The sequence below is a fragment of the Podarcis vaucheri genome (assembly GCF_965113315.1).
Source record: "Podarcis vaucheri genome assembly, chromosome: 15".
Taxonomy (NCBI): domain Eukaryota; kingdom Metazoa; phylum Chordata; class Lepidosauria; order Squamata; family Lacertidae; genus Podarcis; species Podarcis vaucheri.
In genome coordinates this window covers 10373060-10616852 of record NC_138753.1, presented here as the reverse complement: position 1 = coordinate 10616852, position 243793 = coordinate 10373060, and the positions used below count along the sequence as shown (strand labels likewise).

At 44.0% G+C, this 243793-nt stretch overlaps 1 protein-coding gene across 4 annotated transcripts; it reads right to left on the bottom strand.

The window, feature by feature from the left end:
• Positions 1 to 333: 333 nt before the first annotated feature.
• On the bottom strand, positions 334 to 137384 carry CALN1 (calneuron 1). Of its 4 annotated transcripts, XM_082201309.1 has the most exons (8): positions 137238 to 137384; positions 121881 to 121975; positions 101177 to 101385; positions 70798 to 70922; positions 41372 to 41515; positions 29736 to 29848; positions 3268 to 3421; positions 334 to 1781 (listed from the first exon to the last, which is right to left on the bottom strand). In XM_082201309.1, the coding sequence occupies exons 3-8, from the start codon at positions 101308 to 101310 to the stop codon at positions 1654 to 1656; spliced, it is 798 nt and encodes a 265-aa protein (XP_082057435.1). In that variant the 5' UTR covers positions 101311 to 101385; positions 121881 to 121975; positions 137238 to 137384; the 3' UTR covers positions 334 to 1653. The 4 variants fall into 4 exon arrangements, with proteins under 4 accessions (XP_082057435.1, XP_082057437.1, XP_082057438.1 ...); XM_082201311.1 differs by lacking the exons at positions 101177 to 101385; positions 121881 to 121975; positions 137238 to 137384 and adding an exon at positions 94286 to 94831; XM_082201312.1 differs by lacking the exons at positions 101177 to 101385; positions 121881 to 121975; positions 137238 to 137384 and adding an exon at positions 94141 to 94241.
• Between the last annotated feature and the right edge of the window lie 106409 nt (positions 137385 to 243793).

Below are 243793 nucleotides of genomic sequence, written 5' to 3'. Positions count from 1 at the left end.
CAGCCTGTCATCTTGCTCTCCCGGTGTCCTACCAGGTGCCCGTGGGAATCCCTCAAGCACAAGAGCAAGCTCCCTTCTTGTGGTTTCCAACAACTGATATACAGAGCCATAGTTTCCCTGACGGTGGAGGCAGGGCACAGCCATCATGGCTGGTGGCCATCTCTAGCCCTCTCCCTCCATGGATTTTGGAAACCAGTTAGACTTACTCCCAGGTCAATGGGTTTCAGACTACTGAACTGAACAGCTGGGTACGACTTCTCAAAAGGAAATGTACGTCTACAATGGCCTTCATTTCCCAGATGTACAAAACAGTTTTATCCTATTGAGTGGACATTTCATCTCCTTATAAAGCCTCAACCAGACTTTGGAAGGAACCTTTCGACAGCTATAAAACCAGGCTGTCAATGGCTTCCAGCCATGACGGTTATGCCACTGCCATTGAGCTTGTGCCACTGAATATCAGTTCCTGGAAAACGCAGGTGGACAGAGATGTGTGGCACTCATGTCCTACTTTCAGATTTCTCACAAGCATCTAGCCAGCCCCTGAGAGAACGGGATGCTGGACTGTCACATATCAGACTACCAGGTTCTGATCAATAAACCCCCTGACAAACCATTATGGGGTTTTAGACCCTAAAGAGCCTGCTATTGCGCTCCCCAAATCATTTGTTCTTCTCTCTATATTTTTTAAAATGTGTTTCCTCTAGTTATGGATTGGCATTGTAAAACAGGAGCAAATGGTGACTAGGTTCAGAAACATTTGAATAAGACGGACTAGAGGAAGGTCAACAGACTGACTGTACATTAAATATGAAGCCATTTATGAAGTAGGTGCCTATCACAGCACTGTTTCAAAATGTGGTAGGAAGACTTTGCATTGGCCTTAAATCTCCAGGGTGATGCATCTGATTTTAAAAAACCCCTGATGGAAAAAAAAACGGGCAGTGGACAATAATAATTTTTAAAAGAAGCAAAATGGTGGTGGGCCACGGTCTTATATTTAACAAATGAACAAAATCCTCCGGACTGCATAATTCATTAATTACGCGTTTGATTGTCCCTGTACAATTCCCCGCAATGCCAGTGGGGTTAAACAGAACCATTGAAGTCAGACGAAGAGAAGCAAAAATGGATGGTTTTTAAGCTTACTATGGTGGTATAGATTTCAATTTCCTGGGAAAGCTGAACCATTAGAAATATATAGATATAGATATAGATATGCTTCAGAGTTTCTGTAAGATAGCTAGCGGCAAAACTGTCTCCAGTTGGTGTCGCATTTTCTGGGTGGCCACAAAATACCGCTGGGTGAATGTGAATCCTCATTCCGATCTCCTGCCACCACGCCAAAAAAATCAAAAAAATAATAATTCAGGGCTCTTCTGGGTTGTTTTTTTATTGCGTTAGGAAACAAAAACCATTAAAGCATTAAGACAGCCCTTTTATGTCCCTGCCAAGAGGATATAGTTGATTTACAGATACGCTGCTTGCCTGGGGTTCTCTATCGAACCGTCTGTCCTTATCCATCCGCCATTCCATCACCCATGCGATCTCTCCTCCTTTTTTCCCATTTGTTTTTAAAGTTGATCAGGGAGAAAGTTCACCGGACAGCATGCGCATGCGTGGATCGTTTTTTTGTTTCACAGTGTTATATGGCTACTCCATGCCACTTCGGAGGATCTGGTTGGCTGCAATCAACATGACACTGATAATAAAGGCCATAGCAAAAGCGCATATTAAGCTTTTCCGTACACAAGTCTGTCGGTTTTGTTTTTGAGAATGCACTAGGAGAGAAAGAGAGAGAGAGCATAATGACCTTTTCGTTTTAAAGTTACCGTATTTTTCCGTCTATAAGACGCCCCCATGTATAAGACACCCCCCCCATTTTGGGGGACTCAATATTAAGAAAATGAGGGGAGATGGCCCAAAGTTGTTGAGCCTCTCCACCTACGCAGCTGTGAGCAGGAAACACCCCCTAGATCATTTCCTCTGTGTAGCGGCATCGGCTGGTTGGTTGGAGGGCAACTTCCCCTGATGCCGCAGCGTTCAGGAAACGATCCAGGGACTGCTTCCCATGCACAGCGGGATCGGGGGAAGTTGCCCTCCTGCCAGTCAGTGCCCCATATCACTCCCCGCTTGCTGCGGCATCAGGGGGAGCTGTGTGCTGCCAGCCAGAATTCCCAGATTGTACCCTGTGCGCAGCAGCATCGTGAGAAGCTGTGGGCCCCTAGCCAGTGCCCCCAAATTGCTCCTTGCTTGCTGCAGCATTGGGGGAAGCCATTCACCCGCCAACCAGTCAGTGTGGTGTAGTGGTTAAGAGTGGTAGTCTTGTAATCTGGTGAACCGGGTTCGAGTCTCCGCTCCTCCACATGCAGCTGCTGGGTGACCTTGGGCCAGTCACACTTCTCTGAAGTCTCTCAGCCCCACTCACCTTACAGAGTGTTTGTCATGGGGGAGGAAGGGAAAGGAGAATGTTAGCCGCTTTGAGACTCCTGAAGGGGAGTGAAAGGCGGGATATCAAATCCAAACTCTTCTTCTTCTTCTTCTTCTCCCCCCCCCCCACCCATGCCACTATCCGTGTATTGGATGACCCCAGTTTTTAGACATGAGTTTTGAGTCTAAAAACCTCGTCCAATACACGGAATAGTACGGTACTTATCAATTTGATCATTATTGATACACATTACGCAGCATACAAAATGTAGCCCAGCCGTCCATTTTAATTACTTTGGTTGGAATTGAGTTGGTTACAACCCAGAGTAGGCCCACTGAAATTAATGGGCCTACGGTAGCAGTCATGTCCATTAATTTCAATGGGCCCACTCTGAGTATGTGCAACTAGGGTTGGATGCAACCCATAATTACAAAGCCTTTAACCATGTGAGTCCAGGACCTTCACTTCAGAAACAAATCCTGGAAATTTAGGATCTGAAATCTGGATGCATCTCTACGTACCCTCCAATACAATGTGGCCCAAATCTGGGAAGACGCCTTCTGGGTCGACACTCCAGCACACGACCCATGTGAAATTGTGTACCCAAAATTCAACTCGAGATTGCAGTGAGAGATCTTGGCCCAAAATCATGCAAGAGCAAGCCACCCAAAATGGCTGCCATGTTCTTATGGAGGGAAACAGGACTTCCTGGTTTTTCTGGGGCAGTAGATGGGCATGTCCCTATGCAAGAATAGACTGCCACACAGTTGACTTAAGTTGCCTTGGCGAGTGGTCTGAACAAACTGTTCTGCCTGAGATATGCAAGAGAACCTCACCTTCAAATTCTGTTTGACAGTTGCCAGAGTTCTCATTTAAGCTCTCTTCCTCATTGATGATGATGTTTTCAATATCTTTCATTGTTAAGTGGTCCTGGAACGCATGGTACAGTATATGTTTCAGCTCCTCCAGAGTTATCCGCTGCATGTCAAACTGTGGGAAGTCAATGAGAACTTAGTTTGAATTGTCGTTCACACACTACACATTACCTTTCATATTTGAATCAGAATAACTACTTCCCCCCCAAAAAAAAAAAATCCATGCCAAAGTTTGAGGGCCACGTTATCTTGTGGCCAGGCTTCCTGGAGTTAAGTGCCAATAACAGGCAGGCAACAGGCAAACGGTGGCATAAAGGATGTGACTCTCAACTTTCTGATGACTGTGAGAAATGAGGGTGTTGCTTTTTCACATACAAATGAAACAGTTGGTCAACTGTCAGCAGTCCAAGCAACTAGGGATATTTAGAGCTTGTAGTCAGAATGTGGTTGCAATAAGTAGACAAGTGTCAGCAGTCCAGATTGACTCAGATATTGACTGCTTGTGGTTAGGATGCTCATAAATGGGACAGTTTGTAGCTGAAAGACAGTTTATTGTAAGCTTCAGCAGCTATAGAACTCGCTTACACCTGTTAGTGGTCAGGATGTGGCTCTGTCACTTAAGCCACTATGTAAATGCATAGAAATAAAGAATCAAATAAGGGAAATGTTAATAGGATAATTAGGCAGTTGTGATAGACTGTAAACCTGGCAGTACCCAGCCAATGGGGAGACAAGGGAGGGAACCTGCACTCCAGGTATAGGGAATATAAGCTTAAAAGGTAAAGGTAAAGGACCCCTGACTGTTAAGTCCAGTCGCAGGCGACTCTGGAGTTGCGGCGCTCATCTTGCTTTACAAGCCGAGGGAGCTGATGTTTGTTTGCAGACAGTTTTTCCAGGTCATGTGGCCAGCATGACTAAGTTACTTCTGGTGCAGTGGAACACCGAAATCAGAGCAGTGCACGGAAACACGGTTTACCTTCCTGCCGGAGTGGTACCTATTTATCTACTTGCACTGGCATGCTATTGAACTGCTAGGTTGGCAGGAGCTGGGACCGAGCAACGGGAGCTCACCCCATTGTGGGGATTCGAACCGCCGGCTTTCTGATCAGCAAGCCCAAGAGGCTCAGTGCCTCCTTTGGACACCCGCTTTTGCAAGAATGTTTCGTATTCAATAAATTCCTTGCTGCTTCACCAATTCTGCTAGGATTTTATTTTGAGGGTCTCAAGACCCACTTCTAACGTGACTGGAATGTAGGTTACTGCACAAAAGGAAAAGGTTTATACACGTGCTCCTTTCCATCTCCACCCTCCGTTCAGGCAAGAGAGAGGCATGACAATGGTTCATGGTCTCATAGGGCTGTGCACAGGATTTGGTCAAATCCTGAATTCAATCAGGGCAATTTGGGATGATTCCTGCCCTGTTCAGATCAGGTCAAGCAACTACAAATCACTAAAGAGTGGACCAGGTTATCCTGAATTATTTTGTAGCAATCTACAGCTCAAACCATTGTTTCAGAAGGCCAGAAGGCCAGTCTCAAATATGTTGCAATTATTAATTAAAATAACGCATAGGTAGAACACAGGACAGGTATCAAATCTGATCACAATGCACGGGGCTAGGGTAGAATGTTCTCACCTTAACCAAGAACCCCCTAATCACAGTGCTTGTGGAAGGTGGTGGAATCTTAAAACGAAGAATGTGCTTGGTGGCCCTGGGGTGCTGTCATCTACCCCAACCCCCCCTTGAAGCCTATCTAGTGCAGAAAAGTCCACTTTAACTGGCAAAATCTCTTGCAGATTCTCAAGCATAAATGTTTCCAACTCATCCAACCCAAGCTGGAGATGTCTGGGAGTAGACCTGGAACCTTCTTCCTTTTGTATGCATCATCAAATACATAAAAAAATTGTGAGCAATGTTTTCATTCCTAAGAACCACCTGCAGGATCAGGCCAATGGCCCAACGAGTCCAACATCCTGTTCTTGCAGTGGCCAACCAGATGCACCTATGGGAAGCCTGCAAGCAGGATCTGAGCACAAGAGCTCTTTTGCCTCCTGCTGTTTTCAAGTAATCGGTATAGAGAAGCATTACTGCCTCCAAGCACACGACTAACATCCACAGATAGCCTTTTCAACCATAAATTTGTCTAATCTACTAATGCCATCTAAGTTGGTGATAATACAGCCTGCTATGGGAGGAAGTTCCATAATTTAACTCTGCACACAACTATGAACTACAGTCTGGTAGGGTTATATATATAGTCAAATTTTCTCATCAGAATGGCAGTTTCTAGCTGCTTTGTTCGGGGGGGGGGGCATCATCCTGAGCTGAGCAATTTTTCTTATAAGCACACTATACAAGCATAGAATTGTAGAGTTGGAAAGTAACCTAATGTTCATTTAGTCCAACCCCTTGCAATGGAAGAATCACAGCTAAAGAACTCCTGACAGATGGCCACCCAACCTCTGTTTAAAAGCCTCCAATGAAGGAAAGTCCACCACCTTTCACTGAGAATTTGCAGTGGTTTCCCCAAGAAAACATTTTTCTATGAATTTGCAGTGGCTTCCCAAGAAAACCTTTTTCTAAGAATTCTATTAAGCAAAAGTATTACAGATCCTCAGTCTGGGGAGAGAGAGAAAAACCCCACAATCTTAAGCAATGTAGAGGTCAAATCCTGCAAGTGTGCAGCTGCTTGGTAAAGGCTGCATATTTCAGAGAAAAAAATAAGAATGAGCAAGCTGTTCCCGAAATACCCACAAGAGGTAGCCAAACACAGGATTTTAAAATAACCCACAACTCCGTTTTATGAACGGTGGTTGTCATGAGTAACACTGCTTTTATATTCATTCTAGAAGGAAGTACAATAGAGAAAAATGAAGCTGCGAATTACCTAGCTTACAACTCAACAGGCCAGCCAGGTGAGCATCACGGAAGACATAGGATTAAAGATGGACCGTGCACTGCAACTGTTTGCTGTTATTTTTAGTAGCATCATGTCAGTGAACTGCCTAACAATCAGGGTTGTGCTTGGGGGGGGGCAGCAGTGGGGGGGGGGAATCAAGCCAACTTGCTTGCTTACAGAAAAATGCTTCCCCCCACCTTCCTCAGTTGGTGATTAGTATTCTGTGGTAAAGCAGCTGATGGCATGAAAATTGGCAGGTCATGAGTAAGAAGAGAAAAACAATATTCCGGTTAGAACTGCAAGCAGCAAACAGCCATGGCTGCTTTTAAGGTCATCCTGAGAGGGTCCAGGATCTTTTCAATGATGGTACCTTGACTGTAGACTAAATGAACATCCTGGCATCCACTCTGCAAGCAGCAATCTATACATTACGTTAAGTGTATAGCTTGCCCTTGAAAGTCTGATATTTCTTTTGAAATGGCAATATGACTGTGGGTTCACACACAACAGTAAGCTGTGGTTAACATTACCTGTGGTTTATAAACCAACCACAAACCATGGTTAATGAGCAACCAAGCTTATATACCCCTGGTAAAGGGGTAAAGGGACCCCTGACCATAGGTCCAGTCGTGGCTGACTCTGGGGTTGCGGCGCTCATCTCGCTTTATTGGCCGAGGGAGCCGGCGTACAGCTTCCGGGTCATGTGGCCAGCATGACTAAGCCACTTCTGGCAAACCAGAGCAGCGCACGGAAACACCATTTACCTTCCCACCAGAGTGGTACCTATTTATCTACTTGCACTTTGACGTGCTTTCGAACTGCTAGGTGGGCAGGAGCAGGAACTGAGCAACGGGAGCTCACCCCGTCACGGGTATTCAAACCGTCGACCTTCCGATCGGCAAGCCCTAGGCTCTGTGGTTTAACCCACAGCGCCACCCACGTCCCCCTTACCACAGCTAAAGCTAATAAACCATAGCTATGCTGCTGAGCTGAGTTTATACGTTACACTAATGCTGCAGTCAAAAATGGGAATGGCTGTGTTAGTTTTGCTGGTTGTAATGGCAGCACTTCCCCTCTCATTTAACAATATTCCTTTTACACCTGTTGCATTACAGAACTGTGTTTAGTTTTTTGTTTAAAAAATCAATATACTACCATGCCACACTAAGTTTAATTCCTACCAGTGGGTGTGGCATGCGACACAACAGTGGATGTCACTAGACATGTCACCACCCTGTATACACATGGATGATTGTGTTCCTCCACGATTTACCAGTGAAATTCATGGGAAATACCTGCATGCCAGAATATGGCCCCAAATTTTATCACATGGCATCTCCCATCCCTAATCTTCAGGTAGGATTGGGAAAGTCATAGACGTACAGTGGTGCCTCGCAAGACGAAAAGAATCCGTTCTGTGATTCTCTTCGTCTAGTGGTTTTTTCGTCTTGCGAAGCAAGCCCATTGACGGATTAGCGGATTAGCGCTATTAGCGGCTTTTAGCGGCTTGTCTGCTGATCGGATCAGCTGATAAGCGGCTTAGCACCTTAGAAAAAAGGGGGAACCAGCAGGAACTCGCAAGACATTGTCGTCTTGCGAAGCAAGCCCATAGGAAATTCGTTTTGCGAAGCACCTCCAAAACGGAAAACTCTTTCGTCTAGCGAGTTTTCCGTCTTGTGAGGCATTCGTCTTGCGGGGCACCACTGTATAGAAGCACAGAACTGGAGAGTTGGAAGGGACCCCAAGTGCCATCTATTCCAACCTCCTGCAATGCAGGAATCTCATCTAAAGCACCCGTGACAAATGGCCATAAGCAGAGTTTGCTGCTTAAAAACCCTCAAGGAAGGAGATTCCACAGCCTGCTGAGTGAGTCCATTCTACTGTCCCAGCAGCTCTTCCTGTCAGAAAGTTCTTCCTGATGTTTAGTCCAAATCTCCTTTCTTGTAACTTGAAGTCATTACAGTGGTACCTCAGGTTAAGTACTTAATTCGTCCCGGAGGTCCGTTCGAACAGCCTGACTTAGTATATGGCAGTTTTCTGTGTTTACTGCTATGCTTAAGCTGTGCAAGTTAACCAAGACACAGAAATAATAAATGATTGTTGCAAGACAAGCAATGCATTCCTTGGGGTTGAATACTGATCTCCCTTTACTTTGACCAAGGGGAAAATGGTCTACCCCCTGAACACATAGCAGGACTGCCCCTCCCTAGGAAAACACAAAAGGGATCCCTTCTGCCCTAAAGGGATACCAGAAGGTCCTAGCACCTGCCTATCTGCAAGAGGTGAAGTTCTGTAACGAGAGCAAACTGTTAGCCATGAAATGGAGAGATGGGTCAAGCCCCTGGTGGTTGACTTGCAGAAAGATCTGCTCTCATATGAGCCATCTTCAATGGTGCATAAGACAGGCTCATTTCTCTCTCTCCTGGGAGTGACAGATGACATTAAAAAGAAATAATAACCGTCATCTGCTTCTCACTATGGTGGGAGGACATGTCCATGAATCATACAAATGGCTTCAGTGTGGTTGGACGACCGTTTTCTGCTTTCTAGCACTGATAGCTGAGTTAGACCTTTTCATTTGATAGTGGAAATGGGACCTGGCTCTGGCAGTTTTGCATTTGCTCTGATGTTTTATAACCTCCTTTCCAAGATGGGATGAAGACTGCCCAAACAGTTCAGGGAGCCATGCAGGAGTTTGGAATGCACAAATACAAGGAGCAAAAGTCTGCACTGCACACTTGCACGCGTGCGCGCACACACACACACACACACACACACACACAGTGAAAACTTAGACATCAAAACTTTTACATCAGTATTAGGATTCATGTTTGAGAAACCTAAGTCTTAGGGAGAGGTATTTGCCAGCTCTTGCTACCCAGGATCCTTTTGGTGTGAGATGTCAAGTACAGTGGCACCTCAGGTTACATACGCTTCAGGTTACATACGCTTCAGGTTACAGACTCCGCTAACCCAGAAATATTACCTCGGGTTAAGAACTTTGCTTCATGATGAGAACAGAAACTGTGCTCTGGCGGTGCGGCGGTAGCGGGAGGCCCCATTAGCTAAAGTGGTGCTTCAGGTTAAGAACAGTTTCAGGTTAAGAATGGACCTCCGGAACGAATTAAGTACTTAACCCGAGGTACCATTGTATTGAAACTTGGACCTTCTGCATTCAAGGCACATGTTCTACAGCTGACATAATGTCCCTTTCTTCAATATAGTTTGAAACTCTATTAATATACTATTTTAAAATTAGTGCTTTGTCATTTGGTGCCCAGGTAGAGTTACACTACATCAAGGTGTTAGTATTAGCATACAAACCCCCAAATGGCTTGGAACACAAGGACCTAAATGAGCACCTTCTCCAACATCAACCATCTCATACCCTATGATAGAGAGTTGAGCCCTAGGTGGTGATGCCACCACTAGGGGCTGCCCAGTTGGCATGGACCCATAACGTAGCAGTGCCTTTTCAGTGGCAGTTTCCCATTTGTGGAATGCCCCCCCTCTGCTGGTGAGTTGTGTCTGTCTCTTTCACTGAGTTTCAGGAGGAGCTTTCAAACATTCCTGTTTACCCAGGCATTTGATGAATGGCAGACACTGTTCAGAGAACACCCTGACAAGGTCAGCTTCAAGGTCAGCAGGAATGAACTCTTCACTTATTGGCTGGCAATCCAGCACCCAGCAGGATTAAACCTTGTGCCTGCTTATCAGCTGATAACACCCAGTAATGGCAGCTGACTGACAGGTAGGGTCGGTTTCGGAGAAATGGTCTTGCGGGTTAAATTGGATTCCTTGGCAGACCAAGAGTGGCCTGTGGGCTGAAAGTTCCCCTGCCCTGGAACAAAGTGTGCCACTTCTGTCTTTTTACAGAGCCAAAGTGCAGCTTGTCGTTGTCAGGGGAGTAGGAAGGGGGGTGTTCAGGGGGTGCAGCCCACCCCGGGTGTCATCCCTGAGGGGGTGACATCAGTGGCGTAGCGTGGGGGGTGCAGGGGGGCCGGCCACACCGGGCGCAACATCTGGGGGTTAGGGTTAGGGTGCGCAAATCCATGGGTTAGGGGGCGTAAATCCACGGGTTAGGGGGCGCAAATTACTTGCCTTGCCCCGGGTGCTGACAACCCACTCTACGCCACTGGGTGACATAATGGCACACCGTGGGGGGCAGCACTTATTGTGGGGCCCGGCCTGCAGCGCGCCTGAGCCGCATGTCTCTCCTGGGAGTGATGTGGTGGATTGGGGCCCTGTGCTGCCTGAAATGGCCGCGTGGGGCTTGCGTCCGCCAGGCAGACTCCGTGGGCAGCTCACCGCATCGCCCCCTGGGCGGATCGCTGTGGCGCCCCCATAGGTGGATCGCCCTGCCCCCACAGCTCCAGGTGCCAGAGCAGCTAGCTATGCCCCTGGTCATTGTCACACACATTCGTCTTTAATTGAAAGACAGATATCAACCTTATATCTGTAAGGTTACTTTCTATAAATTAAATACTCCCCTACCCCCAACTGGGACATGGGTGGCGCTGTGGGTTAAACCACAGAGCCTAGGACTTGCCGATCAGAAGGTCGGCGGTTTGAATCCCCATGACGGGGTGAGCTCCCATTGCTCGGTCCCAGCTCCTGACAACCTAGCAGTTCAAAAGCACGTCAAAGTGCAAGTAGATAAATAGGTACCGCTCTGGCGGGAAGGTAAACGGCGTTTCTGTGCACTGCTCTGGTTCGCCAGAAGCGCCTCAGTCATGCTGGCCACATGACCCAGACATTGTACGCCGGTTCCCTCGGCCAATAAAGCAAGATGAGCGCCGCAACCCCAGAGTCAGTCATGACTGGAGCTAATGGTTAGGGGTCCCTTTACCTTTACCCCCAATTCCCTATAGAAACTCTCAATCAAAAAAACAAAACTACCCTCCCAAGCATTTTTCCTGCTCTAATAGAAAGGGGGGGGATGTACATATCAAGGCAGCTTCCCCTCCATCTGCACCCCTAAATTCCATAAGGAGGAAAAGCTATTTCATCTTCTCTGTCCCCCCCCCCATCCTCATCGGAGTACGACTGGAGGACTCTTTCAGACTGCAAAGATTATTCAGCAATCAAAAGCAAAGCAGCCAGGAGACCAAAAATATCATTGTAAATGAACCTTTCCTTCCCAAACATAGGGACCTAGGATGAGATGCTGAGCAATTTGCATTGGCAAGCGAAATCCCCAAAGCCGCAGACCAACAGAACATTTTGTTGCTGGGCTTTGTTCAGGGCCATAGGGAGTCCCAGCCAGCGCATACTCCAATGCTCAGACAGACATTAATTGAAGCGATTTAAGGTCGCAGGCCCAGTAGACTGGAATACTCCCCCCCCATCCTCAGTTGGCCAACTCACTTAGCTTGGAAATCAATATAACAAAAACATAAGCGTTTCAACAACTGAGAGTTCAGTATTGCCCAGGAGAAGCCATTGGCTTTGGGGACATTGCAAATGCACACTATTTATGGTACATGAAACAAAATATGTACAAACACACAATTGCTCCTAGAATGTAGAGGAACAATTGCTATAATTCCTGTGGCCCGGTGATGTCCCATTTTGTTCTCGCTGACCAGGTATTTCGCAGGCAATCCAACATTTCTCTGATGAAAATAGGGCACCCAATTCTACATATAGTGGTACCTCGGGTTAAGTATTAATTTGTTCCGGAGGTCTGTTCTTAACCTGAAACTGTTCTTAACCTGAAGCACCACTTTAGCCAATGGGGCCTCCTGCTGCTGCCGCACTGCTGGCGCACAATTTCTGTTCTCATCCTGATGCAAAGTTCTTAATCTGAGGTACTATTTCTGGGTTAGCGGAGTCTGCAACCTGAAGCGTATGTAACCCGAGGTACCACTGTATTTCATATACAGTCACCTTGAGCCAAGTGTATGTAACCTGAAGCGTATGTAACCCAAGGTACCACAGTATTTCATATACAGTCACCTTGAGCCAAGCGTATGTAACCTGAAGCGTATGTAACCCAAGGTACCACAGTATTTCATATACAGTCACCTTGAGCCAAGCGTATGTAACCTGAAGCGTATGTAACCCAAGGTACCACAGTATTTCATATACAGTCACCTTGAGCCAAGCGTATGTAACCTGAAGCGTATGTAACCTGAGGTACCACTGTATTTCATATACAGTCACCTTGAGCCAACTGCAACCTCTCTGTTGAAGCTACCTCACAGGAGTGTTGTAAAGAAAGATGTGCCCTGTTTTCGAGAGACAGTCCCGAAATTACAGAAGCCATCCTGGTTTCTGATTTGGGCCTGAAATGTCCAGGTTTTCCTTTTTCCTCCCCTCCATGTCTCGGAGAACAATTAAAAGTGTTCTCTCTGTGTGTGAGTGTGTAGGTGCAAAAACAAAGTCCTGTTTCTACTGGAGAAAAAAATACCTGCACTAAATGAAGGAAATAGTGAAGCTGGCATATGAAGCCTTTCTTATAATTTTGGAGGAAGATGTAGCCAATCCTCTTTAAATTCTTTAACTACATGCTTCTACAGCCAGTCATTTATTTGTTTTTAGGAAACACGGGGAGTGTTGAGTCATTTGCTGTAAATGGAGTCTTACCGTGTCTACTCAGAAAGAAGTCCCACTGTATTCAATGGAGCTTACTCCCAGGTAAGTTGGTCAAGACTTACGCTGCAATCCTAAGCATTTTTAAGCATCTGTCAGGGAAGCTGTAATCTACATCCTGCCTTGCAGATCCTTTACTAAGAGGGATTGAACTACATGATCTTTGAGGTCCCTTCCAAATCTAGATTTCTTTTTATGGAAGAAAAGAAAAACTCAGACAAAAGTATTAAGTGCTGGTGGTTCTTGCTCACAGAAGGTCCCAGATTCTCTACTAGGAATGTTTCCTGTCTATCAGCCAGTGTGGACAATACTGAACTAGTTGGACCAATGGACTGACTCAGTATAAGTCAGCTTCCTCATTTACAAGATATGGATGGGGAATAATAATAATAATAATAATAATAATAATAATAATAATAATAATGATTATTATTATTATTATTATTATTATTATTATTATTATTATTATTTTATTTATTTATACCCCCTCCCACCGGGCTGGGGTTCCCCAGCCACTCTGGGAGGCTCCCAACAGAATTAACTTAAAACTTCCCTAAACAGGACTGCCTTCAGATGTCTTTTAAACGTCAGGTAGTTGTTTATTTCCTTGACATCTGATTGGAGGGCGTTCCACAGGGTGGGTGCCACTACCAAGAAGGCCCTCCGCCTGTTCCCTGTAACCTTACTTCTCACAGGGAAGCAACCGCCAGAAGGCCCTTGGAGCTGGTCCTCAGTGTCCGGGCAGAACGATGGGGGTGGAGACGTTCATTCAGGCATACAGTGATAGCTCAGGTTACAGACGCTACAGGTTACAGACGCTTCAGGTTACAGACTCTGCTAACCCAGAAATAGTACCTCGGGTTAAGAACTTTGCTTCAGTTTGAGAACAGAAATCGTGTGGCGGCAGCAGTGGGAGGCCCCATTAGCTAAAGTGGTACCTCAGGTTAAGAACAGTTTCAGGTTAAGAACGGACCTCCAGAACGAATTAAGTTCTTAACCTGAGGTACCACTGTACTGGGGAAGGGAATACATTGGTCTTGGCTGGGGGGTTTTGCGGGGGGTGGGGGAAGAGACTGCAGCTCAATGGTAGAGCTTCTGGCTTGCAAGCAAAAGTCCATCTCCATCTCTCCCCAGCTCCGGTCTATCTCCAGCTCTCCCTTTAAACCCTGGGGAGCCATTGCTAATCAGTAGAGATAATACAGAGCTAGGTGTATTAATGGGTCTGGCGTAAGGCAGGTTCCTATTTTTCCTGTGTTCCTAACTAAAACAATTCCTGTAGTCAATTCATTTCCAACCCCCAACCCCCTTTTGCTGTCCTTAAAATAGCCTCATTGAAATAATAATGGAGTGCATATGTGTGTTTATGTGTGTGCATGTGTGTGTGAGAGAGATTTCACTTTGCATTGCAGTGCTCTCATCTCCGGGGCTATCGCACACATTCCGCGGGAAGCTTTCCAGAAGCTGGAAAGAAGTTCATAAAAATCAGAAGAGCTACACGGCAGAACAAGTCATGCTCATATTTCCATGGTAACCGCCTCATTACTATGCCGGGTGCTGCTGCAGAGAAGGGAGGGCTACCTGAAGCAAGAATGATGCATCCCTAGAAAATTCAAACACCATTTTTTTTTGGGGGGGGGAGGAGTTGACAGCATAGCACACGCAAATGGAGCCCTAATGCAGGTGTGCTTGGCTTCCTTGTTTTCTTTAAAAAAGAATAACCATTGCAAGCGAGAGGAGGATTTAGAGAGGAGACGCCGTGATGGGAAGCAGCGCTATGTATTGCATGCAAACACACTGCTATGAAATCGGGAGAATTTTGATTAATTTTGACATCAGCAACCTGAATCAGCTGAGTGACGTTTCACTCAGGTTATAAAAGGCACGGCAGAGGACCCCAAAGGCAGACAAGACCACGTATCAATGCAGTTAAAGCCCTGGCAGGTGTATTATGCTCCAGAACTTAATCCCTGGTGTCCTGTGACCCTCTGGGAAATCACCTACAAAACCAAGAAACGAGACTTTTAAGGCTCCTGCTCAGAAGTTCCCCAGAAATTTTGCTTCAGTCGAATGCTGATTTTTACTCTTCTGTCCCATGTAAGATCAGCAGAATCAACCCACTGAGGAGGTGAGGTGAAGCGTCTGCCTTGAGCTGCAAGAGCCTTAGGTGTGGAACCTGCCTTTCCTCTTCCGCCGGGGTCCAGTCTGACTCCCCCTCTCTCCTTATAAGAACCTGTACGAATGTGGCCCCCCAACTTTTCTCACAGGCTCATATAAAATCAGTACAAACAGTTAAGCCAGTGAGCATTTAAGGTCCCTAACCCTAATCTGCGGGTTGCCATCTGACTGGATTTCACTTTGATACTGATTTTATTTTAGTATGGATTTTAATTGATTGCCTGATTTTATGTCAATACAGTGGTACCTCTGGTTGCAAACGGGATCCGTTCCGGAGGCCTGTTCGCAACATGAAAAGAATGCAACCCGCAGTGGCGCGTCTGCGCATGCGCGGGTTGCGATTTGTCGCTTCTGCGCATGCGTGTAATGTCATTTTGCACTTCTGCGCATGCGCGAGGGGCGAAACCCGGAAGTAATAATAATAATAATAAGTAACCCTTTCCGGTACTTCCGGGTCACCACGGGATGTATCTTGAAGGAACATAACATGAAGCGGACGTAACATGAGGCATGACTGTATGTTATATATTTGATGTTAGCCGCTCTGAGCCTGGTTTTGGCCAAGAAGGGCGAGGTTTGTTTATTTATTTATTTATTTATTATTTATTATTATTATTATTCCATTGCAGAGGGATGTCGTGAGATCTTGCCAAAACCTCACAAGAGTGCATGAGATCTCTTGAGATCTGGATGGAAGCTGATGCTTTGCTGAAAATGCAGGTAAGAGAGGAATGGCACTGACACTGGGGGTGCGGGGAAACCCATTCCCATTTCTCCTCAAGCAGAAATGCAGCATGCACCACACATGTATATCAGGAAGAGGCTGAGTGACTTCAGAGCAGGCTTCTGAGCTTTGGGAGAATCACAGTGACCAGCTGGGTATTTATATTTTTCTGCATATAAGAGAACATTTTTGATAATTTCTTTAGTCAAAAATTGGGGGGTGTCCTTTACAGAGATGGTGAATACACAGGGGTTCGGGCTTTGGCAACCCTAACTTTGGGGGACCTCTGCAAAAAACTCAACAACTTTAGGCAACCTCCCCCCCCAAAAAAAAGTTCAAAGTTGTTCTGTTTGATATTTAAAATATTGATTTCTTAATTTTGGGTTCAAAAATATTACACACACACACACACACACACACACACACACACACGTATGTATGTATGTATGTATGTATTGAATTTATATACCACCCTAAACCCGGGGGTCTCAGGTCAGTTCACAGAATAAAATCAAAATATAAAACCACAAAATGCATAATAAAAGTAAAAACAACAACACAATCTTCTAGGGCATCTTCTAGTCCAGTCAAAGGCGATTATAGGGTGATATGCTCATCCTCTTTTTCAGGGGTAAAAATTCTTTCCAGGTGGATTTTTCAAATTTGCCTATGTCTGTGCCTATACTTTCTGGATGAGATATTGACATAACTGGTGGATGAAGTCTTGCTTTCCTCTTCTCTTCTCCTGCCCCCTCAGCAATGTATCACAGCGTCTACTGTATAGCCTCCATATAGTAGGAGTATTTAAAATGAGAGTCGTCATAGCGCCCAATTTTTTGCTTTTCAAAACATGGCAGCCCTATCTTATACATGGGGGCGCTTTATACATGGGAAAATACAGTATAAGGAATAGTATAATACAGTATAAGCAGTAGTTCGAGCAATCTGGTCCTGGGCTGTGTATATCCTTATATGTGAGTAGTAACACCTTGAACCTGACTCAGTAGCAAATTGGCAGCCAGTGAGCATCCTCCAAGTAAAGTGCTATATGATGGCAGTAGTAATCACAAGCAAACTAACCACTATGTCCTGTACCAACTAAGCCCATTGCAGTAATCCAGTCTTGAGATTGTCAGTGCATGGACAACTGTAATATTAGCTGCAAACATCTTCCCAAAATAGAATGGGTTAAGGTAAAGGGACCCCTGACCATTAGGTCCAGTCGTAACCGGCTCAGGGGTTGCGGCGCTCATCTCGCTCTATAAGCCGAGGGAGCCGGCATACAGCTTCCGGGTCATGTGGCCAGGATGACGAAGCTGCTTCTGGCGAACCAGAGCAGCACACAGAAACGCTGTTTACCTTCCCGCTGGAGCGGTACCTATTTATCTACTTGCACTTTGACGTGATTTCGAACTGCTAGGTTGGCAGGAGCAGGAAGCGAGCAACAGGAGCTCACTCCGTCGCGGGATTCGAACCACGACCTTCTGATCGGCAAGTCCTAGGCTCTATGGTTTAACCCACAGCGCCGCCCATGTCCCATAGAATGGGTTAAACTTTCTGGATTCTAGCAGGAAGATAAGGTTTAATGGACCAGGTTTATAGAAACCCAAGCCCCTTGATGCATGTTATTAAGCCAATTCTGTAGCATGATAATGCCCCAGTAGAGAATGGGCTGTATGCTAATCTTATGTCAATTCAATTAACCTCATAGAGTCAAACTAAAATAATAAGAAAAAAATAAGATGAAAAGGAGAAAACAGTTGGGATGACTTAGAAGTTACAGGATCTAAGAATCCTGCATGCATGTCCCTCCCCCTGCCTCGAAATTTCAAATCTCAATGGATGCTGAAATTGGATTTCCTCCAAATCAAGGGGAACACATAATCTTGCAAAGTCTTCACTTTCTAGTCCAGACGTGTGAGAAATTCCCAACGGAGAAAACTTGCAAGTTTTAATTGGAAATCAACTAAGAAATTATAAAAGGCACCATTTAGCACTCATGGCTTCTCAAAGAACTGGAAATTTCCATGCAAATGTTATTTCTCAAATATGTTTATAGATCTCAAACAGCAATTACTCTCCTAGCAGTGTCTACTTCATATTAGTAATTCAGCTCTACATTAATCTTTGTTATTCATTTCTCACATTTATATTCCCACTTTCCTCTAAGGAGCTGAAGGCAGCATATATGGTTCTATTCCTCCTATTTTATCCTCAAAACCACCTTGTGAGGTAGATAAGGTTTGGAGACAGGGACTGGCCCAAGGTCACCCATTGAGTTTCATGGCTGAGCAGTGATTTGAACCCTGGTCTCCCAGGTTCTAGTCCAAGCATTCTAACTACAACACTATTCCATAGTGGGAAAACAAGCATATTTACTACAATAGTCTTCATTGCCCCAAGGCTTTTTTCTGCACTGTACTTCATGTGTATGTCACGCAAAAATCCAACATGATACGCTATTGCCTTCTAAATGGTACAGATGGCACAAATAAAATAACACTCACCACCACCACTTCAGATCTAAGGTTTGCTAGTAGAGTAAACTTCCGGCAGAAGCCATTTCTTAACATCTTTTTAAGACGGTGAACAACAGGAAATATCTCACTAAATAGAAGACTGCTTCTGAGCTGAATAAATATGCATGGGGTCATAAGGTGAAAGGTAAAGGAACCCTGGACGATTAAGTCCAGTCAAAGGTGATTATGGTGTGCGGCGCTCATCTCGCTTTCAAGCCGAAGGAGCTGGTGTTTGTCCACAGACAGCTTTCCAGGTCAGGTTGCTAGCATGACTAAACCGCTTCTGGTGCAATGGAACACCGTGATGGAAACCAGAGTGCATGGAAACGCCGTTTACCTTCCTGCCACTGTGGTACCTATTTATCTACTTGCACTGATGTGCTTTTCAATTGCTAGGTTGGCAGAAGCCGGGACAGAGCAATGGGAGCTCACCCCGACGTGGGGATTCAAACTGCCAACCTTCCGATCAGTAAGCTTAAGAGGTTCAGTGGTTTAGGCCACAGAGAAACCCATATACCGCATATTGCAATACCAAATTGAGTTTTACCTAATTTTTAATGTATGACACACACACACACACACAGATAGCATTGTATGGTGTGCAAAAATGCAGGAAATATTTCCTAGTGCTGATAAACCCTTTCGGAGATGAAAGACAAATGCCCTCCAGCTCCAAATATAGAAATATTGTTCTTTTGCTGCAATCCAGTGTATGGTTAGAAAAGGGAATGAGACATTGCATCTACTCCCCTTCCATCTAGAGTGGGGTGCAGTTGGTTTCAATTCTCACAGACTTGCAAAGGATTGTACTGCAGGTGAGTGGAGGAGTCCCCAAAGGAGCACCCTGCTTGCAAAGAAACACACTGCCTCCCCCCTCCCCAATTGAATAATTTGCTCAGTAACCATGGAGCGGAGGATTTGATTGTTGGGGAGGGTGCTGCTTCAGGGCATCAGGAAGGAAAGAGGGACAGTCAATGGATAGGAAAGGTGAGATGGAATATGTTATGTATTCAGTGGTCTGTGTTTGCTTGAGCTTGAGTCTGGACTAAGGATTCTGAGCCCCTGTGTTCTGATTCGATACATGATATCCAATCGCAGAACATTTCAGGAATTGGGCCTCCACCATTGGCCCTTAAACTCTGAGTCATGATTCTCAGCTTGGAAGTTTAGACAGCCAATCATGTTGGGAGTGGGAGCGGCCCCGGCCTTCAGAAATGTATATAAGCAGCTGCTTTGCCCCTGTTGTCCAGTTCTGTTAGTTCAATAAAGGTTCTTGCTGTTATCACTGTGTCTTGCCTCATGGCAACCCACCTACACTTCAGAAAATCCACTTGCAAAGGAATACCCCACATCCAAAGGCATCACCCCCCAAAAAAAAACCCTCCTCCCTGGAAGATGCAATGAGGCAGGCAAGTCATTGGACTCAGATACGTTAGGGGAGTGGGGGAGTGTTATAAATGTGTTATAACAATGTGACACCAGATGGCGCTGTAGAGTTCAGTCTTTCGGAAACACAATTTCCCATTATGGGGTTTCCAACACGTTTTCCTGAATTATTATTATTTTTTAATGTGTCTAGATCCAGTCCTTCTCTTCTCCTTCCTCCTAAGCCTTTTCACAAAGTCTCCTTCTTTCTGCCCACTTGACTTTCTTCTTTCTGCCTACCAGGCTCCCTTCTTCCCACCCAAAGCCTGCCACTCTTTCCTGCCTGTCAGGGACTGGACTGAACAGGAGGAATGGGAAATGAGCCCTCGGTCTGATTGGCTCCTCTCAGAAGAGGAGGAGGAGTGGGGATTTTCACCCTCCCCGTCTCCAGCAGTTTCAGGAGCAGAGGGAGACAGGGATGATGTCCAGATGAATGAGGAAACCCCGAGTTATGAGGTAGCAGAGAATGAGGAGGGGGGAATTAGAGAGCAGGCAGCAGGGACCTCCCTGGAGAGTATGGGAGACCCTTCTAGTCCAAGGGCTAGAAGGTTCCTCTGATTTCAAGAACAGAGAACGCAGAGAGAGTGGAAATGTTTTGATGAATATATGGCAAAATAGTGCTCAAAAAAGATATGCTAATATGCCTAGATTAAAATGTGAAGTACTGGACGGAAGAAAAATTAGTAAGGAAAGATAATGAGAATATATAGATGATTTGAGAAGATTGTAGAATGCAAAGATTATTGTAAATTGTATAATGTGGAGGAAATCGAGTGGGGGCGGAGGGAAGCGGGAGGAAGGAGAAAAGAATAATATGATGGATTGAGGAAATGTAAATGTATGAGGGGATGGGGAAGAAATGGTGTTGGCTTTGGTACATCTGTATTGTAATGTAATATGTGGAAACCAATAAAAAAGAAAAGGGGAAGAAAACCCAGAGAATACAGAGGGATGTGTCAGGGAACTGACATCAGAGGAAAGGGAAGTGGTAGGGCTCCCAGAGACTGGGAGAGAGTCAACAGCCAAGGCAGGGACCAGCAGGGGGAGCGCGGGGTCTCTGGAGGAGGATCTCAGTAATGCTGAGAGAGACGCAGCAGCCCAGGCAGGAAGCAGAAGGGGAGAGAAAGGGGTGAGAGACACTTCGAGCGAAAATAGCGGGGAGGTGTCAGAAGCAACTGCAGGGAGACCTATGCTTCGCCGGAAGCTGTCACGTCGTGAGTCCAGGAGACGCGTTTCCGTTAAGGAACTTCTTTGCTGGAAGCGCTTCCGCAGACAGCCACTGTCGGACTCTACAAGTGACTAGAGCAGACATGTCTGAGGAGCTCTGTCACACACAGAGGTTTGTGGGGTCGCACAAACTCTGAAGGGGCACTATTTTAAGCACAAGCAGCTAATCATCCCCTGACAGCAGTCCGACAGTCTCTGTACGCTGCCTGTGCAGGAGAAGGCATCATGAGCGACCCAGCAGGAGCCGGAGCCGCAGGGGGTGGAGCTGGTCCAAGCTTGGAAGACAGATACCGAGCATTGGAGGTCCAACTTGCGCTGCAGACGGCGAGGCTCGAGGAGAGGAGGGCTCAAGATGCAGACAAGAAGGGGAGAACCACTCAGTTCCCCAGAAAGGTACCAGGATTAGTGCAGAAGTTTGGGGGGGACCCCAAGGATTACCATGCCTTTAGGACTGAAATGCAATATGCCCTGAATGTGCAGTTTGATGAGTTCCCTGATGAGGAATCCCGAGTTGCTTTCGTAATTGGGCATCTTGAGAAGGGAGCGCGAGATTGGGTTCGACCCCTGATGGCAACGCACAACGATATCCTGAAGGACACTATGAAATTCTTTCGTGCAATGGATATCATGTTCTCCAGCGATATTGAGGAGGGGGTAGTGCGCAGACAGCTAATGGCTTGCAAGCAGGGAAGCAGATCTGTCCGTGAGTACTGGACTGAATTTACCATGCTGATTCACAGATTGGGGTGGGATTTATCGGCAGCACCCATTCAGATGCTATTTGAAGAAGGTCTTTCTTCAGCTGTGAAAGACGAGCTGGCCAGGAGCCCCAGGGCGGTGTCTATGGATCAGCTGACCAAATCTGCGCTGACCATTGGAGCGCGCCAGGAGGCAAGAGCCTTGGAGAGGCGGGAAGGGAGAGGGGAACGTTGGAAGGAGTTACGCATTCCAGACATTCCTGAGCCAGCTTTCCCGCCGGCAGAGCCGATGGAAATCGGAACAGCCCGCGCGCGCGCAGTTTCAAAGCCCAGTGAGGGGGCGAAGAAGGAGGGAAAGGGACCCCGGAAATGCTATCTCTGCCAACAGCCAGGCCACTTTGCCAGAGTCTGCCCCCAGAGGAAGGAATGGCAAGGGATGGTGGGAACTGTTGAGGGGGAAGAGCAGGGAGAAACGGAGCAGGTAAAAGCCAACGCCTGGTTGCCAGCAGGGCACTGCAGCCAGGCCAAAGAGCAGTGAAAGTGCCCCTTTCCCAAGTGCCAGTGCCAGAAGCTCCTCGACCTGCTCTAGTGATTGAAGTGTCGCTAGAGTTGCAAAATGGACACCCCCTAAAAATAAAGGCGCTGTTGGACTCAGGCAGCTCCTGCAATTTTATGAGCAAGGAGTTTGCGGCTGAACACCAGATACAGACTATCCCCTTAAGCAACCCCCTGCAGGTGACCACGATCGATGGCAGAGAACTGTTGGGAGGAGGCGTCAGCTTGCAGACCATCCCAATGATAATGAGGGTGGCAAGGCACACAGAACTGATAGCGTTTAATGTGGCCACCTTGGGAGGCGCTCCCATTATTTTGGGAATGAGCTGGCTAGCCCTACATGATCCGCTGGTGGGCTGGCATCAAAGAGTGGTTTCCTTCGGTTCCGCACATTGCTTAGAACACTGCAGGGGGGAAAAGGGGTCAGCAGGGGCCCAAGCCACCCTAGCAGGGACGGAAGTGATGGAGAAGGGGAAGGTGCCATCACAGTATGCTGATCTCAGCGACGTGTTCAGCGAGAAGGAAGCTGACCAACTACCCCCGCATAGGCCCTTTGATTGCCAGATCAATTTACTCCCTGGAGCACAGCTTCCTGTAGGCAGGTTGTATGCCATGTCAGACAGGGAGATGCAGGAGTTGCGAGCGTTCATTGACAAGAACCTGAAGAGAGGCTTCATCAGAGAGTCCAAGGCAGCGGGGGGTAGCCCAGTGTTTTTTGTGGATAAAAAGAACACGGACAAGCCGAGACTGGTATGTGACTTTCGGGCCCTAAATGCAGTGACAGAGCCGGTGGCTTTTCCTATGCCCAGGATTGATGATATTTTGACCAGGGTGCGAAAAGGAAAGATTTTTACAAAGCTGGACCTAAGGGGGGCGTACAACCTGATACGTATAAGGAAAGGGGATGAATGGAAGACCACCATGTTCACCCCTTTGGGGGCATTTGAATATCTCGTTATGCCTTTTGGATTACAAGCAGGCTCCGCGTGTTTTCAAGCCTTTATGAACCATGTACTGGGGCCTTTGCTCTACAAGAATTGCGTGGCCTTCTTAGATGACGTGTTGGTGTATTCGGAGAATGAGGAGCAACATGTGAGAGACGTCAGAGAAGTGTTGAGCAGGCTGCAAGCCAACAGACTGTGGGTGAAACTGGAGAAGTGTCAGTTTCATACCAAGGAGGTGGAATTCCTGGGGTACCGCTTGTCAGACAAGGGGTTGGCCATGGACCCCGGCAAGGTTCAAGCGGTGCTGGAATGGAAAACCCCCAAGACTAAGAAGGATGTGCAGAGGTTCCTAGGGTTTGGAAACTTTTATCGTAAGTTCATCCGAAACTTCGCTCACCTGACGGCGCCCATCACGGACTGTCTCAGCAGCAAAAAGAAGTTTGTTTGGACGGGGGAGGCGGAGCGAGCGTTTGAGGAACTGAAAAAGGCCTTTGCCTCTGACGAACAACTTCTACATGTGGATTTACAAAAAAAGCTGAGGGTCGAAACAGACGCTTCTGACAGAGCCATAGGGGCGGTGCTTCTTCTGCAGCCGGGGAAGGAGGGGTCCGAGTGGCGACCGTGTGCCTTCTTTTCGCGAAAGCTGAACAAATCTGAGAGAAACTACACGGTGTACGACCGGGAACTTCTTGCGATTTATGAGGCCTTCCGGAGATGGAGGCACCTACTAATTGGTGCACAACAGAAGGTGCAAGTACGCACGGACCATAAGAATCTAGAGTATTGGAGAACTGCGCGAGTGCTCAACCAACGGCAGTTGAGATGGGCCCAGGAGTTCTCCAAATTTAACTTTGAGATTTGTTACGTACCAGGCCAGGAGAACGTTAGGGCGGACGCTCTCTCACGCAAACCTGAATATTTGGAGGGAGAGGGTGCACCCGAAGAGACCCATGTCATTCCCGAGGATCGCTGGGTGTGTGGGGCGGCATTGGTGGGGCTAAGGGAACTGATAGAGGGAACGGTGCAGGATGAATATGCCCAGGACAAACTCAGGGGTCTCAGGAGGGAGGGAGACAAACCCGGGGGTTTTGAGGAGAGAAACGGGGCGTTGTACTACAAGGGAGCGTTATACGTACCTGAAGGAGAATTGAGGGAAAAGGTACTCAAGCAACTGCACGATAGCCCCACAGCAGGGCATTTTGGGCAACACAAAACCATGTGGCTGGTTACCAGGGAATTCTGGTGGCCCAAGGTCAGGGAAGATGTGCGGGAGTATGTGAGAGGGTGTGACCGATGTCAACGAGCCAAGGGGGAGAGGCGGGCACCGGCAGGTTTATTAGAACCACTACCCACGCCGGAAAGACCATGGGAGGCAGTGGCAATAGATTTTATGACTGATCTGCCCAGGTCCAAAGGGAAGACAGCCATTATGGTTGTGGTAGACCTGTTAACCAAGATGGCCCACTTTATAGCCTGCTCACATGCGGTCACAGCAGAAGAAACCGCTAAATTGTTTGTGGAAAATGTGTTTAGATTGCATGGTGCCCCCTTGAGGGTGGTTTCGGACCGAGGGAAACAATTTACTTCCAGGTTCTGGAGGAAGCTCATGAGCTTATTGCATGTAGAGGTGAATTTTTCCACTGCCCGCCATCCAGAAACCAACGGGCAGGCGGAAAGAGCTAATGGTGTCCTCCAGCAATATTTGAGGTGTTATGTGAATGACAGAGAGAATGATTGGGTGGAGAAGCTGGCGTTGGCAGAATTTGCCTATAACAATGCGGAGAACGTGTCCACGGGAATGAGCCCTTTTTTGGCCAATCACGGGTGTCATCCCCGAGCCTTCCCAGGGGGGGAGGGGGAGAACTGGAGCGTTCCAGCCGCAGAACAGTTCGTTGAAGAAATGGAAGCGATCCATCGCCAGCTCCAACTTAATTTAAACAGGGCGAAGGAGGAATATAAGAGGCAGGCAGACAAAACCAGAAGGGAAGGAGAAAGCATTAGGGTGGGGGACCAGGTGTGGTTGTCCACCCAAGGGTTACCATTTAAAGGAGGTTGTAAGAAGTTAAGACCCAAAAGGCTGGGCCCATTTGAAGTCACGCAACAGGTCAACCCAGTGGCTTTCAGACTCCGGTTACCTAACCACATGAAGTTGCACCCAGTGTTCCACAGATCATTGCTGTCACCGTATATAGGGGACAGAGAGGGGAGGGTCAATAGGGGACCAGCTATGGAGGAAAAAGAACACAGCTACCATGTAGCGGAGATTCTCGATTCCAGGTGGAGGGGAGAGCAAGTAGAGTATTTGGTAATGTGGGAAGGGGAGCCGGAGTCGGAAAACACCTGGGTCAGGGCAGAGGATGTAGATGACGAGGTTTTGATTGAAACTTTTCATCAGAGATTCCCTCGGAAACCCCAGCCAGTGGCGAGGTTCCGGAGGGAATACTTCGCCACCACCGACGAAGAAGAAGAGTTGGAGGGGTTCGCTGATTCCGAGGTGGAGGAGGATTCAGCGAGTCGGAACGAAGACCGATGGAGGGAAATGTTCGAGACGTCGGAAGATGAAGAGGATTCTTTTAGGGGTTTCAGCTCCTCACCGCCCAGAGGAGAGAGTAGGGGCGGGGGAGAGGGGGGCCCTGGAGGGGAGGTGGATGTCAGGGAACTGACATCAGAGGAAAGGGAAGTGGTAGGGCTCCCAGAGACTGGGAGAGAGTCAACAGCCAAGGCAGGGACCAGCAGGGGGAGCGCGGGGTCTCTGGAGGAGGATCTCAGTAATGCTGAGAGAGACGCAGCAGCCCAGGCAGGAAGCAGAAGGGGAGAGAAAGGGGTGAGAGACACTTCGAGCGAAAATAGCGGGGAGGTGTCAGAAGCAACTGCAGGGAGACCTATGCTTCGCCGGAAGCTGTCACGTCGTGAGTCCAGGAGACGCGTTTCCGTTAAGGAACTTCTTTGCTGGAAGCGCTTCCGCAGACAGCCACTGTCGGACTCTACAAGTGACTAGAGCAGACATGTCTGAGGAGCTCTGTCACACACAGAGGTTTGTGGGGTCGCACAAACTCTGAAGGGGCACTATTTTAAGCACAAGCAGCTAATCATCCCCTGACAGGATGTGACTCCTGTGACTTCCTGTAGGTTTCCAGGATGTTGTGGGAGATGGAAGAGGAGAAACTCAGAGTAGCCAACATCTCCTATGCATGGAGACATGGATCCTTTGTCTTGCAACCAGATGACTGAATAAAAAGCCATACAATACGAATTATTTGTTCTTCTTGCCTCTGAGGCTATTGGGAAAGGAGAGGATGCCTGATTCTGCTTGACCACCACCGCTTGACCGGCTCAGGCCACTCTAGATAGCCCAAGGCAATTTAGGGCTATGTACAGTTGACTCAGGGAAAGCCTGGATTTTCCCAGAATTGGCCCAATTCATTTGGAGATTTGGTCAGATCAGGCGCTCAGCCCTAGTGGAAACAAATGGTCCACTTGCCTGTGTGGTCAGCCATCCTCCCCTCTTTCAAAATGAACTACTCACAGCACATAACAACTCAATCTTTTGCGGGTTTGAATTTGATTTAAAAAAGGCGATGGGCAACTTCTCAGAAATTATAGCAGCAGCAGCAGCAGCAGCAGAAAAATGCCCACCTCGGTTCACTTTCCATTCTGAAGACGGAGATTTACACAGCTTTGAAATAACATTTAAATCAGCTTGAAAATAAAAATAGCTGAGCAAAGATGCTCCTTTTATAGGCCAAATGCAGGGCATATAATTAATGATCTTGCTTCTGCTGACACTTCACATTAGTGCTTCCCATCGTGTGCTATTTATTTTGCCTCTAGAGACAAGATCAATTCATTTTGATTCACAAACATTTCAGACGGAGAAGGTTATTATAGAAGTTGAATATAATGGATAATTTCCTTTTGTATTTTGCCTGGGGAAAGCATGTAGGTGGGTGTGCCAATACACATCAGAAGTGAGGAACTGGATCTGGCCACCTCCAGAGTCCCACCCACTTGTCCATCACCTGCTGCCATGATTCCAGGGGATTGACACTGGGCAACTTGCAAAGGGGGTTGCCGCAACCACCAATCAACTGATTGGTACTGGAAGCATGATTGTCAGTTAGAGGGAGAGCCTTCGAGGTCTCTGCAGAGGAGAAAATGCTTCATTTTTAAAAATTTGATCTTTCAAAGAAAAAAATGTATTTGCTTGTGTGTCTTTGGTTTTAAGTTCTCTTGTAGTATGCATGACAAAGAGTTGCAAATACCGTATTGGCCTGAATATAAGCCGCACCTGCAAATAAGCTGCACCTTTAAAATTGGGGGGGGGGGGAGAGAGAGAGAGAGAGAGAAAAGACAATACCTGGGCTGCTCTTGGGGGGGGGGGAGCCAGTGGCCTTCCTCCCTTCCCCTTCTTTCCGGTGGCTCAGCAGAGACTTGGGAGTTGCGAGCAGGTAGTGTGTCATTGCCCCATGCTCCCGGGCTGCTTATGGGGGGGGCAGGGAGTCGCGCCGCTTTGCCAGCAGCGTAAGGTCATAAATATAAGCCACACTTTAACTTTTCATGGTCGGAATTTGGAGGGGGAAAAAAGTGTGGCTTATATTCGGGCCAATATGGTAAAACATAAAAAAGCCCATCATTCTTTAAATAGAGAACATATAAAGAGCCCTGCTGGATCAGGTGAAAGGCCAATCTAATCCAGCATCCTCAAAGTGGCTATATGTTCTCACACCACCTATATCTGTTTTTATAAATAGTGTGTGGAAGCTCTTATACCATTACATAGTTTAGCTACTGTGTAGCCTTGGGCCTAACGGTATCTGATGGAGCCTCGTGTACCTTCTTGCAAAGAGATAACAGGGTTCCTGTTTAGCATCCTGACCAGTATGCTATAAGAAGATAATAAGAGCCTGCTCGATTAGGCCAATGGCCTGGCCACAGAAGCAATCTCCCCTCCTGCATTTCCCAGAAAGTGGTACCCAGAAACTTTGCTGCCTCTGACTGTGGAGTCACAGCATAGCCATCATGGCTAGAAGCCCACAGGTCCTCAGAACTCTTCTCACTAACAGGATTTTCCTCCCCATGCAATTCTGTCTTGTATAGGAAAGCCTAGCCGCTGGGCTCTTGCAATTACATTTTATTTGGTAAGGTGACAAATCTAATTGTAACAGCTACTCAACTGGGCTTTATCCCAAGGTGACAATTACCATACCAGGGCAGCACTTTATGCGCATTATTTTGCAAATGCAGTCCCCCGCTAATGCACTTGTGCGCACTAACAGGCTTCAATTTTACTAATGAAGAGGAACAAGAGAGAGATGCCTGCCATCCTCACTCTTCTACACGGTGCTGATACAGATCTTGGTAATATTGGTGAGATCTAATCATAGATCAAAGCTGGAAACCAAACCACATAATAAATTATGGAGGGAGCTGGGGATGTTTAGCATGGAGAAGACTGAGGTTTGTGTGTGATTTGATACCCTTCTTCAAATATCTGAAGAGATGTCACATGGAAGATGGAGCAAACCTGTTTTCTGCTGCTCCAGAGGGGAGGACCCAAACCAATGGATTCATAGAATCATAGAAGGTAAAGGTAAAGGACCCCTGGACGGTTAAGTCCAGTCAAAGGCAACCATGGGGTTGTGGCACTCATCTCGCTTTCAGGCCGAGGGAGCCAATGTTTTTCCATAGACAGCTTTCCAGGTCATGTGGCCAGCATGACTGAATCACTTCTGGCACAACGGGGCACTGTGACAGAAACCAGAGCAGCGCATGGAAACACCGTTTACGTTCCTGCCACAGTACCTATTTATCTACTTGCACTGGCTTGCTTTTGAACTGCTAGGTAGGCAGGAGCTGGGACAGAGCAATGGGAGCTCACTCCATTGTGGGGATTCGAAGCGCCAACCTTCCGATCGGCAAGCCCAAGAGGCTCAGTGGTTTAGACCACAGCGCCACCCGTATCCCTTATAATCGTAGAACTGTAGAGTTGGAAGGGACAATGCAGGAATCTCAACACACAGCCCCCCACTGAATTTGAAATCATACCAGATGGGCCCTACTTAGCTTTGCAAATCTGCTAGCAGTTTTATTGCTACAGATAATTAAATGCCAAAGACCTAATGAAAAAAAGACATGTTTTTGCCTGGCATATAGAGAAACAAAATAAACTGTTATGTGAATGCAACCTTAGGGCTATGTAGGATTCCACCCCTATTATATATCACTTGACATCATCTCAGGGGTTTTCCCCTAGACACCTATGAAGACAAACAGCACCACAAGGAAGTTAGCACAGACAAGCCTGAATTTAACTCCACTCAAAATCTTCATTGCCCTTTTCAGAAAATTCCCCAGTATTTGTTTTAGAGTTCCCAGCTGCATTTAGCAGCAGCCTACAGCCCCTCACTGCTGAAAAACAGCTCTCACTTTTAACATCCTTCCACTAAAATGTTCTTCAACATGTAACAAAAACACATCGGAAAATGGGGATCAGGAAAAGAAAGATAACTTCTCAGAAACCCTGTGTATCTGAAGAAGTGTGCATGCACACGAAAGCTCATACCAAGAACTAACTTAGTTGGTCTTTAAGGTGCTACTGGAAGGAATTTTTTTATTTTTTCTCAGAAATGCTCACATCTTCTCATTTTGAGCACAACTTTGCCACCAACCTGCCAGAATATGCTGTCAATTGTATTCCCCAGAAAACCATCCCGTCCTTCTGATGACACCAGTTTTGGTCCAAGGATTGTCATGAATTCATCAAAATCAACTTGACCATCCCCTGGAAAGAAAGGCAGACAACAACAACAAGTTTTTATTAACAATACCACGCTAAGAGATTTTTTTAAAATTAATTTGTGGCACAAATTTATAACACATCTTTCTGCAAATTGCAGCCAGGGGAGCTAAGATCCTACCCACACCATACTTAGAAGCATAGAATTGTAGAGTTGGAAGTGACCACAAAGGTCAACCCCCCAAAAAAAAATGAAGGAATTGTTTGCCCAACATGGGGCTCGAACCCACAACCTTAGGATTAAGAGTTTCATGCTCTACCAACTGAGCTTTCCCAGCTTGTTCTAAAGCAGATAGCTCCCCCACAAAGACTTCTGGGAACTGTACTCGTTTTCAGAGTGTTGGGAATAGTAGCTCTATTGGGACAACCTGCTGTTTCCCAGGATATCTGGGGGAAAGTAATGGTGCAGATATGAACTAAGAACAGGGGGAAAGAATTAGTAAGAAAATGATGGCAGGAGAAACATATGAGGTCTGCTGGTGGTTTGCTTCCCTAGTAGCCTCTTTGCATCTGTCACTAGGAGCCAAGATTGTCACAGATATCAGCTACATGAGAACATCAGTAGAGCCTGCTGGATCAGGCCAATGGCCGGTCTAATCCACCATCCTATTTTCACAGTGGCCAACCACACGTCAGTGGGAAACCAGTAAGTTGGATTCCAACACAAGAAGACTCTCCCCTCCTGTGGCTTCCAGCAACTGGTATTCAGAAGCCCTGCTGCCTCCAACTGTGGTAGTAGAGCATTGATAGTTATCTCATCCATGTATTGGTCTAATCTTCTTTTAAAGCCATCCAGGGTGGTGGCCATCATTGTCACTTGTGGAAGCAAGTTCTCCAGTTCACCTATGGCCACAGCTGAAGACATACCCAGACACTCTGGGCAGCTTCCAGCATATATAAAAGCATTAAATATTTTTTAAAAACTTCCCTATTCAGTTGTACCTTGGGTTAAGAACTTAATTCATTCTGGAGGTCCGTTCATAACCTGAAACTATTCTTAACCTGTTCCTAACCTGAGGTACCACTTTAGCTAATGGGGCCTCCTGCTGCCTCCATGCGATTTCTGTTCTCATCCTGAAGCAAAGTTCTTAACCCGAAGAACTATTTCTGGGTTAGCGGAGTCCGTAACCTGAAGCGTCTGTAACCTGAAGCACCTTACCCCAAGGTACCACTGTGCAGGGCTGTTGTCAGGTGGCTGTAAGCATCTCTCACAGCTGGTTGCCAGGAAAGTACAAAGACAAGGGAAAGTTTCTTACCATATGCTTTTTTTAATTCAATATTTACAGAGGGAGGCTTGGAACCCAGCCTCTTGGATAATGGCTTTGTCCCAAATGACTCTCCACCCCCTCCTTATCCCCACTTCCTCATTTGTCATTGTCATCACCTCCCCTATGGGTGCTGTAGAGTCCATAGTCTCCGAGCCCTTTGCTCTCCTACTTTCAAGGCTCACCAGGTTCTGGAAGGGGGGGTCTGGAATGTTTTCTAAAGACACTGTGTCCTTCAGCTGTCGCCCTCCTGGTGCTTCCTCTACCTCCTCCTCTCCCATTATTTCCCAGCTTTCCCCCTCATCTGCCTCTGAGCTGTGACCTCCCTCAAACCCCTGTTGTAATTCTGAACTGTCTTCCTCTTCTCTGAAAGGGTCAGGTTGGGGAAGCAGTCTCCACCATTCCTCTTCTGCTGACAGCTGCCTTCAAGTTAGCGTATTTTTCAGTGTATAAGATGCCCCCATGTATAAGACGACCCCTATTTTTTTGGACCCAAAATTAAAGAAATCAATATTTATTGAGTTGTTGAGTTTTTTTGGGAAGAGATCACCCTTGAGTTTCTTTGGGGGGGGGAGGTTACCACCGCCAATTGCTCACCTGCCCATCTGCTTGCCACTGCCAATCGCCCAACTGCCTAACTGCCCCCCTCTGCATTCACTGACAATCCCCCAATTTTTGCCTAATTTTTTTAAAGAAAAAACATTATACATGGAATGTCTTATACACGGAAAAATATGGTATTTATCTCCTTGGCTAGGTGGTCGCATACCCTTCAATATTTATCTGATAAAAATAGGAATGTTCTAAGGAAAAGTGGGACATTCTGGGATCAAATCAGAAACCAGGATGGCATCTGTAAATCCAGGACTGTCCCTAGAAAATAGGGACACTTGGAGGGTTTGCTGAAGAAGGCCCACTATGTGAGAGGCCAACATTGGATTTCTACAGCTGCTGTTTCCTTAGTGGCCTGCCTTGGCCCCCAGATTCAGAAGTGGAGTTAGCATATGGAATACCTGGGGGGGGGGACTTGCAGATGCTTTTGCTCCATTCATTACACTCTCATCTATTTTGTTGCATCCGAAATTGAAATATATTGCAAGCTGCTCCAAGAATGTCAGTTCGTAGATACAGTAAATTAATGATAAATCATCATATAAAACCCAAACACAATATATACAAATTAAAAGCAGACAGCAGGTAAAGCTAATCAGGAAAAAAATATCAATAAAGCAATGCAGCAATAAATCAACAGCCAGTTAAAGATGTATTTAAACTAAGAAGTGGTGAAAATTCATCGGACTACAGTGGTACCTCGGGTTACAGACGCTTCGGGCTACAGACTCCGCTAACCCAGAAATAGTACCTCGGGTTAAGAACTTTGCTTCAGGGTGAGAACAGAAATCACACAGTGGCGGCAGCGGGAGGCCCCATTAGCTAAAGTGGTACCTCAGGTTAAGAACAGTTTCAGGTTGAGAACGGACCTACAGAATGAATTAAGTTCTTAACCCAAAGTACCACTGTACTGGGATAGCTCACTTGGTAGAGCATGAGACTCTTGATCTCAGGGTCGCTGGTTTGAGGCCAACATGGGGTGAAAGATTTCTGCATTACAGGGGGTTGGCCTGGATGGCAGTAGTGGTCCCTTCCAACTCTACAATTCCATGATTCTATTATTCTAATCCAGGAAAAGGGCCACATCCACACCATATATTTAAAGCACTCTTGTACCACCACAATGATCATAGCTTCCTCCAAACAATCATGGGAACAGTAGATTCCCGCCCCCCCCCTAGTCCCCTCACAGAGCTACTATTCCCAGAGTGGTTTAAAAATTGTAGCTCTTAACAACCCATGGAAAAACACAGAGATAAAAAAATCATGCTCCAAATAATGGCAGAGGTTTGAGATGGAGGAACACTGAGGGGGGAACCACATAGGGTTGCCATATGCCCACTTTTTCCAGGACACGTCCTCTCTTTTATGGGTAGTCATAGCGATCCATAGTGGAAAGCAGAAGTTTGCAAATGTGTCCTCTATTTGGCTCTTCAAAACATGGCAACCCTACACAGAATCTAATGCCCAAAAGCTGATGTAACAGAACATCTCCCAACTCCCTTATCAGTATACAAAACTGTGTTTTAAACTGTCACCTTCCAGTGTCCCCCACCTCACCTCATCCTTCCACACCTGCTTTATTTAAGCTTGTATCAAACTGCAATGTGTGGGTGCAGGAAAATGCAGGAGGTTATAATGGTTTGTCTGCAGAGGGGTAGTCCAAAAGAAGAAGGGGAAATCATGAGCATGGGAGTGAAGGTGAAAGGGGGTTCAAAGGAAGGTTGCAGAATGGAAGAGCAAAATTAATGGGATTGGGAAATTCAATAGTGAGGTTAGTAGTTGCATGGAGTGGGAACAGGAAGGATCAATGCATTAATCCAAGGGAATTGATGTGGGTGGGTGGGAACAGCAAGGATTTGGCAAACAGAGAGGGGCAGCCCCTGCTCTGATATAGCTGCAAAACTAATATCAGTTGAGATCAACTGTTTAAATAACCATCTCAATATGTTTCCACAGAGAGAGAGAAAATAGCATTATATACAGTGGTACCTCGGGTTAAGTACTTAATTCGTTCCGGAGGTCCGTACTTAACCTGAAATGGTTCTTAACCTGAAGCACCACTTTAGCTAATGGGGCCTCCTGCTGCCACCAGCCGCCGGAGCACGATTTCTGTTATCAACCTGAAGCAAAGTTCTTAACCTGAAGCACTATTTCTGGGTTAGCGGAGTCTGTAACCTGAAGCGTATGTAACCTGAAGCGTATGTAACCCGAGGTACCACTGTACTTGCAAAGGAGTTCATTTTTAATTAATTTTTTGTTTTTCACCCTAATTTTTAGTTTCCATCATACACTTGTGGAAGGTAAATTAATAAAATCAACCAGCAATGCCAACTTTTGCCAGTGCTTTCCCCCTGCTCCCCCCGTGTTGGTTCTGTGTGGTCAGCGACAGATCAAAATGCCACAAGGAGCAGCAGGGCATTAAGGAGTTTGGACCACACACAACCCGTAAACCGTAAGCAATTTAATATTCCACAAAATCGTGTAACAGGCAGCAAAGTTTGCAAATGAGCTCTGCAGTTGTTTTCAGTGTTTCCAGCTATTACATAACACGTCGTTACGGGGGTTATTGTTGCTGAAGGAAAGCAAGATCGCAGTCCTGTCCAAACTAGGTTCCGACAGAAGGATACAATGTGTCACAAAGTGATATGGAGTGGATAATATGTACATAATTGGGATAGTTCTAAAATCCAAAGAGGGCATCAGCTGAGGGTTACAACAACTTGGACCTGTGACTGAGGGCAGTAGTTTATGCAAGGCTATGCAAGTAGTTTATGACTGTTCCGGTGCAAGCCTTATTAGGCCTAGTTCTATCTGTGTTGGTGAATCCTTTTCATTCTACTAGTGGTGAGGGGGAAAGAATTTCAATTTGTTAAAGAGGTCCTCTTTTTCACTTTATTGCATTATTAATATAAGGTAGGGTGACTCACTTTTGAAGACCCAGCAAAAAGAATTTTTTTTAAAAAATGATGAATAGGGCCACACACCTGCCTAGGAAAATGAAAGTAAATGAAGGGTGGAGTTTTGGCTGCATCCCATAATAACTGTATCCCATAATAACCGTTACCCATTACTACATAGTTAGTCACTTTATGTAAGACCAGGGCTGAGGAATTTGTTTGGCTGCAGAAACCAAATCTTTATCAGGCCTCCCCACCGCCCTCCCCCATGGTCCAACTTGGACAGGTGTGTGGAACAAGCCACCTGTCAAGTTGTCACAGAGTTGACAGCTGGAGTGGCACCACCCGTTTCCCTTCACTATTAGATTTTGTCATGCATGACACCAGTTGCGCATCCACCAAGTATCCCAGAAAAGGTGGGACATCCACTTTTTTCCCCACACAAGATGGCAGCAGCCATTTTGGGCACTGTGCTCTCATTTGTGCTTGCGCCATGCTCCCCCACCAAGTGCTCTTTCAGGGTAAGATTGTGGTGCAGGTCATGTGACTTGCCCACTGCCGGATTTACATATAAGCTAAACAAGCTATGGTTTAGGGCCCCACTCTCTTGAGGTCTCCCAAAACATTTAAAGGGAAAAAAAACCTGGATGTACATTCCCAAAATATACGATAAAAAACAAATAAAATAAAACCTACATATAGCAAAAGTGTTTTGTGTTTTGTATGGACCTATTAGGTCCACAAATTACCATATAGCATATATTCAACACAAAAAACAGTGGCAATTTGTTGTTGACAAAGGACAGCTGGACATATAAAGGGCCCCATTATCTTCAGTAGCTTAGGGCCTCATCAAACCTAAATCTGGCCCTGGACTTGCCCAGGACTACACCCCAGTTTTGGAACTGAATAGGTTGGGTGGGCATGGATTCTCCAAATGGCTCTGTAGGCCAGGTTCCTCACCCCTGCTTCAGATTTTAGTGGCAGCTAGACTGGTGATTGGGAGCAGCCGCCGAGACCACATAACACTGGTCTTGAAAGACCTACATTGGCTCCCAGTACGTTTCTGAGCACAATTCAAAATGTTGGTGCTGACCTTTAAAGCTCTAAATGGCCATCATTCTACCCAGACACTGAGGTCCAGCACCGAGGGCCTTCTGGCTGTTCCCTCACTACGAGAAGCCAAGTTACTGGGAACCAGACAGAGGGCCTTCTTGGTAGTGGTGCCCGTCCTGTGGAATGCCCTTCCAACAGATGTCAAGGAAATAAACAACTATCTGGCTTTTAGAAGACATCTAAAGGCAGCCCTGTTTAGGGAAGCTTTTAATGTTTGATGCATTACTGTATTTTAATATTTTGTTGGAAGCCGCCCAGAGTGGCTGGGGAAGCCCAGCCAGATTGGCGGGGTATAAATTATTATTATTATTATTATTATTATTATTATTATTATTATTATTATTTGGGGGGGTTTAACATGACTAAACATTTCTACATGAAAAAACAACAATCACAGACACAGTGGAGGGAGGACACTTCTAGGCACTTCCAGGGGGTGCAGAAATGTTGGCCACCCTCGTTCCAAAAGCTATGCCCTGCCTTTCAAGTATAATGCGCAAAAACTAAGCTCTCAACTCGGTTTTATTTGTGACCTCGTCTGGACAGAGAGGCAGTAGATCTGCAGAAGAGCAGAGCCTCTTATCTTTCAAAGCATCTCTTTCAGAAAGATAGGAAGGGCACCTTCCTCCCTTCTGCGCAGGGACATCAAGTCAGATTCTATCAGTCACACGACACTTTGGATTACCAGCAACTGTGTGTCATGTAAAGCGACAACGCAGTAAAAGACAATTTACACAGCGGCAGATCACTTGAAAATGCAATGATAAAAAGAGAATGTGAGAGATATGCCACAAATAAAGTTAAATGAATTAAGGTGGATGCCGACCCACTCCAAATCAAATTGCAGCCTGAACAATTACTTCCCGGTTCCTTATTTGCACATTTGTTTTGGCTGGGGAGGGTGGGCTTTATTTTTCAAAGGACCCCTTCCCACCCTCCATGCATAGGCTAGGGCATTTTCCCCCCAACTTGAGTCTTCAGCTGCTTTTGGACCACAATTCCCATCATCCCTGACCACTGGTCCTGCTAGCTAGGGATGATAGGAGTTGTAGTCCCAAAACAGCTGGAGACCCAAGTTTGGGAACTTCTGCCCTAGAGCAAGGATTGGCCCAGTTTTTTCTGCATCGTGGGAGATAAGGTAATCAACAGCTACTAGCTATGATAGCTATGTTCTCCCTCCACTCTCAGAGAAGACGTGCTTCTGAATATTAGTTGCTGGAAACTGCAGGAGAGGAACGTGCAGTTGCCTGCTAACACTTCAGAAGTTACATTGATTTTACATTTGTAGAATGTAAACACCCTTCTGAGTAACATCCTTCTTTTTTAGACTATAGAACAGATCCATATGTCTCTGTAATATTATGCAATATTATGCAAACATGAGGCACTATGGATTTTCACTTTAAATTCCTGGCGGACTCAGTGGCCAGCTTTATTCAGCTGCATGTCTGCAACATCTGCTTCCCATAATTAATGATTAATCACATTAGAATACAAAATCAAAGTCATTATAAATTACCAGTACGTTTCATGGAAGTGGTGTTTATTCTGTTTTGCCTTGAGAGGAGTATGAGGATAATATCTCAATGAAATATTCAATAATCCTAGGTAAGCATATAGTATACTGTGTACACATTTTTTGTTTAATGATGTTATATACGTTGAATCTATTTTTTACTTATTTAAGCAAGAACATATACTTATATAACATACAGAAAGAAATGAAGAAAAACAATATAATTGAATTAAAATCTCTCTCTCTCTCTTAATTTGGTTTGTTTCATTCACTATTCCTGGAAAATTATTAGCATTGGCATTGAAGAGTAGTAATATTTCTTTAGAGAATTGTTTTATTTATAAATACCAGGCTATTGTTCTCTGGGTCTTACAATATTCCCACTTAAAGCTGAAATGTTACTAAGAATTCCAAATTTTTCACAGGAAGCATTTGAACAATATGAAACATCAGGAATAGCTTTCTGATGGTGAGAGTTGTTCAACAGTGGAACGGACAACAGTGGTACCTCGGGTTACATACACTTCAGGTTACATACGCTTCAGGTTACAGACTCCGCTAACCCAGAAATAGTACCTCGGGTTAAGAACTTTGCTTCAGGATGAGAACATAAATCGTGCTCCAGCGGTGCGGCGGCAGCAGGAGGCCCCATTAGCTAAAGTGGTGCTTCAGGTTAAGAACAGTTTCAGGTTAAGGACGGACCTCCGGAATGAATTAAGTTCTTAACCTGAGGTACCACTGTATCTTGAAAGGTGGTGGACTCTCAATCACTAATACTGTATTTCCTAAACAGAGGTTGGATGGTGATCTGTCAGGGATTCTTTAGTTGTGATTCTTGCATTGCAGAAGTTTGTTGTTGTTTTCATTCATCTTTATTGGGTAATTTTCTTTTAAATAACAATGGAACCACATGCAATCATAGTGAAAAAACTCTGCTATCTTTTGTTGTACATGTATTATTTTGTATTATTTTATTTTATGTTTGGACAAACATGTACAACAGCATTGCAGAAGTTTGAACTAGATGATCCTTGGACTTCCCAATGCTGCAATTCTATGCTTCTATGAATTAATTTCAGAAAACTTTTTATTTTTACCATCAATGCCTGGTGTTTCTACAGCATAAGGCAGTTAGCAGCAATCAGTTACAGGTAGGTAGCCGTGTTGGTCTGCCGTAGTCGAAACAAAATAAAAACATAAAAAAATTCCTTCCAGTTGCACCTTAGAGACCAACTAAGTTTGTTTTTGGTATGAACTTTCGTGTGCATGCACACGAAAGCTCATACCAATAACTAACTTAGTTGGTCTCTAAGATGCTACTGGAAACAGCAATCAGTTTCTCATGGTGCTCTATTTGGTTTGGTATGGTTTTATATACAGTGGTACCTCGGGTTACATACGCTTCAGGTTACAGACTCCACTAACCAGAAATAGTACCTCGGGTTAAGAACTTTGCTCCAGGATGAGAACAGAAATTGTGCTCTGGCGGCATGGCGGTAGCAGGAGGCCCCATTAGCTAAAGTGGTGCTTCAGGTTAAGAACAGTTTCAGGTTAAGAACGGACCCCCGGGACGAATTAAGTACTTAACCCGAGGTACCACGGTATTTGGAAAATGTTTATTTTTGAATACTGGTCACTGTCCATACCAAAGAGATGGATGGATGCATGGACTGAATGACTTGTGCTCCAGATATCTGAAGGAGCAGCTCCACCCACACAGAGCTGTTCTGCCCTGTGGTGTGCAAGGGGCAATTTTGACTGAGGTGACATTGCCTGTGATGGCTTCCAGTTTGCTGAGTGCTGCCTTCTTCAAGGTTATCCATCTCAAGACATTGCAAGCCTCCAGTTGCTGGGTCGACTACTAGATCTTTTTGCTCAGGCCTTTGATGGTGGAAAATGAAAGGAAGGTTTTAAAAAATGACCCTCCCCTTGGCAGATCTATTATCTCTAATGGCTGTTCATTTTTGAATTTTAATCTGTTATGTTGATTCTGTATGTGCCCCATCCCAGGTCTGCATTGAAAAGGGCAGGTAATAAACATATTAAAGAAAGAAAAGAAAATTATCTCCTTGCAAACCTTCCTGGGAAACAGATGGCTGAAGGATGACATATATCAATGAACAAGTGAAACCAGCGCCTTGATTTGAGCCTGGACATGGTGGAATAGTCAGTACAGTTAATATAAAATTAGTCCCAGTCATCTAACCCAACCTGAAGGAGAGCTCATATATCATACTGCAGAACCAAAGGGAGATGAAAGGCAATTCTGTTATGAAACTTCCAATTCCATTACCAAACCTAAAGCACCATAGCTAAGCAGATGTATGAACCTACCAAGCAACACCTGAGGCCAGTGGAAACTGTTTGTCAAAAACCAATGAGTTGTACTTGGAAATGAGCACAGAGTAATCAGCATGGATTGGTACGTTTGTCACCTACAGCATGCATCGAACCATCTGCACCCCCATTAGCTTTTCCTGTTTGCCGAATAGATGGACGCAAATGTTTTGCAATAGAAAATAGATGCTTTGGTCTGAATTCCTGCTCCTGCCCCCCCCCCATTCAGTGGGAAATAAATGCACCAATATATTGTGGCACTCATAATCAAAAGATCCTATAATTACCACTACAGTGGTACCTTGGGTTAAGTACTTAATTCGTTCTGGAGGTCTGTTCTTAACCTGAAACTGTTCTTAACCTGAAGCACCACTTTAGCTAATGGGGCCTCCTGCTACTGCCATGCCGCCCAGAGCACAATTTCTGTTGTCATCCTGAAGCAAAGTTCTTAACCCGAGGTACTATTTCTGGTTAGTGGAGTCTGTAACCTGAAGCGTACGTAATCCGAGGTACCACTGTATTTAGCAAAATTTAGGTTGAAAAAATGTCTGCAACCCAATGCTCCCCCCCCATCAATGTTATTCCTACTCAAGAGGTGACCTATTGAAATTAATGGACAAGACTAAGGTCCAATTATTCCAATGGATCTCCTCAGAGTGTAATTAATTATTCTAACTCATTCCATTCCTCCTTCACCAGCCTAGCTCCCATGATAGACCGAGACCTCCACAGCTACATAAGCAAGAAAATGAAACAAGTGAAATATCTGGTCAGAGATTTCTCAGCCAGGCTGGTTCATAAAGGCAAATGGGGAGCTCTCCCACCAACGTCAGTCATCTTTCTTCCAAGCCCACCTGCCTGCCGTCTTACTTATAACCCATCTGGGGGTGGTCCTGGCTGTCTATTTCGTCCTCCTTAGTCTCAGCACTGCCCCTGGTAAAACTCAACAGGGAGGAGGATGGGGGGAAAAAACTAGAATGATTTGGCTCTGCCCATCATTGGTTCTTTCCACCTAACACTGACTCTGGTTCCACCTATTGTTGGCCTCTCTGTCTGCAGGGGATGCAAATTAAGGGAATCCCTGCTTCCCGCGAGGCTGGCACCAGCCTCGCGGGAGTGAGTGTGGGCGGGGTCGTGAGTCCGCAACCCCCCCTCCTCCTGAAGTTCGGTAGTGGCATTGTATGCATTGGACTGCTAAATTTTGCGTAGATGGAGGTTATGTCCTCTGTGAACATTTATGCATCTTCATATACTGAACACGGTATATGCAGAGAGAAACTAGAGGACAAACATACTATGTAGAAAGGACACCAGATTAAGTCAACTGGAACCAAGAGTATAATCCTAGATATGAAGAGTTTTATTGTAAGCATGATAAAAGTTTGAGCAGCTTTAGGCATTGCTTCTAGAAGTTTGAACAGACATAGGCATCATGGAGAAAATCATGTTATGCTAATTCTCATCTCACTTCACTCATGGATTTCCTAACCTTGGTTGTTTCCCCAAAGCCAGTTGCTTCCCTTGCTATCCACCCCAAATTCCTTCAAGCAGATAGCCTCTCCACAAATTATGGAGAACCTAGATCAATCCAGACCTTTGATCCATCTAGCTCTCCAGGGTTTCAAACAGTGGTCTTTCTCATCTGCACCCGAAGGTGGTACCTGGGACTTTCTGCATGGCAATGATGTGAAGAATGCAAAGGAACTACAGTCCTCCCCCGTCCCCTTGACATAAAACCATGATGGAAGCAAAGAGGACTCACCATCCATGTCAAGGCGCTGCATGATAATTGCCAGTTCCACCTCGCTAGGCATGTATCCCAAGGAACGCATCGCCATGCCCAGCTCTTGTTTGGAAATGAAGCCATTGCCATCGCGATCCAGTACTCGGAAAGCTTCGCGGATTTCTGCAGTGAAGGGAGAGAAATATTGTGCACTGAATTCCTTTAGAATTACTTTCTGACTCAAAAATAAGGCAAGGGGATTCCCAGGGGTGGAGATTAGAAGAGGGAGTCCTCTTTGTTGGTCCACTTCCCTCAGATGTTCTGGTGGTGTTGGCCAAGAAGACAGCATTTCCTGTGGTAGTCCCTAAGTTCTGAAATAACCTTCCCACAAAGGTGTTTCTGATTTATTTGCTATACAACTTTTGGCAAATGCTCAAGACACACCTGTTTGACACCTGAGATGTGTGGTTTCAGCAACCACCCAATTCCTGTGACTATACTCTATTTTAACAGTTTTTAATTTTGAATTCTCACTGTGGTGAGGGGTGGGTAATAATAATTATAACAATACCTTCAAGCCAGCAGCTGGTTACAAATAGTGAACACCAGCAACCTTCAGGGAGCCAAATGAAGGAAGTTTTTCTAAATGATGAGAGAGTGGGTTGATTGTCCCTGATGACTGGCCATGCTGACTGACAGTGATGGTAGCCCAAAAGCATCCAGAGAGCACCAGATTGGGAAATGCTTAGAAGTTGTTCATAACCACAACAGAAACTCATCTCAAATGCTTGCTACAGATCAGGAAGTCCAAGAGGACGGCAGCATGTTTGGTAAGCACAGTCAATCTGGAAGTTAACCATGTGCTCAAGGCCATAGAAGGAGGAGGTACACTTAACACATAAGTTGTCAAAATAAATCCCCCATCTTTGATATATAAGACTAATAAAACAGATTGCTTCGCAGTCTCTTCTCTCTCTCTCTAGGAAAGGAGATTGGCAACTCTGTGGCAGAACACGCAGATGCAATGGAACAACGAGATGCAATTCAACAGAGCCATATTTCCCGTGGGAGTCAAACCCATACGCTCCCTTGGTTAAGTTCTTAGCTCGGAACAGTGGCACTATTCCATCTCTTGAGCGAGTCCTCAAGATCAAGATGGAAAAGGTTTCACTGGGTGAGAGAGACCAAACACGTTTAAAACAAGCTTTCAGTTCCAAGAACTTGAAGGTGAATTTAGTACAGCAGGTTGGGTTCAAGGCCTGCTCCCCAATTGTCCAAATATTATTGGCTTGAAAACACAGATGTGTTCAATGGCTTAATTGTGTATGAATGAACCAAAACACCCTCCCACGTTTCCCCCCATTTTTTTTATTACTTATATTTGTTCAGTTCCTCACTAAACAAGTTCTGAAGGCATCATACAAAAAGGAAACCTATTGCCATAATGCTCACCCACCCCAGATCCACAAAGAAAGTTAAAAACCCAACCCAGCATAAAACTCAAATACAAAATGACCAACAGAATAAAGCATAATACTGGTCAAAGGCCTTAAATGACAATTTTAGGTTATATTTTAGTGATTAAGATTTAACTTATATATTTTTAACTGCTGCTATATCTGTATTGTCCCTGTTATACCCAACTGCAAATTAAAATGTATCCCTTTCGTGTTTTATGACTTCCCTGATATTGTATGTGAGCTGGAACTGGTCTGTGACTGAAATTAATAAATTCAGTTGTACTAGTCAAAGGAGCAAAAAAACAGCAAGCAAAGACAGGGACTGTGACCACCAAATAAGGGAATTAAAAGCATCATGCTCTTTAAAGGTAGAGACAAACAAGCCCTAGTCAGTTGGTATGAGAGCACCACCAAAAGCTGTCCTAGAAACTCCAGCGGGTACAGAATGCTGCAGTGAGGCTCCTCACGGGGTCTCTGCCATGGGAGCATATTCACCCAGTGCTTTTCAAGCTGCACTGGCTCCCGGTGGAGTACAGGGTCAGATTTAAGGTGCTGCTTTTGACCTTTAAAGCCCTTCACGACCTAGGACCCTCGTACCTACGGGACTGCCTCTCCTGGTATGCCCCACGGAGAGCCTCAAGGTCCATAAATAACAACACCCTAGTGGTCCCAGGCTCTAAGGAAGTTAGATTGGCTTCAACCAGAGCCAGGGCCTTTTCAACTCTGGCTCCGGCCTGGTGGAACGCTCTGCCTCATGAGACCAGGGTCCTGTAGGATCTGATTTCTTTCCCCAGGGCCTGTAAGACAGAGTTGTTCCGCCTGGCCTTTGGCTTGGAGCCAATTTGATTCCCTCCCCTCCCCCCATTTTCTTTTTTCTTTTCCTTCTCCTGCAATGAGGCTACATTTTAATATTTTAATGTTCCATTATTTTAATGTTGTATTTTATTTTTGTTTTTAAGTTGTAATCATTCATCTTGTTTTTATTATTGCTTGTAAGCAACTCTGAGCCCGGCCTTGGCTGGGGAGGGCGGGGTATAAATAAAAAATTATTATTATTATTATTATTATTATTATTATTATTATTATTATTATTAAACCCCCAGTCTTCTTACATCTACCCTCCAAACTGCAAACTGAGAAGGGTTTCCCTTGGTAGTGATAACATAATCTCTTCTGGAATTCTTCTCAATGTGGAATACTCAGGATGAAACGGTGAAATCTGCTATGATTAAATGGGCACAAGATGTTGGACATAACATTATGTTTGCTGACTGGGAATAGTTGTGGACCACAGGTATGAAATTTACGGCATGTAATGCCCTAAGAGAGAATATTATGAAAATGATATACAGGTGGTACATAACCCCAGTCAAGCTTGCAAAAATCTACCATTTGCCCGATAACAAATGTTGGAAATGTAAAGAAACTGAAGGTACATTCTTTCACCTTTGGTGGACGTGCCCAAGGATTAAGGCTTTCTGGGAGATGATATATAATGAATTGAAAAAGGTATTTAAATATACTTTCTTGAAGAAACCAGAGGCCTTTCTCCTGGGCATAGTCGGCCAATCGGTGTTAAAGAAGGACAGAACTTTCTTTATGTATGCTACAACAGCAGCAAGAATACTTATTGCAAAGTATTGGAAGACACAAGATTTACCCACTCTGGAAGAAAGGCAGATGAAAGTGATGGACTACATGGAATTGGCGGAAATGACTGGCAGAATCCGAGACCAGGGAGAAGAGTCGGTGGAAGAAGATTGGAGGAAATTTAAAGACTATTTACAGAAATATTGCAAAATTAAGGAATGTTAGAATGATGTTGGATTGAAGTTAAGTGGTTTCTAGCGGTAATGGTTTAAAAGAATATGGAAAAATTGGATTTTTAATAGGTAAAAATTTAATGTTATAATATATTAAGATTAAACATCAGGATAATAAGGAGGGAAAGGAATTGCTGAACTAATAAATTGAACTGGAATACAAAAAAGGGAGGTATGAGGAGGTCCGGGAAACAAGTAAATGAAAGATAAGTGATGTAAAGATGGAATTATGTTTAACTGTTTTTTATTTCTTATTTTTTCTTTTTCATTATGTAATATTGTGAAAACTTTAATAAATATTTATTTATTTATTTTTTAAAAAGAATTCTTCTCAATGTGAACTTTGGAGACCTTTCCCCAGCCCCCAGCCCACCCACTGAGGGGGGCTTGGAGGCAAGAGAGGGGGTCTTTTCAGTTGCAGCTCCCCCTCTGCGGAATGCTCAACCCAGTGAGGTCCACCTGACACATTCTTTGATATCTATTGGTGCCAAGTAAAGACTTATCTCCCTGCTCCCCAGGTTTTCATAGACTAAGGAGAAGGGTTTAGGAAGGACCCACTTCCTCTGGGCTCTGTTAACTGTTCTCCCCCCATTTCATCCTCCTCTTTCCCCTCCTCATCCATTTCTACCTGGCATTCCATGCCTGCACCAGGTGATGCCTTGAGACTCATGGCACACATTGTAGCCTTGGGCCATTGTCATGTTGCAAGGGAAGCCTGTTCCCTCCTCCATTGCTTCCCCAAGCAATGTCGATCTGAAAGCTACCATGCCTTGAAAAAGCAACTCGAGGTTCCTTGAGCATTTTCAAGGGAAGCCAAACAATAATGGAAAATTCAAATCAGCGGAGTTCTGGAGCTCTGTCTTCACTGCTTATGGGGAACAATTATCTTGCAATCTGGTTGTGATTATTGGCTGTGTGTGTCAATGATTTAGCACTGTTCTGGCTTGTTTGAGAAGGATCTCAGATTTTCAAAATGCCCATAGGGAAGCTCCTGTTTAGCTCCACAGCCTGCGAGGGCTTTGATGATTTCCTACCAGGGCTCAGTATCATGTTTAGAGCAGAGAGTGGGCTTGGGTTGAGTCACGGCTGCAGCTTTTGAAGGAGTCTGGCAGAACATGCTCTTCGTGACGGAGTTTAGGCTTCAAAACAGAACCTAGAGACTCGGTCCAATGTTTCTAGTAAACTAGGGACTCTGCTGGCCCAAACAAAAGCATCTCTTTTTTTCCTGATGTGTTAAGGCTGCCAAGTCTCAGGGTATGACCCAAGAGATTTCGCCTCCTTGTGCCATAGGCAAGGGATTTAACTTGTGGGTGCTCTCTGGGGAAGAATCTGGAGCCTAAAGAATGACAGAGCGAAATCCACACCAACATATAAAAGTGTAATAGAGGTGAAAATAAAATACAGTGGTACCTTGGTTCTCAAACGCCTTGGTACTCGGACAACTTGGAACCCAAACACTGCAAAACTGAAAGTAAGTGTTCTGGTTTGAGAATCTGTTTCAGAAGCCGAATGTGCTCCGTTTTGAGTGTTATGCTGTTTTTGCTATTTATTTTGCGTTTTTGTTTTTGCAGCTCTTTTTGTTTTGTTTTTTTGTGACTGTGTGGCACATGTGTGACTGCAGCACATTGTTTACTGCTTTCATTTTCTGGAACAATGATCTTGTTAGATAGTAAAATTCATGTTAAATTGCTGTTTTAGGGGTCGTTTTTAAAAGTCTGGAACGGAATAATCCATTTTGCATTACCTTCTATGGGAAAGCACACCTTGGTTTTGGAACACTTTGGTTTTGGAACGGACTTCCGGAACGGATTAAATTTGAGAACCAAGGTACCACTGTAAAATAAAATCAGGGCATTCACGAGTGCAATGATTTACCAGGGATAGGGAATTGCTCTTGGCAAGCAGAGACAATTAGGAAGGGAGGTAGCTCAGTGGTTGAACATCTGTTTGCTTGCAGCAGGTCCAAGGTTCAATCCCCAGAATTTTCAGGTAGGGCTGGGAAAGAACCCTATCTCAAATCTTGGAGAGGCACTACCAGTCAGCATAAACAGTTCAGACAGCACAGCAGTCCCCATGAAAGCATTGCACGCTCTCTGTCATTTCCACAGAATGAATTTTGTGAGGAGGCAGTAAAAGTATCACTTCACATGACCAGTTTCTCTCCAGCAGCTATAACTGTAACTATGGCTGGTGGCAAGGGTGGGGAGAGACATAAAACTGGAAGAAAACACTATGTATTATTTACAATGTTTTTCTGGGTTAGGCAGCACTGCCCATCTGTCTAACATCTTTCTTGGACTCCTCTCTCAATGCTGAGAAGCAGCAGCAAAACCAGGCTCTGAAACCTTAAGGTTGGCACTCGCCTGACAGATATTTTCCAAAGAATTTAATGAGTCCCGATTCCAAATGAAATTACTGAGAGAGAATTGCTTTTCTGCCACGCTGCTAGATACAAACTGGCTTAATCCGCACCACTCAAACTTGCGCGCAGATTGATTTTAGTGATCTACTCAGTTTTTGCCTTTCCAAATTGTTCCGGTGCAGTTCTTGGCTCAAACAAAGGAACAGGGAAATCTGTCAATTGCTGTTTCTCTGAGTTTCTCATTTTCCAAATCTTAAATTCAGTTCTCAGCATTCCCACCTGAAAATTCACCAGCATGTGAGTGTGAATTTCTCCTCACATGCTTTTTTTTTTTTAATGCATTTTTTCCTAATATGCAGAAACTGATGTGGAATGTGGAGAACTGAATTTTAGATTGGGGAAAAATGAGAAACTGAGACAAACAAAAAATGACAGGTTTGCTCATGCCTATGCTCATTTTCTGGGTGCTGATCTGTTGTCCTGTGAACACCCAGCTAAGAAGGACAACATACAGGGGTGCCAACTTGAATAAAATATTTGGGGGGGGGTAGGTAAGCCCCAGGCTGCATAATCGATTCTATGATGCAATGCAAGCACACCATTTGAATGGCAGTGCCCAGAAACTTTAGGGCCCCCCAGCTCCCTCAAATACTGTAAGAACACAGGAAGCTGCCTTATCTACACCAGCATGGTGTAGTGGTTAAGAGCGGTGGACTCGTAATCTGGTGAACCGGGTTTGCTTCCCACATGCAGCTGCTGGGTGACCTTGGGCTAGTCACACTTCTCTGAAGTCTCTCAGCCTCACTCACCTCAGAGTGTTTGTTGTGGGGGAGGAAGGGAAAGGAGATCGTTAGCAGCTTTGAGACTCCTTAAGGGAAGTGAAAGGTGGGATATCAAGTCCAAACTCCTCTTCCTCCTCCTCCTTTTCTTCTTCTTCTTCTTCTTCTTCTTCTTCTTCTTCTTCTTCTTCTTCTTTGTCTACCAAATCAGACCATTAAGTCCATCTATCTCAGTATTATGTACACGGACTGGCAGGTTTTCAGGCAGATGTCTCTCTGCCAGCCCTACCTGGAGATGTGACGGATTGGACCCGGGACCTTCTGCTTGAAAAGCAGCTGCTCTGCCACTGAGCTGCAGCCCTTCTGTGATTTCCCCCGCACCCCTGATAAGAGACACTTCCACTGTTGTACAGCAAGGAATGTATAATCGCTTGCCTGCCTTATCCTGTTTTAATTAGGAAAATAGCATGGTTGAGGACTCCAAGCACAGCACAAATTAAACCACCACCTCCACCTCCAATCCACTAAGGAACAGAAACGCTCACACTGAAACAGCAGAGTGCACATATATTTGAAAAAGATTATTCTTCCTCCTTCTAGAAACGGGAGATCAGGTAGCCTGAGTTCCATTATTTCCAATGCTCAGGCCGCTACTTATCATCCCTGAAGACAAGAGGGAGGTATCAGCAGACTTGAGAAATCACAATGGTTTGCAGAAGTATGTTTAAAACAGCCAAGTGAGTCTGAGCATGTTCACTGGTTTTGGAATGCTAGCTGTTTGTTTGGGAATAGAAAACCAGGTGGAAATGGAAGATTGTGCCTGAAATCCTGTACACAGTCACATTTTGTTGCAGCTCCCACTCGTTATCTCTGTCCTGCCCCCAACTATTATTTCTGACGTCGGTCCTGTCAACATCCAATTCACCAAGATAAGCAATCCAGTATGCATGAATATGTCCAAACCTGAAGTACTGGTCTCTTAGCAACCGGAGTACCCTTTGTATTAAAACATAGCTGAAGGGAACCAGCTGCCATTTCCTACAGCCTTACACATACCAAACCAGCAAGTACCTATTAAAAGATTGACAGCCCTGCAAACAATGATTAAACACAATTCCACTATGGACGTCATTTTGTGTTTGACTTACCAGTGCACTGAAACTGGGTACACAAGAACCCTTTACTCTGTAACAGGTGAAGAGGCAAGCATGGCTGAGTGTCAGATGAACGCATACAATCACATCAAGGTTGGGTTTGTGCAGTCTTTAACTGATGCTCACATGCGCTCTCGCAAAATGCTCTCCGGCAAAATGACACCCGGAAGGAATATTGATACAATCACACATACAATCGCGTCCTGATTGCTTTGTTTCCCTGGCAGTGTTTCATAATTAGAACATCAGTAAGAGGGAAATGGTGCAAAAAAGAATAAAAGAATAAAAGGGATTGAAAAGCATAGAAATCTCTACATCAATTTTGGAATTAATTTTGGAAATTCTTCTAGTTAAACTAGCATTCAGATTGGAATTTGAGGCAGAATGAATTCACATGTCACCTGTCTCCTTCCTCAGCTTCCTAGGACCCTCAGAACACCAAGTGACCTCAGAGATTTCTTCGTGGGACCCTTACTGCCACGGCCTGGAAATCCCCTTCTCATCACAGGACCCCATTTCTATTTTAATTTCCAAGGTGTAGGGCTTTCCTACATCCACTTGGTTTTGACCCATAAAGCCTTAAATGGCTCAGGACCATAAAACCTCAAGGACCACCTCTCCCCACATGATCCGACCTGGACCCTGTGATCATCATCTGAGGGTGGCAACAACGAGAGCGAGCCTTTTCTGTGGTGGCTGCCCACTTATGAAATGCTCACCCCAGGGTGGCTCGCTTGGCCCCTTCACTGAATATCTTTAGGCATAAAGTGAAAGCGTTCCTCTTCTCCCTTGGCTAATTAAACAATCTATGGCCTTTGAAACTGGGAGAAGGGTATTGTTTTTGTTTGTTGCTATACTATCTATATGTGTTTTTAAATTGTAAACTGCCCTGTGATCCTCGGATAAAGGGTAGTATAGAATAATAATAATAATAATAATAATAATAATAATAATAATAATAATAATAATAATAACAACAACAACAATAATAATAATGGCCTAGTAGCTCTCTTCACCTGATCATGCAATTCTACAATGTTCCCTTACTTGAGGGTCACCCCAAAGAATCAATTTATTTTAGAGCATGCTGCTGATAATGCCGAGGTTGCAGATTTGATCACCATATGGGTCAGCTGCATATTCCAGCATTGCAAGGGGTTGGATTAGATGATCCTCAGGGTCCCTTCCAAATCTACGGTTCTATGATTCTATTTCCCCTCTGGCTCTAAGTGCAGCCACCACAGTTTTACTCGTGCTGCTCCTAGGCTCTGTTCTCTTCTGCTCATCTGCTTCCTGGGACCTCACCCCCCTCAAACTCCCACATCTTGCTTTTTATGTAGCCGCTCTGGGCATTAAACCTAAACAAAGGCAAAAGCATATCATGCTTTGGCAAAGCAGCACAGAAGTGTGTTAAAGAGCCAGTGTGGTGTAGTGGTTAAGAGCGGTAGTCTCGTAATCTGGGGAACCGGGTTTGAGTCTCCGCTCCTCCACATGCAGCTGCTGGGTGACCTTGGGCCAGTCACACTTCCCTGAAGTCTCTCAGCCCCACTCACCTCACAGAGTGTTTGTTGTGGGGGAGGAAGGGAAAGGAGATTGTTAGCCGCTTTGAGACTCCTTAAAGGGAGTGAAAGGCGGGATATCAAATCCAAACTCTTCTTCTTCTTCTTCTAAAGGGCTCTGCATGGAGAGCCACTGGTACAGCAGGGGTCCCAGTTGCTCACTCCCCCCCCGGTAATTCATAGTCTAAGCATTAGGTAGATCTGCCCACACAGGTGATAAAAGTAATGGTAAAAAAACTTCATGTGCTTTGCTCAAGCAGAAGACTACAAGGCTTCCCCAAACTGGCAATTGTGAATTTTATTGATCTAATATGAAAGGGAACGTAGAACTGTTTTACTACTAGATGGTCTGGAAGTTCTTAGGAGGAGATTATGCCATTTACTCTGATTGATTGCTTTGCCAATGCTATTTATTAGTTCCATTCGCACATTATATCCAATTGCTTTAAGCTGCTTTAAATTTCATAATGTGTAACTTTGTTTCCTTTCCTGTGAATCCTATAACTCTTCGTAATTCCATTTCATACTGTTTAATAATGCCATTAGGCTTTGTTCATTAACAAACTGACTGGTTCAGTTCAGTTACAATGAGCTGTGTGCAGCTTTTGCTGGGTAAGCTTCACTCCTGGTTCTACTGAATTGCTTCTGAGCAAATCTGAACCTCAATTGGAATCCAATGGCTGCATTGGCCAGGATTTGGCATGGCATGGGCTGAAGCTGGTTGGATCTTGAGATCAACAGACATCAGGAGAACACCTGAAGACAATTCCAACACAGATACAGGCTGGGGAAGTTCTCTACTTTAAAAGGCTTGTCGGAAGAGGAAGGTCTTCAGTAGGTGCCAAAAAGACAACAGAGATGGCGCCTGTCTAATATTTAACACAAGGGAATTCCCAAGGGCAGGCGCCATCACACTGCAAGTCCCATGTTCCTCTGTTGTACAGGATGGACCACCAGATCAAGTGGTATCTGCAGTGATCAATTGGGTATGGAAGAGATGAGGTGATTTCAGGGACATGAGGGCAACAGCACTGAGATTCCCAAAAACTGAGGAAGGGCTATCGCTCAGTTGTAGAGCATGTGCTGAGCAATGGGCTCTGTGGGGTGGTGAATGCTTCCCTCTGTGAGGAACGGCTGTCAACCAGCTCCATCTGGTAATCCAGCTAAGGTGTTCTGTGTTCACAGTTTGCCGCAGCTTTCAGCTCGTCTCCCCCCACACAATGCAACAACCTTGACAACACAGTGGGAATGACCTTACTGAGATCTGCTCACATTCAGATGCAACTGCATTGCACTTCAGCAACTGGGTTGAGTTGCTGCCCTACTTCCACGAATCGCAGCCCAAACCCAGCAATTAAGCAGTTAAACAAGCAAAAAAGCAGCAGTACACAAGTCTTGTAAACAGGCTGTTAAGGGAATAATATTTTTGACTGGTGGCATCTAAAAATATCTTCAGAGAATTCAGGAACAGTACAAATGGGTTCTGTTCCAATGAGTGAATCACACCCTCTGCCACACACACAAAAAGTAGGATAGCGCTCTTATCTTCAGCTTAGAGGGGGAAGGATCAACAGTGGACTTAGAAGGCAGCCCCAGTATATGGAGCATGGCTCAAATTAGGGGCAGGGACATTAAGAAAGCCCACAACACACACACACCGCCTTCAGTCAAATAATAGCTTCTAAAACCAGCAGCTACAGGGATCACTAAAGGTACAGGCTCTGTTCAATCTCATCTGTTGGAAGCATTATGCCTCCGAATGCCAGTTCCTGGGGGGGGGGGTGTGTGTGTCAGAACTGTAGAGTTTGAAAAGACCGGAGGATGAACTCTGCTAAAGGCAGGGTGTCACAACAGCATCCTTGAAAGGTGATAGTCCAGCACTGGTTTAAAAAGCTCTGCTGTCAAACTCATGCCAACAGGAACCCTGCTGGAGGCAATATGCATCTGAATACCTGTCACTGGGAATCATGGGGGTGCCAGGAGTATTACTGTGCTCAGGTCCTGTTTGTGGGCTTCTCCTAGACATCAGGTTGGCTACTGTGAGAACAGGATGTTGAGCTAGACAGGGCTCTTTTCATGTTCTTACAGGGACTGCCCTATGTCTCGCCTTAAATCAAATCAAATTTTGTCAGCATGAGGAAACATCCATGTTCTAAGCCTCAACGACATTGGAATACACAGCACTGCTTCTCTTTCTCCGTCACAGTCTTTCAAGCTTATTTTTCCCTGCCTCCCTGAACTGCAGGTGTGCAGAGCGTGGAGTTAACAAACATTAAAATGCAATATTCAAATGAAATGAAATGAATTTGCGCAGATCTGAACAAAAATGAAACCTGAATGAATTAAAGCATATAACAGACTTTAAATTCAGAACGCAACACCCATTTTTCAAGGATTTCCTCCTCCCATCAGTACCTGTAGCCAGTGTGTGTGTTTTTCCTCTGGGGGGACGCAGGGGTACGCATACCCCTAAACATTTTGTGAATCTAAGTTTGGCCTCATTGAGGGCAGTATTTCAATATGAGTAGGAAAATGAGAGTACCCCTAAACATTTTTTTAAAGAAAAAAAGCACTGACTGTAGCTAAAAAATGTGCCTCCTTCAGACTTGTGGTCAGACTTTCCCCCATCTTTCCCCAAAATACATTCCAAGTATTGCTCTCTCAATGCATTTTATAAAGGGTGATATATTGTGATATGAACCTTCAGCATTAGGTCAACACATCAACTTATAATTAAAATTTTAATTTACACCTCAGTCATAAGGGAAGGGGAGTGGTTTCAAACATCTGCTTAAAATTTGGTTGGAGGATTTACAGCTGTTGCACTTGTTCCCATCAGCTCCACCCAACCTGATCCGTGGTGAGATGCAAGATGTAAACCAAGAATATCTGGAGGGCTACAGATCCCCAATTGCTGTCTTAAAAGAAATCCATCTGAACAGGCCACATAATATTCTTCATCACAGTGCTTGTTGTGATGGAGATGTGGAGAACAGGGGGCCAGAGTTCTTGGCCTATTTCTATGGCAGAAGGGTGCTAATGCAGCAGTTCAGTTTTCACACTTCGTTTAGAGGCATTATGAAGTTAATTGGACCACAAAGTTGAGTCTAATTGATATTTGTATTGATTTAGCAATCTCCATGTCTCAATCCTGCTTGCAAGCTACACTTAGAAATAAAAGCCCGTCATAATTAAGACAGGAGAGGTAATTAATTGATGTTTATGGCCATAGCAAAATGCCTTGCTCATTCATCTGAATTAAACCAGTGGCCAGTTCAATGCTGTGTCTGACAAATCTGACAAGGATGAACTTTGGAATGAAATTTATATCTCTATCCATTTATATCTATATGTGTCTTAGTTAAAATGTACTCAGGTATTAAATATAGCAATAAGCAATTTCCTAACATTTCCCCCCCTCTGTAACGATGCAAGATCATTTTACTTTGTGACCCTAAATTTAATCACAGTCCTCCAAACGCAGCCTAACACACACAGTGTGTGTGTTGATCTATTTCTATTAATGATCTATTTCTATTAATGTATTAAATGCCAAAACATACTGCTCAACTTTTGTTCAACTAAGAAACCTAGATGTCTAGCATGCACTGCTGTTCTCAACACTGTTGTTACCTTTCAAGAACACAAGCAAAGCCTTGCTAGCTCAGGCCAAAAACCCCTCAGGTCTAGTATTCTGATCTCATGGTGGCGACCAGATGTTCAAGAAAAACCCACAGACAGGACCAAAAGGGCAATGAATAACCCCAGGAACTGGTAATCAAAGCACATCACCTCTGACAGTGAAGGTAGGGAAAAAATAGCCTCCATCAGATCAAGCAAGGCAGGCATCAATGCTCATAACAGACATAGATTTGGGTTGGCATATTTTGAACAGCAAAAAAGAGGACGCTCTGACAACTCTCATTTTAAACACCTCTACTATATGTAGGCTATAGAAGCTGTGGTATATTGCTGAGCGGGGCAGGAGAAGAGAGGAGGAAAGCAAGTCTTCAGCCACAAGTTGAATACCAAGTAACCCGTTCTATATTGGGAAGATGTTTGCTGTTGATGCTGCAGTTGTCCATCCACGGACAACCTCAAGGCTGGATTACTGTAATGTGCTTAGTTGGTGCAGGACATTAGTTTGCTTGTGACTACTACTGCCAACATATAGGACTTTATTTACAGGATGCTCACTGGCTGCCAATTTGCTACTGAGTCAGGTTCAAGGTGTTGCTACTCACATATAAGGATATACACAGCCCAAGACCAGATTGCTCAAGATACCACTTTATTCCTTATACTGTACTTTTCCATGTATAAGGCGCCCCCATGTATAAGATAGGGATGCCATGTTTTGAAAAGCAAAAAATTGGACACTATGTCAACTCTCATTTTAAATACCCCTACTATAACCACTGAGCCTTGGGCTTGCCAATCTAAAGGTCAGTGGTTTGAACCACCCGCGACGGGGTGAGCTCCCATTACTCAGTCCCAGCTCCTGCCAACCTAGCAGTTCAAAAGCACACCAAAAAGTGCAAGTAGATAAATAGGTACCACTCTGGCAGGAAGGTAAATGGCATTTCCGTCCACTGCTCTGGTGTCAGAGTTCCAGAAGTGGCTTAGTCATGCTGGCCACATGACCCGGAAGCTCCCTTGGCCTGTAAAGCGAGATGAGCGCCACAACCCCAGAGATGTTCGCGACTGGACTTAACTGTCAGGGGTCCCTTTACCTTTACCTTGTAGGCTATAGAAGCTGTGATATATTGCTGAGCGGGGCAGGAGAAGAGAGGAGGAAAGCAAGTCTTCAGCCATGAGTTGAATACCAAGTAACCCGTTCTACATTGGGAAGATGTTTGCTGCTAATGCTGCAGTTGTCCATGCACTGACAACCTCAAGAGAAGAGGAAAGCAAGTCTTCATCCACCAGTTATGTCAATATCTCATCCAGAAAGTATAGTCAGAGACATTTTGGCAAATTTAAAAAATCCACTCAGACAGAAATTTTACCCCTGAAAAAGAGGATGTGTTCTGGAAAAAGAGGACACGTGGCAACCCTAATCGTAAACTGTATCAGCCCGTGAGGAAGGCATACAATCCTGCCCCAAAATTCATTCATACGTTTTATGCCAGAAATAAACTTGGCATGAGCTTAACTGCAGCAACTCTCTAACCCTATTAACACTGACTGAAGACCATGCAAAATTGATTTTTTAAAACGTGTTATTTAAAACGTGTAATTTGTTTAAGTTAATGCTAACTGAATCAGAAAAGGGGGGCGGGATATGAAAGCCAATTAAGGCATTGCAGTAACTTCAAGAATGTCTTGGAAGGACGTGAGGACACTGGACCAGAGGGGCGACCTCTCCCCCCAAAAAAAACCCCCCCATGGAATATGCATTTCAAGCTCTGCTGAGCCACTGGCACCTCCCTTCCCTTCTTTCATGCAGTTTATTCGAGTTCATTCTGCCCCACAGGTCTACAGTTTCATCAGCTTCCCCTCATTGTCACTCTCTTGCACTACCAGATCTAGGCAGTGGTACCTCAGGTTATATACGCTTCAGGTTACAGACTCCGCTAACCCAGAAATAGTACCTCGGGTTAAGAACTTTGCTTCTGGATGAGAACAGAAATTGCACACTGGCAGTGTGGCGGCAGCGGGAGGCCCCATTAGCTAAAGTGGTGTTTCAGGTTAAGAACGACCTCCGGAACGAATTAAGTACTTAACCCGAGGTACCACTGTATTGTCAGATACTTCCCCAATATATCTCTCACCATAGCGAGAAAGACTGTGAGCAGTTGAGCTGTGTGCCTACTCAGTTTACTGTTCTGGTGCCACTGATGGGAATTTCAAGCCCTTCTGAGGGGTCTTTCAGTCATGGTTGGTGCCCAGTGGAACTAGTAAGGTAGAAAGCAGGGAAAACAAGGGAGGTGGAGCCCAGGACAGGCACAGCCAATTAATTCCCCAAGAGCAACACTGAGACTAAGGAGGAGGAAGCTCACAGTCAGTGCCACTTCCTGAATTGGCTGTAAGTAAGAAGGTGGGTAGGGACACGGGTGGCGCTGTGGGTTAAACCACAGAGCCTAGGACTTGCCAATCAGAAGGTCGGTGGTTCGAATCCCCGCGATGGGGTAAGCTCCCATTGCTTGGTCCCTGCTCCTGCCAACCTAGCAGTTCGAAAGCACGAAGTGCAAGTGGATAAATAGGTACCGCTCTGGCAGGAAGGTCAACACGTTTCCGTGCACTGCTCTGGTTTTGCCAGAAGGGGCTCAGTCATGCTGGCCACATGACCCGGAAGCTGTACGCCGGCTCCCTCGGCCAATAAAGCAAGATGAGCGCCACAACCCTAGAGTCTTCCGCGGCTGGACCTAATGGTTAGGGGTCCCTTTACCTTTACCTAAGAAGGTGGGTAGGTTGGGGCAGTGCCCCATTCACCCTAATGAACCAGCCTCCATTGGGTTCTTTGTCTTTAATCCACTCTCTGACCACACAGCTTTTCAAATGGAAGTAAGATACATTGGGTTGCATCCAACTACGTCAGGATTGCCATATTTCAAAAAGCGAAAATCCAGACATGCAAAATCTAAAAATTCAGTTTAATGAAATTCGTCAAGATCTACACTTCCGACATGGGCTGCCATATGTCTGGGTTTTCATAGACATTTCAGTGATTTCCACCCAGATGCTGAGAACAAGGCTTTGTCCAGGAAATTCCAGATGTATGCCAACCCTAAACTAAGTCCTGCTCTGTGTAGACCCGCTGAATTTTCAACATGTCTGCTCTGATTAGGACTAGCTTGGATGCAACCTATATGCACCCTGGGGATATCAGGGGAACAAACCCCCCAGACAGAAAATGTAAACAAGCCAGATCCCCTTCCAGAGCTGCTGCCACAAAGTCAATTTTGAAAGCCTCCACCCAGTGGCGTAGCGTGGGGGGGTGTGCAGGGGGGGCCGACCGCACTGGGCGCAACACCTGGGGGTTAGGGTTAGGGGGCGCAAATCCATGGGTTAGGGGGCGTAAATTACTTGCCTTGCCCCGGGTGCTGACAACTCACGCTACGCCACTGCCTCCACCCCACAGCAGCAGTATTGTGATAAGTGAGATGCAGAAAAATAATAATGAGAGGCCTACATTAAAATTGCATGAACACTAATAAATGACTTGCATTTTTTTTAAAAAAACCAACAACAACAACCCCAAAACCTTCTGGATGACTCAGCATCAAAAACCTACCCTATGGTTCTGTGCACAGAGTCCTTTTTAGCAATACAGAGGAAAGTGTTGTCAAGTCACACTGAGTTTAATAACACAAGACTATAAAAAGAAAAGAGTTTGCTATGAGAGGTCTGCTATTGAGATCACTGTGGGACATAAAAAACACTTCCTCCTAATTATATAGGACCTTAGTCACAGGTACAGATCATAGCTTTCAGATGCATATTCAATGATGTGCTAAAATGAGAATGGGAATGCATGGTTAAGCGCTCAGATGATCCCGGCTGGGGGAGCGGGGGGGGGGGGACACAGCTTGTAAATAAAACATTTAAAAATGGCTGCATTTTGTTCCCCTCGGTGCATTATTCATTTCTGTAATCACCATTTAAGGAAACGGGGGGGGGGGGGGACTCACAAACCTATAAGAACTGCAGAGTTCTTAGACCACATTCAATGACTTGTATCTAATGCTAGTCTTGTGCAGAGTAGACCCATTGAAAATGAAGGACATGACTAGGGCTGGGCAATATCTGTTTTTCAACATCATGATATATCACCAGCTAAACACTGTGATATACCAAAATATCACAACATCTGAAATAAGGATGGAACTATGTACTGTAGAGGTGAACATCAGGGCTAGGTGATATCTGGCTTTCAACATTGCAATATATCACCAGCTAAGCATCACAATATACTGATATATCATGATGTGTGAAATCGGTATATTGTGATATACTGATATATCATGATGTGTGAAATATGTAGAGGTATGGGCTGGTTTCACAGTTTTCCCTGCAGCATGATTTTTGTGTAGCGTGCACACACACACTCACATCATGATTGGTGATATATTGCCAGGTCGAAAATAATGAAACCTATACCACGATATGGACTTCAAACTGGTTTTGGACGATATATCGATATATCACCCAGCTCTAGTGTCTAGCTGTCTACAAATCATGCAGTTTGTGGGGGAAGGGCTGTAGCACCTGTTTTACTTGCAGAAGCTTCCAGGTTCGATCCCCGACATCTCCCATTAGGGCTGAAAGAGAACCTAGACTGACACCCCATAGAGCTGCTGCCAGTCAGTGTGGCCAACATTGTGATGGATGGGCCAAGATTTAAACTCAATATAAGGCACCTTCCTACGTCCCTTATGCAATGTACATAAAACAAAGCAGGTTCACACATATAGATTTATAGTTCAACCCAAGAATCCTTCCCAAAATGATTGGTGAAGTAGAGACAGTTTAGCCTTCCCCTGGGTTGGAATTAATAAATGCAAGAAAGGGTGTTCAGGTTGCTTCAAATGCGTCATGCTCCATGTCTCTCCTAGCCAGTTTGCACTGCTGCGTAACTTGCCAGCTGGCGTCGGCAGCCAGACTCTGTAATACCATTCCTTTAGGGACAAACTTCTCATCGACTTTCCAAAAGGGAAAGCTATGAGCAGCTATGAGAAGATAAGAGATTGAATTCTTACAGATTGAATTCTTAGCTTGATCCTAGAACAAAGCACAAGGAGAGGCCCAAATTCACGTACCTGCCTTACAGTCCCTATAACCATGAAGGTACTTTTGTAAAAAAAAACCCTCACCCTTAAAAACTCTCACAAGAGAAGTAGTGACCGCCCTCATCCCTGACATTTCCTCCCTTCCTGATGTAGAATCATAGAATTGTAGAACTGTAGAGTTGGAAGGGACCTCAAAGGTCATCAAACTCCTGCAATGCAGAAATCACAACTGAAGGATACCTGACAGATGGCCACACAACCTCTCTTTAAAAATCTCCAATGAAAGAGAGTTCACCACCTTCCGAGGTAGTCCATTCCACTGTTGAACAGCTCCCACCACCAGGAAGTTCTTCCAAATGTTTTGTTGAAAAATCCTTTCTTGCCATTTGACTCTACTAGTTCAGGCCCTCCTCTCAGCTTGCTCCATCTTCCATGAAACAGTCCTAGAGATATTTGAAGGCAACTATCATATCACCTCTCAATCTTCTCTTCTCCAGATAAACAACATCCATAAGGGGGGGCTTTGACGAATGGTTGAGGGAGTTGGGTATGTTTAGCCTGGAGAAGAGAAGACTAAGAAGTATCACGATAGCCATCTTCAAATACCTGAAGGGCTTTTGCATGGAAGATGACGCAAGCTTGTTTTCTGCTGTTCCGGAAGGCCCTATACCCAGAGTAAGACAAAACAGAGCACATGTTTTCAGGACACACTGCCAGAGTGAGGAAGATTGTCATCTTGTAACCCCAGTTTGCTGACCACCAATGGTGCCCATTGGGGCTGGTGGGGCAGAAGATAGGCAGACCAACTGTAGGTGGTGGCAGAGCCAATGACAGGCAGAGCCAGCTAATTTTGTCCGATCCTCATTTCTGCTAAGTTCTACAAGGGCTTCAAAGTGTTTGTGCTTGACTGGAACAGGGGTCACAGCCTTTCTTTCATTGCCATGAGTTTAGATGGTTGCAACAGTGATTGATACCGCTGTGCTTGGCAAACTGAAGGAGATCCACAAAGGAGGAGGAAGTGTATAGGCATGACCATGTCTGTACTGGTCAGAAGTAAGAAGACAGGTAAGTGGAGGGCTGGCTGGGGATGGGCTGAAGTTGATAGGGGCAGTGTCCCAGTTGTGCTAATGAATCACCCTCCACTGTATACAATTGCAGCCTGCACTCTTTTCCTGAGCAAGCTATATTTGCCTCTGAGCTTCCACCCTTCCTGAGCAAGCTGTTTGCCTCTGAGCTTCCACACTTCCTGAGCAAGCTATATTTGCCTCTGAGCTTCCACACTTCCTGAGCAAGCTATATTTGCCCCTGAGCTTCCACACTTCCTGAGCAAGCTATTTGCCTCTGAGCTTCCACACTTCCTGAGCAAGCTATTTGCCTCTGAGCTTCCACACTCTGAGCTTCCACACTCCCTGAGTAAGCTATTTGCCTCTGAGATTCCACACTCCCCGAGCAAGCTACTTGCTTCTGAGCTTCCACACTTCCCGAGCAAGCTATATTTGCCTCTGAGCTTCCACACTTCCTGAGCAAGCTATATTTGCCTCTGAGCTTCCACACTTCCTGAGCAAGCTATTTGCCTCTGAGCTTCCATACTTCCTGAGCAAGTTTTTGCCTCTGAGCTTCCACACTCTGAGCTTCCACCTCCCGAGAAACGGCTTTGGGACCTGCTTTGTTGCAATGACAATCCAAATACTCTCACCATTAGCTTGTATAAATACCAATATTGTTAGCCCTGGCTTTGCCTTTCACTGACCCATCCTGGCCCAATGGGCTGCATGCATCATTGCAGTTTCCCAACTCACCCAAAGCCCACCTAGGAATTATGTGATTTCCCTCCCAACATATATTTATTATCCTCTCTCCTCCTTCCTTTATCCTTTCCAACAATAGCCCATTATTATAATGCCTCCTGTAGGGGTGACTCAGCAGTGATGATCCCATTCACCGTTAGATATATTTCCAATCTGTGAACAGCATTTTTAGCCATTTGCAATATTAAAAGGAGCAAAGGGGGGCATCCAAGACAAAGGAGTTAGCATAAACCTGTCTGAGGCAGTGCAAGAATTGCCAGGCGTTTAAGCTGAAGTGGTGTTCCGGCTGCCTGAATTAATTTGCTCTAACGTAGACATCATTACCCATATGGCACAGTTTTAAATAGAAACCCTTAACGCACATCGGAATCCTCCCAAGACACCTGTTATGGATGGCATGTCAGTTTCAACCTGGCAATTTACTCTTGAGTTACACAATTTAATATCAATTAAAAATCACCTTGTTGTGTGTTGATTTTTTAAGAGTTTTCTTTCAAAAGGTATGTGTTTAGGGGAAAGGCAAATCAAAATCCAAATGCTTTCACACTACTACAAATAATAAATGGCACTGCTAGAACTACTAAATTTTTGAGGGTAATTAGCTCTGGAGCTTAGTATTCCAAATGCTATCACACCATAGAGTTGTATAATGGCATTATGATATTGGCAGGGTTCCCCCCCCCTCAGTTTCCTAATGATTCCTGGCATGAAATTTTCCCTTTTCACAGCTGCCACACATTGGATTTAGGAGTCACCTCCAAAATCTAGCAGCCAGGGTAACAAACGGACAATGGGGTGTACCTATGCCAGGAAACAAAACCAATTCACCACTGCGAGCTGGCTCCAGGAGGAGGAGGAGGAGGAGGAGGAGGAAGAAGAAGAAGAAGAAGAAGAAGAAGAAGAAGAAGAAGAAGAAGAAGAAGAAGGGGAGGAGGAGGAGTTTGGACTTGATATCCTGCCTTTCACTCCCCTTAAGGAGTCTCAAAACGGCTAACAATCTCCTTTCCCTTCATTCCCCCAAAACAAACACTCTGTGAGGTGAGTGAGGCTGAGAGACTTCAGAAAAGTGTGACTAGTCCAAGGTCACCCAGCAGCTGCATGTGGAGGAGCGGGGAAGCGAACCCAGTTCACCAGATTACAAGTCCACCACTCTTAACCGCTATACCACGCTGGCTTTGCAGCATGGAGAACTTGCCCAATCTTGCCCAGGAACTTGCCCAGTCTTGTCAAGGCTTATTTTGAGTAACCTTCATAGGATTCAGTGCCGGATTTACGTATAAGCTAAACAAGCTATAGCTTATTGCCCCACTTCCTTGCCCCCCCCCAAATTCACTATTAATATACTTCTTCTTAATTGTATTTCAGTTCAACAATTACTTTGATAAAATACATGTTTTGTAATGTGCAAATGGCTTTAGATACCTATTAGGTCCATATATTACCATATAGCATATATTCAACACAAAAAACAGTGACAATTTGTTGTTGAGAAAGGACAGCTGGACATATGGGGCCCCATTACTTTCAGAAGCTTAGGTAAAGGTAAAGGGACCCCTGACTGTTAGGTCCAGTCGTGGCCGACTCTGGGGTTGCGGCGCTCATCTCGCTTTATTGGCCAAGGGAGCCGGCGTACAGCTTCCGGGTCATGTGGCCAGCATGACTAAGCCGCTTCTGGCAAACCAGAGCGGCGCACAGAAATGCCGTTTACCTTCCTGCCGGAGCGGTACCTATTTATCTACTTGCACTTTGACGTGCTTTCGAACTGCTAGGTTGGCAGATTTGACTTAAACCTCCCCCCCCACACACACACCTTTTTTGGGCCTGTGGACACATTCTGCCATAGGCAATACTAGAAAATACCAGAAAATGTGTTTGGGGGTGGCTAATCACAAAAGGATTCCTGCGGAGGACAACTCCACACACACATAATGCCCCCCAATCAATTCCTGTTGAAGGAACTCTCAATCTCCTCTTCTCTTTTCTACCAGCACAAATCCACTCCACCATTTATCTTCCCCTCTCTCCCACAGGAACATCACCCCAAAATGCACAGAAATAGATCCCGTCTCAGAATTACCTGCACTAAAACTCTCTCTTTGTTTCTCAGAATCTCTGCTGCCTCTTCTCTCTCTATGGGCTGGCTAAGGAATCAAGACACCCCCCCTCTCTGTTTACATAATCTCTCATGCCACCAGTGGGTGTTCAGGGTTCTTTCAATTATTAGCTGTGTGACATTTCCAGTTTATAGAATGATTTTTTTAAAAAAACCATATGAAACAGAACACTATCAAGTCATTAGAAGTGTGGGGCTGTGAGTGGCTGGTGTGGGTGGGTGCCATTGCAGGATTTGCATGCCATGCCCACAGCAGGTTCTGAATTTCCCAGATGCCCTGACTGGCCAAACAAACAAACATTAGCAACTTTTCATCTAACCACTGCACCACACTATTCTATTCCATAAGCCAAGCAATAAGTATTGCACATGTTAACCACTAGGTGGTGCCCTCCGCAAACAATTAAGTCCCCCACCCCCCAAAAAATATGTTTCAAAACACTGGTATCCAGTGTCTCATGTCGCAGGTAGTTGGTGCCACAGGATTTAATGGGCAATAAAAGCTTGAGTAATTTTTAAGCGCTGCTTGGAACTTCACAAAATGAATTAAGGCTTGCCTTCCCTGGCAACAATAAATAATGTACATCAGTAAGCTCTCACCAAAATTGGAGTGAGGTATACAAAATGCCCGTTTAAGAAAACGAGTGAAAATGGTCAGCACGTCCATTTTCAATATTCTTAAACTTCCTATACTTGTGGCAATTTTTATCAGAGGCATCTGAAATTTGGCATATCTGTGGATGCCATCAGTTAGAATGGATCATGCATGGCAAGTTTCAAGTTACTAGCTCAATGGTTGCCAACTTTTCATAAAATGTATATACTGCTTGACTGTAAAAGCGGTTTACAAAAAAGAATAAATCAATAAAATCATAAATAAAACAGATTTAAAACACATGTTCACAGTAGGCTTGTCTAAATGGACATGTTTTGAGTAGGTGCTAAAAACAGTACAGCGAAGAAACCTGCCTGATGTCAAAAAGCAAGGAATTCCAAAATGTGGGTGCTGCCACAGTAAAATATCAGCTTCTTACAAATGCAGAATGAATATTATTTCGTACCTCTAACAGTGTCATTTTTGCAGATCGAAGCAATGGACATATATACAGTAAAACGATCTCACAAGTAGACTGGTCCTAAGTTGTTAAGGGCTTCATATACTAACATTAAAGCGTGTTCTCCTTCATGGAGAGCATGTGTTGCGGTGGGGGCCGCCAGGACACTCCAAAGTTGGGGGCGGGCTAATTGATCGTTGGCCACTGATGCAATTGGGGCTTCCCTTGTTGTTGGGAAGAAGTTAATGTTGCCATTTGTTGATTGACAGCCAGAAACGCTAAAACTCCTTGCACGAGGCTAGGGCTTCCTCTTTTCGCCCGTGCATCGGATTGCCCGTCCCCCCCTCCCTAGAATTAGGGTTGTTCGCTTTGACCTTGCTATGCCTGTCATGGGGTCCTCTGCTCTTGGGGCAGGGGCCTGGTAGGAATTTTGTCCATCTGGCTGATTGGCTGGGGCCATTTGGTTTTTGCCTACTGCGTAGCAAATCGTCACAACTTGTAAGGTTGCGGTTAGGCTTTGGTTTATTGTTTGGTTGGTTGAGGGGCATGGATTGGCTGTGCCTGCCCCTCTAATGCTGCTGCTGCAAGGGATTCCGTTAAAGGAATCAGGGGCTAACTATTGCTTGTCCACTCTGTCAAGGGGGCTCGGGCCATAGCTATGAGCTCCTGGTTGCATTTGGGGAGGGCTGAGGGCAGATTCCCTGCTCCGTCGCTACCCCCAAGTGTATTCCCCCTTTCTAACTTTCGCATTGTGCGGAATGTCAGTCTGTCCCCCATGGTGGGGGCAGATAGTCGCAACCAATGCCTAAGCGACCACTCACATTTTTGTATTTTAATAAAGCTTTGGCCAAAATTATGCCTAAAACCTTAAACAAAAATTCTGTGTTAATGGGTTAATGGGTTAAAGGTTAAAGGTTAATGGGCCACTGTTAAAACAGGATGCTGGACTAGATGGGCATTGACCTGATGCGGCAACCTCTATGGTTGATGGGACTGTGCAGGGGTCAAAAGGGGCCTGGGCTGGTAAAGAAGTTCATGAGGTATAGTGCAAAAAAATTAATAAGGAACTAAGATTCTCATAGATAACTGGCATGGGCATGTGCAGAGTGCACCTATCTTGCCATTAGGGAACTTCTGTATCTAATACGACAATTCCACAATACAATGGTATTCTTAGACTTAAGACACAAACTCACAAACCTCCAGCCCAGTATTCACACACTTGTCAAAGCTCATCAGGTCCATCCATCTCATTAGAGAAGGTAAAAAGTATGGTTTCATTATTTACACTTGCTTTACTTCCTTATTCCCTCCTTCATGGTGCCGTGGCACTTGAGCACTAGGAAATGTTGATGATATATTGATATCCCTTGACTTTATTTTGCTTACATTCGGAAGGATTTGGGTTGAGGCCCATGGAAACTTTCTAGGCTCATCAAGGAGCCAAGGAAAGCCACCGGTTTGGGAAAAATTGACGTCAAACTCTGAGGTTTATAATAGCTGAACCTGTCCTTGGTTTGGGGTGGGTTCCTTTGCACCAGTCACCTTAGCTAAAGGGGTGCTGTTTAAATACACCCAGCTCACCACCGTGGACAATTCAGTGACCTGGTTGCAGTGTGCTGTATCTTTAAGCCAGCTTTAGATCAGACAACTCATCACCTAGATGACTGACCTTTGTCAACTGGATTGCCTGAGCGCCTTGGCTGTGCTGCAATTTGTTCCCAGGCGAGAGCGATCAGTTCTGCCCCAGTTCACTCTCAGCTGGGTCCATTTGTGCCCATGCTATACTTCTTCAGAGTGTAAGGAGGGGATCACACAAGTGAATTATTATCTTTACAAAGCAATATCCATCACGTAGAACATTGGAACGTCAGGGGGAATGGGTCTCTCTTAGGCTTCTTGCAGATGTGGCAGTTTTATAATTTTTATTAATGACATCTTGAAGCAATTTCACAATGAGAGAAAGAGAGAGAGAGCACACTGGCATATGCAAAAATCTTTCAAAACCAAACACAGATACCTACTAAGATGCAAATCTTCACTGAGGAATCTTGTTGAAATAAGAAAGCCTCCCACCAGTGGCACTGTATAGTCTTATACTCCATGAGCTTAAGGGATGTGGCAGGAGGGGGTACTAGGCAGGGGACATAGCGTGGGTTGTGCGAGCCCCGGGCACACAGATTTTGAGAGGGCACAAAGTAGGTGCTCACACGCGTCCCCAGTACAGCTGGTGTTCCTCTCCACCCACCAAGGGCCACACCAACTAGCTGGGCCCCCCCCTGTGTGGGCAGGCAGGCAGGCAGCTCAGTGTGGAACGACATTGCTCTGGTATGGGTGGGGTTGCTCTAGCAGTGGCGGCAAGGGCTAGGATGGCACCCACTTGGGCAGTGCACATGCTTTTGTGCCCACCCTGGGCACCAGTAACTGACACTACACTACTGGTACTAAGGAAGGCTGCTGAGAAAGAGTACACCACCCTTTGAACTGGACCCTAAGCTAAAGTTTCATTCGGTGAAGTTTGGTTTTGAGACTCGGCACCATTTGACATGGGAGAAGGCATTTAGAGCCCCTGCTGAGCCCTTAAGCTTATGGGCTGCTCTGCTAGCAAGAAAGATAACTCAGGTAGTTATAAATAGAACAAAACTACTGCTAAAAAGTTCAAGAGAGAGATCATCCTTCTAGTTTTTGTTTTACTTCAGCCAGTATTAAGGGGAACAAGCATGCATGCTGTTATAGAGATCTCAGAGAATCCAAATCATCTTCAACACAAATGGAACTTTCTGCCTCTCATTTTTAAGCGCCCCTAGGAAGCAAATGTTTTCAGCTTAGCTGAAAGACTGGGACATCACCAGGAAGCTATGATTGCAACAAAAACTGTGCTAGGGAAAAAAAATGTGTTGGGATTTCCCATGAGAAAACTGATTGTCTAACAGGTGAAGAAAAACAGACTATTAGCAAAAAGTTCTAGCGACATTATGCAAAAAACAAAACAAAACCCCACACATACACAGATACTTCATGCAACTCAAGCGGGGTGGGGGGTGGGGACAAGGCAGAAACCAATGTGCTGAATTCACACTCACAGTTTTTATAACACAGCTATCAGAGAGAGCATCCATTATGCCTCTTTCCACTATGGAAACTCATTCAGAAAGACACATTTCTGTTCATAACCAAGTCTACGAGTCGAGTCCATCTACAAACCCTGAACTGGGCATCAGAATGTGTCCGTGTGTGTGTGTGTGTGTGTGTGTGTGTGTGTGTGTAAAACAGGTGTCCCTTAAAGAGAACCCATTCATACCCAAAACTCTCTGTAAGATTAACCAGAATGGAGGAAGTCAGCTCTGAAGCATTGCCTTCACATCTACACACCTGCCCTGTCTGAAAGTAAAAATTAAGAAGGGACTGGTCATGCGCAGCTCTCATGTCCCACCTCACTGGATTGTTGTCTAATACTAATAAACAAATTGTGTAAAACAGGGGTGGGGAAACCTGTGGCTATCCAGATCTTGCAGAACTACAATTCCCAATAGCTACAGCTCACATGGGCAAAGGCTGGGAGGTGATGGGACCTGGAGTTCAGCATTATTTGGACAGCTGTTGTTGTTTAGTCGTTTAGTCATGTCTGACTCTTCGTGACCCCATGGACCAGAGCACGCCAGGCACTCCTGTCTTCCACTGCCTCCTGCAGTTTGGTCAAACTCATGCTGGTAGCTTCGAGAACACTGTCCAACCATCTCGTCCTCTGTCGTCCCCTTCTCCTTGTGCCCTCCATCTTTCCCAACATCAGGGTCTTTTCCAGGGCGTCTTCTCTTCTCATGAGGTGGCCAAAGTATTGGAGCCTCAGCTTCACGATCAGTCCTTCCAGTGAGCACTCAGGGCTGATTTCCTTAAGAATGGAGAGGTTGGATCTTCTTGCAGTCCATGGGACTCTGAAGAGTCTCCTCCAACATTTGGACAGCTACAAGTAAATAATGCATCTCAGGGAGGTCAAGGAGTCCTGGCTGCCTCTACTTGCGAAAATAGCATCAGAAATGTAAGCATCTCCCCCTGAGTCAGGCCAAAGGCCCATCTGCTTCAGCATCTTGTTCTCACTGTGGCTAACCAGATGCCTGTGGGAAATCAGAGAGCAGAACGTGGCGCAACAGCATTTTCCCCTCTTGTGGCTTCCAGCAACTGGTATTCAGAAGCATTGCTGCCTGAAGCTTTGGGGGTAGAGAATAGCCATTATGGCTAGTAGCCATTGAGCACCTTCTCCTCCATGCATCTGTCCAAACCTCTTTTAAAGCCATCCAAGTTGCTGGCCATCACTGCCTCCTGAGGGAACGAGTCCCATAGTTTAAATATGTGCTACTACTACTACTACTACTACTACTAATAATAATCTTTTATTTATACCCCACCCATCTGGCTGGGTTTCCCCAGCCACTCTGGGCGGCTTCCAAAAGAATATTAAAATACAATAACCTATTAAACATTAAAAGCTTCCCTAAACAGAGCTGCCTTCAGATGTCTTCTAAAAGTCTGGTAGTTGTTTTTCTCTTTGACATCTGGTGGGAGGGCATTCCACAGGGCGGGCGCCACTACCAAGAAGGCCCTCTGCCAGGTTCCCTGTAACTTGGCTTCTCGCAGTGAGGGAACCACCAGAAGGCCCTCGGCACTGGACCTCAGTGTCTGGGCAGAATGATGGGGGTGGAGACGCTCCTTCAGATATACCGGACCGACGCCATTTAGGGCTTTAATATTTTTTTTGGTAAAATTTTTTTATTGGTTTACAACACAAATATACAATTTTATCCAATTTTTAACAAACAAATTCTCTCTTTTTGGACTTCCTTCAGCTTCTCTGACAATCATCCATCTTTACCTCTTAATTACACATTCCTTCTGCCATTTAGGGCTTTAAAGGTCAGCACCAACACTTTGAATTGTGCTCGGAAACATACTGGGAGCCAATGTAGGTCTTTCAAGACCGGTGTTATTTGGTCTCGGCGGACGCTCCCAGTCATCAGTCTAGCTGCCGCATTCTGGATTAGTTGTAGTTTCTGGGTCACCTTCAAAGGTAGCCCCACATAGAGCGCATTGCAGTAGTCCAAGCGGGAGATAACTAGAGCATGCACCACTCTGGCAAGGCAGTCCGTGGGCAGGTAGGGTCTCAGCCTGCATACCAGATGTAGCTGAAAACAGCTGCCCTGGACACAGAATTGACCTGCGCCTACATGAAGAAGTCCTTGCTTTTATCTGTCCTAAACCTTCCACCATTCAGCTTCATTGGATGTCCCTGAGTTCTAGTGTTATGAGAGAGGGACAAAAACCTTTCTCTATCCACTTTCTTCATGCCATGCATAATTTCCTAAACTTCTATCATGTTGCCTCTTACTCGCCTTTTCTCAAATTCTGCAGCATTTATCTGTAAGGGAGTTGTTCCATCCCCTTGATAATTTTTTGCAGCCCTTATCTGAACCTTTTCCAACTCTACAAGATCCTTTTTGTGGTGAGGCAACCATAACTGTACACAAGTTCTCCAAATGTGGTCGTATCTGTCAGTTTGCATTTCTTAGTACAGAAAGTATTGATCAGATACGTAGAGATCTTCCCTATTCTAATTAATTCAAGAGGGTTTTGGAAGCTTCTCTGTGTGAAAGAAACAAGCAGAAGGTTTGTGATGTTTGGGTTATTCCTTCAGAGAAGCTCAGTACAACTGGTTTAAACTGGTTCTCTTATCTCTTTCTGTCAAGGTCATGCTGACTACAAAAGTAAGGCCAGAAGGATCCTGGGTTTCACTTTCTCTTTCTGCTGTGGTGTTCTGTACATATTATATACAGTATTAAGGTTTAGACTTATAATAAGTTATTGTAAGTCTAAATTAAGTCTGCTGCAATTGGATTTCTTATGGACAGTGCCAATCCTGAATGTATTGGATTTGTGACCATTATGCTCATTTGCCTTCAGTAGCAGGAAAGCTCTGCTGGATGAAATACAATTGCCTCTGGTCTATTTTTGGGAATCCTGCAATGTGTTTTATTCTGCTAACTTTACAATGGAGTCCGCTCTGAAACAATATTGAGTAGAACTCCATGACAGTACCATACTGTAATGGCATGATGATATTGGCAGCTTTCTTTTCAATTTCTTTCTTAATGATCCCTAGCATGAAATCTGCCTTTTTTTACTGCTATGGCACACTGAATTGACATCTTCTTTGAGATGTCTACTGTGACCCCAAGGATTTGCTTCTGATCTCTCACCTCCAGTTCAGACCCCATGAGTGCATATATGAAATTAAGAGAGTTGGGGTTTTTTGTTCCAACATGCATTCTCTTGCAGCTTCCCAGATTGTTGATCTGACAAAGGCCCGTGGGAGGAGTTACCTTATGCCATCTTCAATTGGACTTCAACAGATGCATGGGAAGATGGAATCAAGTTCCTGTGATCAGCGATCTCACAATTATTATTTTTTTAAAAGTGAATGTTTTAAATTTTCAGACACACTACCAAAGTAACCATTTTCTGGCCCATCCCATGCATATCTTTCAACTCATAACTTGCAAGGTCATAAGAATTTAATTTTTAAAAACGGATCGCCATGATTCACCAACTTGTTGGTGAATCATCCTTACCGTCCAACTCTTCCACTGAGATGTTGGCCAACTGCTCACTGTCACTGCCAGCTGAGAGTGACCGGTTCAGATAGTTCCCCTTGTACAACAGCCCAGCCGTGACATGGTGGAATGGCATCTTCTCCCTAATGGGAGAGAGAAGAAACTATGTGAGATCTCCTTTGATTAGTGATCCAGGCTTCTTCAGGAAACAAAGCAACAAGTAATTCTGGAATGAGTAATAAAACAAAGGGTGAATTAATTTGACTGAATAATAGAGATCTTGAAGAGATAAGGTGGTTGAACACCACTGCAATGCTTTTTATTTATGTTCTGAAATATTGTGTCCTCTCTTTCCCAAGGGGACCTCTAAGACAGCTTACGGAAATGTGAACACCAAATATTAAATATGTAACACACAGCATCAAAGATCTCCACTGCATCCGCATCAGAAATACTGCTTTACATATGGATAACTTCAAGCCATATCCTTCAACATCCCAAACTTAACTTATCCCCCAAATCTTTCCTATTTAACCAAATATGTATTGCTTGTCAAATCGTGAGCAGCATTTGATGGAAGTGGGCTTTTGTAAGGGACTGGGCAGAGGAGGAATGGTGGAGACAGCCTCCCCATCCTGACCCTTCCAGGGGGGAGGAAGAGGAGGAAGACTGTATAGATTTGCAACAGGGGTTTGAGGGAGGTCGCAGCTCAGAGACAGATGAGGGGGAAAGTTGGGAAATCACGGGAGAGCCAGAGCAACACCTTGCTGACACGTTGTCCTTCGAAAGCATTCCAGCCCTCCCTCTCCCAGAACCTGGCGAGCCTTAAAAATAGGAGAGCAAAGAGCTCAAAGACAGAGGGCACGTAGAAGCACCTGTAGAGGAGGTGATGAAAATGATGAATAAGGAAGTGGGAGAGATGGGGGGGGGATACAGATTCACTTGGGGCAACGCCATTATCCAAGAGGCTGGGTCCTATAGCCTCTCTCTGTAAAGATTGAAATAAAAAAGGACTATAAGAAACTTGTCCTTGTCTTTGTACTTTCCTGGGCAACCAGCCGGGAGCCACTGATAGCATCCTGACAGCTTTTATTGGGAGGGTGTTCCATAACTGTTGTGACATAGCCAAAACGGCACTGGCTTTTGTGCCCACCCACCTTATCAGTGACTCACAAAATGCGAGGACATAAGAACAGCCCACTGAATCAGGTCAATGGCCCAACTTGGCCCGCATCCTGTTCTCACAGGAGCCAATGAGATGTCTTTGGGAACCTGAGCAGAAGAGCACTCTGCCTGCCTGTCACTCCCAGCAACTGGTATTCAGAGGCATACAGACCCTAACATTGGAGGTGGAATATAGCCATTGTGGCTAGCAGTCATCCACAGCCTTCTTCTCCGTGATTTTGTCAAACCACTGGAGAATCACAGTACCAGTTGGGGCTGCAGAGACCAGGAACTCCCATGTCATCAGCACCACCAAAGTGACCTCTCTGGGGTGCAAGCCTGGGCAGTTTGTATAGAGGTCTTGGGTTGTCCAGACAACAAGACCCCCTCTCAGTCTCACTGATGTGCTCCAAACAAAAGCATAGCAATACATTTGGCACTAGCTTGGCTGCCACAGTTGCTGGAAAGAGGAATACAAGATGCCATCCAACTGTCTTAGACACTCCACTCTGAATTTGTTCAGGGTTTACTCCTTAGACTTTTCTTCTCTCAAAGATGTCTCACAAGGTATATTACTGCACTTAATATCTATTGCAGATGGGAACCTATTTAAATAAATCTTAAGCTTTAACCTGAAGGCTGGATTACTGCAATGTGCTCTATGAAGGGCTGCCCTTGGGTCTGGTCTGGAAGCTCCATCTGGTGCAGAACGTAGACTGCTGATGAAGGCATCTGGAGAAGTCATAGTGACACCACTCTTAACGCAGCTGCACTGCCTGCCCATCTATTACCAAGCCAGGTTCAAGGTCCTTGCATTACTTTTATAAAGCCCTAAACAAGTGAGGTCCATGGTACCTCAAGGACTACCAGAACCTTTATATTCCAGCTTCATCACTGAGATCATCTGCAGGAGTGCTGTTGGTCATCCCTTGAGCTGGCAAGGCTTTAGCATTATGAGCCCAATATTTTTGGAACACTCTGCTAATAGAGATTCAGTAAGTGCCTTCTGTTTTAACTTTTAAATAACTGCTGAAGACTTTTCTGTTCACAACTATGCAGGCAATTAAGAATACAGTAGTTAGCCAATTTCTGATTTTAACTTTTTAAATATGGTTTTGAATAGATGGTTTTGCGGACAGTTGTTGTGAACCATTCTGATATTTTCTTATTAGTGGTTTGTTTCTTTGTTTCTTTGTTTGTATGTGTGTGTACACACACATAAACTACACACACACACATATATGTATGCATAAAACATTTGATTCGAGTAGAAGTGCCCATTTATTTTCATTTACACATTATGAAAACTGCAGCAGTTTTCTTTGCTATCAGATCCTACTCCCGTTTCCTGCCACAGAGAGTTAAAGGCCACTTTGCATCCTAATCTATCAAAACTGCACTTCCAAAGCACCAACTTACTCATCAAATGTCCTATAGAAAAGAAAAATCGATGCACCTTTTGCCAAGTCTGAAATACTGGATAGCTTTTGGCTTGCTTGTTTCCCTACTGGACAGAGTGTTCCAAAATTGTCCCATCTTATCAGCAATTGTCCCATACCGAGCATGTGGATGTAAATTACATCAGTATCTTTCCCCTCTGAACTTGCTGCAAAAAAACATTACAGTGAAGGGTTTTATTAATGCCAGTTTATTAAGTTAAGATATGGCTTGAAACCAAATGCTTAAAATTCAAGACGCTCACGTATATTGCATTGGAGACCTGATTCAAAGGAACAACTAAAATCAACCTCCCAAAATCCATTGCCTTCCTTCTTAGTATCTAGGACCCCTTGGGTTACTAGCTGTGATTAAGAACCACAACCCAAAGCCTCAAGATCACCAGTATCAAAAGTTTTGGGTCCAGGCTAAAGAGAAATGATATGGTGCATTAGCCTACTCAAGAGTAAGACATCCCCAATAACTCCTGCACTGCCAGTTGTTGTTGTTGCAGACCCATAGTATAAGAGGCCTCCTTCTTAAGCCTTCTAGTTGCTAGAGACAACAAGGGTACCTCTCTCCTCAGTGCTTTGCCTTGCTGTGCTTTGCCTGAACTCCCTATGATATCAACAGCAGAGTGTTGGCCGACTTTGTCTCTGGAACACTTTTGGATCTAGACTGATTCTTCATCCTTGACCTTGGTTTAATTGGACTGTGCTGCATATGCCACCCAGCCTTCAATGCTTGAAGAAAGGCATATATTTTCTGTAACCTGCCCCCACCCACACTTCCCCCACCACTACCACCACATCCTGTTCAGCCCCCATGGAGAGCAACATGGTACTAGACCTCATGGAGGGTACTGAGGGAAGGAGGTCATGGCCCCCACAATGCAGCCTTATAAAGGTGTGGCCTCACCCCACCGTCCTACACCAGGACACAGCATATTTTGAATCCGCATACCCCACTTCATCCCAAAATGGTGGGGGCAACCTTCCTCCATTTGGAGGAGCACCATCCTCATAAGACTAATTCCTTGTTTGAAACACATGCGTGGAAAGTGGTTCTGAATCTTGCAACCTGCCTGGGCTGGTCTTCCCAGATGCCTTTTGAAAGTGACATTTGAAGGCCTTCTAATCGAGTTAATGCACACCTAATCAAGCTTCTATTGCTGTCATGGGAATGTTGGGGGTGACCCTGGTTCGAGCAAGGGCCCGATTTGCACGCAGAGAAGTTCCTTGCTAACCCAAGGTCATCTCTCTCGTCCCCAGAAAACTCCATCAGCAAATGCGGAACCTCAAAGTCACTTCAATGCTCTTGCAAACTAACACTTTGCCAAGCACACACACCACTGCAGCATGATGCCAGCTTCCCAATTTGCTAGCTGCCAGAAGAACGGTGGTTGAACTCCAACGCGATTGGTGACATGCCAGAAGCTGGACCTCAGGGGGCACACAACCCTCCATCAGGGTGTGAGGTGAATGTGACAGCATCAAGAAATAAAGTGAACAGTGATCCTGAATTCACCTTTGGTCTGATTCTATCCAAAGTGGATGAGCAGGTGTTGGAAGCAGGAGACACAAATACAGTGGTACCTCGGGTTACATACGCTTCAGGTTACATACACTTCAGGTTACAGACTCTGCTAACCCAGAAATAGTACCTCAGGTTAAGAACTTTGCTTCAGGATGAGAACAGAAATTGTGCTCTGGCGGTGCGGCAGCAACAGGAGGCCCCATTAGCTAAAATGGTGCTTCAGGTTAAGAACAGTTTCAGGTTAAGTAAGGACCTCTGGAATGAATTAAGTACTTAGCCTGAGGTACCACTGTACTGGTGTAAGGTTGGCAGGAGCATTCAACGAAGGAAATGCCACAAAGCAGAAAAGAACAAAACACTCCTCCAGAAGCATCAGGACCCTGATGAGATTGTCCTCCTAACGCTGTTACTTTCAAGGGCTAAACTAGACCAGAGGACAACTGTGTCCTTGCATCTTAGTGACTGCTGAAGAGTGCATGTTGCCAACCTCAGGTTTTGGAATCCCCATGCGCTTAGGCTCTTGGTGTTCAGGTTACTGGGAGGGAGAGGTGACAAATTGTGGAGAACATTAGGGGGATGATGACACAGGCACAATGGTGTGATGGCGCATGATGTGTGAAGTCAGGACATCAGAAGGAGCCAGAGGGCAGAGCTGAACGCACCAGTAGGCTCCTCCTCTTTCACACCCAGCCTCCTCCTCCTCCTCCTTCTTCTGCCATTGGCTGGGGACTGCTTCCCCTTACATGGCAGGAGGAGAAGGAGAAGCCACTGAACCCATACTGTGCCTCGCTCAACTCCACAATTGGCCTCCTCCCACTGTGACCACTGGCTAGGGGCTGCTTCCACCTCCTTTCCCTCCATGGTAGCAGGAGGAGGAGCCAGCCACTGAAACCATGCTATACTCAGCTTCCTCCACCCTCTGACCATTCTGAACATTGGGGGGTCATATGGGGGGACAAAAAAGTTGGGCCGCTAGGAGCTGGTGCCTATGCTGGGAGTTTAGGATTGGAGTTGTAAGTGACCAGTGCACTCTTCTGAGGTTCTGGGGGAGGCTCAGAGAGAGTGCTGGCTGCTGCTACAAAGGTGAATGGAGGCATTCTGGGGGAATTAAAAGCAATTGTGTGAGTGCATCCCAGGTTCCCTTCTGTCTGGGGACCCGCTCGCAGCATTGCAGGGCTGCTGTGTTGCAGCTGGGCAATGAAGAAGACTTGAGAGGCTCTCTTGGGCTTCACCTCCTCTGAGCCCCATGTGACCTTTTCAAAAGGCTCTGAAGCCAGGGCCTAACACTCTTCAGTTCAACCGACACCTTTCTGGGTTAGCCAGAGTGCAAGTGAAAAGTTTTGCAAATGATATATTTGTCTGCCAGAGAAAGAGAGAGAGAATCAACAGGATTAGAATAGGCATGGAAAGATAGTTTAACACTTTCCTCCCTAGCTAAAATCCTAAGGAAAATCTCCATTGCCATTCATTTCTTCCCAATGCAAATATCAGTTTTAGAGAAGGAATTCTGTCAGGCGGGGCAGCAACACAGGAAGAAATAGTTAAATTCACCTTCTTTGCCTACTTTGTGTCAATTAATTGATTAATTTTATTTATTCCAACCATTTATATTCCCATTATCACCATGGTCTCTAAGCCATGTACAGCAAGGTTATAAGATACAGACAAGATCAATTCTGTGAGAACTAACCATAACATTACAAAACTTGCTTAAAATGCTTGCTGAAATATATCACCTGACACCAGAAGTTTGTCCAAAACTGCTCCCAGGTGTCGGAAGGTTTCTAAAAAAAAAAAAAATCCCCAGTATGTAGCAAATCCAGAACCAGTATGTAGCAAATCCTCTTCTGAGCAGCAATATCTCATCCCCACATTGAGACTCCTCAGCCATCTATCTAGCTGGCCCTGCACATGAAACAGGTAGCATTTCAGAGAAATCCACCTTGAAAGTATTCACATTGAATTTAGGCTTTTGGCACCACACCTCAACATTTTCCCTTGTCATTGGCACCAATATCTACCATGGCCACCAGCTTCTCGCCTTGTCTGACATACAGCCCCCCACACTACAGACTGGCATAATACAATGGTAACTCGGTTTTTGAACAGCTTAGTTCACAAACAACTTGGAACCCGAACACTTGAAACCCGGAAATGAGTGTTCCGGTTTTCAAACTTTGCCTTGGAAGCTGAGCGTGCTCCTAGGCAATACCGCCTGTGTGGCCGCGATTCAGCCTCCACTGCCAGGGGAAGAAGGCACCAGCTGCGGGAGGCCTAGCAGGCCACACCATGGCCCCCATCCCACCCCCCAAAGTTGTGGAAGAGGTGCCAGCTGCAGGAGGCCCAGGAGGCCACACCGTGGCCCCAAACCCTGACGAGGAACACTTACCTAACCAAGAGTCAAGTCCAGCGATGAACCTGCTAGGAAAACAGAGTGAGCCTGGGCTGAAGAGCACCAGCCCTTTACTGGCCCTCGCCCCATCCCCTCTCCCCATTACCTGGCAAGGTAGCCAGGTAAGCCCACCCACCAGCTGGAAGGCAGGTAAGCCCACCCTCTGTAGGTGGCAGTGGTGTAAAGAAAAGCAAGGGAAGGAATGGCAGGAGAGGAGTCACCAATTTTGAAACTGGAAGAGGACCCCGACCCCCCCCCCATCCAAATAATGGCTATCATCAGTGCAGGTAAAGGGGGGGGGGGAATCACATTTTCATTTTTTTAAAAAATCACCAATACTGTTGTATTGATTTTACAGTACAGTACATTGTTTATTGCTTTCCTTTTATGGATCAATGGTCTTGTTAGATAGTAAAATTCATGTTAAATGTCTGTTTTAGGGGTTGTTTTTCATCTTCTGGAACAGAACAAAGCAGAAAAACAGAAAAAGCAAGGGGGCAGAGACTGTTTATAAGATTTGTTACATCTGACATAGTAAAAAGAAAACCTTAAATTTTCTTGTCCCTTATTACAGAAAATTCCATTTTTTTCAGCAAAACATTCATATTTCTGACCCAAATCATATTAGGAAGAACATTTTAAGTATGACAAACATCTTACACACATTCTATGCCCTAGAGAGGAAAAAAGTCTTGTAATGTGCTGAGTTTGTTTAATTATTACACTTATAAAGTTGCTTCTGCGTTCACCCTTACGTGTACTTCTATTGTTTAAACCCAGAATGGAAGTTGGATAGCTTGCTCTGCAAAGCTGATAAAAAGGACAAAGCATGGCTTTTGAGTCACCCCTTTCTGACTGCAGCGCCTTCACTGAAGACAATTAGCTGCTACTCCATTACTCCAAAGTGAAGTGAATTTAGGGTGGCTCTGCTCAAGGGCAGGTACGGGGGAAGAGGCAGGGAGACATAATTTATTTTGCAGCAATCTCTGAAATTCTGAATGGGTGAATTCACCGCAAGCATGTTAGACCTACAGAACAAACAAACTCAGAAAATCAATGTGAGCATTGTTGAAAGTTCCCAAAGGAAGTCAAAGCTTGAGCGACAGGGCCAGGGGGGAGGTGGGAAAGGCCTGGGAGGGAGCAAAATATTTCACAAAACCGCACAGTCTCCATTCAACTCTTTTCCTGCTCCCACTAATAATTTCCCCCTGTTGCTCCTCTCTCTCTCTCTCTCTCTCTCTCTCTCTCATTCTCCCTTCCTTCCTTTCCAAGACCCTTCAATGCCTCTTTTTTTGCTGAGAAGAAACTTTCCTTCCTTCTCCTGCTCACACCCTCACAGTGCCATCTTAAAAGCCAAATCAGAGTGAGTGCAAAAGCGACAACAGAGTGAGGGCAGCAAAATATTTCTCCCTGACAGTCAGAATAGGAATGGAAGGATCCATGGCTGGGAGGGAATCAACAGCATAAAGACTCCTACCAGCCTCAGCAAAAGCACAAAACAAAACCTACACACAGAATACTTGCACACTGGAAAGCAGACTAGACTAAACATTTTCTCCCTACTAGAATGTTCAGCAAGCTTTTTGTGTATGGAGGGGCATCCTGTCATTGGAGCCCTAACGTGCAATTTGTAGTCATTCGGGCACTGGTTGTCCACCTCAATGAGAACTAGGCCTCAGACTTTTATGGGTATAAATAAATTTCATTCAAGGGACTGTCTCCAGCTTTGTGATCAAAGGAACACAAGGATCTATTGCATACTGAGTCGAATCATTAGATCCATCTAGCTCAGGATTGCCGACCCTAACTGACCGTGGCTCTCCAAGATCTTCCCAGCCCCGCCTAGAGAAAGCAGGTGTTGAACCTACAAGGCAGGTGTTCTGTCTCTGAGCTACAATTCTTCCCCATTCAGCTCCCCTGTTGAATGCTGAACCCTTCGACAGCACAAGAATATCCATCCCACCCAAAATGAATCCATTCTGAGCACCAAAAGCACTAATATTCAACTAACATCTTTTCTCCTTTCTTGCAGTAGCATTTCAATCCTTTAATCTCTTTTTTCAAAAGCAGGATGCACTTAATGAAAAGCAATCATGTCAAACGGCGCGTTTTCCAGCATACTTTCTTATATACGCCAATAATCTCATTACGTAAGATTTCTGTGCTTTCTTCGCAAGACGCTAACGAAAGTCAAAAGTTGTGAGCGACACCAATTCTCATCAGAAGTCAGCTGTCAGCAAAATACCCATTTCCCCTGGCAATGGTGCAACTGCCTCTATCCCCTGTCAAAATGCAAGATCATTTATATTGTGACTAATGCACTCGTAAGTTGACTTTCACTGTGATCCAAAACTATTTGGCAAAGGAACGTATGTGAAAGTGGGGAGAAGAGATTATAGAATTGTAGAGTTGGAAGGGACCTGAGGGTCATCTAGTCCAATACCCTGCAATGCAGGAAGATCAAAAGATACATCATATTTCAAACTAAATAGAAAGCAAAACCCATCCATACGTTGTTAGCCTGGTGAACAGATTTTATTTTTCCTCCTTTAAGAATGTAAATCGTTTGCTTGACTTAAAACACTGTTCATGGACCATTCCTATGTATACAAACAAACTGGACACTGGACAGTTGTTGTTTTCTAGGTAAAGGCAAAGGGACCTCTGACCATTAGGTCCAGTCATGACCGACTCTGGGGTTGCGACGCTCATCTCGCTTTATTGGCTGAGGGAGCCGGCGTACAGCTTCCGGGTCATATGGCCAGCATGAGTAAGCCGCTTCTGGCGAACCAGAGCAGTGCACGGAAATGCCATTTACCTTCCCGCCAGAGTGGTACCTATTTATCTACTTACACTGTGATGTGCTTTCGAACTGCTAGGTTGGCAGGAACAGGGACCGAGCAACAGGAGCTCACCCCGTTGCGGGGATTTGAACCGCCGACCTTCTGATCAGCAAGTCCTAGGCTCTGTGGTTTAACCCACAGCGCCACCCGCATCCCAAGTTGTTTTCTGGTTACTTGCAAATGAGAAGAAATACGAATGTTATTAAGGCATTTAATTCCAGGTCGGTGGCTAACCACTGTATTTTCATCAGCCTTTAAAAGAAGGAGGAGGGGAAAGAAGAAAGGGTTTAACCTGGAAAGGCAATGGACGTAAGTCTTCAGCCTGCATGAGAAGCGCTTAAGTTGTCAACTTAAAAAACAAGTTCATTTCCCTTTTTGGTACTAAGAACATGGTGAGATCTTTAAGGACATTGCAAGTACATTTCATTGCCTCTCTTCAGTTAAACCATCTTTTGCCATGGACGGAAAGCATCAGCAGAAATGGAATACTGGACAGAAACATGCTATGCGATGTAATGAAATGACTTGTTTATTTTATGGTATTTATAGCCCAATATATCCTCCAAAAAAGCTCAAGCTGATGTACATGGTCCCTTCCTCCCATCACAGCCCTGTGGCTGAGAGGTAATGGCTGGCCCAGTGTTACTCAGTAAGCTTCATGGCTGAGTGGGGATTTGAACTGAGATCTCCCAGGTCCTAGTCTGACACTCTAACCGCTACAGCACTCTGGCTCTTTTCTCTTATAGGTTTTGAATGTATCCTGCTTTGCACGGTGACAACCAAATGCTATTCAGAAGCCTGCAAAGGAAGGCATCAAAACATAGCCCTGTTATACTGTTGTTCTGCAGTATTCAGTGGAATTCAGAGTAAAACAGAAACTAAAACAGATCCTTTCTCTGTCTTCCGGACAACTTTAACTAGTGGGTGGGTCATCCATCTGTCAATCACCATATATCATTGTGACATCAGGTGCCAACTTAAAAGGGGCTCGCGAAGCCCATCTAAAGGCTGAGCTGACTCACACCAAGAGCCTGCTTCTAAGGAGAAGGCTCTCAGCACTCATCAGCTGGTTCCAAGTACCAGGCTTTAAACATTAGAAAAAATGGGGTCACCGTTACCATTCATGGTACTCCCTTTGGAGAGTACGGACCCTAGACCAGGCTTCCTCGAACTCAGCCCTCCAGATGTTTTTGGCCTACAACTCCCATGATCCCTAGCTAGCAGGACCAGTGGCCAGGGACAATGGGAATTGTAGTCTCAAAACATCTGGAAGACCAAGTTTGAGGAAGCCTGCCCTAGACTCTGCCTGCCCACATACTCTCCAACATTTTTCCAATGAAAATAGGGACGTCCTATTCAATTATTATGATTATTATGATTATAATGATTCTTGTTGTTTAGTTGTGTCCGACTCTTCGTGACCCCCTGCACCAGAGCACGCCAGGCACTTCTGTCTTCCACTGCCTCCCGCAGTTTAATCAAACTCATGCTGGTAGCTTCGAGAACACTATCCAACCATCTCATCCTCTGTTGTCCCCTTCTCCTTGTGCCCTCCATCTTTCCCAACATCAGGGTCTTTTCCAGGGAGTCTTCTCTTCCCATGCTGGCCAAAGTATTGGAGTCTCAGCTTCAGGATCTGTCCTTCCAGTGAGCTTATAATGATTACTGCTACTGTTTATACCCCACCCATCTGACTGGGTTGGCCCAGCCACTCTGGGCAGCTTACAACATATATATAAACATAATAAAACATTAGACATTAGACATTTAAAAACTTCCCTATACAGGGCTGCCTTCAGATGTCTTTGGGGACAGATAACTCCATACCCTCTAAGATTGCTCTGATGAAAATAGGGACACCCTACTATATCCACCTCCTACATTTCTCCAATGAAAATAGGGACGTCCTAAAGGAGAGTGGGGCATTCCAGGATCAAATCAGAAACCAGGATGGCTTCTGTAAATCTGGGACTGTCCCTGGAAAATAGGGATACTTGGAGGTTTTGCTGAAGAAGGCCCACTTATGTGAGAGGCTAACATTGGGTTTCTACAGCTTCTGTTTCCTTCGAGTACCTGCTACTTGCCTTCAGAATGGAGAAAATACTTTCTGCCAATCTACAGGTGAAGTAAGTTAAGCTGGCAGACCTGTCATTCCCCACATTTTCTGTGGATCCTTGAAGAAGAAGAAGAAGAAGAAGAAGAAGAAGAAGAAGAAGAAGAGTAGTAGTAGTAGTAGTAGTAGTAGTTTGGATTTGATATCCCGCTTTATCACTACCCGAAGGAGTCTCAAAGCGGCTAACAATCTCCTTTCCCTTCCTCCCCCACAACAAACACTCTGTGAGGTGAGTGGGGCTGAGAGACTTCAGAGAAGTGTGACTGGCCCAAGGTCACCCAGCAGCTGCATGTGAAGGAGCGGAGACGCGAACCCGGCTCCCCAGATTACGAGTCTACCGCTCTAACCACTACACCACACTGGCTCTCATTTTTATTTTAGCCAACATAATACCAATTGTCAATCTTCTAGCTTTTTGGTCCAAAGCTTGACTTTAGTGATGAGCAGCATTTTCTCTGAAGTACTGCAATATCAATTGAATGGCACACAGGCAAAGTAATAAACAAACAAATATTTTTTAAAGCCAACCAAGTCCTAAAACTTCATCCTTTGACACTTCCATTTGAATCACAGTTCCCCTGCTGTACTACTTGAACTGTAAAAGAAAAATCGGGTGCCACCATCCCTCCAAACTTGTTCTCTGTAAAGACAGGTAGAAAAAAGCAGATACTTTGCTTTTCCCAAACAGGAGTGTACAGACTACATAGACCATAAGATTTTATTCGGATACCAATTTGGCACTTCAGAATAGCAGCCCACAATGACGTGAGGCTGCCCAATTCGACTCGGGGTCTACCTGAGGATGTTGTATGTTTTGTCACCTCCCTTCATTATTTGATTTGTGCAGGATTTACCCCTTAGCCTTTTATTCTGCTGAAGATATCCCACAAGGCAGCGAAGGTTTAGGATCAGCATTTTCCTTCACATGGATTATTCAATATGACTATCCACAAGAATCTCAATAACTTATCGTTGCAAGCCAACTGAGGACTTCACCTAACATAACCTCTTTCCCCCGCATCCCTCGTTTCATACACAATTCAGCATAGAATCCTTCGGAATCAGCTGAGGACATAAGCTTTCTGAGCAAATTTTCCTAATGGTTGAGTAAAAATTAATGTGCCGTCATGAGTCAGTTTTTCAAAGCAGGACCCAGATGTATTCAAACCATTGCACAGTTGTTTAAACCAAACACAGGCTGTGCCCATAACACTGCGCGTAGAATTTAAAAGGCAGTGGTGTTTACAGATGCTCTATCCAATTAATATTTTCTATTTGACTTCCTTTAGTAATGCTTTCTTTCAAAATGTTTAAGATCTTTTCTTTCTTCCTTTCTTTGCCCACTTTGCTGTGCTAAATGTGCACATCTGTAGCTGACCTCTTTTGTAATGAATTATTTTGAAATCCTTAAGACAATATTTTAGTTTCCTGTAAATTAAGTTGCTTTGAATGCATATGTATGTCATGGCTGACTTTCCTCGGTAATGTTTTATTCTGGACTGTTTCATTTGACGTTTTAATGTGTTGTGAACTGCTTTGAGGTTTTTTTCCCCTTAAAAATATAAAGTGGTATAGAACTGACATTATTATTATTATTATTATTATTATTATTATTATTAATAATAATAATATTCCTGCAAAAAGAAATCAAATCAAATCACAGCACCTGACTAGAATGGAAGGAAGTAAACCAAAAGAAGGAATTTGGGACCTACAGAAGTACATGTGATCAGTGTAGCTTTAGCTGTTGAAGAACTACTGCAGTGTGTTCGTGCGAGAGTGAATTTTCACTGGAACACAAGAAGAAGCCTTATCCCTGGTCAAACCCTCCGTCTATCATGCTCCGTAATGGATACACTGAGTATCTGACAGCAGCTCTCCAGGGTTTCAGACAGGAGAGTCTAATGATGCTTCTGGTAGACCCCGGCATCCTTAAATGCAGAGCATACACTGTACCACCGAGCCACAACTGGAGGCAAGGGAGAAATTGGATCCGGTTCATATTGAAAGGTGGGACCCAGCTAATTTGAAACAGAAAAACAACCATCCTTCAAAATCCACACTTCTGCACATTTTGCCAAGTGATGTATATGAAATCAAATATGCATGGGGTTAAGCGTGCACACAAGTGCATATATTAATGAATCCAGCTTACAGAAATGCATTAATATATTAGGAGAAAGTACACTGCAGAAAAAGAAATGTGTGCAAAGGTGTGTATGTTAGGAGAAAGTTCCAGAAAGGTGCTGGTGAATTTTCATGTGGGCTTGATATATATATTTTTAATCACAGCCTCATGTGGAAATGTGGAGAACTGAATTTAGGACTTGGAACAAAATGGGGAAACCGAAATTGATTTACCGATCGCTTGCTAAAATTCACATTGCCCTTTGTCAGGCTGGCAGCTCATAGACCCATGTGCTCTAGTTAGCTCCTTCAATACCAGGATCAGTCCCAATTTTCCAAAGCCTACCCCTGATGAACCACTCAGGCCCAGCATCACCCAACGCTATCCTGAGAGACAACTGCCTGGGTCTCACCACATTGTCTGACTAGGATGTGAGAGAAGTGGGTCATAGGATCTTAGGACTGGTCATATCTGAGCTCAGTGTCTCTCAGAGCTGCTGTGGGAATAACGGAGGTCTTTGGAGGAAAGGTAAGGTAGAAATATAAATACAAATACATGCACACAGGTGTGGACTCATCCTAAATGCTATTGATGGAGGGGGCAGTTTGTGTTCATGCCATTCTTATAGGCCTCTCTGGCTGTCCACTGCCAGGCACAGGATACTGAACTAAATGGATTCCATGTGTTCCAGCAGCATTGATCTTTTTAACAGAGAATGCTCATCTTAACAATTAGGCCAGGCTTCCTCAAACTCGGCCCTCCAGATGCTTTTGACCTACAACTCCCATGATCCCTAGCTAGCAGGACCAGTGGTCAGGGATGATGGGAATTGTGGCCTCAAAACATCTGGAGGGCTGAGTCTGAGGAAGCCTGAATTAGGCTAAAGCAGTGGTTTTCAACCAGTGTGCCGTGGCACCCTGGGGTGCCTTAAATGATGGTCAGGGGTGCTGTGGACAGCACTGGCCTCTGTCCCTCTTTCTTTCTTTCTCTCTCTCTCTCTCTCTCTCTCCCTCCTCTGATGCCCTCTCACGTCTATGCCTCCCAAAGGCTTGCACAACTGTTTAGTGCAGCAGTCCTGGCTATAAGCTCCCCAGGTGAATGGTGCCTCTGGGGGGCCCCTCTCTTCGGGGGAAGGGGGGCAGCTCAGAGTCCAGGGGTGGCGGCAGCAGCAACTGCCCAGAGGACTCCCAAGGAGAAGGGAGAGGAGAGGAGGCTGAGGGAACACTCCACAAGGGAGGGTGTTTGGAAAAGGGTGAGAGGCTGCTAGCTTTGCAGGCAAGGGCTGATATAACTGGGCTCCTGAGCCCTACAGGGGTGCCACAGAAAGAATGTACAGTAGTTGGTTAAGGGAGCTGTGGACTCAAAAAGGTTGAAAACCTCTGGGCTAAACCATTCATCCCTCTAACCCAGTATAATCATCATTATCATCATCGTTTTATAAACTTCCAGCTCATTCAATATATAGATCATTAAAACCATTAAGACATCATAAAATTATAAAAACATAAAGTACAGAACAAATGACTAACAACGAATCAAATTAAATCTCTGGAAATGAGTGGCGAAACTCATTGTGTGCAGGCAGCAAAATATCAGACTTGTGAGTGCCTGCCCAATTTCACTGGGGACTGCGCCAGCTCCAAAGTGCTGGTGCCACTACGCTAAAAAGCTGTGGGACAGTCAGGAGGGCTGCTTGAGATGATTAAAGTCATCTGACCAGGGTATAATACTATGCAATTTCAAGAGGATCTGTTTTACTGGATCAGACTTGTGCCTGCATGTACACGCCAGACTTCTCCCTGGCATGGCATACTCTCTTCCCCTACGTCCCCTAGCACCCCACTTTCTCCCCTTACCTCCACTCCATCAGACACTCTTTTTGTCTCTCTGCCACCCAGATCTCTCCCCTTTCTGTTCAGCTGCTGATCTGAGCATTGGAAAGTGCTTAGAAACAAAAGCTCTTCCAACTTCCTCCTTCAGCTCTATGTAGGATTTAAAGGATAAGGAAAGTTACTGCTCTGGCCATCTCGTGATGGAGACACTGATCAAGGCTTTCATTGCACCCATGGGTGCCATGCTGATGACCTCAGGATTAGGCACTTTTTTGGGAGGGGGCGAGATTGACATATGTCAACAGCATACATATGGTAACTATATCTGTTGCTCTGGAGGGTAGGACCCCAACATTAGGAAGTACTTTTGGATGGTAAGTGGAACAGACTCCCTCAGAAGGTGGTGGACTCTCCTTCCTTGGATGATTTTAAGCAGAGGTTGGATTGCCATCTGTCATGCGTGGTTTAGTTGAGAAGAAGAAGAAGAAGAAGAAGAGAGTTTGGATTTGATATCCTGCTTTATCACTACCCGAAGGAGTCTCAAAGCGGCTAACATTCTCCTTTCCCTTCCTCCCCCACAACAAACACTCTGTGAGGTGAGTGGGGCTGAGAGACTTCAAAGAAGTGTGACTAGCCCAAGGTCACCCAGCAGCTGCATGTGGAGGAGTGGAGACGTGAACCCAGTTCACCAGATTACGAGTCTACTGCTCTTAATCACTACACCACACTGGCTCTGAGGTTCCTTCATTGCAGGGCAACAGACTCAATGACCCTCTGAGTGCCTTCCAAATCTACAATTCTATGATTCCATATGAGACTATAGTTCTGTGTGGTGGTAAATAATCTTATACAAATAAAACAATAAATAGATCCCAGACTTTACAGAATGAAAGACTGAGGTTCAACCCTCTGGCATCTCTCCAGTTAAAATGTTAAGATCATCAGTGAAGGAGAAACCTCTTCCTGGACTCACTGAGCTACATGGACAAAGAGGAATCCTTTCTTATACCAGGTCAGACTTTGGACTGGTCACTGTCTTTCAGAATTAACTACCTCCCAGGACTGTTGCAAGGATTGCAGCATGTGGGGCTGCCCTTGGGTCTGGTCCAAAGCTCTAGCTGGTGCATAATGCAGTGATGAGATAACAGATGGGGGCACATAGAATCATAGCATTGGAAGGGACTCTGAGGATCATCAAGTCCAAACGCCTGTTATACAGGAATATGCAGCAGTCCCATACAGGGATCAAACCTGTGACCTTGGCGTTATCAGCACCATGCTCTAACCCACTGAGCTATCCACCTGGGTGGCTGCCAACATGTGACACCATGGATAAAACAACTGCACTGGTAGCCCATCTACTACTGAACCAGGTTCTTGAATTAATTTACAAAGCTCTAAGCAACTTAAGTCCAGGGTCCCTTTGGGACTACCTGAACCCTTATACCCCCAGCTTGATCACTGAGAGCACCAGCAAGGGCACTGCTGGTTGTCGCTGGAGTTGGTGAGGCTTATTTTTCATCCAAATCAAGTCTTCAGGGCAAGTGGCCTGCTCCCGTGAAGTGCTCTTCCAGTAGAGATTCAGCAAACGCCTTCCATGATAACCTTCAAACATTTGCTGAAAACTTTTCAGGCTATGCAAACAATTAAGAAAAAAAACATTGTCCATAATAGTTAACTGGTGATCTGTAGGACTTTTATTGCACTATAATTGCTATTCTTTTTTTCTTAACCAAATTGCAATATACAAATATTTTTTAATAAATTTAAAAAAAATGAGACTGGGTGGGTGGAAGAATCATGTACGTTGTCATGAGTTCCCTGGAGGAAGACTGAAATAAAAATATAGCCTATGAGTTTAGATAAAAATAGTTGCATAAGGAACCCTACAGGGCAAGCAAATTGCAGCAGACAACACAATAAATGGGTCAGGGAGCTCTGAGTTCAAGCCCCACCTCTGTTGTGGACTTACTATAAGGCTCAGGAACATAGGAAGCTGTCTTAGAATTAGTGAAACCAATGCTCTGTCTAGCTCAGTAATGCCAACATTAAAGTAAAGGTAAAGGGACCCCTGACCATTAGGTCCAGTCATGACCGACTCTGGGGTTGCGCGTTCATCTCGCTCTATAGGCCGAGGGAGCCGGCGTTTGTCCACAGACAGCTTACGGGTCATGTGGCCAGCATGACTAAGCTGCTTCTGGCGAACCAGAGCAGCACACGGAAACGCCGTTTACCTTCCCGCCGGAGCGGCCCCTATTTATCTACTTGCACTTTGACGTGCTTTTAAACTGCTAGGTTGGCAGGAGCTGGGACCAAGCAACGGGAGCTCACCCCATCGTGGGGATTCGAACCGCCGACCTTCTGATCAGCAAGTCCTAGGCTCTGTGGTTTAACCCACAGCGCCACCCGTGTCCCTATAATGCCAATATTAACTGGCAGTATATCTCCAGGATTTCAGGCAGGATTCTCTCCCGGCCCTAATTGCGGGTTTTTGGGATTGAAGCTAAGACCTTCTGCATGTAAAGCAGAACTATAACCCTTTGGGAACACCAGTCTTTTCTGGTCTGAGATCTGTACAGTGGAACAATTGCATTGCCTCAAAAGATTGTCTTCTCTGCAATCATCACATAGATCAGAGATAGGAAACCTATGGTCCTCTGGGTACTGTTGACCTACAATACCACCATCCCCAAGAATCAGTCATGCTGTCTGTGGTTGAAGGAGTCCAACAACATATAGTGGACTACAGGTTCCTGCCCCTGACATAAATGACAGGTGTTGGCCTAGAACAAGGTTTCTGAAACTTTGATCTTTGGCTGTTTTGGGACTACAGCTCCCATCATCCCTAACCACTGATTCTGCTAGCTAGGGATCATGGGAGTTGTGGTCCAAAAAAGCAACCAGAGATCCAAAGTTGGGAAACCTTGGCCTAGAAGAAGAATAAAACCCCAAAGACAACTCAAGAGTCACAACAAAGTCAACAGACTTTTATCCAGAAATGGGAAAAGGCTTGACGATGAAGAATGTTGGAGAACTTGAAAGCTTGTGATTTTTTTTGGTTGGTCCTAACAAAGATGTTGGGACATGGGTGGCGCTGTGGGTTAAACCACAGAGCCCAGGACTTGCCAATCAGAAGGTCGGCAGTTTGAATCCCCGCGACGGGGTGAGCTCCCGTTGCTCGGTCCCTGCTCCTGCCAATCTATCAGTTCAAAAGCACGTCAAAGTGCAAGTAGATAAATAGGTACTGCTCCGGTGGGAAGGTAAACAGCTTTTCCGTGCGCTGCTCTGGTTCGCCAGAAGTGACTTAGTCATGCTGGCTACATGACCCAGAAGCTGTACGCTGGCTCCCTCAGCCAATAAAGCGAGATGAGCACCGCAACCCCAGAGTCGGTCACGACTGGACCTAATGGTCAGGGGTCCCTTTAACTTTACCTTTAACAAAGATGTCGCCCTACTGTGGGTTTTGGAAACATCTAGATGGTAAAACATTTTGAAAATTCCAAAGTGCTGTGGGAAGACACAGTGACAGTACGTTGATATGTGGCTGGGTACATGACTGGAGCTGGTTCCTGGAAGAACTGGGAGGTGTTAATAGCATCTGTTCATTGGAACACTGTGATGCAAAGAAGGCTGTTCCAGAGAAGAGCAATGTTCTCAAGACAAACATACAGCCTAGCAAACATATATTCTTTAGGAAAACTATTAAACCATGAAATAGCTAAGGATTTGCATTGTTAATTCAGCAAAGACTACAATGATCCCTAGTATCCATTACCTAAGGTAGAGAAGCAAAAGCAAAATGGGAGCACAAAGCAGAGGCTGGAGATGGTGCAATAATAATTAGGACTTGACATTCATACTTGACATTCAGGTAGTTTCTCAGAATGCTTGAAGCATACACATTATCTTGCTGCAATCCTTAAAACAACCCAGCAGGTTAGGTCAGCATCACTGTCTCCTCAAGGTAGCAAAGGCTTATCTGTGGCCTCCAAGTGAAGTTTATGGAGGTAGAGTAATTTGACCTGAATTTCCCTATTCAGAGTTCACCCACCCAGCATCACACCAGCTCCCCAAGTTTAAGTGGGCCATCACAAATACCCAAGATGCAAAAATGTGAATTGATTCTGGATTCAGTAACAGAGCATGCAGTTTTGGTGTAGTAGGGTAAAATCTTATGGGATTACACTGGTCAACTCTGGGAATGGACAGAAAAGAAAAACTTCAGAGTGTTCCTCTCAACTAAGGGTCTCTAACTAGAATTCTATCATCTATCTATCATCTGTCTGTCTGTCTGTCTGTCTATCTATCTGTCTCCCACACTTCATCCCAAAGGGGCTCAAGGCAGTAGACCCGTCAACAATAAAAAAGCATTTTTAAACGCATTCTAAAACCACTTAAAAAGCATTCTCTCAACGAGTGATTTCAGGGTTGCTAGGAACAATACATTTTACCCATCAAATTCCTCTCAAAAGTCAACAATGAGGGACACACACACACATACACACACACACCACCACCACCAAAGAGGACACTGAACAAATGGGGAACCACCACCAGAAAGGCCCTGTCACAGGCCAGCACCAAGCGGGTAGCCCCCAGAGGTGGCACTATCAACAAGGACTCACCTGTCAATCATAGGGTCTCAGGTAGCTGATATTGGGGGAGGTGGTCTTGCAAGTACTTGGGTGCCTATTGATGTTAAGTGCATTGCTGCCACTCACATTAGGGTGTTATGTGTATTTAATATCTAGTAAGTAAATAAGTGTGTGTGTGTGTGTGTGTGTCAGAGAGAGAGAGAGAGAGAGAGAGAGAGAGAGAGAGAGAGTACTCTTCTTTCTGACAGCAATCTCCATGAAAAGCATACACACACTGCAGTGAATTATTAGGATTGCAAATAGAAGCCAGTAGAAGCTTTTTCTTTTTCTATAGAAGTGGACCATTTTTGCGGAGTACATATACAAAGAAATGGTTAAGACTGCCCCTCCTCATACTCTGCCATCTCAATAAAATAAAAATCACCCCCTGAACTTACTACTAAGTAAATTAACAGCCCAGACATAATTGACAGTGGCAAATTTGTAACTTGTGTATTTTTTTAGGCATTTATTTTGAAGCAACACCTTTTGAAACAACCTTTAGGGCTGCAATTCTATACACCAGGTATCTTCAACCTTTTCGGACCCAGGATCAACTTTTAACCCAAACAGGTATTTGCAGACCGGACCCATTGCTTAACCTTTCACCATATTTTTGGATGGTGGTTGTGTTCCTATGGCGACCAACCTTGGATCAAGCTTCAGCCCACTAGTGGCTCCCAACCAACCTGTTGAAGACCAGTGATGTTCAGGCTCACCTGAATTAATCCCCATTCAGCTCAGTGGGATTAACTCCCAAGTAAATGCATCTGTTGAGACGGAAAAGTGTGACTGTCCAATCAAACTTATATTCAGCATTTCAGGATAACAAGGTTGCAAAGATAACACTTTGAGTGCCTATGCCAAAAAAAGGTGCTAGATTGAGACAAAAGCATTATTAAAACTTCTCTAACTTGTCCATTTCTCTAATTTAAGGGGCAACTTTGAATATTTTACTTCTAGCTCCCAAGCGGAGAAGCTATTTGCGTTGCCTCCTCACCCCTTTGCATATGTACCGTAGCTGCTAAACTTCCAATAAAATGAATAGGTACTGTATTTGGTATTCCTGCATCTTGGGCAGAAATGTCATTTGTGCAAACAGCTGCAGGCACATCCGTGTGCAAAACATGAACTCTCTGAATAGAGAGCATGCTCTGCATGCAGAACGCCTTCACTGTCTATGGGTACAAGGATCTACAGTCCCAGGATTTGACTTGAGAGCGCAAGAAGAGTCTTGCTGGATCAGGCCAAAGACCCATCCTGTTCTCACAGTGGCCAACCAGGTGCCTTTGGGAAGCCCACAAGTAGGACATGAGCACAACAATGTTCTCCCCATCCTGTGGCTTCCAGCAACTCATATTCAGACACATTGCTGTCTCTGACAGGTAGGAAGCCTGGGACCTTTGAGACAGCCCTGTGGTTTGCCTGCCTGGCAAAACAGCTTGCTTCCTGAACTGTATTTCCGCTGTGTACAGAGACCAGCCATGAATTAAACCTATTTGCCATAAGGAAGAGAAATGAAACCAAGAAGCAAACCTGCAACAGGTCTTGAACCATTGCTCAGAGATAGAGCACATGTTTTTCCCCCACGCAGAAGGAAGATGCTCTACCATTGAGCTACGACCCTTCCCTAATCTAGAAGAATTAGTAGACTGACTTGCCTGTATAAATGCACCTGACCTTCCAATGCTCATTTTAAATTGAGTCTGCCCTATCCAAGAGCCTTGGATTACCTAATAACAAAGTCTCTGTGTAATGTTTTCTTGGGTCTTTGCATTATGCACAAATTAAGGCCCGTCCAGCTTTAAACACATACATAAATTGACATGCAGCCTGACATCCTGTTGATTACTTAATATTCCACCTTTCCTGCCTATTATCACGCTACACACTTTACCTCCCCCCTCCCCCCCCAGTTTTCTCCTGAATGGACCTACCTGATGCTTAGCAACTTCATAGTTATTTTTGGAACCCAACCATCTTTCCCAGGGTGCTCAGCCCTAGTCAAGCGAGGTTTCCATTATGAGAGAAGCCTCAGCTCTCCTGCAGTCCTGCAGAATCTGTGCATCTTGGACATGGAGGGAAATTTGAGAGGGATGGAAGGGGCGGTAGTGAGTGAGAGAAAGGACAACACTGAGATGTTGTTGTTGTTTTCCTTATGGTCCACCCGATGATCTCCGCAGCTGGTTGCCCAGGGAAAACATGTTGGTGTGTGAGGAACATAAGAACCTGCTTTCTACTGAGTTGGGTCCATCTAGCTTGTTGTGGGTCCATCTGTTTAGTCTGACTGGCAGTGGCTCTCCTGTCCCAGCCCTAGCTGGAACCGCCTGGGGATGAGCACGGACCTTTCTGCAAGCAAAACAGGTGATCTACCACAGTCAAGGCCCTAAGCAATTATGTTTTTATTAACTAAACATAGAAGAGAGAGACAGAGGACTACAAAGGCAGGAGTACACGAAGGTAGAGGAGACCACTTTCCCCATACAACCACTCTCACCTTTCCTAAATAAGAAATGAACCCTTCCTGTGACTACTGTCCCTCATTCCTCTGCTAGCATCTTATACCCAGGACACAGTTTTAAGAACAATGATCTCTTTCCAAGGTAGAAATCTGAGGGGTACATTTTTTATCTGACACCTAAGCCTATCCCTGAAGAGCAAAACCTCCCAACGCTAGAAGATGAATGCCAGTTCTGGAAGAGAGCCTTCTCTTAAACCCAAAGCTCAAGCCACACTAAAGAGAAGGGGGCTCTCTCCCTACTCAGAGGAGACCCATTGAACTCAACAGGCATGGCAAACTTAGGTCCATTCATTTCAAGATGGTCTACTCCGAGTAGGACCAACATGGGAAGCAACCCGGGGGCACTGAAAAGGAACCACATTCCAGATTTTTTATTATTATGATAATCTTGTGGCCCCTTCAGAAGAACCAACAGCTTGCTGTGGCTTCCTTGCTCATGCTGATTTTATGTAAGCATCTTCCACACCACACACGGTCACCAAAACCCACAGAACGGCTCTCGCTCTGCTTCCGAGGACGCCGCTCACACCCAGCCCTGGAGGGGAAGAATGTCAGCGGCCACCGACACAGCAGACCCAAGCCGGATCAACTCCATCGCTCCTCCGCCACCCTCTCCAGCGCCTTTTGCTCGCTAACAGGTCTCTCCTCTTCAGGATCTCTCCCCCCCTCGCCTGTCCTTCAGAAGCAGCAGCAGCAGCAGCAGCAGCTGCTGCTGCTGCCTAGAGCCGTCGCGAGCCCCCGAAGCCAACCTGCTCGCCCACCTCCACCGCGGTCCTCGCGTGCCCGAGCGAAAAGCATCGCCGTGCGCTGCGCTCTCTTGGGCACGTTTGGAGAAGGAGCCTTGCGCGCACAGGCGGCGGCGGTGCGCCGAGGAGGAAAAGCAGGGCGGGGGCGGTTGAGTCTTACCTTCCAGGCAGGCGGCTCTGCTGCTCCTACAGGTCTGGATCCCGCCGCCTCCTCAGTCCTCCCTTCCGTCGTGCTTTCCCCTCTTTATCCGCGTCTCTCCTTGCCTTCTTTTCTCCGCCGCCCCAGATCTCTCACCCGAGGGAGAGAAAGAAAGAGAACCCGCGCCGGCCCCCCAGGGGGTCTCCAGCAACCTCCGCATAAAACCTCCCTTTTCCGAGGGACAGCAGCGGGGGAGGGAGGGAGGGAGGGGGACGCACAACTCGCTCCAGCTCAGGTGCGCCCAGCTGGTCCCCACAGGTGCCCGGCCGGTCCCCAACGCGTTGCGCTCCGGGACAAATCTACCCAGCAGGTGGCCATGGCAGACGCCGGCCCCACCCGCTTCCGTGGGGATGGGGGGGGGAGCGGCGACGCACCTTTGCCCAACGGCAGCTCAGCCACCCAGCACAAGCTCCTTTTCGTGGAAGCCTGGAAAGGGGGAAAGAAATCCTGTTCTAAACAGCCCACCCACCCCCGGCGTGCGCGCTTTCCAGCTCCTCCTGCCTCGTCTCGCCCACGCTAAAACTCCAGCACAGAAGAGGAGGAAAAAAAGCAGACGGCTGGTCCTCGTGGTGCCTGGACGCCGGGGTCTCACAGTAACCCCTTCCTTACCAGGCATCAATCACCAACCTTGTCTGTAGATTCCCCCCCCCCCTAACCTCTGCGGAAATGAGAAAAAGGAGGGGAGGGTCGTAGCTCAGTGGTAGGGCATTTGCTTTGCATGCAGAAGGTGCCAGATCCGACCCCTCCCCTCCCCGCATCTCCAGGTAAGACTGAGAATGTCCTCTGTGCTTTGTATGTTATGATTCAAAGACCTAACAATATGATACCCAGAGGCGTGCAGAAGGTCTCATGTTTGACCCCTGGTGTCTCCAGGTGGGGTTGGGAGAGACTCTCTTCCTGAAACCCTGTACAGCCAGTCAGTGTAGGTGATACTGTGCTAGGTAGACAGATGGTCTGACTTTCTCCAAGGCAGCTGCCCGTATTCCAAAGGATTTGAAAACACACACGTACACCAACAAAGAGATTAGTAGTTGCAATCTGATTTCTATTAGTCACTGGGTGCTTCCAGACCATTGCTATGTTGCGGTGTGGTTCAATCACCTCTTGGGAAACCCAAGTCATGCAAGGAAAGCTGGTTGCTCTTCCACCTTCCAAAAACCAGTCCGACTTTTTGCAATACGGAAAGTGATGGGGGAAAGTGTGTGATGCTACTTGCTTGATGCATCTAACCTCCCCACAAACAAATCAGGATCATTCTCAATAAAGAAGTCATCCAGAGGCATCCTGTATTCCAAGATCCAACATCTTCCCCGTTGAACCATGGTATTACTATTTTTGTTCTTATTTGTACCGCTCCTTCTGGAGAATATTCCAGCCAAGCTCATGTCTATTCTTGAAACCAATGCAGAACAAACAAATAAACAAATGGCATACAGTGCAAGCCTATGAATGTCTATAACGACTTCATTGACTTCACAGACTGTTGTAATCAAGACTGGAGATACAACTGCAACTGTCCAGGCTCATTGGACAGAATCTCACAACTAAAATACTTTGCATCGCATGCTTAGAAACATAGAAAGCCGACTTACACCAAGGCAGACCATTGGTTCATGTAACTCAGCATTGTCCACACTGATTGGCTGTGGCTTTCCAAGGTTTCAGGCAAGGAACCTTTCCTAACCACTGAGTGCAGATGTAGACCCCTTACTCATGAGCTATCTCTTTGATCTCTCAGCATTGGAGAACATGGGCACCAAAACGTCTGTACCTCATTGCTCTTTGGTCTAGGTCCAGACTTTTTGGTGCCCATGTTCTCCAATGCTGAGAGATGTCTCCACCTCATCCTTTGACAGCTCCACAGGTTCTCCAGCAGGTCTACCACCAGAGGGGCACTGTCTGTCAGAGACCCTACCTGCTCCTGAGGATCTTTGATCTGTGGGGTGTCTGGTTCATCCTTAGAGGATTCCCTGTCTGACACCAGGTTAGCGCCAGGTGTGAGAGAGGGGTAGTAGAAACCCATTTGATGTTCAGAAGAATGGCACCCTCTGGGTCACTCTCACTTCATTGAACAATGCAGCTAGTAGTTAAATAATAATTTACAAAATATAACAGCTACCACTGCCATTACTCGTCACAGTAAGCTTCCCATCCCTAGACTGCAAATGATTGTTCCACCCAGCCAGGAATAGTCCTGAAAATGCTGCTCCGCTACAGCTTGTGATTAGGCCCAGACCCACTTAGTTTCATCAAGCTTGCTGCATAATTTGCTTTCAGACAACACTTTTGGCTCAATAACTTATTCCTGTAATGTGACTAGGAACTAAAGTGATTTAGAAATGGCATGCTGTCCAACATTTCTCAGATGAAAATAGGGGCATTCTATTCTACAGCAGGAAGCTCCTCTTGCATCTGATCTCTGCACACACATAGATGTCATATACACATCTACATCTGTCACCTTGAGCCAATTAAAGCTTCTCCATGAAAACTACCTGATGGGATTGTTGTAAAGCAAAAATGTGTGAGGGAAGGGATCATGTACAACATCTTCAGCAGATAAAGGGAATGAAATAAAATTGTAGCTATAAGTTGCCTTGCGTCCCTCTCAGGGAAAAAGGTGGTATATAATACTAATACTAAAATATTAGTACGAATACTAATACAGTGGTACCTCTGGTTAAGAACTTAAATGGTTATGGAGGTCCGTTCTTAACCTGAAACTGTTCTTAACCTGAGGTACCACTTTAGTTAATGGGGCCTCCTGCTGCCGCCACGCTGCCGTTGCAATATGTCTGTTCTCATCCTGAAGCAAAGTTCTTAACCTGAGGTACTATTTCTGGGTTAGTGGAATCTATAACCTGAAGCGCCTGTAACCTGAAGCATCTGTAACCCAAGGTACTATGGTACTAATACTAATGGAAACTGTGAGAATGTTCAGGAACATGCCAGAAAGTAAATCCTATTGAACTCAGTGGGACTTAGTTCTGAGTAAAAATACTTCAGACTGCAGTGTAAGTCTGCACAATCTTTACTCAATAACCTGGGAGTAAGCTCCATTGAATACAGTGGGGCTTACTTCCAAATAAGGTCCCGTTTACAATAAAGGAATCAACACTGCAAGCGTTTCCTAAGAAATGGCTGGCTGCCGAAGCATTTCAATTAAAGAATTTAAGGTGGATTGGTGACCTTTTCCTTCAAAGTTATTGGAAGGGCTTTGTATGCCACCATCACCATTTCCTTCATTTGGTGCAGGAATTTCATTTTCAGTATAAACAGGACTCCGCTTTTGCACCTACACACACACACACACACACACACACACACACACACCTACCTTATAATTGTTCTCCAAGATGTGGAGGGGATGAAAAAGGAAAAATGGGACATTCCTGGATCAAAACAGAAACTGGGATGGCTTCTATATTTCTGGGACTATCCCTGAGAAATCAGAACACTTGGAGGGTCTGAAATGGTTCTGTACATGGCAGAGCTGCTCCCTTGCTGGATGGAGGGCAGGATCAGTTCTGGGCAAGACCAGCAGAGAAAAGAAGCTGAGAAGATCTGTCTAGTTTCAGTTTTGTATACAGCTGGGTAGCAGCAACTGTTACCCAACTGTTACACTGCTAAGTAAAATTTGTTCCTTCTAATCCAGTCAAATATTAGAATTTTACCACCAGGAGATTGCTAAATTTGGTAGTGTAAGGACCACACACATAATGATTAAAGTATTTTTTTTAAAAAAAAAAAATCCCCAGGATCTGGCCTGAGTAAATGGGGAGTGATCACCCGGCTGAAATCAAAACAAGGTGATTAATGCATGTAAATTGGGAGTGTGATAAATAGAACTTTATTCTCCCCTCCTTCTGTTTTTCTGTGTCTAATGCTAGATTAGACACAGGAAAACAGCTACATTCCAGGACACCAGTTGGGCACATGTCAAGCTGGTTTCTCTTTGAAAATACACACAGAACATAATGTCTTTCTGGCAGCCTACTGGAAACCGAATCATTGTTTGAGATGTGGGATCAACCAGCATATCTTTTTGAAACAGTTTGATTTTGATAAGCATGGGAGAGGTCTGCATCGGCTGCAAGATTTGGTCTACACCCTGATTCAAAGCTCCAGAAACCAGTCCATCTTGATTTGTGGCATTTCATAGACTGCCCAGTTTGGCTTGGGGTCCATTTGAGCCTGCTTTGTCTCTCTCCCAGCTCTTCACAATTACGATGCTTTCCCCTGCATAACATTTCCCCCGTTTTGATGGAATATTAAATTTGCAGTCACACTGGCCTCTCAAGGAACAAACCCTGGCAAATTACTGGCAGATAGACCGAGGGTCTTTTGTGCTGGGCACCATTAAAGTTGATTCTTGAATGGGAAGAACAATTAATACTACACAGAAAGCAAATCCTATCATCACCATCATTTTTCCCTGTTATTTCTCACATAGAATCTAAAACAGCCTAAAACATCTGCAAACGTAACATCAAAATAGGATAAAATCACTGCCACCGATTTTGAGCTTGACCTGCTGCTCACAATGAAGCTCTGCTTCTGCATTCTCCCCTCCCTGTCCTTAAGCTTGGAGACATATGTTCTGCTTTTCCAAAGCTGCTTTGTCCCCAAAGCTCTAGGATTGGTTGATTCTTGGTAAATCATCCCCTCTGATTACAAGCCAGACCTGTCAGTCACAATGGAGTCCTTCCTATACCCTCTCCTCCATTTGGCTCACGGTTTGCTCTTTTCCCCCATCAACCCACTCTGGAGCCATGACATTATGGTAAGCTTAAAGGCATCACTTTCTCTTTCAACCAATGCTTGTTTGCAGCATTGCTTTTTTTGAAACCTGGATCACCGAGGAACCACAAAGCACTTCAGAAATCAATTTATGTTGCCTTCTACAGATGCCACTTTACCTCTCATGAATGCGTGGTTCTTCTGAATGCCCTCCGTGCCCTCCAACTCAAGAGTCATCCTAATATGTTGCACACTCCATCTTTTACACCATCATGTAGAAAGCAGTACAGTAAAACAGTCACCTCTGTGCACCAATATATATCCTCTGTATATCAGTATGTTGACACCAGTTTCCAGCCCCTCTCATTCTAAATACTACTGAAAAAACAAGCTTGTTCCGTCTTCCATGCATGACAGCCTTTTAGATATTAGATGATGGCTATCATCTCTCAGTCTCTTATCCAAGCTAAACGTACTGTATATTTATCACTCAAGATTCTGACACTGAAGAAGTCTTGACAAGTGATAACAGAAGATGGGGACTTCTTGGTGGCAGCACCTTAGCTGTGAAACTCCCCCTAAGGATAGTTTGGACTTCATTGATGGCTTTTATGGGCAATCAAAACATTTTTAAAAATTATAATTTTTTTAATGGTATGTTTGACTCGGTGGTCTGTTTTAATTTTGTTGAGTTTCATAGTAGTTTTAATATTCTCCTTTTTTATTTTCACAACACTGTAACAGTTGTGAACTACACTGGAGCCTCTTATGGGTTAGGAAGGAAACAGAAAGATCTGAAAACCAAGATGCTAACAAATTAAGAAATTTAAAAGTTATGCAAAACTGGGAATTCCAAATGGAACACATTTGCTTTGGTAACAAGACCAGCTCATTTGAATCTCCAGAATGAGGGGTGAAATCCTGAAGAACATTTCACAAGCTTATTTCAACCAAAGCTGGGCAGCTGTGATATTAGATAGGACATAAACAAATGAGAAAGCAAACCACACCAAATCATTGGTTTAAGGCATTGCTTTCTTCCAAAGAATATATTGCCAAGTTCTGGTTTTCAACAAATGGATTGGAAGCTGACCTATAATAGGTACAATAAGGCATGCCATCAGTTGTCTTAGCTTCAGATGCCATATGGAAATCACAATGGATCCTTCTAAGGAAAGATGCCTCATAGATTGCATATTTGGTTTCAAGGCTGGACTTGTTTTGAGTGAGCATCACATGATCATTCTGAGCTGCTGAATGGCTTATCTTATATCTGTTGGGGTTTTCTCTTTGTGTGGATTTTGTTTTAGTGAATTATTTCATTCATTCATTCATTCATTCATTCATAATAGTGTGGTGCTTTTTTTCCTGCCAAGGTCTTGTGCAGTGCATCAGTAATTAGTCATTGCTCCTTTGTACTCACCTAAATGCTCTCTCCCACTTAGTTCTATGGAAAAGAATGTACAGGGAACCTTCTGGTTGCAGATGAGAATGCTGCCATTGAGAGTTTTGTTGCCTGTTCTCTGAGGTCTTACAGAGAGTCTCTGTTAGTGGCCTCCTATTTCTCAGACGCATGAGTCGTAACAGATAGAAGCTGTGCATTCATTGTTCTGGGCCTAAGCCTGTGGAACTCCCTCCCAACCGAAATAAGACAGAAACCCTCCTTGCTGAGCAGCAGGTGTATGACTAAGATACTCTCATTACATCAAGCATTTTAAGGTAGTGTTTGGTTCTATTATAATTTTTTTTGTTTGCTTTATTGTCTCATTTTCTGCAGATTGTTTTTATGTGCACCAATTAGAAATGAACATAATTAAGCAGTTTACAAATGCCTTAAATAAATAATAATGATGGTGCCTTTTTCAGCGGGGGTCAAGGAAGTCAGAACTATGGACAGCTCACTTTGGTCCTGCTGGCTGGAACAAGCAGGCAGGCAGGCGATAGCTGGCTGGTCACACACTGAGTTTGTGGGAGACAGTATCCCATTTGCCCCAATGGAGTAGCCTCCACTGCCTTTTTTGCTTTGTCTCCCTGTAGAGTGATTTGCTTTGGGGTGGGTGGGTGGGTTATCATTAGAATCTCAAGAAAGAGAAAACAAATCATGAAACTAACCAGTTGGAAAATTCCAGCTCTCTGTTTCTCTGCAAACAATCTTCCAGTACCCTTTCATTGGAAGTGGGAGAGTCTTCCCTTTGGTCCTCCTCTGGTATGGGCTGACCCTCTCCATGTTGTGCTGTCAGCCTCATTGGGCAGAAGAAAGGTGGCTGTTCCCGGGAGAAGCTCAAGTGTTTCAGGACAACATCAAAGGCAGCAATGCGACTCTGAAAGAAATGTGACGGGAAGTTAACTGCACAGCTTGCACCAGTTTATAGTTTATTTAAAATAAACTATCCCCCCCCCTATTATTCATGCTGCCCTCCTTCTCTACCCCCTCCTTTACAAAACAACAACAATTAATTCCTTTGCAATAGCAGGACGAGAGCGAACCATTGCAACTGTGCAGCAGATGTTTGGAGAGTCATAAAAGCTCGATGCTACCAGAGTATATTTGTTTGTAAATGGCCCGCATTTATGGATATGGCCTCAGCTATTTACAAGTCATGAGGAATTATTGCTGGAATGGCATTTTATTTGCTTGCTTTGTAAATGTCACATTTGGAGAGGTCGTGCCAGCTTCATTACAACAGAAGTTGGTGCTGAAATTTGGAACCGGGGGAGCCTTGGGAATGCTGCATTTCCCAGGATTCCCAGAAAGCGGGGGGGGGGGGCGGCACAGTAGTACCTCAGCTTTAAAGAGGAAGCCTTATTGCTGCTGCTCCTCCTCTATACTTTTGGTACATACCTTTCTTTATTCACTTTGTTTTGTATATTCCGTTTTATTATACAATGTGCATGTGGGTAGATCAATTCTGTTATCGTTCATTGGTTGTATGCTTTGTATTGTATTTTCAGCTGATGAAGACTATCATGAAACAGTAGTATTATTCCTGTGATGGCCTGGGATTCGGACTCAGAGGCTGAACCTGAGGAATCCCAGCCTGCACAGGAGTCCCCGCCTTCAGAACCAGCTGAGCTGGGCCTGGGGCTTGAGCCTGAAGGGTCCTCACCTGTGATGAATCCTCAGGAGCAGGCACCAGCTGAATCCACTCTGGCTCCAGAGGTGATTGAGGACCCATTGCCTGCAGTTGCGCCTCTCCCAGCCCTGTCAGGGGAAGGTGAGGCTGCCTCTGGGTCCGGTAACCCTCCAGCCTCTCCTGAGCTGCAGAGGCTCAGGGCAGAGAGGCGGAGGGAACTAAGTTCCCGCAAGAGGAGTGCACGCCTCCAGGCCAGGAGAAGCGACTCACCTGTGGACCGGGGCTGATCTATGCCTCGGGGCAAATAAAAGCCAGTCAACCCCAGTCCCAGGTTGTAGGAGCAACATTGTTGGTAGCCTGTTCCTGCCTGCACCCTGTCCTGCTCTTCTGCCAGAGTTCCTGACCCCACCCGACTCTTTGCCTTGGACCCAGCTTCAGCTTTGACGGACAGCCTCCATACCGCAGCCTTGACCTCGGACTGGACTCGGACCTCACCGCACGGTTAACCCTCAGGACCAGCACAATTCCGGAAACACTGTCCTTAAGACTTTTGGGACGTCTTCCATTGAAACTTTTGAAAAACTACTGAGAAAACTTTTTAGACGTTTGAGACGTCTTCTGTTGAAACCTTTGAATAACCATTGTGAGGCTGACCTCTGGTGCCTATCTTGAACGTTCTCTGCCACTAGTCTGTTACATTGTATATATGAACTCTAATAGATTTATTTCTACCTTTTGAATGATATCATTAATCTTTTATATATGCTTTCACAGTTATCAGCCTACGTGGTGTGTCTATATTTCTGTGACTGCTCCATGCTTAACAGAAGACTCTGTTGAATCCCAAATGCCTCTGTGAAAGATTATAGGCAATGAACAAATGTAACGACTCTTCATCACTGTGTGTTCCCTCCAGCAACTATTATCCTTTGGTAGGGACAAGAGGATTCACATATTTAAATGTGAATTTACCTAATTCACACTTTCTGAAAGAATACGCAAGCTGAAATACAGACATCCTTCAAAATTCATGCTGCTCCAAATTTTGCAATGAGATTCTCCAGCCAAGTATTATGAAAGTGCATTTTAAAATTACCTGTATTCATGAAGACAACGTACAAAAATACATTTTTTTTGGGGGGGGACTGCTTTGCAAAAATATGTATATTTAAATTGCTTATAAAAATGTGCAGATTAGGAGATATTTGCACTAACATGCTAATGAACATCCATGAGGTCTATGCATTGGCACATTGCCTCTGAACCTGGAGAGAACAATACTTGATTTATTTATTTGTTAATTTTATATCTCGCCTTTCCTCCCAAAGGAACCGAGGGCAGCAAACAACAAGTGATGGAAACAATAAAAAACCATTAAAAACAATTCCAATATAGAGGCAAGCTGTGAAGGATCTTGTCTTAAAAGATTTCTTAGAAGAAGAAGGTCTTCAATAGATGATGAAAAGAAAACAGAGATGGCACCTGCCTAATACCCAAGTGGAGGGAATTCCAACTATCCACAACACTAAAGGTCTGATTTCTACATTGTACTAAAAAAGAACGAAAGAAACTCCTGATAAGATTGTGTCTGCAAGAGGCCCTCATATGCAGGACACAGTGATTGACTGGGTATATGACAGGTGAGATTATTTTTCAGGCATCCTGGTCCAAATTTGTATAGACCTATCAATAAAAATGGTTGGATGAACATTCCTTCATGGCATTGGGGCCCTTGGGTGCTCAACAAGAGAGCTAAGATAAAATATTTCCCTGACTGCACCACCTCCAAGTTGTATCCCACGAAGAGGATGATGATGATGATGATGATTCCTTTCCCATTTAAAGGCTAACCAACCTAACTCACATTTTCTGAAACAACGCAGAAACCAAACCACAACCTTTCTTCAAAATTTGTGCTTCTCTGAATTTTGCAAGACAGTTCATCAGCGGCGTAATACATATAAAAAGACATAGACTGCTGGAAAGTGTGTATATCATACAAATGACAAAAATGCATTATATTAAGGAAAATTGGTTTGCAAAAGTGGTGGGTATTGGGGAAAATTGCATGGAAGTGTGTATATATTGAGAGAAAATCACACTCAGGTGCTGATGAATTTTCATGAGGACCTCTTTTTTAAAAAACAAAAAACAAAAACACAACAACTACATGTGGAAATGTGGAGAACTGTATGACTGGGAAAATGATAAATTTCTATGCAGAGTTTCCCAAAAGTCAAAAGCAAGGATTCCTGCAAAAACGGTGATGGAAGAGTATTTCACCCCATGGGACCAGCGACACTAAATGTCTGACTTCTAGTTGTGGCCAGTTACTGTACCATGGGACAAAACTAATGGCGCTACTCTGGATAATCTCAGTGATCAAGTTGGGATATGAGGGCTGAAGTGGTCCTTGAGGGATCTTGGTTCAGGTTGCTCAGGGCTTTATACGTTAACACAAGAATCTTGAACCTGCCCTGGTAGGATATAGGCAGCCAGGGCAGATGTTTTAGCAGAGGTGTCATGTGTCGCTATCGACAGTCTAGCTGCTGCATTCTGCACCAGTTGGAGCTTCAAGACCAGGCTCAAGGGCTTCCCCACATAGAGCACATTACAGTAGTCCAGCCGTGACGGGATTGTAACGCCTGTCACTTGGCAGCAGTCACTACACCAAGGAGGGGAGAGGAAGGACACAGGCCCAGTCCATTGGTGCTGCAAGCTGACTAGCATCTTTTGTTTACCCTCTCCTTGAACTTTTCCATCCCAGCTGGTCGTTAGAACACCTTGCAACTCAGAACATGAAGCTGAGTTTGCGTATTTCCTCCTCCCTCCTCAAACCACTTCCTTTTTGTGTCGTGCATGTTTCTTCAGGGGGGAAACAATGCTGTCCAGGGTTGTAAAGACTGGGGAGAGAATAATTGGGTGCACTCTTCCCACCATGGATCATGCTTCCAGGTGCCATAAGAAAGCTGCAGACATAGCACAGGATAGTACGCACCCCGGAAATGATCTCTTTCAGCTTCTGCCTTCTGGAAGAAGGTACAGGGTTATAAAGACTAGGACTAGCCGCCCGAGAAAAAATTTCTACCCAAATGTGATTTTTGTTTTAAATGCAGCGTAAGGTAGTCTCCATGGGAGTATATTGTATTAAAAAATGGGGTACCAGAGTTTTTAGGGGGCTAACCAGGTTGGGATAGCTGGGATAGCAGGCTTGTTGGGTTTTGAATGTTTTATGTAGATTTTTCAATTTTGTTGTTCTGTACGGGACAATGACAATAAAGATTAACGCATCGTATTATTGTATTGTAAACATGAACTGCTTTTTGTGCTCTGGGAAGAGGGACTGAAGAGTGTGACAAACACACTCCTGTAGCCCAGTGACCTTGATCACACATGCACAGTTCACAAGTGTCTTACTGAGGTGTGTGCATACAACTAGTGTTTGCTGTCAGTGTGAGGTTTTCCACTTGTTCAGTGGGACACTCTCCCTTCTCCTCCCACCCACTACATGTGCCCTCCCCAAATCTTGGGGTTCCAGCAACCCTCCAGAGCAGAAGGGGCATGATGGGAGGAAAACAGGGCAGTCCTACTGCCAGGACACTTTACTCAGTGCTACTTTGGATACAACCCATAGTTTTTGTTCTTCTGCATACTGCAGGATTCACCAAAACATGCTGACACCATTCTCCTGCTTCATAGTGACCTCACTATGGCTCTAATACTTTTTTTGAAAGAAGAGGCCATAGAAGTGAACACTCGCTTCCTATCAAAAAGACAGAGGCTAAAACAAAACTTTGTAAGTCACCAAACTGGCGTTCAGGGAAGAAATGCATCTGTTCAGACTTTATAACTACAAGCAAACCCACCACCAGGCACACACATTTTATAATACAGAGACTTCCTCCACAAAGCATTTTTTTAAAAGACCATACACATGAGAAAAGGAAACTTAAATATTCTCTTTAAAAGTAGAAGACTGTATTATAGATACCTTTCAAATCCTGTTATCGCAAAGAAAGGATTTAGACCTCTTTTCTCCTAGCGAGATCGCTTTCACAGAACCATGCTGTCTGCTTCCAAAAGCAATTCATGTAAGGCAAAGTTTAGGATGACTATACCTGCACTCATTTGCTCACCTGAACCTACTGTAGCCAGCCCAGAGGTCTAGAATTTTTATCAATTTATCACCAGTTGACTTTTTTTTTTTTAAGGAGGAGGAGAGAAGAAACAGGTGATGATCTCTACAATGCTTTTCTTGTTTAAGAACTGACTCTCTCTCCCCTCCCCCAACCCTGAAGCAGTGTCGCATGAAACTGTTCAAAAGCTGGGCTGGGTTACACATTGAACCAAGCCAAAAGCTAAATCAGCATTTCTTCAGCCTTACATCCTTTCAACGGCAATTAATTAGAATCTTCTACTGCTTAAGAGCTGGGAATGAGTCTTGCTAAATCACTAGAGCGGCTAGTCCAATGAGGAGTGGTTGAAAGAGCCTGGGTATGATATTCTGCAGGACAGAGAAAGATTAGGGGAGGCATGATTGGTCTTCAGTGTTAGGACAACTACCACCCAGTTGATAACATTTCCTTCATTGGCAAGGTGATTGAGAGGACGGTTGCCAGAGAGAGTCAGGCAAACCTGGGGGAAGCTTCTTGTGGTTTCACTTAGAGGTTCTGCTACCATCAAGCGATATATGCATTTTGTTAAATAAATCAAATACAGTGGTACCTCGGGTTAAGAACTTAATTTGTTCTGGAGGTCCGTTCTTAACCTGAAACTGTTCTTAACCACTTTAGCTAATGGGGCCTCCTGCTGCCGCCGCATCGCCACCACACGATTTCTGTTCTCATCCTGAAGCAAAGTTCTTAACCCGAGGTACTATTTCTGGGTTAGCGGAGTCTGTAACCTGAAGTGTCTGTAACCTGAAGTGTCTGTAACCTGAAGCGTTTGTAACCCGAGGTACCACTGTACAGTGGACGCTCGGGTTGCGAATGTGATCCGTGTGGGATGCACGTCCACAACCTGACGTGTTTGTAACCTGCAAAGGCACGTCTGCACACGCGCAGGTTGTGATTTGGCGCTTCTGCGTATGCGTGACTGCCAAAACCCAGAAGTAACCTGTTCTGGTACTTCTGGGTTTCGGCAGTCCATAACCCAAAAAAACGCAACCTGAAGCGTTTGTAACCTGAGGTATGACTGTAAAACTGATTATCTAGACCAGTGTTTCCCAAACTGGGGTCTTCAGCTGTTTTTGGACTACAACTCTCATCATCCTTAGCTATCAGGGCTAGTAGTCAGGGATGATGGTAACTGCAGTCCAAAAACAGCTGGAGACCCATGTTTCTGATCTAGACCCATCTCAATCTGGCTTCATAAGAGGAGACTGCTGGATCAGGCCAAGGACCCATCAAGCCTGATAATCTGTTCTCAAAGTAGCCAGCCAGATGCCTATGGGAAGCCCGCAAGCAGGATGTGAGCACAGGCACATTCTCCTCTCCTGCTGCTTTCCAGCAACTGATGTTCAGACCTGTAGCACTGAAACAGCCTTAGCCACCTTGATTGATGCCTTTTATCAGGAGAAGTTCAAGGGGAGTATAAACAAATAATTTTTGGATTTTGTAGATATTGTCGTCCCCCCCATTTAATTTATTTCTACTTGACATTGGAAACAATTTCCCCAACACCCTCTGAAAGAGAATGTGATGTTCAGGCTGATAAGTATGTGGAGAAGCAATGAGATACCATGTGAATTTTGCATTAATTTTACTCTCTGGTCTTTCTGTTTGGAACATCTGTGTTTTGCCTGTGCTCAGAACCCAACTCTATTGGTACTTAACCTGCTGGGCAGCTCCCTTGCCTTCTCAGAGGGCCAGAATGGGACATTGGCTCATGGCTTATGTTCTTCACCGCTAACACTTGTCCTACATGTTCCAACACATTTTCCTTTCACGCCATGTTATGGAAATAGATCCAATTTTAGGACTATTAGAGAGTTCTGAATCGCTGAACATGAAGGCCCTGAATTCTCCAAAGGGACTGTGCCCGGAACAGCTGTTGATTCTCGTTTTAGCGGTATTTGGAAGCTGACGCTGCTAATAAAGCTTGAAATTGCCCTAGTTTAGTCACATCATTGAGCAGATGTGAAATTCCCTTAACACGAAGTCAAGCATGAAAAAGGTGGAGAGGGGATTCAAAGCAGAAGGAAAACGCCTGGCTCACAGGCACTCACTTGTAGCTTCAACCTGGGTAAAGACCTTCCTCTCCAAAGTATGTCCCACTATGACTGTGTACAGAATGCCTTATAGTGGATTTACAAGCAGCATGGGGCCAAGGTTCAGGTGTAAGAAGTAAGGAGCCAGAGACCTGTGCTGTTTCCAGAAACAGGAAGGCTCAAGGAGGAAGATGAACCAAGATGATAAAGGGTCTGGAAATCAAGCCTTATGATGGACTCATGAGGGAGTTGGATATGCTTAGTCTGAAGAAGAGAAGATGGAGAAGTGATATGATAGCCATCTTCAGTTATCTGAAGATATGTCAATTATCTGAAGGCATGGAGCAAGCTTGTTTTCCGCTGCTCCAGAGGGGAGGACCCAAACTAATACATTAAAATGACATGAAATGAGATTCTTCATCACTTTCTGATGGCAAGAGTTGTTTGACAGTAGAATGGACCACCTCAGAAGATGGTGGACTCTCCTTCATTGGATGGCCCTCTGCCAATGATTCTTTAGCTTTGATTCCCGCATTGCTGAGAGTTGGACAAGATGACCCTTTGGATTCCTTCTAACCCTACAGTCTTATGTTTCTATAGATGAAGATGTTTCAGGGACAACTTGCAGTCAAAAAGACCTAGAGTCTCCAGGCACCCTTCCTCTTGCCTAGGGATAAGTGAATCTGTTCATTTCCATTTCTCTTTTATATAGTCTTACTTCTAGTACTCCACACTTCCACACCAGTTTGTGATTTGTTTATTTTAATGCCCACATTAAAATGCATCAGCATTTTAGTGAGAATTTTTCCTAATCCATGCATGTTTGTATGCAATTTCCCTCAGTGTCTACTACGTCTTTGCAAAGCAATTTCCCCTATCAAAATACAGCAGTGAAAGCCCAGTGATGTGACAGTTATATATCAAAGAAGCATTGAAGAAAGATGGCAGGTGCAATTCTGCTGTGAAAACTATTGTGCTAGTTTTCCTGATTATAATGCCAGCACTTCTGTCCCACTTTCTAATGTCCCTTTCACATGGCAGTACTTGTTGTGCTATGGAATGGTGGCTTTTTGATCAATATACGACCACGTGATGCTAAATTGTAAGCAGTGGGAAAGAATTGTATGGAAGCATACAGCCCCACATTTTGTTGTGTGAAATTATAGTGCAGAATTCACCCCTCCCCATGTTCTGACTTAACAAGGTTGCAAATTGATTTTTTCCAGAAACAATTAACAAGGAAATGCATGCTAAACATCTGCTAAATTCCACTAGACTTCCAGAAGTAGCTTTTATGTCCTGTTAAAGGTCGCATAAAACATGGAAATTAAGATGTAAGGAAACACTGGGAAGGTGGAGTAAATTGCCTTCTGAATGCAGGCAGAGAAATTGCAAGAGAAGCAAAATGAAATATTAACAATAAATATGCTGTTAAGTTCCCAGAGTCTTTGTTTCTAGGGAGCACCAATGATGAAGTATAGAAAACAGAGGTGGCAAGAGATTGTGTGTTAGAGCAAAATGACAATTAAAAAGAAGAAGAAGCTAAAAGCTGCGAGTCACCAGAGTGTGTCATTCCCTCGGAAGTACTTAGATAACTCAAGTATGAAATTGTTGGTTTTTAAAATAGAATATCTAAGTATATCATAAGAAATCAAAAGGGACCTTTCAGAAGTCCGGGAAACTGCAGAGCAATCAGCTGTCATCCCAGGTAAAACTGCCAGAAGGGGCTGTTGCACCATAATTGTTATTCAACATACAGAAGAATAATCCATGCTGAGGATGAATTCAGCATGAATTCACCAGGCTTTTATAATTATTTGAGAATGTGGAACAAACATGTAGATGTGCAGCTGTTGGGTAGAAATCGTATAATCAATCATTTACCAGCTCTGAAGATGGCTTTCATATCACCTCTTAATCAGCCTCAATCCATCCAACGTGGTCTGGAGCTAAACCCCACCCCCCACTGCCCATATTATTGGTAGAAATTGCTTCCATTAATCTGATTTGGGGCCTTTGTCACACAACTCCCGTGTCAGATAAGATTCTGCAAAGGAAGACTCTGAAGCTCTTGTGGGTATATGAAGTAAGCAGTCATTTATCTTTGGGAAGCTTTCAACCTACCTTAAGTGTTTCAATACTTATTATTTTTTATTAATTACATTTATTTATTATTTATATACAGTGGTACCTTGGTTTTCAAGAATCTCAGAAGCCGAATGTTTTGGTTTTCAAACACCGAAAACCCAGAAGTAAATGCTTCTGTTTTCGAAAACACCTCAGAAGTTGAACGGCTTCTGCTGGGTTTTTCCCCCTTCAATTTTCTCCATCGACTTTGGAGACCGTCCTTTGCACCTCAGTTGTCAAACCTTTCGGAAGTCGAACCAACTTCTGGAATGGATTATGTCCGACAACTGAGGTACCTCTGTATTAAATTTACATGTCAACCTTCCTCTGAAGATCACGGGGCACTTTATAGCATAAAAATACAAACTGAGAACACAAAATACATGAAAAACAAACAAACACAAACCAACCAACCAACCAATAACCCCACCTCCCACAAACACCTATAAAATGCCATAGATGGTTTAATCTTCCAAAGGTCTGCTTATAGAAGAGCATTTTTGCCTGGTGCCCAAAGCTATGGAATGAAGGTGTCAAGCAAGCCTCTCTGGTGAGAGCATTCCACAATTGGGGAGCCACCACTGAAAAAGCACATTCTCATGTTGTTACGCTCTGGACCTCTTGTGCAGGGGGCACACGAAGAAAGGCCTCTGATGATGTTTACAGGTCCAAGTCAGTTTTGTTACATTTACAATATTATGATTTTGAACAACAACTCTATTTTTCTTGATTTTTTTCCAATTTTTTTTACCAAATCAGCCACATTATAACAAATTTAATACAATTTCCCCCAAAAAATGGATTCCCACACTCTGCTCCTGATGTGTCCAAAGGTTATTTTTGTTGCTGCATTATTTCCCTTGTTATTTCTAATTCACATTTTTAAAACTTATTATCTTTAACCATCAGCCCGGCATGTACAATATTTAACATTTACAATATCGCCAAGTAAGGTTTGTCAACTGATTATCGGTCCACAATGAATCAACAATTTTCATTTCTAAAATACTTTCCCTTCATTCTGCGTGTATGAAAGCCTAATAGTTCACATTCACTAGATGTATAGCAACTGCATGAATGAGAAAGACTAATTGAAGGAAACAACATTCTTTGGAAGATAAAATGGTATTTTACAGGAGTGCTGTGCCCATTTGTCCAGAGACACCCAAAGACTTGAATATGGTGTGTTCTGGTCACATAGCCTTATAACCCAGCAGAATGTATGCAATCAAGGCTTCTGCCTAGTTGACATTAAGGATGGGAGAGAAATTTGATTCAGTTCACATGTAAAGGCGAACATTTAATTTGCACTTACTGAAAGAAGTGAAGTCAGACACTGTCATCCTTTGGAATATCTAACCAATACCTTGATTTTGCAATGCAGTTCCCCATCCAAGTAGATACAGTATATCCAGTCAACATTGTTTTAAACTACTTAAGAGTTGTTTGTTTTTTAATAATCAAGCATTATATAAAATTTGCTCAATAAAGCAACAATAATGAGCACAAGGGTGCATACACTGGTGTAAAATGCGCATATAGTGTAAAATGTGTATAAGTGAAAATAACATATACATATGCAGTGCTTTGTTCTGGGGGGACGCAGGGGTATGCGTACCCCTAAACATTTTGTAAATCTAACAGGAGAAGAAACCAACTTTTTTAAAAAAAGTTTCTTCTCCAGCATGGTGAATCATCATTTCCTTTGCTACCCCCGATGGCCTCTTCATTTCCTTTCCTGATGCTTCCTAAATCTCAGACGGATGCGAGCGTTTAATGTGTGAAGCAGTGTGGAATGTGGATGTGTAGTGTTTTACTGGTGAAAGTTTGGCCTCATTGAGGGGCAGTATTTCAATATGAGTAGGAGAATTACTATTTTTCATCAGAGGAATCGGGAAGATGTTAGTGCACACAGCCTCATGTGAATGTGGAAGTTACTGTGATCTGTCAGCTGTGTAATATGAGGTAATGCATGCCCTTCGTACTTTTGTCCATTTACTGTATTTACTTTCCCCAATTTGATTTATAAAATGCTGGTTTTCTTGAGTCAGAGTGAGGGTACCCCTAAACATTTTTTTTAAAAAAAGAAACGAAGCACTACACATATGCATTATATTTGTGGGATTTGTTTTCTTTTGCAAAAATGTGCATATTAGACAAAATTGCATGAAATGTATATATTAGGAGCAATGCATGCTAAAATGTTGACAAACTTTTAAGAGACCTTTTAAAAATAATAATTCACAAACTGATGTGGGAATAAGGATAACTGAACTTAAAGAGTGAGGAGATGAGAAACTAAAATCAACATATTTTACCATCCCTAATTGTTGTGTAAGAAAGTCTATAGCAGAATATGAGAACTCCAGAGACAGAGCCATTTTGGGTTGGAAACCTCTACAGCTCCCTGAGAACAAGTGTGGCAATTCCACCAGCTTCTGCCTCCCTGCCTCCCTTTGTGCCACTATGCTTGCCACCTAGATAGATGCAGCAAATATCTTTGGAAATGACAACATGTGTGCATGTGTGGTATGATTGAAAGCTCTTGAACAGATGGATTTAACTGAGATCTCTGGTGCTCTGTGTCTCTCCCCTCCAATCCCAGGTTGCATTCATGTCACCTTTTCATCCTTCTCCATCCTTCTCCACAACTCCTAGATCAGACACGTCTGTTGTGAGGTGTGATGAACGACACATTTTGCTTAAAGATGTTCTACCGTTTCATGAGCATTTTTAATTCATAGGTCTAATTTAAACTGTCAGCCGTCAGGCTGATACATAGGATTCGTTTGATATATACTCCTAATTCAGTGCAAAATATTGTGACTATAAAGAATAAATCTATGACATCTCATTCCGATTTTTTTGGGTGCCTAGGCAAATATCTTTCAAACAGTGCCAGGTTACCAAATAGGCAGAGCAGGCACCGGCCTATGGGCCCCACACCTTTTAGGGGGCCTGCCCCTTGGCTTATTAAAATTGTTGGCTGGTAGAATCAAAAACAAATTAGGAGAATTTGTGAGGGGATTTCCTGAGATTTCAACTGCCTAGGGGCCTCCGGCACTGCTTTCAAATATGGTGTGATAATGGGAAGGTTTTTCCACTGCCAGAGGAACAGGGGGCAGGGGGAGCGCCACCGCTCCCAGCACCATTGGGGAGGGGGATACCACACACCCCAGACACATGTCGCAGATCCCCCCACCACACTGGGCTCCATGTCCTCACATGGGGCGCACAACACCCCAGGACACATGCCACACCCCCGGGATGCATGCCACTGTTAGGATATTTCCGTTCCACCTTAAAAGGGAGCAGGATGTTTGTGTCACAGCCTGCGTATTTCCTGTTCACAGGATGTTTATGTTTTGCTATTGCTTTCGTTTCTCAGTCGGTCGGAGACACTGACTCAGAACGGTCATGTTTTTCTTTGTTCTGATCAACGCTAAATAAAGTCTGTAAATATGCTCTCCTGCTGTGCATCTTCTGCTGTGTGCATTATCTGCTGATAAAGAGTGTGCACGAGCCCTGGAATGTGGCAGGAAACTCGTGTTGCTAGAAGCTGCGTGACTACAGGGATCGATGGATCGTCCGGCAGCCGGCTTGGGGCCATGATGGACTATATCTCCCTGGCAGTATCCCAACAGCCACGCCCCCATGGGTGGTGTGCCACACCCCTGGAACATGTGCCAGCCATGCCCCCATCTCCTCTCCGCCCCCGGTGCCAGAGCATGCAGCTTCACCACTGCGTTTTCACCCCCCCCACACACACACAACTGAGTCTGCTATTTGCCCTGTTAAAGAAAATGCGCACCTGCAAGTGTCATTTGCATAAGAGGATATGACTAATCTGCAGGATCAGGCCAGAGGCCCATTTGGTCCAACATCCTGGTCTCAAAGTGGCCAACCAGATGCCATTGTGGGACGCCAAAAACATTTGCTGGGGGGTGGGAAGGGTGAAATCTGGGAAGTCGGGCATTTTGAGTCCTCATCTCATCTATCTTGGCCATATTTCATGTTTAGACAGAATTTCAATTGCAACCATGCACACAATGTTTATGAAGGCATATCTATTCTGTTCTAATTTAGGAAACGTTTGACTCTCGCAGTAAACAACAGCAGCAAGATACCTCGGTCCCTGCGATTTCCCCAGTCATGAGCATGGTCTGTGTGCCATCTGTTCTGTACTCTCCCCCCCCCCACCAACCTTTACATGACAGCCTCAATGAATTATAGCTCGGAACATTTTGAAAATGTTCCAAAGCCCCATATCAATTAAGATGTAAGAGCCGATAATAAACATGAGACCCTGGGGTCATCCTCCATAAAAAACCCTAGAAATACTCGCTTCCTGATTTAAGCACTTCAAAAGAAGAAATAATTTTAGAAACTGGTTAGAACTTCTAACACATGACTCAAGCAGCACACAAACTATTATTATTATTTTAAGCCATGTTCCCAAGCTCCATTTTAATTTATTTGCCCAGGTCGATTTTAATTTTTCTATCAGGTGAGGATGTCTCAATACCCACCCACCCTCCAGCCGATTCCTTTTTCTCACTCAGATTATATGAGCACAGAATGCAGAGTTTAATTAAAGAGAACAAAAGACCTAATTTATAGCCATGGCTGATTTTGAAAATGACTATAATCCTCCGCATTCTCAGAATCCACGGTAAATAAAAGTCAGGCCCCTGTAATCTAAATAGATCTATCCATCTGCCAAGCTACTTCAGCCTCAGATTTAACAGAAGAAATGGAGTTGTGTTTTGTGATGTTGAAATTAAAGACCCTGGCAACATTCAGAAAAAGTCGTCTGGGAACCGCACAAAGCCTAGCTCAAGTGTGGGGCCCACTTTTAAATTCCTGGAATTCCCAAACCCCACAGTGTTTGAATCCTAAAATCACCCTTCCCCATGGGCCCTCATCCCCTTACGCGGGTGGCACTGTGGTCTAAACCACTGAGTCTCTTGGGCTTCCTGATCAGAAGGTCAGCTGTTCGAATCCCCACGATGGGGTGAGCTCCCATTGCTCTGTCCCAGCTCCTGTCAACCTAGCAGTTCGAAAGCACGCCAGTGCAAGTAGATAAATAGGTACTGCTGTGGCGGGAAGGTAAATGGTGTTTCCCTGCACTCTGGTTTCCATCACGGTGTCCCATTGCACCAGAAACAGCTTAGTCATGCTGGCCACATCACCAGGAAAGCTGTCTGTGGACAAACACCAGCTCCCTCACTCTGAAAAGCGAGATGAGCGCAGCAACCCCATAGTCGCTTTTGACTGGACCTAACCACCAGCCAGACATCCTGGAGAGTGAAGTCAAATGGGCCTTAGAAAGCACTGCAAATAACAAGGCCAGTGGAAGTGATGGTATTCCAGCTGAACTATTTAAAATTTCAAAAGATGATGCTGTTAAGGTGCTACACTCAATATGCCAGCAAGTTTGGAAAACTCAGCAGTGGCCAGAGGATTGGAGAAGATCAGTCTACATCCCAATCCCAAAGAAGGGCAGTGCCAAAGAATGCACCAACTACCGCACAACTGCACTCATTTCACACGCTAGCAAGGTTATGCTTAAAATTGTACAAGGCAGGCTCAAGCAGTATGTGGACCGAGAACTCCCAGAAGTGCAAGCTGGATTTAGAAGAGGCAGAGGAACCAGAGACCAAATTGCAAACATGCTGGATTATGGAGAAAGCTAGAGAGTTCCAGAAAGACATCTACTTCTGCTTCATTGACTATGCAAAAGCCTTTGACTGTGTCGACCACAGCAAACTATGGCAAGTTCTTAAAGAAATGGGAGTGCCTGATCACCTCATCTGTCTCCTGAGAAATCTCTATGTGGGTCAAGAAGATACAGTTAGAACTTGATATGGAACAACTGATTGGTTCAAAATTGGGAAAGGAGTACGACAAGGCTGTATTTTGTCTCCCTGTTTATTTAACTTATATGCAGAATTCATCGTGCGAAAGGCTGGGCTGGATGAATCCCTAGCTGGAATTAAGATTGCTGGAAGAAATATCAACAACCTCAGATATGCAGATGACACAACCTTGATGGCAGAAAGTGAGGAGGAATTAAAGAACCTTTTATTGAGGGTGAAAGAGGAGAGCGCAAAATATGGTCTGAAGCTCAACATCAAAAAAACGAAGATCATGGCCACTGGTCCCATCACCTCCTGGCAAATAGAAGGGGAAGAAATGGAGGCTGTGAGAGATTTTACTTTCTTTGGCTCCATGATCACTGCAGATGGTGACAGCAACCACGAAATTAAGAGACGCCTGCTTCTTGGGAGGAAAGCAATGACAAACCTAAACAGCATCTTAAAAAGTAGAGACATCACCTTGCCAACAAAGGTCCGTATAGTAAAAGCTATGGTTTTCCCAGTAGTGATGTATGGAAGTGAGAGCTGGACCATCAAGAAGGCTGATCGCTGAAGAATTGATGCTTTTGAATTATGGTGCTGGAGGAGACTCTTGAGAGTCCCATGGACTGCAAGAAGATCAAACCTATCCATTCTGAAGGAAATCAGCCCTGAGTGCTCACTGGAAGGACAGATTGTGAAGCTGAGGCTCCAATACTTTGGCCACCTCATGAGAAGAGAAGACTCCCTGGAAAAGACCCTGGTGTTGGGAAAGACGGAGGGCACAAGGAGAAGGGGACGACAGAGGACCAGCATGAGTTTGACCAAACTGCGGGAGGCAGTGGAAGACAGAAGTGCCTGGCATGCTCTGTTCCATGGGGTCACGAAGGGTCAGACACGACTAAATGACTAAACAACAACAACTACCCCACCTCCCAAACATTATCTTCCCCCTTTCCTTAAAGTCTCACATGGCCTGGAGTAAGGATGGATAAACCTTTCAGTTTCAATTTCTCCCAGTTTCTCATTCTTTCCTATCAGCACAGCTGGGGATTGAACTAGATAATCCTTGGGATCCTATTCCAACTCTACAAATATATGCTTCTATGATTCCATGTTCGCAACATTTCCCATATCAATTTGCTATTTATTTATTTATTTATTTTTTAAAAGAAACCATCACACACACACAAACCATCACCACCGTTTTAGTGGAAATTTAGCAGACTTAGAAAATAAATTCCTCGCTGCCAACCTCCCATGTCCTCCAAAATGCTGTTGCCCATAAAGCCTTAGCAGGGCAGGTGTAGGTCAATGTCTATGTGTGCAGAGAGAGGAGGAGAGAAAATTGTTTAGTCCAGACTCCCTTCCTGGCAAGCTGGTAAGCTGAATAATTGGGGAAGGGCTGTGGCTCAGTGCATCTACCTTTTATGCAGGGGGGGGGGTCCAAGGTTCAATCCATTTCATCCCCAGGTAAGGCTAAGAGAGACTCCTGCCTGAAACAACATCTGGAGGGCCAAAGGTTCTGCACGCTTGCTGGAGACAGACAAAAGTGTCAATTTTGCTTCTTTTAGTTAACCGTTTTCCCGAGCTTAAAGTTCAGTTCTCTACATTTCCACACTAGCTTGCAAAACCCTTATGAAAATGCACCAGCGTTTTGGTGTTATTTTCTCCAAATAAACATATATTTTATTTTGCAGTTTTGACAAATGTACACATTTTTGTAAGTGGTTTTTCCCATGAATTTAATTCATTTTTGTATGTTATTTTCACTAACATCTGCCTTTATACGCAAGGTTTACAGCATGCATTTTTTCTACCCATTATTGGACCGGAGAACTGCACTGCAAAATTCAGAGGGGAGCAAATTTTCTGTAGGATCGCTGTATTTTGGTTTGTTTATTGTTTCAGAAAGTGTGAATTGGGTGAGGCTTTCTTTAAATGGAAGCTGGTTCAAGTATGGCTCCCATCCCTAAAACAATGCACCTTCCTGCAACTATTTGTTTGGCGTTCCTTCTATCTGACCTCCTTCCAGCCCTCCCATAATTCATCCCTTGGTTCCCTCCGTCATACCGGGAGAGCAGGCCTTGTAGCTCTGCTAAGATGAAGCAACTGACAGCTCTTCTGCCACCTCTTTCTTCTGGAGTGAAATGCCTGAGGCAAAACACAGATTGTTACCTGACCTGCTTCCTGGGCCTGAGCAGGAGCTAAGACTCTTACCTTGAAAGGCATCCGGCCTACAGTGCACCTGGCCATGATCTCTGCATGAACAAGCAGACATCAGTGGCATGAAAGGAGAGGTGACAAAATAGCTCCTTTGTCCCCTTCTACAGAGGGTGTGTGTCACCACCACAAGCAGCCTGTTCTGCTGCACTGCCTTATTCTGTGCAGAATTCATACTTGAAAGGCACTTGGCTGCAACCTCTTGCAAAAGAGGGCAATGTGAGTGTGAGAGGAATTATTAGCCAAAGGGGGGGGGCGACATAATGAAAGAGAAATCCACAAGAACCCAACATCCCGGACCTGTGCCCAGGGGGAACTCACTGAAATATCCAGGGAAATCTGGACATATGTCAACCCATATCAGAAGTGTAGATTTTGTGTCTGGATTTTCACTTTTTGAAATATTGCAACCCTAGTACATTGGATTGCAGACTTAATAGGTTTTTGGGGTGATGACTAGTGCCATCCCAATACATTTTCTTGCTGAGGCAAAGGACAAATTGCCCTCCCACTTCAGGCATGTAAGCTGACGGGACTGGTGGTTGATTCATCCGTTAGCACTGGCAGCCAAGTACATAGTAGGCTAGCATAGGAGGTGCTTGGTAGCTCACATGTTAAATACAGCTGTATCATCCAGAAGAAATTGTCCACAGGCCCAGGGAAAGTGCTAGGGGAGAAGCTCTGATTATCCTGCCCTACAAACATGCACATGCCAGGTTCAATCCCTGCCATTTCCAGATAAGGCTGGGAAAGACCACCAGCTGAAACATTGGAGTGCCACAGCCACTCTGTATAGACAGTAACTGAGATAGATTGACCAAAGGTCTGATGAGGTATAGCTCCTAATTCCAGAATTAAATTGCATAGGACCTCAGAGTTTGTTTTAGGAAACTGGTGTTTGTAACAAGACCCAACCACAACATGCATTTGCGCTGTGTACTTTTAATGGTGGCTTGGTTGATGAAGCATACACAGTAAAATTTCCCTGACCACTGAATTGCACCAGGCAGTAGCACCCATGAGCAGAGCATCGCTGCACTTAGATTTCGGCTCCGGAACTTTGAAAACGAAATAAAATTAAGCCCTGTTCTAATGTGACATAAATCTGTAATGCATTATTGGTTTGTGTGCTAAGGGAATTGAAAGCAAGTGTATGTAAGTATGAGAGAGAATGAGAGAGCATGCTGCAGATTTTTAACTCTTCATAGAATCATAGAATTGTAGAGTTGGAAATGACCCTTGGGATCATCTAGTCCAACCCCATGAAATGCAGGAATATGTAGCTGTCCCATATGGGATTCAGCCTGCAACTTTGGAGTTAGGAGCACCACACCCCAACCAACAAATCATCAAGTGGATAGATTGTTTGTCAAAATCTGAGAAGAACTGCCACGTTTAATGCCCCCTTCCCTGCCTCTACTTTCCATCTGAGCTGTGCGGATAAGTCCACTGGACTCATGGGGCACTGTCCCACCAACCTCAGTCTGCCCTCAGCCATCCCTCACAGGCCAGCATTCTTACTTACAAACAGCCCTGGCAGCCATCTTCCTCCTCCTCAGTCTCTGTGTTGCCCTTGTGGGACTCAGAAAGGAAGACGAGGATAGAGGTGAAAATAGAATTAGTTGGCCCTGCCTGTCATTGGCTTTTGCTCCCACTACTGTTTGGGCTCCTTGTCTTCTACCCCACCAGTCCCAAGGGGCACCAGCCACCACTGAATCAAGGAGAATGTCTACGTTCACCTAGAAATTCCCTGTGCAAAGACAACGAGAAGCTCATTAAGATACAAGAATGTTAATGGACAACTATGAGATAGAAATGAGGGAGTGCCAATCAATGCATAATTTAAGAACAGTTCAGCTGTAGGGAACTAAGAATTAATATTTATTTATTTATTTATTTCAATTTATTTATTTATTTGTATTTGTTTATGGTCTGCCCTTTGTCATGTGTTTCCCAAGGCAGGCTATATTCAGGGCAATGGAACACGTAAACCATGTTATACAAGGCACTTCTAGACTGTCACTATTTTCGAGTGAGAATCACTGACCTACTGGAAGATTCAGGTTGTGAAATTCCAGTTGATTGGAAGGTCTAATGCAACAAACCCGCTTTCCCAAAATATCTTGCTTTCTGCAACAGAAAATTTGCACTGGAAATTGTAGGATAAGAAACACTTGCTTCGACACGATGGCATCTAACCCTCCCGAAAACAAATAAAACAGAATGCTCATTAAATAGCGAGCATCGTTGTCTAATCTTCCTGCAAACAAATCAGGATGAATGTTCGATGAACAGATCATCTGGAAGTGCCCACAATATTCTTCCATAGTGATATGTCTCTGCTGAGAACAGGGCTCTTGGAGGAAAAGAATAATAATCCATTGGCCGATGTGGTTAAATGCTCTTCTGACACAGTGCAACAACTAAGAGGCAATTTATAAACACATCCATTACTACTATACAGCAGTGACTATTCTGTACAAAACACCCCTATAGAAAATGCAGAAAATTTTACTGCTGCCGTGTTAGATTTATGAAAAATTCTTCATAGTAAGAACCCGATTAATTGATGAATTGGGGCACGGGGGTTGAATATAGCAAATTTATATAGTTTTATGCCCTTCCAAAGAAAAGGGGGGGGGGGGAAACAAGACTGAAAATTGCAATGGATTTCATTTATCAAAAGTATGGTGATGGTCACTTATTTGGCTTTTTTAAAAAAGGATTAGCTGCATAGGTGATAGGTTAGGAATGATGGGGTATGCATGTTTTTAAAATTGGGCTTTCATATTCTGGGATGCTACACCACCAATCGCATGATGCCTGTGAGGTAAATGGTGAGATAGCCGGCTGTTGAATTTCCCCTTTTGACCTGGCTGGTCCCTGCTGTAGATCTCTAGTGCTGGCACACATCTCCCTTTGATCTCATCTCGCAAGGTGTGTTCTCTCAGAACACCGAATGGGTAATCATCACAGCTTCATCACCTCCTACCATGAGTGACAGGTCTCAGGCCAAGTGGAACCACAGCATGAAACTGAAGTCAAATGTTGCTGTCCCCAGCAGAAAGTTACGTCCCTCAGGTTACAAATCAAGAGGCAACATACCTTCTTCTCTCAATCACTGGATGAGAAGGAGGAAGGGGGGAGAGCCAAGTTTTCACATTTTCTATCTTGAGAGCAAAGGCAGAAGCATAATACAAGGAAAAGGAATAAGATACGCGGGGGGGGGGATGTCAACCTTCCTTGCCTTCCCCCCATCTGCACATACATGGATATATGTCAGCTGCAAAGCCCCCACCTCCCCAGATTTTAGAAAGATATCTTACCTAGTCAGGATGTTGGGGAAGCCTCTTTCATAATCCATGGTGTGATTGCTGTGGTTGGTTAAACTGTTCCGAAGGAGCCAGAATGAGTGCAGCAACTTGCAAAGACAGAATATAGGACAAGCTTAATTAAAAGAATCCGGAGGCTGCCTGTCTTCTTTTTTTTAAGGAACTGATACCATTTAAAGAGCTAAACTCCCAATTTGCTACAACATCTCCCCGAAGAGCCATCTCCTGGCACCTCAGCCCGCCGAGCCTCCAAAATCCAATCCTGCCGAGGGGGGTGAGTCAGTAACGCGAGTAGTAAAAGCAACGGTAGTAGTTTACTCAGCGGCAGCGAGCAACAAATTGTAAATCAATAATACGGAGTGTAAAGCACAGTAAGCAAAGATGCTGACGAGCAAAGAAGAGGCTGCATTTCTGCAGCGGGGATGGGAAAAAGTAGTTTGTTAACTGCGAGATGCATGCCCAAGTTTATAATAAGATCACCTCCTTTCCCCTCCATTTGTGTTTGTGTGTGTATATATAGCACAGCAATCTGCTTTTTCGAAGCAGGCCTGTAACACTGAAGAAAGAAGGTACAGTGGTACCTCTAGTTACGAACTTAATTCGTTCCGGAGGTCCGTTCTTAACCTAAAACTGTTCTTAACTAGAGGTGTGCTTTCGCTAATGGGGCCTCTTGCTGCCGCTGCGCCACCAGCACACAATTTCCGTTCTCACCCTGGGGCAAAGTTCTCAGCTTGCGGTAACTCTTCCAGGTTAGCAGAGTTTGTAACCTGAAGCGTTTGTAACCTGAGGCATTTGTAACTCGAGGTATACTACTATACTAGGAAAGTAGTTATTGTATCTTCCCCCTTGTATATCTTTCCTCTCCCTTTCACAAATCAGATATTTTACAATCATTGCAGCTGTAAATAAACAAATAAGTGAGCGGAAATTCATCCAAAGTCATTCTGTTTTCAGCTCAGACAGGTGGGACTGGTTTCCTTCTCAGAATCATATTGTGTTCTTTCTTTCTTTCTTTTTAAAAAAGATAACTATAAAAACCACAACTTTACAATACAGTGGTACCTCGGTTTATGACCTTAATCCGTTCCGGAAGTCTGGTCTTAAACTGAAACCATTCTTAAACTGAGGCACACTTTCCCTAATGAGGCCTCCTGCCACCGGTGCCCTTCCACCGTTCAGATTCTGTTCTTCAACCGAGGTAAAGTTTTTAAACCAAGACACTATTTCCAGTTTTGCGGAGTTTGTAAACCAAATCATTCTTAAACTGGACCGTTCTTAAACCGAGGTACTACTGTATATTTTACTGTCTGAATGTTATGGGCTCAGAGTAGAATGGATTTGCATTGGATACTACTCTAAAGAAGCATGATCTAAGAATGTCTGAATGTGCTTGTTTTCCCCTTCTGTCCAAGTCTCTTTGTCCTCTTATTTATTTATTAATCATTAGCAATGTCAGCTCTGATTTTCAGGTGCAAAGGATCCAAGATTGTCTTGCAGCAGGTTGATAGAAGCAAGAGACTTCCTGTCTGCACAAAGAATTTATAATGGAGAGACATATTTAAGTCCATACTCTCCAATGTTTCTCTGATGAAAATAGGCATGTCCTATTCAATTATTATTATTATTATTATTATTATTATTATTATTATTCTGACTGGGTTGCCCCAGCCACTCTAGGCAGCTTCTAGCATACAAAAACATAATAAAGCATTACACATTGGAACAAACATCCCAATACAGGGCTGCCTTCAAATGTCTTCCAAAGGTTGCATAGCTATTTATCTCCTTGGCTCAGGGGGTCGCATAACTCCACACCCTCCAATGAAAATAGGGACGTCCTAAGGAAAAGAGGGACATTCAAGGATCAAATCAGAAACCAGGATGGCTTCTGTAAATTCGGGACTGTTCCTGGAAAATAGGGACACTTGGAGGGTCTGTAAGTGCAGTAAAAATCTTTCATTAACACACTATTACTGCATCGAAGGTACATTGGAGAACACGCTCATCAGACAAACAAACAACTGGGAGGGGCCTCTGTGTTTACATTTAAATTATATTATATTTTCTTCTAAGATTACATTTATACCTATAAATTAGCACATGGGGATTTTATGCAAATCTGTGTCCTTTCGGTTGCATTTCCTTGTTTTGGCACTATGTAAGTAGTCAGTCTCACTCTTTTTATGACTGGGCCTATAAACATCTTAGATGTTTGATATCGCTTCTGGTTGGGAGATGAGAAATGAATTCTCAAATGGCAGCAGTCCAGGAGTGAATAAAGTTCAGGATTCTAATACCTCGGGCAGATTCATTGTTCTGAGAAACTATCATCTACAATGGCAAGCCTGAAAGACTGTATCCCATCTCTTAGCCTGCAATGTAACCGTTCTGCCAACCTCTCAGTTATAAATGGTGTAGGCTGTGAATGCCAAGTCAAAACTCAATTTCATCTCAGTTCATAAACCCCCACTGCAAGGCCTTGGTTTAATCAGCAGATTTTCAACTGAAGGAGAGCAGAAAACAGTATTCAAAACATGCCAAAGGAGGGCAGAACATAAAGATATAGAATCATAGAGTTGGAAGAGACCACAAGGGCCATCGAGTCCAACCCCCTGCCAAGCAGGAAACGCCATCAGAGCACTCCTGACATATGGTTGTCAAGTCTCTGCTTAAAGACCTCCAAAGAAGGAGACTCCACCACACTCCTTGGCAGCAAATTCCACTGTCGAACAGCTCTTACTGTCAGGAAGTTCTTCCTAATGTTTAGGTGGAATCTTCTTTCTTGTAGTTTGGATCCATTGCTCCGTGTACGCTTGTCTGGAGCAGCAGAAAACAACCTTTCTCCCTCCTCTATGTGATATCCTTTTATATATTTGAACATGGCTATCATATCACCCCTTAACCTCCTCTTCTCCAGGCTAAACATGCCCAGCTCCCTTAGCCGTTCCTCATAAGGCATCGTTTCCAGGCCTTTGACCATTTTGGTTGCCCTCCTCTGGACACATTCCAGTTTGTCAGTGTCCTTCTTGAATTGTGGTGCCCAGAACTGGACACAGTACTCCAGGTGAGGTCTGACCAGAGCAGAATACAGTGGCACTATTACTTCCCTTAATGAATCAGAGAGCCTTAATGAATCAGGCCAATCGCCCATCTAGTCCAGCACCCTGTTCTCGCAGTAGCCAACCAGATACATGTGGGAAGCCTCTGAGCAGGATCTGAGCACAGGAGCACTTTCATTTCCTGAGGCTTCCAGCAATTGGAATGAGATCTCACATTCATTCCAAAGGAAGCAAAGGGACAGGGTCAAGTTCAAGTAGGGGTAGGTGACACATTCAATTCAGTTTGCATTTCAAGGTGAATCTCTCAGATTTGCACTCCCTGAAGTGGGAACTGAAACACTGTCATCATTTGAAATGTGCAGTTATCTGAATTTTGCAACAAAAAAGAGAGCCTATATTGGGGGAGGGGAGTGTTTCAGAAAACAATATATTAAAGCAAGCATTCTCCTGAATTTGGATTTCCTGATCTAATTGCTTTGGGTTTAAAACTGTTTTAATTTTTATGATTTTTACTGGTTTGTTTTATTGTACCTTTTAATTACAGATGTTTTAATGCAATGATGGAATTGTTTTATTTTGCCTTTTAAGTGCAATTACTTTATAATAGTTTTTATACATTTAAACCAATTAGTAGCCATTCTGGCACCTAAGCTACACCCACACTCGTCAATTTATTACAGGATCAGTTTTCCATCATCTCAATGCATCTGTCTTGAACTATTTTCTAGATTACTGTGGTTTGAGATACAGCAATGTTGCTTATAATGACATCCGCACGGCTGCATTTTGCTCGTTAATATAAAAATACTGCTCTAGAAATATGAAGAAGTATTTCTTTTTCTCCCAGCAAAATGAGGACCAAGTTGCAGTGCTGGCAGAGACGGAATAAACCTGGAGACTGGAACCTTCAATTCCCATTGGATTGGATTGCTTTCTTTTCAAGAATCTACAAGGCAGTTGGCCGCTCTCAAGTGGGCATCAATTTTTAATGCCCCCGTTGGCATTTGTGGATTTATACATGAGAGTGTATGTACTGATAGGATCTGAACCGGCTGTGGCTAACCAGAAATGATATCTTGGGTTTATCAACTCAGTCTGCAGTGCAAGCGGTTGAAGAAAAGTCAACATGAACAGAGGCATTGCAAATAAAATAGCCAGTAGTACCAATATGCTTTTTATATGGTGTGTTCACGGCAATGTTTTCAGCAGCTGCTAAACCTTTCAGGTAGCCTAACTAGGCATGTATTTTCCTTTTGAATCATTTTTTTATTGCGGTTTTCTAAAAAGCTACGAACAAGCGATTCTAGCTTACTAAGTTCAGACGGACTGAAATTAATGGACCCAAGTTAGTCGTCTTCCTTATTTTCATTGGCTCTACTCTGCACAGGAAGAGCAACAAATGCAGCACAAAAATTGAAAGAAATTTTGTGCAACCCCGAGAACCTGGAAGTAAATAGTTGTATGCAATGTAACATAAGTTGAAATAAATCATAGAATTATCATGGAATTATATAATTGTGAAGTTGGAAGGGACCACATGGGTCATCTAGTCCAATCTTTTGCAATGCAGGAATTTATTTTTTGCCAAAGGTGAGGTTCGAACCCATGATCCTGTGATTAAGAGTCTCATGCTTTACCAACTGCGCTATGAAATAAAGAAATACAGTGGTACCTCTGGTTACTGACACTTCAGGTTACAGACTCTGCTAACCCAGAAATAGTACCTCGGGTTAAGAACTTTGCTTCAGGATGAGAACAGAAATTGCGCGGTAGTGGGGTGGCGGCAGCAGCAGGAGGCCCCATTAGCTAAAGTGGTGCTTCAGGTTAAGAACAGTTCCAGGTTAAGAACGGACCTCCAGAACAAATTAAGTTCTTAACCCGAGGTACCACTGTAAAGAAAAATAACATTCATGTTTTCTTTCCCAAAGGACAAAGATGTCGCACGTGGATGCTCTTTGAACTTTTCATATATGCATGGAGCCCATTTCAAGCTTAGACCATGCTAGAACCTTTCTGAACTCCAGACGCTGCCATGCCAGGTATCAATGATGGCCCTCTTTAAATGTGTTTGTCCTCTAGACTATATGCAGGAATGGGAATAAGAACATAAGAAGAAGCTGCTGGGTCAGGCCAATGGTCCACCTTGTCCAACGTCCTGTTCTCCCAGTGGCCAACCACTGTGGGAAATCTGCAAGTAGGACCTACCTGAGCAAAAGAGCTCTCTCCCTTCCCTTGGCTTCCACAAATATTTTCAGAAGCATTCTGGAGGCAGAGCATAGCCATTGCAGCTAGCAGCCACTGATATCCATTGACAAGGATGACTCGATCTGTTAATTTGGTTCTCACACGTACAATCTTCAGTTCTGTTCTTATGTTCTAACCTCCATGATTTGTTACTGAGAGCTGCTGACATGGTTATGTCACCAGGTGGGAATATACTGGACAGTATAACAGAAAACAAATGAAAGCTTTGGCTGCCCGACGGCCACCGATTCATAAACCTAACTTCATTGGGATTTTTTGAGGCCGACAACATTATCTGAAACACTAATGCAACAAAAGCCTTCCTTTTAAATGGAGAATATTAAATCACAGAAATAAACCTCAATGTGCTCAAGGTTTTAATATCATTATAACTATATTTGCCATTCCCTCCCTGATGCTATATATTTCATTTAGATTTTTCACATTATATTTTATGGCCCACTCAGTAAGTCCATTAAACTACAGAGAAATGTTGCAAGAGCAGGAAGGAATCAATTTAGGCTCATCACAGCAATATGTACAATGCCCAGAAAAGCACCCAGGAAAATAGCATGATATTGCCATTTTTTAAAAACATATATTTGGCCTCCTCTTGAGATACTGCCAAACTAGGCATGATGGTTTCCAGGGTGGGGGGAAAGCCAGAGAAACAGTTTGTGAAGGAAGCTGAGAGTTGTTAGGAAGCCCCTATTCATCTCACAGAGCTACAATTCCCTGAGGTTCCTGGAAAGAGGTATTGATTGTTGAACTACTCTGTGAGGGGAACAGGGGTCTCCTAACAACTCTCAGCACCCTTAGCTAACTACAGCTCCCAGTGTTATAGGAATTCTAAGGTCTCATATATAAAAATCATATGTTCATAAATTTACAAGGTAAACATGTCTGAAACGGGAGAGCAATCCTGAAACCATTTTGACTCTCCCAAATTGACCTCAAATGTTTCTCTGCAAGGAGTAAGGAAATGGGAAAGCCTTCCCATTGTCTCTTTGCTCACAAATCCTGTTTTAAGGGTGTATCTGTGTACGAATAGGGTAAGCCTGTGACCTGGATTCAGGAACTGAGTATTTACCATCGCAAAAGAATGGCCAGGATGCCCAGGTAAAAGCAACCAGTGACCATTATCAGGTATCCTGGCAGAAAAGTTTTCTGCGGTAGACTGCCCCTTCAGTGATGTATGTATGATGTTTGGGGGGTAGTATTGAGCTACAGGGGAGGTAATTTTCAAAAGTCTATATAAGAGCTTGCACACCATTGTTCTAGGTTACTCTCCTCCCTCTCTGTGTGGGGTAAGCGGGGGACCCTATTGCAACAGTTTAATAAAGATCATGCTCACTAGCTGCTTTGCTTCTCAATATTCTCTGGTTGGCCTCTGTCATTTTCTCCTACCCATAGAGAACCTACTTAAGGACTCTATATGGGCTCTTGGGTACCCCATAAGGGAAAAAGGAGCAGTTTTTTTTCTTATAACACCAGGATTATTTTAGAAAAGCCATCAGTGTTAAAGTAGTCCAATAATGTTTTAATTACATGGTATGAATGTGGCCATTGCCTCACAAAACACACACTTTTAAATGCATCTTGTTGCAGTTCTTCAGCTGAGAACTTTATTGGAACATTGTGGAAGAACAAAGGTGGAACACTGGTTTGGGAAGTTCATGGCTAGAAATGTGCAGATATTGAATTTGTCTCTTGAAATACCAGGAAGTGGACCTGAGACCTCCTGTTTACAAAGAATGATATCTGGAATAGCTCAATTGGTAGAGCGTGGCATTCCTAATGTCAGCATCATGGGTTTGAGCCCCACTTTGGGCAAAAAAAATTCCTGCTTTGCAGGGCGTTGGTCTAGATGACCCTCATGTTCCCTTCCAAATCTAAAATTCTATGATTCTATAAGCCCTACCACTAAGCTATGTCCCTCCATCTGCAGCATAAGGTGAGAGCACTGATGCATTGTTACAGGGATGATAGAAATAAATCTATTTAATGTGTGCATTAATGAGAAGCTGTTACCTGAGGACACGCTGCTTCATTGACAGCATGATTAAAGGGTTGTACAAATACAATAAACATTTGTATGAAAATTAGATTGTAACTATCCATTTACCAATAAATCAGGTATGAGCAGTTCAAAAGATCAAAGCAGTAAAACACTGCAATGCACAGAATGCCTCTCATAGTTAACTATGGGCTGCACCTGATGAGATGTCTTTCATACAAAGGCAAATTTATCAATGACTTCTTAAGAGGAAATGGCAGGACACCTTTAGATTTATCAACAGGAATAATCTAGAGAAGGGGTAACCAACAAGGTGCTCTCGAAATGTTGATGGACTACGACATCCATTTTTCCTGGATCATTAGTCGTGTCAGATGGGGTTGATGGGAGTTGTAGTCCAACAACACCTTGAGGACATCACATAGGCTGCCGCTGGTCTAGACCAGGCTTCCTCAACCACAGCTCTCCAGATGTTTTGATACTACAGTTCCCATCATCCCTGACCACTGGTCCTGCTAGCTAGGGATCATGGGAGTTGTAGGCCAACTCTGGAGGGCTGAGGTTGAGGAAGCCTGGTCTAGACCACATCTCTAGCATTTTAGTGCCTCAAAACTGGCTGGCTGTGAAAAAAACAATGTATATTAGAAGAGATGGGTCTTTATTTTGGAAGAATTTCAAAGGACTGTAACTGCATGGTGTTACAGACCAATATTTAATAGAGTATTTGACCCCTTCTTTTCAAGATTAACCCAATACCACACATAACTGTGAGTTTAGATTATGTTTGATTGGGATTTTCTTAAGGAACATGCTTGTCTGTTTCTACTTAAAACTTAAACCCCTTTTAAAAATCGCCTTCCGCTAATCCCAAATGCACATTTCATCAAAGAAAATCCCATCATTCCGATGGAACTGTAGCTAATGTCTCCCAGCAGAGTTTTCCATTAACAAATGTGAAATTACACCAGTTCAAGTCACAGGCTACAGAGGAAAGCTTAACTGTTTGTGCAGCTGTTACCCTCTAATCGAGAACTTTGGGGAATTCATCCGACTTCCCATTCTTCTTTCTGAAAGAGGTTTCTGTGATGCCTCCTGGTCTGCCTCCTGGTGACCCAGGAATCAGAGGAAGGTGGTGTGTTGATCAGCCATTCAGGAGAGAGAAAGTGGAACTTAGATGCTGACAGTTAATGGCCAGATAGGGACCATTTGGGAGAGAGGAAGCCTGGATTTTCTTTGGGTTAGACTGGGACCAGGGAATTCATTTAGAGACTTTCTGTCTTGAGTAGGCAGAAATAGCCTCTCACTATCTGAGTGGACTCGGATAGGGTTTATCTGTCAGTGGGATCAGATTGTAAATTGTCTCAGAGATTGGGATTTTCTATGGGCAGACAAGGTTCTGTCTACCTGAGGGGAAGGTAGGGTCTGTAAGGGTCTGGGAGTGTTTTACGCATAGCCATCCTAGAAAGAATTCCAGCAGTGGGCCTCCAGGTAGGGAACGGCCGCTCGGGAGACAATTTTCATTTGAACTACAGTGAAGTGGCTTCTTCTGAGAAATGAGAACCAAAACCTATTACACCTGGTACCATCATTATCAACCTTTAAGACCTGGGTGAAGAGGCAACATTTAGTTTTTAATTGGGATCATATGGTATTATTATTAATATCAATTAATAAAATATATACACACACACACCACCTACATGACAAAATGACACCCTAGGCTGTTGTCCCTCCTTATGATATTGCCAGATAAGCACTTTTCATAAATAATGCCATTTTATTCAAGTAGTGTTGTTTTCAACCTTTGCATTTGTATGTCCTTGTTCTTGTTTTACCATTGTCAGTCTCTTCGAGGCATTTTATGTAGTAAGTGATGAATAAATGTAAATAAGAACAGCACAGTACACATGATTCATACATTGCAAGGTTTGTCCCATTAGGGAGGAGAGGAGAAGAAAAGCAATGTGTGTATGATGCATAAATCCCATTCCTAGCAACAAAAAAGAGCAGAAGAGTAATGTTGCAATTACTTGGTTCATAATGTAACTTTGTCCTGCTCATAATATTTTCAACAGCCCTGTTCTGCCATTCATTCCACCTTGTTACTGGCTGGCAGGGTGCATTTGTAGCTCAATGACCAAAAGAGGCAGCCTCCCATTTAAGGGCTGGCCAACCACCTCCCACTCACTTCTCTTTGCAGCAGCAGCTACACTCCCTGTCTCTCAGTGTGATTTATTTGCTCACTTACGGCCTGAGTAGGAATGTTTGGATAACATATGTTTTGGCTTGTGGGTTGATTTTGTCTCCTAGCTAAAGGTAAAGGGACCCCTGACCATTTGATCCAGTCGTGACCAACTCTGGGGTTGCGGCGCTCATCTCGCTTTATTGGCTGAGGGAGCCAGCGTACAGCTTCCGGGTCATGTGGCCAGCATGACTAAGCCACTTCTGGCGAACCAGAGCAGTGTACGGAAACGCCATTTACCTTCCCGCCGGAGCGGTACCTATTTATCTACTTGCACTTTGACATGCTTTCAAACTCCTAGGTTGGCAGGAGCTGGGACCAAGCAATGGGAGCTCATCCCATCGTGGGGATTCAAACCGCCAAACTTCTGGTTTAACCCACAGCGCCACCCATGTCCCATGTCTCCTACTCCATGCTAAATAGCTGCTTGGTGGCACTAGATCAGGCATGGCCAAACTTGGCCCTCCAGATGTTTGGGGACTACAACTCCCATCACCCTAGCTAACAGGACCAGTTGGTCAGGGATGATGGGAACTGTAGTCTCAAAACATCTGGAGAGCTGCGGTAGTCCCAAAACATCTAGAAGGCAAGTTTGGCCATGCCTGCACTAGATGGTCCACCATGTTACTTAATTTGGTCTTTAATTTGGTCTTTAATTTAATTTGGTCACAGTGGGCGATTAGGTGCAGGAAGGGGAACAGTTTTGTTTCAGCCCACTGATTCCCCTTTAGCATCTTTCAAGGTGATGGGTTGGTACCAAAGCTTGCTACTGAGGTTCTGGAGCTGGATAGGGGCCACCTTTGAGGCAAAACTGCCTCAACTACTTGGTGCTATGGGAGTCCAGGGGATGGTGATGCAGCAAGGCCTTCCTATTCACCTTGGCCTGGGAAGAGAGAGGGGTAGGCTGCATAGCCATAACTCCATTTCCTGAAGGCATAACTTTTACACTACACAACTTGTAGAAGACATCTGAAGGCAGCCCTATATCAGGAGGTTTTTAATGCTTGAAATTTTATTATGTTTTTATATGTGTTGGAAGACACCTAGAATGGCTGGGGTATAATAATAATAATAATAATAATAATAATAATAATAATAATGGCCACTTCCAGAAATGTAGTGAAACACTGAAAAAACTGAATGGTCATTTCTGAGTTTGCTTCCATAAAAGAGCTAATTTGCAAATAAGACTGAAATAAGCACTAACTTTGAGCTATACTCTGTTATATTTCCAGAAATGGTATTTATGTTGTGCGAAAGCTCAAATATAATCCACATACTAACAATTAGCAAAACATCAGGGAAATGGAACAAACCGCCATGGTGAATGCAGCTTACCTATGACCTCCTGACTTGGCTGGGCTGAGTCTAACATAAGGTCAAAAGCTTCTATTTTCCTTCGCTTGAAAGGTTTACAGGATGCCACAAGTTTGCATCAAATAGACAAGGTCTTTTGACTGTTTAATCACAGTTTATCTTTGTCTGGAGGTACAATCTGCTAGAGAGAGATTATCCTATCACTCAAGGAAAGCGATTATCCTATTAAGGGTGATGAAATTGCTGATTGAGCAACTTGAACATTTCCTGGTAAATCCCTGAATTTAGGAACTGCTCATAACAACACTAATTGGACTAGTTGATAAAGACACTCTTTGACTTTTAAACTCTGTTTTAATTTGCATTTGCTAATAGATGAAGCTAACCTAGAAGTATTCCTTGGTTAAGAGTTAGATATTTAGTCAACAGTCCTATGGCACCTGAAAGTGTAACATATATATCTACTCTAGCTTTGTCCCCTTTCTGGTCAGATAGCCCAAACTCCAGTTATCCAAACCCTGGTATTCATCCAGCTAGATGGTTGTAACGCATTATATATGAGCTGCCCTTGAAGAGATTCAGACACTTCAGTTATAATATAACTGGTGGGAACTGTTACCATGTTTGCTCAAGAAGCTGTGTATCTGATACACATCTGAAACTGATTCCAGTGTCCTGTAAGCGTTTCTATCTGGTACAAGAGAGAATTGGGGTATTAGTCTGGTACTAGGAAACCACTTCCCACTGCAGGACAAATAGCTATACATCTGGTAGAAATGGTTCAGAAAATGAGAACTCAATGAACAGGAGCTATGTGTGGAAGCTTAGGATCTTTGGGATAGAGCAGGTGTAACCCTACAGGCGTTGCTGATCTACAACTCCCACCAGCCTCAGCAAGAATGATCAGTGGCTAGGGATGGTAGGAGATGCAGTTCAGAAGCACCTGGGGGGTCAAATGTTTCCTATACGTGGTTGAGAAAGCAGGAAGAAAAGACAAAACTGGCTTCAGGGCTTAATCAAGAAAGGGAGTTCATTAACGAACAGACCAAGAAACATTAACTTACTTGATCAAGTTAGAAGTGACTTTAGATGGATCTTTGTATTTAACATACACATTAGTTTGAAATGCAAATATCTCTCCCTGGGGGTCCGATGGTTATTGAGGTCACAGCAGGTGGGAGGGGGAGTTCAACCTTTTATTTCTATTCTGTGGTACTAATGAAAAGTTATGCCTCGAACGCTATTTAGATTTTCCCATTTTGTGCTGGGGAGGCGGGTTCCTAGAGAAAGGCCACAGTATGTGGCTCTCATCCACACTTTGCTTCTTTCACTCCTGAGAAGGCTTCAGATTTAGCTTTCAGCCAAGGTCAGATCCATCCACACTATACATTTAAAACATATTCAATGAACATTTAAAGCACATAGTAAAGGTAAAGGGACCCCTGACCATTAGGTCCAGTCGTGGCCAACTCTGGAGTTGTGGCGCTCATCTCGCTTTATTGGCCAAGGGAGCAGGCGTACAGCTTCCGGGTCATGTGGCCAGCATGACTAAGCCGCTTCTGGCGAACCAGAGCAGCGCACAGAAATGCCGTTTACCTTCCCGCCAGAGCAGGACCTATTTATCTACTTTCACTTTGACGTGCTTTCGAACTGCTAGGCTGGCAGGAGCAGGGACCAAACAACGGGAGCTCACCCTGTCGCGGGAATTCGAACTGCCGACCTTCTGATTGCCAAGTCCTAGGCTCTGTGGTTTAACCCACAGCGCCACCCGCGTCCCTCTTTAAAGCACATAGCTCCTTCCAAAAAATCTTGGGGACTGTAGTTTGCTAAGGGTGCTAGGAGCGGTATTTCAGTTATAGGAAAACTACAGTTCCCATGATTCTTTGGGGGAAGTCATGTGGTTTGAACAAGTATTTCATGTGCTGTAGATGTGTTGTTTATTTATTTCATAAAATTTACACACCACTGTAAGAAACCTCAGATAGGTTGACAAAAGATAAAACAGTAAAATCAAGGAAAAAAATTACAACCCTGCTTTAAACCATACAATAGTTAAAATACTAAAAAACAGATTAAGATGACCTCAGCTTTCTAAACATCTGGGTAGACTTGCCTAAACATGTATGGTGCGGATCTGCCTTCAGATCCATCCCTATACAGTGGTACCTCGGGTTACATACAATTTAGGTTACATACGCTTCAGGTTACAGACTACGCTAACCCAGAAATAGTGCTTCAGGTTAAGAACTTTGCTTCAGGATGAGAACAGAAATTGTGCAGCAGCGGCGTGGCGGCAGCAGGAGGCCCCATTAGCTAAAGTGGTGCTTCAGGTTAAGAACAGTTTCAGGTTAAGAACAGACCTCCAGAACGAATTAAGTACTTAACCAGAGATACCACTGTATAGCTACAATAGGAGGGAGGTCTCCAATCAGCAAGGCTCACTGGGAGTTATCCATGGTGCTGACTTCCCTGACCTCCACTTATAAAGACCTGTGGGGGAAGCAGTTCAGCCAAGCATTTCCAGTGTGCAGTTGACCTATGGAGGCTGGTCTGTTAGGGTGAGTGAGGGCACTGCTCTGCCAATGCCAATCTGCCACCAGCCAATACCGATCTCCCAACCAACTTACAACCAACTCAGGAGGTGGTCATGGCTGTCAGCTTCTTCTGAGTCTCAGCGTTGCCCTTCTAGATCTCAGCAGGCAGGGGGAGGAGGATGGGATCAAAACTAGAAGTCCTACCTCTCATTGGTTCTGGATTCGGCTCCCTGCCTTCCACCCCATCAATCCAAATAGCCAGCAGTGGAGTTAGCTCTCTTCTGGGAAAGGTTACCAAGCAGGCTGACCCCCTGAGGTTTGCCCTACTGATCCTGTGCGCCCCAGACAGATTCAGATAGCTCACTGAACAGTAAATGCAAAGGGACCCCTGACCATTAGGTCCAGTTGCGGACGACTCTAGGGTTGTGGCGCTCATCTCGCTTTATTGGCTGAGGGAGCCAGCGTACGGCTTCTGGGGCATTTGGCCAGCTTAACTGAGCTGCTTCTGGAGAACCAGAGCAGCGCATGGAAACACCGTTTACCTTCCCACTGGAGTGGTACCTATTTATCTATTTGCACTTTGATGTGCTTTTGAACTGCTAGGTTGGCAGGAGCAGGGACTGAGCAACGGGAGCTCACCCCGTTGTGGGGATTCGAACTGCCGACCTTCTGATCGGCATGCCCTAGGCTCTGTGGTTTAACCCACAGCGCCACCCACGTCCCTCACTGAAAAGTAGCACCTACATTAAAGGGAATCTTCATAAGCCACCTGTGATATGGTATGGGGAAGCTTAGCAGAATAAAGGGGTGGGGAGGGAAACCAAGTTAGACTGGGCATATGTCATTGAGTGAACCTTAAATAGCTCTTTAAATGCTAAATATCCCTTTGGGTATCTGCTTGTGCAGAGCGTATATATACAACCACATTCACACCATACATTTAAATCACTGCTATACCACTTTAACAGCCACAGGTTCCCCAAAGTATCGTGGGAACTGTAGTTTGTTAAGGGTACTGAGAATTGTTTGGAGACCCATATTCCCCTCACAAAGCTACAGTTCCCAGAGTGGTTTAACAAAGGAACTCTGGGAGTTGTAGTTCTGGGAGGGGAATAGGGGTTTCTGAGCAGCCCTTAGCACCCTTAACAAACTACACTTCCCAGGATTCTTGGAAAGAAACCATGATTATTGCAGTAGTATGGTAGTCCTTTACTTGTATGGTGTGGATGTGAATGTGGTTTTCCAGATCAAGTGCTTTAAATACTTCATGCTTGAAAAAGTTTCCACAACTGGGAGAAGATGCATCTGATTCAAGTAAACAATCAGATCAAATGGGATGTTTTTTAAAGGGGCAAAAAATCAAGGTTAAATAACAACTCCACCCACCCTCCATTTCCAAATTACACCATGATAATTATCCATGAGGCTCCTTCTCTCCATGTAAACAACTATTTATGTGGGACATGCTCTCAGCATGATACATGTGCAAGTCCTCCCCGCGTCCAATATTTCAGTCTTATGTTGTTTTTAAAAAGCAGCAAGACAACTCCTGTCCAAATCCTTCCCAAGGAACCAAAAGTAAACACATATCTCAATAATGAAAGTGGTCATTTTCACTGGGGGAAATTCTACCCAAATAAACAGAGGCTACAAGTCAGATTGCAAAGATGCAGGTGCCCAATTTCATTTGTAAAACGATACCTCGTTTCAAAGCATCCCGGAGTGGGTTTTAGAAAAGGTGAGGTCAACTCACCCAGTTCACCTGCATCAATGAACTGCTAACATATCCCCCCAGAAGCACACTAGTACGATGGGGGGAGAGTAATAGGGATAGACTACAGTTCTCCCCCCTGAATGCAGCTGGGGGAAAGGCAGCTTGCTCGATCCCAAAGGTGGCAAAGCACTGCAGCAGAACTAGAAAAAGCATATAAATCTTACCTTATGGGGAAAGGAGGCAGATTGACTTAATCTGAAGGCACCTGAAGAGAGTTTTGGACCGGATCCTAGCTGTAGTAATTGAAAGGGCCGCTGGCGTTCAGGAAGGGATCCTGGTGGTATTGGCTAAAAATAGATTTGGATGGTCTTGAAGGAGCCGAGGCTCTGCTTGGAATAAGAGAGGGTAATCTTAAAGGCACAGAAGAGGCTTTTGAAAGTAGAAAGGTAGAAAAGCAATGCTTCAACATGAAAGGAGTGCAAGAGTAGATGTCTATGAATATCAGTTATGTAATACCGGCTACTGGAGGCTGCAGGAGGGGAGAGTTGCTGTTGCGCTTAGGTCCTGTTTGTGGGATTCCTGGAAGAGGCTTCTGGCTGGCCACTCTGAGAGCACAATGCAGGGCTGGAGGGGCTACTGGCCTCATCCAGCAGCCTCATCCAGCAGCCTCTTTGCAGTGAGTGCACATGCTGTTAGCTACTATGCATATGCATCCTGTAGCTTCTTGCTTGCTTGATGCAGTTTCCCACAAAGCAGCTTCCACCTGATTTGCAAATGTAAGCTGTGTGGGGTTTGCCTTTATTTAATGCATTTATGTCCCACCTTTTTTCTTCAAGGAGCTCAAGGTAGCCTCCTCATTTAATCCCCACAGCAGCCTTATGAGGTAGATTAGGCTGAGAGACAGTCAGAGGCAGAGCAAGGTGGGTGTGGTCATCCCTGAGGGTGGGTGACATCACCATGGGCAGCAACCCCCTGGGACGTGCACCGTTGCACCCCCACGGGTGGCTAGCCCCACCCCGGCGGGCCGCTCCAGGTGCCGGAGCAGCTAGCTCCACCTCTGGAGACAGTGATGGGCTTTCATGGCTGGGTGAGGTTTTGAACCTTGGTCTCTCAGGTCCCAGTCCGACACTCTAGACAGCCATTGCACATGTGCAGAAGACAGCCCATGTCCAGATGAACTTGAGTCAGGTGGGGTTGCAGGCGCCAGGAAACTAATCAGTTAATGTGCAATTGGGTGAAGACAACATCATCCCCTTTCTCTGGTGTGCACAACTGCACAACATTGTAAAAATCCAAACTGAAATGAAGAAGAGGAGGAGGAGGAGGAGGAGGAGGAGGAGTAGTTTGGATTTGATATCCCGCTTTATCACTACCCGAAGGAGTCTCAAAGCAGTTAACAATCTCCTTTCCCCTCCTCCCCCATAACAAACACTCTGTGAGGTGAGTGAGGCTGAGAGACTTCAGAGAAGTGTGACTCGCCCAAGGTCACCCAGCAGCTGCATGTGGAGGAGCGTGGATACGAACCTGGTTCATCAGATTACGAGTCCACTGCTCTTAATCACTACACCACACTGGCAGCAAAAACCTTGAATGCTACTCTGTGCATAGTTTTTGGACTTAACCACACTTCCCTTTGTTCAGCATCTTCTGCTTCTCCTGTGCCAATGGACATTTGTTATGATTCCGTGTGAAACAACTGGTTTCCCTGGAGAAAGCAACCGGGCTAAAGAAAAACCACATGGATCTGTGCTGAGGAAGCACAGAACAAGCGGAAGTATGGATGAGCCCTTAGACTGCCAATGGAGGAAGTGTGTAAATGTGGTCAGGGGGCAGGAATATCACAACTATCTTCTCTGCTGCGATTGTTTTGTTGTTCCTTCCAATAGTGGTGAATAATGCCCGACCCATCAATACAATGCTAAATTGTGGAGTGCTCCTCTTCCAGAAACTTGTTTCAACCTCCACTTCAACTCCAGTTTTCTGCCCTTCCCAAACAAGCACTGAGTATTCAGTACATGCTGATCTTCATTGGGCTGTGTTTTTTTGGGGGGATGGGGTGGGGCAGTTGCTATGGAATTAAAATTGGCCACAACTTCATTAAGTTTCAAATGTAGGGAGACCTTAGCTCAGGCATTGGGCGTTTATCCTTCCCAGTCCCCAGCTGGGGATCTGGGAGACATCAGGGTTATCCAGAATGTGCAGGGATTGGGCTGGCTCTGGAGAACATATGGAGAACATAAGTAGAGAGCCCGCCCCCCCATTTTGCCGCCATCTCAGGGGAGAGCAATGACAACCTCTCGGCGTATGTCCAGTGCCTCCCCTCAAGACTCCTTTAACGGGGAACCCTGGGATCACTGCCACAAGGGGGGAGCGGGTCACTGCTTCACCCCCCCCCCATTCTGTAGCATGATTGCTTACAGGATGGAGACCTTGCTTGCATGTAACACCAGCACTGAGATATCTGAACTAGTTGCAAGTTTGCTACCAGGCCAAGTTCAGTATGTTACTATTAGTAGACAATGGCCTTAAAGCTTGGGACCAGTTTACCTGTGAGATTGCCTTATCTCATATATGTCCACTTGACCATTTCATTCTGTTACAGATGCTACATAATACCCATTCTGCATTTGTAAGTAATCAATCTTTGTGTGGCAACACCTGCAATCAAGTTGTGAATGAATCTAACTACTACGGCGACGACTTTATTTATACCCTGTCCCTCTGGATGGGTTTTCTCCAGCCACTCTGGGCAGCTTACAGCACATATAAATACTTCTTCTTCTTCTTCTTCTTCTTCTTCTTCTTCTTCTTCTTCTTCTTCTATAAACTAGAACCACACTATTTTATCTATCCCTTAAAACAAACAAAAAAATATTTTCAACAACTCTTCTAGCTTATTCTGTTTAATATTCATTACTTGTTACATTTCTATCCCAGCTTCCCATAAAAAAATAACTAAAACATTTAAGGACAAAAAGACCCTTTAAAATCCACATGATGTAATAAGAATTAGCACAATAAAACTGTGTACAAAACATATTAAGAGCATATAAAATGTCAGAAAGAAATGTCAGCCAGCTGAAAACATAATTAAATTTAAAAATGTAGCTTAAAACAGAGCTCAGCAGAGATTAACGAGCACTGTATACGGTATTTAAAGCACAAACACATCACTTTAATAGTCATGACTATCCCACCCTCACCGAAATCTGGGAACTGTCTTTTGTTAAGGGCGCTAAGAATTGTTAGGAGATCCCTATTCCCCTCACAGAGCTACAGTTCCCAGAGTGGTTTAACAACCAGTCCATCTTCTATGTGAACTCTGGGAATTGTAGCTCTGTAAAAGGCAATGGTACGTGCAATTACAATGCAGAAGTACATTTTAAAGGGTTAATCCCAAAGGGAGTACAATTGGTAACTTGGACTAGGGGAGAGAGAAGAGGTTTGTGCTCCAGAGGGAGAGATTCTGCCATTTCCAGCAACTTAGAGAAAAATGCTAGCTCAACAAGCACAGGCTTTTAAAGCGTGTATAGCCAATTACAGGAGCAGAAGGCAGAAATAAATATGGCAAGAGATAGAAACACGTTTGATTGAAGCGATCTACAAAGAAGGAACAACTGAGCTTTGAAGGCAGCTAAATAAGCTTTCTTTCAGCCTCTGGGAAAATAATTAACACCTCAAAATCAAAGGAGGCCGAGTTGGAGTATTTAGCATAGCAAAACAACACCGCTAACTAGCCTTATTCTCTCTCCTTCCTCCTCTCCACTCCAACGAAGTATGGGCTATATCAAGTATGGAGATTTTTTTGGTTTGGGCACCAGATCTTTCTTTGGCCCTTGTGGGTCAACTCTGGCAACCTCTGTCATTGACCAGCAAGTTGTGCCTCTCACCTTTCACAATGCCTTCCATTAGGTTATCTGACAGCCAGGTTCTTGGAAACCTCAGTGCTAGGGGAATTGCCAAAGGGTAAGCATAGGGCTGACAAAATGCTCAAGTGATAGGAAGAGCAGAAAGAAAGGTGTCTTTTGCCAGCATGAGCTGTGAGGAAAAGTCTAACCATTAGATTAACAGAGGCCATACCTTCCAACACTTCTCTGATGAAAATAGGGACATCCCATTCCATAATGATTATTTTACTATTTATACCCCACACATCTTACTTGGTTGCACCAGCCACTCTGGGCAGCTTCCAACATAATTAAAACATAATAAAACATTAAACATTAAAAAAACTTCCCTATTCAGGATTGTCTTCAGACAGCTCGGCAGTTGGATAACGCCATACCTTCCAACATTTCTCCAATGAAAATAGGGACAGCCTAAGGAAAATGGGAACATTCTGGGATCAAATCAGAAACTGGGACGGCTTCTCTAAATCACAGACGTTCCTGGAAAATAGGGACACTTGTAGGGGTATAAATAGTAAAATTATCATTATGGAATGGGACGTCCCTATTTTCATCAGAGAAGTGTTAGAGGGTATGTCCTTGGTCTCTCTACAGCTTTTGATATCAATGATAGTATTCTTATCTAAAGCATCTTTACTCTGCTTCTCAGCCCCAAAGTGTCACAGAATGTCATATAGCTCAATAAAGACAAGGGAGTCCCTGCCTTCACCCTCCTTCTGGACTTGGCAGGAACTGTTTAGTGGTGGCTTCAGTTCCACCTGCTGGATGGGTTCCAGAAGGTAGTACTTGTTCTGTCCATAGCTTTTGTCTTCCAGGGAGCGACTCACAGGAGATGTGGTCCAGGGTGTGAATCACCAGCACGGCACCCCTGAGCTCTGAAGAGCTCTTGGTGTCTTCCCCAGGCACCCACAAAGTCTCTGAGCTCCCCCTACCCCCAAACTCACTGACTTCAAATCAGAAGCTGGGATGGCTTTTGTAATTCTGGGAATGTCCTTGGAAAATTGGGGCACTTGCCTACCACTTTGCTTCTCAGATCAAATCAAGGTGCCAGCTTTGGCCTTTAAACCCTTAATGATTTGGTACCAGAAGATCTCAGGTATCACCCATACACCCACACACTCCTTTGTTCCATTAGAGAGGCTCGTCTTTGAGTTGCATTGTAGCTGAAATGAAGTGTGTAAGTGTCCACAACAAAAGCTACTTTGTTATGGGGCTCAGGATTCAGATCAGCATTCTGAAAAAAAGTATGTGTTGTTCCCAGACTGCCTGCTTTTATGTAGTTGGTGAAGACAACATCATTATAATAATAATAATAAGTATTAATATTATTATTATTAGGGGGGAGGCTTTGCTTTTGCTCTTCCTCTGTCCATGATTGATTATGTCTCTGCCACTGCTGATTTTGTTGTGAGTTTGTTTTTATAGGATAAGCTTTAATGCAGTTTGTTCATTTGTTTTAAATCTGGGGCAACCCACCTTTTATACCATTGTAAAAAGGTAGACTAGAAAGAGATTGATAGTTAAAAAGAAAAAGAAAGAAACCTAATATGTTATTACTGCATATAACTGTAAATGAATTTTTAAAACCAATCCCCTAGTACTGATGAGGTCTGACTCATGATTTTTGAAGGCATATGTCTTGTATTGCTGCATTAATCATAAAGACAGAGACATTTATTTTTAAATAACAATGATTCAACTGACAGGTTCCCTGCATGATAATTGCAAGGGTTCCATTATTCATATATATATATATATATGAATGAAACAAAATAGGCAGCGATCCTGTGATTTAGATTGAAAACAGCAGTAGGTGTTGAAGGAGAAGATAAAAAGGAAGAGAACTAATGATGAATGGATATGTGTGCCTTGCTTCAAAAGACCCAAACTGAGCTTTGAATCTTGGATCTTTTCCTCCCGAACCCAGTCGGGAGACTAGAACTGTCTTGATGGTCGTTTACTCTGCTCATGCAAAAATGATCTAAGATCCTCCTGTTGCCTTGAGAACATAAGGCAAGCCCTGCAGGATCCAAGGCCCATCTACTTGTTCTTTCACTGGACAGCCAGATGCCTTAAGGAAGTTTGCAAGCACAACAACACACTCCCTTCTTGAAAATCCCTGTAACTGACGCCAACAGTGGAGGTAGGCTGTGCACTTTTTCACCTCTTTTTTTAAAAATTCAATTATATTATTCAATTACATTCTTTTTTCCCCTCCCCCACCCAGGACTTCCCTCAGCTCCCCTCTCTGGTTTCTTTACACATATTATTCTCTGCATATTATAAAATTATACATATCCTTGCCTTGTCTATCATATATTCAACTAATAAATTTGTGTACGTTTATTCAAAACCTGCCAAGGAGTACGAGTCATTTTGTTGTCTTTTTAAGTAGTTTGTGAAAAGTTCCTATTCTTCCTTGAAGTCATGATTGTCCTTGTCACACAGTTTATATGTCAATTTGGCCAATTCCGCATAGTTATAAATTTTTATTGCAACTGTTCTTTCATCGAGATTTCCTCGTTCTTCCATCCTTGTGCTAACAAGACTCTTGCTGCTGTTGTAACATACATAAATAGATTGGGGGGGCAGGTCTTGTCCTATAATCCCTAACAAAAATGCTTCTGGATTTTTTTACAAATGTCATTTTAAACATTTTTTTCAATTCGTTATATATCATTTCCCGAATTTTTTTAACTTCTCTACATTCCCACCACATATGATAAAAAGCACCTTCTTTTTCTTTACATTTCTACCATATATTTGACCCGGTTTGCGCTTTTTCACCTTTTGAGGCAAAATGAGAAATGCCGCCTTGCCCTGCTGGGCAGTGGCGTAGCATGGAGGAGGGGCTGGTGAGGGCCATTGCCCTGGGCACATTTTTTTGAGGGGGCACTGTGGCGTTTGCCCTCGTAGGTGACATCATGCTGGGTCATAAGGAAAGGGTTAAAGGAATGTGAAGTGATTGGCCAGTGGGAACCCAAGGGGAGGAGTTAGAGTTAGAGTTAGTGCTGTTAAGGAGTCAGCCGGGTGTTAGAGAAGAGAGGGAGAGGATGCGTCCGTGGGTTGGGATAGTTTGATGTGAGTGAGTGAGCGAATCTGTTAGGAGTCAGTTAAACAGTTGGTATAATCAGTTAGCAGTTAATAGGAAGGTATAGGCCAGTAAAGAAACTAAGATTAAGAAACAGACAAGAAAGATTATCGGAAACCATAAACTTGATACAGCTTATAAAATAAACTTGTTTATTTGGTTTAATGTTAACAACTGTCTGGACTCAGTGTGTATCCGAGAGAAACAGGTTGGTGGCAGCGAGGAAGCAATCACAGTGGTGGCACAGGGATCAATAGACCGTCAAACGTCCGGGGACCCTGTGTGATCGCCACAGGCACAAGCAGGTTCTCTCATTGAGGGAAGCCACACCCGGGCCAGGCCTTTAGGGCTGAGGTGACAGTGATAGTGTCAACAACACCTTCTCCTTAGGGTTGTCCCTGAGCCGGCTGAGCAGGGGGCACAGCCACCAGCTGGCTGCAGCTTCACTCCTGGGTCAAGCCTAATCCAGGGGCTGAAGATTCGGAGGGAAGATGATCATGGCTTCAACCAGGGATGGAAGAAAAGTTCAAGTCAGTTCACATTTAAAGGCAAACCCACTTACGGTAATTCACACTTTCCCAAAGAATACGCAAACTGAAATGCAACCATCATTCAAACTTTGCACCTCTTCTCTAGCCAAGTAGTGTGTATGTAAAAAAATAACGTACTACGGTAAAGTGTGTGGGGGGAGGGAATGTATATGTTGATTGAAAAAACCATGCAAAAATGCACTGTATTAGGGAAAATTGGTTTGTACAAATGTGTATGTTAGGCAAAATTGCACAGAAAACTCTGTACATGGGGGGCAGGAATCATACAAAAATCCTGATGAAGTTTCATGAGGACCTTTTAACAACAATAACAGCCTGGTGTGGAAACATGGAGAACTTAATTTAAGATTGAAAAACCCCCTGAGAAACTGAAATTGACAGATTTGCTCATTCCTAGTCTCAGCTGTTGATATTAATTGTCTTGTTTATAATAACTTCTCTCTTTGGTCTGGTATCCTCATATGAATCTTTTATATCTTTAGTTTCCTACGCCTCTTCCCTCATATCTCTATAGTTTCAGTATCTAAACCTGTGGTCAGTACCCATACCTCTGTCTTTTGTTTACACACAACACCTGCCTTGTGTGCCAAATAATTAACATAAATTCCATTTCTTTTCTCTGAAAATCACAATAAAAAGGGGGGAATAAATTAAGAAATAAAGGGTGATTGGAAGCACTCATGGTCCGCTGTTGCGATGGGCTTTTTGATAACCTGTTGTAAAATCCTGGCAAACTATTTGAAGCACAGTAAGATTCGTCTGCTGAATGTAATGCTCAATAAAGATGATTTAGCATAATCGCATTTGAAAATTAAACAGTCTTTCAAAAGCCACTGAAGGTGTGGTGAGGAGAGAGTAGATCTACGAAAAGGGTAATTATTATATTATGGATTTTCTTTTCTTTAACCAAGGCCTTTTAAATTGTCCTGTCAGGAACCTTTCCTCCTTCAAGTGGGACTTCTAATGTTTGAGTTTTATGTCAACATGATAATTGAATAGTCATTAAAATTCCAAGCCAGAGAGACAGAGAGAGAAAGGTCAACAGAACCGGTTGACTGAGTCCATGCAGCCTGCAGAGTTATTTTATTCCCCCACTCCCGAAGGCTCTCTGCACTTCCTTGGCTTGGCTTTTTGTAACGCATTAAAATAAACTGTCCTATAAAAGCGAGGCAAACAGCTGCTGCCCTGCGTGGAATCCGTGCATATAAAGAGCCAATTGCCAATGACCGTCTAGTCCAGCATCCTGTTTTCACATTGGCCAGCCTGCATACACAAGAGTACTCCCCACTCCAATGATTTCCAGCAGCTGGTATTCAGAAGCATTATTGCATGCAACTAACAGAAGAGCATAGTCATCATGGCTAGTAGCTAAAGGTAAAGGTAAAGGGACCCCTGATCATTAGGTCCAGTCGTGGCCGACTCTGGGGTTGTGGCGCTGATCTCGCTTTATTGGCCAAGGGATCTGGCGTACAGCTTCCAGGTCATGTGGCCAGCATGACTAAGCCACTTCTGGCGAACCAGAGCAGTGCACGGAAATGCCGTTTACCTTCCCACCGGAGCGGTACCTATTTATCTACTTGAACTTTGATGTGCTTTCAAACTGCTAGGTTGGCAGGAGCAGGGACCGAGCAGCGGGAGCTCACCCCGTCACAGGGATTTGAACTGCTGACCTTCTGATCGGCAAGTCCTAGGCTCTGTGGTTTAACCCACAGCGCCACCCGCGTCCCATTGGCTAGTAGCTACTGACAGCTTTAAACATACTTCAGATGTGGCCCAGTTCCCAGGATGCCTTCGCCACATGATCCTTGTGAACAATTAGTAACAACAACAACAACAACAACAACAACACCATAACAAATTTTTATTTATACCCCGCCCTCCCCAGCCAGAGCCGGGCTCAGGGCAGCTAACACCAGTAAAATTACAATAAAAACATAATGGGGGGGGACACAATTTAAAATACAGGTTAAAAATACAATTTAAAATACAGCCTTATTTTAATAATAGCCCATAGATCAAAACCATAAGGGGAGGGAAACATAAGGGCAGGCCGAGTCCAAACCAAAGGCCAGGCGGAACAGTTCTGTCTTGCAGGCCCTGTGGAAAGATGTCAAGTCCCACAGGGCCCTAGTCTCTTGTAACAGAGCATTTCACCAAGTCGGGGCCGGTACTGAAAAGTCCCTGGCCCTAGTTGGGACCAATCTAACCACCTTGCGACATGGGACCTCCAAAACGTTGTCATTTGTGGTCCTCTGCATAGGTCAGCCTTCCGTTATGAACAGGTACTTCCTGCCTGCATCACTATTGTCATCTTTGTCTTTGATCATCACATCTGGTGATTCCAGATACGGATGCTGCATTTTCAGGTTGGCACCCATTCGGTCAAAGAGTCCCTCACTCCAGCATCTGTGTGTGCCGCTGCCCTCTTCATGTCAAAATGAATCAATCTCACAGAGAGACACGGCTACAAGGGAGCGATTCCCCCCTCCCCACACATTCCCCCCCCCGAGTTATTTTTAACTTCTTTAACTTTTGTTGAGATCAAATGGCTCTTCTTCATGATGATGCTCTGGAGAGCTGTGGGATTTTCATTAGAACATCTCCCTAGTGTAGAAGAAGAAACACTTAAATGAGTTCATTTTCTTCTTCTTTTTTACACTACAGTTATCATATGGATAGGAAAAAGCTTGAATGATGCATAATGCTCTCCCCCCCCCTAAAAAAAAAAGGTTGGGAGGGAGTGGTGGACTTAATTGTGCTATATAAAACACCCTGCTGCATACGGAAGGATGTGGCATCACATTCACATGCCCAGAACATTGGAGAGTTTGCTTAATTTCTGGCTCCACCGATCACTTTTCAAAGCAGATTATGTCCAGCCAAGCAACCACATCTATGTTTTCAGTTGTCTCCTCTGCTCCACTTCCATCTGCCATTTACATCATCCAGTATTTCTTACCTTTTGCCTCCTAAAGGATCAGCCATGCCCCTGCCCATCTGTCACGTCCATCACAATCAAAGCTCTGCGTCTTTTTGTAGCATGGGATGCAGGGAATGGTGCATTTTGCATGACGACTTTCTGCCTCCTGCAGGGGCAACAGATGTCCCCTATTTCAAGGGGCAGCCTTTACTGAACAGCATAAAACGCAGAACATCATAACTCCAAATGTACTCTGCGGCTTGACAAGAATACCTTTGGAAAAAAATCATTAGGCTGAAATGGAAATCTGTGGGGAGAGGACAAATTTAGGATTTCAAGGGATTTATATCACCTCTAGAATCTTATTAATCAGTGCACTTTTGCTGTCCTTGGAGAAATACAAAAGGGTATGCCCTCTCACCACAAAAAGAAGATGGCTAGTGTGGCCGTTGTTTATTTGTTTGGTGATCCAACACCTCGCTTCCACCACACCTGAGGACACCTGTTATTCATATCTTACAGATGTGCAAGTGAGGACACCTGTTATTCATATCTTACAGATTTGCAAATGAGGACACCTGTTATTCATATCTTACAGATGTGCAAGTGAGGCAGAGAGGTTGTGGCTAGACCAGAGCCCACAGAGTCAGCCAATGGCAGGCAAAAAATCTAAATTGAGCTTTCAATACACAGGGCAAAACTATTTCAGCGGTGGTGGTTAGTGCCATTGAAGAAGTAGGTGGAAAGTAGACAGTGGGTGGAGTGAGAGCCAATGATGGGCAGAGCCAATGATTGCTAGATTGAACCTTATCCTCCTCCTACCTGCTGAATTATGCAAGGGAAATGCTGAGACAAGAAGAAGAAGAAGAAGAAGAAGAAGAAGAAGAAGAAGAGGAGGAGGAGGAGGAGGAGGAGGAGGAGGAGGAGGAGCTTGGATTTGATATCTCACTTCATCACTACCCGAAGCAGTCTCAAAGTGGCTAACATTCTACTTTCCCTTCCTCCTCAACAACAAACACTCTGTGAGGTGAGTGGGGCTGAGAGACTTCAGAGAAGTGTGACTGGCCCAAGGTCACCCAGCAGCTGCATGTGGAGGAGCGGGGACATGAACCTGGTTCACCAGATTACGAGTCCACTGCTCTTAACCACTACACCACACTGACTAAGGAGGAGGAAGCTGACACCAAGGCCGTTGGGAACTGGATTAAGTTGACCCATTTGCCAGAATGAACCAGCCACCACTTCATCTCAGTTTACACGTATACATCCCTTTCGGACATACAGACGAAACTCTGGCACAGGTGAAAGCAATACTGCTTCCGCATACATTTTACACTGCATTACCAGTTTGTTCCCTTAAAATTAAATCAGACTAGACACTCCTTTAGCATTGCAGGCTGTTAAAACGTGGGCTTTCCAGAGCATGGCGACTGCATTTTACTCGGTTTTATATGTATCTGATTATCGTCTTTCAACTTCTATCAGCATAAAAGCTTTAACGGCACTGCCAACCTTCCAAAGGCTTACAGCCAATAGATGAGAGGGGAGGGCTTTTTTTTCTTTCTTTCCTGGAGCTGAACCAATAAGCAATGCTGGTTTCAGCAGCCAAGAAGAGGGTGAATAGTACAGGGTGTTCTGATTATAAAATGAATGCTGAGCAAAGGGATGTTTTAGGTGAGAAAATGAATTTGGGGGCTCTTTGAGATGAACACAATACAATATTATGGCACATGCTTTGCCTGTTGAAATTCCCTTGCTGATATTGCTCTAAGTGGAGGTTTTGATCATATAGCTTCCCATTTATAGTACACCCTGGGTTAGATCTTCCATGTGCCCTTTTAACCCTTGGTGCTCTCCCAGTAGCCTCATATATATAATCTTTTATATAAATCTGACATAATCTCATTTAACTTGACCTTAGGTTGGTTGCAAAGGCTTTTGATACATTGTTAGCAGTCTCATTGGGTCACCATCCTTTTCTCTCCCCCCATCAAGACAAGAAAGTCCTTCAGAAGTCTCTGTGATGACAGTTGGGCAGAGAGAGGGGGCACCCCTGGGAGATAAATGGCAACAGCCTCACCAGGATATATTTCCTTAGATAAAGGGTCACAACTGGCCCCTGGGCCTGAGGTGCCGTATCCCTACACTTGACTCTGCCCAATGGTAGCTGGTGCCCATTTGGACTGGCAGAGCAGGAGTCAGGGAGCCCAACTGTAGGTGCAGGCAGAGCCAACTTTGGTCTCCACTTCCTCCCTGCTGAGTTCTACAAGGGCAACACTGAAATGGAGGAGGAAGTGGAGGAAGCTGACAGTCAGGGCCACCTCTGGACTGGTTGTAAGGCAGGGAGATGGCGGGTTGAGAGCAGAGTGAGATTGGCAGGGCATTGCCCCATCTGCCCTAATATACCAGCCTTCGCTGTCTCTACTCATATAGAGACAAAACAGGATGTCCATGGTGGTGGTGGTCCATGTTCTAGTTGAGCTTTGTTTGAGCAACAAGGTTGAGTCTTCCTGAGTTCTAGGTATGCTCCTGAATTATTGGTTATTTTTCAATTTTGCCTCCTGCTTTGTTTTCCAGCTCTTTCAACTTGCTTTTTGGCCCTTCTCTCCTGGCTTGAACTTTCCTGATTGGTCTTTTGATCCTGGCTGCTGCTCCATCGCCATCAGTTTCATCTTCATTTTTGTTTGACTTTATTATCCAAGCAATTTACAGCACATTTCAGAATGCAAATATAACTTACATATGTAACCACAAAAACAAAGCGAGCCTCACAAGCGCAGGGAGCTTTGGCAACACACCAGGAATGAAACAGTGTCACACCAATATCTCAGCCAATCAAAAGGCTTGGGGGTGGTGAGGCAAGTTTTCACCAGCACCCAAAAGTCAGCAAAAGTGCCAGTCAGGCCTCACCAGAGAGAGCATTCCAAAGAAGGGGAGCCACAATAAGGCACCATATTTTCACAGGGAAACTTCTTTGCCCCTAGGGAAAAATTAAGGATTTTTCTGCTTGAGAGCATAGTGGTCTTGTGTGTCTATTTTGCACCTGAGTCAAACGCATTCCTCTGGCCCAGGGCTTGGAATTATAGAATTATAGAGTTGGAAGGGACCTCAAGGATCATCTAGTCCAACTCCCAGCAATGCAGGAACATGTAGCTGTCCCATACAGGAATTGAACCTGCATCCTTGGCATTATCAACACTATACTTTAACAAACTGAGCTAAAGACAACAGCTGAATCAGGAAGTGATTGCTGGTGTCAATTGGGAAATGACCATGGCCCAGTAATAGTGCACCTGTTTTGTATTCAAAAGGTCTCCAGTTCAATCTCCAACAAGGTAGGGCTAGGAGTATCCCCTGCCTGAAACCCCCAAGAGCTCCTGCCAGCCATTGTGGACAATACTGACCTAGATGTACCAATGGCCTGACTCAGTATAAAGCTATGTAGCTTTTTCAAATGGTTTGCAATTCACTGAACAGTACTCTGGCTTCTGATCAGTCCTGACTCATACAATTACCTTGGCTTGAGATTTCCAAGTAAGAAAAATTCACATCACGCAGGGGCTGGGCATACACTGTGCAAATGTAATCTTGGTGGAATCAAGTCACGAACCTTGAAAGACCAGCTCCATCAGCCCTTCTCCCTTCAGCTGCCAATTCTGGTTTCTCTCCATTTCTCAATTTTCCAGGCTTAAGTTCATTTCTCCCCTTTTTTTTTCTCTCTCTACACCAGCTTGATACCTTTTTAAAGATCCTCATGAAAATTCACCAGCATTTTAGTACAACTTTCTCCTAATATCATAGATGCAATTTTTCCTAATATACACATTTTGCAAACATGTTTCCTTGACTATAATGCATTATGAGATGCAATCTTCATGGGAAGCACGTGTTATTATGTGTTTTGTATCCTACAAGCATTTTTTGTAGACAATACTTGTCAGGAAAGCTGCATTGCAAAATTCAGACGAGCGTGAATTTTCACAGAGTTTGTGTTTCAATTCACATAGTTTCAGAAACGGTGGATCAGGTAGATTCACCTTTAAATGAATCAAAATTTAAAACTGTATCAAATTTCTCTGCCATCCCTGTCGCCTAGCAGCACCTTGAAGACTGCAGGAGGTTGGGGAGAGAGAATGATCTGAGGCAGGGCTGGCGTATCACCTCTGCTAAGAGACCAGCTCCCTTTGGCTACCCCTCTCCCTGACCCATTTTCATTCAAGCTGGCTATTTTTAAGCATCACTGCAAAACTTTAAGAATTGATGCTTGAGTTTTCTTCCCTTTTGTGCTGTGGCTTGTAAAATTGTAAGCCTGAGCAAAAGGGACTGTCTTGCTTTTGACTGATCCATATGCAAGGAGCTCCGACAGCCCCGTTTCAGCTGAAAAGTAGGGTAAAAAAATGGCTTTTGCTTTAAATAAATAAATAAAAGTTAGGTGGTTGTGGGAATTAAATAAAATGGAATCCTCCAGGACCAATTGTTCAAAGGGGGTAACTTTGCCTCGTAAACAATGGGCCACTTTTAAAAGATTGTCAAGCCAACCACACATTTTTTAAAAAAAACACACACAAGTGACATGCCTTCATGCTACAGTTCCCATATTGCAGCAATGTGCAATATTTTTTAAAATACCTCATGAATATCAACAACATTTTAGTGTATGTTTCTCTCAATAAACACTATTATTTGCACTTTCGACTAATGTTCACATTGTAATTTCCTGCAATATGATGCATTTTTGTATATTATTTTCACCCGTATTGTCATCTATCTTTCATCTATCTATCTATCTATCTATCTATCTATCTATCTATCTATCATCTATCTATCTATCTATCTATCATCTAGCTATCTACTATCTTTCTAATGCATTGTTAAAAGATACTTTGCAACGCATTTCATCAGAGGGAGAGACACCCTTGACACACAATATAAGTCACGGACACTCCTTGAACGTTCAAGTTGTCAAAGTGCTAAATAAAATTGCTCTGCCAGGAAGATACCTCCTTTGATTTGTAATAACTCGAGCCTTTGACAGCTTCCTGTGCAGAAGAACATAAGAAGAGCCCTGCTGGATCAAGCACTCTCCTCACCAGTGAACTGTTAATCAGAGGCATACTTCTTGTGACAGCAGAGGGAGAACATCCCTATCCAAGCTAGTAGCCACTAATAGCCACATCCTACATGAATTTCTCTAAATTGCCTCTAAAACTGTTCAAGGTGCCCATCACTGCCTGGTAGTGGGAGCAAATTCTGTTGTTTAACCATGTGCTGTACTTTCTTTTGTCTGTCCTGAATCTTCCAGCATTCAGCTCCCTTACATATCTCCGAGTTCTACTGCTTTGAAAGAGGGAGAAGAGCTTTTATCTATCCACTTTGTCAGCACTATGTATAATTCAACTTATCTAACTTGTCCCCTTTCTTCTGGAAACTAGAAAGTCCCAAGTGTTGCAACCTTTCCTCATGGAGGATTTTCTTCATCTCATTTTTAAAGGAGCCATCTACCCCAAGTATCAAATATGAACTCATGATGCTGGTTCAAGAAATGAATACTCTCTTATGTATAATGAAAAAGTGAGCCCTGTTCAAGCGACTGCTATGAGGTGGCGCTCAAATTCTGAAACCTTGTCCCTAGACAGGTATGTTGATGTGATGGTGCCTTTACTATCCCATTCTCCAATGCCCAATGGCTTTAAATCATATCTAACCCTTTTCACTGCTGTCTGCTTCTCCAGATTTTGCAATGCCAAGTAATGTGTACAAAAAGGCACAGGATCAGGGAAAGCAATGCACAGATATGCCTTGTATATCAGTTTGATGTATCACGGTATTTTAATATTCTTTTGGAAGCCACCCAGAGTGGCTGGGGAAACCCAGCCAGATGGGCGGGGTATAAATAATAAATTATTATTATTATTATTATTATTATTATTATTATTATTATTATTATTATATTAGGGGGGATAGCTTTGCAACAATTGGTGTATTTGGCTAAAATGCCCAACAATGTGCTTGTTGGGATAAATTAAAATGCAGGTAGTTTTTAATGAGGATTTAATAATAATAATAATAATAATAATAATAATAATAATAACAACAACAATAACAATAATAATAATAATAATAATAATAATAATAATAATAATAATAATAATAATACAAATCGCAAACTGCTGCAAAAGTGTGGGGAACTGACTTTAACATTAGATAAATTAGAGGCAGAGTGAACTGAATTTGACAGGGCCATCCATCCCTGTTCTCATGTTCCACTTGTGGGTTTGTGAGACATGTCTGCTCAGGCACTGTGGAAAACAGGATGCTGGACTAGAGAGGCCTCTTGTGTGTTCTCAATGCAAACCAGTTCTTCCAGAATGTAAGCAGTGATTTATACAGAAGTGATTTAAAAAATGAGTATGATATTCATCCCAGAAAAGTTCAGTTCATGAAATTCCCAATAGTGAATTATCCAAACTCCTCCCTCCCTTTGAGATCAAGTAAACAGATACAACGAAGAAGAGGAGGAGGAGGAGGAGGCGTTTGGATTTGATATCTCACTTTATCACTACCCGAAGGAGTCTCAAAGCGGCTAACATTCTCCTTTCCCTTCCTCCCCCACAACAAACACTCTGTGAGGTGAGTGGGCCTGAGAGACTTCAGAGAAGTGTGACTGGCCCAAGGTCACCCAGCAGCTGCATGTGGAGGAGTGGGGAAGCGAACCCGGTTCACCAGATTATGAGTCTACCGCTCTTAACCACTACACCACACTGTTGGTCTCTTTTTCTATTTCCCCATTTTCCAACCTAACTTCAGTGCTTTGTTTGCTGGAATGAACAAAGATTAGTATCTGGAAACTTCCTAACACAGACTGACCATTCAGAGCTCTTTCTCCAACTTTCATAACATTGTTATGTCCTGGAGAATGTTTTCTTCTACCTGATAATTTGAATAATGGGCTAATAAGTGTATCAAGTGAAAAACCAGTTTACTAGACACACAAGTAGTGACTGAAAATTGATGTCCTGCATTTGAGAAGTCTGTAGAAGGAGTTCTGCAAAGTTGCAACCAGAAAGCATGGAGGATCTGAAGTAAAATCCTCCATGTCTTCAGTTAAATCTAATGACTTGAAGAAGAGAAATCACAAACTATGGTGGCATGTGCATCTTCACCCTCATCACTCAATCCCACCCTCATTTTAAAATCTAGGGGGGAAACTGGATACTTAAGGCAATAAATTGGTTGTGGAATTACTCATCTCCTCCAAGGGGCAGAGAATCAAGTTTCCACTGTGAGCATTAGCATCCAGGAACAGAAAAGGGCAAAGTGAATTAAGTCTGAAAACAAGTCAATGGAGTAAAAGTGCTGACTTTGGGGAAAACAAAAAAACAAAGCACTGTTTGCCAATTCCGAGTGCAGCCAAAACTCATATTGAACAGCTTTCCTTTGGAACAGTACCCTTGAATGCTGACTCTCCAAGGATACTCACTGTCCTATGTCCTGTACATGCCTCTCCAGCCAAATGCTAATGGAAGAGAACAATAAAATCAAGATAAAAGGAGGTGACAATCTCTTTGATGGCCTGGATGCCAGCATCTCAGGGAAGTTCAGTTGGACTGGGGGCGGGATTAACTTGTCCTTTTTGAGCTCTTGGATTTACCTGCCAATAAATGTTAATTTGAGCCATGGTTAACAACTCAGGTTGTTGTTGTTTATTAAATTTGTTTATTAAATTAAAATCTCGCAGAGTCATGAGATTCATGTAGGAGAGCAGCCCAGAAGATGCACATCCCAGTTTTGTGCTGGGACATGTTGAAGGGTATAGTGACACTATTCACATAACAAAAACTACCACAGAGATATCAACATGTCCAAAAGTAGGATTTCCATGTCTTGGCTTCTCAAAAAACCATGGGTCTAATTAGTAACCACTGATCTAAAAGTTTAAAAGAAGACTTCCACTTTACCACTCCATTTCATACATCTTATTTATGGAAAGCCAAATTGGGTTAGAAAACCTCAAGAAAACTGCAACAGCTGGATTCTTTGCTCTAGTTTTCTTTTTAGCAGTTTCTCAACTGGAACAGCTGGAAATCAATTGGCTTTTCTGAAGCTTTATTTCCTGACACACATTTCTCCAAAGATAGTTGCTGCTTTGGGTAGTGCATTTATTCAAAGGAAGTGGGGAAAGCTCTGTGATTTGAGTGGCTGAAAAGGGAGACAGACAGACAAAATAGATTAAGCAACTTTCCACCGAAATGACTTATTTATGGCTACCTCAAAATAGCACTGCTTTGCTTCAGCAGGTGACAAACCCTTAAAATCCTAGTACTTTTGTATCATTGAAATTGCTTTTCTTTCTCTCTCTCTCTTTTTGGAAGAGAGGTCAGAATTGTGTCAAAATGCTTTAAACAAAATTCACAGAATTATAAAATCATAAAAACATAGTGTTCCAGGGGGCTATAGAGTTCATCTGATCTAATTGAACTTCAGTGCAGGATGCAACAATAGCACCCGTCCTGACTCCCATTCTTGGACACATCCCTTGGACTTTTGGCTCAAGGAAAATGGAACACTTATTCAAAACATCTGCACACAGCACAAGCATTAGCACTAGACACACAATACATGATTCATAAGTCTACAACAGAACTCTTAACATTCCTAATACGTAGGTAACATTCAACATGTCCCTCCTGCTCTGCTTTTAAAGTGTGGGGAGGAGCTAGTCATTCATGCCAGTGGTGTAGCATGGAGGGAGCATGGGGGCAGTTACCCGGGGGGGGAATTGTTAGGGGTGCAAAATTTCAACACCCAGTGCTTCCGTCGCTGGGCTCCATTGAACACATCTTCTCCATGCAAACCAGGAAGCGACATCTCCAGACAATGGAACAGCTCTTCTTTTCTCTGTGGCTGTGATCTCCTGGGGGACACAGATGCCATTAGGCCGTTGAATGCACGTGCGTATTCTGTCTGTTTCCCTACCTCTCCGCAGTCCTGGACTCTGGCAACCCATACTACGCCACTGATTCATGCAATCCAAAATGAGAAGAATGTGCTTGCAGGCATGCACTGCTACAGAGAGGAGTCTGAGTCCGAATGTGGAGTCCCAGAATCCACCACATTCTTGGCAACATGACTTGAGCCCTACTTTCTGACTCTCCCTTTGCCACCTCTTCAGCTGACCCTGCCAACTTGCCAGCCACCTCCTCAGTTACCATGGAGATTTTGCTCTCAGACGGTGGAGTGGAGTCTGAACCAGATGGCTCTTGTGATGAGGTGGACACCTCTACCAAGCTTATGCTTGAACTCTCTCCTCTTCCACCCATGGGCTCCTCCTCCTCCTCCACTGATAGATATTGTCTTAACCCCAACTCAGCAGGTGCTGTGGGATCAATGACAGCATCCCTGACAGATGGTAATCTGGCCTCTGCTCAAATTATTCCAACAAAGAGGAGCCACTACATCCCGAAAGAAATCAGAACAATGGAGGAAACTGAATAAGGAAGGAATGGAGGAAAGCGACTATGTAAATACTGTTTCAGACTCAATTTCTGTTTGCCTTCAGGCCATGCCTTAACATCTAGCTTTGCTGTCCCAATTTAAACCTATAGCAGGATAGAAAACCAAGAATCTTGCAAGCAGTAAAGGATCAAAATGCTGATCCTGCTCATTCACAATGCTAAGATTTTCATGCTACTGTTTTCAATTCCAAACCAAGGAAATAGTTCTGTACAATAAGCCATCAGTGGCAGCATAATAAAATATAACAAGCATAAAACATTGACAATTGGAGGTGGGGAATGCATCAGCTAATAACTAAGCACATTGTATATATGCCTTTGGGGAGGACTGATCACATTTGTAAATATGGCAATCAAATCTGTTTGTTGCTTTGAACAGTGTTCATCCTAAACATTAATTTTCCTTAGTGAATATATGATTGGGGGGAAAATTATGTTTGCCTTTTCTTCTGCTATGAATTGCTATGTTAAATGGAAAATAGTTAGCTAGAGCCTTAAGAAATGGTGGTTCCTTTAAATCTGTTACTGCAACACTGGTTTTTAATTAAACCATTCATTTAAAAGCCACATCCAATCAAAAATCCAGAGTCATGAAGCACACTCTGTAACACCTTTATGGGAAGCTCAGATTGATCTAGACATCACCAACTTCATAGGCACCAAGACCAGGAAGCAGACTGTATTTTAAATGCTGCATTCACATTTTAATTATAGGAGCTGTTTTTAGTAAATTGGTTTTATTCCTTTTATCTTGCTGTAGCTTTTATTTCCTTGTGAACCACCTTGCTTATTCCTTTTTGAAATGAACAGTGCTATGTAAATTATTTTAATAACTAAGAAAGGAAGTACTGTATACCCAAATACCGCATTTTTCCATGTATAAGACCATATCTGTGTCTTATACACAGATAGTGCATATGGGGGGATTTCTTTATTTGGAGACCTAAAAAACAGGGGTCGTGTTATACACGGAAAAATACGGTAATCCATTTTTATCTATCTACTCACCAGAAAAATCAGTACCTTATTATATGAGTACAGTGGTACCTCGGGTTAAGAACTTAATTTGTCCTGGAGGTCCTGAAACTGTTCTTAACCAGAGGTACCACTTTAGCTAATGGGGCCTCCTGCTGCCGCCACGCCATTTCTGTTCTCATCCTGAAGCAAAGTTCTTAACCTGAGGAACTATTTCTGGGTTAGCGGAGTCTGTAACCTGAAGAGTCTGTAACCTGAGGTACCACTGTACTGCATTAGGGAACATTGTTATTAAGATGGAGCAAGCTTGTTTTCTCCTACTCTGGATGGTAGGATTCGAACCAATGGCTTCAAGTTACAAGAAAGGAGATTCCCATTAAACATCAGGAAAAACTTTCTGACAATAAGAGCTGTTTGACAGTGGAACAGTCTCCCTTCTGAGGTTGTGGACTCTCCTTCCCTGGAGGTCTTTAAGCAGAGGTTGGATGGCCATCTGTCATGGATGCTTTAGCTGAGATTCCTGCATTGCAAGCGGGTTGGGCTAGATGACCCCGGGGTCCCTTCCAACTCTACAATTCCATGATTCTATTTTCAATACATTCACAGATTTGTAGGATTTTATTTGCAGTTCAAAATGTATCAGAAAAATAATACCCTGTTCTTATAAGACATTTTTGTACAGTGGTATCTTGGTTTACAACCATAATCCGTTCCGGAGGTCTGACTGTAAACCAGAATAGGTTGTAGCCCAAGGCACACTTTCACCATGGGGCTCAAAAAAAAATGGGTTGTAATAATTAAAAAAAGGGACATGCCCTTCCAGGTTTGACGTGGTTGTAATCCAAAACGGTTGTAAACCAAGGTACCACTGTATGTGGGTTCAGGATTGAACTCTTGCTCATGTGCAATGCATTAAAATAACATGTTATGTTATCTAATATTTGCATTTACATGCACCCTCTCTCCTAATATATAAATTTTTGTACACATTTATTGGCTGCGGTAACGCATTGGTTTGGCTTAGCATTAAGTTCAAAATGTGCCGATATCTTAATTGTGACTCAAAAGCAAGGAAAATCCCAGCACCGGTTTTTACACGCTAAGGTAAGTATTCCTAATAGAAGCTTTGCAGGGATTAGAGAGGGATCAGGTTAGAGATCTGAGGATTCTAAAAACTGCTTACTCAAAAGAGAGAAAATGTTACTGTCAACTTAAACATTTCTAACAGGCCTTACTAGAAAGCAATAGTAGCTTTTTCTTCACTTCTGGAAGACAGCTCTTTAAAAGCAATCATGTTAACTGCGCAACACACGTTAAAATGACAGAGCTTGCGATGGTTGGCAGGAAAGAAAGAACAGAGGATGGATCTAAGATTCTTTTCTCCATCCATATTTATTCCACCTTTTAAATATGTATGTACACTTTTATTCAGATCATTAGAACATCAACTACAAAAATTCCAACTAATTTCTAAATTATTTTTAATAGGATTCCAAGTATGTAAGTATAAGAAATAACAACATGTGCAAAATGGAAAACAAGCTCAAATATATTCCCAAAACAGGAATGGTTATAAGGTAATAGATAAATCACAATAAAAACAGTTTACCTGGTACATGGCATCTAGCAAATTCAGTAAAGTAGCCTGCAGTGGTCTCTCCACCCTACCACCCAAAATGTACATATTCTTTATTCCACCTTTAAGGAAATGGTACATAAGCAAAATCCAGCCTTCTATGCTAAAAAAACCCCAGATTTCCAACTGGATTTTTTTTAATAAAAAAAAAATTATGATTTTCAATTTTATACGTTTCAATAATTTTGCAATCATTTTAACATTTTGAAACTCGACTTCCTTCTTCCCTCTTTCTGCAGTTCATATATATATATATATATATGCTTTCGTAGATTTTCACGGGTACAGGAATGCAGGTTTTGGTGTCTTCGGGTGTCTTCCCGTGTAAGAGTCGGGGTGTCTGGGCGACGTTTCGACGAGGTCTCACTCGTCATCTTCAGGCTGGTGCTTTCGGCTTCTTGTTACTGGAACAGAGCAGAATCTGGTGTTTGAGTTCCTATAAATACTGTTGAGGGGTGTGGTGTATAGCCTCCAACGTTCTGGGCAGAGAGGAAGTTCCTAGATTAGTGTGCCTTTTCTTCTTTTGTTCCTTAATTACTTGAGGGATATCTTGAGAGATTTCATGAGTGATATTCTGAATACCACTGGGTGGGTCATTAAGTGTAGATTAGTTGCTAAAGCTTTCGTGTCTTGACCTCTTGAGCTTGTGAAGAGTTTTTCTGAGAAGATGGCTGTGCTGCATTTAGTTGTGCTCTGGCTTGGCTTCGTGTATAGGGGCGAGCTGTGATTTTGTGCCTTGTGCCAGCCAGATCTGTGTAGGGATTGCAGGGGGGTGCAGCATTCGGAGGTGCCACTATAGTTTGGCTACTGGATGGAGTCTGTAATATGTCTGTGGAGAGGGTCTGGGTTTGGGTCTGGTGTGGTTGATTGGTGACGGCGTTCTGTGTGCCTCTGGTTCTGGTGTCGGTTTTTGTGGGGAGGGCTAATTTCCAGATGTCTGGCAGGCGGGACGTGTCGTCACGCTTGTTCATGTTGTGAGGGTGTTTCTCTATCTCGATGGCTTCCATGATTATTCTCTTGTGGTGATGTTCCATGTTAAAGAGCAATTTGGAATCTGCAAAATTAATTTCGTGTCCTGTTTCTTTCATGTGTTGGAAAAGAGAGGAAGTTTTTTCTTCTTTTTTGACGGCATTCTTGTGTTCTGCGATACGTGCATTTATTCGTCTGTTTGTTTGTCCAATGTACGTGGCTGGGCAGACTTTGCAGGGTATTTCATAGACCCCTTGGTTTTCCAGCTGGATTTTGTCTTTTGGGTTTCTGAGGATATTGGCTATTTTTTGGTTGGTGCAGAAGGCTGTTTTGATATTGTGTTTATGGAGGATTTTGCTAATTTTGTCTGTAGTGCCCTTGATATAAGGAAGGAGGGCCATGCCATTGTTTTCTTCTGTGTCTTGGTTTTTGGGGGGTGTTTCTTTTTGGATTAGCTTCGTAACCTTGTTTTTCTGGTATCCATTGGCGATTAACACATTTGAGAGATTCTGTAACTCAGTTGTCAAGTGGTCTTTGTCAGCCAGGCGTTTGGTTCTGGAGATGAGAGTCTTGGCTACGGAGTTTATTTGTGCAGGGTGGTGGTGTGATTGTGCATGTAAGTAGCGGTTGGTGTGTGTTTTTTTCCGGTAGATAGTGTGTCCTAGGGAGCCATCAGGTTTTTTGTAGATTAGGACGTCAAGAAAGGGGAGTTGGTTGTTGTCTTCTATTTCCATAGTGAATTGTATTTTGGGGTGTAGGCTGTTGAGATGTGTGAGGAAGCTATCTAGTTTTTCTTTCCCGTGTGGCCAAATTACAAAGGTGTCGTCAACATATCTGAGCCAAAGTTTGGGTTTGTGTTCTGACTTGTCTAAAGCATTGGTTTCAAAGTGTTCCATGTACAAATTTGCGATGACCGGTGAGAGGGGTGATCCCATAGGTGCTCCTTCTATCTGTTTGTATCTTTGTCCATTGTGGATGAAGTACGTGTTGGTTAGGCAGTGGTTGGTCAGGTCCAGGATGTATTTGGGGGGATTGTATTTGTTTTGAATGGCTGTCAAGGCTTCATTAATGGGCACTTGAGTGAAGAGAGATACAACATCGAAGCTCACAAGTAGGTCATCGGGATGTAGGTATTGCTTCTTTATTGTTTCTATGAACTGGAAGGAGTTGTTTCTATGAACTGGAAGGATGACCTACTTGTGAGCTTCGATGTTGTATCTCTCTTCACTCAAGTGCCCATTAATGAAGCCTTGACAGCCATTCAAAACAAATACAATCCCCCCAAATACATCCTGGACCTGACCAACCACTGCCTAACCAACACGTACTTCATCCACAATGGACAAAGATACAAACAGATAGAAGGAGCACCTATGGGATCACCCCTCTCACCGGTCATCGCAAATTTGTACATGGAACACTTTGAAACCAATGCTTTAGACAAGTCAGAACACAAACCCAAACTTTGGCTCAGATATGTTGACGACACCTTTGTAATTTGGCCACACGGGAAAGAAAAACTAGATAGCTTCCTCACACATCTCAACAGCCTACACCCCAAAATACAATTCACTATGGAAATAGAAGACAACAACCAACTCCCCTTTCTTGACGTCCTAATCTACAAAAAACCTGATGGCTCCCTAGGACACACTATCTACCGGAAAAAAACACACACCAACCGCTACTTACATGCACAATCACACCACCACCCTGCACAAATAAACTCCGTAGCCAAGACTCTCATCTCCAGAACCAAACGCCTGGCTGACAAAGACCACTTGACAACTGAGTTACAGAATCTCTCAAATGTGTTAATCGCCAATGGATACCAGAAAAACAAGGTTACGAAGCTAATCCAAAAAGAAACACCCCCCAAAAACCAAGACACAGAAGAAAACAATGGCATGGCCCTCCTTCCTTATATCAAGGGCACTACAGACAAAATTAGCAAAATCCTCCATAAACACAATATCAAAACAGCCTTCTGCACCAACCAAAAAATAGCCAATATCCTCAGAAACCCAAAAGACAAAATCCAGCTGGAAAACCAAGGGGTCTATGAAATACCCTGCAAAGTCTGCCCAGCCACGTACATTGGACAAACAAACAGACGAATAAATGCACGTATCGCAGAACACAAGAATGCCGTCAAAAAAGAAGAAAAAACTTCCTCTCTTTTCCAACACATGAAAGAAACAGGACACGAAATTAATTTTGCAGATTCCAAATTGCTCTTTAACATGGAACATCACCACAAGAGAATAATCATGGAAGCCATCGAGATAGAGAAACACCCTCACAACATGAACAAGCGTGACGACACGTCCCGCCTGCCAGACATCTGGAAATTAGCCCTCCCCACAAAAACCGACACCAGAACCAGAGGCACACAGAACGCCGTCACCAATCAACCACACCAGACCCAAACCCAGACCCTCTCCACAGACATATTACAGACTCCATCCAGTAGCCAAACTATAGTGGCACCTCCGAATGCTGCACCCCCCTGCAATCCCTACACAGATCTGGCTGGCACAAGGCACAAAATCACAGCTCGCCCCTATACACGAAGCCAAGCCAGAGCACAACTAAATGCAGCACAGCCATCTTCTCAGAAAAACTCTTCACAAGCTCAAGAGGTCAAGACACGAAAGCTTTAGCAACTAATCTACACTTAATGACCCACCCAGTGGTATTCAGAATATCACTCATGAAATCTCTCAAGATATCCCTCAAGTAATTAAGGAACAAAAGAAGAAAAGGCACACTAATCTAGGAACTTCCTCTCTGCCCAGAACGTTGGAGGCTATACACCACACCCCTCAACAGTATTTATAGGAACTCAAACACCAGATTCTGCTCTGTTCCAGTAACAAGAAGCCGAAAGCACCAGCCTGAAGATGACGAGTGAGACCTCGTCGAAACGTCGCCCAGACACCCCGACTCTTACACGGGAAGACACCCGAAGACACCAAAACCTGCATATATATATATATATATATATATATATATATATATATATACTGCATATTCCAAATTAACTTAACGTACTCATTTATCCATCTACTTTAAATAAACTCTTATAAAACTGCAGGTTATTACAATAATCCTGCCTATGTTCTTATCTGTTTACAGTTTGTTTGTAAATATTCAATAAACCATTTCCATTATTTTATAAAAAGTTTGTTATTCCCCCCCCCCCGGTAAGTTTCCCCATTTGTGCATAGTCCATAAGTTTTTGTATCCATTCTTCTTTCACTGGGACTTCTTCTTCCTTCCATTTTTGGGCAAGTAACATTCTTGCCGCTGTAATTTCCAATTGGAATTAAACCAAGGTAAAACCAACCTGTTGATATAAAATCCCAGAACAATTATGGAACAAAACTGTTCTGTTCCACTCACCCCCATTTCTAACAGACATTTGATCAGAGCTCACTGCTGGATAGGGAAAAGGACTGTGTGCTCTAAAGGCAGAAAAGTTGCTGTGAAAGATCCCCACCACTCTGAAATATCATAGCTATATTCATCCTAAAATATCTTTATTCACACTAATGATATCTCCATCCCCACACAATAGGAGGTGTTATCTCACTGCCTAGAATAGGCAGCTTATTTTTCAAAAATTGTGTTAGTTCTGGAGAAGGTTAGCAGTGGAGAAAGGACAATGTCCGAGGGGCGGAGGCAGAAATACATTTCCTGCTATATTGTGGCAATAAAAATGGTCAACCAAGTGTGTGGCAGCTTTGAAAAATCCAGGGCTGCCTCAGTCCAATAAGGGAGAGGTCTGGATGTGCCTGGTAGGCCGTCTCAATAGTTATGTCTGCTGCCTGCAGAATCCCCATTTATCAAGTGGTTTGATTTAGCCGCCTGATAGCTGGGAAACCATGATGTCCCCTATAGCAGAAGTACTTCTGCCTGGTGTTGGTGGGAAGTGACACTTTTCCCCTGGATCGTGTCCAATAAATTAATGGTGGCTGTAGAGTCCCTGAGAGGAAAAAGCAACAGTGTCTAGAAAGGTCCAGCTGCTACAGAGTGAATAGACTCTTAAGGGGCAGAAAATCCATATCCTCCCTAATTCTAAATTGAAAGAGATCAATACCAGCTTTCAACCAAAGAGTGAGAGCTTGAGGGGAGGAGGAGAAATGGGAAATTGTTTACTTCTTCTCTCTAGCAAGAATGACAGGGATAGATGATGCGCAGTAGCGAAGTTTTCAGCACAGTTTATGCAAGGGGTGGCCAATGTGGTGCCCTCCGGATGTTTTTGCACTTCAACATCCATCGCCCTGCCTGGGGCTGATGGGAGTTGTAGTCCATCAGCATCCGGAGGGGCAGAGATTGCCCATCTCTGGTGGCAAATGCTGAAAGGGTAAGAGTATCTTTCCTGGGAGGGAATAGGGTAAAGGAGGAAATTGTTGGCATCCATCTGTCTTGAAGTGACAAGCCTGGGCAGTCTGTATGGAGGTCCTGGGCTGTCCAGATGACAAGACTCTCAGCCTCACAGATGTGGTCCAAAGGAAAGCAGAGCAATACCAGCTTGGCTGCAGGAGTTGCCAGAAGGAAGCATACAAGGTGCCATCAAACCGCCTTAGGGATTCCAGTCTGGATTTGTGTAGAGTTTACTCATTATCCTTTTCTGTTCTTGAATATATCCTGCAAGATAGTGGAGATTTAGGATTCAGATTAAAAAAAATATTATTATTTTAGGTTTTTTTTGTTTTTTTATTCAAAATTTAAACAAGACATATTATCCAAAAATATATCATCCTTGTTTTCCCCCATTTTCCCTCCCTCCCCCACTCCCACACAAAACCCACCCGCCCCCGCCCCCGACTTCCCTCACTTCCAGTCTTTACTTTCTCTGAGACTGCTGTTTTCTGCATGTTACAAAGTTGTATAGATCCTCAAACTATTTAGCTGATTATTATCAATAAAAGGTTTGTGAATGTTTATTCAAAACCTGCCAAGGAGTCCAGTTCGCTTTGTTGCATCTTCAGATACTTTGAAAAGGGTTCCCATTCATCCTTAAAGTCACAGTTATCCTTGTCCCGTAGCTTATATGTCAGTTTTGCCAGTTCTGCATAGTCCGTCAATTTTTCTTGCCATGATTCTTTAGTTGGGGTTTCTTCAGTCTTCCATCCTTGTGCTACCATAACTCTCACGGCTGTTGTCACATACATGAAGATGTTTTTCAGCTTTTTTGACAGGTCAGATTTCCTTCTCCTAGATGAGCTCCCTTCCCAGGTTGATGTGCTCCACCTTATTTCCCTCTACAGCACGTTCAGAAGCCGCCTTCTTGACCATTGGACCTGCTATTGGTCTCGCCACACAATCTGTCCCTAACTCACTCAGCTTTGAGTTCCATCACCTACCCTCACCTGGTTTAGCTGGCCATTCAAAGCCATTCTTGGGGTGTGGCTGCTGTTGCATGCTGACAGCTTCTAGTAGCCACGGGTGAGAGCTGAGTGCAGGGTGAGGATCAAAAGTGCCCTGAGAATGGAAAGCCTTCTACTCCTTCCTCTTCCTCCCTATAGCACACAGTGATGAAGTCAAGAAATTCAGTATTCAAGAGATCTTCTCTTGCACCACCAACTCCATTCATCTCCTTCCTATGCACAGGGAAAAAGAAGCTCCTTCTTTAGTGTAATAAGGCAAATGGCCTCATCACAGAGAACAGGATGGAAAAGAGGGCTCTTCTTATCTTCTTATGGCTCCCAATTGTTCCAGGTGTGCCTTTACCTGCCCCACACCTGACATCATGTATGGCATTGGGTGTGAATGGCATGGTGGAAATGACATAACTGGGCTCACAGGCAGGTTTTTTCTTTTTAGCAGGAACCTGGGGGAACTAAGCTCCCTTACCCTTTAAAAATTAAATTATTATTGTTGTTGTTTGGTAGTGGGTGGGACTGGAACAGATACGCACCCAATGTCTGAGCCAAAAAACCACCTGTATCTGCAATCAATAAAGTTGCGGCCATTTCTAATCCAGATCATTGTCTGCTTGTGTTTATTTATCAGACCTATCCATTCTGAAGGAAATCAGGCCTGAGTGCTCACTGGAAGGGCAGATCCTGAAGCTGAGGCTCCAATACTTTGGCCACCTCATGAGAAGAGAAGCCTCCCTGGAAAAGACCCTGATGTTGGGAAAGATGGAGGGCACAAGGAGAAGGGGACGACAGAGGACGAGATGGTTGGACAGTGTTCTTGAAGCTACCAACATGAATTTGACCAAACTATGGGAGGCAGTGGAAGACAGGAGTGCCTGGCGTGCTCTGGTCCATGGGGTCACGAAGAGTCAGACACGACTAAATGACTAAACAACAACTACAACATTTAGTCACTAAGATGGTGTGTGTGCCATTGCAACTGTGTCTGCAATAAACAACAAGCAAGCAAACTTTGTGATGAGTTTCCTCACCTTTTTCCAGAAGAAAGCACCACTCACAGGCTATTATTATTATTATTATTAACTGAATTTATATACTGTCCTATACCCAGAGGTCTCAGGGCAGTTCACAGGCTATGCACAGTCCACAAACATGTGGTCAGCAGTGAATGTGATAGAGTGCCCAGTGTAATCAGGTGTAGACTTGTGCACCGCAGCCCTGTGACCCCCTCAAACATTATTTAATTGCAGGATGGGGTTCTCCCACTACCACCACCTTGGGAGAAATATTAAGGTCGTGTAATAGGGTCTATAACTACATGAGAAATGTAAATAATGGAAGGATGGTAGCAGAAAATGAACCAGTTCCAATCTCTAACAGCAAATGGGCTTCTTATGGCCCTGGCCATAAACCTGGATTAAAGCCACAATTCCTTTTTAATGGCTCACAGATTTATGGTGACAAATGGAAATATGGGGGTCGGAATTGTACAAGTTGCAGATACTGAAATAGCAGTGCTTGTTGCAACTCATACTAATTCCTCTCTTGGATCCTCAGTTAAAAGGGGCAGTTATCTAAGTATTCTATCCCAAAAAGATTCAAGATGTACTAGCTCCCAGTTGACCTACAAAAAGGAGAAGATTAAGCATTAAAACTGGATTTTTCTTTCTTTCATCCTGGCCAAATGCTAAAGACCCTTTGGGGATGGGAAATGCTAGCATCAGCCAAAATTCAGATTAAAAAAATTATTTTAATTGCTCCGAATAAATGCCTCCACATATTATTGAATGTAAAGAAATCAATGGCTTAGATCCAAAGTTCTTCCTGGCTCAGCTTTCTCCAGGGGAGTAACCGATTTTCATCTCCCCATTTCTGCAGTACATTGCGAACTACCAAAAATGGAATTCAGAGGGTTCATCCAGAGTGACTTGCTGGGGGCTCAGAGACTGAAGATGGAGTGATTGATTGATTGATTGATTGATTGATTGATTTCCTTGTATGCTTCTTTTCCACAATGAGCTGTGCCCAAAGCAATTTACAGCAAACATTCAAAACATCGAAATGCAGAGCATTTGAGATACAGATATCCAAAACACAGAAAATGTTACTAAATTAAAAAAGCGTTGAAAAACGATGATTTGGCAACCATAAGAATCAATGCAATATTTCAAAGGCAAGCAAGCAAGCAAACAAAAAACAATCTAGGCTTAGATGCATAGCAAAACAAGAGTTAACCAGCAATAAAGTTTATGGTACTGGTGTTGCTGCACTCCAAACAACCTGGCTGAAATACAGTTCAGAGGGGAGGGGTAGATGACACAGAGATGGCTCCCATGTCTTTACTCCAGAAGAGGCTGACAGCAGCAAAAAAGCAGGGGGGGGGGCAATGATGGAAAGTCTATTTCCCAGCCTTCTGAAAGTACCAACTGCTAGTGCAGGTCTCTTGCTGATGTTGTTCATCTTTTGAATCGAAGTTGTATTATTCATTCCCCACTTCACCTCCCTTTTCTGCATATAATCCTGTGCATAAAGCTCTAATTGACAATGGTTGTAGAAAAAAACCAGTATTTACAACTGGGTGTTTGCTTTTCCCCCTCTAAAGCCATCCTTTATAGAACTGGCTAACCTTTTCACCTTTCTTCTTTCACTGTCAATTTCATAGCAGATAGCAGCTGTTGCAATAAAAAACTTATTGCAGCTCAAACCCGCAGCAAACTTGTTTCTTACAAGGATGATATATTGGGAAATAAATCTTTGGACATGATTAAAAACAAAAGGTTCTATTTTTTATATAAAATAAAAGCATTTGCCAATGAACAGTGAACAGCAGAAAGTTTTTGAATTTTTGAAAAAGTTTGATCTCCAGCAGAAGTTTAGACTCCAGAAGAACGGGTTGGGAGATGAATGAGAGTGGAGCAATAAGGATATGTTCATACTGGGGGTGTCAGAAAATTCTGACAAAAACAGAAATGGAAGTTGTTAGCGCTCACTTATTCAGCTCATGTCCAGAATGGAAATCAATCCAGCAAATGTGACTGATATTAGCTGTTGCTTTCAGTTCACAAGAGAAACATAACTGATAACATTGCCCCCCCGTATTTGCATTGAAATGAAAGAGGTATAACAATGCTACCTGAAATTATGCTAGTTATGTATTTTTGTTACTGTGGACAGTGAGCTGAATAAGGTAGGCTTTGCAATGACGGATTTATGAATAAGCTAAACAAGCTGTAGCTTAGGGCCTCAGTCTCTTGGGGGCCCCCAAAAAATTAAAGAAAAAAAACTGGATGTACATTTCCAAAATATAAGATAAAAAAAACAAATCCATTAAAACCTACATACAGAAACAGTGTTTTGTGTTGTGTAGGCTCCTATGATGTAAGTAACGGGCCCCGCCTGCTAGCCAACTCCCAAAAATATCACCTATAAAGGGCCCCATTACCTTCAATAGCTTAGGGCCTCATCAAACCTAAATCCAGCCCTGAGGCTCTGGGGGAAGGTGAACTGTGGTGGAATGAAAACCATGCTGCGTGTGACAGGAACAAATTCCGTATACAACACTAATGTCTCACATCAAATGTAAGACTCTATAACCTGAATAAAGAGATGATGCATGTACTTTTGTAAACCAAGAAAATCTTTAATACATATATTTTTAAAGGAAAATGATTCCTTTTTACATTCCTGGTGAGCACTAAGTTGCCATAATAGTAGTGCTTTCCCATCCACTATAGATGGGGGAGAAGTTCATTTTTTCTTCTCATTTCAATCTGAAACTGCCTAATTCACACTTCTTGAACCAGTATGCAAACCCAAACACAGCCATCCTTAGAAATTCAGACTTCTCCGAATTTTGTGATGAAGTTCTGCAAACAATGTTTACAAAAATGCATAAATTAGGGAAAACGGTACATAAAATGCATGCAATGATCTCTGCTGATCAATTTTACACAACTTTGTCTTATGTCAGTTTCCTTTTCATAGTGATGTTTTCAGTGGCATCACTCTATTTACTTAGAATGTCGTAATTATGACTTTAGGAGGATTTTGTTCTTTCTTAAGGCCATCCCGAGATCTTCACAAAGGGTGTTAGGGCATAAACAAAATAAACAAAATAAACCAGGCAAGTTTGTTGTGGGTTTTTTCCAATTTCTTTTTATTAAGTTTCATATACATAACCAAAAAAGAACAACAAATCAGCCATTACAGGTTTTATAAATAATGAGTTAAAAAAACTAAGTTAGTTCTTACCAAGAACTAACTTAGTTGGTCTTTAAGGTGCTACTGGAAGGAATTTTTTTATTTTCATTATAAATAAGTTCCCAATATTTCTTCATTTCGTCACATGTCCACCACATGTGGAAAAAATTGCCCTCTTTAATTTTACACTTCCAGCAGTTCTTATTCCCTGTTTTGTACATTTTCCCCAGCTTTGCTGGAGTGATGTACCACCTATACATCATCTTTTATAAATTTTCCCTGAGTGTTACGCATGACGTGAATTTCATTCCACTAGTCCATAATTTCAACCATTTGTCATACTCTATATTATAACCCAGATCCATTGCCCATCTTGTCATTACCCCCTTTATTTCTTCGTCCTTGGTATCCCACTCTAATAGGCAAGTTTGATTCCTGACATAATGTTATTCTGCTGCTGTGGACAACTTTCAAAAACCTGCCTTCTGTCCAATTCTAGCTGATTTCCTTCCCATTTGGAGTGTGTGGGGGGAAGCTTATTGACAGCTGAAACACACATATTACAGCACAAACTGGGCTGCATGTAATAAGGTACCTCATAAGCCATCAAGAAACAAACGCAGGTAGGTGAAATGTCAATAAAAAAAACGAATAAAACAGATCAAAAGAACAGCTGGCTGATATAACTGCAACATTTACCGTTGCCATTACAGTCAACTTACGAGGCCAAAGGCCTTTATGAATAAAATATATGTTTCCCATGCCAGGAGCTGTTAGGGCCTGAGCAGCATCCTGAGCAGCTGCCAAGGATGGAGAACCTGTAGTCCTCCAGGTGATGTTTAATTATAACACTCAGCATCCCAGACTATCAGTGACTGGGACGGGTGGGAGTTGGATTCCAATAATATCTGGACCAGGCATAGGCAAACTCGGCCCTCCAGATGTTTTGGGACTACAACTCCCATGTTCCCTAGCTAACAGGACCAGTGGTCAGAGATGATGGGAATTGTATTCCCAAAACACCTGGAGGGCCGAGTTTGCCTATGCCCAATCTGGAGGGTTACAGGTTTCCCATGCCCAGCATAGGTTTTTCAGTAGTAAGCTCAGCCAGGCCCTGTAGACGCTGCTCAGCCAGGCAGGCCATTGGATCCCTCTGCAAATTGGTGTTTCCTGTCCTAGCTACAACTTGTTTGACTGTCATGGGCTCCCTGGGCTTTGGTATCTTTCTGTAGTCCTTGGTTCCAGGGGAATTCTAAAGCACATACATGTATGCTGAAGATCCTAGATTCATTTCTCAGCATCTTCAGGTAGGACAGGAACCTATTTGAAACCCTGGAGAGTCGCTTTAAATCAGTGTAGACAACACTTAGCTAAGTAGGCTAATTCAGTATGAATCAGCTTCCTAATGTTCCTATGATTCTGACTTCCAGTTCATTTCTCAGCCCTGCTTTCTCATTTGCCCTTTAGTTTTGACTTATTTTTTGGTCCTCAGTTCTGGTTTGTCCTATGGCTCCTAGCTTATCAATGGGAAAAGTGCTGTTGACTCAGGTCCTACTTGTGAGCTTCTCATGGGCATCTAGTTGGCCATTATGAGAACATGGTACTGGACTGGATGAGTCTTTGGGCTGATCAAGCAGGGCTCTTACTGCATTCTCAATCTGTTCCTGCCAGTGGGAGGAAAATAATCAGAAATGGTGCCATACTTTTTTTAAAAAATGAATATATCCTAAGCTGACTGTTATAGCCACTGTAAACATTGCAACCTCATCAACTGATTGCTCTGTTCATTTGAAGTTTTACCTACCTGTGCTTATGTATTGATTGTTATCTTGTATTTTACCGTTAGCCACCATGTGCACCATCTGATAAAAAGCTACTACATTTCACAAGTAAATAAATGTAATCCCACCGCTATTTCCAAATTTCAGTGGATATGGTTAACTTGGGTACATGCAAGTTTCACTGTTCCATAGTAGAATGGCAGGGGTGGTTGGTGGGGTGAAAGTCAAAAAGACCAACTTTAAGTAGATCCACAGCCCATCACAGGTCAAGCCAGCTAATTCTAGTTTTGTCCCCATCCCTTTCCCTGCTGAGTTATAAGGGCAACACTGAGATGGAGGAGGAGGAGGAGGAAGAAGCTAACAGCTAGGGCCATGCCTGAAAGTAAGAAGACAGGCAGGTAGGGGCTGGCTGATGGCAGATTGAGATTGGTGGGGTAGTGCCCCATTCACTTGAATGGACCAGCCACCATTAGCCAACTGCAAACAGGAGATGCTTGGCTGGACTGCTTTTCTCAACAACTTCTTAGGGAAGTCAGTGGAGTCAGGACCATGGACAACTCCCAATGGGCCCCATTGGCTGGGGCCATCCTTCCTATTGTAGCTGGTGGGGGCTGGCTGGGGGCAGGCTGAAGTTATTGGAGCAGGGGCCCGTTCATACTAATGGACCAACCCCAATTTGTAAAGCAAGACTGTTCTAGTCAGTGGATCCCAAACCATCAGATTTTAGTTCAAAACCAGAGCATGAGCATGATAGGAACTGTTGGCTCATTCTTAAGAAGTTTTTACTACTTCCCAAAGTGTTACTTCTGCTGTTAAAAAGAGTCTGACAACATTATCCATTCAAAGGCAATTACCACTTCCATTAGGGAAGTGCCGTATTGCATATGTCTTCATCAGAAGTCCCAATCTTGTCTTAATACTCCTCCCCCACACCAGTCGCTATTTTTTCATAGTGAATTTATCTAAGATAATAAAGTGAATGCTGCAAACTGCATTTTCCCTAGACAGTCCTAATTGCAAGGGGGAAAACAGAGATGCTTTGCAAGATTAATATGGCAGGATAAAATATAGAACATAAAAGGGAGGAAAAAAAGTACAAAGAATGCTAAACGCAAGAAATGGAAAGTAGCCAAAAATCAATCCATTCCCTCTAATATGGATAACTCTATCACTAATTTAGAATAAAATTAATTAGGCAGATGCTGGGTTGTCACTTCCTTTACCCTGGTAGTAATTTATATGTTGGAGGCACAAATCAATGAACAGTGTGGGGCTTTATCATTGTTGGCAAATAAGTGAGAAGTTTGTGTTCCACCACCTCCTTTGGAATTGCTTTGGAGCCACCAGGCTTCATTAGGTTGTTCATGTGAGACAGGATTGGGAGAACTGTGGCATCTCCGAGGTTGCAGAATGCCAACTTCCAATAGCCCAAGACATCATGGCTAATGGTCAGGGATGGAGGGAGTTGTAGTCAACATCTAGGTGTCTGTAGGTTCCCCATCCTGGAATGTTGAGGTGGCATATTCAACTGAATTTTGTTTAGAGCAGACCTTCTGAAACCAAAGAACATGACAAGGTTAGGTTAATTAATTTTAAGTGGTTATCTAATTCAACCCCCTGCAGTGCTGGTCTGTTCCAATTAAAACATAGAGGCATTTTTCAAACACCAGAAAGAACTTTCTGACAACAAGAGCTGTTGGACAGTGGAACAGTCTGCCACAAGAAGTAGTGGACTTTCCTTGCTTGGAGGTTTTTATGCAGAGGTTGGATGGCCATCTGTCATGTATGATCTAGTTGAGTCTTCTGTGTTGAAGGGGATTGGACTAGATGACACTTGGGGTCCCTAACAACTCTACAATTCTATGATTCTATCATTCAAAGCAACATTGATTGCAGCAGGTCGATAACACTTCACATTGCTCTGAAAGAAAACACCAGACACAAAGACACAAAACCATCCTTGTGGAATCTCTGTCGGGTATATATTAAACTTTATCCCGAACAGATTATAGTAAATCAGAAATGCATTACGGTAATGCTTTTTCTAGGCTTTTTTCTTTCTTTCTTTCAAAGAAAGGGAAAGCCATAGCAACCTTACTAAAGAGGTTTCTCAGTGGTTCATTAAGAGTGACATTTGCTGAGACGAACTTAATTCTAATGGCTAGAATGGATTGGAATTGGGACGAGCATCACCACCTCCCTTTTTAGTACACTATCAGTTCAAATGTCTCTACAGCTCCTGCAGAAGTTTACTCCATAACCTGTGTCTCGTTTCTTTATTTCTGCCCTCCTAATGCAATTTACCTTTGCAACAGTGTTTCCTGAGCTTAAGTTGGGGGGTGGGGGACCTTTTTTCAGCCCAAAGACTACATTATGCTGCCACACAATACCCATTCCACATTTGTAAGAACTCAGTCATTTAGTGTGGCAGCACCTACACTTTGGAACTCCATGCCTATTGATCTCAAGCAGGTATCTTCACAGATGCTTGGGGACATGGGTGGCGCTGTGGGTTAAACCACAGAGCCTAGGACGTGCCAATCAGAAGGTTGGCAGTTCGAATCCCCACGACGGTGTGAGCTCCCGTTGCTCGGACCCTGCTCCTGCCCACCTAACAGTTCGAAAGCATGTCAAAGTGCAAATAGATAAATAGGTACCGCTCCGGCGGGAAGGTAAATGGCGTTTCCGTGCGCTGCTCTGGTTCGCCAGAAGCAGCTTAGTCATGCTGGCCACATGACCCGGAAGCTGTACGCTGACTCCCTCGTCCAATAAGGCGAGCTGAGCACTGCAACCCCAGAGTCAGTCACGACTGGACCTAATGGTCCTTTACCTTTACTTTACCCAGATGCTTAGAAAAGCTGGTGAGAATTTTCATCTGTTTTAGCATTTAAACTTTTTGTATGTTTTAAAGTATTGTGATTTCCCCCTTGAATTTCTTGTTTTTATTGGGGTTTTTTAAAAAAACACAGACACGTACTTCGTTTTTGTTTTTACAATCAAGCAGTGTGTACATTTTATGAAGCAAGTCAATTCCCTTCCAGACCACCTTCAAAGAACCACATGCCAGTGCTGGGCAAGATCAGAGATTAAAGCAGGCTGAGCCACAAATGCAATGTTTGTGCAGTAGGCTCTCTCATCTTTTTCCTCCACTCACACAGCAAGAGGTACTGTATTTACTTGAGTCTAATGTGCCATCGAATCTAATGCACACCTCAATTTTCAGAACCTTGAAACCAAAAGAAGTATTTGCTGGGAAATGTTAATGTGTCATCAAATCTAATGCACACCTTGATTTTCGTGACATAATTTGGGCAAAAAAGGTGAGCTTTAGATTTTGGTAAATACGGTATTATCCAAGTTCAACAATACCTCCCAGCCAGCAGGGGGCAGTGAGGGGAGAATATTAAGGGCTATATACATTTAAAATGCCTGTGGCATACTTCTCTTTTTTAATAATATTTTTAATTGAATTTCCATTTTATAATATTTAAATACATCTTTAATACACTCTTTACTTATTTGCTCATACTCCTTCCCTCTCTCCCACCTCATGGTCTTCATAATTCATTAAATACTACTCAATTATTTTTAATAGGGAAGATCAAGCTAGTTAACAAATAAATAGCAGAATGTTTATCAGAGTTAAATAATATCAAATAAAACACAAAGCATTATGTAGAGAAACTTACAAATGTTGCGTTGGTCACCTAGCCATTGACAGGCCAATCCTCCATAAATTTGTCTAATCTTCTTTTAAAGCCATCCAATAAATTGGAATACACAACTCTTTCAGAAACAATTTAAGTCACGTGGTGGATTTGACATCCTGAGAGAAGTTCCAGAGATCACTCTTTTTCTCTTGGTTGCCTCCCTGTTCTGGTAACTGTGGGTTTGTTATTTAATGCACTGAAGCGGATTTATTGCTCTGACGGTCAAGAAGGCCAACATAGAAGGGAACACCTGATCTCATCTCCTGACCCATGTCAAATTAAGGATTAGTTGAGTGTTTGAGAGGGAAAGAGAGAGAGAGGGAATTAACTCTTCAATGAGATTTTAATTACTAGAAGCACAAAGTGACTGCCTTCACCAATTAAAAAGGAAGGAGGGGCAGCTTCTCAGAATTGGCTCTGTGCCAGACTACATGGTGCACGGATGCCAGAAACAGCTCTCAAGCAAACAACCCCAAATATACTGCAACCTTTGTGCTGTTTTTATGCTGATCTGGAGGTATTATGGTTCAACCTGCTGTCTAAAATGAGTTATAAATTAGGACTGTACACAGACCACTGTCAGGGTTGGAGTCAGGCCTGACAAAAACAATAAATCACCCGAGGCCAGTGCAGTCAAATATTTATTCAAGGAAGCAAACCATACCTCAGACCTAGTGGTCTCAGCAACTCTTTCTAGGAGGTCTTGCCCCTGCTGAAGGTCCCTGCCTTCTCAGTGTCCACTAGGACAGGGCAGTGATGGAGCAAACCAATTGGGCGTCTGGGGCGGCGTGCGTACCCTGTGCCCAGGGGTGGGGCCAACATAGCTGTCAACTTTTCCCTTTTCTTGCGAGGAATCCTATTCGGAATAAGGGAATTTCCCTTTAAAAAAGGGAAAAGTTGACAACTATGGGGGCCAACCACCCACGGGGTGGGGTGAGCTGGGGCAGGACACTCTGTGGGGCCTCTGAGGAGTCTGCATGCTGCCTCCCACTCAGCAGCCCTACAGCTGAGGGGGGAGGCAGCGGGTGGAGCATTGGGGGCAGCGTGGCGCCCAAGCCACTGCATCACTCCCAGGAGAGATGTGTGGCTCAGATGTGATGAAGGCCCCACGGTGAGTGCCGCCCGGCATTTTGTCACCCCCCTCAGTGGTGACACCTGGGGTGGCCCACCTTCCTCTGCCCCGGGACAGGGTCTTTCCAACACAGTCTCAGGCTGTGTCTGCGCAGAGCAGAACAGGGAGGCGGAGAGTGGAGAGCCAGTGTGGTGTAGCACATGCAGCTGCTGGGTGACCTTGGGCTAGTCACACTTCTTTGAAGTCTCTCAGCCCCACTCACCTCACAGAGTGTTTGTTGTGGTGGAGGAAGGGAAAGGAGAATGTTAGCCACTTTGAGACTCCTTCGGGTAGTGATAAAGCGGCAGCCTGTCTCCACTTTGCCTCTTGCCCTCCCCCTCCAGCTCCTGCTTCAGTCTCAGAGTCCAAACTGCTAATGTTTAATTAGGCTTTTGAACTAATAAAACATGTGGGATGGGGGCATCTGGCTACACCAGCTGCTGGTGGTAGGTATCTCAGAGTCTACTCAAATCCAAATGTTCATAGAGAGAGAAAAAAGGTTGGAACCAAGGGCCACTGAAGAAGTGCTCCAATAGCCACCTTCATTTGGAGATCCCCTTGTAGAGAACTTCAGAGCATTAAAGGGCCAACCCTCTGGCCAGTCCTCCTCTTTTCCAAAGTCTCCCACCTGGTGCACTTCCTGAACCACTGGACTAGTGGTGGGAAGCATATGGTGCCCCAGGAGAATTTGCCCATGGAAAACCAGGCTCTCACTCTACAGGTCCTAGTGGCTCCTCTGGGACCTCCTGTTCATCAGCCTTAGGCACAGTGGTCTTCCTGTCTTCTGGAGTCAGCTCTGAGCCCTGTGCTTGCAGCCTCCAGCCTGTGTCCAGACCACCACACGGCTTGTGACACTAAATGCCAAGCAATTCCTGGATGATCATGATGGCTTGACATCGGAGAAGTTCAGAATGAATTGTCGTCACCTATTTTGTCAGCAAGCAAACAGAGCAGGGAGCCAGCTTGTTTCTTCAACCCCTTCTCCATTTGATTGCTTTGATGCTGTTGCTTGGCAACTGGAAAGGGGAAAAAATATGTTCTGGTGTCAAGCCTACTGCATGTTATACATATGAACACCCTAGTTTGATGTGCGGCTCAGTACCCTTATTACGGTTTAATTAGACTGCCTATCAAAACTAACCAACAAAACAAATCACTATTTGGGTTCCTGAGTGGCACAGAGGGCCGTTACATTCCCTTGTCAGAGAAGCGAGATGGGGAGAACAAAAATACACTCTCAGTTGTTCATGTGCTCCTACTATTGCTGTTTATGTGCCACGGACAGTTCTTATTTCTTATGGTACCCAGGAGGGATGTTTTTCGAGATGCTCTCATAATGAGAAACCTTTTCAGGTCTTAACATAGGAAGCCTCAGACCACTGATCCACGTTGCTTAGTACTGCCCACACTGATTGGCAGCAACCCATCGAGTTCTCACAGGGGAACCTGCAAGTAGGATATGAGCACACCAGTACTTTCCCAACCTGCAATTCCCAACACTTGGGTTTCAGAGGCATTACTGTCTGTGATTGTGGAGGCCATGGTTGTTTTGTCATTTTGTTTCAGCTCTAGTTACAAATATACAAAAGTCCATTTTCTTTTTTACCCAGGAGAGCACTAGTGAGTATAAGGTAAAGGTAAAGGGACCCCTGACCATTAGGTTCAGTCGTGGCCGACTCTGGGGTTGCGGTGCTCATCTCGCTTTATCGGCCAAAGGAGCCGGTGTACAGCTTCCAGGTCATGTGGCCAGCATGACTAAGCCACTTCTGGCGAACCAGAGCAGCACACGGAAATGCCGTTTACCTTCCCGCCGGAGTGGTACCTATTTATCTACTTGAACTTGGATGTGCTTTCAAACTGCTAGGTTGGCAGGAGCAGGGACCGAGCAATGGGAGCTCACCCCGTCGCAGGGATTCGAACCACCGACCTTCTGATTGGCAAGTCCTAGGCTCTGTGGTTTAACCCACAGCGCCACCCGTGTCACTTCGGCTCTAGTTACAAATATACAAAAGTCCATTTTCTTTTTTACCTGGGAGAGCGCTAGTGAGTATGTCATTACCTAATTTCCTCAAAAGAACATGGTGCCTCAGGTCGAAACTGCTAGCAACAAAGGCATTGGCCAAGCTGCAATTCTTGGAAGAAGAAAAAACTTAAATAACCTTCCTGGTCTTTTGCAGAGATTTCCATCTCCCTCTGTCCTTATGAATGATACATAAATGCCTCTCAAGGAGGCCATTTCAGAGTAGCTAAGGCACTCAGCTGAGGGTGACTTAGGCCAAACATGTTTTGGTGACATATTTATTTTGAAATAATGATTATTCAAGTAAGCAGCATAAAGGAAATTCGGAAATGAGTGAAACATCCAAGAAATAAGTCATTTCTTTTTAAGGAACAAGCTCTTTGTAGCTGCGTGTTCTCCTGCTATGTTTGCAATACACATAAATTCTCTTTCCTTTCTTTTACATCACTATGCCTCATTAAAAGGTGCTTATAATCACAAAGACCTCACTTCCAAGGCTATATCCCAACAGAGTTATCTCTCTCTCTCTTTTTCTCTGGCTTGGTTCAGAAGTTATGTTCTACAGTTTGCAATGCAAGCTATGGTTTGGACATCAGGAGCATGCCAGAGCCTTGTGCATGGTCTTCTTCACGCCCATGTGCAAAGTCTAGCCATGTTGACACTATACATTTAAATACCACTTTAAAAAGGCATGGCTTCCCTCAATGAATCCTGGGAACTGTAGTTTGTTAAGGGTGCTGAAAGTTGTTCCTCTTGTAGAGCAAAATTTGCAGAGTGGCTTCTTCCCAATGGAACTCTGGTGACTGTAGCTCTCAGAGAGGAATAGGGATATCCTAAGAATCCTCAGCACATTTAAGAAACTACAATTCCCAGGATTCTTTAGGGGTAGTCATGCCTATTTAAAGTGGCATAATACTGCATTAAATAAACTGCTTTTGTAAACCACTCTGAGGGTTTTTACAATCAAATGGCATAAAAAAATCACTTAGTGGTGCAGCAATAAAACTGCTAGAGCATTTGCAAAGCTTAGCAGGGTCCAGTATGGTTTCAGATTGGATGGGGTACCATGTGTTGAAATTTACTGCTTGCACGGGGTTGGACTAGATGATCCTCAGGGTTAATTCCAACTCTACATGATGCCAATTAGGAATAAGATCTGAATCCATGCAAAAATCAAAATATTTATCCAAGGTTTCTGTTTGTTGTTGTTTGAGTATTTTGTTTCTTTGTCTGTTGTTTGAGTATTTATTTCTGTATGCATTAGTTAGCATAATGGATCAATAGTTGAAACAAGGGCACTTGAAGATCACAGTAAAAGCATAAATCATCTCTTAAGTTTTCAACCATGAACAAGAGTGTAAGGAGATTGGTTTCCTCTTCAAGGCAGCCTTCCCCATCTTGGTGCCATCCAGAGCTTCAGATCCCATCTGCCCCAGCCATCATAACCAATAGTTCAGGATGATGGGTGGTGTAGTTCAAAAATATTTGGAGAGTACCATCAGCACTAGTCATCGTGGCCAGTGCTCCAGGGTGATGAGGGTTGCAGTTCAAAAATATCCCTAAGACCTTGCCCACAAATTCAGAACAATTACTTCTGAGCATATCTGAATGCATTCTGATTTTTTTAAAACACACACACACACAAACAAACAAAAAACAGCAACAAGAAAATCAATTCCCAGCATGGAGAAAGCTTTCATATTCAAGGAAAGAGTCCAAGCTGAGCCTTCACTCTTTCTTATAGGATCAGCAGGTACCGGAAGCTTAGCTGAAACACGTGGAGGTCCACAAGAATGGGGCATTAGGAAAGTCGCACGCAGAGATGTACCTGCAACATGCAGTCTCGATGCCTCTGAACAACAGCTGCTGAGTGAAGGCAGCAATTCTGAAAAGGAGGAGAGTTAGATGGTATAGCGTGTTCTCTATAATAGAGAGCACGTGTTGCAGTTGGGAAAAACAGGCCACCCTGTAGTGACTAGGCAAATTTGGAGGAACCCAAGCCATTAAGTGGTTAAATTGGGTTACTGGGGAGTTTTGATTGTTGCCAATTTGGAGGAGGGGTCAGAGTCTTTAAATACAGGGGCCAGACGTTGGACGTTCTCTTGGCCGTTTTGCACCGGATCACCCGCCCTCCCTCCCTTTTATAGGGTGGTTTTTTTTGTTTTGCTCAATTGACCTTGCTATGCCTGTCATGGGGTCGTCCGCCTTGGTGCGGGGGCCTGGTAGGAATTTTGCCATCTGGCTGATTGGCTGGTGCCATTTGGTTTTTGCCTACTGCGTAGCAAATCGTCACAACTTGTAAGGTTGGCGGTTAGGCATTGGTTAAATTGGTGCTTGGAGGGATAAGTGCCTATCCCTCCAAATGATGCGAAGGGAATTCCGTTAAAGGAATCCAGGGGCTTGCCATTCTTTTCGTCCTTGTCCCCGGAGTCGGACCTGGGCCGTGCAAGCCCCACCGGAACATGAGGGTGAGAAGAGAGGAACTGTTACCCAGCTTCATCTTCTCACCCAATACTTGTTTCCCATTGCTGGCTTCCGCTGGTGTCCGGAAGGGCCAGCACTGTCCTAGAGGGCAAGGACAGATAGTCGGAACCAATGCCTAAGCAACCACTCACATTTTTTGTATTTAAATAAAGTTGTGGCCAAATTTATGCCAAAAACCTTAAACAAAAATCACGTGTGAAGTGTGAATTTTTTGGTGGGTGGCACTGTGGGACTCAACACGCAACAGGAGAAGATGCAGCCAGCAGTCATGTAGGTCTTGGCCTCTGTGTGGGTTTTGTCTCCCTAAACACAGAGATTCCCTGTGCTTTGAAAATTTGAATAGGAGTGCTACATTGATTGCATAGGAAATCTTTGGGTTTAGCGGGGAGTAAGGGTGGGGCAGTGGTAGTGGGAGGAGAACACTGCTTGGATGAGGATAGGATGAAAGGAGACACAAGGTGTTCACATTAAGCCGAGGGATGGATGTCCCCAATTAGGTTCAGGTTCACAGTGCGTATACAGACTGCTACTAAATTTGAAATCAAGGCTCTGTCTAGTAAGTAATGGAAACTAGTCCTCCCCTCAAAGACAGCCAAGCAAGGGGGCAGGAATCCCATCCCATCACAGGTTAACTTGCTGGACTTTTTGCTTCTCTGGAAGATTATATATATACTCTTGCTCTTCCATTTTCTTTTTTGCAATCTTTTGAGCAGAGACTGCTGGAATAAAGGATTATTTATGGAGCAATTTGCCAAGAAGATTGTTTCTTGGAATTAAGTTATTTTACATCCTTGACATGCTGCAAAGCATTGGAAAAAAGGAAGGGCGGGGGGAATTAGAACAATGAAAGACATTACAGCACTAGATGTATAGTAGCCAAAGATGGAATAAGTTGCTCAGCAAATCTTGGTTTTTTAGAGCTTTGAAACATCTGTACCCAAAGTTTCCCAGAAGGCATGCCAAAGCAAATTGCTATGTAGCAGAAATGTCATTCTTTGGGCTGTCTGAGTTAACAAATGCTCTGGTAAGTTGGAATAGGACAGGTGTAATGGAATAGAGTTGTAGGAAATACGCATGGAAGCATCTGTTAATTTCAGTTTCTCATTTTCTCCGGACTTAATTTCAGTTTTCCATGTTTCTGCAACAGATTGCCTTTTTTTTTTCAAACAAACAAACAAAAAAAAAACAATTTTGTCAACATATTAGTATGAATTTCTCCAAATAGACACTTTTTTTGTATGCTTAATACAAAAAATACATATTTTTGTTTGGGAAATTTCCCCATATCCAATGCATTTTTTGTATGTTATTTTCACTCATGTGTGCACTTATACGCACACTTCCCCCTAACATATGATTATTATTTTTGCACACATTGGTTGGTTGGAGACGTGAATCGCAAATGCTGGAGAAGTGCAAATTTCAAAGAATAGCTGTGTTCTGGTTGCATTAGGAGAGCAGAAATAAAGAGGTGAGATATAACGTACGGGATAAACTAGGGCCATTTTATTAAGTGCAGCTTAAGAACAAAAGAATGATAGAACTCAATTACTGGTACTTCTAAATATCCAAGCTGCTTAAAAGGAACGAGAGCATGGTGTCCTGTTGTAGGGGGCATCTTTACATTGGAGGGAGAGAAACTTTCGATTGAATCGTTTGCTACTTTAAACAAAAGGATAATACATGAGAGATTTAAAGAAATATATCTCACAACACCTTATCCCCTATGTGTCTAGTAGGTCACTGCAGTCTGTGGGAGAGCTTCTGCTCCAAGTCCCAAAGATAGCAGGAACCTACTGCACCTAGCAGTTTGAAAGCACGTCAAAGTGCAAATAGATAAATAGGTACCGCTCCAGTGGGAAAGTAAACGGTGTTTCCATGCGCTGCTCTGGTTTGACAGAAGCAGCTTAGTCATGCTGGCCACATGACCCGGAAGCTGTACATCGGCTCCCTCGGCCAATAAAGTGAGATGAGCGCCACAACCCCAGAGTCAGTCACGACGGGACCTAATGGTCAGGGGTCCCTTTACCTTTACTGCACAGTAACTTGGAGCAGTGGTGTAGCATGGGGGTGGGGGGCCATGGTCCTGGATGGAAATTTCTGAGGGGGCACAACCAGGCACCCCCATAACAGGCTCCCTCATTGAGGCTGGAGCCAGGGGAAAGTAAGCTGCACTCAGGCCGGACCTTCAGGTTGGGGGTGGCAACACTCCCTTCTCATTGTGGCTGGTGAAGGGACATCCACATGCATTCTGCCCCTGGACTGGCTGAGAGGGAGGGAAGGAGGGAGGGAGGGGGAGGGTGTCACTGCCACCCACCAAAGAGGGAGGGAGGAAGAGGAAGGTGGGAAAGCACTGCCAGAGCCATGTTCATTGCCCAGAGTGCCTCACTGCAAGGACAGGAGGGCAAGACGACACAGCGGCGCTCCTGGCTTCGGTTTTTCTGCCTTATCTCTGCTCTCAGGTTGGAGCTGGTTTGCAAAGAGAGACTCCCTTGATTAGACACTGGCTGGCAAAGGGACTGACCACTGCTCAGTTCACTAGGGGGGGTGCAACACTTGCCCTGCCCTGGGCACAAGCAACCCACGCTATGCCCCTGACCTGGAGCTGGGCTTTTAGTTTGGCTGATCTTGCTCTATGGAACTGTCTGCACTTTCCAGAAGCAGCCGAAGACATTTTTGTACCAATAAGCTTTCTCAACAGGATGAATAGGTCCCTGCCATGGGCGTCTACTTTGTATTGATTTTGAATTTCTCTGCTGTTATTCTCTGTGCTGTTTTTAACTGCTTTTTTATTGCATTTAGTGCATTGCCTTGAGACACGAGTGTGGAAGGTGATCGACAACAACAGCAATCTTGGTAGAGTATTAATAGGCTAAATGCTTAGCTTCCTCATTGGAAACACAAGGAAGGTGGAGAAAAATATATTCTCCTATCACAAGATGATTAATACAGCAGTATGAAAGTTGCAAAGAAATGTCACACCGACCCAGTTACATTGCTCAATATATATAAGGGTGCTAAGAGCATTAGTAGCTGGGATTTCTGTGGCTTTAAGTGAGCCACGTTTCAGCTCAGGTGGAATAGCTTGGGTTACATATGAAACAGATTGCAATGATATGGCTCAAGTGAAAGAACATTAAAAAAAAAGCCCTATGGGTGAGTCAGACTTTCAGTTGCTGGGGCCCACATACAGACACATAATAATAGCAGATTGCTGGTGCATTTCCAAAAAGCAAAAATGTCAGCAGTTTTTAGTACCTGACTTAACACACTTAATGAAAAACAAAACTGTATTAATTGCCATGCATGATATAAAACAGGAGGATGGAAGAGCAGTATTTAATAACTGCAGTCCATGGCTATTATCAATCACTTTAACAACTGTGCTATTCTAAAAAAGATATTAGCTTCTCATTATTTACCCAGAGAAACAGATGAGGAACAGTGAAATCTCTTCCCAAGGGAAAAAGTGGGAGCTAACAAGTGTCAAGAATTAATTTTGCAACCAAAACAACGTCTATCCAGAGGGCAGTATCTGACAAGCATTGTCTGAGACTGGGAAGAGAGATGTACTCCCTTCTGGTTTTCCAGTTTGCGTTATGAAACCATACATACTACTGTAGGCCATATCCTGAAATGCCCCATGTCAATCAGGGACAAATTACAGGGTGAGATGATGTCATGCTACCATGTAGCCAATCAGCTACGGTTCACCAAGTTGCTTACAAGACACATGGATGTGGTCCCTTTGTCTATTGCACAATAAATGACTATGGTTGGTGAGGAAGTGCCATATATGCCATAATGGACCAACCTTCACTTGAAGAATATGCAACAGTCACGCTATAAATGAAAATCCGTTAATTCAGGGGAAAGTCCTGCAAAAAAAGACAATGTGGACATCCACTGATGGACGTATCAAGAAAGCATGCAGAAAGAAATTCTCTGAGTAGGATGCTAATGCATCACTCGGCAAAAGGAAAACAACAGATGTCAACTAATAGCTGTGTCTTGCTCCAATAACATTGACAAATTAGTCTTCTAAATAACCCTTTGTAGAAGCATCTAAGGATGCCGCACAGTTCAGCTTGACAAAAATATCGGTAATTAGACAGCCATTAGCAGTGGCAAACATGTGGCACTCTTTCACCTATCATTGAATTATCAGCCAAGACCAAGAGATGAGAACAGGAGTAGGAAGTGCTTTCTTACTGCTTCTCGTAATATGTGAAATGCATGATATTGGGACTTGAAGACCATGTAGAAACCACAGAAGTGACCCAGAAGATTTGTTCAACAGCACAGCACAGAGGATTGGGTCGGGTCTAAACCCATATGGGGGAAAATTCTGTCTACGCTCACAGGAACTCACAAGTTTTATGTTATTGGGGGGGCAGGGGATATACCGTATTTTTCACTCTATAAGACGCACCTTTTCCCTTCTAAAAAGAAAGGGAAAATGTGTGTGGGTCTTATGGAGCGAATGCAGGCTGCGCGGCTAAGGCCAAAGCCAGAACAGGGAGACGGAGCACTACTTCTACTTCTACTTTCTCACCATGTTTCCCCTATGCTTCTGTCATAATCAGCAATGCCTAATGGTAATAAGTAAAACATCCAGTTTAAAGTTTACAGCCATGTTTGTCTTCAACGTGAGCAAAACCCACTCTGTAGTAACACTTATGTCAGAGCACTTTTTTTAAAAGGGTAAAAGAAAGAAATGAAATGTAAACCTCAGCTGCCTAATATGTGCTAAACTCCCAGTGCCCAAAAATTGTCTGAAGTTCATCTCCCTCCCCCCCCAAAAAAAGAGGCAGAAATATGCATCCAATTTACATGGAGAATAAATGGACTTTTGAAAAGTCAGATGGAGGGAATGGAGAAGTGGAAAAAATCTCAAAGTCAGAAGCTGGGAAGACATGAGGATAGTTTAATTAAAACATTTGGTGGGGAGTTGTACTTAGATAAAGGGTAGTAGAATCAGAGCATTATTATTATTATTATTATTATTATTATTATTATTATTATTATTATTAATCTCCTCACAATTCAACTGTATGGTTTTTTCCCTCCAGGACCAAAGCCATACCAGTGTAAATCCTTTCAATCCTGCCTCAGTAATCAAGTGGGAGAACTTGTTCCCTCTTTTCATTATTCTGTCCTATATTCATCCTTACTTTTTGCTGACCAAGTATTATGACTCAGGAAAACAGGGGGGGGGGGGACCATTAAGAAACAGTTCTGGGTTTCAGGAAAGGGATGTGGTATGAGAAAAGTAGAGGTGTCAGAAAAGAAGCGAACAGGAGTGGCAAATATCTCACCTCCTAAAATAGGCCAGGAAGCTTGCCTCTTTCAAAATAGACAGCTACTATGGCATCAGGGGTAGCGCTGTGGGTTAAACCACAGAGCCTAGGGCTTGCCAATCAGAAGGTCGGCGGTTCAAATCCCCGCGACGGGGTGAGCTCCCGTTGCTCGGTCCCTGCTCCTGCCAACCTAGCAGTTCGAAAGCACGTCAAAGTGCAAGTAGATAAATAGGTACCGCTCCAGTGGGAAGGTAAATGGTGTTTCCGTGCGCTGCTCTGGTTCGCCAGTCATGATGGCCACATGACCCAGAAATTGTACACCGGCTCCCTTGGCCAACAAAGCGAGATGAGCGCCGCAACCCCAGAGTCGGCCACGACTGGACTTAATGGTCAGGGGTCCCTTTACCTTTACCTTTATCCCCCTCAAAGAGCTACCATTCCCAGAGTTCCCTGAGAAGAAGGATTGGATCGATTAATAAACTGCTCAGGGAATTGTAGCTTTGTGAATGGAATGAATAAACAAATAACATTGTAGCTCTCGGAGGGTAATAGGAGTCTCCTAACAACTCTCAGCACCTTTAAGAAACTACAGTTACCAGGATTATTTTGGTGGGAAGCATTGTCTGTTTAAAGTGGTATGGATTGCTCTCTCCAGGGAGGTTCACCTGGCGCCTTCATTATATATTTTTGGGTGCCAGCCAAAACATTCCTTTTCAACCAGGCCTTTGGTTGATTAATCTTCTACAGCAATGGTTCCCAATTAAGGGTCCGGGGACCCCTGGGGGTCTGAGAAACATACCCAGGGGTTTCCACAGCCCCATCCTTTGCCTGTATTCTGTGAACCAACCTGAGATCTCATGATGAAGGGCAGTATATGAAACAAACACAAACAAACAAACAAACATCACTTTAAATGTACCTCGGGTTACATACGCTTCAGGTTACAGACTCCGCTAACCCAGAAATAGTACCTCGGGTTAAGAACTTTGCTTCAGGATGAGAACAGAAATCGGGCTCCGGCGGCACGGCAGCAGCAGGAGGCCCCATTAGCTAAAGTGGTGCTTCAGGTTAAGAACAGTTTCAGGTTAAGAACGGACCATTATACAGAGATACCATTGCATAATGCAGATGGGGTCTCATTAAGTTGCACAATTTAGGTCAAATAAGGAACCTGGTCTTACTAAGCAGAAAGCATGGGCAATCAGGAAGAAGATTCAACAGCATGCAGCATCTCCCTGCCTCTATTTGCATCTCAGTGGAGCAGAGCATTTGGGAGGAGGGGGACACCAGAGACTCGGGGTCCCGCTTCATTTTCTTCCCCTAGTGCTATCAGTGGCATAGCATGGGGGTGCAGGGGGGCCCGGCCGCACCGGGCGCAACATCTGGGGGTTAGGGTTAGGGGGCGCAAATCCACGGGTTAGGGGGCACAAATTACTTGCCTTGCCCCGGGCGCTGACAACCCGCGCTACGCCACTGAGTGCTATGCCTTGCCCCCCAACACGCAGAGGGTCAACTCTACACCAGTGGCCAACCTTCAACCGCATAGCAACCTTATGAATTGTGTAACAGAAGTGGCATAAAAGGGTCGTTCCAAGAATGCTCTCCCAAGAGAGTCTTACCTAGAGCCAACTTTAATGCCCCTTTAGTCCCCGGGAAGAACCTTTTTGTTTTTCCATGCCCCTTCATATTTTTAACACTACTTCACGTTATTTTCCCATTGCTGATTTTATTCTAGTCTAGTAATGGGTGACAATTATTCTTTAAAAAAGAATAAGCCTGTTGTTATATTAGTAGAATTGGTTGCCAGCAGCTGATTTGTGGCTGAGTTGGATTTTATTGCTGGATTTCATTGTGGAGCTCGTTGCTGGGTCGGTTTTATTGTTGAATTGTCGATTCTGGTTGTGCTTCTATTTTCTGTTTATACTCTTATTGCAAGTCGCATAGGGAATGTTTTTTAATTAGGTGGCCCATAAACGGAAATAATAGCTGTATAATAAATAAATATGTTCATTGTCCATACTACGGAAGAAGCATCTTTTACCTCTGAGTGTAAGTGTAAAGGAAACATGCTGATAAGAGGACTCTTATTTTTTATCTCAACTATAATTGGATCATATTTCAAAAAGCCTGGGTGAGAGAGGACAATTTCTCATTTCCTGGTGTATTAATCATGTCCATTACAAGGGTTAGTGGCATATGGGAGAGTTATCTATCTCAATTTCATTTCTGCTTTCTTTTCTGAACATCCAGTTGACCTTCTTGGGTGAAAAAAGAAACCAATATTGAGTCTGCTTATTTGGGCTACGTAATGTGTGGCATAATGGTGAAAGTTTACACTTTGATACAAGCTTTTAATGATTTCACTCGCAAAGAACCTATAGACCTTAGTAGTGTTGTAAATGGCATACACATCATATGGATGAAAGACTTGTGGGAAATTTTAAGCCTGCCCAGATTACTTCATTATTATTGCTATTACCTCTGAGTTTTACATAGGCTGCAGTTCTATACCAGGGTGTCCCAGGGAACATAATATCTTCATCTATGGTTTTCCAACCGGTGTCAGATCCTGTGGCCCAAAACTCATTGGGGCAATTGGGCCCAAAAGAGGATGCACTAAGGGAGAACTGAGAAGCATCTTAGACTTTGGGATGCTGAGAATTCTGACAAAAATGGAAAGAGTAAAAAAATTGCCAATGTCTGCTTATTCATTTGATGTCTGGAACAGAAATCAAGCCAGAAAACAACTGTTGTTTTCAGTCTGCAAATAATATGAAATTGATTACATTTTTCATTTTCATTCATTTTATTTTAATAACTCGCAGGCCTCTAAATATAACAAACTCTCCAAGTGCTTCACACAAATTACAATCGTAAAATCACAAGCAAAGAGTCAGGGTACGTAATGTCACAATGCAATAAAAATCCAGTAAAACATTATCCAAAACATTAATACTGAATCCCCTCCCCACCCCCACAAAAAATTCCACTGTGTTCTCTTTGCATTGAAATGAGTGGAGTGGAATAATAAAATGACAACACAAATTACATAATTAATCATGTAAGTACTGTAGTTTCGCCACATCAGAGAGGGACAAATACTGTAGGGGTTTTGGGGTGGAAGGTGAAGTACAGCAGAATGGAAACCAAGGGATCCAAAGGATCAAAGCTGTCAAGGTCCCCTGACATGCTCCCATTCCAGGAAGAAATCTAGACATGTTCAAGAGCATGTCTAAACCTCTACCACTCCTCTCCCTCCAATTGTTTTATATTTCCCTTTCCACTGTAAACAAGCAAACAATAAATGGACTGGAAATGGACTGTCAGGTTTAGCACTTCTCCCACTCAAGACACAACACACCGGCAGTTCGACCAGTCGAGGTTTATTATCAACAGACTTTCAGCAATCCAAGTTTCCCATAACTCATACCTCACTGTCCGAATAAAAAAATTCCTTCCAGTAGCACCTTAAAGACCAACTAAGTTAGTTCTTGGTATGAGCTTTCGTGTGCATGCACACTTCTTCAGATACACTGAAACAGAAGTTGCCAGATCCTTCTATATAGTGAGAAGGTGGGGAGGGGTATTACTCAGAAGGGTGGTGGGAATGGGAGATTGGCAGATAGCTGAGATGAGCCTGTTGATGACTCTTAACGACTGCAATAGGTCTTATAGGAAAAGGCAAGGGGTGAGAAGGTGAAAAATGGCTTAGTCATGTATAATGAGATAAGAATCCAATGTCTTTGTTCAGACCAGGTCTCTCCATGGTTTTAAGTTTGGTAATGAGTTGTAATTCAGCAGCTTCTCTTTCCAGTCTATTTCTGAAATTTCTTTGTAGTAAAACAGCTACTTTGGGATCTTGTATAGAATGTCCTGGGAGATTGAAGTGTTCTCCTACTGGTTTCTCTGTTTTGTGATTCTTGATGTCATATTTATGTCCATTTATTCTTTGGCGTAAGGTTTGGCCTGTTTGTCCAATATAGAGAGCTGAAGGACTCTCTCACTGTCCGAATCAGTTGGTTCAACTGACTTCTGGCCCCTTCCACGGCCAGATATACTCCAAGCCCGCCACTGCTCTCTGCTGGTCTTCCTTTGTTGTAATCACTTGCTCCGCCTCCTACTTCTTGGAGACTCAGGTGCAGCCAGTTCCTCCTCCTCTGCAGTTGAATCCAACCCTCTACTACCACCTGCATCCTGCTCCTTCATCTCTGTGCTGCTGCGAAAACTTACAGGCAGCAATCCAGAGCGAGAAGGGCTTATCTCACTTTTGTGGTGTGAATGAACCAAGTTCCTGTTTTCCTCTGCCTCTTCCTCCCCCTCTGCAGAGTCCTCTCTGCCAGCCATGTCTCTGACATGGACAGAAACTCCATGCTCCCTTTCACCCTGAATGACTGGGCAACTGAGTCAGGCTAGTAAGAAGCCTTTCTAAACCTCTGAAGCCCAGAGGCAGTGCTTAATGTGGCTGCATGCTAGTGCCAGGCTTCAGTGGCGTAGCGTGGGGGGTGCAGGGGGGGCAGCCGCACCGTGCGCAACATCGGGGGGGGCGGGTGCTCGCACTCGCAGCTCTCTGCCCCTACCTGGCTCGAGTGCTAAAATCCACGGGTTAGGGGGCGCAAAGTACTTGCCTTGCCCCGGGTCCTGACAACCCACGCTACGCCACTGCCAGGCTTGGTAGGTTTTGGACACCTGGATAGTGAGGGGTTCTGGAAATGGAGTCCCATGAGGAACAATGGAAAAAGCTGGGTATGTCTAGCCTAGAGAGGAGAAGGTTAAGCCCTTTACAGATTGACCCAGTGTGCAGCATCTGTGAAAATGCAAATCCCATGCTAGGGATCATTAGGGAAGGAACTGAAAATAAAACTGCTGATATGGTGATGCCGTTGTACAAATCTATGGTGCAGCTGCATTGGAATACTGTGTGCGGTTCTGGTTGCCGCACCTCAAAAAGGTATACAGAGAAGATATAAAGGAATAGTATAGAGTTGGGCAAAGTTCAGAAACAGGCAAGATCATGGAGATAGACCAACTCCCCTAGTGAGGAAAGGTTGCATCATTCTGCTAGGCTGGCAGAAGCTGGGGCAAGGCAACAGGATTCGAACTGCCTTATGATCGATGAGCCCAAGAGGCTCAGTGGTTTTGACCACAGCACCACCCACATCCTTGCTTAAAGTAGTATCATACCACTTTGAAGAGACACATGATGCTCCACAAAGAATCCTGGGAACTGCCGTTTGCAAAGGGTGCTGGAGACCCCATTTCCCCCTCACAGAGCTACAATTCTCAGAGTTCATTGAGTGGGGGTATTGATTATTAAACCACTCTGGTTTACAAGTCTAAAATATAGAAATTGCACACAACTGAAATACACAACATAAGAATTGCATCAAATCATTAAAACGTCAATAATTTAAACAGGAAATAAAGCAAGACATTAAAAATGCATAACAATTAAAATGTTGTTGTTTAAAAAAGTTAAAATAATTAGATCAGAGATATGCTCAGGGGTATGCTTTCCTAAGTGGTATCTCTGATTACGTACTTAATTCGTTCTGGAAGTCGGTTCTTAACCTGAAGCACCACTTTAGCTAATGGGGCCTCCTGCTGCCGCCACGCCACCGCTGTACAATTTCTGTTCTCATCCTGAAGCAAAGTTCTTAACCCCAGGTACTATTTCTGGGTTAGCAGAGTCTGTAACCTGAAGCATATGTAACCTGAGGTACCACTGTATGTGTCTTCAACCACCTTTGTGTTACCACAAGCCAAAAATAATTAAGCTGTGGCAAAATGTATCATAAACACATCAAAGCACTCATATATTCTGTGAACCACCCTGAGACCTCTGGGTATAGGGCAGAATAATAATAATAATAATAATAATAATAATAATAATAATAATAATAATATATTCTGTATTGCTTAGATATTTTCATGCACTTGCTCTTGAAGTGCTTTGCCCTTTACATTTTAGCTCCCAGTCAGCAAGTCTCATAAACAAACCGAACATATTTTCATCAATGATGTTACTTGGATTGCCCTTGCCTGTTATTGAGGCAGAAGATAGGGAATGCTCCATTAACCTTTTTGAGGCTTCTACTAAAAAAAAGCTGTGGGTTTTCTCTGACCTTTGGCAGCTGGCCTCATTATAACCAGTTTTTGTCAATTCCCAGCACTTCTCACAGCTGCTTAAACCATCCTGTCCTTTAAAAACCAGGGATGATTGACAAATGTGGGAAGAAAAATGTAGAATTCCAGGAAGTAGCTTACTCACAAATATTTCTCAGAAATATTTGTAAAACCTGAGCAAGTATATCGCCATAAAACCACTCTGTTAATTGAGACTCACAGAGCAGAAAAACATGGTTAGGGTGGTGGAGAAGCCAACTGATTGTTGTTTCTTTCTTTTTCTTTTTAAAAAAGGAAAGCTGCTGTCTCTGGGCAGATACATGGCCATTGGAGACTCATCCATTAGGGTGAATGGGGTGCCCACACATCACCCTCAGTTTGCCCCTAGCCAACCTCCCCCCATACCTGCCTTCAGCCAGTGCAGGAAGTGACCCTGCATTCCAGCTTCTCCTCCTTCTTAGTCTCAATGTCACTGAACTCAGCAGGGAAAAGGAAGATGGGGACAAAGCTAGAACTAGTTGGCTCTGGCTGACATTGGCTCTGGCGCCACCTACTGTTGGGCTCCCTGCCTTCTGCCCCACCAGTCTCAAAGGGCACTAGCCATGGCTAAAGGCTTTGTTGGAAAAGATCGCCACATACTCCTACATACAATTACAGTAGTTCTAGAGTCAATCCAATTTCCATAACTCTCGAGAATCAGAAATGTGCTTGCTTAGTGTCAGTACACCCCTCAAATTAGCTGCAATGTTCAGTTTTGCATTAATCCTTTCCACTGGAAAGGGGCTGTCCAGCTAGCATTGCAGGGATCCTGCTAATTTAATTCTGTTCAGATTTCTCTTATGCTCCATTCATCTCCTGGAGAGTCCTGTATTCAACCTTGGGCTGTCAGCAGGGCAAAATTGCTTCTTGGTGATTATATGTTGCATTGGTAAATTCTTACACTTGGAAATTTAACTCTTGAATGGTTCTTCAATGCTGAGTCCTTTGTTTCATAATTTGTATCAATAATTATGGCGCTGATCACCATGAAGGGGTTCAGTTGATTTTCCTGGCGAAGAACAAGGGGCCCCATGAGTTGTTGCCACCCATCTGTCTCAAGAGACAATGGAGTGTGCCTCCAGGGGTGAAGTCAAATCACTGGAGAACCACAGTGGCTGCTATGGCTGCAGAGACCAGAAACTCAAAGCTGCTGCCTCCCACATTGTTTTTGCTGCATTAGCTGCACCAAAGTGACCTATATGGGCAGTGTGTATGGAGGTCCTGGGATGCCTTTCTCATGAATGAGTAGAGCTGCAAGATTGCTGAGCTTCACTTGCCCTTTATTTTCCTCCAAAATGCCATGAGTCCTCCCCATGAGTACGGATGGGAAAGATCACACTTCTTGTCTGTGTCACTCACAATATGTATTCACCCATTGTCCTGCTTCTGCAGTAATATGATTTTTCTTTGGGGGGGATCCACTCATTTTTTGCACATTGAAATGGGTTTAAAACAACAACCATTGAAATATGTATTTTCTCTCAAAATACACATTTTAAAATAAGAATATTCCCACCCTTCCTCCTGAAGGAACCCAGGAGAGTAAACCTGTTAATGCAATTAAAACTTCTTATTAACGACCTTCTGAGAAACATGTTTAAATTCCTAACAAGAACACATCTACTCTCAGCACTATTAAGCCTCACTCCAAGGGTCTGGAGAGCAGGCCTTATGAGGAAAGGTTGAAGGAGCTGGGCATGTTTAGCCTGGAAAACATGTAGAAGACATCTGAAGGCAGCCCTGTATGTTTTTATATATATGATGTAAGCAGCCTAGAGTGGCTGGGGAGACCCAGCCAGATGGACAGGTTATAAATAATAAAATTATTATTATCATGGTAAAGAGGAGACTGAGAGGAGATATGATAGCCATCTTCAAATATCTCAAGGGCTGACACGTGGAAGATGGAGCAAGCTTGTTTTCTCCTGCTCTGGAGGGTAGAATTCGAACCAATAGCTTCAAATTACAAGAAAGGAGATTCCAACTAAACATCAGGGAGAACTTTCTGACAGTAAGAGGTGTTTGACAGTGGTATAGTCTCCCTCGAGAGATTGTGGGCTCTCCTTCCTTGGAGGTTTCTAAGCAGAGGTTGGATAGTCATCTAGGAGAAGGAAAACTCTGATCCTAAACCTCCACTGCTTTGTAGCTACTCACTTATACACAAGAGTGGGGGGAGGCTTAGATAAGTTCTTCCCCTTGTTTCCATCATCCTCTGGGAACTGGAGGCTAACTTCTTAAGTGGGAAGCTTCCCATCTTTGTGGAGGATCCCTGGGTATTTTAGAAACCTGGTCGAAATGTTCTAAGGCATCTAGTGAGTCTTCTCAAGTTCAAGAGGTCCCCAATTTCAGAATTCGGCTCTTAAATGCCTAGGAAGGTGGCAGGACTGTGAGAAGGGCCTCCACCCAAGATCTCAGGTGCTGGGCAAGTTCATATAGAAGCAGACGGTCCTTTAGATAGCTTGGGCCTAAGCTTGGTTATAGCTCCTAACCAGCACTTTGTATTGTGCCTGGAAACAGACCGTTATCCAATGGAGCTGTTGTAACAGGATGTTTTAACTGGTATTCTTTTAGGAATGTTTTTGCATTGTTTTTGCTTTTAAGTGCAGTGGTACCTTGGGTTACATACGCTTCAGGTTACACACTTCGCTAACCCAGAAATAGTGCTTCAGGTTAAAAACTTTGCTTCAGGATAAGAACGGAAATTGGGCTCTGGCAGCACAGCGGCAGCAGGAGGCCCCATTAGCTAAAGTGGTGCTTCAGGTTAAGAACAGTTTCAAGTTAAGAACAGACCTCTGGAACGAATTAAGTACTTAACCTGAGGTACCACTGTAGTTTGCTGCCCTGGGCTCCTTGGGGAGGAAGAGTGAGATATAAATTTAATACACAAATAAACATATAGTACCTTCATTTGGTGCATTACTGTATGAGCATGTGTTTCAGAACTGTGCTGCTGTAGGAAAGATTATTTCAGCTGATCTATTCTCTCATAGAAGAAGAAGAAAATCAATGGGGGATATTAGATGGAGAAATGGAATGGGCAGAGGGTTAATCCCCTCCTGTTGGCACCATGGCTCTGATTATAATTGGCCTTCCTATCACAGTTTAACCTTCTAAAGACCTGCAGGAGATCCTATTCAAAGATCTTCTGTGCCATGGCTATTTTAGCCCCGACTTGACCCTCGTTATGATGGAATGTGGAAACCCCACAGAGTGGAAAACAAATCCAGTATAACAAGGCAATTATTAAAGCTGCATCTTTGAGAATGGTGGTAGATGGGACCTCTAGGTGCCAGTATAAATTGCAGGAGATATTGGCACCAGTATATGGAATACAAATACTCCAGAGGAGAAATCTGACAGCAGGAGCTTGTACTACTGGATTACACTTCCAGCTATTACATTCTGAGACCTAGACTCTTTGTTCTATGATTTAGGTTTCCTCCATCCCTCTCTGTCAAGGGCAATGAAGGGAAGATGTATGCTGACTGTGGGCAGGAAAAACCATGGACAGATGTGCTCTGCATTTAATTAATCTGGAGTTAAGATCAACCTGCTTCCATTTTTTAGCCATAACTAACACAGATTAGGATGATCAACCTTCAGTGGGCCTACACTTGATGATACCAGGGGCATCAGCTCCTGAGGGCCAAGCCCTTTTGGGCCTCCTCAGTATTTTGGGGGTTGGGGCTGCCTTCCCCTACCATGTCCCAAAAGTGCGGAGGAGAAGCATGAAGCAACTCCAGGGGCTGCCTATTTCTCCTCCTGCTGCTGTGGAGGAGAAGGAGGGCCAAAGCAGCCTCCTGCTGGTGGTGGCACCAGAAGAAGGCAGAAGAAGAGCTGCTGAACATTGAAGCCACACGGCTGCCACTTTCGGCTCCGCTGCTGGCTCCTCCCGATGTCCTGACACTGCATGTGTGTGATGTCACGCATGCAATGTTGCCCCCCCCATCACCCTTGCAAGCTGGTGCCTCTGAGTGATACTAAAGAGAGAAAACTCTTTCAGCCCACCATTTTCTGTTTACATACTTCTGATGGTCACCCTTCCACACCCAATTCAGGACTGAATCCTCCACTCACCAGCTGGTGTGCAGAGGATTCAGTCTTGCTTGTGTGTGTGTTTCCCCAGCCCATGCCCTGTAAGGAACATGTGAAGTTCATCTGGCTCTTCTTTCTGCTTGCTGCTCCATCCCCCAACAGCCTCAGAACTCTCCAGGAATCCTGAACCAACTTGGGGTGGGGGTGGGATCTGGGGTTGTTACCAACCAACTGTCAGTTTGCATTTCTTAGTGCGGAAAGTATTATTCTGATGTGTCGAGGTCTTTCCTATTCTAATTAATTCAAGAGGGTTCTGGACGCTGCTCTGTGTGAAAGAAACAAGCAGAAGGTTCATGAAGTTTGGGTTATACCTTCAGGGAAGCTGAGTACAACTAGTTTAAACTGGTTCTTTTATCTTTTTCTGTCAAGGTCATGCTGACTATAAAATTTGGGCCAGAAGGAGCCTGGGCTTCATTTTCTCTTTCTCTTTCTTTTCCTTCTGGTGTGGTGTTCTGTATATAGTGTCAAGGTTTAGTCTTATTATAAGCAGGGACGCGGGTGGCACTGTGGTCGAAACCACAGAGCCTAAGGCTTGCTGATCAGAAGTTTGGCGGTTCGAATCCCCGCGACAGGGTGAGCTCCCATTGCTCAGTCCCTGCTCCTGCCAACTTAGCAGTTTGAAAGCACGAAGTAGATAAATAGCTATCGCTCCGGCGGGAAGGTAAACGGCGTTTCCGTGCTCTGCTTTGGTTTGCTAGAAGCAGCTTAGTCATGCTGGCCACATGACCCAGAAGCTGTACACTGGCTCCCTCGGCCAATAAAGCGAGATGAGCGCCACAACCCCAGAGTCGTCCGCACCTGGACCTAATGGTCAGGGGTCCCTTTACCCTTTACCTTTAAGTTGTTTAAATTAAGTCTGCTGCAATTGGATTTCTTGTGGACAGTGCCAATCCCGAATGTATTGGATTTGTGACCATTATGCTCAATAAAGCTCTGCTGGATGAAATTTTAATTGCCCCTGGTCTATTTTCAGGGAATCCTGCAAGTTTTAAGTTTAAGTTTTTACTCTGCTAACTATACATTGGAATCTACTCTGGATCAATATTTTTTTATATAAATTTTTTATTGGTTTTACAAAGTTTTTTAAACAATACAAACAAATAAAAAGACATACAAACATGTATAGTTTCATAACCTTTTTTTCATAACCCTCACTTCTTGGACTCCCCCATACCTCCCCTTCCTGCATCCCAATGTCCAAAATTTTTCCAGCAACTTCTAAATTATTTTATCAAACATATGTCATCCTAATCTTTCCTTCAACTTAATCTTATATCGCTGTAATCTCCTTTTCTTTCTCAAAGCCTTGACATTTTAGCATTCATCAACTTTATAATAGTTCTTAAGGTAGATTTTAAATTTCTTCCAATCTTCTTCCGCCGTCTCTTTCCCCTGGTCGCGGATTCTGCCAGTCATCTCAGCCAGTGTCATATAGTCCATCACTTTCATCTGCCATTCTTCCAGAGTGGGTAGGTCTTGTGTCTTCCAATACTTTGCAATGAGTATTCTTGCTGCTGTAGTGGCGTACATAAAAAAGTTTCTATCTTTCTTTGGCACCAATTGGCCGACAATGCCCAGGAGAAAGGCCTCTGGTTTCTTAGGGAAAGTACATTTAAGTACCTTTTTCAATTCGTTATATATCATTTCCCAGAAAGCCTTAATCTTTGGACACGTCCACCAAAGGTGATAGAAAGTACCTTCAGGACTCTGGATCAATATTGAGTAGAATTTCAATGATACCAACTTGGCCAAAGTCCAGATCCCCCTGAATCAGCCCAAATAGTTTCAGGGTTTGGCCTTATCCAGTGTGCAGCCCTACAAAGCAATCAACCGCAATGATTGGGCCAGCCCCTATCTTTCCACCTAGCCTGCCTCACAGGGCTGTCAGGTGGATCAAAGGGGAAGAGCCACACACACACACACCACCTTGAGGTCACTGGAGGAACTTGAGGATACAAAACATCTTTGCACACCAAAACATAACAGCAGGGGCGGGGGACATGTTTCAAGCACTGTGGTACAGGGAAGCAAATTTCTAGTCGCTGATGCCCTTCTGAAGGGTACCAGGTTGACAAAATTGCTACCTGGAAAAGAAAAATCTATCAAATAAATTACCTTACAACTGTCCCCTGCAAGCGGCTAATCAATAAGGTTCTGCTCCATCAGGTGCCCGAGTGGGGAATTAGGCAACATTAATGACTGTCTATGGCAGTTAAAGAAGACAAGGGCAGTTATTTATCTGCAGGGGAGCAGACAAGGGGAGGGGTTTATTTTCAAGGGCATGTGTGAATGCACATACATTTATCACTGCAAGACAAATCTTACACTCATACGGGGCATTTTTGTTTCCTTTGGACAGAGAATGAAAGCACCAGCGTTGTTTGAAAGAAGCATATAGAGAGACCTTTTTCTCATAACGATAGATTTCAGGCATCACTCACAGAAAATGATTGGCAAGTACTGTAGATTCAGGACAGACTAGAAGAAACGTATTTCATTTTTTATGAACTGATGGGATTTCGGGGGCTTCCAGAGGGTCACACTTCTTGGGTCACATACCAGCAACCAGTAGTTCATTGGGAGCTCTTACACAATATACCCTCTGAAATTGGACATTTTATTTTATTGCAATAAGGAAAGTGACTGCAGTGAAAAGCATGGGATAATGTTCACTTGATGCAACTGCATCTAACCTCTCAGCAAACAAATCAGAATGTCTGGAAGTGACATCACTGTCCCAAGATGTGGAGTTTTCTGGGTGTGATGGCTTTGGAAAATGTGATATATTGATGAAGTACAACAGGCCTATCAATGACGATTTAGCTATCATAGCTCAATAGAACCTCCATAATCAGGTGCTCTTGTCTTGAGTTTACAAATAGTAGGGGCAAAGAAGAATCTGGAGGCCATCAGACCCACCGCTTCCTAGATGCAGCTTTAGGACATTCAGGTAAAACTTGGCCCACAGATCCAGAAAAAGACTCAACAAGTCATCATCTAAACAAGATGAAGATCTGGAGCTAATGATGCAGGTGCAGGCAGGTATGTATGCATTCCTCCAATCACCTGGGCATGTTTACACTGCTGGTCTCCATCCCAAAGAGGAGGATGGAAAGCAGAATACATCCTGTTCCAAGGGAGCCCTGGGCATGTGTATTTAATCTATATAGATGTGGGTGGTGCTATGGTCTAAACCACCGAGCCTCTTGGGCTTGCTGATCAGAAGGTTGGCAGTTTGAATCCCCACAATGGGGTGAGCTCCTGTTGCTCTGCCCCAGCTCCTGCCAACCTAGCAGTACAAAAGCACACCAGTGCAAGTAGATAAATAGGTACCACTGCAGCGGGAAGGTAAACAGCATTTCCATGCACTCTGGCTTCCATCACTGTGTCCAGTTGTGCCAGACGCAGCAAAGTCATGTTGGCCACATAACCCAGAAAGCTATCTGTGGACTAACTCTGTCTCCTTTGGCCTGAATGCAAGATGAGCACCTCACCCCATAGTCAACTTTGACTGGGCTTCACCGTCCAGGGGTCCTTTACCTTTCTACCCTTTATTATTTCACCTATGCACCCCACCCACATTTTCCAGCATCCAAGGACACACACCCCAGCCATGCCAGAATGGAATATATTTAGAGAGTGTCCTTTGCCCAATGATGCCTTAGGTTGCTTATCTTAGACATTATTGCAGCCCAATTACTGCCTGCACTAAAATGCTCATCATGGAATAATAGCAGCAGCCAACAATGGAAAACTTTTATTAATAAGCCAACAAGAATTCCAGGTACTATGGAGTAGGCAAAAAGAGAGAGGCAGATGGACAATCAAGGACAATTTCAATTAATTGAAATTCCACCCCTTGAAGGGTGAGAGGATGAGTGCTGCAAGAGGGGAAGGGAGCTGGCTTGAGGAGCAGATGATTAGACCCATGGCAATAGAAGTCTCACAACTATGTGGGGCTACCTTTGAAGGTGACCCGGAAACTGCAATTAATCCAGAATGCGGCAGCTAGACTGGTGACTGGGAGTGGCCGCCGGGACCACATAACACCGGTCCTGGGAGATCTGCATTGGCTCCCAGTACGTTTCTGAGCACAGTTCAAAGTGTTGGTGTTGACCTTTAAAGCCCTAAACGGCCTCAGTCCAGTATACCTGAAGGAGAGTCTCCACCCCCATCATTCAGCCTGAGATCCAGCGCTGAGGGCCTTCTGGCGGTTCCCTCATTGCGAGAAGTGAGGTTACAGGGAACTAGACAGAGGGCCTTCTTGGTAATGGCGCCCGCCCTATGGAACGCCCTCCCATCAGATGTCAAGGAAATAAGCAGCTATCCTATCTTTAAAAGACATCTGAAGGCAGCCCTGTTTAGGGAAGTTTTTAATATTTAATGCTGTACTGTTTTTAACATTTGATTGGGAGCTGCCAAGAGTGGCTGAGGAAACTCAGCCAGATGGGTGGGGTATAAATTATTATTATTATTATTATTATTATTATTATTATTATTAGCCTCTCCAACTAATTCATGATTGGGTGAGCTAAATTTGTCTCCCTTTGGGATGGGAGTGGCATTGCTAAAGAAATCAATCTGTTATGGGGTTTTTATAGGCTGCCCATTTTAAGAAGTTTTCCCATCTAGATTTTTTTTTTTAAAAAAAGAAAATTCAAAGCCTTCAATTTTGGTAGACTTCTCTCCCCACCCCCACCCCCTCCTTCAAAGCATACTTCTAAGCCAAAAGCTCTCTCCGGTCCTCTCCTTTTCTGTAGCTCAAGGTCAACTATAATTGCACTGTGGATGTACGTCTAAGCTTAGCAGATCCTCTCACAATTCGTTTCATAGAAAATTGTTTCCAAAAAATAAATAATAAATAATAATAAATTTTATTTATATCCCGCCCTCCCCAGCCGAAGCCGGGCTCAGGGCGGCTAACAACAATAAAACAGTACAAAGGTACAACATAAACAACATTCTAAAATCATTCATTATAAAAATTAATTAATTCAAGCCACTAGCAACCATTGGGCCAGAGCTCTGCGAAGATTGCCGAGGGAGGGAGTCAGGCTGTGCCCTGGCCAAAGGCCTGGTGGAACAGCTCTGTCTTGCAGGCCCTGCGGAAGGATGTCAAGTCCCGCAGGGCCCTGGTCTCTTGTGACAGAGTGTTCCACCAGATCGGAGCCACAGCCGAAAAAGCCCTGGCTCTAGTTGAGGCCAGCCTAACTTCTCTGTGGCCTGGGACCTTCAAGATGTTTTTATTTGAAGACCGTAGGTTTCTCTGTGGGGCATACCAGGAGAGGCGGTCCCGTAGGTACGAGGGTCCTAGGCCATATAGGGCTTTAAAGGTTAAAACCAGCACCTTAAACCTGATCCTGTACTCCACCGGGAGCCAGTGCAGCTGGTATAGCACTGGGTGAATGTGATCTCGCAGCGAAGACCTCGTAAGGAGTCTCGCTGCAGCATTCTGCACCCGCTGGAGTTTCTGGGTCAGTCTCAAGGGCAGCCCCACGTAGAGCGAGTTACAATAATCCAGTCTGGAGGTGACCGTCGCGTGGATCACAGTGGCTAGGTCAGGGCGAGAGAGGTAAGGAGCCAACTGCTTAGCTTGGCGGAGATGGAAAAATGCCGCCTTTGTTATAGCTGCAATCTGCGCCTCCATGGAAAGGGAGGTGTCGAAGATTACACCCAAACTCTTAACGGACGGTGCTGGCACTAATTGCGCCCCCGCAAGAGATGGGAGTTGCCCCCCCAATCCCATATCGCCCCGTCCCAGCCACAGGACCTCTGTCTTCGAAGGATTTAGCTTCAACCGGCTCCCACGTAACCATCCAGCCACAGCTTCCAAACATCTGGTCAGTGTGTCTGGGCATTCCTTTCTCATCTTGAAAAATCTTTTATGAACAAGGTCCTTGACACCTCCGGCTAATTCCTAAAGCATTGCTGTCTCCTGCGCTCTATATTTCAGATGTGAAATGTCACAGGCCACTCCAATCTCTGCTGAGCAGTAGCAAGTTTCAAGGAGTCTTGGGACTTAACTAGGTTTTGTGTTTCCTTGGGATTTGTCCTTCTCAGGAGCACAGCACTGGATTCAGAGGCATCCTAAGCAAATCTCTGCATCCCTCTGAAACAGCCAGTCAGCAGGGCTGTTGTTCTTCGGTCCCCACATGGAGGGTCCCCCCCCAATTGTTTTTATTGATTTTCATATTATATATTTATACTTTCTTACAATATTAGTAACCTAAAACTCTCAGGATTACCACTTCCCTCTACCCCTCTTCTGGTTTTCTTCTTTCCACACTATAATATTTACACATTGATTTATGTCAGCATACTGTTCATATCTATACATGGTTCTTTCTACAGTATAATCTCATATAGAATGCTCCATCAATTATACGTTGTCAGGTTTATCTCAGACCTGCCGGTGTTCTTATACGTAAACAGTGTTTCTCAAGAAAAGTTATAAATTTCTTCTTCTAGTCTTTTTGGAACGTCTGGTCATCCTGCTCACAAATTTGTCCCATCAGCCTGCCTAATTCTGCGTAATCTACCATCTTTGTTTGCCATTCTTCGATAGTTGGCAGATCTTGATGTTTCCATCCTTGAACTTTCAAAAATCTGGCCACCGTTGTTGCATACAGAAATAGTTTTTTTGTCTCCTTTTGGTATCTCATCCCCAACCATTACTAAGAGAAATGCTTCCGGCCTTTTAGAGAAAGTATATCTAAACATTTTTTTTTTTGCATATACTGTCCCAAAATGCCTTTGTTTTTTTACACAGCCACCACATGGAGTTCTGCCCACTTCCTCCTTCCCAGCAGAACTTGCAGAAAACCACTCCTGTTATAAAAGGACACATTTCTTCTTTTGGTGACATCACACACCCCTGTTACTCCTGGCAACATGCCAGAAATTGTTCTGTTTCTGTCCACTTCTCTGCAGAGGGAAGGGCAAGAATCTGCATGGTCAATTGCTCTTAATGGCACAGTACTAAGTTCGCCTTGTGTTTTTAATGGCATTGCTATCAGCCAGTATTTTTCACTGGTCTGGTATCTTCCCTCCAAAACCCAGCTAAATTCTACTCCTTTACTAAATTTAGGGTCATGAGAAGCCTGCCCCCCTCACAAATTCATAACAGAAAAACGGGATTTTCAACGCCCCAGATTTTGATGATGATTTTTTAAAAATATATCATATCATCTGCTTAAAGGATGGGAGGGTACACAGTACTCTGGATATCAAGAAAAGGATAAAATACAACACTGGTTTTCCATTTCTGGAATTAGGCATGACACACCAGAGACAACTGAGTTTAAAACCAATACAGAGTTTGTCTCATATATATGGCTGCTCCGATTGTTTTGGCCAGGGTAGTCACTCTCCAGCCCCTCCTGATGAGTTTTTCAGTGAAATGTTGGGATTCGCTAAGCTTAATAAATAAGATTATGAGTAGGGTTCGAGAGTTTGATGAAAACAGAAACAGGAGAACAAATTGCTGATTTTGCTGATTTGCCCCCCATCTGGAATGAAAACCAGTCCAGCAAATAAGAGCAGCATTTGCTGTTATCGCTTTCAGTCCACAAACAGTACACGACTGATTACTTCCCATCACCATTTGCACCGAAATGAACAGAATGAAATAACGTTATGGTAACATAAATCATCATCATTAGAATTAGAATCTATATACTGTTCTATAACCGGAGGTCTCAGGGTGGTTCACATAATGAAATCAAAATATAGAACCACAAAGTACATAATCAAAATAAAAACAGCTAGCCAATAACCCCCCCCCCCCGACTGGCGTAGGATGTCAATCAAATCAACCAAAGGCCTGGTTAAAAAGGATTGTTTTTGCATGGCGCCGAAAGCTGTATAACAAAGGCACCAGGCGAACTTCTTTGGGGAGAGCATTCCACTGCAGAGAAGGCTCGTTATCACAAGTAAGTTACGATGATTTCCCACAGCAGACAGAGAAAGCAATAGAGTAGGTCTGGGCAAAGGACAAACTACAGCGTAAGAAACACAGAGTGGAATGGAAAACAATGCCTTCTTTCATCCCTGGCAATCAACACATGGTAAAAGATGGAACAGCATTTGCAGAACAAGCAACACAGAGAAGCAGCTCCCCCACCACTTCTATTCAGAATCCCATTTCTGCCTGTTTAGAGATCCCTAGCAACCCTAAACTCCTACTTCTATTGCCTCTGCAAACTATAAGAGTGCTCTGGTCAGCATTTCGCTTGCCTGTGTCAACTTCAATTTCCTCCTGAAAGCTCTGTCAAAAAGAAAATTGAATGGTATGAACATTGAAAATTGTTTGATCAGCCTCTGGTAGCTCTCAGAAGCTTTCTGTGAGCTCACTGGAGCTCAATGGTAGCACAGGTGGTGTGCGTGCAGAAGGTCCCAGTGTCAATTCCTGAGCAAAATATCATAGGAAACTGTTTTTAGACCATCAGAAAATTTGTCCATGTGACTCAGTATTGCCTATCCTGATGGGCAGTAGCTCTCTAGGGTTTCAGGTGTGGGCATTCCCAGCCCTACTGGGAGATGCTGGGGATTGGATCTGGGACCTTCTAGCTGCACATCAGATGCTCTACCATTAATATAGAAAGCTGCCTTATAAAGAGTTGGGCCATTGGTTCCATGTAGCCTTGTCTACACTGATCTATAGTGACTTTCCAGGGTTTCCAGTCTTTCCCAGCCTAGTCAGGAGACACCAGGGATTGAACCTGTAACCTTTTTCATATGATGGATATGTTCTACCACTGAGCTATGGTGCCACCACTTATCTCCAGTTAAAAATATTGGAGTGCTACTGCTGGTTAGAGTACACCATCCTGGACTAGAGAGATAAAGGGTTGGACTCAGGATAAGGCAACTCACTGAATGGCTGGAACAGGGAAAGCATTGCTGAGGCACCTTATAATCTTCTTCTTCTTTGGTGATGACTTGTAGCTGAGTAAGATTGTCTTCCATAAACATGGTTTTAACAGTGAGTCCATAAGTGACTGTGGAGGCCAATTCACAGTGGGGGACATAGGTTGGGGGGGGGTTCAGTATGGTGAGGGTTTGCCAAGTGTGCCTTCCTCTTAGCATGTTTCTCCCTTTCATCCTGAGTTTGAGCATCTTCAAAGTCCATGACACCTTTGGTAAAGGCTGTTCTCCAATTGGAGGGCTCGCAGGCCAGTGTTTCCCAGTTGTCGGTGTTTATACTACTTTTTTTTTAGATTTGCACTGAGAGGGTCTTTAAACCTCTTTTGTTGACCACCGGCATTACGCTTTCCATTTTAAAATTTGGAATAGAGTAGTTGCTTTGGAAGACGATCGATCATCAGGCATCTGCACAACATGACCAGTCCAACAAAGTTGATGTTTGCTTTGACACTGGGGATCTTTGCTTCTTCCAGTGTACCTTATAATACAGTTACAGTCACACCTCATGTTGCATCTGCTTCAGGTTGCATGTTTTCGTCTTGCATCCCGTGGCAACCTGGAAGTATCAGAATGGGTTACTTCCGGGTTTCGCCCTCACACATGCGCAGAAGTGCTAAATCGTGCCGCGCATGTGCGCAGATGCGGCACTTCTGGATGCAAACGCTTTGAGTTGGGGGCGTGCCTCCGGGATGGATTATGTCCACAACTTGAGCTTCCACTGTATTGGGACAATTTAAGAGAAACACTCGAGAATAAGTCTGCAAAAGTTGTGAAATCAGCATTATTGTGGCATGTACTGTAACCTGCAACAAAATGTTTTAGTGCGAATTATAAAATTTACCAGTGGGACCTGTGACAAAATGTTGCTATGTTTCTGTACTTCTGCAAAACGTGGTATTGCCCCCATGCATAGAAGAAGAGGTGTCCTTTTAGCTATAGACACACTTGGAAAATTGGGGAAAGCATGCATGGTTTAATTGTAAGCTTACAACATCTTCCCAATATAGGTAGGTAGCCTTGTTGGTCTGCCATAGTCAAAACAAAATAAGAACTTATTACCAAACTTAAAACCATGGAGAGACCTGGTCTGAATAGAGACATTGGAGTCTTATCTCATTATACATGATAAAGCTATTTTTGGCCATCTCATCCCTTGCTTTTTCCTGTAAGACCAACTGCAGTCGTTAACAGTCGTCAACTTACGATGTGCAAATCATTAACAATCACAAGCTGCAGGAGAAACAAATTATGTATATTAAGAAGCCTGAAAGCGGGAGGGATGGAGGTCGGCAGGGGGTAGAAGAGGGATTTAAGTTTTTTAAGTTATAAAGAAACAAATGTGAAGACTAGTAACTGGAATGGAAACGGATAAGATTCTTATGTTATATTTGGACATTTGTAACTCATTTATCTATTTATTTACTTATTTTTTATTTTTTTATTTTTTGTAATGGCTGATTTGGTGTTCTTTTTTTTTTTGGTTATGTATATGAAACTTAATAAAAAGAAATAAAAAAAAACAGTCGTCAACTGGTTTACCACACCTATCAGCCAATCACCCATTCCCACCACCCTTCTGAGTAACACCCCTCCCCACCCTCTCACGATATAGAAGGGTCTGGTGACTATTGTTTCAGTGTATCTGAAGAAGTGTGCATGCGCACGAAAGCTCATACCAAGAACAAACTTAGTTGGTCTCTAAGGTGCTACTGGAAGGAAAAAATTATTTTAACATCTTCCCAAATCAGCAGGGGGGGGGGGATAAAGAACTAAGAGGAAAACAGGGAAAATAGGTATATATTTTTCCCTGATGCCCTTTTCTCATTTTCCTTTTCACACACTGCTAAAGTAGCAATTAGAGTCAACCAGCCAAGCAGGGTCATCTGTAAAAGCTGCACATTTAGCTACATACCTTGTGCCATGAAAAGTTTAATAGGATCACTTGGCAGAAAGTCAATGGGTTCATGATGGGCTTTGGCCAGCTGTTAAAATCACCCATCTTACTAGACTTTTGACTTTAAAAAAAGCATCCTAGGAAAATGTAACCCACTGCTTTATACCACTTTAACAAAGCTAGATATGCTCAGCGGGAGAGTTGAGTAGCCACCGTTATGGCCAACTAGCTTATATTACTTCAAAACTTTTGGGTTGACTCCTTTCTGTAGGGTGAGAACACTTGGAAACAGGTTGGTGGTGAAGTTGTTTAGTATTTGTATTTGGAATGGTGTGTGAAAATCCTCAAAATGAGACATGTCTATCTATGGTGCTTTCATCTTGTTTTTCTGGCACTTATTTGAAGATCACAGTGGAAGTTTTGGTGGAGAAGAAGTCACAGCAGCTAGATCCATCAAGACCCAGCTTAAGAACGAGAGAAAGAGAATGGCTACAGCTAAGATTTTTGTAGAGGACTGTGCTCATGTTGTTACCCTTCTATTTCAGTTTTTGTGATAGGGAGTTAATTTGTGTTATGAAAATGTCAGCAAACCAGAAACGATCTGAGCCTTCAAGGGTTATATTTTACAGGCCTGTGCCTTTTAAAGCACAACCCAATTCCGTTGAGTTCTGTGAGATTTAGTCTCGGGTAGGAATGAGTGAGAAATTCAATTTTGTTTGCAATTGAACGAGAAGCTACCAAATTCACACTTCTCAAACCAATAAATTGAACCGAAACACAGATAACCTTTGAAATTCACACTTCCCTGAATTTTGCGATGCAGTTCTTCAACCATGGTGTACAAAAATGCATATGTTGTGGGGGAAGAATGCATAAGATGCATGCAATAATAGCCTGGGAGTTCTCTTGGATTCCAACCAGTCAGCTGTGGTGTCTCAAGTGTCTTTTCGTCAGGAGTTCAGCCTACACGCGAGTAGGACCCTGGTAGAGAAACATGCCCGACTGGCATGTTCTCTTCTTCCTGGTCAATCGTTCGGGAGCTTCAAAAGCTTTCTTCAGCCCGAACATCACAGCGACCGATGCCAACCGACACCAGCACACTTAGGGATCTGCAGAGTTTGCACACCTTGCGTGACAGACCTCAGCAACTAAGCATTTTGGCTAATCTACTTTATTTACATATAAACACACGCAGAACACTGCAACATGGCTCCCTCTCTCTCTAGCATCAGACAGCAAAGAGAGAAAGAACAAACGACAATAGTCCCACTTCACAGAACACAGTAACACAAACATCCTGATTCCGTCACTTCCCACTTTGTGGAATCAAAACATATACCGTCATGTGAAAGACAGAAATCCCATGACTGCAATCATAGATCAGGAATTCTAACACTTTTGTGGCTAGAAGTGCTTGTGCCTAGCTTACGCTAGTTTGCTAGCTATGGCTATTCCTGGATTGGAATAGCCTGGCATTAGCGCTCCATGCTCTGGTAACCTCCCCCTGGACTACACTGATGACAGAAACCCACTGAAGCCGTTGAAGACAGAATGCAGAATGCAGCTGCTAGGATGTTAAGTGGGACAACCTGATGGGACCATGGCATTGCTCCAAAAAGCACTGCATTGGCTACCAGTGAGCTACTGATACCAACCTTCTAGGATCCTAAAATTTGCAGGGGAGGCTCCATTGGTGGTAGCACCTTTGGTAACCGCCCAAACTGGAGTTTGTCCATAACAAGATCTTCTGCTTGGTGGTTTTCCATATGTGGACTAATTTCTTTGGGGAAGTGAATCTGTCTCCCTCATTACTAACATTCAGAAGTGATTTAAAACCAGTCTTCTTTACCCAGACATTTGATGGCTAAACGATACTGATTGAAATTATGCAACCTTGAAATTGTTAACTGGTTGGGTGTGTGATTGTTTTAAATTGCTTCAAGTGTGTGTGTGGGGGTGTGGGGGTGGGTGTTCAATGGTGTTGTTTTAACTTTTTGTGTTAGCTGGCCTGGGCTCCTTTGCGGAGTGGACTTGCTTGTCAAAATGTGTTGGGTTGGCATCCATCTGTCTCAGGAGACAATGGAGGAGTGTGCCTTCATGGGTGAAGTCAAATCACTGGAGAGACAGGGCCTGCTGTGACTGCAGATGAAGCCTTATTGGAGTTCACCGATTGGGTCTGCGTTGCTCCGGGACAGGAGGAAGGAAGTCAAAATGACACCGAGGTTGGTTCAAAGAAAAAGTTTATTCTGCTCTCCAGATAGCAGAAGGCACTTGCGTGATCAAGTCTACAGCAAGTCCAAAGAAATGACAGGTTTCATGCAGTTTATAGATCCTCCAGGCACCCTCTCACTCCTCCCCTAGGAGCCCATCCACGTTGGCGTACGTACACAGGTTGACATCACATATGTTCCTGCTCTGGTACCATCAACCATAAAAGGGTCTTCCTTCCTGTACTTCTGACCATAAAAGGATATTCCTGTTCCTACTCTTATCTTGGAGCAAGAGGTCACTACTTCCGAGAACATTCTCTGGCGTTAGTCCCAGACTTGGGTCTCTGCGTCATTAGTGGTCAGGACATAAGATATGTCTGTGTCTCTTCTACTGGTAAAGTCAAGGCCAGTCTTGCCGTCAAACTGATAAGGGAGAGAGCTGTGTTCTTGTTTTGCATTTGCTCAACGGCTAAAGTTTATGCATTTTAGCTAAGGAGAAATGGGGATTTTGGTGCAGTTTGAAAACTGCCTGCACAGTCAGTTTTGGGGTTTGGGAAACCCATTCCTTCACAGAGACCGATACAGAAAAGACATGTTTTACTGCAGCTGGGGCAGATGAAGGTGTCTGGTTGTGCTGATGGAGGTGTATAGTGGCGTTTCTTCTTTCTGCACTTGTCCCGGTGATCATTCCTCATCTGGTCACTGCTATGCATACACAGCCTGCTTCAAGGCATTGTGGTCATTTGCAAGGGATTCCCACACAGCAGGGTTAATGTTGCCAGCCTTCGTGTCTCGTTTGCAGACATCTTTGTAACACAAAATTAGTCTGACAATGGCAGACCCTCCAAGTGTCCCTATTTTCCAGGGAGCACCCCAGATATACAGAAGCCATTCCAGTTTCTGATTTGATCCCAGAATGTCCCACTGTTCCTTAGGATGTCCCTATTTTCATCAGAGACGTGTTGGAGGGCATGGAGTAATCTAGCTGCCAAAACATCTGAAAGCAGCCCTGTATAGTGGATTTGTGTGTGTGTTTACTGTTTTACAGTGGTACCTCGGGTTACATACGCTTCAGGTTACATATGCTTCAGGTTACAGACTCTGCTAACCCAGAAATGACCAGGTCAGCATAGGTGTCATTGAGACAGAGGTATGAACATGCTGGGAATGTGGGCTTGGGACAGCAGGTCTGTCCTGCCATGTGATGCCCAAAATCTTCCTGGCACAGTGTATGTGGAAGGTGTTGAGGCATCGCTCCTGGCAGGTGTATGTTGCCCTTGTTTCACTGCCATAAAACAGCACACTCAATATGCAAGCCTCGTACACCTTCATTTTGGTATTGGTTGTTAGCGCCATGCCTAAATGTGTTAGCCAAAATGTGTATATTAGTCAAAACTGCATACAGGAAAGGTGCTTATTAGGAGGAATTCACACTAAAGTGCCGACCAGTAAAACAACACAAGTTGCTGCAGACATGCAGAGAAGACTCAAGTTCTAGACTCTCCTGGGACCTACTTTTGCAATCTGGGAAGGAGGCAGTGGGTTTGAGGAGACCACCATTTTAGCTCAATCATGCCATCTCAGGGAAGGGAGAGACAGACAGGCTCCATTGGAGCCCATCAAGAACCCATCGACTTTCTGCCAAGCTGTTCTATTAAACTTCTCAAGGTACAAGGTGGGAAGTTAAGTGTGCCCGTTTTACAGATGACCCTGTTCTTCCGGTTGACTCTAATTGCTACTTTAGCAGTGTGTGAAAATGAAAATGAGGAAAACAGCACCGGAAGAAATACCCATCTCCGTTGCTTTCATCTTTGTCCATTATTTTTTCCCATGCTAGTTTTATTAATTATTATTATTATTATTTAGAAGATATGTTAAGCTGACAATGAAACCACATATACTACTCTCAAGTCTCCAAGTGTTTGCCTGCCTGCAGCTGAAACGACATCTATCTTCCTGTGCAGGAAAGGAATTAGCAGGCATCCTGCCAAGGCTTTGTGATGTTTTGAGGAGGCCTTTCTCTCAGTCCCAACGCATTCAGTGAGGGCACAAGAGAGAGCCTTCTTGGTGGCTGCTCCCAGAATGTGGAACGTTCTTCCATGTGAGGCTAGGCTGGCCATCGTCTCTTAATTCCTTTCACCAGGAGGCAAAAGGCTTCTTTGGAGGGTGAGTGTTGTAGATTTTTATGAGCTTTTAAATGGTTTCAAGTGTTTTCAGCAATGTCTTAATAGGGGCTACATTTTTTAAAAAGCATTTACACCTATTAAGTAAGTTTTAATTGCAACTGTTTTAATTCACAAAGAGAGTAGGGTTGCCAGCTTTGGTCAGGCAAAATAAAGGGCAGGTTGGGCAAAGTACGGGACAGGTTAGGGGGTGAAGAAGGACTGGGGTGCTAAAAATGATAAATCGCTTTCTGAAAAGAAATCTCTCTCATTGGGCACCAGAGCAGGCCTGTGCTGCTGAAAACGCCTTGCCTCGCTCTCTGTCTCTCTATCTGCACAAAAACTCTCTTTCCCAATCCCTCCACCTAATGGACGTACCAGGCCCATGCAAACCCCCTTTTCTCTTGCCCTCTGACTCCGAGTCTCTGTCTCTGACCCACCTGCCTCTGCCTGTGCAAAAACTCTCTCTACCAAGGCCATGCAACCCTGCTCACTCCCTGAGCCTGGCCTACCGCACCAATTCTGCCCATGCAAAAACTCTCTCCCATCCCAGACAACCCCTTTCTCCTACTCTCTGGCCTACAAAGCCACCCCTCTGCCCATTCAAAACCCAAAACTCCACCATAGCAAGCTCCTGCACTACAAACGCCCTCTCTCACTCTCCATGACCCACCATTTGCCCAAGCAAAATCTCTCTCTCTCTCTCTCTCTCTCTCTCTCTCTCTCCTCCTGGCCCCACCCCACCCTCTGCACACATCCCACAATATCTCTTTCTCTCTCTCTCTCTCTCAGCTCTGCTCCGCATGGACCCACCCTCTGCTCACACAAATGCCTGCTCAGGCTCTCATTCTCCTTTTCTCACTGGACTCACCCTCTGCCCATGAAGTTTTGATGATGTTGATGAGAATGAGCTTGGATGTGTGAAAAGGCATCCCGTTTGAAGTCCAAGCAGGACAAGGGACACTTTTCTCCAAATAAAAAGGATGATCATGTTTGTCTAGGGATGGGTGGCATCCCCAGCTGTGAACCATCCTGTACCCTGGACTGGGGGGGGGCAGGAGAGCAGGGTATCAACTGAATGGGAAAAAATAAGCACAGCACCCACTACCTGATGGTCCACTCCTTCAGTGGGCATCAGTTTGTTGCAGGGTTTCAGAAGACCCTCCTGACAGGTCTCTCCAGTGTCTGGCTATGATGCTTCTGGCTGCTGAAAGTAGGTGGGTTATGAGTTCTTTGTGGTGTAAGTGGGCATTATTGTCTTGGAAGATGTTAAAAGAACACAAGTGAACAGCAAAGAACCTGGCACCAAACCCTACAAATGGTAAGTAAAATAGAAACATTGCTACCCACCCCCACCCCCACCCCCACCCATCTTTCCGCCCGTTCCACCTCTTTCCTCCTTTTCTTCCTAATGTCTCAGCAAATGAAACTGATTTGTAAAATTTTACATGGGGAGAAATAATACGAGAGAGAGACATTGCACACACTTTTGTAAATAAAAAAAATCTTTAATAATAAGAATAAGAATAATAAAAGACCCTCCAAAGTCAGGGTTTTCCATGGTCAATTCACTCATTCCACAAAGTCAAATAACCCACATGTCTCCAGCAGGAAGCTGCTGCAACTGTCACCATCATCTAAGTGACCTTCCTTCCCATTGCAAAACACGTGCGCTATATGGCCCCAAAAAATAAAAAATAGAACATTCTCCCATTGTGTTGCAGAAGGTTTGCATTCTAAACATGTCCAATTTGGAGATTGTGATGCAGCTAGTTTGAATGCATGCTGTGATTCACACAGCATAATGCTATGAGAAGGTGATGAAAGATAGCAGCTGAGTACAATGGGGAGTTTTCAGATCATTTCAGTTTTCCCTGAGCATATCAATATTGCCTGCAACCAATCCTGTCTCTGCACCATCCTAAAGAATGCCTGGGCCACCTACTAGTATTACCCCAAAGACCCAGGCAGTTAATCAGAAGATTTTGCAAAATGTGTAACCGTGGAAGGCAAGCATGGGTCTGAGTTAAGCATACACAAGAACAAAAATGTATATTAATAACTGGAAGTTTACAACCTTGGGTGAGTTGTTTTGACATAAATCAATAGGTAGGATATCCAAAAAGAGTTAAGGGAACAATTCCTCCCCCCACATTCTCATTCTTGGAGGAAAGGTCGATCATGGAATGGCAGTAATGAAAGCGAGCCAAGGGATTGCAAATGCTAATGTTTGCTTGTTGAAAGGTTTGGGGATACAAGACAAAGCTACAGGAAGGAGGGAGGGAGAGATGTGAAGGTCTTGATGTTATTACAGTCTAGTTTATGCCACCTATCACTGAACTTCTAGGATCTGGCCTCAGCTCTGCCACAGATTCATAGCAAACCCTTGGGCAAGCAATTTATCCTACCTTTCAAGTGATTATAAAAACGTCCCTCCACCTAGAGGATGAATAATTGCCCAGCATTTTGGGAATCTGTACTGGAGGAGGGAAGGCAAGCAGAAAGCATTATTTACGGTAGCAAGTATGTGAAAAGAAATGTTCGCCTTCAAGGTGGCGGCAGGGAATCTTGAAATTATTAAACAAATAGAATTATTAGGGGCCTAAGAAAAAGGACATATTCTACTTTCCCACAGAAGCTGCAGCTAATTCACTTTTGTCAGCTGCATTTCAGAATGGATGAGGCTTCAGCTTGTCACCACAAATTGTCTACTGTTCCTCTTGAGCCTGGAGAATTCTGGAACTTGCTTATGATTATATGTATGCAGAAAGAAAATTCACTGGGGCTCAGCCACATAGCTGTACCAAAAGCAAAAGTTTGTAGCCAGATAAGTTATGCTGAGAGTAGACCGCATATAAATTAATGACCCTAAGTTAGCCAGGTCCATTAACTTCAACAGGTCAACTCTGAGTAGGTGGATGCAGCCAAAGGTTAGCTTTTTGTAGTTTTATGAGATGCTCGTTTCCTACCCATATATAATTACCCTTGTAAAGTTTTGCATTCACTTAAAGACACTAAGCAAGCAGGCAATGGAGTGAGGGGTTGACGACTTTGCCTTACAACCAACTTAATTAAGTGTGTATTACGCGATGACATTGTGGATTCACAGGAGAAGAGTAACATAACCACACATTTGTCCCAATGGAAAGGAATTGGGTGAGAGAAGCATGATTCCATGCCCTACAGAACTCCATTGTACACCTTTCCCATGAGCAAAGCCCAAAGACAACCTGCCATCTTCCAGATCTGTAGGACTGCAGCTTCCTACAACCCCAGCCAACATGGCCAATGCTCAGGGATGATGTGAGCTATGGTCTAAAACATATGGAGGGCACCAGATGGGGAAGGCTGAACTCAAGCAAGTAGGACTTCAATCCTGAGCTAGGAGTTACTCCCACTGAATTCAATGGTGGCTTGCTTCTGTATTGGAAGTGTTGGTTGGGTGATACAATAAAAGGTTTATAAAAAGATGAATGGTGCAGGAAACGTTTCACCCATGGGGAATCCAGATGAATTATTCAAATCCACACCTCCCTGGAGTTTCAGACCACAGAGAACCAGACTTATTTTAAGTGGTCAAAGGAATGGAGTAACTCCATTTGAGAAAGGTTGCAGCGTTTGGGACTCATGGACACCCAAAGAAGTTGAATGTTGGAAGATTCAGGACAGATGAAATAAAGTCCTTTGCACATCACATGGTTAAAATATGGACCTCCCTCCCACAGGAGAAAGTGATGGCCACCAACTTGGCTGTCTTTAAAAGAGGATCGGCCAATAAATATTACTTTTTTTTAAAAAAAAGAGGATCGGCCAAATTCATGGAGGAGAAAGCTATCCATGGCTATGCTCTGCCTCTATGGACAGGGGCAATGATGCTTCTGAATACCAGTTTCTGGAAGTCATAGCTTGGGAGAGTGTTTTTGTTCTCAGGTCCTACTTGTGAGCTTGCCATCCATGTAGCCACTGTGAGAATAGGATGCTAGATTAGATGGGTCATTGGCCTAATCCACCAAACACTTCTTATGTCCTTAAACTTATTTTTAACAATTGAGCAAGACCTCAATTTCTGCAAGCACTGGCAGTTTTATTGCTGATTTGGTTTTATACTATTAATCCACAATGGAATATTTTCTGACTATCAAGTGGTATGTAGATTTAGTGAGCAAACAAGCACATAAAAAAAAACAAAATAGAGGGGAAATGCTAACAAGCCTCAGTTCTGAGGAAAGCTAACCCTGGAAGGAAGCCTAGTCTTTACAGAAAAAGGGGAAATGATCTTTTTACATATGGGATATTTAATTCCTCTTGCTATTAAGTCTTATTTAACTGCTCAAGTCTCCACAGTCGCCTTTTGCTTAATTGATTGGATTTTAGACATAGAGCCAGATACTGTAAATTAAATAAGGTTTACTCAGCTATCAGTCCACAGAGTGCACACTACTTTTTTTTAAAGAGTCCATAAGCTGCTTCTAATTGATTAAAAGGTTTAGTTGCTTAAGCTTAGGAAATAAAGTCCAAGAGAGATGCTGCAAATCTAGGATGAACATTTTACACGTGCAGCTTAATTGTGAACCAAAACTTGGTCCCTTGTGATGTGGGGTGTCTAATGAACCTATTGGCAATCCAAACAACAGTGTCCAAATCCTGCTTTCACTTTACCTCCACCCCCCCATAATGAAGCTACAGTAACTGGGCTGCACTATGCACCATAGCTCCATTGAATCACTAGTCTGGTCCCAGATTTCAAGCTTCCCAAATGAGCATTGTCTTCTGCTCATCTGATTGTTCCAGAATCACCCTAGATCTATGCACCTGAAAGGTGTACCCAAGAGGCCCTGTTTGTGTGCCCACGAGCCAATGAACATTGGGGTCAATAGGATCAACAGGAAGGAAGAGGCTTTCTTATTCAGATCCCCTTGAACCAGAAAATACTGGCTGCCCCTTTTCACAGGGGCCAAATAAGTCTTTGTATACAAATTTAATAAACAACAACAGCAATGGTAGAGCATCTGCTTTGCAAACAGAAGGTCCAATGTCCAATCCACAGCATCTTCTGGTAGGACTGGGAAAGACTCCTCATCAGAAACCCTAGAAAGCTGTTGCTAATTGGTGTAGAAAATGACTTTCTGCAGACACTGTTTCTTCCTTTTGTAACTCCAGTATACTGGACAGGAACAGACTCTATTCCAGCCCAGAACAGGGTGACATGAAGCAAACAAAAGGGTCCCTTTGCCTTACAAAGCTGCTATGGAAGGTGAGTTTGAAAAAGTGTGACCTACCACTCAAGGGCCAGTGAATGTGGCAGTGTTAATGTGCAAGCATTTGTTTCCGAGAGCAGTTCAGCATCCTGGTTATGTTCATTAAAGAGGACAACTATGCTCTCATCTCAGTGGAAATATATATGGCTCATCACACCTATGTATAGGTGTGAAAGATATATATCTCTGAAAAGTATGTATGAGCTTCCCCCCTTCGCTGATCTCTTGAAAAAGATGTTGAATGTTGGGGGCTTCAGGACAGACAAAATAAATTTCTTCTTCAGAAAACACATAGTTAAACTATGAAATGTGGTCCTACAGAAGGCAGAGATAACCCCCAAATTCTTGTTGTTGTTGTTTAGTCGTTTTGTCATGTCCGACTCTTCATGACCCCATGGACCAGAGCACGCCAGGAACTCCCGTTTTCCACTGCCTCCCGCAGTTTGGTCAGACTCATGCTGGTAGCTTCGAGAACACTGTCCAACCATCTCATCCTCTGTCGTCCCCCTTTCCTTGTGCCCTCAATCTTTCCCAACATCAGGGTCTTTTCCAGGGAGTCTTCTCTTCTCATGAGGTGGCCAAAGTATTGGAGCCTCAGCTTCACGATCTGTTCTTCCAGTGAGCACTCAGGGCTGATTTCCTTCAGGATGGATAGGTTCGATCTTCTTCCAGTCCATGGGACTCTCAAGAGTCTCCTCCAGCACCATAATTCAAAAGCATCAATTCTTCGGCGATCAGCCTTCTTTGTGGTCCAGCTCTTACTTCCATACATCACTACTGGGAAAACCATAGCTTTAACTATACAGACCTTTGTCGGCAAGTTGACCCCCAATATAGATGACTTTAAAAGAGGATTAAACAAATTTGTGGAGAAGGCTTGCAATGGCTGCATAGCCATAATGACTACATTCTACCTCCACAGTCGAAGACAGTATGCTTCTGAATCCCATTTGCTAGAAACCACAGGAGAGGAGAATGCTCTTGCACTTGGGTTGTGCTTGCAGGTTTCCCATAAGCATCTGGATGCTGGATTAAATGGGCCAGTGGGAAGAGGGATCGATTGTTAAGCCATTCTGAGAACTGTAGCTCTCTGAGGGGACAAGGACTCTCCTAACAACTCTAAGCACTCTTATTGAACTACACTTTCCAGAAATGTTGAGTGGAAGCCGCAACTCCTCAAAGTGGTTGAGTACTGATTTAAATGTAAAGCATTTGTAAAAAATAAAAAAGCATGGGAAAAGCAACAAATTCTCTCAATCTTATAGTACAATACACATCTCTGAAAAGCAGTTGGATAGCAGCCTCCATTGTTACAACTGCTTTTTTTTATTCTCTACCCCATATTTTGCCAGTGTTATATTTCTGCTAATATTTGAGCACCTCGACAATTCTCCTGCATTGCTGCAGGTAATTCCGCTGCTGCTAGTAAATTTTGTATGAGCTTCCTATATCATTGGTGCCTCTTCTTTTCATCTGCATAACCCAGTAGCATCATAAATTGATGGAAAGCAAGGCTCAAAGGAGAAAGCAGGTGATTTATACTTGTTGAGATAAATCCTTGAGAGATATTTCTGGAGAATATCGGGGGAAAGATTGGGAGGGGGTTGCCTCAGTAGAAGTGCATCTGCTTTGCATTAATAAACTTTGAGGTTCATTCTTCAACAACTTTTATTATTCTAGGATCCCAGTTCAGGGAGATTTAAGTCACCTACCCAAAACACCCACCCAGACCTGTGCAGAGAGTTGGGGGTCACCAGTTTCATTTGCCCCGAGCTTTGAAAGGCTAAGCTGGCTGGGGGGGACAGTGTGGGTTTCCCTGAGAACTCAGGAAATGAATCTCTGCCCAAGGCTTAGAGACCCATTGCCACTTGGGTTAGGAACCACTGACCTTCATGGGCTAATTATGAGACAGCTTCATTTGTTCATACCCTGTAAAGAAGGGGTGGGCTGGAGCAGGGGTGGAGAACAATTGGACCTACATATATTGCTGAACTACAACTCCCATCATCCCTGGGCATTGGCCATGCTTGCTGGGGCTGATGGGAGTTCCAGAGTTTCCCACCCCTGAGAGGGAGAGTCTGGAAGGATGGTCTGAATTTGGTAGACTCATGTGGATGGTTTCTCTCATTTTGGTAGGTTTGGCCTTTACCTATTGCTCTGCTTGCAGAATTTAAAAATAAGTGAAATGCTACAAAACACCACAAGTCTCCAGTTTCATCCAACCTACATGCAACTAATGCTGCAACTTAGATTTCCCCACCATTCAGGGGAGTAGGGAGTTCACGGCAGCAAATATTTTATACAACCCTGACGTTAAACCACTTAATGTGTTAATGCTATGCAGGACAGATGGCAAATTCTAATTATGAAAAAGGTAATGTATTAAATGCTTCTTTAGTGGTACAGCCTGTTGGTGTGATCATTCTACCTTTGAGTTTAATCATTCTGCAATCTCATTAACTTAATTAGCTTGTCAGGGAATGCTGGAATAGCCTGAGAATTTATCTGTAGAGATGGTGCCAATGCAGTGGTTTATGACTTGTTGCAGGTAGAGAGGAGCAGATGGCTTTTCCAGGCAGTGATGAATGCACTCCAGGCTCCAGGATGAAGCTGGATCACAATAGTCAAAGCCAGCAATAGGTTTGAGGGGACTCTGGGCAAAAGGCCTTCTTGTGGGACTTCAGCCAGCTGTTATCCAGTGGGGGTTGTCATTTTATTTTCCCTACAATGCTGTCATGTAGCATCACTTCAGGGAACTGAGGGGAATTTAATAGGTCACAAACAGCAGGTAAGCCTGAACTTGCCAATCTGTCTCTCATCATCCCTCACCATTGGCTACACTGCCTGGGGCTGATGGGAGTTGGAGTTAGCCAGTGCTTCTTTTCTTCCTGGAGGTACACAACGGTACACAGTACCACCCCTTTTTGGCAGGGAGGCGGGAGGGCTCTCAGATCTCATCAGAGCACTGTGTCTCCTTCCCCAAGACCAGGAAGCATTTGCCCAACTTAGGGAAGGAGACATGATGCTCTAACGCATGGGTAGGCAAACTAAGGAATGGGGTCTGAATCCAGCCCAATCGCCTTCTATATCCGCCCATGGACAGTCCGGGAATCAGCGTGTTTTTACATGAGTAAAATGTGTCCTTTTATTTAAAATGCATATCTGGGTTATTTGTGGGGCCTGCCTGGTGTTTTGACATGAGTAGAATGTGTGCTTTTATTTAAAATGCATCTCTGGGTTATTTGTGGGGCACAGGAATTTGTTCTTTTTTTAAAAAAAAAGTCCAGCCCCCCACAAGGTCTGAGGAACAGTGGACTGGCACCCTGCTGAAAAAGTTTGCTGACCCCTCTCTGACAGGGTATTGGAGCCCTGCTGCCTCCTTCCCAAAACCAGGTGAGGGGTGGGAAGCAGCTAACCCGCCCTCACCACCCAGCCTTGGTATCAGGCCACACCCCTCCTCCATGTGCTGGCTCCTCCCCCTGCTTGCTGGTGAGTACCAGTATTTTTTTGCCTAGAAAAAAAAAAGCACTGGAGTCAGCCAACATCCAGAGGGTTTAAAGGTTTCCCATCCCTGATCTAAAATATATGGCAGAAAAAGGGAACCACTTGGGAGGGAGAAGGAAATAATTCAGGCATTACTTATTAGTTACCATACAAGGTCCATTTGAGGTCCCACAATAAAATATTTAATGAGGCTGGGACCCTCCCAAAGTTGATGGACATTGCCTTTCAAATGGTGTGTGTGTATCTTGTGATCGATTAGATGGGGGTGGGGCTTACCTGCCTTCCCCCAAATATTTTATTCAAGTTGGCACCCCTGTTAGTTACAAAGTTCAGCTGGTAGAATTTTGGTCCGTCGTGGAGCTGGATAGAAGAATAACAGATGGGCTGCTGCTACTTCCTCACTTTCTAGAAGCATTGGCAATTGCAGAACCATTGATCTTCCAGTTTACCCTTTTAACTGAAGGTCCCAGGAATCACATCTTTAACATTCTGCATGCAAAGCATGTGCTCAGATCCACTGAGCTGTAGTCTCCCCACCACCACTGCTTTTCAAACTAAATTCAGTATTCATCTCACATCTGTAAACACACCACTGGAGAGATTATGCTTTAGGCCGTGTCAAGAAAAAATAATTGGGGGGAGGGGCTGCATGCACATAATTTCACAGAGATCAATAGAGTTGTTGTACCTCTTCTGTGTGCTGGTGGAAACATGTGCAGCTTCTGATTCAAATCTTTCCTCTGTTATGAAATCAGCAGGCGACTGTGGGCAGTTCTTCCAATTACAAGCAGTAATGCAGGGATTATAAGAAAAGACCGTCTGGCTACGTTGTTGTATGAAATGAGATCATGTGTACAAACCAGCTTGAATCCTCAGAAGGTATGCTAAGCATTATTGATGCGGTTTGTTATTATTTTCAATATGTACCCTAAAAGTTCTTTGTGGTCTTGATTAACTCAGATCTTATTGGTTTATATTTCTTAAATTCGGCTTCAGAACACAGCAATGCCTCCAGGGGAAGAAGTAGAAAGATCAGATCAAGCTCTTAGCATATTATTTGATGTGCTAACAAAATTTGCCATATATATTAAAGCTACTTTTATATGTAAAATCAAACCAATCCTGCTGCAGTCGTCTGTGCTGATCCGGATCAAAGGTGGCATTTGCATTCCTTTTTAAATGGACATACTGGGGAGTAAATGTTACACTCTGAGCTTGATTGCAAGCCCCAAGCAGTGGCCCATTTCTTTCTTCTTTTTTATAATAATATTTATTCCTTTTACAACAATTTAAACACTTACAGAAAAAGCAAAGAAAAAACAGTACATTACAATACAAAAACACTACATAAAAATTAACAAAACAAAACAAGAAAAAATTAAAAACACATCAAAAGAGAAGGAAAAAATAACTTCCAATATCTTATCTTTCTTTCACATATTTCCACGGCCTCCTCACACCTCCCTTTTTGTATTCCACTTCTATTAATTATTTCAGCAATTCCTTTCCATCTTCCCCTGTTTTCTTTCCTATAATTATCTCAACACATTTTAAGCTTATTTTCCTTTAATACTCTATTAATCTATTTATACTTAATTCCTTATAACATTTCTACTGAAGCCATATAACTTCAATCCAACATTCTTCTAACATTCATTAATTTTACAATATTTCTATAAATAATCTTTAAACTTTTACCAGTCTTCTTCCACCGACTCTTCTCCCTGGTCTCGGATCTTGCCAGTCTTTTCCGCCAATTCCATCTAGTCGATCAACTTCATCTGCCATTATCCAACACTTCAGTGCTTCCAAGAGACAACCATTCTCTCAGCCAGCAAAAAGCAGATGATTCACAACAAAGTTTAGGGGTCTGGCAGGGCAGGTCCACCTCCTTCTTTAGCATCCGTCAATATCTTAAATTTTACTCGAGGCTTCCTGCCCTGCCAAACAAATCCAGAAACATCCCTCTGCCACCTCCTGAAACAATCCATCCCATCCAAAACTTGCACTATTTGGAACAAAAGCAACATCCCCGGCAACACAGCAACCCTCATCCCCACCACAACAGCTCGGCCCAACAATAGCAACTTCAGATTTGTCCATATTTCCCAATCCCACTTCTCTTCAATCCAACGTCCTTCACAGTTACCCTTAAATAAATTCACATTTTTGGCGGTCATACTGACCCCCAAAAGCCTCTCTTTCTCAACTGATGTTAGTCCTGTCTCCTCCTGAAGCTCTGTCAAGCTTTGCTTTCCCAATTCAGGTAGGGCTCTGGTCCTCAAATTCATCTGTTTTTCTTTAAATTCCATCATAACAGATGTCAGCTTATGTTCATCGAGTTGCCTTTGAATGGATGGGGCTCTCTCACACTCCAGTTGTATTATTTACATTCAGCAGCAAGGGTTTTCTCCCTGACTTCATCCGCAGTTTGCCTGTATCAATCTCTGGATGGTTTCTGTGTTGGTGTTCACCTTTTGTCCCAGATTGTCTGTTTTCCTGTGAAGCTGTTCCAGCGAATTGTTTATTTTCACTAATGCGACCACTAAGGCCTCTTCTGTTGACATTTCATCTGTTTTTTTCCTTTCCATTTGCCATAAGACTTGAGAGATTCAAGGTCAATCTCAGAGTCTCACAATTTTTATCTTGCAGCTGGAAATCTCCCTAGCCCAGCTCTTATAAAGTAACCAATTTCAGAGACTTCCACTAGGGGGAAACAGTTTCTATTTATAATAGGCAACAATGTCCCCTTTAAACGCAACTCATACAATCCAAAGTTAGTTTCAGATTTCAGTTACTTTTTACTCCTTTTTAGAAGCAGCCGGAGACAATAGAAACAATGTATTTCTCTTACTTTGCTAGCTGTCAAGGAACGTTCTAAGTGCTGTCAATGAACATTCCAAAACGTCAGTCCTACTGGCAGCCCGTTTCCAGGGTCAGAGCGACGGTATTTTAACTCCCTTCACTCTCTCCTGCAGGCATACTCAGTCCACAACTCCCCCCCCTTCTCCTGCCTCCAAGGGGGGTTTTATGCTCTTTACCGATGGAAATTTAGTCTTTTACAAAAGGCTTTCCAAGACTTCAGCCTACAGCCTCCTTGCTTCAGTCTGTTTACAAATAGGGAAGGCGGACTTCCTGTTTTGAACCTCCCCGTTTCGATGCCAAATTAAACGTTTAAAATCTGATTCTCCCGTCTCAGCTCTACTCACGGGCAATTACTTTGGTGTCAAATTGTCCACAGGAAAAAGTCAATGCTCTCCGGCAACAGCTATGCGGCTTCGCTCCGTGTAAGAAGCAGACGCTTTGAAGCACCACGCTGCTCACCCCATGTCGCTCTGGATCCCCAAAACTGGGTTTCCCCGCGAGTAGGGGAGGTGCAAAAGGTGCCCGCCGAATCCCACGTTCACAGGCTTCTCCCGCCTGTGATTTTTATGGGCCTCCGCCTTCGCCGTGGCGGCCAGACCCAAATTTCCACGGAGCAGATTCCTCCCGGTGAGATGAAATCCGCTATTGCCGGAGGCACCAACCCAGAAGTCGCAGTGGCCCTTTTCTGCTAACATATAGCTTGGCAGATTACCTTGTTGTTGTTTAGTTGTTTAGTCGTGTCCGACTTTTCATGACCCCCATGGACCAGAGCATGCCAGGCACTCCTGTCTTCCACTGCCTCCCGCACTTTGGTCAAACTCATGTTGGTAGCTTCGAGAACACTGTCCAACCATCTCATCCTCTGTCGTCCCCTTCTCCTTATGCCCTCAATCTTTCCCAACACCAGGGTCTTTTCTAGGGAGTCTTCTCATGAGGTGGCCAAAGTATTGGAGCCTCAGCTTCAGGATCTGTCCTTTCAGTGAGCACTCAGGGCTGATTTCCTTAAGAATGGATAGGATTGATCTTCTTGCAGTCCATGGGACTCTCAAGAGCCTCTCCAGCACCATAATTCAAAAGCATCAATTATTCGGTGATCAGCCTTCTCTATGGTCCAGCTCTCACTTCCATACATCACTACTGGGAAAACCATAGCTTTAACTATATGTACCTTTGTCAGCAAGGTGATGTCTCTGTTTTTTAAGATGCTGTCTAGGTTTGTCATTGCTTTTCTCCCAAGAAGCTGGCTTCTTTTAATTTCGTGGCTACCGTCACCATCTGCATTGATCATGGTGTTGAATGGTCTCTTTAAATTTGAAGGTTCATTATTGCTCCATAAGATGTGTATTTCTTTAAGGGCCAGAGCAAATAACATGACCTAGTTTTACAGCTGTGAAGCAGTATAGCAGGTGCTGTTAAGTTGTGGTAATTAAGCTGTTGGGTATAGTATATAAAGAGCAGCACCTAGCTCTCTCAGTACCCTGGTGGTTGGGTCATGCTTATTGATATATATATATATATATATATATATATATATATATATATATGCTTATAAAAAAGGAGTTTTTGTTATTAAAACCTAAAGTTAATTTGCGTTCCTTGTAATGTATGGTCTCCCCAGCATGCCTTCTGCAGTACAGCTAATCTGCAAATAGCCAACACATGGAACTCAAGAAAGTAAAATCTCTCACTGCCTCCATTTCTTCCCCTTCTATTTGCCAGGAGGTGATGGGACCAGTGGCCATGGTCTTAGGTTTTCTTTTTGATGTTGCGCTTCAGACCATATTTTGCACTCTCTTCTTTCACCCTCATTAACTTACCTTAAGTACTACAAACACCATACTGCAGTGTGACTACATACAACAGCCTGCATGCCAGCATTGCTGCAATTCTTTGCATGCAGGCTTGAAAAGTAATATTCCCAGACATTAAATGAGACTACATCCTACATCCAGGTAATCGGGATCAGAGAAAATCTATGACTAACAAAGGACCTCCAGCAGCGAACAGGAAAGGCAAAACTTTTAGCATATGGGCCAGAAAGAGATTTGAAAGAGTCTCTGAATGACTAATCCCCCACATTATGAAACAGAATAAATGTGTTCCTCTGAATGAGAGCATTGACAAATATAATCAACAAAAAGGAGTTACTTCTGTAGCAGCTCATCAGAGTTCCTGGTTCCATTCCAGCATAGCCTCAACAATCCAATTTTGTCAATTTCCATTACTGACAAGGCTTTCATCAGTTAGTGGAAAACACACCATGAGTCTTTTGTTTCCCATTGCTTTGCAATGACTTAACAGATTTCTTTTCAATCTTATGACCAATGGGAATACCAACTTATATGGCTCATCTTGAGCGTTCAACTCACATATGCAAAAGCAGGATTATACAGCTACATATGTTTTATCATAATTTATTTTTAAAATAAAGTATTATGTCAATTTGTTCTTAATGTTTGCTTTTATTATTATTTTTAGTTGTTTTTATTAAAGGATTTTCATAGTCTACAAAGAATTCATAAGCCAGCTACTCGCAGCAGCTAGGAGCATCATGGCTAGACACTGGAGGGACCTTTCAGGAGTAAACATGGACCACTGGTACCAAATTGTATGGGAAACAGCCCTACTAGAAAAGCTAATCAGTATTTTTGATGCATATTTTAGGTTGGCTGTGGCTGGTGCTCCTTGGGTCTGGTAGGGTGGAAGGCAGGGAGACTAACATTGGGTGATGGCAGGTAATGAGTGGGTGTAAGTAAGAAGGTGGGCTGGTGGGGGCTGGCTGAGGCTGCTGGGCAGTGCCCTCATTGGTCCCAATGGACTAGCCTCATGCCAATCCAGTATGGGTCTGCTGCGTATTGGTTATTCCAGTCTAGGCTCCACTTGGAGCTGTCCAAGGTGCTGCTCACTTTGCTTGCAATCTTTTTGACCTATTATTTTCTTCATCGACCTTTGCCTATCTGGTGTGGCAGCCCAACCTATGCCAAAAAATAGATGAGGTCACCCCAAAGTGAAAGTTTCAGTCCACCACCTTAATTCAAAATAGAAGTCAGCGCTCAAATATGGACCGTGACAGCCTCCATCTCAGGACCCCTCGTGCTGAGTTTGCAGATGATATCTCTAGAGGCAACCAAGCCCACAGAGAGAATGGACAGACGGATGGACAGAGAAGCATACAAACCACATTCCCAAATGTATAGTAGATGGGGAATATGCTAAATGCTTCTCCTTCAAAATTCACGAGCAACCTCGGACAGAATTTCATCGTCTAAGCCCAGCACGGCTAGACTCAGAGAGCCACAGATCATATCAAGAGCAATAACACTGTGAAGTGTGGCTTCATCCTATATAGATGTGTTTGCTTGAAAAATGTACTGCTTCAGTTCTGCTGACTCTGCCACACAAGAGCTAAGGAAAAGAAGCCATTCATCATACGACTGCATGGACAGAGTAGCAAAGTAGTCATCTAGGCTGCTTCTCCATTGCTGTCCCCCAGCTACATATGATATGCATTCCTTAAAATTCAACCATTCTATCTTCTCCAAACCAGTATTTTTTTTCAGTCTTCGAATCCCAATATCAAAAGTTCATTTTCCCTCTCATGCAATAAGTCCATAAGAAATTTCCAATCCTTAACAAGTGTCAGTAATGATTTTTCTCTAATTGTTAACTTTGCCCTCTCAGCCAAATCCAATAATTTTATCAGCCATTCTTATATAGAGGGTAGGGCTGTCTCTTTCCATCTTTCTGCACAGAACACTCTCAATTCTTCTTCATTCAGTTTCATGCTACGGAATGAGCAAGTTGAAAAATCAGAATGGAAATTATAGAGGCTGCAACTCTTGGCACTTGAACCCAAATCTTTCACATGGAATCTATTTTAGCAGCCGCATCACCATTGAGGTGTTTACTTAAAAAGGAAAGCCTCCCTGAACTCAGCGCAATTTCTCCCAAGGGTGCATTGGGACTGCAGCCATAAGTGCTTTGATTGAATGATAAAAATCTGCTGACACAATTCCACAGTGATATCCCATAAAATATAAGATGCAGAGTAACTCAAAAAAGGAGTCCATTTAGATTGCTTCTGTCTCCTACCATTAAGAGTTATTTGCAAACCACTTACCATGCCATCTGTTTTTACACAAGGCTTCACGCTAACTAGGGAAGTCAGCAGTTCTAAAATATGCAAAAAAATATATAGAAAAATAAAGCAATCCTCCTTCTATTGAGGATGACTGTCTTGGATGGGCATATATGTCAGGAAACACAAGCGATATTTTTGTAACTTGCTCTTGTGTCCATCTCATATGTTGCCCAGATAACCTCTGCTACAAGGCAGTGAATAACATGCATGAACTTATGTACCGTACTTTTTTGTGTATAAGACTAGGTTCCCCCCCTTTAAAATCATGCTAAAAAGTGGGGGGGGGGCATCTTATACATGGGTAGTGCATAGGGTGGACATTTTATTGGTTGCTGCTGTGGCTGTCAGCAGCTATTGTGTGTGTTATTGGTTGCTGCGTCAATGGGTGCTTTTTATTGTCTGATGCTGCAGCAAGTGGGCGGGCGATTTGCAGCTTCTGCTGGCAAGGGGACAGATGATAGGTGGATTTTGTGGCCCGTGTGGGTGAGCAATTCTTGGCATTCCACGCTAAAAAAAGCTCAGCAACCCTGGGTAACCCCTCCCCCCAAAAAGCTCAACAACTTTGGGGCAATCCTCCCCAAAAAAGTTCAACAACTTTGTGCCATCTCCCCCCATTTCCTTAAATTTGAGTCCCCCAAAATAGGGAGCTTCTTATACATGGGGGCGTGTTATACATGGAAAAGTACGGTATATGACAATGAAATGGTTAGCCATTTCAAGGGCAGATAGATTCATTCTAGTTTAGCCGATCTTTGCCAAGCAAGTCTTCAACCTTATGTTGAATCTTCCATTGTTAGAGTTGCTGGAAGCCATTGGAGGGGAGAATGCTTTTGTAAAGTGGTACCTCGGGTTACATACGCTTCAGGTTACAGACTCTGCTAACCCAGAAATATTACCTCGGGTTAAGAACTTTGCTTCAGGATGAGAAGAAGAAGAAGAAGAAGAAGAAGAAGAAGAGTTTGGATTTGATATCCCGCCTTTCACTCCCCTTCAGGAGTCTCAAAGCGGCTAACATTCTCCTTTCCCTTCCTCCCCCACAACTCTGTGAGGTGAGTGGGGCTGAGAGACTTCAGAGAAGTGTGACTGGCCCAAGGTCACCCAGCAGCTGCATGTGGAGGAGCGGAGACGCGAACCCGGTTTACCAGATTACGTGACTACCGCTCTTAACCACTACACCACACTGGTTCTTAACCCGAGGTACCACTGTACTTGGGTCCTGCTTGAAGGCTTCCCATAGGCATCTGGTTGACCATTGTGAGAATAGAAAGCCGGACCAGATGGGACACTGCTCTGATCCAGCCGGCTCTTCTTCTGTTCTTAGGTTCCAGCTTTAGCTCAGTGTGCCATTCAACTTTTGCCATCCTTAGCAAAAGTTGCTCCAAAGCTAACTGACCTTGGTCAGGTGCCCTCCAGCCATAAACAACCGCCCACTCATTTTAGCTGAGCATGTTCCAACCTCAGCGGAGCACAGCCAAGCATCTTTGAAGCTCCCGCTTGAGCCCTGGCAAGAAGTATACAGTGGTACCTCGGGTTAAGAACTTGATTCATTCTGGAGGTCCGTTCTTAACCTGAAACTGTTATTAACCTGAAGCACCACTTTAGCTAATGGGGCCCCCTGCTGCCGCCCCGCCGCCGGAGAACTTTTTCTGTTCTCATCCTGAAGCAAAGTTCTTAACCCGAGGTACTATTTCTGGGTTAGCGGAGTGTGTAACCTGAAGCGTCTGTAACCTGAAGTGTCCGTAACCCAAGGTACCACTGTACTCCTGTTCAAGGGGCTGGGAGCACATGGCAATATTCTCCACCCCTCTGGGAATTAAGTGAGCAACAGCCATGCGTGTGTTTGTGCAGGAAAAGAACATATAGAGGAAAGCTTGGCATTTGGGAGATGGGCTACGAAAAACCCCAGTAGTTCAGCACCAGATTGAAAGCAGTGTGGGGAAGCAAGTTCTATCAGAGCAAAATATAAGCCAAATACTTACATAGATAGAAACAAGCATAAGACACAAACATCTTTGCCCCAGGAAGTTTCAAGGATAGATGGTTTTGCACTCGGGTGCTAACTTACAATAGATTTAGAATAACACCCTGAAGGGACATTTGTGCTGTTAAGTTGTGGGCGAACATATCAGACGACACAACGATTCTTCCAAAGCAGCTCTTCATTTGTAAGCTGGAACAGAACTGAGCTGAGGAGCTCAGTCAGCCTGCTTATGTAGAGCTCAAGAACAATGTAACTGTTGCCATTTTCTAAAACTATCCAATCACTGAACGTCACTTTTCGATCCTTCATTTGCATACAAACTATCCAACCACTGAATGTCACTTTCAATCCTTCATTTGCATAACTATCTACAGTATCCCCCTGCTGGCCCAGGGTGAGAACTTCAGTACATAACGTGCCACTTTTAGGGTCAGATAGGGTTTCTTGTTTTGGCATAGAGAGCATCAGGCTGTAAAATGGAGGCCCCCCAGGAACCTTACACAGAAATAAAACCTTTTCCTTTGTGCGTTCTATCTAAAATGTTAAATGCAATTACGAGTGAAACATCATTAAAATAAATATATATATACACCTTGGGTCTTTAATTCTTGTGTCACCGTGACATTTCTGTGAGAAAAGCTATCGGTAGGGATTGAGGAAAAATTCAGTTGGGTTCATATTTTAATGTGAACGTACTTAATTAAAGTTTCTGAAACAACATGAGAATTGAAGCATAGTTACTCTTTGATGTTTCCTCTTATCTGAACTTTCTGATGCAATTCTTCAGCCACGTAATATGTATCTTAAGGGGAAAGGTGCATTAAAAATGCATCAAATTAGGGAAAATTGCTTGCAAGAAGTACTTCTTCATGTACTACATTACTATTTCATGCAGCTCATAGTTAATCTATGGCACTTGCTCCCCCAGGAGGCAGTGATGGTCACCAGCTTAGATGGCTTGAGAGAGAGAAAAAAAGGATTGGACATATTCATGGAGGATAAAAGCTATCAATGGCTACGCTTTGCTTCCTTGGATGGTCAGAGGCAGGAATGCTTCTGAAGACCAGTTGCTGGAAATAGAATTTTATTCTATTTTATAAAGATCTGTTTTATTTCATATGATTTCAGGATGGTTCACAGAATAAAATTCAGGATGAAAACAAGTAAATAAGTGTCACAGGACTGCCAAGGAACGCCCTTGACTTGGGGGGAGGAGAAGAGTTAGAGCAGGAACAGTCAGAAGAAGATGGAGAAGAAGTGATGGAAGGGGAGAGAGCCAGGAGGTGGGAAGGCTCTCCAATGCTGAAGCAGAGCTCCAGCACCGTACAGGAAGCTCAGGAATGGACGGAGAACCTATGCCTGTGCCTTCAGCACAGGAAAGGAGAGGGTTAAAGCGCAGGGATCAGAGACATCCCATGAAGCTCCCCTGCCTCTTCTGTTGGAGGAGAAGCAGAAGACCACTCCCTGACTCTGAACCAGACGATTTGGATGCATGATTGTACTGTGCTGCTTGTACATATGTAAAATAAAAGGTAAAGGGACCGCGACCATGAGGTCTGGTCGTGGCCGACTCTGGGGTTGCAGCGCTCATCTTGCTTTAATGGCCGAGGGAGCCGGTGTACAGCTTCCGGGTCATGTGGCCAGCATGACTAAGCTGCTTCTGGCGAACCAGAGCAGCGCATGGAAATGCCGTTTACCTTCCCGCCAGAGCAGTACCTATTTATCTACTTGCACTTTGATGTGCTTTCGAACTGCTAGGTTGGCAGGAGCAGGGACCGAGCAACGGGAGCTCACCCCGTCGTGGGGATTTGAACCGCCGACCTCCTGATTGGCAAGTCCTAGGCTCTGTGGTTTAACCCACAGCACCACCCCATCCCTACATATGTAAAATAAAGAACTGTAAATATCTCTCTGAGTGAGCAGAGGGTGCTTATTGCGAGGAGTATACACAAACCATCACAATAAGTAGAACAAAACAGCAAAACAATACCCCCCCACACACAGACACATTTAAAAGATGGTAGAATATTAATCAACAAAAGGCCTTTTTGAAGAGGAATGTTTTTGGCTGGTGCCTAAAATATATATAATGAAGGTGCCAGGCGAACTTCCCTGGGGAGAACTTTTCATAAACAGGGAGCCACAACAGAGAATGCCCGTTCTTGTGCTGCCACCCTCCCGTCCTGACACAGAGGAGGCACACAAAGAAGAGCCTCAGATGATGAACACGAGGTCTGGGATGGTTTATATGGGGAGAGGCAGTCCTTCAGGTATTTGTGCTTGAATCCTGCTTACAGATTTCCCCCAGGCCTTCGGTTGGTCACTGTGAGAACAGGAGGCTTGGACTAGATGGTCCACTGACTTGATCCAGCAAGTTCTTCCTGTGTTTTTACATGCAACAGGCAAAGTTGCATCTAAACTGTGCATATCCGGAGAAATTTTGCACTAAAATGCGATGGAATTTTATGATGACTTTAAAAACAAAAAGAACAAACTGATGCAGAAATGTAGAGAACTGAACCAAAGCATGGAAAAGTTAGAAACTGAAATTGGCTGATCCATCCATCACCTATGGTCGCTGTGAGCTGCCCCCAGGCAATAGCTTAACAGAGTTTTGGACTTGACAAAAAAAGTACAGAGATGTGCTGAACCTTACATGTCCATAAATAAACACACATATTACGAGATCCCAAGTCGCCTCCAGTGACCTTTCAAAACAATGCCTGCCTGAAATTTCAGACCACTGAGGAAAGTTGGGTGAGCGTAAGAATACAGGATATCCTTAAATATTTTTGTTTCAGTATATCATGGTCAATTTTCACAAACTCACTATATAATAGATGGTGGAATGCAGCCTGGAATCCTATGGATGAAAGCTTGAAGTCTAAAATTTTCTGAAAAGAAAGGCATGAAATCACAGAAGTTGCTCAAGTAGATTGTCACTTAATTTATTTCTAGTGATCTTCAGAAGCCCATTTTGATGCACAGCTTCAGCAGTTCATCATAGAAAGACGGACAGTAAAATCCCACCACTTGGCAAGGCTGGCGAAACTCAATTATTTCTTAGATTCAAAAGACCTATTTGGCAATGCAAGGGGTTTGCAGTCCTTAGGTGCTGTAATAGTCACTCTTAAAGGATTCACATGCCCAAACGTCAGTGGCTGAGAAATGCAAAGAACCTTCCCCAGGAAGTGCCGTGATCTCCCGCAATTCCCTCCTGCAAAACTGCTTTATCTTGCACAGTACCCTAAAATGCCCATTTTAGGGCACCATGCCTCAAAAGGTGCTTGGGGGGGGGGAACACTGTGTGAAATTGTGCAAGGTAATGGCTATCATGCTTTCATGAGGAAAAAAATGGGAAGATAGCATCCCAGAAGGTGGCATCCCAGTTTTTGCCTTTGAGGTGTTGGACAGTATGTTGATAACAATGATAAATAGAGACTTTAGTGCGATCAGCGTAGCCCTCTGGAATGGTCTGCCAACAGAGATGCAGCAGGCACCTTCTGCTTTAAGTTTTAAACTTCTGCTGAAAACCTTTCTATTCCACCAGGCCTATGTAAGCAACTAAGAATATACCGTATTTTTTGCTCTATAAGACACACCAGACCACAAGACGCACCTAGTTTTTGGAGGAGGAAAATAAGAAAAAAAATATTCTGAATTTCAGAAGCCAGAACAGATTGCGCATTGAAAGCAGCAATCCCCCTTGCTGTTCTGGCTTCTGTGATAGCAGCACAGCCTGCACTTGCTCCATAAGACGCACACACATTTTCTCCTTATTTTTTAGGAGGGAAAAAGTGAGTCTTATAGAGAAAAAAATACGGTACCTTTCCACAATGGTTAATTGATGTATATTTTTAAATTTTGTATATGGTTTTTACTGGATGGTTTTATGTATTGGGGGATTGTTTTGTGTGTGTGTGTGTGTGTTTAAATGAAGTAGCAGCCTAGCAATATTCTAAATAAATGAATGAATTCCACTTCTTACACAATGTTCTAGCACGAATTGTGTTGCGAGAGTGCCCCCTCCATAAAATCCTCCTATTTGTGGGCAAAGAAAATTGCAGTCTGCTTATATGCCAGGAGAGGGGAAATTCTCCTAGCGTCCCTTTTCCCTTAACAAACTTTAAATGAAGATTAACCAGTGCAATGCGAACAAAAACATTCGTCATGGCAGCGTCGCTGCCAGAACTTCACTGCCGCTGCCTTCATATTTATGCAACCTGAAGCAGAGATGTTTTGATCGCTGCATGCAGCTTGTGTTTATTTGCCAGCTTTCAATTCCTCGGAGTTTTGCTGGGTGCTTATAAAAGACAGCACCTGACATCAGCTCTGCAGCAAAACCTCATTCTAAAACCTAGCCATCAGCATTGTAGAGATTAGTAAATTGATGCAGCCGCTAAGCAGCGCTGTCTGTAAACTGCCAATATTTTGTGTGAAGGCTCCCACTCCGAACAGGGCTGCACTATTTGGTCAGTTAATTAAGAGACTTCTTATCAATTCAGAAAAAGCTTCTATTCCCCCCAAAAAAAACTTTGCACAACACCTTCTTCTCACAGAGGACAATTGCTGTTTCTAAGTTGGTGTCAGCTACAACAGTACAATCCATGATGTGGGAATTGGCATGCTAAAACCAGGGAATCTCTTGGAAATTTGTGTACAAAACACAGCAACTTGATTTTTCTGTGCTTCATGGGGGAGGGGCTACAGAGTGGTGTGTATTGGAGTTGGGTTTGGAACCCTGGTTTTGTATTTATTTATTTTTTTCCAAATAAAGCGAAAATTCTCACACACCACCTACTCCACCTCAATAAACTGGCAGGAAGAGAGCAACATTCTGTGGTCCAGCTAAGACGCCGGAATGTCTTGGGCCGGTCCTGGGGTAGAGGGAATGTTAGAGACTTCCATCTCCTGCAAATCACACACCTAACTCCTCGTCTACTCAAATATTGATGCTTCATACAACTTCATGTCTGCACCAGGGCACTTTTGCATTTATAGAGATGCGCCGTTCATCCATTTCCCAGCCACGCCATGCAACTGGAAGGATACGTACCTGGAAGTGATGACTGGGAATGAATGGAAAGGCACTGCTGGTCCATATTTCCATGCTCTCCCCTCCACCGCCAACACTCAGTCACCATCCTGGTTCCATCAAGCATGTTCTGTTCTCACTGGGCTGTTTGGAGAGTTCCTCTCTCTTAGGATTCCCTTTCCTTAAATATATTTTTGCATTATCTGGAGCAACCTCCCCACCCATGACCCTCAAAGCCTACTGATGCCTCCTCTCTTAACACAATAATATAATTGACCGCTAGCTGATTTCCTTGACAGTATTTCTAGAATGCTTTTAAGCCCCTTTGAAGTCCGACTCTGATGAAAGAGAGGAGGACAGTGTCATTGGCCTATAGAACTGCAGAAACTGCTTTAGATCCTAATATGGGAGGGTGGCCGTTCACAGGGAGTAGCTGCTGGTTCATATCACCTAAGAATGAATTTAGTAAGTGAGGGGCAAGGATGCAACCTTGTTTAACCCCTTTGGGAGTTGCAAAACTGGAAGATGTGTCCAGGGAAATCTTCACCTGGCACCTGACACCTGGCACTGACCTGCTGGGAGCCGGAAAGACCCTGCCCTACTTATCTCCACTTGGCTTGGGGCCTGACAGGCTCCATAAAGGACTGCTGCTGCTGCTGCTGCTGCTGTTCGGCAGAGAGGCCTCCATTTTTGTTTCCTTTCTGTTTTAAATTTGCTTTTATTTTTTTATCTACGTCATTTTAAATTGTGATTGATATTAATGCTGTATTCTTAGTTTTGGATTTTATGATTTATGTGGAAATTGCTTTCCATTTTTTGGTTCTGTACTTTTTGTTGTGTTTTATTTATGGTTTATGACTTTTGTTATGTTGGTAACGGTGTAAATTTTGTCATGTTGTAAGCTGCCTTGAGCATTGTTTTAACTATGGAAAAGCGGCATACAAATAAAATGATGGTGATGGTATTCATATGCAACTTTTTAATCAAGAAAAGTAGATGAGGCTCTAACCCCATTTCTCCCATTATAGCCCCCGTCCGTTATTTGTTGAGGGGCGATATTTCTGAAACTGCTGAAATTGTTCCAGGATATTTAGCTGAGATTTTTAAAGTAAAAACTAAAATGAATTAATTCTACTTAATTATAATTATTATTTATTGAATTTATATATACCCGGGGTCTCAGGGCAGTTCACAGAATAATGGGGGCTATTGAGTCTTTTATACATTTTATGTGTTCAATATGTCTGGATTACCAATGTTTTGTGGATGGCTTTCCCCCCCCCCTTATGATTTTATTGTCTAAATCAGGTTCCTCAACCTCGGCCCTCCAGATGTTTTGAGACTACAATTCCCAGCATCCCTGACCACTGGTCCTGCTAGCTAGGGATCATGGGAGTTGTAGGCCAAAAACATCTGAAGGGCTGAGTTTGAGGAAGCCTGGTCTAAATTATGCCAATAACGGCTGAATGAATGAACGAATGGACATAATAGCATAAGAAATAAGACGAGCCTGCTGGATCAGGCCAACGACCCATCTAGCCCAGAATCCTGTTCTCACAGTGAGCAACCAGATGTCTCTGGGTGAGTGGGTGCTGTTTTGGGTGCCTATAAGCAACCCCACCCACAGGCTGAGCAGTGGAGGCTGAGGGAAGGAAGCCCTCGTTTTGTGTGCCTGCAAGTTACGTTCTTCAAGATGACTACACAACCATGAGCCAGGATAAGCACTGGCTGTTAATTCACATATGGCCGGTTGGTTATCCTGGAAGTCGCAGCATCCGTCTGTTAATGATAGCAGAGCAGCAGCCAGGTTGAAATGTGGCTGTAGTTTCATTGAGAGGGCCATTTTGACTGCCCACTGAACCAGAGCAGGGTTCACCAATGTTTGGGGGCATTTTTGGAACTTTGAGAAGGTGCCGTGTGTGCAAATCGCAAAATGGCTGCTGTGAGGTGTGTGCAGCATAATGCCTGATGTATTTAGATACAGCAGAAAAGGTCACGGGGCCACAAAACTGTGTAGGGAAGCTCTTATCCATCAACAGAGAAAAGGGGCATCTCATCAGCCACAGCCACACTCACCCACAGAGAGAAACTATTTGCATTTTCCTCTGTTCAGAACAGAAGGGAAGGTGGGTGTCCAATCCTGGCATCCATTGGAATGTGGGCATGTTTACAGGGTAGTGGTGAATGTAAGATAGACTGATCCAGTGCAAACAGGAACTGAGCAGGAAGAGCAAACAGTCTCTGGTACATTGTGGATTTCTGTCTCGGGGGCGGGGGGATAAATACGGAGTCTTTGTGTGGGTTGGCATAGGAGACATAGGCAGGCACAGTGGTACTTGCAGGTATCCCATGACCCCTCAACTGAACCATGGGCCATATATTATGTCCCCATCCCAGGGATGTACTACCAGAAGGATGCAGTTGCAATTTATAAGTTAGGGGAAGACAACTCAAGCCTGAACCTCTCACTAAAGTAGTTAAACAACAACACCCCCTTACGTCCTAGAGGAAGATTAGTCTCTCACACACACATGCAACTTGGTTTTCTGTTCTCTGCTGACCTCCAGTGGTCTAGTGGTGTTGGTTTGTTTTTTTTTAAAGTTAAACTTAGAGAGGTTTTGAGCAAAATAATACAGTGGTGCCTCAGGTCACAAACACCTCGGGTTACAAACACTTCAGGTTACAAACTCCACCAACCCAGAAGTAGTACCTCGGGTTACAAACTTTACCTCAGGATGAGAACAGAAATCACACGGCTGCAGCATGGTGGCAGCAGGAGGCCCCATTAGCGAAAGCACACCTGAGGTTAAGAACAGCTTCGGGTTAAGAACGGACCTCCTGAACGAATTAAGTACGTAACCCAAGGTACCACTGTACACTGGACTTGCCATATTTCCTCCTGCAAACCTTTTATTTAAATATTACGTTACATTACACTGAAGTTTGGAACACGGCTGGTGTTCCCAAAATGATATTTCCTTAAAGACTGTGCAAGACAGTGGATCCTATCAGCTAATTTTTGTTGACAGCAATAAGTTTTGCCCATATTCAGGGTGTAAGTGCTTTGTGGTCAAATATGGCTCAGGAAGGAAATTCCCCAAGTAAGTTGGCCAGCGATCCTCCTTCTGCATGAGAACAGCCATGAGGTGCATCTAATGCATCATTCAGTTCCCAAAGTGGCCAGCCAGATACCTCTGGGCAGAACATGAGTACAATAGCATTCTCCCTTGTGTTTCCCAACCACAGGTATTCAGAGCAGAGGCACCATCTTCTCTCTTTGACTGAGGGAGCCTTAAGCAACATCATGATGTCATGTGCGTGATGTCATGAGGAGCCAGGCAGCAGAGTTGAACACTCTGAAAACTGAGCGGGCCCAGCCCCCTAAAAAACAAACATGGGAGGGGCCCCCAAAACCGCCTCAGCCCCTCAGAGCTGGCACGTATGATTCAGAGGGATATTGTCTCCAACACTGGGCGTAGTACAGTAGCTATCACAACTAGTAGTCTTATCCTCAAATAACCTGTCTAATCCCAGTTACAGATAGGTAGTCGTGTTGGTCTGCCATAGTCAAAATAAAAAAAAAAATCCTTCCAGTAGCACCTTAAAGACCAACTAAGTTAGTTCTTGGTATGAGCTTTCGTGTGCATGCATTTCGTGTGTATCTGAAGAAGTGTGCATGCACACGAAAGCTCATACCAAGAACTAACTTAGTTGGTCTTTAAGGTGCTACTGGAAGGAATTTTTTTATTCTGTCTAATCCCCTTCTATAGCTGTCCAAATTGGTGACCATCACTGCCTCCTGTGAGAACAATTCCCAAGGTTTTAACTATGAGTCATGGTAAGAACTTTCTTTTGTCTCTCGTGAATCTTCCAACATTCAACTTCACTGGGTGTCCAGAAGTTCTAGTATTATGTGGACATGAGAATACCAGAAGAGGCTGCTGGTTGAGGACAATGGCCCATCCTGTCCAGAATCTTGTTTTCAAGGTGGTCAACCAGATCCCTCTGGGAAACCTGCAAGCAGAACCCAAGCATGAGATCACTCTCCCCTCCTGTGGTTCCCAGCAATGGATATTCAAAGGCATTACTCCTGGTTGTGGAAGCAGAGCAGATCCATCCCTTCCAATAGCTACGGACAGCCTTTTCCTCCATGAACTTGTCTCAACTTCTCTTAAACCCATACAAGTTGGTGGCCATCACTGCCTCTTGTGGGATTGAGTTCCAATCTTCTTTCTCCACTTCCTTCACAACATGCCTAATTTTATTCAGCTCATGTTTCCTCCTGTTCACCTTTCCCTAAATAACGTTGTAATTGTTCCTCTTATTTGAGGCCTGCTGTATTTTTCAGCAAAAGTAAAGAGGCCAAGCTGTTCCACTAAGAGGTCTCTTGCTCCTTGCAAGGTTGATTAGTGAAAAATGCCCTCCCTCTGTGTCAGGAGTCCAGGTTCCCTGCTTGCTAACACAGTAAATGTAGGTAATTAAAAAGGATTTATTGCAAAAACAAACAGATAGCTCTGGATGGCTCTAATGAAGCCACGACATTACCACTGAAGACTCCTTCCGCTTCCTACAGAAAATATTGAACTTTTACATCTTATGTCTCTTGTTTTGCTTCCTGTCTAGCAGCCCTCCCATTTACCAACTCTTTGGGCTCATTGGATCAGCTCCAACCTCTTCCTGTTCTGCCAGACTGTCTCTGTGTCTGTTTGCACCTGTTTGAGCTCCCTGAGAGCTTTGGCTGTGTTCCAGCCCACTTTCAGTTGTTCCCTTGGCAACTGGCATTCCAATGTCTGGGGGAGCCTGCTTCAAATCTAAACCTCTCTGTTCTGCAGCCAGCTGTAAAGTTCCACTAGGAGCTGGCTCATTCCTGACACTCTGGTCTGGCTCAGATTTTTGAGCCCTCTTGCCCAAAAACTTCAGGGGAAATACCCAAGGGTGTACACAGCCACTAGACTCAGTATAGACAATGGAGGATGGTCTATCAGGGCAAACGAGGCACTGTCCCGCCAACTGCCCCAGTCTATCCTCAGCCACCCTGCACCTGTCTGCCTTCTTCCTTCCATCCAGTCCAAAAGGTTACACTGTCTGTCTGCTTCCTTGTCCTTAGTCTCAGTGTTGCCTTTGTAGAATGCCTCAGGGAGGAGAATGGGAACAAAACTAGAATGAGTTGGCTCTGTTTTTCATTGGTTCTGGCTCCACCTACTGTTGGACTTCCTGTATAACCTTATTAGTTATAAGTTTAATGTACACAAAATGCTGTGTTTGAATGCATTGTATTTGGAATGATGTAAAGAGAAGTTTACCTTAAGCAAGAGGTTCCACTCTGGGTGAAAGCGGAAGGCTGGTGTTTCCATTTCAGTGAGCTAAAGTTCCTGAAGACTCGTCACTGGAAACCTGAGCTGCAGCTTTCACAGCAGCTGGGGCAACCTGAGACTTCAGAGATAGCTAGTAGCTGCAGTTGCAGAGAAGCTCTGCAATGATGAACAAGCTTGTGATCTCTCTTTGGGACCAGAGAGAGGAATATTTACTGAACTGCATTAAAGAACTTAAAGGACTAAACCACCTTGCTAGTATTTAGGACTGTTCTGCAGTAAAGCTTTAATACACAATTTTGAGGTAGAAAGCTCATTTATTTCTACACAAGGTCTAGATCAGGGATTCTGCTGAACAACTCTAACACAACCCACCCATTCCCATGGGCACCAACCACCACTAGAAAAAGGCAGCTTCTTTTTAACTGTAGAGGGTAGGCATTCAGCATCCACCCCCTTCAATTTTCAAGTTCACTCATCACTCATCAGAGAGTCCTTGTTGCCTCTGAAATGGGTCCAAGCCCTGATTACTGGAAAACTGAGCCCAGTTACCTACTGGAGCTCTTTGGGATGCAGAGTAAGCAGCATCTGGCTTGAGGATGTCTAGTTACAGGGTGGGCTTCTTGTAGATTCTTGTAGAGCAGGCTTCCTCAACCTTGGTCCTCCAGATGTTTTGAGACTACCGTTCCCATCATCCCTGACCACTGGTCCTGCTAGCTAGGGATCATGGGAGTTGTAGGCCAAAAACATCTGGCGGGCCGAGGTTGAGGAAGCCTGTTGTAAAATAAGAGAATAACAAAGTTGTTTAGTATAGGAAGGTACATAACTTAGATAGAAAAGGCTTCCAATTCTAAGATAGCTAGCTAATCTAGAGAAGACAAAGGTAGCCGTGCTATTTCATTTGTTCTCAGAAGATAGATTCAAGGTGACCTCTCAACTTGAGGTCTTAGAGAGAAGTGGAAGGCAGAAGAGGATGTTGTAAAGAGGATGCAAACTAAGATTATCAGTGCAATCAGTGTAAAGAGATAGAGAGATCAAATAAAAGGTTAAAGCAACAGGAATAGTCTAGGAGTCTGGAGATCCCCATCTCTGTCTGCCTTAACCCCATGCAAACCCATCTCCTGTAAGCTGAGTTATACCCTTGAACTCAGCTAGATTGGCAAAGAAAAAGTGTTTTATATGCATTGTATATGAATTATAACACTGTGAAACCAGATGACGTTGTGGAGTTCTGTTTTTACCAACCCGATTTCTCATACAAAGTGTACAATGTGTTTTCCTGAAACGCTTCTTTGATGTGTCTAGATCCGGCCCCAGACTTCTAACGCTGATCTGATATTGGTATATATGGTGAAGTTGCCCATTTTGCTCTGTTGCAGCTCCAGATGAACCCGGACAAGGTCAGTATAACCTCTGCCTGCGGGAGTCTGATGGGGCTTGGTAAGAATAAATCTGGCAAGTGACTTAAAGGTGAACAAATTGTCTTGGGTCAGAGACACAATTATACAGAACAATGCAACAATTGCCCACAAAGAGTTTCATGCGGGAGTAATTAGTTTAAATCATAAACAATGCAGTCATTATTCTTCCTAAGTCCAAAGAGAACTAGGCAATTTTTGCTTGCAAACTTTCCACTCAACCATTCCAAATGTCCTTCTAATCCACCAAGGCGCCAGACACACTGCTTCTCTGCAAATAGCTTCAGTCCCCAAACAACTGGAAAAAGGAAATGACGACCTTATGCATTAATTGTGGCTTGAAGGACAGTAGCTATTCTACAAGGTGTTTACAAGGTCAGAATTATTATTTAGCTGCTCAGCAGAAGAAGGTAACTCTCTCCTCAGGACAAACTAACTCCCTTTCACACTTTCTAGCCTTCCACCAAGCAACTCTCCTCAACAGCTTTAAACAACTGGTGGACAGATTTACATCAACTAGAGGTGGGCAAATATCTCTGTTTTGGTTTCTCCCCCCCCCCAATAATTTTTTATTATTTTCTTTATACAAACTTTTGCAACATTACAGTAAATCATATAAATACTTTAGCTCTGCCGAGCTTGTAACTTCCCTCTGTTCCTTCAGCGAGTATCCTTTGTTTTCTTATATCACGTATTCTGTTTATTTAACCTTAAATCTGCCATACGTTGTAAGAGCTATTTGAGTCCTGCCAGTGCCTTTAAGGTTTTACAATTATCTTTTATGTACACCATAAATTTACTCCAACTTTCTTGAAACCTCTGGTCATCCTGGTCCCAAATTCTTCCCATCAGCCTGGCTAATTCTGCATAACTCATCATTTTCGTCTGCCACTCTAATAGTTGGCACTTCTTTCAATTTCCAGTTTGGGGCAAGCATATTTCTTGCTGCAGCTGTGGCATACATTTAAAAAATCTTTGATCTATTTTCTCAATTTCCTTCCCCATCAGTTTTGTTTTCTCATTTATTAAAATGTTAAACTCAGTTCTTCAACATCTTCATAGCAATTTGAAAACTCTTCCAAAAATCTTGAAGATTCAGCAGCATTTTAGTGATCTTAGCTTGACCTCATAAGCCTGCTCCTTCCCCAACTCTGGATTGTAACTGTTTTGAGATATGTTTTATTGTTTCTGTGTTTGGTATCCTGGGTTCTCATGGGATAATAATAAGAATAATCCCAGAGTCTAAAATTATCTTAGTGCTCCCCTGCACAGAATTTCTACTATAGCTGTAAAAGTAGGAGCAGCAATTGTTCAGAAAGACTGCACTCATTGAATTTTTTGGTGCTATGTGTGCTTAGAAACCCAGGAAATGTGGAGGCGGGAAGACTATAGGTGAGAAAACGGTTTAGAGAAAAAGTTGGGGGCTTTCATCTCTTCCAGATATTCATTCTGGGACTGTCTGAATAAATAAACAAATAAGCAAGCTTTTCATTTTAGCACTTAGCGAAGCTGGTGAATGTGAAACACAGTCGAGACTAAATATATTCAATACCGATCCAATGCTGCCATCTAATGGTTTTTTAAAAATATGCCATAGAAATGCCTTCTTTAGGGAAACTGAAATATCATGAAGTTGTGAGCAAGCTTTTGAGCTCAACTGATCTCTTCGCCAGGCTGGACATATTAAGAGTTTTTATATGGGGGTGGCATTTGAGTAAGGATGTATTTGGCCATTCAGGTGCTCTATTAAAAGTTTTTAAGTTATTGATGCGTCTGGATTCCCCACCCCACCCCACCCCACCCCCGGTTTAAAGTCACCCACTGAGTCTCATGGATTAATGGGGATTTGAACCCAGGTCTTTCTTCTCCTACTCAGACATGCTAACCACCAGCCAGATTTACATATAAGCTAAACAAGCTATAGCTTAAGGCCCCACTCTCTTGGGGGCCCCAAAAAAATTAAAGGGGAAAAAACCCTTTATGTACATTTCCAAAATATAAGATAAAAAACAAATAAAATAAAACCTACATACAGCAACAGTGTTTTTGTGTTGTGTAGGCTCCTATGGTGTGAGCCTACACCATAGGCTAGCCTGCTCCCCAAAATATCACTGGTTTGCTCATTTCTATATATATGGTGCCTACATTCTGCATGTGCAAATGGCTTTAGATACCTATTAGGTACATAAATTACCATATAGCATATATTCAACACAAAAAAAAGTGACATGCCCCATGACCTACAGTAGCTTAGGGC

Excerpts from the sequence above, each read along its gene's own strand:
- CALN1 (XM_082201309.1), bottom strand. The coding sequence starts at position 101,310 with ATGAGGCTGACAGCACAACATGGAGAGGGTCAGCCCATACCAGAGGAG. Across the intron at positions 41,516-70,797 it reads CTCAGTGGAAGAGTTGGACG|AAATCCGCGAAGCTTTCCGA; the intron begins GTAAGGATGATT and ends CCTTCACTGCAG. Across the intron at positions 3,422-29,735 it reads TTGACAGCATATTCTGGCAG|TTTGACATGCAGCGGATAAC; the intron begins GTTGGTGGCAAA and ends GACTTCCCACAG.